We start from the raw sequence: 279121 nt of genomic DNA on the forward strand, positions 1-279121 counted from the left end.
CCCTCCCAGACCCGCCGGCGTTCGGCCACCGTCACCCGCCGGCTCTGGGTGCCGTAAAGCTTGCCATAGTTGGCGCGCACTTCCTGGATCAGGATCTGGTTCTCCTCGTACGAGAAACGTGGTTTGCGAAGACGGGTGATCTCCTCGCTCTCCCCAGACATCCCCAGACACCGGATCCCTCCTTAAGGGGGAGGGGGCTCCTGGCCTCGGGACCCTCCTGCCTGTCTCCTGGCAATCGGGTGAGGATGGTGGGCACTGCCAGGGGTCTTACCTGGGGGCTGTGGGGCTGGCAGTGACAGGTGAGGGAGCAGCAGCTGAGGCTGGTTCTGCTGCTCCAGGGAGCAAGTGGAACGCTGCTTCAGGCATCGCTGGCAGGAGCCTGGCAGCCTGCAGGCTGGCACAGGGGACCCCCCCTCCCAAGAAGAAAGCAATGGGAGTGGGGCAGCCTGGCTGCTGGGTCCCTCTGCTTCACCGGAGGCTCCCTGGGGGCTGCTCTCTCCTTCAGGCCTCCCAGCTCTCCATGAATGTCCACTCAAGGCTGCCCGGCTCCATCTGATGCCAGCCTCTCTCTTTCTCTCGCCTTCCTCCCTCCCTCTCTTCTCCTCCTCTTCCTCCTCCTCCTCCTCCTCCTCCTCCTCCTCCTCGGGCATGCTCACTGCTTAGCCGCACTCCCAGCAGGCCACGGGGGCAGCCGAGCGGTTTCCATAGCAACCGTGGCCTGCTGCCTGCCCCCCCCCTTGCCTCCTCCGGCCACCCCCAAAGCCTGCTGCTGCCGCCGCCAATTTGGAGCACGAGCAACACTCTGGGTCACAAGCCCCAAGTGGGGGCCCTCTTGGCCACCTCTCTTCCCCCCTTCCCAGTGGGACAAAAAAGGCACCCCTCCCCCTAGTTCTAGGGGGGGTTAACCCTTTGGGGATGGGGGGATGGGGTTTTGTCATTTGCTTTCGCAGACTGGGTCTCTGCTGATGGGAATCCAAGTTCCCTTTCATCTCCTCTAGTTGATCTTCAGCCAAGGGACCAAGCCGGTCTTCTTTGGTCCCCATCTCCCCGTCTTTGGGGATCCTGGGAAGATGCTAAAATAAATAATTAAACGAAATAAAACAAAAATTCATTGGCCTGTCGTTGGGCAAACGACCAGCAGGTGGCAGTGCTGGAGCAGACTAGCCTGCAAACCGACTCCATTCTAGGCTGCAATCCCGGTTTTGTCATTTCAGATGTTCTTAAATTGACTATATAGAGCCCCCCCCCTTTTTTTCAACCATGACAACTGGACGCTTTGTCGACTTCAACTCCCAGAATTCTTCTCGGGAATTCTGGGAGTTGAAGTTCACACAGCTTCAAGTTACCAAGTTTGAGAAACACTGGATTAGTATCTGTATTTAAGGTGCTCCTCACTCATAGATGGTCATGTTTTAACAAATGCATTTTAACTTTGCGTTCAACTTTGTTTTGCTTATTATCTATTAAAGATGGATGGATGGAAGGAAGGAAGGACAGATAGATGCATAGAGGTAGTTATTGACTTAAGACCACAGTTGACCCCAGAATTTTACAGCCTTCCTTGCCACATTTGTTAAGCAAATCACTGCAGCCGTCACATTAGTATCACGGTTGTTAAGTGAATCTGGCTTCCCCATTGTCTTTGCTTGCCAGAAAGTCGCAAAAATGGGTCATGTGACCCCGGAACACTGCAAGCATCATAACTACGAACCAGTTGTCCAGCATCTGCATTTCAATCATATAAAACAGTAAAAAGTAACCGAGTTGGAAGGGACCATGGAGGTCATCTATTCCAACCGCTTGCTCACGCAGGAGACCTGTACTAGGGAGTCGAACTGCTGAACTGCCGACCAGCTCAGCGTCTTAGCAAAGAGCCACCTAGTCAGGCCATAGGGAGGGAGCAATAGTCATAAGTGTGAAAAATGGAAATGGTCACCGGTCACTATTTTCAATGGTCACTGAAAGAGCCCTTGTAAGCTGTTAGGAACAATCTGGAAATCTGCCAAGGTCCTGGATCATTTTGCTCAGTGAATAAATGTACAATTTTATTGGGTTGGAGCCTCTTTACTTAGTTTTAGGTGTTGAGACAGACCACATTTTAGGCCCAAGTTTGTGTACAAATATTGAAATTTCAAAAGCATTTGCCAAGTCCCCCCCCCCCCCAACCATGCTTTCTCCCTCCCCCCTCTGCTCTGTGGCTGTGTGAAATTGCACAACCAAAGTGCGGAAGTTTGTGTTGTCTTTTCTTTTCCTTTTGAGCAAAAAAAAAAAAAAAAGAATTCTCCAGCAAGTCTTGGAGGGGGCCAGGTGGATAGAAAGGAAGGGTGGATCCCCTGGGTGGATCCCTCAGCCCCATCAGGGAATGGGGTGGGGGGGAGGAAGGACGTGGTGGTGGTCCCCCTTGGAGGGTAGGGGGGGTCTTCCATGGGAGCTCAGCTTCCTTTGCCCGGGATCAGACAGCAGGGCCAGGGTGGGGGTCTCTGGGGAGTTTGTGGAGCGGGGTGGGGGGGCGCGTCCAGGCTGCCCAGAGTCCAGATGTGTCAGCCGCGGACAATAGGCAAGCAGGAAAGGACAGACAGATGGGCCGGCCGAGACAATGGCCGGCCGCTTAACATTCAGGAGCTGTTCTCCGCTGACTTGCTGCCCCCCCCCTCTTGCTATTGAGCCAGCCAAAGACTGCCAGGATGAAAAGCCCATCTGCTCAAGGCTCCCCCCCCCCCCCCGCCCCCATTCACTTGAGAAGCAAAGAGGGCCTGAAAGGGAGGCTGCCCGGCTTCTCTCTGCCCAGGGCTGCAAATGGTTGGGGGGGGGGTGTTCAATGCTGCTCTCGGTATGTGGATCTTTCTTTCTTCCTTCTTCCTTCCTTCTTCCTTCCTTCCCCCTTCTTTTCTCTCCTTTTCTCTTCTTCCATTCCCTCTTTTCCTTCCTTTCTGTCTTCATGACTTCCTTTCTTCCTTTTTTCCCTCCCTCCCTTCCTCTTCCTTTCTCTCCTTCATTTCTCTTCCTCTTTTCTTTCTTTCCCCTCCCTCCCTCCTTCCCTTTCTCTGCTACCTTATTTCTTTTCCTCCCTTCCCTCTTTTCCTTCCTCTCTTCTGTTTGTCCTTCCTTCCTTCTTTCCTTCCTCCCTTCTCAATTTCTCCTTCCTCCCTCCCTTCTTTCCTTCTTCCTTCCTTGTCCATTTATCCTCCCTTCCTACTTTCCTTCCTCCCTTCTCAATTTGTCCTTCTTCTTCCTCCCTTCTCAGTTTGTCCTTCCTTCCTTCCTTCCTTCTTCCTTCCTCCCTTCTCAATTTCTCCTTCCTTCCTCCTTTCTTTCTTTCTTCCTTCCTTGTCCATTTATCCTCCCTTCCTACTTTCCTTCCTCCCTTCTCAATTTGTCCTTCCTTCCTTCCTTCCTTCCTTCCTTCCTTCCTTCCTTCCTTCCTTCTTCCTTCCTCCCCTTCTCAATTTATCTTTCCTCCCTCCCTCCCTTCCTCCCTCCCATTGTCCATTAGAGAATCTGCGGAAACAGATCTCCAGAAGTCTGGAGATCGAAGCCCTGTCAAGGAAGGGGCATCCCTCCGAAGCTTCTTGTGCCCCGTCAAAGGCCTGCATGGAATCCAGAGCATCTGAATTGAAACTTTGGGTGCTGCCTCCCTTCACCCAGACCTGGTTTATTACATTGACACGCGATAACCGCTGGCTCGGCAAAGAACGGCTTGCTAAGACACATCCCTGAAGGCTTTGTGTGCGAAGGGGCCATGGACAAAGATGAAAAGGAATTTAATAATAAATAATTAATAATAATAATAATAATAATAACAACAACAACAACCTCCTCCCCAGGTTTGATGAGAGATGGATGCTGAAAGCACAGCTGGGGATATTATTATATTCTAGCCGTAGAGCAGGATTGGGGCCAAATGGATCACAAAGCCAGGATTTGCAAAGGACTTCAGCATTCCCATTTCAGGCTCTGCTGGACAAGTTGCTGAGCTCCTTAAAAAAAAAAAGCAGTTCATTTATTTTTATGCTTATGTGTGAGGTTGGATCTGTGGAGCAAGTAAAAGGAGAGGGAGGGGGAGGGAGGGAGGGAGGGGGGGAGAGGGAAATGGGTGGGCAGCCCAGGCTATAAATCTCCAACATCACAAACCTCTGCTTTCCACAGCTGATAAGAGAGAGAAGACAGTCCTTTACTTACGACCGCAATTGAGCCCAACATTTCCATTGCTAAGTGAGATAGTTGTTAAGCGAGCTCGGTCCCATTTTGTGACTTCTCCTGGCCATGGTTGTGAAGCGATTTCCTGCAGTTGTTGAGTTACTAACACGGGTGTTCATTCCCAGGACCCTGCGGCCGTCATAAATGTGAGTCAGTTGCCAGGCGTCTGAGTTTTGATCGCCCCTGGGGAGGGTGTAACGGACGTTAAGTGTGAAAATTGGTGCCGAGTCACATTTTTCCATGCTGTTATAACTTTGATCGTCACTAAACGGGTGGTTGTAAGTCGGGAACTCCCTATCTTCGTGTTGGAGGAGAGTGGAGGGGTGAACCCCCAATGGGACTGTTGTCTTAAGGTCTTTTGTGACGTTTGTGTCTCTTTTGTGAGTCCAGGTGGGACACCGTGTTCAGGGAACAGGTGCTTTCATAACCCAGGCGGGACAAAATTAATGTTGTGTCCCTCGGACAAAGGCAGGTCAGGAGGGGGGGGGGCTGGGAAGCAGCCAGAGGCGCCTTCCTCAGTTTCCCCTGCGGTGTATTTCAAAGGGAGTGGTTGCTCCTGGGAACAATCTGGGCCTCTCATGCGCAGGCAAAATTAGGGGGTGCCCTCTCTGGAACAGCCCCCTAAAGGTGAGAACCCCCCTGGGTGGCCTTGTCAGGCTCTGCCAGATGTTTTCCCACTGGTGCTGGGAGCCCATCCTACCTCCTCAGCCCCTTTAGCCTCCTAACAGCCCTGAGAGGTAGGCCAGGAGGATAGGAGGGGGGGAGAGGAGGCAGCGTGTGGACCAGCACAGAGGAAAGGAGGGGGGAGAAGAAAGAAAGAAGAAAGAAGGAAAGACGGATGGATGAATGGATGAATGGACAGCACCCTGGAGGACAGGCGAGCAGCTTCCCCCCCCCCGCGCCGCCTTTTCCTTTCCCATCGGCTCTGCCCTCCACTCCACCCCACCCCCGGCAGCTGCCGTTCCTGTCCTCCCCCCTCCCCTCCCGCCCAGCTGCGTCCCCCTCCCGGGAAGAATAGCGCTTCTCTCTCTCTCTCTCTCTCTCTCTCGTTCCGTGCCACTCCACCGCCCCCCTCCTTTCACTTGTCAGCTCCTGGCAACCAATCTGCTGGGCGTGGGGTGGTGGGGGGGACGGGGTGGGGGGTGGGGGGTGGGTCTCTGCTTCCACGTCAGGGGCTGGGCTGCTCCCTCCGACGCCCCCTCCCTCTCCCTCCCCCTCCCTGCCGGCTGCAAGAGCGAGATGCGGGGAAAGCGGAGCCGCTGCTGCCCTCCTCTCGCGCTTGCTCGCTCTTGCCCAACGCGCTTCGGTGGGTTTTGCCCCCCCCTCGCCCCCCACCCGCCCACCCTCCCGCTTCCTCCCCCCTCCGCAGCTCCCCCGTCGTCGCTCCCTAAATCGACTCCCCATCCCCGTTTCCCCTCGCTAAGTACCTGAAGAGGAGGGCAGGGGGGACCCCCGGGGCGGGAGGGCGGGTGGGTGGGTGGGCGTGCTTCTCCTCCTCCTTGGCTGCGCCTCCCTTCCTTTGCGGGTGGGGGGCTCAATCTCCAGGGCCCCCAGACCCCGCTTTTCCATAGAGGAGGAGGAGGCGGCGGGTAAAAGGAGAGGAAAGAGGGAGCGAGGAAAGGAGGAGTGGGGCGCTCTGGGGAGCCCACCCACTCAATTCCCCGTCTGGGCCGGTCCGTTTGCCTGCTCGGCTCCGTCGCACCTGGATGTCTCCGCTCTTCCTCGGCTGGACACACCTCCCTCCTCCTTCTCCCACCCCTCCCTAAAAGCTGAGCATCTTCGCCCCCCCCCCAACGCCCCCCTCCCCCTGCTGGAGTCTCCCGGGTACGGCGGGGGGGGAGTCCTCCGCGCCCTCGGCTTGAAAATGCTGGCAGGTGGATCGGTCCATCAGAACGGGCTCTTTCCTTCGGCCCCCCAGCAGCCGCCGCAGCCGCCGCCGCCCTCGCTGTCCCAGCCGCCGCCGTCGCAGCCGCCAGGGGGGCCCCAGCCTCAGCAGCCCCCCCAAGCCGCCCCGCAACCCCCCATGGATTCGGATCCCCCGACTCCAGGAAAAGGCCCTTGGAGACCCCCACCGAAGCCATCAGCACCAAGAGGAGCAACACGGGAGGTCAGTCCGGGGAGGGGGGGAGGGCGTCGAGCAGGTTGCGGGGGCGTTGAGGGGGGGGGCTCGGACGGGGTCCATTCTTGAGGCGGCGGGGAGGGGGTTGGAGGAAATCAACGGGGGAAAAAAGACCCTTTCCCGTTCCCAGCCGGTTTCCCAACCGGCGAGAATGAACGCCTTCCCCGGGCTGAGGTGTTTGTGTGTGTGTGGGGGGGCTCTCTGGGAATTCAGACAGGGACCCCCGGCTCCTGAAAAGACCCTGCCCCATCCTTGGGGAGGCCTTTCCCTAAATAGAGTCCCTGACATCCCAAGTATATCTTGCAAAAAAGCCCCCCCCTTGAATCTTCCCCCAAAATCTCTTAAAAAGGGGGGGAAAGGACCTGTCTCCCTTTCTCTATTGGGGCATCAAAGCCCTTAGATCTATTTTTCCTCCCCACACATTTTTCACCTCCCCTTTTCCCCCACCCCTTCATTTCCTTTCTCTTTTCTTTCTCCCTCCCTCCTTTGGGGAGGGGGTTTTCTTCTCCCAGCCTCCAATATCTGGTTTTGTTTTTGTTTCCCCTCCCCTTCTCCATGCCCTGACCCCCCCACCCCCCCACACACACAATTTGCCCCCTCCAGGACCAGAGGCTGCCTCTTGCTTGGATCCAAAGAGGATTTTTTTCCCCTCTGGCTTGGGCTTCAGCATCAGGGAGGCTCTGGGTGAATCGGGCCCTTCCCTTCCTTCCCCAGGGACAGCATCTCGGCCTCCACCTTCTGCCTTTCCTGCCTCGAAAGGGGTGTGGATGTGTGGATGCACACAAAAGAGGACCCCCCCCCAACACACACACACACACACACCTCTTCCTCCCCCCCCTCATTTCCCCAGCTCTGGGTCCACCTCAGCCCATCACAGCTGGCGATGTCAAAATGGAGTCGGCTTGTCTGCTTAGGAAGCGAAGGGAGAGGAAGAAATTTATATATATATAAATTTTGCACCCAGAGGGACTGTGGAAATCCTGCCAGTCCCTTCTTTCTCTCGCCCTCCCCTCTGCACCACCACCACCACCATCAGCAGCAGAGGAAACGGAGAGGGGAAGGCTGTGGAAATGCGAACAAAAACAAGGATGCGAAAGGGACAGGGTGATTTCTGGGCAAGGAAGGTGGGACTGTGCCAGCGAAGGATCTTTGGGGGGGGGAGTGCGCTGGTTTTATTTGCTGCTATTCAGAATGAGGGGGGGGGGCAAAAACGCTTTGAAAAGGATTGGCTTTGAAGTGCGGATTTTAATTCTCCTGCTGTCTAAAAAAATAAGAATCTGGAAAATAGCAATCCCTCCCTCCTTCCTTTTCTTCATCTCCTCCTCCTTCTCCCCAATAGGACAATTAATAGTCAGTTTATGTGTTTTTACTCATTCTTCTCGGCCTTTTGGCTATCAAGTGTAGAATCTCACTCGTTATTCCTCCTCCTCTTCCTCCCCCTCCTCCCCCTTCCTTCCTTCTTTTCTTCCTCCTCTTCCTTTTCTTCCCCCTCCTCTTCCTTCTCCCCAATAGGACAATTAACAGTCAGTTTATTTGTATCTCCTAATTATTATTCCTCCACTTTCTCCTTCCTTCCTTCCTTCCTTCCTTCCTTCTTTCCTTCCATTCCCTCTCTCACTCCCTCCTTTCCTTCCCTGACCCTTCTGTGAAGGGCAACTTCAATTCCGCGAGGTTTCAAGTGCTTTGGAGTGTCTGTTCCTTCCCCCCTATGCTAAGAATAGATTCCTTCTTCTCATGATGATGATGATGATTACATCGTGATTGCATCTGGGTCTCTTTTATGGCTTCGAATGATGATGATCCGGGCTGTAGAGGCGCCCACCGCGAAACGCGTGGCTGCCCAGGCAAGGCAGGGAGTCAGCGCTGACACCACCCTCGCCAGGCCATTAACATTTGGAGATGCTGCTGGGGGGAACTGCAGTGTTAGGGCAGAAAGCAATAAATAGGGCTGAGAGAGATAGCTTCGGGATCCCGGAGGAAAATGTCCTGCTTGGATGATTATGCTCTGAGCAGAGAGGTCGGAAATAAATAAGGCTCGGAGAGGCGGCCTGAATAGCCAAGAGAGACGTCGGCTATTCAGGCCTGCTGCAGACTAAAACACAGGAAGAACAGTTGCAGGTTTTGGGGTATGGCCAGTTGGAGAAAAGACGGGGTGACAGGATAGCAGCGTTCCCGTATTTGAGGGGCTGCCACAGAGAAGAGGAGGTGAAATTATCCTCCAGAGCACCAGAGGTCAGGACAAGAAACAATGGATGGTGGAAACGAATCCAGGAGAGAAACAAGGAGAAACTTCCTAGCAGGGAGGACAATGAACCAGTGGAACAACTCGCCACCAGGAGTTGTAGGTGTTCCATCCCAGGAGGTTTTTAAGAAGAGGCTGGATAACCCATTTGTTTGAACTGGGACAAGGTCTCCTGCTTGAGCAGGGGGCTGGACTAGAAGACCTCTAAGGTCCCTTCCAGCTCTATTCTGATTGATTGATTGACTTGAGGAAGGAAGAGGGAGAAAAAACAGGCCAGAAATGGGGGGATTCCACTTGGGCGGCCGTCCCAGGCAGGCTGCATCAAAGGGGTGAAGAAGGCGAGGAGGCTGAATTCTGCTTATCGAAAATGGTTTCTAATTTGAAAAGCAACTGGGCTGATTTTTATTTTGGGGAGGAAGAAGAAAACGTTTCGCTCCCCATCCCGGAAGCTTCATCCATTGTAGCTTCGTCAGCTTCTAGGATAGGAAGCCAAAACAGTTTCTTCTTCCTCCCCATCAAAAAATTAAAAATAAAAACCAGTCCAATTGCCTTTCAAAATTAAAAACCGCATTTGAGAGAAATCTACGTCCTGGTGGATGACGGAGACCCTTCCTTCGACCGTGACGGGGGGTTATGTGCCCGCCTGGCCCTGCCTCGGTTTCGCTTTTGATGGAGGGCCGGCCTGGGTGGCGTTGGGTTGATTCCAATATGGATTTCAGGGAGGAAGAAGGGAGTGAATTGGATGGCACGACAGGAAGGCGGGAGGGAGGGAAGGCACCGAGATGTGTTCGTAGTACCTAACGGCGTGTGTGTATGTGTGTGTGTGTGTGTGTGTTGCAACGGACAACGGATGGCGGTGGAAATGCGCAAGGCGGAAGGCCTCGCGGCCCACCCAGGAGGTCAGTGAGCCTGGGGTCTCCCAGCAGCATCTGTGCATGTGCACCGCCCTGAAGCCGGAGGGAGTGAAGGTCAAAAGAGGGTGGGATTATTATTATTATTATTATTATTATTTTAACTCTGCGTGTCCGGTTAGGCGTTTCGGTGTTTTTTTCCCCCCCTCTTTTGAAAAGGGAAGGCTGCTGGAGCATGTCGGAAGGGGCGAAAGGGATGCAAATGACCGGGATTAATTCTGGCTTGGCGTGGCCGGGCCCGGTAATCCCAGCGCCCGCCGTTTTTGTGGAGTCTCTCTGGGAGAGCATCATCAAAGCCAGGCAGGTCTCTAGCACAATGGACAAGCGGGCCTTGGCGGAGGAGGAGGAGGGCAGAGACAGGGTGGCATCATCCCAGCTGGGCGGCCCCAGGAGGAGCCGTAGCCGTTGGCGAAGGAGCTTGGCCGACCTGATTTCTGGGTCTGGGAGTTTGTGGTTGTGGAGGCTTTTTTTGGGGGGGAAGGGAGGGCAAAATTCAGGGCCGGGCAGAAGATCCGGTTGAGGAAATCGGGGAGGGGGACTCGCGTGGGTATTTTTAGCTAGGAAGGTTCTTCTCAGCCTTCCAAGATGAGGTGGGATGGTGGAGTTCCCAGCCTGACCTTGGCCTTGGCGCTTCTCCTTCATGCTGATGGGCAGCTCCGGTCTTTGGGGGGCTCTCAAGGAAGCCGAGCGGCTGGGGCAAGGGGACGCTGCTGCTTCTCTCAAAATGGCTGCAGGGGCAACATCTCCCGGCCCAAAGCTGGCTTACGAGGGGAGAGGAGACCCACAGGCCAGTTCCAAAGAGGAGATGTTCCCTTACCCCCCTCGCCAACCGAGAACAGAAGAACAGAGTTGGAAGGGACCCTGGAGGTCTTCTAGTCCAACCCCCTGCTCAGGCAGGAAACCCAGTATCGTTTCAGACAAATCATTGTTTAATCTCTTCTTTAAAAAAAACTCAGCATTGGAGCAGCCTCAACTTCTGGTGGCCAGGCGTTCCACTGGTTAATTGTTCAGTCAGGAAATTCTTCCTTAGTTCCAGGTTGGTTCTCTCCTTGATTAGTTTCCATCCGTTGCTTCTTCTTCTGCCTTCAGGTGTTTTGGAGGACAGGTGGACCCCCTCTTTGGGGGCAAGCTTGAGATATTGGAAAATGGCCATCACGTCACCCCCTGGTCCTTCTTTTCATTAAACTAGACATCCCCAGTTCTTCCGCAACCGTTCTTCGTACGTTTTAGCCTTCAGGCCCCTAATTATCTTCGTTTCTCTTCTCTTCTCTCCTTTCTCCTTTCTCCTTTCTCCTTTCTCCTTTCTCCTTTCTCTTTTCTCTTCTCTCTTCTCTCTTCTCTCTTCTCTCTTCTCTCTCTCTCCTCTCTCTCTCTCTTCTCTCTTCTCTCTTCTCTGCACTCTTTCCAGAGTCTCCACACCTAACGCCTAAACCAGCGGCTCCTTCACATTTTCCAGTGGTGTGGTGCGTGGGGAAACCTTGTCCCTTTTTTAATGGCTTCTGGACGTCAACTGGGGAGTTCTGGGATTTGAAGTCCACAAGCCATAAAAGAGCCGAGCTTCCCCATCCCTGTTTAAGAGGGCGGGCGAGCCTCAATTAATACGGAGAGAGACGCCAGGTCCTGCCCACACAAGGGAGCCCTTTTCCCAAATCCCTGGCATCGGAGGGGAAGGGACTGGTGAATCAACCCTCTCTCCATGTTTTGGGAGAGTAAACAACCCCTCCCACCATGGCACGGTCTTGTTGTCGTCGTCACTGCTGCTGTTGTTGCTTTTGAGACGAGATGCCTACAAACACCCCCCCCCCCCCAAATCCCAATAAAAGCAAGTGGTTTGCGCAAAGAAGCATCAATCCTGCATATACAACAAACTTAACCTGGATTATTCAGGTTTGCTGCCCTATAAAAGAATCAAACGGGCTGCATCCACACATGATGCCACACCCCACCTACGTTGGTTAAAACGAACCAGGTTTGTTGAAATACCACAAATCTTAAAGGCGGTTCAGTTTGAAGAGCCCTGTTCTGAAGTCCTAAAGGACCAAGCGGTTCTCTGCTGGGGCTTGGTTAGCTTAGCGCCCGGTTGAACGCCCCTCCCTAGCGTTGCCGTTGACCTGAGTAAGCTGCGTTGTGTGAAGTCCGCCCAGTTGTGTGCCTGCCTGCCTGCCTGCCTGCTTGGTGGATGGGGAGAGGGGGAGCCTGTGTGCACTCGGGGCAGGGAGTCCCTGAGGAGCGATGGGTTTGGGGGAGATCAAGGTGGGTGACCAGGAAAAGCTCGAAGAAGCAGAGAGGTCAGTAGAAAAGATCTTCTGGGATCTTCTGCAGGAGGAGATTCTCCTAGGCAGGAACAAGGAAGGGGGATCCTCTTTTGAGGGGATCTTGGATTCTTCGGTGCTGAAGGTTTCCTTTAGGACAGGATCAGGGCCCCAATAGAGGATCAGTTGGTCATTTTAGAGCAAGGATCTACATCCTTGGTCCCTTTAAGATGCGTGGACTTCAACTCAACCGAGTTCTTCATATGATTTAGTCTCCAGGCCCCTAATCTTCTCTTCTCTTCTCTTCTCTCTTCTCTGCACTCTTTCCAGAGTCTCAACATCTAACATCCAAATCAGTGGTCCTTCATGTTTTACAGTGGTGTGGTGTGGGGGGGGGGAACCTTGGCTCTTTTATGGCTTCTGGATGTCAACTGGGGAGTTCTGGGAGTTGAAGTCTTAAAGGGACCAAGGATGGAGAGCCTTCCTCTAAAGTCCTAAATGATCAACTGATTTTTAGGGACACGTTGATGATGGGAACAAACGATTGTGTGCGGGCTCACTTTCTTGGTCTCGAACGATGCAGGTATGGCCTGCTACCTGAGTTCTAGGCCTCTGCTTTGTATACAGGTAGCCCTCGATTTGCAACCATTCATTATAGCTTTAGTTCAAAGCTATAACAGCACCAGGGGGAAAAAAACCCCGACTTACGACCATTTTTCACGCTTATGACCGTTGCGGCCTCCCCGTGGTCATGTGATCCAGATTTGGATGCCGGTCAATTTGCTCATCTTTATGACGGTCGGACTGTCCCAGGATCACGTGATTCCCCTTTGGCGACCGTCGGAAGCCAGATTCCCTGAAAACAATCTTGAAACTTAACGATGTCAGCGATTCACTTAACAGCTGTGGCAAGAAAGGTTGTAAAGTGAGACAAACACTCTGAACAGGTGTCTCGTTTAGCAACATAAATGTTGGGCTCAATTCCGGTCGTAAGTCGAGGGCAGTGGGCACAGCCTCCAGAAACGAAACAAAAAAAAACAACTTTTAACAGATGAACAGAGTTGGAAGGGACCTTGTAGGTCATCTAGTCCAACCCACCACCTAAGCAGAAGACCCTATAATATTTCTGACAAACGGCAGTCCAGTTTCTTCTTGAAAGCTTAAGGGAAGACATTGGGTAGAAGGAGGCCTCCAGAGTTAGCAAGCTATCATTCAAACGCAGGGCAGGATAGAGTCAGCTTTGGTTGCAGCTCAGGAAAAAGTTGGGCTGGAAGAGTTTAGGTGGTTGGAAGGCCAACTGGCAGGGATGCTGATGATGTTACCTAGTTTGGTCATGAAACATCTGCAAGAAAACCAGCAAGCTCAGAGAGCATCAAGGACCCCTCACATCAATCCTGGCCTACAAATATTCTCCTTTATAGGGATGTGATGAATTTTACTTGAGAGGAAGTTGATTTGACGTTGGTGATGGCAGATGTTGACGTTGGAAATGGTTGGACTTGGTGGTGGGCCTAACTGGACTTGGTGATGCCCAAGGCCCTTCCAACTGTAAACATGATAGATTAATATAAGAATTGTAATGCTCCAAAAACCCAAAGGGGACAATGCTAGTTTAAATCCCAGAATTCTTAGCAGCCGCCTTGCTGGTTGAAGACTTCTGGGAATTGAAGTCCACAGACCAGTGCTTACCAAACCTGAGTAAATTATCCAAAATGGGCTAAAAGTGGTTTTTATGAAACAGGGACATTTTAATTGAGTTCAAAGATTATCAGGGTCTTATAGTGTCACGCAAACTCGGCCACTTTAAGACGCGTGGACTTCAACTCCCAGAATTCTATGCTGGCTGGGGAATTCTGGGAATTGAAGTCCACACGTCTTGAAAGTGTCCGAGTTTAAAGAATCGCAGGATGAAAAGGTTTGGGAATAGATCAAATACCAACAAAGAGGCTCTTTTACGAAATCTCAAGCTATCCGATTTGTGATTGTTACCGATTTGCTGTGGCCACGATTCTCAAAGATGGAACCGAAGGGGAAAATAACGGCTAACCAGCCTATCGATCTCAAATATAGATTTCACACAGCGCCTTGAACTCCCAGAAATCTTTGGCACTCGCTGGGCAGGTCCCTCCTGAGGTTGGTGTCAGTGTTTCTAACAATAGCTTCTTGTGATCGGTGAATTTCAGGGACACAACCTTGTGGTTTTTCTGGCAGCAATTTGGACGCTCGTTTCGGAGAGGATTGTGATCTCCCAGTGGTGGGTTTTCCTGGTGCTGTCCCCCTACAGGTAGTCCTCGACTTATATCCATTTTTCACACTTATGACCACTGCCGCAGCCCCTCTGTCACATGATCCAAATTCAGACGGTTGGCATCTGGTTCATCTTTATGACGGTTGCAGTGTCCCCGGGGGTCACACGATCCCCTTTTGCGAAGCAAAGTCAACAGGGAAGCCCGATTCACTTAATAACTGTGTAACTAACTTAACCGTTGCAGTGATTCTCTTAACAGCAGTGGCAAGAAAAGTCATAAAGTGGGGCAAAACTCACTTAACAAACTTCTCACGTAGCAATATAAATTTTGGGCTCAATTGTGATCGTAAATCGAGGACTACCTGTATTCCCCACTTCAGATCTCGGGGTCAAAGAGAGAGAGAGAGAGAACCCGAGGTTCTTGACCCTTAGCATTGCCCAAGACATGATTCAGAGGTGCCCATCACAAACGCCCAGCAGTGTCTGCACGGCGTCTCAAGAAGTCAAGATGGAATATTGGACCATTCCAGTGAACACACCCAACAATATTGTGCGAATGACACGGATTATGCAACCTGCAAGGGCCACGCCATCTCCTCACCTCCTCAGCAAGGAAATGACTTCATCTCAAAATAGGCCCCTTAACTATTGGCCCAAAGGTCCTTTTTCAGAGGCAAAACTGGACTTTCTTGTTTTTTCTTTTGAAGACGTTTCGCTTCTCATCCTAGAAGCTTCTTCGGCTCTGACCGGATGGTGTGGAAGGGAAGGATTGATACTCCTTGCAGACAGCTGGCCATTTGCATTCTTTGAGAGAGTCCTTGAGACAACCTGGGGGTTTCTCTGTGTCTTCAGGGTCACCTGAGTGTTGCCAAAAGGTGTGGAGCCACCTTTGAATTGTTGAAAGGACTGTGTTGTAGACTGGAGATAGATGATACCCCCCCCCCCAATTGAGACAGCGCTGTTCAATCTTTACAGATGGCCTCTTTGATCCCTCTTTCAAAGCAGGGATCCTCTCTGTCCAAAATGTGGACTTTGCTGTCTTTAAAAAAAAAAGGCTTTTGTCTTTCAAATGCAGACGGACCACTGATTCTAGTCCTGATGGGTTTGTTCCCCTCTGTCGTGCCACGTGGTTACGAAGTGGCTGTTTTGTTTCCCCAACATACAGATCTGCGAAGGGCTCCCTGCTTATACAGTTGGCGCCTGGGTATTTTATGCTCAGCCACCCTGAGCTTCTGCCGTATTCTTGGGTTTGAAGTGTGGCTTCAGCCAGAGCTGAAGAAGCTTCTTCAGACGAGAAGCCAAACGTCTTCCAAGAAAAACCAGGAAGTCCAGTTGCCCCTCGAACAAGGACCTTTGGACTGAGAATCTCCGTAGACCTTAACTGTTGGGTCGATCTCTGCTGGTTGATCTCTCCAGCCAGTTCAGAGGCAGACTTCGCTGGGATAATCTGGGCTCTTTGCCTTCAACCCGGTGGTTTTCCTCCGGCTGTCGCCAGAATCCAGAAAGGGCGGAAGAATCTTCTCGGGTCGGGCAGATGGAAGGGTCCGCAGGTCCAGTTGGCGCGCCCGGGGAGGGTGTTGGTCCCCCTGCCGCCTTCCGATTGGTCGGAGGTTTATTAGGATGGGCCATTTCATTTGTGCAAAGTAATTGTCCTCGATCGATCTCGCCTTGCCCCGGTTGATGGGTTTTGCAGAGCAGGCCCTCGTCTTTAGCCTCGCTGATGGTCCGGGGGGGGGGCAGGGGAGGGGGACTTGCCGTGGGCCTGCCAGGATGCCTGTGGAGGATGCTGAGATCGTGGCAAGCAAGAGATGGTGGCCGTGGATTGTCCCTTAAGCCGATTTGTCGGGCAATGCGGGAAACGGGACACACGGGATTGTTTGAAGCTGCAGTTTAGCTCGCTCATCTCCTCAAGCAGCGTTTTCAACCTTGGCGAAATTAAAAGTGGATGGACTTCAATTCCCAGAATTCCCCAGCCAGCTATAGCTGGCTGGGGAATTCTGGGAGTTGAAGTCCACAAGTCTTAATCCTGCCAAGGTGGGAATCCTGGGATTTAGAGATCCAAATCCAGAGTGTCCAACCCTGGCAACGTTACGATGGATGGACTTCAGTTCCCAGTCATCCTGGCTGGGGAATTCTGGGAGTTGAAGTCCACAAGCCTTAAGTTAACCTTGCCAAAGTGGGGAAGCCAGACATTAAAAGCTGGGTGATCAACAAGACAGAATGAAAGAGAAGCTAAAAACTACAAGAGAAAGCAATTGAAAGCCAGAAGGCAGAACTAAAAGCTGGATGATGAAGAGGGAGAAGAATTATTTTTAGAGATCAAGGTCACCCAGCCACATTGAGCTGGGAGGGGGGGGGGGGAGGTCAAGACTTTCTCCCCAGTTATAATTAAATGGAGAGGGCCATTTGGCAGACACTCCTAATATTAAGGAGAAGCCTTGAAATGGAATTACTTCCATTTCAAGAGGACGGTTTCTGATTCACCCGGGGTGACACCTGGCAGGGTGCGAGGGGGGGGGGGGTGTCTTTATTTTTTATTATTTATTTATATCCCGTCTTTTATTATTTTTGCAAAAAACTCAAGGCAGCGAATATAACCGACACAGCTTCCTCTTCCTATTTTTCCCCACGACGACAATCCTTCCCATTTCCATGAGTCAGGCAGGACTAGAACTCACAGTCTCCTAGTGATTGGCCCAAAGTCACTCGGTTGATTTCCATGCCTAACGCGGGACTAGAACTCACAGTCTCCTAGCGATTGTCCCAAAGTCACTCTGTTGATTTCCATGCCTAACGCAGGACTAGAACTCACAGTCTCCTAGCGATTGTCCCAAAGTCACTCTGTTGATTTCCATGCCTAACACAGGACTAGAACTCACAGTCCCCTAGTGTTTGGCCCAAAGTCACTCTGTTGATTTCCATGCCTAACACAGGACTAGAACTCACAGTCTCCTAATGATTGGCCCAAAGTCACTCTGTTGATTTCCATGCCTAACGCAGGACTAGAACTCACAGTCTCCTAGCGATTGGCCCAAAGTCACTCTGTTGATTTCCATGCCTAACGCAGGACTAGAACTCACAGTCTCCTAGTGATTGGCCCAAAGTCACTCTGTTGATTTCCATGCCTAACGCGGGACTAGAACTCACAGTCTCCTAGTGATTGGCCCAAAGTCACTCTGTTGATTTCCATGCCTAACGCGGGACTAGAACTCACAGTCTCCTAGCGATTGGCCCAAAGTCACTCTGTTGATTTCCATACCTAACGCAGGACTAGAACTCACAGTCTCCTAGTGATTGGCCCAAAGTCACCCAGCTGGCTTTTGTGGCTGAGACGGAACTAGAACTCCCTGTCTCCTGGTGATTGGCCCATTGGTTTTTCTGGATTTGAACTCATGGTCCCTTGCTTTCTAGCATGGTGTCTTAACCACACCTAGTCCAATGTTTTGGGAAGCCTTCAGAGAAGGCGGCCTGAAAAGTCACAAAGGAGCCTGGGGGGGGGGGGGGGCTGGGGCGGAGAGAGAAGAAATTTCTCTTGGCTGATCAGCTTGGGCTCCAAGACGGATCTAATGACTTAGCTGCTTTAATCCACCTGAGGGAGGGAATCCTTTTAGTGGATTTGGGCGGAAGATCCCTCCGCTTAGAGAAATCCTCACGGGAACCTCCTGGGGGTGTCAAGACAGGAGGGAGGCCAAGATGTCCAAGAATAGATGTGGTTAACGTTCAGCCATGGGCTCCACATTTTGTTACCACCGGTTTGTTGCGCCCGCCTCCTTCACACATGCCCCTTCCACGCATGCTCCCAGCCTTCCGTACATGTGCTTTGATCGCGTGCGCGCCTTCAGCACATACACCCGCCCTCCAAAATGTGCCTAAATAGAGCTGGGGCGGATGGGCAATTTCCGCTACCAGTTTGGTTGAATCGGTCCGAACGGCTGAATTCCACCTCTGGTTACGTTTCCCCCGATCTCCTTCACCAGAAGCCGCTTTCCTTGCCAAGTGGCCCATTCCCCAAATAATAATATGAATAAAAACAGATTGTAACTATGCAGCAGAGTCTCTCGAAATATTCCTCAAAGCCAAAGGTTTCTCAGCCTCGGCGACTTTAAGATACAGGGAATCCTCGACTTACGGCCTCAAGGGAGCCCAAAATGTATGTTTGCAAAGGGAGAAATGCATGAAGTGAGTTTCGCTCCGTTTTACGACTTTTCTTGCCACGTTTGTTAAGCGAACCTCTGGCGAGTTTAAATGAGTCGCCCGGTTGTTACCTGGCTTCGTGGCACGACAAAACCGCGCTATGCAAAATAGCGGAGATTAAATCGCGTCACTAAAGTCGCGACGTCATCACCGCGCGTCATCACCGCGGGGACAACAGCGCGGTGACAGAAGGGCGTTCTACATGCTTCGTTCTTTGCCTCCAAAGGTAGCCCTCCTCCTCCAGCTGACAGCGGCAGCAGCAGCCTGCGGGAAGGGTCCAGCACAGCCACGGGGGACAGCAGGAAGCCCGCGGGGGGCCCGAGCAGGGCCGCCGACGGCGGAGGAGGACGCAGTGGCGGCGGCGGCTGAGGCTCTCCCGGGGCCGGCGAAGCGGGCTTGCCCGGCAGAGGCAGGCCGCCCTCTTCTTCCTCAACAACATCTCCTTGGATGGGCGGCCGCCGCCACCGGGCAACCTGCTTCGCCGGCCCCGGGAGAGCCTCAGCCGCCGCCCGCCCGCCCGCTCGCCCTGCCTCTTCCTCCGGGGGAGGCGCCGGCGGTGGAGGCCGCCCGTCCAAGGAGATGTTGTTGAGGAAGAAGAGGGCAGCCTGCCTCCGCCGGGCAAGCCCGCTTCGCCGGCCCGGGAGAGCCTCAGCCGCCGCCGCTGCCGCGTCCTCCTCCACTTCCTGCTGCCCCCTGCGGCTGAGCTGGACCCTTCCCACGGGCTGCTGCTGCTGGGCAGCCCGCTTTGCCCCGTGCCCGCTGCCGCTGTCAGCTGGAGGAGGAGGGCTACCTTTGGAGGCAAAGAACGAAGCATGTAGAACGCCCTTCTGTCACCGCGCTGTTATCGCGGCGATAGGGTCGTTTTTTTCTTAGCGCTTCAGACGCCGCGGATTTGCCTCCGCACTTATGTCGGCGCGGATAAGGACATCGCGGTTTTGTGGTGGAACCACCTGGCTTCCCCCACTGACCTCACTTGCCAGAAGGTCGCAAAGGGGGATCACTGCAACCGTCATAAATATGAAGCAGTTGCCAAGTATCCAAATGTAAATATGTAAATAAGTATCCATCCTAAGTTGTGAATGTTGTGATCTTTTAATGTTGTCTTGTTTTTGTATATCCTTCCCTTCCCCTTTTTACTTGTAAGCCGCCTTGAGTCTCTTTGAGAGTGGGCAGCACGCAAATTAAATAAATAAATAAATAAATAACATAAATCCCGTGACCATGGGGGTGCGACGGTCACAAGTGTGAAAAATGGTCATGTCCTTTTGTCCCCAGGGCCATTGTAACTTTGAACAGTCACTAAATGAACTGTTGTAAGTCAAGGACCATCTGTACCTGTCAACCTGAGTGTCTCTCTAAATCTCCAGAATCTGAAGAAGCTTCTCGGATGAGAAGCGAAACCTCTTCAAAGAAAAACCAGAAAGTCCAGTTGCCTCTTGAAAAAAAAGCAGCTTTGGGACTCTGAATCTCTTGCATACCTCTGTGTGTGTGTGTGTGTGTGTGTTTGTTTGTTTGTTTGTTTGTGGTGCAGTGTAGGAAATACTATATTTTCCACAATATTTGTGCCTTAATTGCTTAATAATCGCGATACAGCTCTAAAACCTACAGTTTGCATTTGCTCAAAGCAATCCAGGAAGCGGATTTAAAGATTGCTTGCTTTTAAATTGGGCCACAGGGTAGTTAACCCAAGTTTCTGCAAACGGTTTATACGATGTCATCCGGAGGGAGGGACGCCCCAGGGGAGTGACCCCTTTGAAGGCTACGGTCAAGCAGGAGAGAAGCTGCGATGGGGGCATTTGTTGGCAACAATCCTTAGTAAGGATTGATGCGATGGAGTGGGAGGAGAGAAAACGAGGAACCCCAGAACTAATACAGACATTATTAAGAAAGCTGGCTGGGGAATTCTGGGAGTTGGAATTCACACATGCTGGCTGGGGAATTCTGGGAGTTAGAATTCACACATGCTGGCTGGGGAATTCTGGGAGTTGGAATTCACACATGCTGGCTGGGGAATTCTGGGAGTTGAAATCCGTGCGTGCTTCCTGGGCGATTGTGGGAATTGAAATCTGTGCATGCTGACTGGGGCATTCTGAGACTAGCAGTCTATGCAGGCTAACTGGAGAATTCTGGGAGTTAAAAGTCTGTGCATGCTTACTGAGGAATGCTAGGACTGACTGGGGGATTCTGGGATTTGAAGTACTGCTTTCTGATTGAATACTAGTCTTACATACACTAAACCTGCTTAACTGAACCGACCCCCCTTTTAACATCTGTGGATCGGGACCCACCGCCCTTTGTCTGTCTCTAGAAGCATCGTCAGCTGAAATCCAATATTCACATTTAGGGTTCAGGATTGTCCTTTCCGACGGTGTTTGCTTTGCAAACCCCACCAACCCTTCTCCTTTTGTAGGGGGAGCCGTGTGTGTGGCCACAATTCCTGGGCCCGGCTTCAAAAACAAACATCTGAAAGAGAAAGGACCAGCTTCTTAAGGTAACCAAGGGCAACCAAAAGCATCTTTTAAAGAAACCCAGTTATTTTCCAGGAAGTAAACAGAACATCTGTTATTCTCAACTCCCAGGCTCCAAGAGAGAGGAAAAAAAAGTCCGGTTAGACTGGTGACTTTTCCGTATTACTGAGTTATGCCTAGATCAAGGGGTCTTGCGGACTTCAACTCCCAGAATTCCCCAGCCAGCCATGCTGTCTTAAGCATCAAAGCCAGTTGGGTAATTCTGGGTCAACCACCAGGAGATGGGGAATTCTAGTCCCAATGAAAACTGGTTGAGTGACTCTGGGTCAATCACCAGGAGATGGGGAATTCTAGTCCCAATGATAGCTGGTTGAGTGACTCTGGGTCAATCACCAGGAGATGGGGAATTCTAGTCCCAATGATAGCTGGTTGAGTGACTCTGGGTCAATCACCAGGAGACAATAAGTTCTAGTCCCACCTTAAGCATGGTAGTAGGACTAGAACTCCCAAGAGGTGAGAGTTCTAGTCCTGTTTTAGGCATGGAAGCCCAGCTGGGTGACTTTGGACCAATCACCAGAAGGTGGTGAGTTCTGGTCCTGTTTTAAGCATGAAAGCTAGCTGGGTTAACTTTGGGCCAATCCCACCCACTCAGCCCAACCCACCTCACAGGGCTTGTTGTTGTGTGCAAAACATGAGAACGAAGGCGTATTAGTTATGTTTGTCGCCTTAAGTTATTTGCAAAAACAAGAAAGGTAGATTTTAAAAGGCATTTTCATAAGATTGTGGGAATAAGATCGGAAAGTCTTCTGAAAAAAGAAGGGTATTTTTAGGCCAATGTTCTCAAAATCCAGAGTGAAAAGGGAGTATCTAGAGCAGGCTGGGGAATCCTGGGATTTGAAGTCTACAAGTCTTAAAAGTTGCCAAGGTTGGACAGCCCTGCGCTAGATCCTCTCCATTCACTCTGGATTTTGAGAATTTTCTCTGCCCTGACGTTTTGGAGCATAGCAAGAATTCAGGCTGGCTGACCCTGCAAGCAGCGGACTTGATGGATCCGTTTCGTTGTCGGCAAGCGCACTTCCTTTTACGCAAAGTTATTTCAGGCAGGAGCCCCGTGCTGCAAGCATTCCAATAAATTCTGGATTGCTGCAAAGGAAAAAATTTGCTTTGCTTTGCCTGCAATCCATCTCTTGTCAGCCGGTTCTCTAGGGTGCACCCAATTTCTAAGCTCTGTTTGTGCAAATCGTTTAACTCCATCGGTTAAAGGCCTCCCAGCCGTACCCTTGCACTGTTGGGAAGTCTGGATAATTTTAATCTTGGGTGTGTCTCTGTAGTAGCTGGGCTTGTACTTCCGTTTCACTATATTCCGGGGATCCAGTTTACGATCCAGTCTGCAAAGACTTGGATTAGGTTCAGTTTATTTTTTTATCAAGAATTAGGACCGCTTGATAAAGCCTTAGTTAAGGGAGGCCACACCTGGAATCCTACATCCAGTTTTGGTCATCCCATTGCAAAAAAAAAAAAGATGTTGAAAATTTGGAGAAAGTGCAGAGAAGAGCAACTAAGATGATTAAAAGCCTGGAGACAAAAACATAGAGAATGGTTGCAAGAACTGGGCAGTCTAGGAAAGAGAAGGTGGCATGATCTCAATAGTCCAATATTTGAGGGGGGGTGTCAACTTATTCTCCAAAGCCCCAGAAGGCCTGACGAGAAACAATGGATGGAAACTCACCAAGGAGAGGAGCAACTTGGAATTAAGGAAAAAAACTTCCTGACAGTGAGAACAATCATCCAGTGGAACAGCTCGCCACCAGAAGTTGTGGGTGCTTCATCACTGGAGGTTTTCAAGAAAGACAGCCACCTGTCTAAAATTGTATCAATTCTCCTGCTTGAGAAGGAGGAGGTTGGTCTAGAACAGTGTTTTTCAACCACTGTGCCGCGGCACACTAGTGTGCCGTGACATAGTGTAAGGTGTGCCGTGGGAAAAACACTTTATATATAGTCAATATAGGCACAGAGTTAACTTTTTTAAACATTTTCTAATGGTGGTGTGCCTCGTGATTTTTTTCATGAAAAAAGTGTGCCTTTGCACAAAAAAGGTTGAAAAACACTGGTCTAGAAGACCCCACAAGGTCCCTTCCGGCTCAGTTCGGAATTTGCAATTTAGTCTTGTGGAGTTTAAAATTCCCCACTTCCTAGAGGTGCTTTGAGCAGGAGTCTCCAACCTTGGCAATTTTAAGCCTTGGCGGGCTTCAACTCCCAGAATTCCCCAGCCGGCTATATTAGTTGGCGGGGGGAATTCTGGGAGTTGAAGTCCACTAGTCTTAAAGTTGCCCCTGAGTTAGAGGGAATTAAATCAGCTCGTGTTTAGTTTCTGACTCCAAATTAGGAGTGTTTAAGCCTAGCAACGTTAAGATGGAAGGACTTCAACTCCCAGAATTCCCCAGCCAGCCCCAGCTGGGGCTGGCTGGGGAATTCTGGGAGTTGAAGTCCACAAGTCTTAATCTTGCCAAGGTAGGAATCCCCGGATTTAGAGGAAACTAAATCGCCCAACTTTTAGTTCCTGACTCCAGAGTGTCCACCCTGGCAACATTAAGGTGGATGGCCTTCAATTCCCAGTCATCCTGGCTGGGGAATTCTGGGAGTTGAAGTTCACAAGTCTTCACCTTGCCAAGGTTGGAGGCCACTGCTTTAAAGGGTTTTCCGTCAAAGGATCCCATCTGTCGCTGTTTTTCTTCTATCCTGAACAACCCCTGAAGAGATCCATGGGGAACCTCACCTTGTCTTCTGTGGTCACCAAGGAAAGCAGGGCAAGGGGCTCGGTTGTGCTGTGGGGGTTTTGCTTTTTAAAAGTGGGGGGGGGAGGATAGAGAAGGTGTGTTTGTGTGCATGTGCGAACGAGGGATCTGCTCCCTCCCTCTCTCCCAATGGAAGGCTTTCGTTTAGCAACGGAGGATTGCACCCGGGGGGAAGTGGTGGGAGCAGGTCCCATGTCCTTCTCACCAGCTCTGCCATCGCCTCTTCCCCCAGCATAGGTGAGAGAGAGGCAGGAGGAGAAGTAGGTCATCCTCCTCCTCCTCCTGGAGTAAGCTCCGTGCAAGAGCCACCCCTCCGTTCGGGTCAGGTAAAAATAGATAACTCCTGAGCGAAAGTGAAGGGAGGGATTTGGAGTGCCGGATAAGAGAGCAGACTTTCTCCCCCGCGCGCCCGTTGCACCGCTCGCCATATGCTTCCCGGACAAGCGCCAAAGCTGATTTAATTTTCTGTTGTCGTTGTGATGTGTGTGTGTGTTGAGAGGGGATTGTAAGCCGGAGGGATGGAGAGAAGTCATCTGCTTATAGACTCCACAGGTGCCTTGAACTGCGAGGTGGGCGCCAAAGCATTTGATGATCCTCAGAAATACAATACAATACAATACCAGAGTTGGAAGGGACCTTGGAGGTCTTCTAGTCCAACCCCCTGCCCAGGCAGGAAACCTTATACCGTTCCAGACAAATGGCTCTCCAACATCTTCTTAAAGACTTCCAGTGTTGGGGCATCCAGAACTTCTGGAGGCAACTTCTGTTCCACTCATTAATTGTTCTAACTGTCAGGAAATTTCTCCCCAGTTCTAAGTTGCTTCTCTCCTTGATTAGTTTCCACCCATTGCTTCTTGTTCTACCCTCAGGTGCCTTGGAGAATAGTTTGACTCCCTCTTCTTTGGGGCAACTCCTGAGAGATTGGAACATTGCTATCATGTCTCCCTTACTCCTTCTTTCCATTAAACTAGACACGCCCAGTTCCTGCAACCGTTCTCCATATGTTTTAGTCTCCAGTCCCCTAATCCTCTTTGTTGCTCTTCTCTGCACTCTTTCCAGAGTCTCTGAAAGAGAATCAAATCCAGAGAAATAGAGGTCCTTGGCTTACGACCACAATTCAGCCCCACATTTTGGTGGCTGAGGGAGTTTTGGTGACCTTTCCGGTCGTTAAGTGAATCACCGCAGTCGTTAAGTTAGGAACACGGTTGTTTGGAGATATCGGGCTCCCCCATGGACTTGGCTCGGCTGAAGGTCGCCAAAGGAGATCACCTGACCACCCCCGGGATACTGCGACCGTCATAAATACGAGTCGGTTGCCAAGCGTGTGAATTTCGATCAGAGGTTGATCACGCGACTACAGGGATGCTGTGTGAAAAAAACGGTCGTAAGTCCCTTTTTTTTAATGCCGTTGCAACGTCGAACGGTTCCTCGGCCAACGGTCGTGAGTCAAGGACTCGCCTGTGTTCAAGAATGCCGCTCGACAGTTTCTGGATCCCGTGAGATGCATTCTTCCTTCTCTAACCTGAGTCACGTCCATTTAGGCCAGGGGTCTGCGACCTTGGCAGCTTTAAGCCTGGTCCTCCAGGCTTAAAGTTGCCAAGGTCACACAGCCCTGATTTAGGCAATCAAAAGAATAGATAAAGTGGAAGCAATTTTCTCCACCAACTATATCCAAATATCTGGAAAGGCTTGAGCTAAGGAGTCAGCGCAAAGCTCAGTGTAAAAGGAATATTTTAAGCACAGCCCTGGAGACTGGTGGCTTAGCACGCTCGTCCTAGCTCAGGTGGCTCAACGAAATCCTAACGGCGGCCTCCTCCTCCTTCTTCTCCTCCTCCTCTTCCTTCTCCTCCTCCTCCTCCTCTTCCTTCTTCTTCTTCTCCTCCTCCTCCTCTTCCTTCTTCTTCTTCTTCTCCTCCTCCTCCTCCTCTTCCTTCTTCTTCTTCTCCTCCTCCTCCTCCTCTTTCTTCTTCTTCTTCTTCTTCTTCTTCTTCTCCTCCTCCTCCTCCTCCTCCTCCTCCTCCTCTTCCTTCTTCTTCTTCTTCTCCTCCTCCTCCTCCTCCTCTTCCTTCTTCTTCTTCTCCTCCTCCTCCTCTTCCTTCTTCTCCTCCTCCTCCTCCTCTTCCTTCTTCTTCTCCTCCTCCTCCTCCTCTTCCTTCTTCTTCTTCTTCTTCTTCTCCTCCTCCTCCTCCTCCTCCTCCTCCTCCTCCTCCTCCTCCTCCTTCCCCTTCCCCTCCTCCTCCTCAACCACTCCCTTCTAGCACTGATGACAGTCCCCATGAAATGAAATGTATGCTAGAAAACCACCAAGCTCAGAGGGCACCAAGAACCTCAGAGTCGTCTTCTTCTTCTTCTTCTTCTTCTTCTTCTTCTTCTTCTTCTTCTTCTTCTTCTTCTTCTCCTCCTCCTCCTCCTCCTCCTCCTCCTCCTCCTCCTCCTCCTCCTCCTCCTCCTCCTCCTCCTTTTTTTCTCTCTCCTTAAACTCTCATTTTGAGCAGACAGAGCCAATTCGATTATGCCCCTGATTATTAAATTACAGCAAGGCCACTTTGCTCCAAACCTGCCATTTCAGGATTGTTGGGGTTTGTTTTTTTCCCCTCTGGTGCTGGAAATAGCTGCAGACCTTCTGGATTGCAAGGCTAGGATGAATGAAACAGCCCCATTCACACAAGCCTCAGAAATTTTGGGCTCCGTTGCGGCCGTAACCCGAGGACTTCCCGTGCAGAATCGCTGGCATCGGAAAAAGGAATCTCACTTTTGCAAGCAAGAGTCCAGATTTCCAGTTTCCGTTGCCGAAGACGGAGAATGGCCTCCGCGTTTTTAAAATTTGGGCATGGCAGCCTGCAAAAAAAATGGGGAAGGGTCTCCTCTCCATCCCAACCAGGGGTGCTACAATCATCCTGCGCTCCCCGATTTGCCCCCTTGGAAATATTCTTTGCTTGGGCAAAAAAACTTCTGCAGAAGTCTTGGGTGGGATGTTTTGAAGCAACAGATTCTATTCCTATTCCTATTCCTATTCCTATTCCTATTCCTATTCTGCAGAGGGCAGGAGAAGTAGCAATGGATGGAAATTAATTGAGGAGCGAAGCAACCTAGAACTGAGGAGAAATGTTCCAACAGTGAGAACAATTAATCAGTGGAACTACTTGCCTCCAGAAGTTGTGGCTGCTCCAACATTGGAGGTTTTTAAGAAGAGATTGGACTGGCATTTGCCTGAAAACAGCATAGGGTCTCCTGCTTGAGCAGGGGGTTGGACTAGAAGACCTCCAGGGCCCCTTCCAACTCAGTTATCCTATGATTCTGACTGTTGTACCCATTGTATTTATATGGTGCTGGATTGTGTGTGTAGCTTTTAGTTGTTAATTAGGGTGTTGATGGCTATTAAGTTGCTGATTGTTGTTGCAGCTTCAGGGCTGAGTTGGAGAATTAAGGTAGTTGTGGAATGGGCTCGTCCCTGGAGAATGTGATTTAGCTTTTTGCAGAATAATTTATTTGTAGTTTGATGCTGGGGTTATGGTTATGGGGGAAAGATATTGGATTAAGAGAAGACCTCACCTCTCCTTGTGTGTATCTCGATCCCTTCTTCTCCCCCCGTCTTTTAATTGTAAAAAATATTGTTGTTGCTGTTGCTATTTATTCTTTTCATGTTTTCTGGCTTTGAGTGTTTCCAAGCAGCCCAGAATCGCCTCTAGGCTAATAAATGCTTAGAAAGGAAGAAAAAGACTAGATCCCAGCTGCAGCTTCCGGCCCTCTTATCACCCTTTGCCCTTCTCCTCTGAAAGTTACACAAAATGACACAATTCCTTGACGGGCCTCAAGGCTAAACACCACAATGCAGGGAGTCCTCGAGTTACGACCACCATTTGAGCTTGAAATATCCCTTGCTATCCAAGAGGGTGGTGAGGGGAGTTTTGCTCCATTTTACGACCTCGCTTGCCACAGTGAATCTGTGTTGTTAAGTGAATCTGGCTTCCCCGTTGACTCTGCATGTCATCCCGGGACAAGGCAACCGTCGCAAGTGCAGGCAGTCCTCGATTTACAACAGTTCATTTAGTGACCAAAGTTTCAACGGCACTGAAAAAAGCGACGTAGGGCCATTGGTCACAATTACGACCTACAGTCACATGGTCCAAATTCACACACCTGGCAACTGACTCGCATTTGTGACCGTTGCAGTGTCCCTGGGGTCACGGGTTCTACTTTGGCGACCTTTGGACAGGCAAAGAATCTGGGAAGCCAGGTTCCCTTAACAAACGGATTACTAACTTAATAGCTGCAGGGATTCACTTAGCGACCGTGCCAAGAAACTTCGTAAAATGGGGCAAGACTCACTTAACAAAAAAATGTCTCCCTTAATGACAGACATTTGGGGCCGGATTGTGGTCATAGGTCGAGGATTACCTGTATGAACCAGTTGCCAAGCATCCAAATTTGGGAATCATGGGAATGTTACAAGGATGGCACGTATGAAAAGAGGTCATAACTCACTTTTTTCAGTGCCCTTGTAACGTTGGTCACTAAGTGAACTGTCGTAAGTCGAGGGTTAGCTGTCATTGTTTCGCAGGTTCATCGTAGCCGGAGAAAGTGATGGCTTTCACTCAATCGGGAATTCTTTTTTTTTCTCCAGAAAGTTTTTATTTTTTGTTTTCTTACATACCATTTTAAGTATACATTCACATCATTCTTCTTCTTCTTCTTTACATTTATCATTCTTGTACATTTGTTATTTCATTTAATAGGTTGTAATATACAGTTTGGGTTGCTTTATTTATCATCCCTTCCGCCTGTTGTAACACCACCTTATTTTCCCTTTCTTTTCTCCCTCTCTCCCTCTTTTCTCTACTTCCTTCCTTCCTCCTCTCCTTTCCCTTCCTTCTTCCCTTGACTTTCTCCCGCTCCTCCTCTTCCTCTTCCCCTTCCTACTCCGTCTCCTTCTCTTCCTTCTCTACCTTCCATCCTTCTCTCCTTTCCTCTTTCTTCTTTCCCCCATCTTCCTCTCATTCTCTCCTCCTCTCTCCCTTTCTTTTTCTATTGTTGTAGGTGTCTCTTTCAAATCTCACTTTATGTTTCCTTGGGATGGTGTTTCCGCAAACCCAGATATAATTTGGTATCATTTCTTACTCCCTTCCCTTTGCTAATCTATCCTAACTATGTTTTTCCATCAGGAATTCTTGCGATGCCTCACCAGGTTTTGTCTCTCTTTCCTTTCCCGCAGAAGACGGCGAGTACTTCCTGAAGGTCTTGATTCCCAGCTATGCCGCCGGATCCATCATCGGCAAAGGGGGCCAAACCATCGTCCAGTTGCAGAAGGAAACCGGAGCCACCATTAAGCTCTCCAAATCCAAGGATTTCTATCCAGGTGAGAGGACCGGTCCGCCTTTCTCTAGCCACACACAGAGGAGAGGGGTAAAAATAGGTATTATTTTGCTCCCAGGATACGCTTTAATTTTTTCCCCTAAATATTGTGCGGCGCTTGGTACGTTTCTGGATTGAATATTGACTCCACAATGGAGTACAAGCTAGTCCTCGGCTTACGACCACAATTGAGCAATCCCCCAGCCAGCACGCTAGCAAACTTGAAAATGTGTGGACTTCAACTCCCAGAATTCCCCAGCTGGCTAGGGAATTGTGGGAATTGAAGTCCACTTATCTTAAAGTGGCCAAAGTTGAGGAACAACTGACTGCAAGACTTGCTGCATTGCTGCTTGAGCCCCGCATGGGCTGTGAATCCTCATCTTGCAGAGGATGGGAGTTGGAGTCCCAAAGCCCCCCCAGAGGACTTCAAATCCCAGAATTCCCTAGCCAGCATGCTGGTAAACTTTAAGGCGCATGGACATCCAACTGCTAATTGTCTTAGTTGACTGGGGAATTCTGGGAGTTGAAGTCCCCGGGTCTTAAAGGGTGAGAAACACTGACTAGGTCAGTGTTTCTCAACCTTGGCAACTTTAAGTCCTGTGGACTTCAATTCCCAGAATCCCCCAGCCAGCACAGCTGGCTGGGGAATTCTGGGAATTGAAGTCCACAGGACTTAAAGTCGCCAAGGTTGAGAAACACTGGACTAGGTGCTGTATTTCCGCTTGAGGCTGTGACGCCTCGTCTTGCAGAGGCACGATGGGAGTTGTAGTTCCAAATCCCCCAGAGGTTTCTCAACAGGGAAAAGCAAGTCAGGGTCTCTCCACTCCCCCCACTCATGACCTGGTGGGGAGAGAGAGAGAGAGAGCGCGCACCTGGGTCATCCGTCAACACTCAGCCCCCAGGTCTGGAGGTGGCTGATGAGGAAGAGGAGGAAGAGCTGGGCCCAGTGCGTGACCGAAGGCAGAGAGGAGAGGAGAACAATGTTTGGGGTCAGACAAGAAGGGGCGGGGAGCATGGAAGAGCAAGTCCAGGCTGCAGGGAGGCCCGGCGGAGCCTGCCCGTCCCTTCCCCTGTCCTCTTTTTTTGGGTCCCTTTAATCCCAGCTGGGATTGAAGGACACACAACCTTCAGCCGGGGCAGCTCCGCTAAGCCGCTTTGCCTTCTCAACCCCTGATGGCTGGTTTAGAGAGGCTGGGAAATCCTCCTGATGCAAAAAATAAAATTAAATAAAAAATTTAAAAAAAGGATGCTTGGGCGGACGAGAGAGAGAGAGGGAGAGAGAGAGAGAGAGAGAGAGAGAGAGAGAGAGAGAGAAATCGGCCTGGATGGTGTTGCCATGGCGATGGGGAGCAGGTGCCCTATTTGCCGGCAGCTTCCGGGAGGGAGCCCCCCCCTTCCCCTCCCCTCCCCTTTTCCTCCTAAGGGGAAGGGAACCCGTCTCTATTCGACAGGATTTTGGCAGCTGTGGAAACGGAGCGGGAAGAAGAGGCAGAGCCAGGTGCCCTTGAGGGCGCCTGGTGCTTCGGGGGGCATTTGAAAAAAAAAAAAAAAAGCTCCCCGCCTTTGCAAAAATCTCGGCCTGGCGTTGTGCGGGTGGGGGGAATTAATCCCAGGGGGGGGCTGCTCCTGTCCTGCGCCCCGGGCAATCCGGCTGACCAATCCAGCGGTTTGCAGCAGCTCCTTCTGCCGGCTGGCCCTTCTCTGAAGACGGAAGGGCAGCTTCTGGTGCCAGCCGGAGGGTTGGCGAGGGTGGCAGGCCTGGGCAGGGGAATGGCAGAAAGCTAGATGCAAAGGAAGAGATCCAAATTCAGGAGGACGGGGAGGGAGAGCGCTAGGCTGGTTTTTCCCGCCTCAGAAACCTCTCGGGGGGGGCTTTGGGACTACAATTCCCATCATCCCCCTGCAAGAGGAGGCTTCCCAGCCTCAGCACCGCTCAAGCAGACGTTCAGGCAGCCCTCGACTTTCTTTAGTGTCCGTTCAAAGTTACCACGGCACCGGAAAAAATGACTTAGGGCCATTTTTCACACTTACGACTGTTGTGGCAAACCCAAGGTCACTTGATCTGAATTCAGGCCCTTGGGAACCGACTCATATTTATGACGGTCGCTGCGTTCCGGGATCACGTGGTCCACTTCTGCAACTTTCTGACCAGCAGAGTCAACGGGGAAGGCGGATTCCCTTAACAGCCGTCGACAAACGCAGTGATTCGCTTAACAACCGTGAGAAGAAAATGCGTACAATGGGGCAAAACCCGCTTAACCAACTTTTCACTTCGCAACGTAAATTTGGGGCTCCGTTAACCCGAGGACTTCCCGTGCAGAATCGCTGGCATCGGAAAAAGGAATCTCACTTTTGCGAGCAGAGTCCAGATTTCCAGTTTCCGTTGCCGAAGACGGAGAATGGCCTCCGCGTTTTTAAAATCTGGGCGTGGCAGCCTGCAAAAACAAATGGGGAGGGGTCTCCTCTCCATCCCAACCAGGGGTGCTACAATCATCCTGCGCTCCCCGATTTGCCCCCCTTGGAAGTATTCTTTGCTTGGGCAAAAAAACCTCTGCAGAAGTTTTGCGTGGGATGTTTTGAAGCAACAGAGTTTTTGGGGTAGCGGAAAGGAAACAGGAAGGGCTGGTTGGGCGGGGCAGGACTGGCCGGCAGAGGGGGGGGAAACGGATTGAATGGCAGGAAACGGGCCTGATGATAAGGTGACGGGCAGGACACAGGCTGGGAGGCTGCACTTAAGGGATGGGGAGGCCTGGAGCCGATTGGGAACGATTTGAAGCCGATGAAGGACGGTTGCGGGTGTTGGGTACGGTCAGTCTAGAGAAAAGAACGGCTGGGGGAGGACATGACAGCAGCCTTCCAGTATTTGAGGGGCTGCCCCAAAGAAGAGGGGGGGGGCAACGTGTTTTCCAAAGCACCAGAAGGCAGGACTAGAAACAATGGATGGAAACTTAACCCAGGAGAGAAGCAACCTTGAATTAAGAAGAAACGTCCTGACATTAAGGACAATGAACCAGTGGAACAGCTTGCCACTAGAAGTTGTAGGTGCTCCAACACTGGAGGTTTTAAAGAAGAGACTGGACAGCCCCGTGTCTGAAATGGGAGAGGGTCTCCTGCTTGAGAGGGGGCTGGACTAGAAAACCTCCAAGGTCTCTTCCAGATTCTATTCTATTATTTCTATTTCTATTTCTATTTCTATTTCTATTTCTATTTCTATTTCTATTTCTATTTCTATTTCTATTTTATTCTATTCTATTCTATTTCTATTCTATTTTATTCTATTCTCTATGCTATGCTATTTTCTACTTTCTATTTTCTATCATTTTCTATTATTTTCCATTATTTTCTATTCTATTTCTATTCTATTTCTATTCTATTTCTATTCTATTTCTATTCTATTTCTATCCTATTTCTATTCTATTTCTATTTCTATTATATTCTATTTCTATTATATTATATTTCTATTCTATTCTATTTCTATTCTATTCTATTTCTATTCTATTCTCTATGCTATTCTATTTTCCTTTCTACTTTCTATTATTTTCTATCATTTTCTATTATTTTCCATTATTTTCTATTCTATTTCTATTCTATTTCTATTCTATTTCTATTTGTATTTTATTCTATTTCTATTATATTCTATTTCTATTCTATTTCTATTCTATTCTATTTCTATTCTATTCTCTATGCTATTCTATTTTCCTTTCTACTTTCTATTATTTTCTATCATTTTCTATTATTTTCCATTATTTTCTATTCTATTTCTATTCTATTTCTATTTCTATTTCTATTTCTATTTTATTCTATTTCTATTATATTACATTTCTATTCTATTTCTATTCTATTCTCTATGCTATTCTATTTTCTACTTTCTACTTTCTATTATTTTCTATCATTTTCTATCATTTTTCATTATTTTCCATTATTTTCTATTCTAATTCTATTCTCTAGTCCAGTCTAAGGAGAGAAGCAGCCTTGAATGAAGGAGAAACTCCATTCTACCAGGGAGGGAGGACAATGAACGGTGGGACCCCCGTCTCAAGGGTGGGAGGGGTCTCTGCCTTAATTCCAGAGGTGCCGAGAAGCACATTCTGCACATGCTCAGGGACACACCCACCCGGGCAGCTTCCCATCAACCAAGAGGGCCTCCCCCCCCTTCCAATGTAAGATGCTGTGGGTGGATTCCAATATGGGGTGGGGGGCTTTGTCTCCTCCCCAAATGCCTCTTTTTCACACCTCCCCCGCAGCCGGCTTCGGATGAGACCCCCCCCTCCCCGTCTCTCCATGGCCACGTGGGCAAAGTGGTCCCCTCTTTTCATCATCCTCTGGTTGCCTTGGCGATAGCCTCCTCCCCTCCCCCACCAAGCTGCCTCCTTTTTGACAATGAGGGGGTGCCGGTTGCCGTGGCAATGGGCCCTGGAGGCCAGCCGCCATGGATTGGGAGGTGGCGGAGGGCGGGGAGAGCCGCCCTGGGTTGCCATGGCAATCGCAAGCCGGGGAAGAGAAGCTGAGGATGCGGGACCCATCTTGGGGTTGGGGGAGGTTGAGTGGGGCAAGCAATTTGTTGGAGGGTTCAGTCTTCTAGACATCCTTATCTCCTCCTCCTCCTCTTCTGCCTCCTTTCCTTCCTCTCTCTCCTCCTCCTGCTTTTCTTTTCTCTTTTTTTCTTCCTCTTCTTCCTCCCTCCCTCCTCCTTTTCCTTCCTTTCTTCCTTCTCCTTCTACCTTCTCCTACCTTCTCCTTCTCCCACCTTCCTTCCTTCTCCTTCCTTCTTCCCTCTCTTCTTTTCTCTGTTCCCTCTCTCCTTCTCCTTCTCCTTCCTTCCTTCTCCCCCCTCCTTCCCCCATCCTTCCGTGCTGCAGCCTCCTTCTGTTGCCCCCCAAAGCCGCATTTCCCCTTCAGAGCCATCCTTCCCTTCTCTCTGCTCTTTCCCTGCTTCACTTCCCCGAAGCTGACTCTCAAAGCCCCTGCTTTGCATGCCCAAAGTCCTGGCAAGGTTGGCATCATCGCCTCTAAATAACAACCGGGCCACACGGGGAGAACCAGAACGGCAGTGGGCAGGGCCATGGTGCCAACTGGGCAGGGCCATGTCATCCTAAGGGCAAAGACTTTGGACTGAAAGACGCCGGGAGTGTTTGGCTTGGCGTTTTGAACTCGGGTGTCAACACAGCCAAAGAAAAGGGAATCCTGATAAAAATAAATGTTAGGCTATTTCGTCTTTCCTACACAAAACGGAAGGCAGACAAGCTGGACCATCAAATTTGGGGGGGGGTGTCCCTAAAAACAGGATGGGGGTCCAGAACCCTCGGACTCCTTATTTGCAAGAAGTGGGATCGGGGAAAAATCTTTCTTGTTGCAAGATCCCTGAATCCAGAATCCTGCGGGACGGATCCAGTGAGCAGCTCCTCTTCCAGAATGCCTTCCGTTCTTTGCTCCAAATTTTATTCACAGCTAATCCTCGACTTACAACTCTAATCCCCCCCCATTTCCTTTGATAAGCAGGACAGCTGCCATGAGCTTTGCCCCATTTCACCACCTTTCTCGTCACGGTTGTTATGTGAATCTCTGTGGTCGTAAAGTTTGTCACACCGTTTCAATCTGGTTTTTGCTTGTCAGAAGCGGATCACATAACCCCGGGACACTGCCACCGTCATAAATACGAGTCACTTGCCGAGAGGCTGAGTTCTAACTACATGACCAGGGGGATGCCGCAACAGTCGTAAGTGCGAGAGATGGCCACAAATCAGTTTTTTTCAGCACCGCCGTTCCTTCCAACGGTCACTCAATGAACCGTTGTAAATCAAGGACGGCCTGTATTAGATTTCTATGCTGCCCATAGGAATTTGTGGTCGCTTGTCACTCCATGCCGAGTCCCCTTCCAGAGCTGTCGAGTCCCAATTTAAAATGTGATTCCCCCCCCCCCTCCACGCAGGGACGACTGAGCGGGTATGCCTGGTGCAAGGCACGGCTGAAGCCCTCAATGCCGTCCACAACTTCATTGCGGAGAAAGTCCGAGAAATCCCCCAGTCGGTGGTGAAACCCGAGTCCGTCAATATCCTGCAGCCACAGACCACCATGAACCCCGATCGAGCCAAGCAGGTGAGTATTTCGTACTGGTGGGAAAATTTATAGTTTTGGGAAAGAAAAAAGAGGAGATTAGAGCGAAGGGCATTTCGCTTAATTTGTCCCAAATCTGAGGCTCTTCAAATAGATTAAGACCAGAGGGGTTTTTTTAAAAAATTTTGGCGACTTTAAGATGAGTGGACTTCAACTCCCAGAATTCTGGCTGGCTGGCTGGGGGATTCTGGGAGTTGACATTAATGTATCTTAAAATTCAATAGCATCCTGGCTGGGGAATTCTGGGAGTTGAAGTCCACCCATCTTAAAGTTGCCAAGTTTAAAAAACCCTGGATGAGCCCACAATTCCCATCATCCCCAGAGCAGCGAAATTCAAGGAGTGTAATCCAACGCATTTAGATGCTATCAGATTCTGCCACAGCATTATTATTTGAGAAAGATTTTATATATACATAGGCTCCTGTTACCTTACCAATCCATTGGTTGCAAAATATTGGAAGTCTAAAAGTTAAGCAGATGCTTCTGAAAATCTCCACCCGAAACGTTACGAAGGCTTTTCATCACCTCTCATTTTCATTCAGTTTTTCCCGAGCGCCGAACATTCAGACTGTGTGCTATTTTTTACCATTTTGCTGGTACAGCCGAGAGTCACCTGGGAGACGTCGTGCTTATTTTGGTCTTTAATTGATGATTAAACATTGCAGAGGGCTGTCAAACTAGACTTCTCTTTCTATTATTTGCTACGTTTGAAAAGGGATCTAAATTCAGGCCCGGCACATGGTCTGACAGTCAGGCCCTTTTCAAATACCAATTCCAATGGATTCTTTCTGAGAGATATTTAAAACAGTTCTCCATTTCTCCTGCATGGAAAACCTGGAGGCCTGTTACATTTCAGCAATGCATATTTTGATTTTATTGATTAAATTTATAAGCCACCCACCTCGCTATCTGAGAGCGATTCTGAGCAAGTTACAGTGCAATAAAATAAGAATATAAAAACACATTTATCAGCGTAGAAACACTTAAAATTACAGGAAATCAAGAGAGGGAAAGAATAGAAACACATCAGAATATCTCCGCTCTCAAAATAAAACCTTAAAAAGTTGCCTCAACTGCCACATGGGCGGCCAATAAGTTTGATAAACAAATAAAAATAAAATAAATCAACAAAAAGGGCAAAAACACAGCTTGCCTTCTGATTAAACAAATAAACAACCCCAAACCAATTCATGCTTTTATAGAAAAGGAGCTGCTTAGAGAAAGATCTGCATTTTTTCTATTACCAGAAGAAAATGTTTTGAAAAAGTATGAGGTGGCCTCTTTGTCTCTTTTCTCTCTCTCTCTCTCTCTCTCTTTCTCTCTGTCTTTCTCTTTCTCTCTTTCTGTCCCTTCCTTTTCCTTTCTCTCTCTTTCTTTCTCTCTTTCTCTCTGTCTCACTTCCTTTTTCTTTCTCTCTTTCTCTTTCTCTCTTTCTTTCTCTTTCTCTCTGTCTCTCTTCCTTTTGCTTTCTCTCTTTCTCTTTCTCTCTTTCTTTTTCTCTTTCTTTCTTTCTCTCTCTCTGTCTCGCCATTCAATCTTCATGTACACAGAAGGGATTGGATCACAGGTCTGCATTGTCCCTGGATTGTGCCGTTGCCATGACAGCCAGTTGTGGGTTGTGGCGACACGCCAGGCACAAAGATGATGCCACATTTATACAGGAGGCAGGAATGTGGTACAGAAGTCACTTTATCTGCCCGTCTGGATAGATGTGGGAAGAGAGAAAGTGTTTCTTAAAGGCATCCTTGACTCCTAAAAATACCCTTCCTTTCTCAGGCTCTGCAACCTTTTCCCCACATTCTTATGAAAATGCCCTTTTAAAACATATTTTTAAATCCTGCCTTTATTATTTTTGGAAATAACTCAAGGCTACAAATGTAATGAAATACCCCTTCATTCTCATGTTTTTCTCACAACAACAACAACAACAGCCTTGTGAGGTGGCCTGGGCTGAGAACCCCATTGGGATTGACCCAAAGTTACCCAGCTGGCTTTCAAGTCAACGGGGAAGTCATATTCACTTAACAACCATGTTACTTAACAGCTGCCGTGATTCCCTTAACACACTGTGGCAAGCAAAATCCATAAAATGGAGCAAAACTCACTTAATGGATTTTTCACTTAGCAAGATAAATTTGGGATTCAATTGTGGCCATGAGTCAAGGCCTACTTGTATGCACTCCAATCTCCAGAGCCAACAGCATTATCAAAGAAACACACATAAGCACCCACAAACACACAATCTTGTTCAAGGCCCCATTTCATTATATCTGAATCCTAGCAGCCTAACTTACTCCCAATATACGTCGAGGGCCTTCCGATGTAAACCCGTGTACGTTCAGCTGTTCGGGCAGAGGAACCGCCCAAATTCCTCGCGTGCCTGCTTGTCTTCCAAATTCACCATCCTGGGCAACAACCAAACAGCCAAGGCGAGCTTCTAGTCCTCGTGCATAATTCACATTCCCCCCCTCCTTGTCGGGAAAGGGCACATGAGGTTCCGGCTATAAGTAGAACAAGTTTTGCTTTCCTCTCGTGTGCATTTAGGCGTGTGTGTGTGTGTGTGTGTGTACGCTCAGACAGAGATTTCACTTTCTATCACATCTAAGATGGAACGCCTGGAGCCCAAACATGTCAAAACTCCCCTTGTTGAAAGGTTCACAAGGCGGCCCAACCCGGAATTGTCCTAAATCTTGATGGTTTCAATGGAAGGAGAATGATGCTGTCCGTGGTGCTGAAGGCAGCTTTGCTATTAGGGCTGTTTGGCAAATAGAGAAGAATACAGGATGATATTTTTTTTTTTTAATTTAAAAAAAGGGGAACGGGGAGGAAGAAAATTAATGGGTCTCCGTTGTCTGTGGTTTATTTTATATGACTTTTTAACTTGCCCCTGACAAGACAAGTCAAAGCCTTAGTAAGGCCACATTTGGAATACTGTGTCCAGTTTTGGTTCACCTCACTATAAAAAAAAGATGCGGAGACTCTAGAACAGTGTTTCTCAACCTTGGCAACTTGAAGATGTCTGGACTTCAACTTCCAGAATTCCCCAGCCAGCGAATGCTGGCTGGGGAATTCTGGGAGTTGAAGTCCAGACATCTTCAAGTTGCCAAGGTTGAGAAACACTGCTCTAGAAAGAGTGCACAGAAGAGCAACCAGGATGACGAGGGGACTGGAGGCTAAAACATATGACAGATGGTTGAAGGAATTGGGCATGGCTGGTTTAGTGAAGAGAAGGACCAGGGGAGGCAGGAGAGCAGCCTTCCAATATTTGAGGGGCTGCCCCAGAGAGGAAGGGGGTCAAGCTATTCTCCAAAGCACCTGAATGCCGGACAAGGAATAATGGATGGAAACTGGCCAAGGAGAGATTCAACGTAGAAAGGAGGAGGAATTTCCTGATGGTGAGAACAATCAACCCATGGAACAGAAGTTGCTTCCGGAAGTTGTGGGAGCTTCATCCCTGGAAGCTTTCAAGTAGAGACTGGACGCCATCTGTTAGAAATGGTGTAGTCTCTCCTCTTTGGCCAGGGGGTTGGACTAGATGGCCTACAAGGTCCCTTCCAACTCTGTTAATATCAGGGGTGGGTTGCTGCTGGTTTCACTACTGGTCTGCAACCTGTGCGCTGTTCAGTGTAAATTGTTCTTCGTGCATGCACAGAACAATTTGCAGTGAACTCTGCACACGCAGTCACTAAAATCCAAAATGGCAGCAGCCCAGCAGCAGCGAGGGAATCGGTTCAGGGGCATGGCAGGCCTGGGCCGCTGCTGGTCCTGCACCCCAGGCCCGCTACTGGTTCGGCTGAACTGGGAACAACCAAACTCTGGTTAATATCTTTTAAAAAAAACCTGGTTGAATTGGATTGCAGAGGAGTTTAGAAGCAGTGCAGGTAATTGTTCAATGTCACAATGGCAACTGAAAAAGGGACTTATGATCATTTTCACACTTATGACCGTTGCTGCGTCCATGAGGTCACGTGATCAAAATTTGGATTCTTAGCGAGGGACTCCTAGTTATGAACGGTTGCAGCGTCCCAAGAGGGCTTGATATGATCCCCTTTTGCAACCTCCTGACAAGCAAAGTCAGCGGGAAGCCAGATTCATTTAACAGCCATACTACTGCAGTGATTCACTTAACAGCAGTGGCAAGCAAGGTTGTAAAACGGGGCAAATCTCACTTAATGTCTCACTTAGCGATATAAATTTTGGGCTCAACTGTGGTCGTAAGTCGAGGATTACCTGTAGAACCCTAAATCTGTGTCAATTAAACATAATTGCTATGCGGGGGGGGGGGGTTTGGCATGAAATTGTCCTGATGAGTAACTAGGTCAGAAACAACATAATCCCATTGTTTTTATTAGGGATGATATCAGAAAAATGTGATAAGAAAAGTCTGTGTTTAATATCACATGTCTTAATAGCAGCGAGGATTATCTTCGTGCAATATTGGAAAAACGAAGAAACACTGCAAGATGGAGAGATAATTAGGAAGGTATTAGATTGTGCAGAAATGGATAGGCTGACATTGAAAATTAAAGAGAAAGAAGATATAGAATATCATCAAATCTGGAAATTATTTTACCAGTGTTTGGAAAAAAAAGGGGAGGGGAGTAAGAATGGACCCTGTATTGCTAAAGCAAATTAAATATGCAGACAACATGATGTTCATTAAACACTACGAAATGTATCTTATTTTTTGGAGTATAAGGCGCAGCTTTTTCCCCCCTAAAAGAGCGTGGAAATATTGGTGCGTCTTGTACACTGAACACATCCATTTTTGGCCTCCCAAAGCTCCCCCCACCCCCCGCATCCCATTTTTGTAAAAAATGGTTGAAAAATTGGCCATTTTTTGCAAAAATTGGGGTGTTTTGGCCTTCCCCAACCCTCCAGAAGCACTGGGGCATTTTTCCCTTCCCCCAGCCCTGCTAAAGCCTGCAGAGTGTTCCTGGGGGCCGGGGAGGAGAAAAACCTTTTTTTCTTACTTACCTCTTTGCAATCTTGGTGCGTCTTATACACCGGTGTTTCTTATAGTCTGAAAAATATGGTAATTAATAGAAAATTAATAACATTTTTTTTTAAAAAATGACATCATCCCAGTTTAGCTGAGTTTAGCACGATACGCCATCATGTGGGATGTAGAAGTGGGCTAGAAGAAGCTACAATCCGAAATCAATGCTCTCCCTCTCCTTTCCCTCCCCCAAATTCAGGCTAAGGTGATTGTCCCAAACAGCACGGCTGGGCTGATCATCGGCAAAGGCGGCGCCACCGTCAAAGCCATCATGGAGCAGTCCGGCGCTTGGGTGCAGCTGAGCCAGAAACCCGAAGGCATCAACCTCCAGGAACGCGTGGTGACCATCAGCGGTGAACCCGAACAGATCCACAAGGCCGTCGACATCATCGTCCAGAAGATCCAGGAGGATCCGCAGAGCAGCAGCTGCCTCAACATCAGCTACGCCAACATTACTGGCCCGGTGGCCAATTCAAACCCAACCGGATCGCCCTACGCCAACTCTACAGACGTTCTACCAGCGGCTGCTGCGGCTGCCACCGCTTCAGGCTTGTTGGGCCACACCAGCCTGGCCGGGGTTGGCGCCTTCCCGGCTGCCCTGCCAGGTTTTTCCGGCAGCGACCTCTTGGCCATCAGCACAGCGCTCAACACCTTAGCGAGTTACGGATACAACACCAATTCTTTGGGGCTCGGCCTCAATTCAGCCGCCGCTTCCGGGGTCCTGGCCGCGGTGGCCGCCGGAGCCAACCCAGCAGCCGCGGCCGCTGCTAACCTCTTAGCTTCGTACGCCAACGAAGCTTCTACGAGTACCACGGCCCCAGCCGGTGCAGTTGGCGCCTTCACCTTGGGCTCTTTAGCGGCGGCCACCGGGGCGGCCAACGGCTACTTAGGGACCGCCTCCCCATTGGTGGCCAGCTCCTTCCTAGCCACTGAGAAGCTAGTGGAAAGCGCTAAAGATATGGTGGAGATCGCGGTGCCGGAAAACCTAGTCGGTGCCATTTTGGGCAAAGGCGGGAAGACGTTGGTCGAGTATCAGGAGCTGACGGGGGCCCGCATCCAGATTTCCAAAAAGGGGGAATTTATTCCAGGTACCAGGAACCGTAAAGTCACCATCACCGGCACGCCAGCCGCCACCCAAGCCGCGCAATATCTCATCAGCCAGCGAGTAACGTACGAGCAAGGAGTCCGGGCCACCAACCCACAGAAAGTGGGATAGGAGGAGGCCAAAGAGAAGGCTTGGGGAGGGGAGGAATCGGTTCAATCAGCCCTTTAATCGTGAAAAGTGGTAACCGCCATGACCCCGGCCCCTGCCCAGTGCCCATCCTCTCTGCCATACACAAACACACATACAGACATACAGACACACAGACACACAGATACACAGAGCCCCCTCGGTTTGGGATTCAGCCCATCATATTCTGCCGGACGTTTATTTCACCAACGGTGTGGCCTGAATGTGTATATATTTCTCTCTCTCTCTCGGTCTCTCTACCTATCTATATATATATATACTTGGCGACGTTTTCTTTTCTTTTTTTTTCAGTTGATGGATTTGAATAGAAAAAAAAAAAGATTTTTTTAAAAAAGAAAACCGTCCTCTTTCTTTCCCTCTCGGTTTCTGGGTCTCCGAACAATTCCGATGGAGCAAGGACCAACCTCTCTGGCTTTCTTTCCCCCACCCCCCTCTCTCTCTCCAGGAGAGGGTAGAGGCAGCTTCAGGATCTCCCAGGGGGAGGGGGCTCTCCGTGCCCTTCTCCATGCCCACCTGGAGCTTTGATCCCAGGTAGATGACCAGTTGGGGTCTTGGGAAGGAAACGGGGAAGGAGTTAGGCCCGGAACCGGATGCGCGACGTGATTCCTGCCGTGATGTATTCCGCTTCTCTCGCGGAGCGAAACGGGTTTGCGCTTCTGAGTTGCGTTGTTCGCCCTGGAGGAAGCTGAGCTGGAGGAAGGGGAGGCTGTGGAGTAACAACCTTGTTCCGTGGGCTTTGAAACAAACAGCGACATTTATTCAAAGCACATTTTTACAGGTAGTCCTCGACTTACGACCACAATGAATGAACGAATGAACTGATCCCCACACTTCCTTTGCTAAGTGAGACAGTGGCTCAGTGAGTTCCGCCCCCTTTTACGACCTTTTCACCACAGCCGTTAAGCGAATCTCTCCCGTTGTTCAGTGAATCGTGGCTTCCTCCCCTCCCCCTCCCCTCCCTTGACTTCGCTTGCCGGAAACCGGCTGGGAAGGTCGCAAAAGGGAACGACGCTGCAACCGTCATAAGTGCACGCCAGTTGCCAAGCTCCCAAAGTCAGATCGGGTGGGGTGGGGTGGGGGAACACTGCAACAGCCATAATTGTGAGAACTGTTGGTAAAAGATCCCTTTGCTCAGTGCCGTCGTAACTTTGAGCAGTCACTAAGCGGATGGTTGTAATTCGAAGACTACCTGAATTCTTTATTTTTTCAAAGGGAAAAGCGGTGTCCTTTCTCTCCATTTCCCCAACCCCTGGCGATGGACGCTTGGCAGAGAAGGTCTGTTGTCTGTCCTCTACGGAAGGAGGAGGAGCTTGAACCCGGGGTAGAGGACTGGATCCAGGTGTTGACGCAGTGGGGAGCGCATGACGATAGGTGTCTTCTTGTCTTGCTGGGGATGTGGCCCAGAGTTCCTGTGGTGACTCTTCCTAGGTTCTTGGGATGAGCGTCTGCCCCATTGCAAAGAAGGCTGAACCTCCTGAGATACAACCTGGAGTCCTGGGTGCAGAAGGTCAGAAGGTCCTTGTGGAGTCAGGGTGTGGAGACCACCTCCTTCCTGTGGCCCACCTACAATTTTTGGTGTCTTCCTTACCCAGACGTGGTGCTGCGTCCCCTCTACTCTCCCATCCAGTTGTATTTGGGCCACAGGAAGATCTTCCTACAGGAAGGTGCTGAACCTGGACAGGCCCAGCTTTTAGCTACAACTCTTAGCAACAGTGGTGGGGAATTTGGAAGGAACAACGTGGCCACGAAAGCTTCTGTTTCTCCTGGGGGGACCAGTCAGGTGCAGCCCGGTGAAGAAACGGAAGTTGTCAGTATTATGGGCTGTGGAGCTTCTCCTCCAGCCCAGACAACGGCATTTTCCTTTTTTTTCTCTCTCTCTCTGTTGATTCACCCTCTGCTACGATGTTCCTCAACCTGAAGAGGTGTGGACTTCCAGAATTCCTCAGCCAGCAAATCTGTTGTATCTCAGAAGGTTTCAATCTCGCATCAGGATTTTGGGAGTTGAAGTCCACACCAATTTCGAGCTGCCAAGGTTGAGGAGTTGCTCTTGGTAGAAACCAGCAGTATTACTAACCCACCATGGGACTCTGCTCCCTTCCTTCATGAATCTTCCCAGTGGCTGTGTTTGTTCTGGTCTTCGTGTAGTTGGTTTGTTTTTAAGATCATAGTTTGATCAGGGCTTCCTGTCCTCAGTATAAACTTCGACGACGTGGCGAAGGCCACGTCAAGAACAGGTCCCACCACCCAAGGGGTGACTGTCCTCTTGGTAGGACTCCGCCTCTTGATCTTCTACTTTGATTAGTTACTAAAGGGGGTGACTCCCCCTCTCCCCCTCTCACCCTCAAAAGGGTGCAATGGAGGGAACGAAGGAATGAATGAATAAACGTTTTAAAAAAATACACAGGGTATTTCGCCCTGCAATGTTTACATATCAGGCTCGCGATGTTCCCTCCGTCCGTAGGGTGCTTGCCAGCTTGTCAGCTTTTGAAGCTTGCCAGCATTTTAACCAAGAGTTTCTTGATCTGGGTCCCCCCCCCCCCCCCCGGAGGATGATCGGAGTCCAGAGTCGGCCGGGAAAGTTAGCTCGAGTGAGGGCCTCGTGGGGTGGGCTTGCCTGATGGCTTGGGACAGTTCGAAGCCGACCTCTTCACGGAAAGTCCCACCGAGGCGCAGAAGCTAGGATGATGAGTGTCCCTGGTGGACGTCTACCTGGGTTGAGCTAGGCTTGTTGGAAATGAAATGGGGTTGGAGACCTAACGTTTCCTGAAGTTTGGGGGAGACGTCCCACGTGAGCCCTAGGGAGCCCCAATGTCCTCTAGGACAGTGTTTCCCAACCTTGGCAACTTGAAGATGTCCGGACTTCAACTCCCAGAATTCCCCAGCCAGCGAATGCTGGCTGGGGAATTCTGGGAGTTGAAGTCCGGACATCTTCAAGTTGCCAAGGTTGGGAAACACTGCTCTAGGAGAGAAGTTGCATTTGGTGTCCTTCTCAAGACTCCAAGAAGCTGGGAAAAGTAACTAAGGAGAGAAAAGTAACTAAGGAGAGAAGTCTTTTCTCTTGGGGGGGCGTTGGCCAGGTCCTTGTCTGTCCCTCCGGCACAGATTTTCCTATGCTGCATTAAAACTCCCCCCTCCCCTCTCCCTTGACTCTTCAGCACTGAGTTATGGACTTCTGCAATATTTCAGTGACTCTCAAAAGGGAGGGGGAAACCACGGTTCTTTTCAGAGGGTCTCCGACCATCAGCGAGGGGGGGGAGATTCAGCTCTGCCAGGAAAGAACTTAGCACACGGCCCATCTTTCCTTGACGCTCTTAAAACGAAGAGTTTGGTCAACTGACCGGGCTGTCTTCGGCCAATGGCTCTGGTTTTGGGGCAGTAGAGGTTGGGACATATAACGGGTGGGTGGGTTGGGTGGGTGGGTTTAATCTCTTAGGTAGTAGCATGTGTCTGTTTACCTTCTTAGGCCGAAGGGAGGGTCTTCAAGACTCTGAAAACCACTAGAGAACAAACAAAAAACGAAAAAATGTGAAACTTATATACTATTCATGTGTTGGTTTTTTTTTTTTTAAAGGAAGCAATATCTATTTAGCATCTTGCACTGATTTTATGGAGTAAGAATGACTGCAAAAAGCATTTTATTGACCGAAGTTTGCAGCTAGGGAGGTTTTTCGCAGGCAGTGGGGGGGTGGGGGGGGAAGCCTCTGCCTTTCCACTGGCTGAGATTCTTCTTCTTCTTTTTTACAATGAACAAAAAAAAAATACTCTTGCAGTTCTGCAGGTGCATCGCATATCATGCTTTCCTTGGGGTGGGCTTGGGGGGGTGGGGGTGGGGGGTGGGCCGAGGGAAAAGGGCGATACGGAACAGATTCTTGTGCCAAACTCTGCGTCTTTTTAAATATGGGCAGTATTGAAGGGAGAAGGAGCCTCTTGCCAATTTCTGCCATCCCGCCACCCCCACCCCCCAAAAAAACCCTGTGCATATTTCGACAGTACAGATCATCCTCAACTTACGACTCCCATTTGGACCCTAGTTTCCATCGCTGGGGGTCGTAAAGCAAGTGAGGCCCGATTTTACGAACTTTTTTGGCAAAGCGAATCATTGCAGTCGTTAAGCAAATTGGATGGTCATTAAATGAATCCATTTCCCCACCCCACCCCCATTGACTTGTCCAGAAGTCAACTGGCAAGTTCTCAGCTGGCAATCTCGTCCCTGAGACAGTTGCAACTGTCGAAAATACACTCCGGTTTTCAACCGCCCTGACTACGGAGAATTCTGCAGTGGTCGTAAGGGCGAGGCCTGGGCTCTCAGTCCCTTTTTTTTTCAGTGCCATTGTAATTTCTGGCAGTCTGGTATGGTCGTAAGTTGAGGACGACCTCTATCTGGTCTCTGCTTCTTCTTATTTCATCCCACTTTCTCCCTCCGGAGGTTGTGTGCCCCGACTGGCCGGCTTTCGGTATCACAATTGTGTGCCAAGGATGTGAAGATTTGGCAAGAAATAAGGAGAAGTGCATTCTGCCTCGAATTGGGCTCGGGTTTTAATGAAAGAAGCCGGCTGTTTCACTTTGCATGTTCTGCAGATTTGGAAATCCTGCAAATTGCAAAAAAGAAAAAAAAAAAAGAAATTGCAATTTGTTGCAATTCAGGAGGTAGAAAATCTCAGTTCCCTTAGCAGAATTCCGACTGCTTCCCCAGCCTTTTGGAATGAGGTCTCCAAGAAAAAAATACATCGGGTCTAGAAATAAAACTAGACTATTGGGAGGTGAAGTCCACGAGTCTTAAAGTGGCCAAGATTGGGGACCCCCCTGGTTTAATTTGCCCCCAAAACTTGCTGCCATCCCAGGGGAGAGATGTCCATTTAATTCAGAGGTGGGCAGTTCATTTCCAAGCCCTTTTTCCATGCCTCTCCTTCTTTTCCCTTTCCTCCTTCAAATCCACACAATTACAGGCAGTCCTCAATTTACGACCACAATTTCGGTTGCTAAGCGAATCCACCTCACCTCTACCCCCCCCCCTTTGACTTCACTCGTCAGAAGATCACTAATGGTGATCACATGATCTGCAACCCCCATAAATTCATGCACCTGAATTTTGATCACATGACCACGGGGTGGGGGATGCTGCAGTGGCCATAAGTTTGAGGACTGAGCCGCGTCTCTCTTTTTCAGTGCCACCGAACGGTCGCTAAACAAGACCTTTTATTTTTCTAAGCAATCCAAAGCTTGGGATTGCCAAAAGACAATGCCTGCCCGCAGAATTCCTTCTCCGAAGAACAAATATGACTGGCATATCCTAAAAAGACGCACTTTCCCCCCCATTTTTGAAGTGCCAAACGACTATTATTTATAGGGAACGTGCAGCTTTTAAAATAAAATTGAAAAGAGGGAAAATGTTGGGGAAACTAGGGGCATTTTAATATTTAAAAACAAACGTTTAAAAAAAAAAAACCAGATAGGTGTAGTTAGCGGATCCTTAGTAGCTTTTAAATATATAAATATAAATATAAATATATATATATATATATATAATTTTTTTTTCTATTAAAAAAAGAGAGAGAGAGGCCGTTAAGGACTTTCTGTCACTGTTTAGGAATCTCCGTCGTTGTCTTGATGCTAATCTCGGGTTGGTTGGAGGCCTGATTCCTGAATATTTTCCACCGCAATCTTAGGAGGTGTGATTGTCTACTGATTCCTTTGGGGAAGTGTGAATCTGCTTAGCGAAACAATGTCGGTGTTCTACCGTATTCACTGGGGTGGGTTTTTTTTCTGTTTTTAAACAACAAAAAACAAGTGAGCAAAACAGAAACTCCAAATCCGATAAAATGGGTTGATTTTTTTTTTGGGGGGGGGGGGTTGAGAGCGGATTCCTGCATTTGCTGAGCCTAACCCTGCTATGGTAGAAAACATAACCTTACTTACTCAGGCATATGCTGGTTTGCGAGAAATGAGGGAGAGACGAATTGTTCAGTAAATCCTAAAGGGGTGGATTGATACCCAGCTCTAGAAAATGTGGAATATTCTTCCTCTGCCAGCAAACGGTGGGTTTTTGGGGGGGCTGCAGGCCTCTTTGGATCCCCGAGAGGTTGCCAAAACCAGCCCTGGGGATTTTAGCTCCATGTTGCTGAATTCCCTCCCCCCCCACCGTGTGTCGTCTCTCCATCCTAAACCAGAATCAGGTCTCCTTGACGTCAATGGGAGCCATGTGCAAGTCAATCAGTGTTTGCTGTGAAGCACCCCAGTTTTTGGATCGGCCGGCTGTTTCCCACGCTGGGATTATATGACCTCTCATCAATCTCAAGGGTGGGGTTGAGAATTGGGAATTGCTCCCAGCTTTGACCTGGTTCTCCGAACCGCCACGACGCCGTGGTGCCGTGTCCATCCTCCCCCGACGGCATCCCTCGGCTGCACCTGGAGAGGAAAGCAGGGCCAGCAATGGCAAACTTTGGCCATCCAAGGACCTGTTTCTCCTTCCTTGGCCAGATTCCATTCCTGGGACTCACTGGGACCTCCAGGTTCCCTCCCTCCCTCCCTCACCCCCTTTGGATCAGTTCCTAAAGCCACCCTCCCTTGGATGCATGAGTCCCCTCTCCCCTCTCGGTGCACAGAGGGACAGTGTTGCTTGAGCAAAGCAGTGGTGAAACAAGACTTTTGAGCTTTTTCATGTGCCAAATATGAGCCAGATGTTTTTTCTGAAACCCATACTTTTTTGGGGGGGTGGGGGGGAGGGCAGCCGGGGAAAGTGACCCGGCCCGGCTGGACTTGTGTTGATGTTCCCTCTTCCTGGTGTCTAATCCAAGTTCTCCTGTCTGGCTTGGATTCACTCTCTTAAGTCGCTCCCATCTCCTGCCAAAACGGAGCAGGGAAAACCTACTTGGTGCTTCGGAACCCAAGATGAGGCCTGAAAGAGGGTCAACCCCAGAGGGATGGGGGGAAAGAAAAAAAAAGGGGGTGTGTGGGGGTGTGTGTGAAACGTCCCTCTCCCCAAATGCCAAACCCCAAAGGACCAAGATGCAGCTGCTCATAAGTCCCCGTCACCCAGCCGGAGACACACCAGCGGCGTCCTTGCACCCCCTTCCCTTCCTCTCCGCATCGACCATCTCAATTGTGGCTACTCCCTTGTCTTCTTCCTGTCTTCATTTCCAGGGCATTTGGATCAAAAGCAAAAAAACGGGGGTTTAGTGGCAGGAGGAAGGGGGTGAGCGAAGGGGCGAGCAGGCCTGCGACTGAGGTGACCCCCCACACAGTTGAACGTGAACGTTTTGTCAGGCACAATTCCTCACCACCCCTCGTGTGAACCTCCCCGTGTTTCGAACGCAGAGCCTCCATAACGTTTTTTTTCCCTTCCGCCGCCTTCCTTCCCTTAAAAGCCGCCTGATAACTTCTTATTTTGGTTTCTGTCGGGACATTCTCATTAACCCGGAGCATCTTTTTTTCCATTCAGCATTTTGGCACGTCCGCCCACCACAAAGTTCTCTCTATAAATATATATATATAAGTATATATATATATATATTATTTTTAAAAAAAACCAACACACACTTATTCTAAAGCAGCGTGGGACTCTTTCTTACAATAGCTGGCTACCTCCGGACTGCTTTTTTCCCCCCCCTCCAAAACCCACCTCCATATCTTCCTCCTCCACATCAAGAACATTTCTCAAGTGTTGTTTTCTCGGGGGGGCGATGCAACCTTTCATCTTTTCCAACGTTTGTTTGTTTGTTTTTTTCCAACGTCAACTTTTTGGCTTCATCCGAATTTGGGGGGAACCCCCATCTCGAATCCTCCCGCTGCCGGGGACCGCCTCATCTCGTTCTGATCCGTCTTCTGAACTTCCGAACTTCACCCCTCTCCTCATTTTGAACTTTTTAACAACCCACCTTCTATGTCCATCCAACCTGTGTTTTATGGAATTCTTCCTCATCTTCCATATTGCAAAAACAAAAACCAGAAACAAAAGAAAGAAAAACATTTCAAAAAATTATATATATAAATATATATATATATATATATATAAATTAAGGGCGGGAGGGGGAGAAAGGAAGAGGGGGAGAAACAGCCCCCCCCCGCAAGAGACTGTCCAGGTCTTAACGATTTAGACGATTCGAAGAGGGGATTTGATGTTACAATTTTTTTCCCTTTTAACTGTGAAGAAAAAGAAAGAAAAAAAAACCGTTTCTCCACCATTGCTTCATTGTAAATGCTTGGTTTCTGTTTTAAACATGTCTGCGGAGTTGGGAGGCGAGAGGGGGGGAAGACGGGGGTAGAAGGGAGACCATGACTTATTTTTATGTTGATGTTTATTTTACTTTATTTTTATTTTTTCTGTTCCCAAACATCAGAGGCCCAGCCGTGCATAAAAGAACTGGAGGTTTCGAAAGCAAAACAGGTCCGTTCCTTTAATTTGCCCGGAAAAAGAGCAATGAAGACCCGAGGATGGTTTTCTATTTATTACGGCTCACGATTATTGCAATCGGAAGTGATGGAATGGTGCCTCTTCTGCCGTGAGGGGAAATGATAGCGTTATGCATTAAACCATCTCACACAGATAAAAGAAAATAAAACTTACCTTCTGTGATAGACAGCTCCAAGAGAAGGATGCATATAAAAACACTCAAAAAAGGAAGTCTCTTTGCCCCTAATAGGATGCCATTCAAATTTGGGAGGAATTTTTAATTTTTTTCCAAATGAATTTTCTGGTGACCCTGGATGGATGATATTGGCGCCGTTCACGGGTTAACCTAATTTATTCCCAAAAATTTGCAGCGAAACAGAAGAACTTCAAGTTGCCAAGTTTGAAGTCTTCTGTTTCACTGCAAATTTTGTGGACTTCAACTCCCAGAATTCTCTGGAGTTGAAGAATTCTGGGAATTGAAGTCCACAAGACTTCAAGTTGCCAAGTTTGGGGAGCCCTGTATTCTCCCACCATTCTTGGGATGTCTAGAACTGGGAAATGGAGAGCCACAAATTAATTTTGCATGATTCAAGTCCTGCTGCCTTTAGATAGCCAGATTTCCTTGCCTTTAGTGATCATGAGTTCCCTCTTTCATGCCTTTCAGAGTAGCGTTTCTCAACTTTAACCATGTTACGATATGCAGACTTCCAACTCCCAGAATCCTGGGGAGTTGGGTATTCTGGGAGTTGACGTCCACACATCTTAACATGGCTAAGGAAGGTTGAGAAACACTGCCTTACAACAACGTGTCTCTTTGTTCATTAGTGACCATATCTTAGAGAGGCCCAGGCATGGAGGCCTCCCTCCCTACAGATGTGATCCCCCTCAAGATGTGACCAAGATCTCTCCAGTTGAAACCACAGGGGGAAACCTGGAGAACTCCATCCAGTCTTCAAGATGGTCAACCCAAGTCAAGATGGTGGCCACTGTAGTGCAAGCAATCTTCTAGAGAACTTCCACCACGCAGGTGCAACCACTATCTGGGCTTTTTTGATCATGCCTTGGAGACTGTCTTGTGGGTTCTCTCCATGCTGGTTAGGGCTCAGTTCCATTCCATCCTTGGTCAACATCAATCACATCCTGGTAGCCCATCATCACCCATGAGGTTGTCCATTTCGGTGTCAGGGTTCCAAATAGCATCCAAAATTAAATCAGAGTCCAAGGCAAAGTATTCCTCAAAGTTTCAATTTATTCAGAGAGCCACGTCGGCACATCTGGGAAAACCCAAATCTGAAAGCTTCCCGGTTTTCCCACCCAGTTGAAAGTTCAAGATCCTGCCCCCACACCCACAAGTCCATCACATGCCCAATCTTCCACTGCCACGCTGGCAGCTTCCACCCATCCATTTCTGCTCAGGTGCAGAGATGCAAAGACAAAGGGTGACCTTGGCTTTCTAGAAAGAATGTTGTTATGGCTACATAGCATCTAACTCCGTACAATCCCCCCTCCCATTTTCCCACCATAGAAAAGGCATAGTAGAAGAATAGAAAGTGTGGCAGGCCAAAGATCCAAAAGAAAAGATGATCTTCCGAAAGACCAGCTAAGGCAGTCGGAGGCTCTCACCATTCCCACTCGAAGAAGCCCAGCGAGACTTTGTCTCACAACAGACTCACAAACCTCCAGTTCCTTTTATACAAACTCGCTTGCAAATCATTCTGGATCTTTTGCGTTTCTCCATCCAAACCTCTCCTTTTGAACCGAAGCCTTCTGAAGTCTTTACGGGGTTGGTGCCAAAAGGGAGCGGTCGCACAGCCAAGGAAAGCGTTATGGTCGAAAACGGGGTTATTTTTTTAAATTATTATTATTATTATTATTATTATTTTAAAGGAGCAACTAAAGTAAACCAATTCCACCGTCCTGGCTACCTTAGCAAAAAAAGAGAAGAGAAAAAAAAACAATTCAAGAAAAAAAAAATTTCTGAATGTCTTGGTAGGTTTGTGTGTTTTAGTCTAAAGTTGTGTATTGATTTTGTGCTTGGTGCAGTCAGCCTTTTTTTTTTTAGTGCTAATACTATTAACTCATTTCTTGTCATGATAAATGTCCATTCACGACATCTCTTCCGTCTTCTGTTGTCGTTTTTTCTTTACATTTCACGACAATCTCTTAACCCATTTTAACTAATGGAGTTGGGGGCGGGGGCTATGGACCACGACAAGGCATCGAGGGTTCATCATCTCCCCCCCCCTTCACACACCCTCCTTCGTCCCATTAACCGGGCCGAAGGTCATTCTCGAACCAACCATCCCACCACCACGCACCAGGTCCCTTCAACTGTGTTGGACTTCCTTCATTCTCACCCGCCAGAGGTGTTGTCTGTGCAAGAGATCACAACATTTTGGGGGGACAGTGGCACTCAAAAAGCATGGCCTGGGGGACCAGTGAGAGGTCCCCAAGACCCTTTCAGAGCTTCTCCCATGTCCAATGTTTTAAAATTCCTCAAATCTTAATTTCGGTAGGAACTATGGAGAGATGCCACCTTAAATTGTTTTGAGTTCCTCAGTCAGAAGCTGAAGGCATCCTTGAGACCAAATTGTTTGAGAACCCCTGATTTGGGACTTCCAGTGTTTGGCTGAAGGTCACCTCTAAAGGTCACCTCTGAAGGTCAGGTGGTCGAACCAGTCCACAGAAAAGTGTCCCAAGGAAGCTGCCTTGCTGTTGGTTCTGCACGAAACGAGGTCGAAGGATCTCACGGGGGGAATCAAGAGAGAAGAATGAAACCACCACCCCCAAAAGGAAGCGGCTGTTTTCTTCCTTTGGGGCACGGCCGAATCAGTCCTCGGCCCCAAACATCTCAATCAGCTAAGCTTCAAGTAGTTATGGAAGCTACCTGAGATATAGAGTGACTTGGGCAGAGAGACAACCCCATACAGCGCCCTGTTTTGGCCATACTGTTGGTGACCCCAGGAGTAGAGAAGTTGGGGTCTTCCACGTGGTACATGGTCCATCTGCTTGGCAGCCCCAGCTACAATCACCACTGTTCTGCAGAAGATCCCAGAACTTCTCAAACCTTCTCAACAGAGGTGTTCAACCGTGGCAATTGTAAGATTTGTGGACTTCAACTCCCAGAATTCCTCTGGGGAATTCTGGGGGTTGAAGTCCACAAATCTTAAAAGTCACCAAGGTTGGGCACCCCTGCTCCAAAGTATTTTTCCTTCCCAGTCAGATCTCCTGATCAATTATTATGACAATGCCTCATTGCTTTAATGAGATCAAACCTCACGAGTCGGCCCCATCCCACCGCCTCTTTCTTAGAAAAGAGCTTGCTACATCGCCATCTTTGTGCCAGGTGACTGGCAAGGCTTCGTGGCTCCCCCCCCCCCTCCATTGGCCGAGTCAGAAGTAATAGACATGACATGGCCACAGCAGCCAATCCCTTTGGGAGAGACAGTCCGGCCTTCCAGGTCTTTGTGGTCTGTGATGGAGACCTTGGGGTCTCTCTCTCTCCATCTCTTTGACTTTGGAGGACCGTACAAGCAAAAAAAAGGGTCAATTAATTGGATGGATTGGCAGGATTTTAAGAAGAGTCTGGACAGCCACTTACCTGAAATGGTTATAGGTTCTCCTGCTTGAGCAGAGGGCTGGACTTTTAACTCCCAGAATTCCCCAGTCAGACACAGCTGCCTGGGGAATTCTGGGAATTGAAGTCCATCCACCTTTCATTTTGCCAGGGTGGGAAAATGCCACCTGCCCTCCAATATTCCCCCTCCCCACTTCTTTACAACCAGAGATCAAGAGAGCCTCCCTTAGAGCAAGGAGCGATGACGTCCAGGTAGTCCTCGACTTATGACCACCACAGCCCAACTCTTGCTGTCGTTAAGCGAGATGCTCATTAAGTGAGTCTTGCCCCCGTCTTACGGCCCGTCTTGCCACAGTTGCTGAGCGAATCCCTGCCGTTGAGAAGTGAGTCCCCCCGGTTGTTAAGTGAATCCAGCTTTGACTTGGCTTGTCAGAAGGTCGCAAGAGGAGACCCTGTGGCCCCCCCCCCAGGGACGGTGCCAACGTCATAAGGAAGAACCCGTTGGCCAAGCGCCTGAATTTGGATCCGGTGGCCCTGGTGGAGGGGTGGGGATGCCGCAAAGGTCGTTAAGTGTGAAAAAAGGGTATGTCCCTTTTCTTCAGCGCCCTCGATGCTGTGAACGGTCACTAAATGGAACAGTTGTAAGTCCAGGACAACCCAGAGCCCAGTTTTCTTTCTTAAAATTGAGGGGGACGATGATCAGCCTTGGAGTTCCTGTTGAGTTTTATGCCCAGAGATTTCCCTTCCCTAACATAAACAGAATCGCGCCCATTAAACACCCCCACCCCAAATCTATCGGGCGAGGGGGACATAGGCTGCTGACACCCCCCCCAAAGAAACCTGTGGAGTTTCATGCTGCAACTGCACCCCCTCCTCACTCATCCCCCATCGGCTGCATTCCCCGCCACGCCTCACCTCAAGCCATAGCGGGAAGTCCTCGACTTACGACCACAATTTGAGCCCCAGATCTCTGTGGCAGCGTGAGACGTTTCTTAAGGGAGCCGTGCCCCATTTTACGCCTTTCCTTGCCACTGTTGTTAAGTGAAACGCCGCAGTTTGTTCACACAGCGAATCGGGGTTGCTCCGTGGACTCTGCTTTGTCACAGGGGGAGGACGTGACCCCGGGACATTGCAACCGTCATAAATATGAGTCGAGCATCTGAATTTTGATCACGCAACCACGAGGATGCGGCAGTGGTCATAAGGGTGAAAAATAGCCCCCATTCACTTTGTTTCAGTGCCGTTGTAACTCTCAGCGGTCACTAACTGAGCTGTTGTAAGTCGAGGACTACCTGTGTATGTACCCAGGCTTGTTCATTGAGGGCCGGTTCATTGTTGCGACCACTTGTGTGACTTTAGGATGAATGCACCAGTGTTGCTTGACGTCAGCCCGGCCAATGTGGTGAGACCCCCAACGTGTAAATGCTTAGTAGGGGGACGGGGGCGGACAAGATAAGAATAAGGCTCTCCTTGACCAAGTTCATTGACGGGGTTCCGAGTTCGAATGCAGCTCGCTCAAGGTCCAATCTCCAGGGACATCAAAAGCCACGGACTATACCAGTTCAACTTGCCCAATTGCATTGATTTATTGCATTCATAAGGTAAGGAGGACTCATCGTGAGCACGATGCTGGCTTCACTTAATGATGGCTTCACTTAACGACCGAGTTGCCAGTCCCAATTGCGGTCAGTAAACAAGGACTGGTAGCGTTTTCATCACAATCCCCGCTTTTACCCCCACCAGAGCCCAGTGAGGTAGGTTAAAGCTAACTGACATCCCCCCCCTCAAAAAAAGACCTCATTGGACTGGTTCCTGAGCACGTCATGAGTTCCAACCCGGATCTTCCCCAGTCCTTAACCGTCTCGGCCTCCGCTGCTGAATTTGAACTCTTGCCGCGCCAACCTGCGAAGGCATCACAAAACTTTGGAAGGTGAGTTCAGCCACTCCTACACGATTGCAAAAGATTAAAAAGTTAAGAGCCGAGGTGGCACAGTGGTTAAATGTAGCACTGCAGGCTACTTCAGCTGACTGCAGTTCAGCAGTTCAGCGGTTCAAATCTCACCGGCTCAGGGTTGACTCAGCCTTCCATCCTTTCCGAGGTGGGTAAAATGAGGACCCGGATTGTTGTTGGGGGCAATATGCTGACTCTGTAAACCGCTTAGAGAGGGCTGGAAGCCCTATGAAGTGGTATATAAGTCTAATTGCTATTAAAATGCAAAAATGCATCGGGGTAGGTGGGTGGGAAGTTTTGAGCTGCAAGAGAAAGAGAGGATATATTTGTTCTAGGACAAAATGCGTCTCCTCCGGTTTTTATAAGCAACCGGACTTTTAAAAACAAAAACCGTGTGGGTTTTTTTTCCCGTTTTTTGGCCGACGGATCCCAGGGACCTTTTTACTTAATTAAAATGGATCCCGCACGACAATTAATCAGCAAGAGCTTTCCCTGCACCCGATTTTTTCCTTCAGCATTGCAATTTTGAACGAGGGCGAGAACGAGACCGGGGAGAGGAGGGGATGGGGGACGGGGGGAGGCCTTTGGGAGGCCACTGCGCCAGGCTGGCCTTTGGCAGGAGGTGGGCGCAATTCGGACGCAGGCCAAGAGGCAGCCATCCGAAGCCGGTGCGCCTTCCCTTTCTCCAACGGCGACGAGGTCTCTGCCGTTCTGCTAGCTCACAACTCATGCGCCTTGCAGACGGAGGATGGGGAAATGGCGGTCTTCATCTAGGGCCGTGTTTTCTTGGTCACCTGAAGGTGCGTGGACGTCAACTCCCAGAATTCCCCAGCCAAACGGTCAACCTTCTTTCAAAACTTCCAGAGTTGGAACAACTGGAGGCGAATTGTTCTGGTTGATGGTTTGTCAACAAACCCCTGGAAAAATCCATATTTTCACTGCTTAAGAGTTTCGTTTAACACCCTTGAAATCTGTTGAACGGAGCAAAAAAAAAACTCAGCGCTTCCTTTCCTACTTCCACGCATTGTTCGTGCTACACAATTGTTGCTCACGCCAGTTTCCCTTTGCCGGTTGGCATGCCAGCGCATAATGTTGTGCTAAGGATTTGTCAGGAACAGGTCAAGGGTAGCGGGTGTCGTCCCCCCCCCCCAAACTTGGCAACTTGAAGACTTGTGGACTTCAACTCCCAGAATCCTCCAGCCAGCTCTGCAGAGCTGGCTGGAGGATTCTGGGAGTTGAAGTCCACAAGTCTTCAAGTTGCCAAGTTTGAAGACTTCTGGTCTAAAGAGCTTCCCTGCTTGAGCAGGGGGTTGGACTAGAAGACCTCCAAGGGGCCCTTTCTCGCCACCCTTCCGGCTTTCCGCAAAGCAATTAAGACCTGGCTGTTCCGGCAGGCCTGGTGGCTGTTGAATCTCTCAGCCCCACTCGAGGATATGACCGTTGTTGTTTTTTAAAATGTGTTTGTCTTTTATTTTTTATTCTGTACCCCCTTTCCCTCTTTGATTGTTAGCTTCCCTGAGTCTCTCGGGAATAGGGCGGCATACAAATTGAATAAACCCAATCCAGGTTCCACCACAAAACCGCGGACGACAAAATCGCGGTCGACAAAAGCGCGTATGTGACGTCATCACAGCGCGACGAAAAAGATTGAAAAATGTAAAAATAAAGCTAAAACGTTCCCCTAACCCCCACAAACCTAACCCTAAACCTAACCCTAAACCTAACCCTAAACCTAACCCTTAACCTAACGAAAAACCTAACGCTAACCCTTAACCTAACGCTAAACGTAACGCTAACGCTCTAAACCTAACCCTAACCCTTAACCTAACGCTTACCTTTATGTGAATCGGCTTGCTGTAATTTAATTTTTATTTCAATTTTTCGATCTTTTTCGTTGCGTTGTGATGACGTCACATACGCGATTTCATCGACCGCGCTTTTGTGGAACGCGGTTTTGACGGGTCACGCCCAATCCAATCCTTTCCAGCTCTATTCTGATCGATCGATCGATCGATTGAGTTTTGCTGGACCTTTTCACAGCTGAGCATGGCTCTGAATTCATGCTCAGAGTCCATTATCCCACCTAAATAATTTTCGGTGATTGTGTGGATGCACACCGCAGGGGTGCCCCATCAGAAGAATACATGAGCCCACCCCCCACCCCACCCCCTCAATCTCCCATGCCTGAGCCTTACCTGAAATGAGAACCGGAGCTGAATTATAATCCACATCAGTCCCTCCTTTTTATATATATTTATATTGTTAAGAACTTACAGCCCAGCGGGTTGCAAATTATACTGCAGCCGTTGCTAGGCAACTGCATCCCCTCCAGGTACCACAAATACAGACAGCCCGATGCTGTGTTTTGTGTGTGTGTGTGTTTGCTGCTGTTTAGAGGAATCCTAATAAACAGGCGGACAAACACGAAAAAAATCCGATCGAAACATTCAGCTGATTGTAAAAACCAACCCTAATATCAATCCTAACTTTCGGTTTCTCTACGTGTTGCCTGCAAAAAGAAGAAGTGTCAATTCTCGGTTCCGAAATACAGGTTACAGGAGGGAACCCTTTGACTTATGACCAAACTTCAGCCCGAGATTTCTGTCGCTGAGCGAACCGTTTGTTAAGTGGGTATTCTCCCACACTGCAGTTGTTAAGTTGGTAATGGTTCTTAAGTGAATATGGCCTCTCCTATGGACTTTTGTCCAATCTCTTCTCAAAAAACGCCAGTGATGGATCACCCACAACTTCTGGTGGGAAGTAGTTCCACTGGTTAATTGTTCTAACTGTCAGGAAGTTTATCCTTAGTCCGAAGTTGCTTCTCTCCTCGGTTAGTTTCCATCCGTTGCTTCTTGTTCTGCCCTCAGGTGCTTTGGAGAATAGCTTGACTCCCTCTTCTTTGGGGCAACACCTGAGATACTGGAAGACTGCTGTCATGTCTCCCCCCTGGTCCTTCTTTTCATTCAACTAGACATCCCCAGTTCCTGCAACCGTTCCTCATATCTTTTAGTCTCCAGGCCCTTAATTTAATCATCTTAATCATCTTTCCTTCTTTTCATTAAGCCAGAATAAATTTAGGAACGATTCAAAGGAACAGCAAATACGAAGAAATGGAGGAGGAGGAAGATTTATTCTCAGGTAGCATCTAAATGAGGGCAGCTGTCAGAAAGGATTTCACTCCAGGGAGGTCAAAAGGCTTGAAACAAAGAAGATTTGCAAAAAAAAAAGAGAGAGAGGCTGCAGAAAATGTTAGGATCTCTGAGAACGGAGGAAAAGGAGAAAGAAGAATTAAGCAAGGAGAAGGGAGACAAGGAATATCCCCTTAAGGTTGTGCGTGCACACACACACACAAACACACACACACACACCAGAGAGAGAGAGAGAGAGAGAGAAAGAGGAAGGGAGGGAGGGAGGGAAAGAAGGCAATGGCTATATGACCATTGCAATTCAGCATCCTGATCCCTTGGCGCCCTCTCCCGGACTCTTTTCAAATCCTTTGGTCACCTAAAGAGAAGGAAGAAGGACTCCTTGGAGAAGAGCCTCATGCTGGGAACGTTGGAGGGCAAAAGAAGAAGGGGACGACAGAGCAGGAGGTGGCTGGTTGGAGGGCAAAAGAAGAAGAAGGGGACGGCAGAGCAGGAGGTGGCTGGATGGAGTCCCCGAAGCAGCCGGTGTGAGCTTCAATGGACTCCAGAGGATGGGAGAGGACAGGAAGGCCTGGAGGAACATTGATTGATTGATTGGCGACAGCGCTGAAGAGAGGCTAAACTTCTTTTTCTGCTGATGCTGGCTGTTTTGGGGTGCTTGGCAGTTAGCCTGGGCTTCCTAAAAGCCCAGTGTAGCCAACAGGGCGAAGAGAAAGAAAGAAACATTTATCCAAACTGATGAAAAACAAAAAACAAAAAAAAAGAAACATGCACCAAGTGGATGTGAATTTTGTTTGATAATGGGAATAACTCCACTGCTCTTCTTTGGAATGCCCTCCTCCCTCTCTTTTCTCTCTTTCAGAGAGAGAGGGTGAGTGAGTGAGTGAGTGAGTGAGAGAGAGAGAGAGAGAGAGAGATGAATAGAAACAGAAAGAGGGAGAGAGAAAAAGAAAGAAAGAAAGAAAGAAAGAAAGAAAGAAAGAAAGAAAGAAAGAAAGAAAGAAAGAAGGGAGAGGAATAGAGAGAAAGACATCAAAACAGACAGGGAGAGAGAAAAAGAAAAAAGAAAGAAAGAAAGAAAGAAAGAAAGAAAGGGGAGAGGGATAGAGAGAAAGACATAAAAACAGACAGGGAGAGAGAAAAAAGAAAAAGGAAGGAAGGAGCGGGGGAGAGAGAACGAGAGAAATAAATAAATAAAAAGACAGAGGGAAAAAGAGAAAAAGAAAGCAAGAGGAGATGAGAGAGAAAGAAAGGAGAGAGAGAGAAAGGAAGGAAGGAAGGGAGAGAGAAAGAGAAAGATTTAATTTTTTTAATCCCCATTCAACAAATACCTAACGAATGAAACCGGAATGCGGACCCCCCAAATCTCATGGGTCTCCAGGTATCCCCCCCCCCACCACCATCCTGAGCCGTTTGGCCACTTTGGGGGTCTTCTGGATGGAGTGCTAGCCAGCCACGGCCCCGCCCTCCCAGCTGCTGGCTCCCCTTGCCCCCTTCCCTCCTGCAGCCTGGCCCCACCTGGAAAACAGGAAGGGGACTTCAGCAAGTCCAGGATTAAGCCCCCCCCCACCTCGCTCCCAGCAAGCCTGAATAAAGCAGCTTTGGAATAAGGGATCGTTTTGGGTTGTGAGAAGCCCCCCCCCCCACCTCGCCATGAACCTCTTGTTCCCAATAAAGGGGAGCATGTGGAACTCAGGGTTGAAATGAGGGGGTCTCTGGTGCGCTCTCAGCTCCGAGACCACCCAAGACTCCTAGCCTCTTATTTTGGGATGAGTGGGGTGGGGAATGGGGGGAGGGCAGGAGGGTCCCAACGTTTTCCCTTCTCCCTGAAGCTGTTAGGCCAGTTTGAAGAGAGTGTCTACCTCAACCCCCTCCTCTGTTCCAGCTGGAGGGTCGTCTGCTTGAAAGATACAAAATTCCAGTTTGACCCAGAACTTTCTGCTCTAAGGGGCAGGAACCTTGTGGTGGGGGGGGGGCGAGGGTGTGTGTATGTGTGTGTGTGGAAGGAGGGATGGGTTTTCTGCAAGGAGCAGCTGGAAACACAGCCTCAAGCTGCAGCAGCCGAGACCCAGGAACCCCCTGGCTGGGGGGGCTATCCAAGCTCCTGAGGAGGGGGGAAGGGGAGGGAGGGGGAGGGAGGGAATGCAGGAGGAGCATTTAAAGGCAGCCCCTCCCCCAGATCTCTGCAGAGACATCCGCCTTCCTTCAACTTGGGTCACCTGCAAAGGGGGTGGATTGCAAGACCCATGCTCCCCGAAGCATCTGGAGCAGTGTTTCTCAACCTTGTCAACTTGAAGATGTCTGGACTTCAACTCCCAGAATTCCCCAGCCAGCATTCGCTGGCTGGGGAATTCTGGGAGTTGAAGTCCAGACATCTTCAAGTTGACCAGGTTGAGAAAACACTGATCTGGAGGTTCTCCAGGTTGAGAAGGAAGACTGAGTGGACAGTTGACCATGGCCAATTCCACGTGGACAATAGGAAGAGAAAGCTGTTGGCTCGGAAGGACATCAGGGTTGTGGGAATGTTCTAATTCAACTGTTCAATGTTGGCGTCTTGAGGATGGGTGGACTTCAACTCCCAGAATTCCCCAGGCAGTTCAATGAAGTCCACCCATCTCCAACTAGCCAACGTTGAGAAATGCTCTTCTAACCAGGATTTCTACCCAACCCATCATCTCCCAGGTTTCTTGCTCTGCAATACCCATCAGGCTGGGACAGGTTAGGTAAGGCTACTCTCCCCCCCAAATTGCTTTTCCCAATCATCCCAAAGACCAAAGCGTGCCGGCTGGGGAATTCTGGGAGTTGAAGTCCACACGTCCTTATAGTCACCTAACTGATTTAACTAAATCAGTGTTTTTTCAACTGATGAGTTGAAAAATATTGATTTAGAGATAGTATGAAACAGTATTCTAGGAGCTACAATCATAACACAGATGGAAACACACTTATCTTATGCGCACATGCACGCAAACACACACACACACACACACACACACACACACACACACAGAGGTTGTTGGAGGATTGTTGCTATTGAAGCAAACCCCTGATGTTTCGGTGCCCAGTTGTTTCCTAATTTGGTCCAATTGCCAAACCGACTGTTTAATCCTTTTTTCTTTCTCGCCGATTGCAAAGTGCATTTGGGTTTGCAGGGTGAAATGATATGAACAAATCAAGTTTCTAGCCCCTGGGAATGCTCAGGGAAATAACGTTGGTAGCAACCTCTCCAGCGGGGGGGCAGATCGGATTGCCTCTTGCAGGAAAGAATCCAGCCCCTTTTGTGACACTTCCAAACTTTTCAAAGAGGTTGGTTCAAATGCTGCCTGGACCTGGGTCTAGTGCAGGACAAGAAGCAATGGGTGGACACTAATCAAGGAGAGAAGCAACCTAGAACTGAGGAGAAAACAATTAATCTGTGGAACAACTTGCCTCCAGAAGTTGTAAATGCTCCAACAGTGGAAGTTTTTCAAGAGATTGGATAACCATTTCTCTGAAACGATCTAGGTGTTCCTGCCTAAGCAGCGGGTTGGACTAGAAGGCCTCCAAGGTCCCTTCCAAAACTGTTACTCTACGTTCTAAGCTTCATTTGGAGCTGCTTAGAAGTCCATTCTTCCTCATGCCATCAAGGCAAATCTAACACCAACGGATTGTGTGTGCTATCTAAGCCTACAGAAAACCATACCACAATAAATGTGTGCAAACGAAGACAAAATGATGTTGTGCGACTTTCAAAAGCCAAAAAGAGAAACCGGAATTTTTCAAGAGAGTTTTTCACTGCTGGAAGTGAAGACATGATCCTCCTTGAGCATTAAAAATCTATGTGGGTTGCAGAAATAAGGGCTGCTTTTCAATATTTGCAGATGTTGCAAAAAAACTCACAAAAAGAAAAACAGGATTGAGGTGCAGAAAAGAGAATTTCACTTTCAATTTGGGAACTTTCACAACGTGATTCTCCCCCCCACCCTAAACTGGGGCATCAAAATACTGTGCCTTAAGATACCACTACGCAACTTGGATGAAGTGAAACCTACTTAGGTCCAAATCAAAATTAAATGTAGAGGGAAGATTTGAGTATCGCATGAAGAATCAGAAAACCCAGGAATTAAAAGCAAAAAAAAAGAGGGAAGCAGTGATTTGATGCACTCATGAAAAAAACACTCTTTATTAAAAGTCAACATGTTACTAGTTTAAAAAAAAACATAATAAAGTTTACCTATTGCAAACTCAGATATCAATACTGCTCAAAGTATCTCAACTTTGTCTAACATGGGCCAGTAAGGAACATTTCAAGAAAAGGGGGGCGAAAAACCCCACCACCTATTTTTCTTTTATTGTGGTTAGTTTAAGGCAAACGGTGACTTCTTTGGCACATCATTCAAGAAGATTAACAACAACAAAAAGGATTTCTGAACTTACACGTTTAATTTTGGAAAACAGAGTCCTGCTTGTTTCTGTTCGAAACTGAAATTTGGTGCAGTCAAAAGACACAAATCTTCCTCTTTTTTTCAAAGTAAAGTTTGGTCCCATCCATCATATACATATATATAAATATATAAAAAAAAATAAAGTCATGCAAAATCACCTCTTTTGCAACTATGATTTTTGAAGAAAATATTTGAAGAACGTTTCTTTCCAAATCTTTGGCAGTGCCTTTTCCTTCTCCCCATCCACTCTCCAGGCGTTTTAACTTTTTCTTTCTTTTCTGTGGAAGACGGATTGGGGAGGGGGGGCCCTCCCCTCGGGTGGGGGGGGTGTTGCATGTGTGTCCCCACTTTATCTCCTGATCATGCGTCCGGCCGAGTTGCGCCCACTTCGGCGGTACAAGGATTGCTGCCCCTTATTATGGGGGCAGTATTTCAGCGTGTGGGCCTTGTCGGCGGTGGCCCCACAAAGCGGGCAGGTGTAATTGCGCAGAATGGGGCACACCACCACCCCGTCGGCTCTCTTCAAAGCATGAGAAGAGAAGACCTTCTTGGATTCTCCGTTGTGCTTGCAAAAGCTGCAGATGCCTTGTTGGGTTGGTGGAGCGGGCGGGGGGTCTCCTCCGCGGGCGGCATCGGTCTTGGGACTGTGGGTCTTGCTGTTGCCGCCTCCGTTCATCCAATGCAGAACGAGGACGTCCAAGGGGTCTTCCCAAGGAGGAGACCACCTCTGTGGCTTCTTCCGCTCCTCAACGATCTCCATCACCACTTTGGAGAGGTTCAGGTAATCCTTCCATGGTTCAAAGAAGCCCCCTTGGGCCACAGCTGGAACACCGGCTGGAGAAGCCTGGGATGAAGCGGAGAACATGGTGACCAAGGCAATGTGTCCCAGCCAAGCAGGAACCCCCTCTCTGAATGAGCATAGGACACACACACACACATGAAATGGCAATTTAAACAATGTTAATAACTGTACCGGAGAGGTGGAGTCTGAAATGTAAATAGCCAAAGGAAAACAGCTCTTCCTTTTTAAAGGTCTCCATCTCAATCTTCCCTCTTGATCTTCCTGGAGTTGAACCTGAGCAGATCCAGACAGGATCCCTTGATCTGCCAAGGAGCTCTCTCTCTCATCTCTCTCTCTCTCTCTCTTTCTTTCTTTCTTTTGGGTTGCAACGTTTGACAATGTTTTAAAATATTTATTTTTATTTTTCAAAACAGACACAACACATCCTTCTTTACATACTGTAGAAAGTGTATCAGTTGGTTACAAAAAGACTTTCGTGCATCTTTTCCGCAGTCAACAAACATAATTCATATTAACTCAGATATTGTAACTCAGATATTTATACATGTTACCGTCATCATATCTCCATTTTCATTTGACTATATTTGTTTAAACGTCCTTCATCATAAAATATACCAAGATTTAATGCATAACCACATACTGGCACTTCATTTACAATTTCTAAAATCCTCCATTAACATTGAATCCTTATGGCCTATTCTAGCTAAACATCTATAATATTTAATAACAAAATTTTCTAATCCTCCTTTCCAAATCACTGTTTACAATTTACATACAGTTTCCTTATGTTGTACCCATACCTATATACGTCCCGTCGTAGTGCACTCCTGATGGGACCTGGTTGGGTGAGGTCTGCAAGAAAGCCACCAAGCTCAGAGAGCACCAAGGACTCCACAGGCCGCCTCCTCCTCCTCCTCTTCACCTCCTCCTCCTCCTCCTCCTCTTCACCTCCTCCTCCTCCTCCTCCTCCTCTCCTCCTCCTCTTCACCTCTTCCTCCTCTCCTCCTCTTCACCTCCTCCTCCTCTTCACCTCCTCCTCTCCACCTCCTCCTCTCCTCCTCCTCTTCACCTCTTCCTCCTCCCCCCTCCTCCTCCTCTTCACCTTCTCCTCTCCTCCTCCTCCTCCTCCTCCTCTCCACCTCCTCCTCCTCCTCTTCACCTCCTCCTCCTCTCCTCCTCCTCCCCCTCTCCTCCTCCTCCTCCTCTTCACCTCCTCCTCCTCTTCTCCTCCTCCTCCTCTTCACCTCCTCCTCCTCCTCCTCGTCAATCCCTGATCCCTGATGATATCCCCTAGTAGTTGGATAATGAAACATCTACAAGAAAGCCACCAAGCTCAGAGACTAAAAAAGGATCCCCAAATCTTCCTCCTCCTCCTCTCCACTCAACACTTGCGCCACTGATGCTGCCACCTGGTTGGGGGGAATGAAGTGTCTGCAAACATGCAACGAAGCTCAGAGAGCACCAATCTCCACACAGTCTTCCTCCTCCTATGCCTCCTCTCTCCTTCTCCTTCTCCTTCTCCTCTCCACAAACCCACCCTCCCTTCTAGCCCTGAAGACGTTACCTCGTTGGATCGTGAAACGTCTGCAAGGAAACCCCCAAGCTCAGAGGGCACCAAGGACCCCTCGAATGCCTCCTTATCTGCCCCAGCTCCACTTGTATTTAGGAAGGCCCGTGGCTGCAATGCGCTCTACATGGGGCAGCCTTTGGAGAGTATTCGGAGACTTCAACTCGTCCAGAATGCAGCCGTGAGAGCGATTGTGGGTGCACCTCGGTACACCCACGTAACACCTATCCTCCGCGAGCTGCACTGGCTACCGATCGGTCTCCGGATACGCTTCAAAGTGCTAGTCGTAACTTATAAAGCCCTTCATGGTATTGGACCTGGGTACTTGAGAGACCGCCTGCTGCCAATTACCTCCCAAAGACCCATTAGATCACACAGGGTCGGCCTCCTCCGGGTTCCGTCTACCAGCCAATGCCACCTGGCTACCACCCGGGGGAGGGCCTTCTCTGTGGCAGCTCCGGCCCTTTGGAACGAACTCCCCGCGGAGATCCGGACCCTCACCTCTCTCCAGGCCTTCCGGAAAGCCGTCAAAACCTGGCTGTGCCGGCAGGCCTGGGGGTGATGAGTTCCCCTCCCCTCTCGACTTGTATGGCTGTATGACTCTTGTGTATTTTAATCACGTGTATTGTGTTTGTATCCCCTTTCCCCCTTTTGAGTTGTTCGCCGCCCTGAGTCCCTCCCGGAGAAGGGCGGCATACAAATAAACTAAATCTGAAATCTGAAATCTGAGTCGCCTACCCTGTTCAAAAGCCACGTCCTTCAGCTGGCTTGTCGTGATCAGGACATTATGACGCTGCATCGGCCCACCATGAATGATGGACGAAGCACAGTTTGTTAGACGGGCGGGCCTTAAAAGCCCTGGCGAAAAGATTTCACCTGTTTCCTGAAGGTGCTAGTCCTCTTTGCAGGCGGGTCCATAAAAGGCAGGCTTTAGACTTGGCTTCGGAGTCTGAGACCCACATGGAAAAATTCTTCTATCCAAGACAATCGCTGCAGTGGCTAAATCAGTCACACGGTTGTTAGGTGAATCCGGCTTTCTCCCCCGTTGACTTTGCTTGTCGGGAGGTCGCCTTGACGTGACGCCGGGACACTGCAACCGTCATAAGTCCACGCCAGTTGCCAAGCCTCTGAATTTTGACTGTGGCGACGGTTCGTAAGCATACTAGGGGGATTATTAGGTCAAGAGCCGAGGTGGCGCAGTGGTTAGGGGTGCAGTACTGCAGGCCACTTCAGCTGACTGTTATCTGCAGTTCGGCGGTTCTAATCTCACCGGCTCAGGGTTGACTCAGCCTTCCATCCTTCCGAGGTGGGTAAAATGAGGACCCAGACTGTGGGGGAAATAATGCTGACTGTAAACCACTTAGAGAGGGCTGAAAGCCCTATGAAGCGGTATATAAGTCTGACTGCTATTATTAGGTGCAAATAGAAACCCAGATTATTTCCATCGCAAGGAAGACCAAGCAGGAACGGTTTAACTCGGTTTCCTTTCTTTAAAGAGGGAAAACCTGTTCTGATTTGGAAATCACGCCTGGAATTTGGGCTTGCGAAGAAGCCAAAATGACACCTTGATCCTGGTTTCGTTGATTAGGAAGATTTGGTGTTGTAGAAATGGCTAGTTATATATGAAGGTGTAAAAGCAAAAAGTTTAGGTTGGAGTGTATTTATCTTGTACCGTGCTGGGAAGAGTTGGAAGTCAATACCTACTTTTCTTTCTTTCTCTTTCCCCTTGTATCTCCCCCCACTCTTCCCTTAATTTCCTATTTTTTTTTCCTCCTTTGTATTTTATATAATAAAAGCAGGGAAAATGGTCGTAAGTCACTTTCAGTGCCGTCGTAACTTGGAACGGTCCCTAAATGAATTGTTGTTAAGCGGAGGGTGACCTGGGGAAGTTTACTTACAGAATACAGGATAACGGAGTCGGGAGGGACCTTGGAGGTCTTCTAGTCTGACCCCCCTGCTTTACAATGTATGATTTACAGTAATGTAGTGTTTTCGGGGCCTATAAGGATAGCAGAAAAGTATCACCCTCAATGAAACAAACCTCAACAAAGTTACAAACTGTTTAGAAGGAAAACAAGGGAAAATTGAAAAGTAAACAAAACTCAGCACCAGGGAAACTAGGACATTCGAACTCAGGGCGCGGCTACAAACTTTTGTCTAACTTTCAAGGGGCTGAGAAAAAAATTCTCATCCTGCCTTTTGTGATGGGTTAACCACGAGGTCCACAAAGATCTCCCCAGGCTGAAGCACCAGGCATATGGTGCGGGTGTGATTGTGTATGCTTGTGTGTCCTTTGGGTTACCTCTCCCCCCCCCCCCCCGCCCCACCCCGATCCCGGCAAACGCCTCTATTTCAGGGGGAGGAATGGAATTTGTGAATGGGAAAGGGGTGGAGCTGCCGTTTCCATCCTGAATGGAAGTGGGCGGGGCCCAAGGCCCTCCTATGGGAAGGTAATCCAACCAGAGGACAGAGGGAAGACTGGCAGAGTCGGCATCCAATAAAAAAGGGGGGTTCAGAATCATGGGGAAAAGTGACTCCAAAGTGATGAATTCTTACTAATAGGGACGTGATAAGAGGGGAGAAGGACTTGGAACTGGGGCCATCTGATTGGAGGGCAGGATCTCCTCCGAAATAGTGGAGAGTTCAGGGGCTAAAGACAAAGCAGGGGGCCGTCTGGGGTGGGGTGGGGTGGCTGACCGGATGGAGAACTGTGTCAGGCCTGCAACCATCTTTTCTTTTGGATCTTGGGCCTGCCACACTTTCTATTATTCTACTATGCATTTTCTATGGTGGGAAAATGGGAGTTGGGGATCGTAGAGAGTTAGATGCTATGTAGCCATAACAACATTCTTTCTAGAAAGCCAAGGTCATCCTTTGTCTCTACACCTCTGAACCTGGCCAGAACTGGATGGGTGGAAGCTGCCAGCATGGCAGTGGGAGATTGGACCATGGGATGGACTTGTGGGTGTGGGGGCAAGTTCTTGAACTTTCAGCTGGGTGGGGAAAAGAAATTGAGATTTGTTTTATTTATATGCCGCCCTATTCCCGGAGGGACTCAGGGTGGCGAACAACTCAAGGGGGGAAAGGGAACACAAAAATACAAGACAAGCATTTAAAATAGCCAACAGCCACACAAGTCGAGAGGGGAAGGGAGCTCATCAACGCCAGGCCTGCCGACACAGCCAGGTTTTAACAGCTTTTCGGAAGGCCTGGAAAGAGGTGAGGGTCCGAATCTCTGCAGGGAGTTCGTTCCAAAGAGCCGGAGCTGCCACAGAGAAGGCCCTCCCCCGGGTCGTAGCCAGATGGCATTGGCTGGTAGACGGAACCCAGAGGAGGCCAACCCTGTGTGATCTAATGGGTCTTTGGGAGGTAATTGGCAGCAGGCAGTCTCTCAAGTACCCAGGTCCAATACCATGAAGGGGGAAGCCTTCAGATTCGGGTTTTCCCAGATGTGCCAACATGGCTCTCTTCATAAATTGGAACTTTGAGGAAACTTTTGCCTTGGACTCTGATTTAATTTTGGATGCTATTTGGAACCCTGACAAACTGCTTGAAGGAACAGAAAAACTCCAGAGGCCAACAGAGATGACAGGCTCCAGACCACCTCTTATAAGGAATGGCTCCACCCTACACTCGATCCCTGTGTGAGACCCTGGGGGGATTATATTCCAGAGTTCTGAAGGAGCTGGCAGATGTGATCTCAGAACCATTGAACCATATCTTTCAAAGGTCTTGGAGCACTGGGGAAATTACCTGAGGACTGGAAAAGAACTGATGTGGTCCCCATCTTCAAAAAAAAAAAAAGGGGGGGGGGAGACAGATCCAGGAAACTACAGACCAATCAGCCTGACATCAATATTTGGGAAGACCCTGGAAAAGATAATCAAGCAACCAATCTGTAAAAAGAAACAAGAAACGTTATAACCAGAAGTCAACTTGGGTTCATCAAAAACAGATAATAACAGAACAATTATATGTATCGATTTGCCATTCACTACATTTCACTGTATGCACAGAAAAGTTGGAACTTGTCCCATTAAATCAAAAGAGTCGCACTTCTTACAATGTAGAAATCTTAAAATTGCCAGTCCAATGAAATAATAACCAATACATGGGGAAACTCAACATGCCAGTTTCCTACCTGTTTGGAAACTGGAGCGCAGGCACATTCCTAATCAAAAAATGGTGCCTTAAGGTAGGTTTTAAAAATGCAATGTTACTTTCGGTTTCTGCACCGCACGCCCTTTGTTTACTTTACACCTGGCGCAAGTGGGTCTCGAACTTGCGAAGTCTCTGTCTGAAAAGTGCTGGTCGCTCCGCTCCGCTCCGGTCCGAACAGTCGCTAGGTGTCGCTAAAGGCGGCATCTTTTGCAACCCTTTCTCCGTCCCTTCTAGAGGAGTGCCGAGGGCTCTACGATTGACAGGCCGAGCCTCCAATAGACGGGGCAAAAAGGCGGGAACTGGGCGGGGTCTTATGCGTTCCCAAGGGGCGAATCAGGGACGAGCTGCCCCCCCCCCCCACAGCGTTGCTGATAAGGCGGGTCTTCAAGCAGAGGGCGCGACACTAACAGAACGAAAGGCGGGGCTTGGTAAAGGGGGCAGGCTCTATGCCTTTGAATGACGGGCGGCTAGGCATACCACCAACGGAAAAGGATGATCGACGTTGCACGGAGCCATTGACAGCTCGGAAACGGTTGAACCAGATACCAATGGAGGGAAGAAGGCGGAGCCTCTCCTCAGAGGCGGCAGTTGAGGTTCGGCGGCGCGCAGGTGAGTTGTTGCTTTTTCTGAGAGGGGGGTTTCTCCTCGTCTCGCGCCCCCTTCAGACGCCCCCCCTTTTCCTCGGGCAGCCCCCCGTTTCCCTCCCTCCGTTCCCTTCAATCGTGCCCGCCCGGAAGCTTTGCGGGGCGCTGCGGACTACACCTCCCATCATCCCCAGCCAGCCTCCTGTACTGGGGGTGGGGGGTGGGTGGGGATGCGGCGGTCGCAGACACACCCCCCCCCCGAGGACGCCGGGTTGTCCCGGGAGGCGCCTTCCCGTCGAGCGTTTGTGGCTGGGGAGGATGGGATGTGTAGTCCCACCCGCGCCCAGTCTTCCCCACGGGGTCCCTGGAGACGTCAGAGGGGGGTTGGCTGGGTGGGGGGGGTGGCTGATGGGAGCTGGTGGCCGACCCACCTGGGACTCGGGCTGTGTGGGGGGGGATGATGGGCTGTGTAGTCCAGCTGCCCAGGCAGCCCGCCAGTCTGCATTTGCCCCCTCCCTAAACTAGCCCCCCCTCCTTATGAATCCCGTTACACACACACACAACAACACAACACACACACACTCTTAAAGGTAGAGCTGTTTGAATGAAGCCATTATTCGGGTTCACACAACAGGGCTTAACAAGGTTAAGGGTTAGGGTTAGGGTTAGGTTTAGGGTAGCCTAGCAAAGAGGAGTTAAGGCTCAAATGATAGAGGATATTAATTTTTTACTTTTAAGTTTACTTTAGATCAGTGTTTCTCAACCTTGGCCACTTGAAGATGTCTGGACTTCAACTCCCAGAATTCCCCAGCAGTGGTTAGGACAGTGTTTCTCAACCTTGGCCACTTGAAGATGTCCAGACTTCAACTCCCAGAATTCCCCAGCCAGCGAATGCTGATTATTATTAGATTATTATTATTATTATTATTATTAGATTATTATTATTATTAGATGATGATGATGATATTAATTTTTTACTTTTAAGTTTACTTTAGATGATGATGATGATTATTATTATTATTTACATTATAGGGATGTATTTTTATTGGTCTCCCATCCAAGTTGGCATAGTTTTACCAAGATCAGCGAAGGTGGACTGTTTTTTAATATAACTTATTTACCTAAAAATGTGTATTTTCCACCATTGGAAATGTGACATGTTAAACTGAGAAAGAAAAAGCAATAAATTAATGGAAAACAATGTTTAATTGATTTCTCTCAAAAAGGAACACGATAAGATAATGCACAGATATTGTTCAGAAACCTGAAAACTTTATAGATTATTTTTGTTAAAGATTTATACCCTGTATTGGTTCTGGGAAGTCGGGGGGGGGGGGGGGAGGGAAGTAAACATTTGTAAAAGTTTTTTTTTATTAAAAATTTCAATTAAAAAAAAACATTAACAAGGTTTAGGACCAGTTCAGAACCAACCAGGTTTCTGAACTAACCCCCTTTCTTGGCCTGCCCATGATAGTGAAGGTTTTGGCCAGTGGAAACGGATGGTGGCTGGGTTAGGGCTTGTTATGCATTGATTTGCTCTTCTCCAACAGCCCCTACCTAAGAAACCTGATCCTGGCTCTCTAGATCCTGCAGGTGGATCCCAGGAATCCTTCGCTTTGTGCCGGAAGGAACCTCTTCCAATGCTCCCCTTTGACCCCGATTCTCCCTCCTTCAAACCCCAATGGAGAAAAGCTCTTGTGGTGGCTGATTCAACACCCCCCCCAAAAGGGCCATACTTTGGGTGAAACCCCTGCGGCTTCCCACCCCTGGCCGAAGGTTTCAGTGGGTCTCCTCATGCAGGAATCCTGTGCCTGGCCTGAGATCAGTTGGAAAATAGAGCTGGAAGGGACCCTGGAGGTCTTCTAGCCCAACCCCTTACTCATGCAGGAGGCCCTATGTAAGCATTCCGGACAGGTGGGTGTCCAAACTCCTCCAGGGATGGAGCAGCCACAGCTTCTGGAGACAAGTTGTCCCACTGATTAATTGATCTGGGATTATAGAGTAACAGAATTGGAAGGGACTTTGGAGGTCTTCTAGTTCAGGGGTCTCCAACCGTGGCAACTTTAAGACGTGTGGACTTCAACTCCCAGAATTCCTCAGCCAGCTTTGCTGGCTGAGGAACTCTGGGAGTTGAAGTCCACACGTCTTAAAGTTGCCAAGGTTGGAGACCCCTGTTCTAATCCAACCCCCTGCTCAAGCATGAAACCCTCAAACCCTTAAAAGCCTCCACAACTTCTGGAAGCAAGATGGAGACCTCATGAAGCTCCCTGTTTGCCTTGTCTCTAGAAACCCCTCCCCTTCTCCTGTCCCAAACCCAGGTGACTCGTTTCGTGAAGCGGGGGCGAGGGGAGCCTTTGATGCCGCCATGGCTAAGCGAACTGACTACGGCCTGCAAGTCGACTACGTTTTCCGCGGGGCGGAGCACATCGTTCGGATGACGACGGAAGGGAGCCTGTTGGAAGTGGAGGTGGAAGACCGGCTCACCACCGACCAGTGGCGAGGGGAATTCGATGCGGCCTGTGAGTCTCGGAGGAAGTTTGGGGGACAATAGTGGGGTGGGGTGGGGTGGGGTGAGTCGGCAAAGCAGGTAGGATTGCAAACTTCCCATTCTTTTTATATATATATATAATAAAGTTGTTTATTTTTTCATTTTCATACAAATAACCACATGTATCCTGTTACATAAATGACACTATTTTGTATTATTAAATATTTGCATCAATTTGTCTAACCATCAACCCCCAAGAACTATTATTGGCTCTTCTGCTCTCCGTAAACTATATTTATATTCTCTCCATCACTTTTTTACCTCTACTCTCTCTCTCCTCCTCCCTCCCTCCTTTCTTCCTTCTGTCATCCTTCTCTACTTCCCCTTCTTCTCTCCTTCTCTCTCCTCTTTCCACTCCTCCTTTCTCTTCTCCTCCTCTCTACCTCCTTTCTTCCCTCTGCCCTTCTCTTCTCTCCATCCCCTTCCTCTCTCCTTCTCCTCTCTCCTCTTTCCACTCCTCCTTTCTCTCCTCCTCCTTCCTTCCTCCTTTCTTCCCTCTATCGTCCTTCTCTACTTCCCCTTCCTCTCTCCTTCTCTCTCCTCTTTCCACTCCTCCTCTCTCTCCTCCTTCTCCCTTCCTCCTTTCTTCCCTCTATCGTCCTTCTCTACTTCCCTTTCCTCTCTCCTCCTCTCTCCTCTTTCCACTCCTCCTTTCTCTCCTCCTCCCTACCTCCTTTCTTCCCTCTGCCCTTCTCTTCTCTACATCCCCTTCCTCTCTCCTCCTCTCTCCTCTTTCCACTCCTCCTTTCTTCTCTCCTCCTCCTCCCTACCTCCTTTCTTCCCTCTGTCGTCCTTCTCTACTTCCCCTTCTTCTCTCCTTCTCTCTCTTTCCACTCCTCCTTTCTACCCCCCCACCCTCTCTCCTAACCCTCTCTTCTTCCCTTACCTCTCTTCCACACTCTTCATCTCATTTACATGGTGTATTTCAGCCTCTGAGAAGGCTCCATTTTATGTTGATGGTATTTGTAATTTCATTTCAATCAGCATCTTTAATTTTAACATATATCCTTTTTTTAAAAAAAAGAATACATATATAGCAATTATATATATATATTTTTAAAAGCCCAATTTATTTTTGGCCGAAATGTGGACCTGGTTACAGTTTTCAGCTATTCTCATCATAATGTTGTATAGTTTTACATCATTCCCCCCCCCCCCAATTTTTTGTTCTGTCTTTATAATCTCAATAATTTTCCATTATAAGTATGTTTCAAGTTCCCCCTCCATGTTCCCCATCTTAACTTAGCTTACACTGAATTGTCTTTAAATAACAATCCCTTGCTGTTCAATGCTTATTACAATTCCATTGAATAACAAATTTCCCATTCTTGAAATGCATCCATCTCTGCAGAAACTCAGATCTCTCTCTCTTCCCCTCGTTCCCCCCCCCCCCACAGTTATCGAAGATCTCACCCACAAAACGGGGAACTTCAAGCAATTTGGGATCTTCTGCAGCATGTTGGAATCCGCCCTGGCCCAGGTGAGCCACGAATCGGCTTCCGGTCTGTGGGACACACACACACACACCCCCCGCCAATCGCTTCCACATTCTGGGTCTAAATGAAGACTCTGCCTCGGCACAAAGATTTATCAAGGCAGGGGGTTGGCCAATCCTCAGTCCTCCTGCCTACCCCCCCCCCCCGTTCCTTATCCATCGGCAGTCCTCGACTTACGACCACAGTTGAGCCCAATGTTTCTGTGGCTATGTGAGACGTTGCTCAAGTGAACTTTGGCCCATTCAATGACCTTTCTTGTCGCAGTCATTAAGCGAATCGCTGCAGTTGATAAGTCAGTCACCCGGTTGTTAAGTGAATCTGGATTCCTCGTTGACTAGCTGGCCAGAAGGTCACAGAAGGGGATCACGTGACCCACACCCTCCCCGGGACCCTGGGTCCGTCATAAATGGGAATCAATGGCCAAGCATCTGAATTTGGATGCTTGCAATGATTGTAAGGTGTGAAAAATCATAAGTCACTCAGCTGTCACTCAATGAACTGTTGTAAGTCGAGAACTCCCTGTACAGGTTTAGTAACGCCTGGAGGATCCTTGGTCTCTGAGCCTGCTTTTTTTTTCTCTTTGCAGGCATTTCATAACCCAAAGTAGGTAACATCATCCATGCTACTGCTAGCACTGATGATGTTACCTAGTTGGGCCATGAAACGTCTCCAAGAAAGCCTCAGAGATCACCCAGGACCCCTCATTTCAACTCTGAGCAACAAAGATTCTCCTTTATTGGTTAGTCACGAGTCTTTGGGCTGTTTGTGTGAATGGGAACAACCTGGTGTTGTGTCTTTTTTTCCCCCCTGCCCCCTTCAATAGAGCAGCGAGTCTGTAACGTTGGACCTCCTCACCTACGCGGACCTGGAGGCGCTGCGGAACAGGAAGATTGGGGTGGGACCACGACACCCCTCGGCCGCCAAAACCTCCCCCTTGAACTCCAAGCGTTACCTCATCCTCATTTACTCCGTGGAATTTGACAGGCACGTTCGGGGCCAAAACCTTGAGGAGTGGATATTTGGAGACTCTCTGTTACTGATTTAGGTCTCCAGGGGTGAGGGGTGGGAAATTTGGGGGACACTCCGTCCAAATTCACTTGAAACCCACTAACCGGGTGAAACTACACCCCACAGGCCAGGGGTGAGCAACTACGGTAGTCCTCGACTTACGACCACAGTTCATCCCCAAACGTGTTGTTAAGTGAGACATCGGAGTGAGTTCGGCTCCATTTTATGGCCTTTTCCTGCCAAAGTTGTTAAGCGGAGCACTGCCGTTGATAAGTGGGTCGCCCGGTTGTTAAGCCAGTTCTGGCTCTCCCCTCCCCCTCCTGATTTCACTTCTCAAAAGGGGATTCACATCAGCTTGGGACGCGGCCACGGTGGTCGTAAGTACGAAGCAGTTGGCGTGTGTTCTGAATATGGATCCCATCACCGTGGGGAATGTTGCAAAGGGCGTAAGCGGGGGGGAAAACGGTAGTCAATCACTTTCTTCAGCGCCGTCGTAACTTTGGACGGTTGTAAGGATGAACAGTTGTAAGGGCTCCCTGTATTAACAACTATGCGAATTGTGGACTTCAACTCCCAGAATTCCTGAGCCAGCCGGTGGGATGGGCCATGATGGTGATTTCAAGGCCTGGGGACTTCAACTCCCAGAATTCCTGAGCCAGCCGGTGGGATGGGCCACGATGGCGATTTCAAGGCCTGGGAACTTCAACTCCCAGAATTCCTGAGCCAGCCAGTATGGCTGGCTCAGGAATTCTGGGAGTTGAAGTCCCCAGGCCTTGAAATCGCCATCGCGGCCCATCCCATCATCATGGCCAGAAATGCAAGATGGCAGCTGGATTTGGGACACACACACACAAACACATACACACACACAAACACACACACACACACACACCCCAGCTGCTCTTTGGATTCCATTTTTGTTCCAGTCTTCCCTAATTCCTGACTCGCGGCCTGCTTGTCTCGATTCTCGGCAGGATCCACTACCCACTCCCCCTTCCCTACGTGGGGAAGCCCGATCCGGTGGTCCTGCAGAAAGTGATCCGGGAGCTGAAGGAGGAATTGGCTCTCTTGAAGGCTAAGCCAGGCAAGGATTTCCGGGACGTGGAGATCCGTCGTCTTCGGGAGGAGTGAGTGAGAGAGAGCGAAAAGGGCGGGCGGGGTGTGTGCAGGAGGTGGATCTGGAGACGGGGCAGGGGTCTGCGAACTGTCCTCGGAATCCGTGGAGGGTTAGAACGGGAGGCCTGAGGGTCTCTGAGCCACGAGAGCAATTAAAGGAACACTTAGGCAGTCCTCCATTTGAGACCTACGATTGCTAAGTGAGACAGCCAGGAAATGTGCTTTGCCTCATTTCACGGCCTCGCTTGCCACCGTTGTTAAGTGAATCCCAGTGTCAGTAACACAGTTGTTAAGGGAACCCTGGGGCCCTCTCCTAGACCAGGAGTGTCGAACTCTCTTTCTCTCTCTCATTCTTTCTCTCCTTTCTCTTTTTCTCTCTCTTTCTCCCGCTCTTTCTCTCTCTCTCTTTCTCACTCACTCTCTTTCTCTCCCTCTTTTTCTTTTTCTCTTTTCTCTTTCTCTCTTTCCCTCTCCTTTTTCTTTCTCTCTTTCTCCCTCTTTCTCTCGCTCCCTCTTTCTCTTTCTCCCTCTCTCTCTCTCTCTCTTTCTCCCTCTCCTTTTCTCTCTCTCCCCCCTCTCTCTTTCTCTCTTGATCTCTCTTTCTCCCTCTCCCTCTTTCTCTCTCTCTCTCTCTCTCTCCCTCCCCTTTTGCAGGCTGCAGCGGGCTCTGGAGGAGAAGCAGATGATGGAGTCGGTGCTGCTGAGCTCCCGGGAGGAGCTGCCGGTGGCCCCCAAGGGCAGCGGCTTGAAAGAGGTGAAGATCTTGAAGAAGGTGGTGCAGACCCTGGAAGAGCAGCTGACCAAGGAACGGGCCAAGCACCAGCGCCTGGCCGCCAGGCGCCTGCAGGAGAGCCGGCAGCTGGCTGATGAGGTAGGCAGAAGGCCGCCTGGCCTGGAAGTCCCTTCCACTGGGAGGGCAGGAAGGGTAACGGTCCTCGGCCTATGACCAACACCCCCTCCCCAAGCTCATGTTGTGATCCCTCTTTCCGATCCCGACAGCTTGCAGAAGTGAAAGCCAGTGAGAGAAGCCTCCGGATTCGTGTGAAGAACCTCACCAACGAGCTGGCTTTATTCAAAAAGGGAAGGCAAGTAGTCCTCGCTTAACGACCATTTGAAGTTACAACATACTCCAAACGTTACTTACAACTCTTCCTCAAAGGTCCTTCTTCTTCCTCCCCATTTTGGCCCCCTGGCAGCCGGTTCACATTTACGGCCGGTTGTCATATCGCTCAGTCACACAATTTGTGATTTGTCATGTTTTTTTCTCTCCATTTCCAGTGGTTTTTGGCCAAAAAAAAAATCCCATTTGGGAGCATGGATTCACTTAGCAACCCTGTGATTCATTTAGTGACCAGGGTGACTTGCTTTATGTCCTTTGTAAAATCAAGTCATGTCATGGGGGACTGGATATATGACCAAAATCCCAGACTCAAGTTTTGGTCATTAAGTGAGGATCAGATAGGTTTGCCATCTGGGCAAGGAGGTTGCCCGCTTTTTCCTAGCTCCACTGCATGCCCACTTCATACAGGTAGTCCTCGATGTACGACCACAATCAAGGCCCAAAATTTTCTGTTGTTAAGTGAGACATTTGTTAAGCGAATTTTGCTCCATTTTACCACCTTTGTTGTTTACCACCTGTTGTTAAGTGAATCACTGCAGTTGATCAGTTGGTCACTAGGCCGTTAAACGAATCTGGCTTCCCCGTTGACTTTGCTTGTCGGCAAGGTCGCAAAAGGGGATCACGTGATCTTGGGACACAGCAACGGTCATAAGTACGAGACCGTTGCCGTGCCTCTCAGTTTTGATCCCATGATCCTGGGGGATATCAAGGTTGTAAGCGTGAAAAAGCATCCTAAGTCACTTTGTAACATCGAACGGTCGCGAAATGAACCGTCGTAAGTCGAGGACCACCTGCGTTCTCTCAAACTCCCTCTCGGCATTTCTCTCCTCCCAGCCTGAACCGAGCCGGCATCCCAAAGCGAGACGGCCATCGCTCCGCCTCGGGCGAACGCTCCAACTCCCAGGAGCGCAGCAGCGTGCCCTGGGGAGCCAGCCGGCCGCGCTCCACCTCCAGGGACGGGCGCAGCGGAAGCCAGGGACGCGCCTCCCGCCAGTCTCCTTCTCCGACAGGTGCGGGAGGGGCCGAAAAGGGCTGTCTTTTTGACCGCCAATCTTTGCAATTGCTCCATAAGTAAATGTTGCTCTCGGGAGGGATGGGGAGGGGGGTGGCCAGGAGCTCAAGAATGCCACCCTGTCGCTAGTTTCTATTTGGCTTCTTGCAAATATTCTGCTTCTTTTGCATCAAGCTCCTTTTCTCTCACGTGAGGGACTAGAGCCTTTTCCATTTGCTGAAAAAAGGGGATTTTTGACACTTGCTGGCAAACGGGATTGTAAATGTTTTATTAATGGTTGGTGGGCTGGGAGGATTTACTGTAAATTGCCAAACCCTCTACTAATAGTAGTTACTCCGTAGCAATGGAAGAGAGTATTTGTAGATCAGGGTTGGATTGAGGGGTCCTTGGTGCTCCTTGCGCTTGATGGTTTCCTTCCTTCCTTCTTTTCCCTCCTTCCTTCCTTCTTTCCTTCCTTCCTTCCTTCTTTCCTTCCTTCTGTTCCTTCCTTCTTTCCTTCCATTCCTTCTTTTCCTTCCTTTCCTTCCTTCCTTCCTTCCTTCCTTCCATTCCTTCCTTCTTTCCTTCCTTCCCTTCCTTCCTTCCTTCCATTCCTTCTGTTCCTTCCTTCCTTTCCTTTCTTCCTTCCTTCTTTCCCTTCCTTCCTTCCTTCTGTTCCTTCCTTCTTTCCCTTTCTTCTTTCCTTCCTTTCCCACCCTCCCTCCTGCTTGGTGCTGTCTGAGCTTGGTGATTTCCTTGTAGATGTTTCATGACCCAACTAGGTTACATCATCAGTGCTAGAAAGGAGGGGAGGTTTGCGGAGAGGAGGAGGAGGAGGACTGTATGGCTCTTGGTAGTCTCTGAAATTGGTGGCTTTCTTGCAAGACGTCTAATGACCCAACTAAGTTACATCATCAGTGCTAGAAGGGGTTGGGGTTGGGGGGGAGGAGGACAGTGGGGTCCTTAATGGTCCCTGAGCTTGGTGCTTTCCTTTCAGACCTTTCATGACCCAACTAGGTAACAACATCCGTGTTAGGAGGAAGGGGAGCTTGCTCTCTTTTTTAATCCATCTTTTGACCACTTCTCTGCCCAGGAAGTAGCCAATTTGTGACGATTTGCTTTTCCTTGTGGGGGAAGGCCCAGCCTTTTATCTTGTTTTTTTTAGCTCAGGCTATTATTAAAAAATTAAGATTGACTGGGAATCATCCCGTCCTGTAGCCGAAACGGATTTTTCCTTACCACGCCGTTCCTCTTTTTCGACCGCAGCTCTCCGGGCCCCTCGCTTTGATCCCACCGCTTTCGTGAAGGCCAAGGAGCGGAAACAGAAGGAGATCGAACAGAAAAAGTGAGTGCGTTTCCCGGCTTTGTCTCTCCAATCCAGGAAGCAGATTACTGGTCCACCCCTGGCCCGAATGACCACTAAACCACGGGGCAGAGGGCCACGTTGGTGAATTAAAAATAACCTCAAGGCTCAAATGAATGGCTGGCCCACGAATCAGCCGCTAGTTCTCTCTCTGCGTGGTGTATTTTGGAGCAGTGGCGACATTTGGCCATGGGGGGATGTAATTAAGTTGAATGTTTAATTTAATGTTACTTTATTTATCACATTTCTACACTTCCCATCTCACCCAAGTGGCTCCGGGAGGTTTAGAGGCAGCATAATAACAGGGAAACCTGTCCCTTAAAAACAAGATTTAAAATTGACAAGCGGAAAGTAAGACACTAAAGATATCATGCCGATCGGCTCTATGCCTTGTCGGATACCGGAACCGAAAAGGTGATCATTCCGTTTTCCGTTTTTTCTTTCCAGCAAACGGAGTCTTCATCGGGCCATGGGAGACACCCCTCCCAGTGGCTGGTACCACCACACCCAGCTCAGGGGCGCCTCGGCCCTCCCCGGCGGAAGCAACCATGGGAAGCCGCGCGGCCGCAGCTCTTCAGGTATGGCAGATGGTCCAAGCAGGGGTCTCCAACCTTGGCAACTTTAAGATGTATGGACTTCAACTCCCAAAGGTTGGCTGAGGGATTCTGGGAGTTGAAGTCCACAAGTCTTACAGTTGCCAAGATTGGTTGAGGGATTCTGGGAGTTGAAGTCCACAAGTCTTAAAGTTGCCAAAGTTGGAGACCCTGCCCCAAAACACCACTCTCTTTTTTCCCCCAGTGGAAAGTTTCCGCAGCAAACGCACCTCGGCCAGCTCAGGGAGTGAGATGGAGGATTATTCGGAACCCGTTGCACCAAGGTAAGGGACGGGGCATTGGGGGTGTGGGGAGATGGGGCTTCTTGTAATGGGGGAGTGGGCATGGGGATCTGCTAAGATGATTCTGGCAATCTGTCTACTAAAACTTCCAACTTTTAACTTTTCTCTCCCCGATTCCTCTGCATGTAATAGCAACATATCTCAAGTTTGGTAAATTTAAGCTGGGTGGACCAACTCCCAGAATTCTCCAGCCAGCCAAGAGGAAAGGCCTCTGGGAATTGAAGTCCCCACATCTTAACATTCATCAGCAGGCTAGCTGGGGAATTCTGGGAGCTGAAGTCCAAATATCTTAAAATTCATCGTTAGGATGGCTGGGGAATTCTGGGAGTTGAAGTCCACACAAATTAAGCCAGGTTTTAGAAAGACTCTTCTAGACTGCCCACTGAACGTGGCTCTTTTAAGCCACGTAGAACAGAATGTTCCAAATAATTAAGATATGACAGGCCTACAATTTCACCGTCGGTGCGGCCTCTTCTAACGGATTCTGTCCTTGTTTGTTTAGAGGCAGGAAACGTCTAGCCAGGAACAGGAAGCCCTTCAGCTCTTCGTCTTGGAACGGCCCCACGGCGGTGAGTGGTCAACGGAGGTTCCTCCTTCCCTAAGCTGGCCTTGGGTTCAAGGAGAGCCCTCCAAGAGGGTCGGGAACAGACCCTGTGATAACCTCACCCCACCCCACCCCACCCCACCCCCGATTCTTGTTCTCCCTTCAGGGTCCCCGTGTGGACAAAGCTCACAAGAAGCGCTTCTCAAGCACCCCAAACACAGGGAAGGCCAGGGGGAAAGGCAGAACGGCTGGCGTCTCGGAGGAGACCTTGGAAAACTCAGGTGGGTTGGCGTCTCTGCCTCCAGCTGCTCCCTTAATTTATTTAGATCTCCCCATCGTTTTTATGAATAACTCAAGGTCACAAGCACATTTAACACACCTTCCTCCTCCTCCTGTCGTCCTCACAACAACAACAACAACAACCTTGTGAGGGCGCTTGGAGCTAGGAGGTCAACCCAAGTTCGGCCCAGCTGGCTTTCACGTCTTAAGGCAGGACTCGAACTCACCGTCTCCCAGGTTCTAGCCTGATGGCTTAACTCAGCATTTCTCAACCTTGGCGACTTTAAGTCCTGGGGACTTCAACTCCCAGAATCCCCCAGCCAGCTCTCGCTGGCTGGGGAATTCTGGGAGTTGAAGTCCCCAGGACTTAAAGTCGCCAAGGTTGAGAAACACTGGCTTAAGTACTGGACCAAACTGGCTTCCTGCTGATTGAAAGTCCCACCTTGAAATAACTGCTTTGAGGAAGGTGGGGTTCCTTTGGACCAGTCCCACTTCCCCACTGCTGTTGTAACACACACACACACACAAGCAAACACACACAAAGAGTGAGTTAGCTACATTTCAGCCTCAACGTACAAGGTAGAAGTTGTCAATCATTGCTGCCTTCTGCCTCCCTCCTCTTTCCAGCCTGAAACGAAGGGTGACACCTTAAGTCACATGGCTGGTTTGGTGCTCGTCCCTTTTAGTAATTGTCACAACTCCCGGGACCGATTAATGACGAGAACCGAGGCCGCACTCTGCTGGTGCTTCACATGGGCAAGATTGACGCCAGGCTTCCCCCCAAAAAATATTGAGAAAGGACCCGCAGCTTTTGTGTTGCGATTTTCAGTCCCCGAATGGGTTGCTTCCCCGTCGGCCCCTTCCCCATCTGATCCTGTCGTCTGCCCCACCCGACAGAGAACCTCTACGAGGACCCCTCGGCGGATCTCTCCGAGATCGACGCCCGTCTCCAGGCGCTGCAGGAGTACATGAATAAGCTGGAGACCCAGACGTAGCCCGAGCGATGGAGCCGAGCCGGCGCGATTCCTTTTGCCTAGCTAGGTCTGGTCCAAACGTAGAAGATGCCCCTTCTCCCTGCTCTCGCTGTCCTGCTCGCCCGTCTCCCTTCTACGTCCTCGCGGGGGAGGGCGGGGCAGGGGGGGCGGACAGCGGCTGCCTTGCAAAATCCCACGTTTGAAAGCCTTCCTACGAACAATTTCATTAAAGTTTTCTAATAACAACGACGAAGAAAGTTTTCCTTCTTGCAAAACCCCCTTTTTTAATAAGTGGACTTCCAACTCCCAGAATTCCCTGACCGGCCCTGCAGTCAAATTGGCCCTGGATGCATTTTATTTATTTATTTATTTGTTACATTTCTAGGCCGCCCAATCCCGGAGGACTCCGGGCGGCTTACAAAGAAAAAAAAGAAAAGAAAATCAAAATAAAAGAACAATTTAAAAATTCCCAACATGCATAACATTTCTAATCGGGGCTGGACCTTAACAATAAGGTCAACAGCCCCAGGCCTGCCGGAACAGCCAGGTTTTAACAGCTTTTCTAAAGGCCATGAGGATGGGTGAGGTCCGGACCTCTGGGGGTAGTTGGTTCCACAGGGTCGGAGCAGCCACAGAGAAGGCTCTCCTCCGGGGGGGCCCGCCAGCCGACACTGTCCGGCTGACGGCATCCGAAGGAGGCCCACCCTGTGGGATCTTATCGGCCGTTGGGAGGTGTGTGCCACTTCGCATCCTCTCTCTTTATCTGAGGGCAACGGTCCTCTTGGCGACCTGGCTGGGGGGAGGGTGGAAACGGACGGGGGGGGGAATTGCACACGCTGGTCAACTTGCGCACAGTCAGCTGTGTGCGCCGGCCTCCCCCCCCCCGTGTGAGTTGAGCTGCATGCGTGTCCATTGGTTTGACGCTTGTGGGGCCCACCCCCGAGTCCATTTGACAGGGATGGTTAAGCTTTTATACATATGTGTCAGTGACCACTACACAGGGGAGGGGGCATTCCCACCCTCCGGAGGGTCCGGAGGCTTTCCTGAAGCCGGAAAAACATGCCCAACGGGCCAACCAGAAGTTCAGCTGCCGGGCCGGCAAATGTGGCTCTTCCATAGTTTTTCCATCCCAGTCCTATGACATTCTCCTTTACAGGTCTATTTTTAAAAAAATCTGCTTTCTTCAAGTCCCATTCAGCCTTGATTTCCCCAAATATCGGAATTCCAGCAAATTGCAGCGCGTTGATTTAGTTCCATTTCCCTCACCAAATCATCCCGAGGGGCTTAGGAAATTTGGACAGCCACAAAAAGAAAAGAGACAACTTTTATTGGAAAGGGGTTTTTGACCACCCTCCACCCCCAAAATGAAATCCAGGGGGGGGGGCTTAAATCAACCCCCGAAACGACAGGAAGGAAAGGCAGGAATGCGTCCTTAAAGCCCCACAGTGGAAAAACAAAGTTATACCACAGCAGGTGACAGGAGAGGAGGAATGTTGCTTTGGAAAAACACACAAATGCTTTTCTCTAAATAACGACAAAGTTTGCACGGCAAGAGAAGGCCCAAGGCAAGGGGTGCGCAAACCTTGGCAGCTTTTAAAATGATGTGGACTTGAAACCCCAGAATTCCTCAGCTGAATCCAAGGTTGGACACCCCTAGGCTAAGGTCAAAAAGTCCCTGATGTGCTAGCTTTTTACTTGCAAGGCGTGGGCAAGAGGAAATGCTCAGAAAGGGCATCCTGTCCCCTCCGTGTTTATAAATCGCCGCATTCAAGGATGCTTTCAATTTTGAAAGAGGAGCGTGCACCACCCAGTGATTTCCTGAGATAAATAAAAGTCCGGATTTTAATTTTTTTTTTTAAAAGCCCCACTTTTCTCAGAAGAAAAAAGTAAGGGGGGGGGATAGGAGTCTTAGGACCCCTTGTCCACTTCAGGGGATCAAGCACTGGGACTTTCCGCCGAGTACTTCAAGCCGTGCTTGTTTTCGGTGGAAAATCTGGATTGAGCAGGCGGCCAAGTTTTGGCTGTGCCCAACGGCTCTTGCGAAGAGCGAAAGAAGCCCACCTCCTCGAATCTTCGCTCTTCTAAGACGCCCCAGACCATCCCAGTGGCAGGACAGAGCCAATCCTGGATCTTCTCGCTCAACCGTGTTGTAATGGGCGGTTCCCACCAGCGGGAGACAGCCGCGCATCCCACCGCCTTCGTGGTGGCTCCTCCTCCAGAGCGCCAAGAGGACCCCACCCATCTCCTGTCCCATTTTCCACAGCATGGCGAGCCTCTCTGGCTCTTGGGCCACGGCCACCCCCTCCCGCAAAACCATCGTTTTCATCGCATCCACGCCGGGTAGAACCGCGGAGGCCTTGGAAGATGGGAAGGGCCTCCGTCCGCCTTAGAGGCCCAGATATTCCGCCAGGAAGGTAGCCAGGATTTTACTCAAGTTCTCAACGGTTGGGCGGTCCAGGTTGGCTTCGGTGTCCTCCAGCGTGTGCCAGACCCTGGGGAACGGGGTGGCGATGAGGTGGAGGACCGGAACGCCTGTCACAAATACACAAAAAACACAAACACATCAACACACACGGTTTTGTCTAGTTTTGAAAGAGCCGAGGTGGCTCAGTGGTTAGAGTGCAGCACTGCAGGCCACTTCAGCTGACTGCAGTTCTGCAGTTCGGCTGTTCAAATCTCACCGGCTCAGGGTTGACTCAGCCTTCCATCCTTCCGAGGTGGGTAAAATGAGGACCCGGATTGTTGTTGGGGGCGATATGCTGACTCTGTAAACCGCTTAGAGAGGGCTGAAAGCCCCGTGAAGCGGTATATAAGTCTAACTGCTATTGCTATTGCTGCTATTTTGCTTTGCCTTCGTAATTCCCCCCACCCTCGGATTTTGAATAAAATAAATTAAAATATTGCCAAAGGAGGAGACCAGAAAAAGAGGCCGGGGATGGGAGAACAGGGTGGGGTGGGAGGGGAGTGTCAAAAGGGGAGGGGGGAAACTAGTGGTGGGTTCTGGCTCCCGTCACAACCGATAACACTGCGCACAGGGCCGGGCATACTTGTTGGGCACACGCATGCACACGCCCCCACTCTGAGACACCCAGCTGCTCAGCAGAGGTCGCGCAGGCGCAATTATCCCGGTTGCTTCAGAAACAGGTAAGCAACGCGGGCAGGCGGGCGGGTGGGCCAAAGGAGCTACCGTACTGGTATGGTGGCCGCAGCTCCCGGATAATCCTGGAAGGGCCGTACCGGCTGGAACCCACCCCTGGGGGGGACGGGACGTACCTTTCCTGAGGAAGGGTGCGTGGTCATCTTCGACCGAGCCGTAGGACGACTCTCTGTGGAAATACAGCTGTTCTTGCGGGTGGGAGCGGAGCAGCCCGAGACGGTGCAGCCGTTTTTCTGCAGAATGCAAAGCAGCGATTAGCCATGGGGAGGGGGCTCTCCTTGGACCCATGTCTGCTGGTCTATAGGGGGGGATATTCTGGCCATAGAGCCAGGACTGCAGGCCTGCACATTTCAGTCTACTTACTATCACAATCGAGACCCCCAAGTTGCAAAGCGAAGGGGTTTTTAAGGGAATCGTGCCTGCTTTTTTGGCGACTCTTTGGCCGGTTCAATCCATTGGCTCAGTGATGGTCGGTGATTGAAACACATAAGGGAACATCACTCCCACCGCCTTGAGTCCGGAAGCCGTTCCGTAGGTGGAAGGCGTGACATTTTGGTGAGGTACCGACATTTAAGTACTGTAAGGAGCCCCAGACCACTCCTGAGTGAAGGAGTGGAATGTCTTGTCAGTTTGAACTGAGGTGACGGAATGTGAGGCAACTGGCAGTTGGAACAGAGTTCTTTTCAGGTGGGGAGGGGGAGTAGAACTCCTTAGCATCAGAGCGTGTTAATTACTATATAAGAAATACTAATGATCTGATGGTCGTTTTGAAAAATCCTTTCTTAGCAAGCACCTAGAAGCCAAGAGGAACGTACGTGCCAAATTCCAAGTTTGTAGGCTTTACGGTTTCGGAGATTTCGTGATGAGTAGTACTTGGCTTTTATATATATATATAGATTATGTGGATTTGACATATGAGTTTTATTTCCCTTTAATTTGTGTGGATAAATAGACCCGTTTTTAAACGAATTGCTGTTACCGTTAACTGAATTGTGCGGTCGTTGAGCAAATCTGACTCCCCCCCCCCCCCACTGACTTTGCTGATTGCAAATGGCCATCAGGTGACCCTGGGATCCCTGCAGCTATGGTAAATGCCAAGCACCCAAATATCTGACCCCCATGAGGGGCCATGGAGAGGCTGGGACGGTTGTAAATGCAAGGACCGGTTGTAGGTCGAGGACTGCCTGCCACTGAGGTAGAGGCATGGTTCAGTTCCTGGCGTCTTCCCTCTGTTGCCAATTTCATTTCCTGGGGCTTCCTAGCCTGGTAACCGCACAGGAATCAGGAAGTGCCTGTTCAACCGCTTCTAACCGTTCCTGGATCTTCTTACCGATGCTGATCAGCCGCTCGAACCAACCGGACGTTGCGAGGAAGTGATTCTGGAAGGAGGGCTGCGGGGCGCCCAGCAGATCCAGCAAAACGAAGAGAGACTGCAAGGGAAAGCAATACAGAAGAAGGTGGTTTTCTTTAGCGCGGGGTTTCTCAACCTCGGCAACGGTTAAGATGGTGGTCTTCAACTCCCAGGATTCCTCATCGTTAACGATAGATGGATTTCAAGCTTTGGACTTCCTCAGCCAGCGTGCTTTTAAAGATGGGCCGACTCCAATTCCCAGAATTCCCCAGAAAGCCTGCTTCAAGATGGTGGACTCCTAACTCCCTGAATTCTCAGCAGAATGTTTTAAGGTGAGCAGACTTCAACTCCCAGAATTCCCCAGTAGAATGCTTTAAGCTGGCTGGATTTCAATTCCCAGAATTCCCCAGAAAGCTTGCTTTAAGGGAGGTGGACGTCAACTCCCAGAATTCCCCCGTCAGCATCCTTTAATATGGGTGGACTCCTAACTCCCAGAATTCCCCCATAGAATGCTTTTAAGGTGAGCAGACTTCAACTCCCAGAATTCCCCAGTAAAATGCTTTAAGCTGGCTGGATTTCAATTCCCAGAATTCCCCAGAAAGCTTGCTTTAAGGGAGGTGGACTTCAACTCCCAGAATTCCCCCGTCAGCATCCTTTAATATGGGTGGATTTCAACTCCCAGAATTCCCCCATAGAATGCTTTTAAGGTGAGCAGACTTCAACTCCCAGAATTCCCCAGTAAAATGCTTTCAGCTGGCTGGATTTCAATTCCCAGAATTCCCCAGAAAGCTTGCTTTAAGGGAGGTGGACATCAACTCCCAGAATTCCCCAGTCAGCATCCTTTAAGATGGGCGGATTTCAACTCCCAGAATTCCCCCATAGAATGCTTTTAAGGTGAGCAGACTTCAACTCCCAGAATTCCCCAGTCTGCATGCCAACCAGATTGCACTGGAGAGAACTGGCCCAAACCCCCATGATGTCACCTGTGCAGGATGACATCATCACAGCTTCCCCCTCTGACTTATATCGGAATTCTCCGCTCCCAGAGAGAGAGAGAGAGAGAGAGACTCACTATCGCCTGGAGGTGAGTGATGCCCAGGTGATGGGGTGTCCTGCCCATGTGTTCAGCCAGGTGACGGGACCCATAGAGGGAATCTGTCTCACTCCACTCGCGGAAAGCTTCTTCCCCGTCGAAGAAGAGCAGCTGGAGGGTTATTTTCGAAGCCTGAAACCACAAAGAAGAGAGGGAAGTTAGGTTATGTGTGGTAGCCACAAAATCACAAAAGGGATCACAGCCGTCTAAGCCAGTGTTTCTCAACGTTGGCAACTTTAAGACTTGTGGACTTCAACTCCCAGAATTCCTCAGCCAGCAGAGCTGGCTGAGGAATTCTGGGAGTTGAAGTCCACAAGTCTTAAAGCTGCTAAGATTGAACACCCCTGTACTTAAAGGAACTGGTTGAAGTCCCTATGATGTCGCCCGCTTGATGATGTCATCCCACCCAGGTCATAACTGGCTGGGGAATTCTGGGAGTTGAAGTCCACAAGTCTTAAAGTTGCTAAGGTTGAACACCCCTGTACTTAAAGGAACTGGTTGAAGTCCCAATGATGTCGCCCGCTTGATGATGTCATCCCACCCAGGTCATAACTGGCTGAGGAATTCTGGGAGTTGAAGTCCACAAGTCTTTAAAGTTGCCACGTTTGGGGGATTTATTCCTCTCAACCCATTGCTTATATTCCTAATATCCGTGGAAAGTATTTTCCAGGTTTTCTGGAACTGCCATTTATTCCTTGGCCAAATCCATCTTGCCCAATTCCAAAATTCCTTTTTTTTTACGCGCAAATTTAAAACGGGATGCTTTAAATGTTTCCTTTCCAATACTTTTGAGGGGAAAAAATAAATGCATTTATTTCCGCATTGAAAAGCATCTCAACCCAAACAGGCAGGAAGGATGACGACAGTGCACTGCCAGCTCTAACCGTTCGTCTCTACTCCCTCCTCACCTGCTCTTTGGCCTTGAGGAGCCGGCTGTCCAGCGCCGTGACCAGCTCCAGCAGGATGGCGCAGGGCACGGCCGAATCGGTGGCGCCCACAAAAACCCGTCCGTGGCTGTCTCGGGGGAAGTATTTGGAGTCGTAGTGGCAGGCGAAGACCAGGCGCCAGGTGGCCGCGGTGTCAAGCGTGGCCACCACGTTGGCAAAGCTGACTGTGCCATGCGGGGTGCGGTCCTCGAAAGCATCTAATTCCACCTGCCAAGAAGCCTTCAGGGCTTTCAACCGTGCCACAATGAACTGAAGAGAAATCCAGAAAAACTCAGCATGAAGACCAGCCTAATCACTTGTTCAAGTTTCTAGTCCTCTCCGAGTGCTAATGCAAGCAGCCACAACTGAGCCCAGAATTTAGGCTGGTAAAGCCAGATAGTTATTCAGTGAGCTTTGACCCCATTTTACGACCTTTCTTGAACAGCATGGTTGTTAAATGAATTGCGACCGTTCTTACATTAATAGCACGGTTGTTGAGTGAATCCGACTTCCCCATTGACGTCGGAAGGTCACAAAAGGGGAACCCGTGATCCCGGGACATTGCAACCGCCATAAATATGAGTCGGGGGCCAAGGGTCTGAATTTTGATCACGTGATCTTGGGAAGCGGAACGGTCGTAAGTGTGAAACGCAGTCATAAGTCCCTTTTTTCCAGTGCTGTCGTCACTCGGGTCACTAAATGAACTGTTGTAAGTCGAGGACTGTATATAAACTTAGTGTAAGCTTAAATGCCATCCAAGCTTGCTGGAAGCTTCTCGAGCTAATAGAAATGTTATTTTCCTGGGACAGCATTTTCTCCACCAAGCTTTCTGGATGCCAAAGTTTCAGCGGGTACCAACTCACCTGCCGGATCCTGAGGTTGCCCTGGCTGCCGGGATACCTCTCCACCAGCATGGGCTGCAGGTAAGTCTTCCAGAGGCGTTGCAAATCCAGCTGGGCGGTCAGGTGTTTTAGCTGGCTGCTGGACAAACCCCGGGGTTTATGGATCAGCTGTTGGGAGGAGAAGATTGGCTCTTTATCCATCGCTGATGGAAATATTTCAGAGCAGCTGGGTGGGCATTGCGTCCCTCCAAAGGCAACCTTGGCAACTGCAAGAGGGGTGGACTTCAACTCCCAGAATTCCCCAGCCAGTATGCTAATGAACTGTAAGATGGGTGGACTTCAACTCCCAGAATTCCCCAGCCAGTATGCTAATGAACTGTAAGATGGGTGGACATCAACTCCCAGAATTCACCAGCCAGTATGTTATTGTACTGGAAAACATATGGACTTCAACTCCCAGAATTCCCCAGGCAGTATGCTAATGAACTGTAAGATGGGTGGACTTCAACTCCCAGAATTCCCCAGCCAGTATGCTAATGAACTGTAAGATGGGTGGACATCAACTCCCAGAATTCCCCAGCCAGTATGTTATTCTACTGGAAAACATATGGACTTGAACTCCCAGAATTCCCCAGCCAGTATGCTAATGAACTGTAAGATGCATGGACTTCAATTCCCAGAATTCCCCAGCCAGTATGTTATTGTACTGGAAAACATATGGACTTGAACTCCCAGAATTCCCCAGCCAGTATGCTAATGAACTGTAAGATGGGTGGACTTCAACTCCCAGAATTCCCCAGCTAGTAAACTTGAAAGCTATCAGGCCCCCCTTCCTTCTTTCATTGGCCCATTTGATTTTCCATTGATTTTTCTTTGCAAGGGTCCCTGTTTGACTTTAATCTGCCTTGTCGATTAAAGCCTTTTCTTTGGTGCCATGAAAGACGGAGGTTTGGACCAACGTGCATCTTAATGCCCTGTGGGCAGAGCGATCGATGGAGGGTCCTGGGCCCCATCCTTGGGCTGTTGGTTGGGTTAATCTGCCCCCCACCCTCCGCCCAGGGGTCTCCCGGCTCTTCTAACGAGGATCCCTCTTCTAACTCAGTGTTTCTCAACCTTGGCAACTTGAAGATGTCCGGACTTCAACTCCCAGAATTCCCCAGCAGTGGTTAGGACAGTGTTTCTCAACCTTGGCAACTTGAAGATGTCCGGACTTCAACTCCCAGAATCCCCCAGCCAGCATTCGCTGGCTGGGGAATTCTGGGAGTTGAAGTCCGGACATCTTCAAGTTGCCAAGGTTGGGAAACACTGTTCTAACTATCCCCGGACAGCTGAGAATCGGGGCTGGGTCCTGGGAGGGTCTTCGGGGCGATGCTTTTCCTGGGCAGAGGATGAAGCCAGCGACCACAGTTCGGGTGCCCCGCTGGTGCTTCTCCCACACACCCCCGGGGGCAAAGCAGCCGCGATGCCAGGCTAGGCAGCGCAACTTGGCATCCCGGAGCCCAGCAGTTGAGACCCGATCCTGGCTTGCCAGTCCCATTTTTCCTCTCTCCCTGCAGACACGGAGCCGGCCTCGCTCTACCTGGCAGCGCCTTATGGGAGATGGGGTCCCAAGGCGCTGCTGGGTGCCAGGCGCCCGGGTTGAGTCCCCCCCCCCCCCCAGCGCCGGTGGCCTTCAGCTGGGCCGGGACCCCCAACCTTGCCCGCCTCGCTTACCTGGCTGCCCGGCTCTGCCCGGTGCCCGCCTGCCGGCTCCCTGCTCCGGAGGAGGAAGAGTCCCAGCGCGCCGCTCGCCGCCACCAGCAGCCCCAGCGGGAGCGCCCAGCGCCGGAGGAAGCGCAGGATCGGGCGCCGCTTGGGGGCCGCCGAGAGACCCCCGATCTCCCCCGCCCCGCGGCCATCGGGCAGCCCCCCGCCCGCCCGGCTCCTGCGCGCCCCTCTCCGCATGGCCCGAAGCCCCCTTGGAGGGAGGGAGGGAGACCCTGGAAGGGCTCATCTGACCACGCCCCCCCACGCGGGCTGGGCCAATCCGAGGCGGCGGAGGGGAAGGGGCGTGCCTCTGGGGACCGCCCTCTTCCTGGTTAAGGACACGTGGGCAGAGACGGGCGGGGGAAGGAGGCTCCTGGAGCTGTGATGGGGGGGGGGGGTTGCTCTTTCTTGACACGACTACAGGTCCCATCGGCGGAGGGAGGGAGGAGGGAAGAAGGAAAGGAAGAAAGTGGAGGGAGGGAAGGAAGGAAGGAGAGGAAGGGAGGGGAGGAAGGAAGGAAAGGAGAGAGGGAGGGAATACAGGGAGTGCAATCAAAACAATTGGAGCAGCATTTGAACCCCCCCCCCCCCCCATTGTCATTGATACATTCACTGTCAGTCAATTGGGAAAGGCAGCTTTGCTGGAAAGAGCTCACATCCTGTGTGCTCATCCCTCTAACACCACCATCCATCCACATCTGCCCATCCCAGGTCGTTGCGAAGGTCTTGAACAATGGGTAAAAGTGCCAAATCCAGTGATCAATAACAACAATAATACTAATTAATAATAATACATTATTAATAATGCTGATAAACAGCAAGAAAAAATCACAAAATACCAGGGCTTGCAAATTGAGGTTGAGCGACTGTGGAAAAAGAAATCGTGTGTTGTCCCGATTGTAATTGGAGCAATACCCGAAGGGCTACCTGACTATTTGGAAATTTTAAATGTACCGGACTTGAACATTCTGATTCTACAAAAAAATCTCCCTACTTGGAACAGCTTATATCCTCCGACGTTACCTTAACAGTTCCTAGGTCTTTGGTTAGGACTTGAGCTGTTGAGCTACCAACCAGCCCCAAAGGCTGTGAATCTCACCAAAGATGAACCCAATAATAATAATGATGATGATGATGATGATGATGATGCAGACTTTGCAAAGAAGCTGATGAAACTGTTGATCACATACTCAGCTGCTGTAAAAAAAATCGTGCAGACTGATTATAAATTGCGGCACAATTCAGTAGCACAAATGATCCATTGGAATTTGTGCAAAAATTATAATATTAAAACAGCAACAAACTGGTGGGAACATCAGCCTGAAAAAGTCACCGAAAATCAGATGGTCAAGATCTTGTGGGTTTTTCGCATACAAACGGACAAAATACTGGCGCATAATACACCAGACATCACACTGGTTGAGAAAAACAAGGTTACAATCATAGATATTGCAATACCAGGTGATAGCAGGGTCGCCGAGAAGGAACTTGAAAAAATCGCAGGATACCAGGACTTAAAAATTGAAATTCAACGACTATGGCACAAACCAGCAGTGGTAATTCCAGTGGTAATTGGCACACTGGGTGCTATTCCAAAAGCACTGGAATTACATTTAAAACAGTTAAAAATTGACAAAATCACCATCAGTCAAATGCAAAAAGCCGCACTGCTTGGATCTGCACGCATATTACGAAAATACGTTACGACGTCCGAGGCCCCTGGGTGGGGCCCGACTAGTAACCAATGCCAAATCCGGCGAAACAACTGGCCGCTGTGATACAATTGTATAATAATAATAATAATAATAATAGTAATGAGTTATTTGAATTTCAGCAAGCACAAGATAGAATTTTTATAAATCCCTTGCTGCGAAAACCGAGAATTTATCTTTCTTTTGGGAATGACTTTGGTCCAGCCTAATTCTTTTTCTTTCCGTTACAAAGAGCGTGAAAAAACCGTCCCGCGTTATGTAACACCTGTGTTGTGTAAACATGGAAGCGACACATTTTTTCCCCCATATGTTACATCCACAATTACAACCTAAACCGTTGCAGTAGTTAATCGTGTCGCAATCCAGCTTCTGCGAATAAGTGAGTTTTCTGGGTATAAAAATTGGAGGGTTCCTGGGTTCCTCTTGCATACCTAGTTTAGTTGTGGTCTCTATCAGCTTAGAGCAGTGTTTCTCAACCTTGGGAACTTGAAGATGCCCGGACTTCAACTCCCAGAATTCCCCAGCCAGCATTCGCTGGCTGGGGAATTCTGGGAGTTGAAGTCCGGACATCTTCAAGTTGCCAAGGTTGAGAAACACTGGCTTAGAGGTCTAGGGCCATTCAGCCATCCCGGTTATGGGTTGTCCGAAAAGTGCTACTCCCCCCTCTTTTTTCCCCAAGGGGCAACTGAACTGTCTACCAGAACGTCCAGTTGCCTCTTGAAAGAAAGGGAGGGAGGGAGGGAGGGAGAGACAGAGAGAGAGAGAAAGAAAGAAGAAAGAAAAAGAAGAAGGAAGGAGGAAGGAAGAAAGAAAGAAAGAAAGAAAGAAAGAAAGAAAGAAAGAAAGAAAGAAAGAAAGAAAGAAAAGAAGGAAGAAAGAAAAGAAGGAAGAAAGAGAGAGAGAGAGAGAGAAAGAAAGAAAGAAAGAAAGAAGGAAGGAGGAAGGAAGGAAGGAAGAAAGAAAGAAAGAAAAAGAAGGAAGAAAGAGAGAGAGAGAGAGAAAGAAAGAAGAAAGAAAGAAAGAAAGAAAGAAAGAGAAGAAGGAAGGAGGAAGGAAGGAAGAAAGAAAGAAAGAAAAAGAAGAAGGAAGGAAGGAAGGAAGGAAGAAAGAAAGAAAGAAAGAAGAAAGAAAGAAAGAAAGAAGGAGGGAGGGAGGGAGGGAGGGAGGGAGGAAGGAAGGAAGGAAGGAAGAAAGAAAGAAAGAAAGAAAGAAAGAAAGAAAGAAAGAGGGAGGGAGGGAGGGAGGGAGGGAGGGAGGGAGGGAGGAAGGAAGGAAGGAAGAAAGAAGAAAGAAAGAAAGAAAGAAAGAAAGAAGAAAGAAAGAAAGAAAGAAAGAAAGAAAGAAAGAAGAAAGAAAGGAGAGAGAGAGAGAAAGAAAGAAAGAAAGAAAGAAAGAAAGAAAGAAAGAAAGAAAGAAAGGAAAAGCACCTTTGAGATTTATCATCTTAAGATGCTTTCCCAAAGTTTCCCACAAGCCACGTTCATGTAATGTGCAAACAAAATTCAACGATTGCTATTTGCAGATCAGTTGTCCGAACTCAAAAACCACGTCGGTGCTCGCCCGGTTTTTAAGAAGAGATTGGACTGCCACTTGTCTGGAATGTTATAGGGCAGGGTTGACAACGCTTTTTGGCACCAGGTGCCGAAACAGGAACATGCGCATGGGAGCACCGAAAGCCAAAAGGGCCACTCCCTGGGGCACATGTGCGGGAGCGCTGGAAACCGGAAGAGCAGTTTCCCAGCGTGCACGCACCAGCCGGGAAGCTGAGCTTCCAGTTTCCGGTGTGCACATGTGTGGCGCTCACCTGGTCTTCCGATGCTCCCATGCGCAAAGACCAGCTGGCCAGGGTGCTGGAACTCGGAAGAGCAATGAGTGATGGATGGCGTGGCAGGAGAGATGGCACTGCATCTGGTACGAACTCCCCGCAGGGATTCGGACCCTCACCTCTCTCCAGGCCTTCCGAAAAGCCGTCAAAACCTGGCTTTGCCGGCAGGCCTGGGGGTGATGAGTTCCCTTCCCCTCTCAACATGTACGGTTGTGCGACTGTTGTCTACTTTTATTATTTGTATTTTGTTTTTTGTGTTCCCCTTTTTTCCCCCTTGAATTGTTCGCCGCCTTGAGTCCTCCCGGAGAAGGGCGGCATACAAATAATAAAATTCCATTCCATTCCATGCGACACGCATGCCCTCCCGCATGCCATCCCAGTTATAGGGTCTCCTCCTTGAGCAAGGGGGATGGACTAGAAGACCCCCAAGGTCCCTCCCAACTCTGCTCTTCTGCGATCCCTCCAGAAATGAGAAAACAAGCCTTTACTTCGTTCCTTTCCTGTTTTTATTCGTATTTCTCCACTCGACATTCGTTTGAAAATGCCACACACGTATACAGACAAACAAGCTTATAAATACCAGTGTGAATAAGTAGCAAAAGTGTCCTGCTCTGAACAGGCAAATACACACACACACACACACACCCCTCCCGCCCCTGAGTGGTGCCAATCGGCCAGCGTCAAGGAAGCAGCAGGTTGGCGTCAAATCACTGCAAATCAACATCTGATCCAAGGGGAAAGAACGCAAATCCTCTCGTTTAGGGTAAGGGTTGCTGGGGAGAAGATTAAATAGTTAGAAATAATCAAACAATCGGGGGGGGGGGGAGAGGTGTACAAGTCGAGGTGTGAGGATTGTGGTGCGCAGGAGAAAGGAAAGGGGCTGAGAAACAGACCGGATTCCCAGGTCCAGAATGTGGCTTGCGAGAATCCCTACAAGCGAAAAGTGTGCAGGAAGCAAAATTCCTTGTTGCTAGCCCATGTTAAAAGTTGTGGTAGGTTGTTATGTTGTTGTAGCCCATGTTAAATACAAGAGAGGCTAAAAAAGAGAAAGGAGGCAGGGAAATTGGAGTCCAGTGGAAGAGGAGAGCAACTTTTAAGATGGGTGGACTTCAACTCCCAGAATTGCTGGCTGGGGGATTCTGGGAGTTGAAGTCCGCCCACCTTAAAATGGCTATGGTTGAAAAACACTACCATAATCTTTTTCACCACCACCCCCAAAAAAGCGTAGTGCTTTCAATATCAACCTGCTTTCCACTGGCCATCCTCTTCCTCCATGGACGAAGGAGAGTAGTGGGTCAAAATAGACCCTAGTAGGGGTAAGCATCCAAACCGTGGGGGGGTGGGAAAAATCCCGAGCTAAAGAAATATTTTAGGAGGAACAAGGCCTTAGAAGAGTGTGGAAGAGGTAGCTGGAGAGGGGGACCGATTTAAGTTGGAACCAAACTCAGATCCCTTGACATGACGCTCAACTCAACTTGGGCTTTGGATGGGGGCCCTACTAAGGATAGCAATAGCAATAACAGTTAGACTTATATACCGCTTCATAGGGCTTTCAGCCCTCTCTAAGCGGTTTACAGAGTCAGCATATTTGCCCCCACAGTCTGGGTCCTCATTTCACCCACCTCGGAAGGATGGAAGGCTGAGTCAACCTTGAGCCGGTGAGATTAGAACCGCTGAACTGCGGATAGCAGTCAGCTGAAGTGGCCTGCAGTGCTGCACCCTGACCACTGCGCCACTTCGGCTCATCCGAGGTGGAGTAGGGGCCAAGGGGTCTTTCTATGGGGTGGAGAACCTGCCTTCCCACCGTCCTCGGACTTTTCCTTGGCCGTGGGAAAAGTTGGAGGACCTACAACGTTTGGAGGGTTGACAAATACTGAATTGGGGGGGGGGGTGTTCGTAGCCCTTTGGATGGCCACCAAGGAGCAGCCCAGCCCCCATTCTCATGGTGAAGAACTCAGGGCAAACCAAACCCCCTTTAGATCTGGAGTAAGTCCTAAGACAACACAGTGAGTTTCTGAAGGCAAGGAAACCACGAGGAAGGAAAAACCCCAGGATGGGAGGGGAAGGCCAGCCCAGCAGGTTCTAAACAGCTGGGCTCCTCCACAACTACTAGTTTACACCAGGTTGTGAAGATCTCCACACAAGAGGCCAACGAAAGAAAACAAACAAGGTTTTACAGGCCCCTGGATCTACAGGGTTTTTAGCAAGGTCGGAAGACAATCCCGTGACTTGATCGGGGGGGGGGGGGGGGGAGAGGGGGGGGGGTTGAAGCTGCCCAACCTGACCGGCTGGCTTTCGCACCAGCCGAACCCATATCGGCATTTCCCAGGAAAAATATTGGCCACGTTCGACTCGTTTTGCATGCTTTTTTTTGTACAGTTCACGAGGAAGTGGTTTGGTTGGGAAGACCCCCCCCCCCTCTCTCTTTGCTAGTCCTCCCCCCCCCCCCAAGCCAATTGGGTCATAATTCAAGTAAGGAAGAAATGTCGCTGATGGACTTCGTTTTAGCTAGAAAAATAAGAGTTTTAGCCTCCTGGAGAAATAGATAGATAGATAGATAGATAGATAGATAGATGGATGGATGGATGGATGGATGGATGGATGGATGGATGGATGGATGGATGGATGGATGGATGGATGCGAGAGAAAGAGAGATGAAGAGAGTGGAGAGAGGGAGAGAGGATATGATAGATAGGGTAGGTAGGTAGGTAGATGATAGATAAGATAGATAGATAGATTAGATAGAGATAGATAGATTAGATAGATAGATAAATTAGATATAGATAGATAGATTAGATAGATAGATTAGATAGATAGATTAGATAGATGATAGATAGATATAGATAGATAGATTAGATAGAGATAGATAGATAGATTAGATAGATCAGATAGAGATAGATAGATAGATGACAGAATCATTTCCTACTTAGGACCAAAGTTCTCTTCCCCATCACTCAGAGGTCCCTGAGATCTTAGGTCCCCCAGAGAGCTGACATTTTCACGGTCCAGGAAGGAAAAAGCAGACCCCCAAAGAAGTTGGGGTTGTTGTTTTATTGTTTTGGGGGGAAGGGGTGTGTGTGCGTTGCAACTGCAGCAGAAAACCGGACTGAAAAAAGCCCACCCACTGAGGATTGTTTTCATACACGCAGGTGGGTTTCTGCAGTCAGCTGAGGGCCCCCAAGTCTTTGCCAACTCCCGATTGCAATGAAGAAATTCTTCCTAAAAATGCATTTAACAGACTTGAATTCTCCCTAAAAATGCATTTTATGGAATTCTTCCTAAAAACGCATTTCGTGGAATTCTTCCTAAAAACGCATTTCATGGAATTCTTCCTAAAAACGCATTTCATGGAATTCTTCCTAAAAATGCATTTCATGGAATTCTTCCTAAAAACGCATTTCATGGAATTCTTCCTAAAAACGCATTTCGTGGAATTCTTCCTAAAAACGCATTTCGTGGAATTCTTCCTAAAAACGCATTTCGTGGAATTCTTCCTAAAAATGCATTTCATGGAATTCTTCCTAAAAATGCATTTCATGGAATTCTTCTTATAAATGCATTTCATGGAATTCTTCCTAAAAGTGCATTTCATGGAATTCTTCTTATAAATGCATTTCATGGAATTCTTCCTAAAAGTGCATTTCATGGAATCCTTCCTAAAAATGCATTTCATGGAATTCTTCCTAAAATGCAGTTCACGGAATTCTTCCTAAAAATGCATTTTATGGAATTCTTCCTAAAAATGCATTTCATGGAATTCTTCCTAAAAATGCATTTCATGGAATTCTTCCTAAAAATGCATTTTATGGAATTCTTCTGAAAAATGCATTTTATGGAAATCTTCCAAAAAATTGATTTCATGGACCTGTGCCCCAGGCAAGCCAAGAGAGGAGAAGGGGATGGGGAAACACATTACTGATTTTTAATCTTGCACTGTCCAACCTTAGCAATATGAAGATGTGTGAACTTCAACTCCCAGAATTCCCCAGTCAGCCATGAATGATAGAGTTGGAAGGGACCAGAAGGATCGCCTAGTCTGCTTTTCTCAATCTTGGCAGCCTTAAAGGCTTGTGGACTTCAACTCCCAGAATTCCCCAGCCAGCTATGCTGGGAGTTGAAGTCCACAGGTTTTCTAGTTGCCAAGATTGGACCCCCCTCTTTTAAAGGATAAAGGAGCTCATTGGGGGCAATCTCCCCAAATCTGGTGAGCCGTAGCGACTGACAGACACGCGCCCCTCCCCTTCATCAACCCTATATATTATTTTAAAAGGGGCCTCGTGACTCTTTGTACATATATTTATTTTTTTTAATACACAGGTGTTATTTTCTCTCCCTCCTTTACTTCTTCAATTTGCTTCCGCAGCTCATTTGGAGCACGAGGGCAGCAGCAGAGACCAAATCTGCGCTCCCCTCCTGCCGACGGGGTCAAACAATTCTTTAAAAGACACGCACCCAGTCACACACACACACACACACACGCACACACATGCAGGCCAGAGCTGTTGTAAAACGCACTCGCACTCTCTCGCACACGCATGGAGAATTAAGACAGGAGAGAAAAAAAGAGGGCGGGGTGGAGTGGGGGGGGAGTCCACCCACCCACCCCATTTTCCGCCGTCCCCGAAGCCCCTCACCTCCCGTCCTCCCTCCGGGCTGCCCTCTCTCGCAACATATCGCACGGCTGCACCCAGTTGTTGTCGTGCAGTCCCACGCGGCAGCCCGGCGTGTCTTTGTCCGTCCTACGGCAGCACATCCAGTAGGAGCGTCCGTAAGGCAAGTCGTGATGGTAAGGTTTGGGGTGCCAGCGGCAGAGGGAGACGTCGCCCTTCTCGTAATGTCTCTTGCACTGCTTGCAGGGGTCGTCGCGGTACAAGGGGTCGCGGTTCCACTTGGAGTCCGTGGCCAGCACGCCGAAGGTCTCGATGATGTACTTGAAGTAGTGGCAGGAGCATTTTAAGGCCGCCAGCGCCTGGGTGGGCAAGTAACTGAAGATCTTCACCATGATGTGATCGGGGAGCAGCAGCATATACTGGCGAGGTTCCAACAACCGCTGGATCTTGAAACGGATCTCTAAGAAGTCGTGCGAGACGTGGCGATACAGGCGACACAAGGACGTGTCGGAGACGGAAGGCTCCAAGACGGACCCGTCGGCCCTCTCCAGCCCGCCCTCGCCGCCGCTGGACGAGTCCAGGAACGCGCTGTCCGTGTCACGGCTGTCTTCCTGCCGCGGCGTCTGAGCGTGGAGGAAGAAGAGCTGTCCCGGCGGAGGGTCGTCGCAAGATGCGCACAGCCCTTCTTGGGTTGGCGAACCCACCGTCAAGCAAACGGTCTCTTCCTTCATGTTCTTGGTGCTGTCCTTGCCGAAGAAGACACACTGGTCCACCACGCCCGTCACCACCACGTCCACGTGGAAGCCGGACACACAGTCTCTGGCTGTGGAGGCGGGGGAGCCTCCCATCTTTTCCGCAGGGGCCCTGATGTCTTCGGGGATAGCGTCCAGTTTGCCGGAGCCGTTCTGGGTCTCGCGGTACGGCATCTCCGTGTCGGGGGGCTCCCGTCCGGATCCTTCCGAGCCCTTGGGGGAGGCACTCGCCAACAGGAAATCCACATTGTTGGGAAGGGTATCCCGGGAGGGGCTGATCAGCTGATAGAGGTCACAGGTGATCTTGTCTTTGGAGCGGGCTGTGGTGCCAGTGGGGGACCCTCCACAGCTCATAAACATGCAGTTGGGCCGGGGAACGGAGCCACTCTCCGAGGGCGAACGGAGGTCTCGGCTGCTGGAAATACGGAAGGCAATGCGAACTTCGCCAGGGCTGTGCTGGGAGTTGGCCACGCACTCAGAGGACTCTCGGCGGAGACCGTTCTGACACACGACGCTGCGCTCCCGGGACTCAAAGTGGGCAATGGCCTCGGCCACGCGGCTGCAGTCCGAGCTTCCCCCGGAGGTCGGTGGTTTCTTCTCCCCGTTCTCCTCTTGCTCCGTAGAGACAAAAACCATCGGGGACGGCGGGGCACTCGGCCTGGAGCAATTCTGCTCTGCCCGCGCCGTCCGCTGCTCCACCAAGGCCACCATCTCTGCCACCGAGAGCAGGTCGGTGGCATCCCCGCCGGCAGGGTCAGTGTGGGACTCGGGCCAAAGGCAAACATCCTCGGCTTCCTTGCTGCCACTGTCCTTGGGTTTGACCGGGCAGGCTTTACTCTGAGCGGGATCGTGTGACCTCCGCCGGCGCTTGGCCTTGGAGCTGTCGCTCCCCCAGTTTCCTTTGACCTTCATGGCGCTGGCCCTGTTGCCGCTGCTGCACTGGTGGGCCACGAAGAACGCGATCTTCTCCTTCGTGTTGCCCGGCTTGATCACATACCAGGTGTCCAAGAGGACTCGGCCCTCCTCCACCTGACCGGGATTGGAGGAAGCAGGCGGGGGAGGCGGCGGGGGAGGCGGAGCTGGAGGGGTGTTTTCCGAAGAGAGCTCGCCACTCTCCCCCTCTTCTTCTTTGGCTTTGCAGGCAAAGTCCCCGAAACTTTTCTTCCCCTGGTTGCCACGGCACGGCTTGTTCTCGGAGTAGGTGCCAAAGGGGCGGGGACACCACAGCTGGATGTGGGAGAAGGTGTTGTGATCCATCACGCTCTCATGGCCAAGAGGAGGGGGAAGGACGGTCCTCCCCTCTAGTGCATGATCGGCTGCTCCTGTGGATCTTCCCAGGGCCCTGGGGTAGCCTGCGGGAAAGCGAAGGAAAAGAGACATCCATCAGGTGTGCCAAATGCAGCCAAATGCAAGACTCTGCCTAACAAAGGACCCGGGACTCCGCATGCATGCAATGCTCAGCTACCTTAGGATTTATTTTCCATTTCTGGGGGTGGGGGGAATCATTACAGGTAATCCTCAACTTACGACCACAATTGAGCCCCAAATTTCCACTGCTAAGCAAGACTGTTGTTGAGCAAATTTTGCCCCATTTTAGATCCGTTCCCGCCATCGCTGTCGAGCGAATCCCTGCAGCTAGTTACTGTGAGTTAGTCACCCCGTCGTTAAGTGAATCTGGCTTCCCAGGGACTTCGCTTGTCACAAGGTCACAAAAGGGGATCACGTCACCCCCACCCCCACCCCCAAAGACACTGCAACCGTCAGAAGTACATGCCAGTTGCCAAGGGTCTGGATTTTAATCAGGTGGGATGCTGGATCGTGAGCGTGAAAAACAGCCATAGGCCACTTTCTCCAGCGCCAGTTGTAGCTCCGAACGGACCCTAAGCGAATGGTTGTAAATCCAGGACGACCTGTCGCTAGTCCTCATGGTGCCAGCCAAAAGGAAAACATGCCAACGGAATCCAGAGGGAGCCTGGAGCTTCCAATCCCACGCAAATTCTAGTATCTTTCACTCCCCTCGCCCTTGCACCCGGACTCTCCGCCTTAAGGAATGCCTTGACTTGGATTTATGGATGCCCATTTTATTGGGACTTCAACCGTTTCAGATTTTATTTTAATGGTTTTCCGGGCGCTGCCCTGTGCTTCTCGTCCTTTGGGTAGATGGGCAGCCCTGTAAATTTGTGAAATACCCCATCGGTAAATTGTCCCAAGCTTCGGAAGGGGCCACATAACTTTGACACCTCTGGCTCGTTTCCCAGCGGCCAGCCCGACGTGTTCGGGGCGCTCTGCATAATTTACTCCTACGGCTTCAAAGGAAGCATGCCAAGGTGACGGATGCCAAGGGCAAGCAAAGGACCACGTGGGTGGCCCCCGCTGCGGCAGACGGCTGGCAGGATGCCACCAGCACAAGAGGGACATCACAGCGGATACCAGAGAAAGAATTCCTAAGCCAGCCGTGCGGATTCCCACCTATCCGGGGTCAGGTTAGAGGGCAACATTACGGGCCGGTGGACTTCAACTCCCAGAATTCCTGAGCCAGCCGTGCTGATTCACCCACCTATCTGGAGTCAGGTTAGAGGGCAACTTTACGGGCCGGTGGGCTTCAACTCCCAGAATTCCTGAGCCAGTCGTGCGGATCCCCACCTATCCGGGGTCAGGTTAGAGGGCAACTTTACGGGCCGGTGGACTTCAACTCCCAGAATTCCTGAGCCAGCCGTGCGGATTCCCACCTATCCGGGGTCAGGTTAGAGGGCAACTTTACGGGCCGGTGGACTTCAACTCCCAGAATTCCTGAGCCAGCCGTGCGGATTCCCACCTATCCGGGGTCAGGTTAGAGGGCAACTTTACGGGCCGGTGGACTTCAACTCCCAGAATTCCTGAGCCAGCCGTGCTGATTCACCCACCTATGCGAAGTCAGCATCAGCCGGGCCTCTGCCACACCAACACCTCTGCAGTATTGGGATTATACTGGCCTACCTTAAAGGGTTGTTCTAAGGCAGTTTCTCAGCCTTCGCAATTTTAAGAGATATAGACACCGACTTCCAGAATTCCCCATCCTATTGGCTGCGGGATCCTGGGAGCCGGATTCCAAACTTCCTAAATGAGGAATTTTAGGAAATTAAGATCCCCTTTATTGTCCTTTCTTTACTGTGGGCACAAGAAATTCCGTTGCCTGGTCTCAAAAGAAAGTATATATCTACACATACACGACACACACATATATACATTCTACATACATACATGTATACGCATAGGTACATATGTGCCTACTATCCAGGCCTGCAGCCATTTTTCCCTTTTTCCTTTCTATTATTCTACTCTGCATTTTCTATGGTGGGAAAATGGGAGTTGGGGATTATACGGAGTTAGATGATATGTAGCCATAACAACATTCTTTCTAGAAAACCAAGGTCATCCTTTGTCTCTGCACCTTCTGCACCTGACCGGAACTGGATGGGTGGAAGCTGCCAGCGTGGCAGTGGGAGATGGGACCATGGGGATGGACTTGTGGGTGTGGGGGGCAAGATCTTGAACTTCCAACTGGGTGGGGAAAACCGGGAAGCCTTCAGATTCGGGTTTTCCCAGATGTGCCAACGTGGCTCTCTTCATAAATTGGAACTTTGAGCAATACATTGCCTTGGACTCTGATTTAATTTTGGATGCTATTTGGAAGCCTGACACTTTCATCCATACACCTATATACATATATAAAGTATATTAATCACTGCCCATTTTGAATACGTAGCAGAAATAGGAAAACTGGCAGTTCACAAGGTTGATGCCCTATGGAACAAAACTGACTGAATGTAGATTTTCTGCTGGGGGGGGACCAGAAAGCCCCCCCCCCTTAACAGAAAGCTAGAAGGAAAACAGGCCACGGAGAGGACAGACAGTCCTGCAAATTCCATGCCAGGTTGAAAACATCCTTACTGCCCTCTGAGCTCGGTGGTTTTCTTGCAGATGCTTCCTTACCAAGCTGTGGCACTGATGCTGCTCCCTAGCTGGGTCACGAAACGTCGGCAAGAAACCCGCCAGGCTCCCAAAGCAGCGAGGACCTTAAAAGCGATGGCTCTGCGGAACGGCGCAAGTTACCCCCTTCCCCTAAAAAAAAATGCCCCTTTGCCAAGGTGGCGCAGTGGTTAAATGCAGCACTGCAGGCTACTGCTAGATCAGCAGGTCAGCGGTTCAAATCTCACCGGCTCAGGGTTGACTCAGCCTTCCATCCTTGCGAGGTGGGTGAAATGAGGACCCGGATTGTTGTTGGGGGCGATATGCTGACTCTCTGTAAAACCGCTTAGAGAGGCCTGAAAGGCCTATGAAGCGGTATATAAGTCTACTGCTATTGCTATTGCTATTTCTCAGCCCCTCCTAAGCCGAACCTGCCCCGAAGCTTAGCTCCGGGTTCGAAACCAAGGAGGCTTTTGAGGAAGAGCCAAGAGGGGCTCGGCAGATGGGTTGACAGCTTGATCTACCTTCAAAGCCCATGGGGAGGAGGCAACCCGGGTATGGGGAGGGGGCTGAGGGAAGGGGCACGCTGGAATGCCAACCCTCTTCCCACCCACCCCGCATGGGCCTTGTTGCCATTGTGATGGAAGCCCCACCCACACCCCCAAGGAAAAGTCACACATGCACTTGTTGATTGTGCAAGGGAGGAACCCTACAAGGACCCTCGCAAACCGAATCCTTGAGACCCCACCCCAAATGCAATTGCCAGCCCTTCGCCAGGCATGGATGCAAGCTTTCCCCAACTACGCTTTTTTCGGGCACACACACACACAAATGAATTCGACTCGAATCATCACAATCACAACAACAATTCCAACAATTCGCTCCCCCCCCCCCCCCCCCCGGCAACTGAAATCTCCACCTGGCTTCATCCCTCCATCCGATTCTCTCCCTCCTCCCTCTCCCTCCTTACCTGGTACCCCAAAGCCAAGGGAAGGGGAGGAGCCACAGCAGGCCTTCGCCGAACCCTACATCCTTGCTTCGGACGCCTGCAAAATAAGATTATTTGTGTGTGTGTTTTTAAAAAAACACAAATAAATAAACAAACAACAATAAATAAATCCACAGGTCCTTTTTGCAAAGCAGGGAGAGGAGGGGGGGGGAAGGAGGGGGAGGGAACGGTCCAAAATGGGGGCGTGTGTGGGGGTGTGTGTGTGAGTGGGAATATTGTTCCCAACCGAGAGGATCCTCCTCCTCCTGCTGACAGAATGGATCGTGCCCCCACCCCTCCCCGCGCGCTACCTGGATCTCTTAAAGGGCCAGCTACCCCATTTCCACTCCACTGGCCAGGGCAGCCCCCCCACCCTCTTTGCAATCAATAAGGGGCCTTTGAATGCACCAGATTGTTAAATCTTACACACACACACCCTTCCAACACACACACACTCACAGACACACAAACACACACCTTAACCACTTCGGCCATTTGTTGACAGACATATGCATGAGGCTGAGCGGCCAATCAGAAAGCCGAGTTTGGGGCATGCCCATATATGGATGACAGCAGAGTTTGAGCCTCTCCTTCTGGTTCTCCCCCCCCCCCACTTCTTTCCCCTCCTTTAAATCCCCACTGCCAGCCTGCCAAGCCAAGCCAAGCCAGGGATCGTGGTGCAATTCCCACTTGCAGCCAGGAACGAAAGCCGCTTGCCTCGCCGGGGGGCGGGCGTAGCGCAATTCTTAGCGTCCTTCCACCCTTCCACCCCTGGCATGTCGAATTTCTTTTCTCCCATCTGACCTGGCCCAAAGTCAACGACTTCGCTATGCACTGCAATAGGAACAACTGTAACCAGAATGCAGAATGCAAACAGAATCGGAAGGGACCTTGGAGGTCCTCTAGTCCAACCCCCTGCTCAAACAGGAGGCCCTATACCACTTCAGACCAATGGCTGTGTTCTTAGATCACAGAGAGCGTTGATAATTATCTAGGGGGGGGGGCAGGACAGGACCAGATCTCCAGACTGATCACAGAATAAGAGCCGAGGTGGCGCAGTGGTTAAATGCAGCACTGCAGGCCACTTCAGCTGACTGCTATCTGCAGTTTGGCGGTTCAAATCTCACCGGCTCAAGGTTGACTCAGCCTTCCATCCTTCCGAGGTGGGTGAAATGAGGACCCAGACTGTGGGGCCAATATGCTGACTCTGTAAACCGCTTAGAGAGGGCTGAAAGCCCTATGAAGCGGTATATAAGTCTAACTGCTATTGCTATAATAAGAGTTGGAAGGGACCTTGGAGGTCTTCTAGCCCAACCCCCTGGGTTCAAGGCAGGGGGCCCTAACCCATTTCCAGCCGAACAGCTCTCCAGTTTCTTCTTGAAAGCCTCCAGCGATGGAGCTCCCACAACTTCCGAAGGAAAAACTGTTCCCACCGGTTAATTGTCCTCGCTGTCAGGAAATTCTCCCCTAGTTATCGATTAGTTCTAGCCGCAAGGGTCCTTCGAGATCAGTTAGACTGGCCTTATTTTAAGAGCCGAGGTGGCACAGTAGTTAAATGCAGCACTGCAGGCTACTTCAGCTGACTGCAGTTCTGCAGTTCGGCGGTTCAAATCCCACCGGCTCAGGGTTGACTCAGCCTTCCATCCTTCCGAGGTGGGTGAAATGAGGACCCGGATTGTTGTTGGGGGCGATATGCTGACTCTGTAAACCGCTTAGAGAGGGCTGAAAGCCCTATGAAGCGGTATATAAGTCTAACTGCTATTGCTATTGCTATTATTTTAGCTGGGAATTCTGGGGGGGGTTGCAACGGGTTCGAGTTTCAAGTCCCTTCCTCCCAGGCAACTTTCACAGAGCAATCACACTCCTTCCCCTTTGTCCCAGCGGGTGTGTGTGTGGGGGTGCAAGGAATTGGGGGTGCAAGGAATTGTAGCTCAGCCAATTGGATAGGCGCAGCTCTCCCCAGGGACAGAATGTCAACCCCCCCCCCCTAATCAGAAGCTGGCTATTTCCTGACAGTGGAGGATGTCCTACTGTTTAATCCAAGAAAAGAGAACCGGCAAGGCGCAAGGAATTAAAGCACGGAAGAGGGACGTCCATTGAGGAGCAGGCCGAAGAGGCATCAAATTGGAGAAAACTACTGTGGTGGTCTTCGACTTACGACCCTAACTGACCCCTTCCCTCAATCTTCAACCCAGCATCTGACTTACAAAATACACCCCTTAAGGCGGGGGGGGGGGGGGGGGCGGCGTCACCAACCTTTGCCAATTTTATGACTGGTGGACTTCGGCTCCCAGAATTCCCCAGTCATGCTGGCTGAGGAATTCTGGGAGTTGAAGTCCATAAGGTCCATAAACTTGCCAAGGTTGGAGACCCAACCCCTGGCCTTAAAGGGGGTCTTTCTCTCTTTGCCAAGGTTTCTGTTATAGCTAATTTAAGATTAATGTATGTCTAGTTTAATGAAAAGAAGGACCAGGGGAGACATGATAGCAGTCTTCCAATATCTCAGGGGTTGCCACAAAGAAGAGGGAGTCAAGCTATTCTCCAAGGCACCTGAGGGTAGAAGAAGAAGCAATGGGTGGAAACTAATCAAGGAGAGAAGCAACTTAGAACTGAGGAGAAATTTCCTGACAGTCAGAACAATGAATCAGTGGAACAGAAGTTGCCTCCAGAAGTTGTGAATGCCCCAACACTGGAAGTCTTTAAGAAGATGTTGGATAGCCATTTGTCTGAAACTGTATAGGGTTTCCTGCCTAGGCAGGGGGTTGGACTAGAAGACCTCCAAGGTCCCTTCCAACTCTGTTATTCTATTCTATTTTATTCTATGGAAGGAAGGAAGGAAGGAAGGAAGGAAGGAAGGAAGGAAGGAAGGAAGGAAGGAAGGAAGGAAGGAAGGAAGGAAGGAAGGAAGGAAGGAAGGAATAAGGGAGGGAGGGATTTTCCAAAGCATCTGAGAGTAGAACAAGAAGCAATGGGTGGAAACTAATCAAGGAGAGAATCAACTTAGAACTGAGGAGAAATTTCCTGACAGTGAGGACAATCAATCAGTGGAACAGAAGTTGCCTCCAGAAGTTGTGAATGCCCCAACACTGGAAGTCTTTAAGAAGATGTTGGATAGCCATTGGTCTGAAACAATATAAGGTTTCCTGCCTAGGCAGGGGGTTGGACTAGAAGGCCTCCAAGGTCCCTTCCAACTCTGCTATTGTATTATAATGTCCCTTCTTTTCTTGAGGAGGTCTTTTCTCAGCCTCTCGCAGCTTCCTATTCCCTGAGCTCCGAAGGGTGGGTTTTTTTAAAATTATATTTCTTTTTTTTTATATAAAAAAACTGAGGTTTTCGTTGAAGGCTGATGAGGGAGTTAAGATGCAACGTGGAATATCCACACGGCAGCAAATGTAAAGAATTGTTCCAACCCAATCCTGACAGATCACCTTTTCGTAAATGTGAAGGGACGCCGCTTCCATCACCCCAGGCAATGTGGTCAAAACATCTGGAAGGCGTGTGGGCTGGGGGAGTGCTGGGGGGGGGAAGGCAGATGCACATCTTCTTAAATATCAGCGCAGTATCGATATAACTGCAAGAGCCATATTGGAAAGGAAGGAGGAGATGCTGAGTAATTCTACAGAGGTTATTGCCAGAGAATCTTAACTCCGGACCAAGGAGAAAATTCCTCTAGATTGATCGGTGCCTCCTCTCCCATAAATAGACAATGGAGGACAGAAACCCCACTCACTGGCCTAGGGGGCTGTAAGACTGAGGCAAGGACCAGCAGGCCCATAACTCCAGGTAGTCCTCGACCTACGACCACAATTACAATACAATAGCAGAGTTGGAAGGGACCTTGGAGGTCTTCTAGTCCAACCGCCTGCCTAGACAGGAAACCTTATACCGTTTCAGACAAATGGCTATCCAGCATCTTCTTAAAGACTTCCAGTATTGGGGCATTCACAATTTCTGGAAGCAAGTTGTTCCACTGACTAATTGTCCTCACTGTCAGGAAATCCCTCCTCAGTTCTAGGTAGCTTCTCTCCTTGATTAGTTTCCACCCATTGCTTTTTGTTCTGCCCTCAGGTGCCTTGGAGAATAGCTTGACTCCCTCTTTCTTGTGGCAACACCTGAGATATTGGAAGACTGCTATCCTGTCTCCCCTAGTCCTTCTTCTCATCAAACTAGATATACCCAGTTCCTGCAACCGTTTTAGTCTCCAGTCCCCCAATTGAGCCCCAGATTTTGGTAGCTCAGTGAGGCCTTTGTTCCCTGAATTATGTCCCATCTTGCCACACTTGTTAAGTTAGGAACATAGTTGTTAAGTGAACCGAGCTTTCCTATTTGCTTGTCAGAAGGTCGCAAAAGAGGGTCACGTGACCTTGGGGGGGTACACAGCAACGGTCGTAAGTATGAACCGTTTGAATTTTGATCATGTGGGCCTGTGTAAAATGGTCATGTCACTTTTTTTTCAGCGCTGTTCTAACTTCGGTCATTAAAGGAACTGTTAAGTCGAAGGTTGCCTGTATTAAAAACAGAGTAACAGAGTCGGAAGGGACCTTGGAGGTCTTCTAGTCCAACCCCCTGCTCAGGCAGGAAACCCTGCACCATTTCAGGCAAATGGTTTGTCCAATCTCTTTGCAAAAACCTCCAGGTTAACAATGAAACTGCGCTTTCCTTCTCCGCTAAAAAGGCAAGCCCTTCTTCGCCGTGTCGGCGGCTGGCTTCGCGCCAAGCGCAGTGTTTATGATTAACTTAACATCCACAACCGTATAATTAAGCCTGTGTAACTCAACCAACGCAGAACATCGTCAGAGATAAGGGCGCACTGAAAGGCTGTAAAATTGGGGCGGATTGCACAGGCCAGGAGAAAGTGACATAGGCGTCAACTTAGTGCTCCCAGGCACAGCATTCTCAAGCAGACCTTAATGGTTTTTTTGAGACACCGGTGGCCTTTTTTGTTGTTTGCAGGGGTCTGGGAGAGAGGGGGGGGTCTTCGGAAGGCAGCGGGGGGAGGACTGGCATTTCATCAGGCATTAAGGAATAATCTTAGTGGCAGGGAGAGAGATGGAGACTGTCCTGAATCCAGGGAAAATAGATAGATAGATGCAGATAGATAGATAGATAGATAGATAGATAGATAGATAGATAGATAGATAGATAGATAGATAGATAGATAGATAGATAAAAGAGATAGATATAGATAGATAGTTAAATAGATAGATAGATAGATAGATAGAAGATATAGATAGATAAATAGATAGATGATAGATAGATAGATAGATAGATAGATGTGGATAGATAGATAAAAGAGATGATAGATAGATAGATAGATAGATAGAGAGATAGAGAGATAAAGAGATAGATATAGATATAGATATAGATATAGATATAGATATAGATAGATAGATGATAGATAGATAGATATAGATAGATGTGGATACATAGATAAAAGATAGATAGATAGATAGATAGATAGATAGATAGATAGATAGATAGAAAGAAGATATAGATAGATAGATGATAGATGATAGATAGATAGATATAGATAGATAGGTAGATGTGGATAGATAGATAGATAGATAGATAGATAGATAGATAGATAGATAGATAGATAGATAGATAGATAGATATAGATGTGGATAGAGATAGATAGATGTGGATAGATAGATAAAAGATAGATAGATAGATAGATAGATAGATAGATAGATAGATAGATAGATAGAAGATATAGATAGATAGATGATAGGTGATAGATAGATAGATATAGATAGATAGGTAGATGTGGATAGATAGATAGATAGATAGATAGATAGATAGATAGATAGATAGATAGAAGATATAGATAGATAGATGATAGATGATAGATAGATAGATATAGATAGATAGGTAGATGTGGATAGATAGATAAGAGATAGATAGATAGATAGATAGATAGATAGATAGATAGATAGATAGATAGATAGATAGATATAGATGTGGATAGAGATAGATAGATGTGGATAGATAGATAAAAGATAGATAGATAGATAGATAGATAGATAGATAGATGATAGATAGATAGATATAGATGTGGATAGAGATAGATAGATGTGGATAGATAGATAAAAGAGATAGATGATAGATAGAGAGATAGATAGAGAGATAGATGATAGACAGATAAAGATGAGAGAGACATAGAAATGGATGAATGGATGTAGTTAGAGGGAGATGGAGATAGACAGAAAGACAGACAAGAGAGAGTGATAGAGACATATAGAAATGGATGAATGGATGTAGACAGATAGACAAACAGATTTTAGGCAATACAGACAGAGGATCGAGAGAGACGAGGGAATAGATGAGACAGACAGACAAATAATTTTCTTCCCTCCTTCACCCCTGCCCCCAAACTGGAAGAGTCCTCCTTCGATTGACCCCCTGCTAGGTCTGGGTCAGGAGCAAGCCGATGGGGCAGACAATATACTTCAAGATCCTGAAATGGGCCTCTGGGATTATACCCCCACTTAAAAGGGGCCACAGATGTCAGTGGGGCTCCCACTACAGAGCTGGGACCGACCCCCAAAAGCAGAGCTCTTAAACTCTTTCTTTCTCCCCAGATACGGCGGCCAAGATCCAGATGGAAAGCCGGGTCATCAACCAGGACAGCAGTGTGTTATGGTCCTTGAGTTACGGCAAGCCCAGCCAGAAAGCTGCAAGGTCCTTGCTGGGTATGTGCAAAATCAGCATCCCCTCTCCAGGACTTTTCTACCCTTCCTCTCCCCTTGGAATTGCAAACAGCGCAGAATCCGAGTCAGAACAGAGCTGGGAGGGAACTTAGAGGTCTTCTAGTCCAGCCCCGAGCTGCCAAACTCAGCCCACCCAGGGAAGAGACTTTCCAAAGATCCTTTTCCATTGCATCTAGGGGATACGACCATGCTTCTGGTGGAGAGGCAGGAGAAGGGTGGATCTCTGCCTGGAGAAAGGTTGCCAACTGCTTTCCTCTCGGGATGCTTCTGTGCCTCTCCCAGCAGCAGCAGCAGCAGGAATCTGGCATGGGGAAATGAAGCCTTTGCCCTTTAGTTTTAATCCGCTTTTCTGGCCAGAAAAGCCTCGGCGGCTGTCAGCTCTTTGTCCTGGGGCTGCAGCTGCTGAGAGCAGAGGAGCAGGGCTGGGGCAGATAAGTTGGCAACCCTGATCCCCATCATTTTTTTCTTCTTCTCCCATCTCCTCCAGCCCCTTCCGCTTCTTCTGTGCTGGGCTCCCGATCTCCCAGCCTCCTATGCATTTGCACCCCGGACCCCCCCCAACAGGCGACCCTCCCCGCCTCTTACCTTCCACGCAGCCGGATCGCCCGCCACCTCTACTCTCCCTTTGCAAGCAGCGACTCCTCGGCACTTCCTGGTTCCCCTCTGCGCAGGCGCCCCTCCTCGGACCGCCCACTTCCGTACTTAGCCGCCCAATGGGCTGCCTTTCCTCTCCTCCGCTCGCGATTCCGAGCCGCAAAGGCTTCGGGGAGTTGGAGTTCTGGAGCTGCCTTTTTGGAGACTTGCGCAGCTCTGCGGATGGGAAGGGCAGGGAATCTTTTGGGGGGGGCGGGGGGGGTTTCTCCTAATCTAGCCACCTGATAATAGAAGAATAGAGACCCCCGCTTCCTTTCACCCCCTGGAGTTTTGCAATCATGCAGGATTCTATTTATTTATATTTTTGGAAGTTGCATTGCTTAGGTTAAAAATTCTGTGCCTCTGAGCATGTACAGATAATCCTGAACTGAATGGAGCCCCATTATTTTTTGCTGCTAAGCGAGACACTTGTGAAGTGAATTCTGCTCCATTCTACAACCGTCCTTGCCACCGTCGTTAAGTGAATCGCTGTGGTTGTTAAATTGGTAACACGGTCGTTAAGGGGATCCGGCTTCCTTGTTGACTTCGCAAAAGAGAATCCTGCGTCCTCGGGGCACTGCAAAACGTCATAAATGTGAGACGGTTGCCAAGCATCCAAATCTAAATCAAGGGGACCATGGGGAATGCGGCAACGGTCATAAGTGTGAAAAACGGTCATAGTTCACTTCTTCAGTGCCGTTGTAACTTTGAAGGGTCACTATATGAATTGCCGTAAGTCAAGGACTAGCTGCAGTGGGTTCAGCCTTCCCCTGAATGGTTCAGCTGCACCAGATGCGAAAGGTGCCTTGGGATTCTGCGTGAAGTTTGCAACCACTGTATAAATAGGATAAATAATATTTCCCCCCCCCCACATCAGAATCAATGATATTATTCTAATATCAGAATAAATGTTCTCATTTATCGGAATAAATAGAAAGAAGAAAAGAAGGTAAGACAGAGAGGATAAAGTGGTTTTTTTTGACTTCGGGTCAGAATCGCCCCCTGTAGCGTCCTCGTCACACAATTTCAGACACTTGACAACTGACTCGTATTCGTGACCGTCGCTGTGTCCCAGTGTCATGTGATCCCCTTTTGCAACCGTTTGACAAGCAACATCAACGAAGAAGCCAGATTCACTTAATGACCATTTTACTAACTTAACGTCTGCGATGATTCCGTGAACAAAACGGGACAAAAGTTCGTTTAACAAACGTTTCGCTCATCTCCGTTTATATTTATTTTTTATATTTATATTTATTGGATATTTATAGGCCGCCCTTTTCCCTGAGGGGACTCAGGGCGGCTTACAACAATAGGGGAAGGGAGTGCAAGACAAGACATAAAAGAAAAAAAATGTGAGTAAAAAAAATTAGCCATAAAACACAACATTCACTCAACATTCGGGCGGGGTGAGAATAAATCCTATCCCCAGGCCTGACGGGCCAAAGCCGAAGAGCCAGCGCTGTCCGAAGACGTCTCTGTGGTCATGTGGCTAGCATGGCTCAACGCCAAAGGCGCACGGAACGCTGTTACCTCCCCACCAAAGGTGGCTCCTATTTTTCTACTTGCATTTTTTATGTGCTTTCAAACTGCTAGGTTGGCAGAAGCCGGGACAAGTCACGGGAGCTCCCTCCGTTAGGCGGGAGCTAGGGATTCGAACCATCAAACTGCCGACCTTCCTGATTGACAAGCTCAGCGTCTTAGCCCCTGAGCCAACGCTTCCCTTAAAATGAACTTTTATCTTATTTCAAAATGGACTTTCATTTCCTAACCCTGCCTTTCTTGTCTTTTCTTCCTCTCCCAAAGTCCTTTCTGAAAAATTGAGGCTATTTGTCTCTTGCTGATCCCCGAGTCATTCATCTGTCTGAAATCAGGGCTTGGAACCTTTCAACCGCTTTCAAGGATGGCATCGAAATTCCCAGAGTGGTGAGGGTAGCCAATCTCCAGATCTTGCCAAACAAAGCCGGCTGATCTCATGGTGACCTTTCTGGCTCTTATCTAGCATTGTCTTTGGAGTTAGTCACGAGTTTATGATCTTAGAACCTTCTCTTGTTCCTTAAACCTCGGATTATTTTGGTAGCTAATCATTGTCGGAGGAGATCCATGTTAGTCTGCCTACCATGATTTAAAAAAAAATCAGGAATCTCCACTTCAGACAAAGGGTTGGCCAATTTCTTCTTAAGAACTTCTAGTGTTGGAGCATTCACAATTTCTGGAGGCAAGTAGTTCCGCTGATTAATTGTTCTAACTGTTTCTGGGTTACCAATTTCAGAGCTCCTGTTCTCGACCGGAGACTCTGGTAGGTTTGCTGATTCAAAATTCACACACTGTCTCTTTCAAATCTCTTCAAAATGAGATTTGAAAGAGATAGCTATAACAACAGAAAAAGAAAGGGAGAGAGGAGGAGAGAACAAGAGGAAGAGGAGGGAAGGAAGAAAGAGGGAAGGAGAGGAGGGTGGAAAGGAGAGAAAGAGAAGGAGAGAGGGTAGGAAGGGGAAGAGTAGGAGTAGGGGAGAAGGAAGGGGAAGGAGAGGAGGAAGGAAGTAGAGAAGGGAGAAAAGAAAGGGAAAATAAGGTGGTGTTACAACAGGTGGAAGGGATGGTAATTAAAGCAACCCAAATTGTAAATTATAACCTTTTAAATGGAATAACAAATGCATAAACATACAAGTGTAAAGAAGAATAACAATTATGGGAATGTATACTCAAAATGCAAGAGAATAAAAAAATTTTTAAAAAATCAGGAATCTGGAAAAACCTTTTCCCCACTAGCTATTCTTGTTCAAAATCTGAAGTTTTGTGGGGGATCTAGTATCTTTCCTTGCAAAATTTTATTTTCAAATAAAAGATTATTTGAGGGGCTGCCACAGAGAAGAGGGGGTCAACTTATTCTCTAAAGGCAAGACAAGAAGCAGTGGGTGGAAACGAATCAAGGAAGAGAACCTGGAACTAAGGATAAATATCCTTTCAATGAGAACAATGAATCAGTGGAACAACTTGCCACCAGAAGCTGTGGGTGTTCCATCCCTGGAGGTTTTTAAGAAGAGATTGCAGAGCCGTTGGTCTGAAATGTTCTCAGGAACTGGTTCCCAACTTTTGGGGGGCATGCCCCACCTTTAAAGCACCTTTAAAATCCTGATGCATATAATCCTGTGACATATAATTCTTACTTTACTCAAAAATGTAAACTCTACTCAGACGGAGGAAGCCTACAAGGCCATTAACTTGGTTCAAACAAGGTTCAAATTGCCCCCATTAAAAATCAAATGGCCCCCCTGGGGCGTGGGCCCCACTTTGGGAATCACTGGTCTAGGGTCTCCTGCTTGAGCAGGGATTGGACTAGAAGATCTCTTAAGGTCCCTTCCAACTCTGTTATTCTGTTTATTCAAAAACTTTCATTCTACCTGTCGTAACAGCTGGGATTTATAAATGACTGTGGTTTATAAATCACCTGATCCTTCTGGGGAACCTAAACCTTAGATCAGTGTTTCTCAACCTTGGCAACTTGAAGATGTCTGGATTTCAACTCCCAGAATTCCCCAGCCAGCATTCGCTGGCTGGGGAATTCTGGGAGTTGAAGTCCCGACATCTTCAAGTTGCCAAGGTTGAGAAACACTGACTTAGATGAAGCATCTGAGCAAGTTGACCAACATTTTATATAACGTTGACCAAATGTTGATCAACATTTATTATATAAACTGAAAAACCCCGTTGCTGAAGCAGATATCCTTATTAATTCTGTTTTTATTCTTCATTGACGTTTTGGTTTGCTTTAAAACTAAGCCCCTTTTAAGTAACTATAAACGTAAAATAATTGGGTCAGGGTTCCAAGACCCTTGTAATAATTGGTAAATTTTAGAACAATGGACTTCGGCTCCCAGAATTCCCCAGCCATCACCCACCCCAAATCCACCCCGATCCAGGAAAAGACAGCATCTCCAATTGAGTTATCTAGGTAATAATTCCACTATGCCACAAGAACTGCACGGACAAACCATTTTTAATTGACAATAAATAAATAAAATATTGCACCAGGAAGAGATTAACTTGCAAGAAAACTACGAAAGAAGAAGTCCCAAACTTCCTCATCTCTTCACGCAGCCTGGAAACCCCCCCGTGAAAACGTGTCCATTGGTTTTATAGTTAATTCAAGGATTCCGTCAATATATTCCTGTACCTAGAAACCTGAAGGGCGCATTATATCTTATTTTAGGAGATTGCATCAGTCCAGTGAAAGGGTGTGTGTGTGTCACCACAGTATAAATCTGCACCAATTGAGATCAACAAAATAATTCCCGTAACTCCCCTTGATCTCAGCAGTTTTAATCCGGAGGGATTTTGACATTAGCAGATCCAAGAGCCTCTTTTAATTCACCCCATCCTGGATTACGATTTCAGTCCAGAGTGACATTGAGATGGGAAAGTGAAATCTCACAACAGGGCAGCAAAAAACCATTTCTGCGCTGTTGCTAAAAAATACAAACAACCCATGGATTCTGCATGAAGTCATTGTGAGATCTCAAGATGGCCAGATTGGGTCTGTCACAGCAGCTCTGTGTAAATCTTGCCGGCTTCCTCAGTAACTCACCAAAACGGCGACGTAAAATCCACCCACTTGTAATCTCCAAAGTGTTCATGGGGGTCGCCTGGAGGTGGCTTTTTATTTTTTCTGCCAGCAGGCAAGGGACAATCCCCTGTTCCTCCAGATGTTGACAGCTGCATCGGCTTCCTGCCTGTCTGAAGGCCCCTTCAGCTTTTGGTATGGCTGGCAGCTTTGTGCCACATCTGGAAGGGAGCTGGTGTCAGCCTTAGTCTTGAAGACAGCAGTCGCCGTGCTAATTCTCCACTTTCATCCTGATGGGGATGTACCAAGGTGGCACAGTGGTTAGGGTGCAGTACTGCAGGCCACTTCAGCTGACTGTTATCTGCAGTTCAGCGGTTCTAATCTCACCGGCTCAAGGTTGACTCAGCCTTCCATCCTTCCGAGGTGGGTGAAATGAGGACCCAGACTGTGGGGGCGATATGCTGACTCTGTAAACCGCTTAGAGGGGGCTGAAAGCCCTATGAAGCGGTATATAAGTCTAACTGCTATTGCTATTGCTATACCAGTGGGAGTTGCAGTTTGCGGGCGCCTGCTGGAACGGAGCGCCCGCCGCATTGTCCAAGTCACTCGGAGCAAGTTTGGGTCCTACTTGGATGTGAATCTGAGCGCAGCTGGGCTTCCTGGCTGGGCTTTTTTGGTTGCACCGGGAATGGCAGAGGACGAAATGGCGTCCCGGTTTCTCCAGCAGGCCGGTGTTCAACCGGCACATCTTCCACTTTCTCTGGATCTCGGACTGGACCTGGAGGAAGAAGAGAGAGACAAAAGATTCCCACCTGTTTTTGATAAACAGCTGACTGGTTTCATTCGAGTTCTTGAAGTGAAGTGGGGTTGGATTGGATGACCTCGAGGGACACTGCCCAATTCTGGGATTCTTTCTTTTTGAAATATATTTTTATTTATATATTTTTTCTTTAACATATATAAGTATTTAATAGACAGTGTATTGTCTGGCTTATTTTACACATATAGCAGTAATAATAATATTCTTTACTTGTATCTTTCTTCCAACTTCTAATTTCTATTTTTATTCTCTAACCATCGGTAAAACAAATCCCAAGTTAAACAAATATTCTGTGTCTTTTTTATCCTTTATCTTTAATGTTAACCTATCCATTTCTGCACAATCTAATTTTTTTTTAAAATTATATTTTCATCTGGAGGAATTTCCTCATTCCTCATACAATTCTGTCTGCCATCAAAACAGATAGTGTTAAATATGCATTCCCTTTATTATAATTGTATGGCAAAAAATGCCTAGCAAAAAATATTTCTGGCTTTAAATCTGTATGTTGCTTTATCGTTTTCTCTAACCACGTATGTATTTTCATCCCAAAATTTTTTTTTTGCCTTTCTCTACCACATATGGTCATACGAACCCCAGTATCTGGTTACACTTCCAAATTTGGTGAACATGTTTTTAAACGTGTTAACTTTGCTAGTCTTCTGGGATTCTTTAAGCCCCCACCCCCAAATCTCTCTGAGACCCCTGGGAAGCTAGGCCTCAACCCCGTGTCTACACTGCAAAGAGGTTCAGCTGGAGAATGACTTACCTCTTTATTGACAAAGCAGTAAAGCGTGCTCACCAACAAACCCTGAAAATAAGAAAAAAAGGGGATTATCTCGCTTTGGCTGGTTTTAGGCAATTACAGCCCGTTTTGGGGGGGGGGGGAATCCACCAGCTGTGTCTTAAGCTTGGGAATTTTCTTTATGATCCTGGGTTTGATGAAGCTTGGCCCTACGAGAGATATTTTTCTTATGGTAGATAATAAATTGAGTTGGTTTTTCTTTTTTTAAATTCAGAGGTTGCTCAGTTCGAGAGAGCTAGCCCTTAAAAAAATAACTTTTTAGATTTTTCTTTGTGCTTGTTGTAATTCGCTCAGTAACGTTATGTGAGATGGGGAGCTGAATAGATCTAATTAGAGGTACTCCTTGACTTTACAGCTGTTCATTTAGGGACTGGTCGAACTTACAACAACACTGAAAAAAAGTGACTCAGGTTATGGTCATTTTTCACACTTATGGCCGCTGCAGCATCCCCCTGGTCACGTGATCAAAATTCAGAGCTTGGAGACTAAGCTCATCTTTATGACGGCCGCAGTGTCCGGGATCACACGATCCCTTTTTGCGACCTTAAAATACAATACAATAGCAGAGTTGGAAGGGACCTTGGAGGTCTTCTAGTCCAACCCCCTGCCTAGGCAGGAAACCTTATACCGTTCCAGACAAATGGCTCTCCAACATCTTCTTAAAGACTTCCAGTGTTGGGGCATTCACAACTTCTGGAGGCAACTTCTGTTCCACTGATTCATTGTTCTCACTGTCAGGAAATTCCTCCTCAGTTCTAAGTTGCTTCTCTCCTTGATTAGTTTCCACCCATTGCTTCTTGTTCTGCCCTCAGGTGCCTTGGAGAATAGTTTGACTCCCTCTTCTTTGGGGCAGCCCTTGAGATATTGGATCACTGCTATCCTGTCTCCCCTAGTCCTACTTCTCATTAAACTAGAGACATACCCGGTTCCTGCAACCGTTCTTCATACGTTTTAGCCGCCAGTCCCCTAATCTTCTTTGTTGCTCTTCTCTGCACCCTTTCCAGAGTCTCCACATCTTTTCTACATCGTGGCGACCAAAACTGAATGCAGAATTCCAAGTGTGGCCTTCCCAAGGCCTTATAAAGTGTTATCAAGGCCTTATAAAGTGGTATTAACACTTTGCGGGATCTTGATTCCATCCCTCTGTTGATGCAGCCTAGAACTGTGTTGGCTTCAGCCAAGCAAACCCAAAGGGGAAGCCAGATTCACTTAACGACCGTGCTTACTAACCGAACGACTTTGGTGATTCACTTAACAGCTGTGGAAAGGGAGAAGGTAAAACTCATTTCACAAACGTCTCGCTTAGCAACAGAAAATTTGGGGGGGGGCTCGATTGTGGTCGTAAGTCGAGGGCCACCTGTCGTTAATTCAACAAATCTATGGCTGCTTCCCAAAAAGCCGCCTCACCTGGAAGGAGTTGAAGAAGAGCTCAAAGAAGAATTTGACGTAGCGCAGGGTGCCCAGCGCCTGCTCCTCCGTCACCAGGGCGAAAGCCACCCCGTGGGTGCCCAGCAGAGGGATGAGGGTTAAAGTCGACTTGGCCAACCTGAGCATGGAGAATGAGAGACCTTAGCATCCAGTTTGGTCTAATGGTGGAGGCACAGGGCTAAAAACCAGGCGACAGTGAGTTCTAGTTCCGCCTTAGGCATGAAAGTCTATTGGGTGACTTTGGGCCAATCACCAGGTAACAGTGAGTTCTAGTTCCGCCTTAGGCATGAAAGTCTATTGGGTGACTTTGGGCCAATCACCAGGAGACTGTGAGTTCTAGTTCCGCCTTAGGCATGAAAGTCTATTGGGTGATTTTGGGCCAATCACCAGGAGACTGTGAGTTCTAGTTCAGCCTTAGGCATGAAAGTCTATTGGGTGACTTTGGGCCAATCACCAGGCGACAGTGAGTTCTAGTTCCGCCTTAGGCATGAAAGTCTATTGGGTTACTTTGGGCCAATCGCCAGGCGACAGTGAGTTCTAGTTCCGCCCTAGGCATGAAAGTCCATTGGGTGACTTTGGGCCAATCACCAGGCGACTTTGAGTTTTAGTTCCGCCTTAGGCACGAAAGCCAGGTGGATGACATTGAATCAATCACCAGGCGACGGTGAATTCTAGTCCCATTTTAGGCATGAAAGCTGGTTGGGTTTGGATCAATCACCAGGAGACTGTGAGTTCTAGTTCCGCCTTAGGCATGAAAGTCTATTGGGTGACTTTGGGCCAATCACCAGGCGACAGTGAGTTCTAGTTCCACCTTAGGCATGAAAGTCTATTGGGTGACTTTGGGCCAATCACCAGGCGACTGTGAGTTCTAGTTCCGCCTTAGGCACGAAAGCCGGGTGGATGACATTGAATCAATCGCCAGGCGACGGTGAATTCAAGTCCCATCTTAGGCATGAAAGCTGGTTGGGTTTGGATCAATCACCAGGTGACAGTGAGTTCTAGCTCCGCCTTAGGCATGAAAGCCGGCTGGGTGACTTTGACCCATCCCAACCCACTTTACAGGGTTGTTGTCGGAGGGAGAATAGGAAGAAGAGGGTGTATTCGGTATGCTGGCCACTTTGTTTTTAAAAATAATAAAAGCAGGGGATAAACGCAAACATAAATAAAAATTATTCTGGCATTCCCACCCCATCGTGGCTCCGTCTTATCTGGAAGTTAATTCCTTACCTGTACTTGTAATCCGTGTAATGCATTTGCTGAGCCCGAAGCTTGGAGTTCAGCGTCTTAAGAACTCGGATGAAAATCACAAAGTTAACCTGGGATGGGAAAAAAATAATTTAGATCTCCCACAAATCCCAGTTTTGCTGCATTCATCCAGTAGAGCACCCAGATACCCTAACAGAGAGAACTATAAATGCTGCAGGGCATAGTGGGGAAAAAAATGCCCAAAATGCAGCTGCATTCTATGGACACCCATCACATCTGGACTTCTGCTTTTTCTAGACCAGTGTACCTTAACTTGGCAATTTTGAGATGTGTGCACTTCAGCTCCCAAAATCCCCCAGCCAGCACCTTAAAATTGTGGACTTCAACTCCCAGAATCTCCCAGCCACAACTTTAAAATTGTGGACTTCAACTCCCAGAATCCCCCAGCCACAATTTAAAATTGTGGACTTCAACTCCCAGAATCTCCCAGCCACAACTTTAAAATTGTGAACTTCAACTCCGGGAATCTCCCAGCCACAACTTTAAAATTGTGAACTTCAACTCCGGGAATCTCCCAGCCACAATTTTAAAATTGTGGAATTCAACTCCCAGAATCTCCTAGCCAGCACCTTAAAATTGTGGACTTCAACTCCCAGAATCTCCCAGCCACAACTTTAAAATTGTGGACTTCAACTTCCAGAATCCCCCAGCCAGCACCTTAAAATTGTGGACTTCAACTCCCAGAATCTCCCAGCCACAACTTTAAAATTGTGGACTTCAACTTCCAGAATCCCCCAGCCACAACTTTAAAATTGTGGACTTCAACTCCCAGAATCCCTCAGCCACAACTTTAAAATTGTGGACTTCAACTCCCAGAATCCCTCAGCCACAACTTTAAAATTGTGGACTTCAACTCCCAGAATCTCCCAGCCACAACTTTAAAATTGTGGACTTCAACTCCCAGAATCTCCCAGCCACAACTTTAAAATTGTGGACTTCAACTCCCAGAATCTCCCAGCCAGCACCTTAAAATTGTGGAATTCAACTCCCAGAATCTCCCAGCCACAACTTTAAAATTGTGGACTTCAACTCCCAGAATCTCCCAGCCAGCACCTTAAAATTGTGGAATTCAACTCCCAGAATCTCCCAGCCACAACTTTAAAATTGTGGACTTCAACTCCCAGAATCTCCCAGCCACAACTTTAAAATTGTGGACTTCAACTCCCAGAATCTCCCAGCCACAACTTTAAAATTGTGGACTTCAACTCCCAGAATCTCCCAGCCACAACTTTAAAATTGTGGACTTCAACTCCCAGAATCTCCCAGCCAGCAACTGAAAGTTTCTTAGACTGATAAATGCTACACGGTTTCTGACAAGAGGACAAAAAATATTTAGCCAAACAGCCAGGTAAGACTGAGGGGGGAGAGAGGTGACACCTGAGATTTCCTAGTAATAGTGGCACCCCCTCCCATTTATATTTCAGACCCCAGAAATCTGGATGGAGAAGGGAGTTGAAGGTATGTTTTTTTACTTGGGAGCTTACAGGGTTGACTCACTAGAAGCAAGGATTTACAAGGCTCATTTCAAAACAGGTAGAAAACAGGAATGCAGAAAACAAAGCAATATACAGGTATAATAAATCTAGGAATTTGTTTTTTAGTGTGTGCCTTCCGGTTAAGCCTACACCTGTCACCTGTCACCTGCTTCTCAGGCAGCATGCAGAAAACCAGCTCAGGTTTTCTTGGCAGGTTGTACCGGTGTCCTCGACTTATGACCGAAATGGAGCCCAGCGTGTCTCTAGTTAAGCGAGACAGTGGTTAAGTGAGTTTTGCCCCATTGTACGGCCTTTCCTGCCACTGTCGTTAAGTGGATCCCTGCAGTTATTAAGTGAGTAGCACCATTGAGCCGAGATGGCGCAGTGGTTAAATGCAGCACTGCAGGCTACTTCAGCTGACTGCAGTTCTGCAGTTCGGCTGTTCAAATCTCACCGGCTCAGGGTTGACTCAGCCTTCCATCCTTCCGAGGTGGGTAAAATGAGGACCCGGATTGTTGTTGGGGGCAATAGGCTGACTCTGTAAACCGCTTAGAGAGGGCTGAAAGCCCTATGAAGCGGTATATAAGTCTAACTGCTATTGCTATTGCTATTGCTATTGCTATTGCTATCTATCTATCTATCTATCTATCTATCTATCTATCTATCTATCTATCTATCTATCTATCTATTTATCTATTTATCGGATTGTTGGGGGCGATATGCTGACTCTGTAAACCTCTTAGAGAGGGCTGAAAGCCCTATGAAGCGGTATATAAGTCTAACTGCTATTGCTAATTTGGCTTCCCCATTGGCTCATCCAAAGGTCGCAAAAGGAGGATCACTGCAACCATCGTAAACAGGGGTCGGTGGCCAAGAATTTTGATCGCGTACACGGCAATGCCGCAAAAGGAGATGTAAGCCCCCCCTCTTTCCCCCCAGTGCTGTTGTCAGTAAACGAACAGTTGTAAGTCAAGGACTACCTGTACAACTACAGTTGTAAGTCGATACTACAACACAACCGCTTTTGTGTTTCTTTGGGACTTACCAAAATTGATACCAAGATTGGGCAACGGATGATCCACCAGTAACCCAGGTTGTCGTTTCTCTCCCAACACCTAAAAATTAAAATAATAATAATATCAATAATAAACCCACAATTGAGAAGGAAGGCGACTATTTCTGTTGCCGGAATCATCTGCTTCTTTTCCAAATGTGGCAATTTTTTTTTTTAAGTAAACCTGGCAGGATTTAAAATGAAGGAACTTCCAGGTGATAAGTCCTGAGAAATCTTTAATTTGGCAATTCAAAAGGGGCCCTTTGTTCCCTGAGAACCACACACGGCGGAGCTAAAAATAAAACTCAGCTCCTTCCTCTTTCTCCTCCAGAACAATCGGTTGTTCTGGGATGTGCATTTAAGCAGATTAAATAGAGTCATTAATTAACTGGCTGTTAACAGGTCACTGACTCAGTGGGTCAACCTGTGGGTTTTTAACTGTAATAAATCTGCTGGGTTGGAACAGGATTGGTTCCCAAATTGAAAAAATACGTGCTTGACTTACAAATGTTCATTTAGAGACTTTTTAAGATTTGTGGATGACAACTCCCAGATCTTAAAGTTGCCAAAGCTGGACACCCCTGTTTTAAAGAATGGCTGAAAAGTTATCTGTAATTTGTATGCTTCGAGGTATTTTTTCCTGTTGATTGTGGATCGATGCATAATTTTAATCATGGATATTTATTTATATTCATCTATTTGTAGTTCATATATATATATATATATATATATATATATATATATATATATATATATATATATATATATATATATGTTATATTTATGCTGATAAATAAATAAAGGGAGACTAGTATAGATCTATTTCAAGCTATTTAGCTCTCATCAGCTAGCCATACCCAAGTTTGGGAATCGAACCTGTGCTCTATTGCCTCCCAGGCAGGGAGTTAACCATTTGAGCTACAGAGAACGACTCCTTATCAGCCAGCCAGGGTGGGAGGTATATATATATATATATATATATATATATATATATATATATATATATATATATATATATATATATATATATATATATATATATATATATATATATACACACTATATATACTATATATACTATATATACTATATATATATAATATATATACCATATATATATATATATATATATATATATATATATATATATATATATATATATATATATATATATATATATATATATATATATATATATTTTAAATCACAACCCCTGGTGTGCCCAAATATGGGAGGAAGGTCACACTTCCACTCTCTGTCTTCGGCTCGTCACAAGAGACCATCCAGACAGAAACCCAATATTTTTTACTGTTGCCTTTCCCAACAAGGGTGTGGCTAGCTGATGAGAGCTAAATAGCTTGAAATAGATCTATACTAGTCTCCCTTTATTTATTTATCTTTATTTTATTTATTTATCAGCATAAATATAACATATATATATAAAAATATATATTATTTTTATAAGATGCAACAGAAAGTTCATTCTAAACTTACTCGTTGTTTTCATAGAGGTATCTCATGGTCCCCCACGGGATGACGAAGAAGAGGGGGGCCCCTGGAGAGAGAGAGAGAGAGAAAATGTTCACAGGTCAGAAATGTTCTTCCTTATATGGTAATGAAATCTAGGTAGATGCAGCTGACACCTGTCATACAGGTAGAACTATTGACTGGATCTTATCCAGGATAAGTTTATAACTCTTATCTGGGATAAAGATGAGCTTTTATAACTCTCCTTCCGTTAAAATACCTAAGACAGGTGTGTCCCACCTTGGCCACTTTAAGACCCATAAACCTCAACTCCCAGAATCCTTGGCCTAAATGAGGTCATAAGCCGAGGACTATCTGTAGAAGGTCCTTATGAGTCAGGATTGTTTAACATCATGACGTATTTCCATGGTTCTTTAATTGCTAATTGTCCAACGCTTCTGGGTGGGCCAGCAAATGAAACCTCGGGGTATGAGGCCACATGAATAACACCAGTTAATATTTTTACTTCAGCCTCTCTCTGAAATGTAATACCAATGAAGTGACTCACCCCATCCGAGGAGTAGATACGCAGGGAAGTAACTTTCTTCCAAGAAGGCCATGGGTCCCAGAAGGTTGTGCAGGTAGACACCTTCCACTAGTAGCCAGAAGTAGTTTGCGCAGACGCAATACTGGGTGAGGATTTGTGCCAGCCGACAGCCAATTACAGCCTGGAGAAAAAGAAAGAAAGAAAGAAAGAAAGAAAGAAAGAAAGAAAGAAAGAAAGAAAGAAAGAAAGAAAGAAAGAAAGAGGAAGGAAGGAAGGAAGGAAGGAAGGAAGGAAGGAAGGAAGGAAGGAAGGAAGGAAGGAAGGAAGGAAGAAAGAAAGGAAGGAAGGAAGGAAGGAGAGAAAGAAAGAAATAGAGAAGGAAGGAAAGAAGGAAAGAGGGAAGGAAAGAAAGAAGGAAGGAAAAAAGAAAGAAAGAAAAAGGAAGGAAGGAGAGAGAGAGAGAAAGAAAGGAAAAAATGAAGGAGAGAAAGAAAAGAAAGAAAGAAAAGAAAAAAGAAAAGAAAGGAAAGAAGGAAAGAAAGGAGGAGGAAAGAAAGAAAAAGAAGGAAAAAAAGAAAGAAAAAGAAAGAAAAGAAGGAGAGAGAGAAAGGAAGGAAGGAAAGAAAGAAAAAGAAAGAAAAGAAGGAGAGAGAGAGAAAGGAAGGAAAGAAAGAAAGAGAAAGAAAGAAAGAAAGAAAAAGGAAGGAAGGAAGGAAGGAGAAAGGAAGGAAGGAGAGAAAGAACGAAAGAAAGGAAGAAAGAAAAGAAGAAAGGAAAGAAGGAAAGAAAGAAAAAGAAGAAAGGAAAGGAGGAAAGAAAGGAGGAAAGAAAAAAAGAAGGAAACAAAGAAAGAGAAAGAAAGAAAGGAAGGAAGGAGAGAAAGAAAAGAAAGAACAAAAAGAAGAAGAAAGGAAAGAAAGAAAGAGAAAGAAAGAAAGAAAGAAAGAAAGAGAAGGAAAGGAGGGAGGGAGATTAATTGCAAACCCAGAACCCTCCAACTCCCCTTCTCCTCCCACCTTCCTCCCATCCTCGCTCCCATCCGATCCCAGGCTCCTCCATGGGAGGAAGGAAGAGGTACCTGCTCCCTTGGAAGGTCCGAGAGATCCACCTGGACGTCCCGGGGGAAGTGAAGCCAGAGGAGGCCGTCCCGGAGGAGGATGGAGGCTGCCCGCAGCACGTAGGACAGGAAGAGGTTCATGTGGATGTAATTGCGCATGCATCGGAGCTTCCTGGGGGGCGAGGGGGGGGGAGACGTGGCTCATATATATTGCCATAATCTGTACACCTTCTCCCTCCTTCCCAATTCCTTCCTGTTCCTCTAGGTCAGTGTTTCTCAACCTTGGCCACTTGAAGATGTCTGGACTTTAACTCCCAGAATTCCCCAGCCAGCATTCGCGTATAAACAATTCAGTGTCTAGGACAGTGTTTCTCAACCTTGGCCACTTGAAGATGTCTGGACTTCAACTCCCAGAATTCCCCAGCCAGCATTCGCGTATAAACAATTCAGTGTCTAGGACAGTGTTTCTCAACCTTGGCCACTTGAAGATGTCTGGACTTTAACTCCCAGAATTCCCCAGCCAGCATTCGCGTATAAACAATTCAGTGTCTAGGACAGTGTTTCTCAACCTTGGCCACTTGAAGATGTCTGGACTTCAACTCCCAGAATTCCCCAGCCAGCATTCGCGTATAAACAATTCAGTGTCTAGGACAGTGTTTCTCAACCTTGGCCACTTGAAGATGTCTGGACTTTAACTCCCAGAATTCCCCAGCCAGCATTCGCTGGCTGGGGAATTCTGGGAGTTGAAGTCCAGACATCTTCAAGTGGCCAAGGTTGAGAAACACTGCTCTAGGCGCCCAGCCATATCAAGGTCACAGGAATGCGCGATTGGCAGAACCAGATCCGTTTAGTCCCCCCTACCCCCCCTCTCTCCCTTTCTCCTCCAAAAGAGCTAACACAGGTAGTCCTCGACGTACGGCCGTAATGGAGCCCAAAATTTACACTGTTAAACGGGACAGTCACCAAGTGAGTTTTGCCCCATTTGATGAACTTTCCTGCCATCGTTGCGCCTGGTTAGGAACACCGTCGTTAAGTGGGTCTGGCTTCCCCAGCGACTTAGCTTGTCAAAAGGTCGCAAAAGGGGGGGTCACGAGACCCCCCTGGATGCTGCAGCCGCCATAAGTATGAGTCAGTTGCCAAACACCCAGATTTTATTCACGTGACTGCGGGGAACGTTGTGACGATCGTAAGTGTGGAAAACGGCCGTAAGTCCCATCTTTCAGTGCAGTGGTAACCTCGAACGGTCGCTAAATGAACGGTTGCAAGTGGAGGACTACCTGTGTCTCAGAGCCCGGAACAGGGCGTTTGGGAACCAGCTCCTCCATACCTGAAGGCTGCCAGCAGCGTCAAAGCCACGAGGAGCGAGAGGAGGGAGACGGAGTATCCCACGGTGTACATCCGGCGGAATTGTTCCAGGATCCACAAATGTTTCTGGAAGAAAAGAGAAGTTCAGGGTGGGGGGGGGGGCTTGGATCTAAAAACAGCAACCCCCCCCCCCCTAAGAAGGATAGGATCCTGGTTGGATGATGAGCAAGAGAGGATTTTTCAAACCAGAATTTCCTTCCTGGTGCAAGTTGGGTCTGGTGGTGAAGCCGCTGGCCTGGGAACCCGGTGGTTGTGAATTCTAGTCTCCTCTTCAGCACGAAAGCCGACCGGATGGCTTTGGCCCAATGGCCAGGAGGCTGGGAGTTCTAGTCCCGCCTTAGGCATGAAAACCAGCCAGGTGACTTTGGGCCAATCAGCCAGGAGGCTGGGAGTTCTAGTCCTGTCTTAGACATGAAAGCTGGCTGGGTGACTTTGGACCAATCGCCAGGAAGCTGTGAGTTCTAGTCCTGCCTTAGGCATGAAAAACAGCCAGGTGACTTTGGGCCAATCAGCCAGGAGGCTGGGAGTTCTAGTCCTGTCTTAGACATGAAAGCTGGCTGGGTGACTTTGGACCAATCGCCAGGAAGCTGTGAGTTCTAGTCCTGCCTTAGGCATGAAAACCAGCCAGGTGACTTTGGGCCAATCAGCCAGGAGGCTGGGAGTTCTAGTCCTGTCTTAGACATGAAAGCTGGCTGGGTGACTTGGAGACAGTGAGTTCTAATCCCACCTTAGGCATGAAAACCAGCTGGGTGACTTTGGGCCAATCAGACAGGAGGCTGGGAGTTCTAGTCTTGCCTTAGACATGAAAGCTGGCTGGGTGACTTGGAGACAGTGAGTTCTAATCCCACCTTAGGCATGAAAACCAGCTGGGTGACTTTGGGCCAATCAGCCAGGAGGCTGGGAGTTCTAGTCCCGTCTTAGGCATGAAAGCTGGCTTGGTGACTTGGAGACAGTGAGTTCTAGTCCTGCCTTAGGCATGAAAACCAGCTGGGTGACTTTGGGCCAATCAGCCGGGAGGCTGGGAGTTCTAGTCCTGCCTTAGTTATGTAAGGGGAAAATGGGAGGAGAAAAGGATAGCAGTATATAAATCTAATTGCTATTGCTATTCAGTATGATTGCCACCTTGAATTATTTATAATCAACAATTAAAATTTGCCAAGGTTGGACCATCCCTGGTCTAGTAAATTTTACCTGGAAAGGGATATCATCATTGGGGCCCACGCACTGGGAATGATCCCGCCACGGCAGTCCGGAGGCATCAACCACCCACTGCCCATCTGCGCCACATTTCTGGAACACAAACCCATCTTGCACTGCCAGGGAGAGAAAGAGCAGAATGAGACGGTCTGTTTCACAGCTGACTAATTTCTCTTTCTATATTTCACAGTTATGTCAAACGTCACCTGTTTGCTGCCTAGCGCCTGCCTTAAGGGTGGCTTGCCCCAACTTGAGATCCAGACAGCCTGGAGTACAACTCCCATTATCCACAGCCAGCCCAGGAAAAGGCGGGGTGTGTGTGTGTGAGGCTCTTATCCAGGAATCATAATTTGCGATGTTTTTTTTTGACAGTATTGGTTTATTTCTTATTACAGAAAAGTAAAAAGTTGAGGTTCGTGGTTAATACTTTTATTCTACAGCAACAGAGGCAGTTGGAAGCCAATGCTTTCCCCCCTCTTTCCTTCCTCCTCTCCTCACTTTTCTTTCCCTTTTCCCTCCCCCACTCTGTCCTATGTTTTCCTTTCATAGTTTTATATTTTATTCTATAATCTAATAAAAAATGTTAAAAGAAAAACAATTGCTTAGCGATTGAAATTCAGACCGTCTGAATTCTGAAACAGTCCAATGGGGAAACCAAGCTGATCTACTTATTTCTCTAATGCAGTGTTTTTCAACCTTGGCAACTTGAAGATGTCTGGACTTCAACTCTCAGAATTCCCCAGCCAGCGAATGCTGGCTGGGGAATTCTGGGAGTTGAAATCCAGACATCTTCAAGTTGCCAAGGTTGAAAAACACTGCTCTAATGCATCAGTCAAGACTATCTACCTGCCTCAAAAAACCACTCACCTTGCTGGTGCCAAGGGAGGTACCAGGGGCAAGGAACCTGGGCCGAGGTGTTAGGGAGGGTATCGTCCCAACAGGCATACATGTCAAACGTACGGTTGCACACCAGGCCTGCAACACAACAGAAGAGAGGAAGAGAGGGGAATGAGCAGGATGAGAAACCAGCAATCACATTCGTCAATATTTCTTAAGGTCAGCCTTTCTCAACCTTGATAACCTGGAGATGGGGTGGACTTCAACTCCCAGAATTCTCCAGTCAGCATGCTAACGAACTTGAAGACGGGTGGACTTCAACTCCCAGAATTCCTCAGCCAGAATGCTAATGAACTTGAAGATGGCCGGCCGGGGAACTCTGGGAGTTGAAGTCCACCCGTCTTCAAGTTGCTATGGCTGAGAATAGCAATAGCAATAGCAATTAGACTTATATACCGCTTCATAGGGCTTTCAGCCCTCTCTAAGCGGTTTACAGAGTCAGCATATTGCCCCCACAGTCTGGGTCCTCATTTCACCCACCTCGGAAGGAGGGAAGGCTGAGTCAACCTTGAGCCGGTGAGATTAGAACCGCTGAACTGCAGATAACAGTCAGCTGAAGTGGCCTGCAGTACTGCACCCTAACCACTGTGCCACCTCGGCTCTTGCCGAGGAACTACTTAAGGTGCCCATCGAGAGGTACCCATGGCATAATGGCATTATGCCCGTGGCATAATGCGAGGTGCATCATTTCTTTCCTTAACTCTTTTCCGCTTGCCAACCGCTACATCTTTTCAATATTGCAGGCACTTTAAAAGAAATCACAATTTCAAACGCTTTGACGAAGTGGGTACAGAAATACCCTCAGCGGGAAAAAACGGAGCCAGCTGCAATCAATTCAGGTTTAAAAGCTCCATCATGGCATAAACGTTATTTACCTGATAGATACGTCAAAATCCCTGGTGAAAAACAGATATAACTAGACCCCAGGCTAAAGGATGTGACACAATTTTGTATTTGACGATCAAAAGGGTGCAATTCTTCCTTGATAGCATTCTGTGCCAAGAAATATGGTTTCTTGGGCACGTATATCTGTTGGTGTTTTTTTTCCTGTTCCGCTTGTTATGGAAAAGAGCAAAAATATAACAACCACCTTTGAGATTTGCTCACCCCCACGCCCAAAAAGTGCATTGCACCATCTTTTGGGCTTGTGAGACACTGCAGGTTTTCCCCCCACACTTTTTAAAGATTACAGCCACCTCCGTTAAGGGTGGGACGTTTGTCCTGGTTAATTAATACCAAGTCAATATTCCAAATTGCCTTTTGGAAAACCAGTACAAAATTCGGCATTTTGGCTACAGCGGTGTCACGAACACCTAATTTGGGCTGTTTGTGAACCCTGCTGTCAATTAGCATCTTGCAAATATATGCCCGGGGTTAAATGCTTCCCGTTGTATTATATCTCTGTCTCTGCCTCCTCTATCATTTCCTGAACAATGCAAGCAGCTGCAAAAAACAGAGCTAATTTTTGCTGTGAGGACACATCAGACAATGTTTGCAATGCACATACAAAAAAATTAAGCTGCAATATAAGCTGTTGGTTTTAAGGAGCATCCTTTGAACAGGAAGGCTGAAATTCCTCCTGGAGAAACTATATACCGTGGTGTTTCTCGCCCTTAGGAATTTGAAGATGGGTGGATTTCAATTCCCAGGATTCCCCAGCCAGCATGCAAATTTAGGATATGTGGACTTCAACTCCCAGAATTCTCCAGCCAGTGTGCAACTTTAAGATGGATGGACTTCAACTCCCAGAATTCCTTGGTTGGCAATGCAATGGTAAGATATGTGACTTCAACTCACATTGTTCCATGCAACTTTAAGACGGGGTGGAATTCAGCTCCTAGAATTCCCTAGCCAGCCTCCAACCTTAGGATGTGTGGACTTCAACTCCCAGGGTTCCATGCTGGCTCAGGAATTCTGGGAGTTGAAGTCCACACATCTTAAAGTTGCCAAGGCTGGGAAAGAGTGCTCTCAATGGGAGAACCCTTGAGGTGAACAAGCATCTACATGTTTCTGGACCTGTTGGTTGAGGGTCTTCGGTCATCTTTCGAATGCAGGCCTCTTGGTACCCCTGCCAGGCTTCCAACATCTCTTGGACTGAAGACCCCGTGGGGTGAGCCTGTGACACAGGAGAGAAGAGATGGATAAGTTCCCCCCCCCCCCCAAATTTGGAAGTTACAAACAAAGCTGCCAGCTTGGATAAGCAGAGGTACACAGATGTTTCGTGAATGTGGGCATTTAATTTATTTCTATCAGCTACTCTGTCCTCCTCCTCTTCCTCCGAGTTGCAAGGGGCCTTGGAGGTCTTCTAGTCCACCCTCCTGCTCAAGCAGGGGCCCCTGTACCATTTCAGACAAATGGTTGTCCAATCTCTTCTTGATTTTGACATTTTTTAATACACACAGTTTGGCAAAATATATTATTTGCAGTATATCTTTCATACACTGTATTGTATACAACATACGAACCATACGTTCTTCCTGAATGCATACATGTACACAATTTGTCAATGCAGTTAATTATCTTGGGACTATCTAACTGAATTTGGTTTCCTGGATTCTCTTACAATATGTTTTGGATTCTATTTCCTTCCTTCCTTCCTTCCTTCCTTCCTTCCTTCCTTCCTTCCTTCCTTCCTTCCTTCCTTCCCCCTCCTTATTAACTTCCTCCCTCACTTTTAATGTCCTCCATCCCTACTCCTTTTCAACTTCCTCCCTCCTTTTAAATTTCCGTCCTTCCTCCTCCTTTTTTTTTTTAAATCATTCTAAATATGTTTTATTTCCATATTATTTCGTACAGTCACATATATACTGTGCATAACCGGGGCATATAACATTGAACAATAAACACAGCCCTCGCTCTTGTCAACAATACCCCCCAAAATAGAAACCCAATATACCACTTCGACCCACCATACACCCTTTCTTTCGCCCCCCCTCCAACTTTCGTTCTTCCCTCCAACATTCCCCTCTACCCTACTTCTCCTCCCCCTCTATCACTTCTCTCTCCCAATACACTCCCTCCCTTCCTTCTCACCCTCCCTCCAATCCTCTCTCCCACCCTCTCTACCCCTCTTTCTTCTTTCCCTCTTCTCCTCCCTTCGGTGTATTTCTACTATCTATCAATATATTCAGCTTGTCCTATTTTTACACTAAAATTAAAGAGCAACAGTATACCAGTGCAATCATGTTACTTTAAAATCTAACACACAATCTCTTCTTAAAAACCTCCAGTGATGGATCACCCACAGCTTCTGGAAGCAAGCTGTTCCACTGGCCCATTGTTCCAATGAATTCATTCTAATGAACAGATCCTCAAACTGCTCACCTCTATTGTCTGGTAGAATTGAATCAGCAGCAAGAACAGCTCTGAGATTGTCTGCATACCGGGCAGTGGGTTGGGGTGGGGGCTACAGATCAGTAAGCCCCCATCTCAGGGCACTCTTTTAATCTGGGGGTCCTTGCCCACATCCATCATCTCTGAGAACTTTCCCCGTCAGCCACTGTTCTGAGAAAGGACAAACAGAGGTTGTCTGGAAATAAGACATCTCGTGTATAACACAGGTAGTCCTTGAAACTACAACGGTTCATTTAGTGGCCGTTCAAAGTTACGACGGCACTGGAAAAAAGTGATTTATCTCCCTTTTTCACACTCACAACTATTGCAGCCTCCGCGCGATCCTCGTGATCAAAATTCGGATGCTTGGCAACGGGTTCCTAGTTAATGACGGTTGCCGCGTGTCCCCCGGGCTCATGCGTTCCCCTTTTTGCGACCAACCAAGTTGATGAGGAAGCGAGATTCACTTAGCCGCCAGGTGACTGAATGAGCACGGCAGGGATTCGCTTAAACAACGGGGGCAGGAAAAAGCCGTACCACGGGGCGAAACTCACTCAGCCAACGTTTCACTCAGCAATGTGAATGTTGAGCTCAGGTGGGTTCGTAAGTCGAGGAGCTGCCCGTATTTTAAAAGTAAATTTAAGAAAATGTCTAACCCCCCCCCCCCCGGCTTTTTACGCCCCCTGTTTTGCAAGATAGGGAAGTCGTGTTGAATTTAACAGGAGAGAAATCCCAATTCTGGAATTAATAGCACTTAGACTTATATACCTCTTCATAGGGCTTTCAGCCCTCTCTAAGCGGTTTACAGAGTCAGCATATCGCCCCCACAGTCTGGGTCCTCATTTTACCCACCTCGGAAGGATGGAAGGCTGAGTCAACCTTGAGCCGGTGAGATTTGAACAGCCGAACTGCAGAACTGCAGTCAGCTGAAGTGGCCTGCCAGTGCTGCATTTAACCACTGCGCCACCTCAGCTCTAAATTAAAAGATTGGGTCTAGAAATTCCACTCACTCTGCAGATTTCCATTCATTCATTCATTCATTCATTCATTCATTCATTCATTCATTCATTCATTCATTCATTTAGATCAAATGATCTAAGTCCCAGAACTCACTTCTTAATAGTATTGCTAAAAGGGCATTAAGAGTTGTTAACCTAATTTTGCGAAGCTTCTTCTCCGGTAACCTTGTACTGCAAACTTGGGCATACAAAACCTTTGCCAGACCAATCCTCGAATACAGCTCGTCTGCCTGGAACCCACACTGTATATCGGACATTAATACGATTGAACGAAGAAGAGTCCTCTCCACTCCTCTGAACCAAGAAGAGTCCTCTCCACTCCTCTGCTCACAACAGAATCCCTTATGCCACCAGGCTTGAAATTTTGGGCTTGGGCAACCTGGAACTGCACACTTACGGTCTGATCTAAGCATACTACATAAAATTGTCTGCTACAACATCCTATCTGTCTACGACTACTTCAGCTTCAACCGCAATGACACACGGGCGAACAATAGATACAAACTCAAGGTAAAACCGCTCCAAACTCAATTGCAGAAAATACGACTTCAGGCACAGAGTGGTCCACGCCTGGAATGCTCTACCTGACTCCGTTGTTACATCCTCAAAACCTCTCCATAGCTTCAACCTCAAACGGTCCACCGCGGACCTCCTCACCCCATTCCTAAGAGGTCCGTAAAGGGGCGTGCATAAGCGCACCAGCGTGCCAATTACCTCCAATACACCGATCAGATCCCACAGATTAGGCCTCCTCCGAATTCCATCTGCCGGCCAATGCCGACTACCCGGAGGAGAGCCTTCTCTGTGGCTGCTCCGACCCTCTGGAACGAGCTCCCCGTGGAGATTCGAACCCTCACCACCCTCAAGGCCTTCCGCAAAGCCCTTAAAACCTGGCTGTTCCGACAGGCCTGGGCTAAAGAGCTGTTGCCCCCCTCCTCGAATGGTATGGTTGTTGTGTGTTTTTAAATTGTGTATTGTTATGTTCGTCTTTTTATCCCCTGTCTGTACCCCCCTTCCCTGATTTGAATTGTGAGCCGCCCTGAGTCCCTTCGGGGAAAAGGGCGGCATATAAATGTAATAAATCCAATTCAATCCAATCCTACCATCCCTGTCCTCTTGTCCCCATTTCTTTGAACTCATGTCCTTTCTTTCTTCATGCTGATGTTTATATTATACCTGTTATCTTGTACATGTTTGACAAACCAAATAAATAAATTTGCAAGAGTTGATGGTTAGCTTCATAAAACACAGCTTGTTTAGCCACCCACTTGGGTCGCCATTTCTCCAACATTTTAACCCCTAAATCCCATTTTAGACAATCAAACCACTCCTCGGCTTCGCACAATGTGTAGAGAAGGATCTATAACTCATCAACCAGGCAATCGATAACGGTGCCACCTGAAACCCTTCCTTAGGTAAACTGAAAATGGGGTGGTATTTTTTTTTCTCCGACACCCGCTTCAAAATTGCTTCCAGTTCTTCCCCCACCCCACAAAGTTTTTCTCTTTCCTTTCCTGCCACGCTCGCCTCGAGAAAAAGCAAATTGCCAAATGAACAACGAAGAAAACAACAACATTGCTTGACAGCTAGAGATTCAACATCACGAGAGATGTTGTTGTATACAGATAGTAGATTCGTAACGCTGCCAGGCGAAGCAGCTATGGCTCAGCTCCCCAACAGCAACTTCACACTATCCTGCAAACATCTCAGAATAACAGAGTTGGAAGAGACCTTGGAGGTCTTCTAGTCCAACCCCCTGCTCAAGCTGGAGACCCTACACCGTCCTGGCTGTCCACTCTCTTCTTAGAAACCTACTGTGTTGGAGCACCCACAAACTCCTGGTGGCAAGCTGTTCCACTGGACAATTGTTTCTCGTTGTCAGGAAATTTCTCCTTGGTTCCGTTTCCATCCGTCGCTTCTTGTCCTGGAAAATAGCTTGACCCCCTTCCTCTCTGTGGCAGCCCCTCAAACATTGGGAGACAGCTGTCGTGTCACCCTTGGTCCTTCTCTCTGTTAGATTAGACATACCCAGTTCCTGCAACGGTTCTCACAGCTGTGGGACAAACCTGTTCCCCAAAACCGATCTTGAACCAAGAGCTAGACGGAGAACCAACGCCAGACTCAAACAGGGACACGTACAAAAAATCAGAGAATCTTACCTGCAGCTGATCTCAGGAGCTGGAAAAAGCAGAGGGAACTTTTACCTGCCCAAAAGGTAAGTCACCCCAGAGGCTCCCAGGCTTCTGTTTGGAAGCGCCAGCTCCCTTTCCTTATCAAGGCTTCGGGTGGGTGGCCTGAGCCGAGTGCGAAAGTAGTCAGAAGGAGGGGGTGTTCTCACGTCATTCCCCCCCCCCGGTGGGGAGGGTGTCCGCAGGGGTGGAGGGCATCCCCCCGAGAGTCTCGCGTCCGCTTTGGATGGCATCCAGAAAAGGGCAGGTAGCACAGCAGGAGTAGGTGGGTGATGGGGGAGGGAACGTATTTTTAACGTATCCCGTGTTTGTCGTGTCAAGAACAGGACGGAGAATGCAAAGAAACCGGGCGATGGAAGAAAACATTGGAGGTTTGTGTTTGAGAAGATGCAAATTGTTCTGTGAGGTTCGTCCCCGTCATGTTCAATTATATTGAAGCCATACTGAAGTTTGTTTGGCTTGCAAAGGTAACTTATCTGGAAATCGGAGTTCTCTGGATTTGGATTTATTACATTTATATGTTGCCCTTTTCCCCGAAGGGGACTCTGGAGCCTAGTTTATTTAAGAAGGGTTGCAAAGATTCCTTCCTTCCTTCCTTCTGCTTCCTCCCTCCCTCCCTCCCTTCCTTCTATTCCTTCCTTCTTATCCTTCCTTATTTTCTTTCTTTCTTTCCTTCCAAATCCGGCTGGGTCTGTTGTTTGAACCATTAAAAGGTGAACACAGAAACCTGAGACTTACAGAACTGGTTCTCCTGTTATGAGTCAAGGGGTCAGACTAGAGGACCTCCAGGGTCCCTTCCAACTCTGTCATTCTGCAGCCTGAAGGGCAAAACCTAATAAAAATGTGTTATATATATATATAAAAGGAAATTGCAGGGGTGCCAGATGTTCAGGAAAAGAAACAGCTTCTAGGGCAGCGTTTCTCAACCTTGTCAACTTGAAGATGTCTGGACTTCAACTCCCAGAATTCCCCAGCCAGCATTCGCTGGCTGGGGAATTCTGGGAGTTGAACTCCAGACATCTTCAAGTTGACAAGGTTGAGAAACACTGTTCTAGGGACTATTGGTAGCCAAGTCTCTAAAAACCAGATGCTGAATTTTTCAATCCAGAGAAGGCAATAATTAAAACAGGATATTTTCTGACAGATCCAAATGACTGTTTAAAGATACCGGAATAAGGGAAATATCGATATAGATACAAGATATAAAAGCCAACAAGATAAGCAGCTACTCTTTAATCCAAATAAATCAACAACCATTCATAACTTTATATCTTTATGGCTTTTTTTTATCACTTTAATCAGAGTTTGCTTGTTTTCTCTTTATCCTTGATGATGTCGCGAGGTTAAAACCAATTTCGTTGTATTTAAGTACAATGACAATAAAGATTATGCTTCTGCTTAACGTTAAACCTGCCAATGGACGTTGGCTTTTTCAGGAAACCGATTCCATCACCCATATGCTTCTCTAACTCGGTTCCACCACAAATCCGCGGTAGACTAAAGCGCGCTCGACGAAAGCACGTATGTGACGTCATCACAGCGTGACGAAAACGGCACGCTGTGAGCGGTAAATTTAAAATTAACACGAAAACCTTACCCTAACCCCCCCAAACCTAACCCTAAACCTAACCCTAAGCCTAACCCTTAACCTAACCCTAAACCTAACCCTAAACCTAACCCTTAACCTAACCCTAAACCTAACCCTAACCCTAACCCTAACCCTAAGCCTAACCCTTAACCTAACCCTAAACCTAACCCTAAACCTAACCCTTAACCTAACGCTAAACCTAACGCTAATCCTTAACCTAACCCTAAACCTAACCCTAACGCTTAACGTAACCCTAAACCTAACCCTAACCCTTAACCTAACCCTAACCCTAACCCTAACCCTTACCTTAACGTGAATCGGCTTGCTTTAATTTTATTTTAATTTTATTTTAATTTATTTTTAATTTTATTTGTCGCGCTGCTGATGACGTCACGTACGCGCTTTGATCGGGCGCGCTTTAGTGGAACGCGGTTTTGACGGGTCACGCGCTAACTCACCAGAGACACTGTCCAGATTCTCTCTTAGTTCCCAAAGTGTCCCCTTGCTCATCTCTTTCAAAAATCCCACATCGCCCTTATCAAAGAATTGACTTTCGTTTGCTGAAGGTTTAATCCAAGGGCAATATATATTCCCTAAGCATTCATTAAGCTACCAAAACCGGGAAGGGAACATTATTGACTAGCAACTGCGGTAGCGAATAGTTCCGTACTTACTTGGCGTAAACTGAAATTTAATGTAGAATGATCACAGCGTGTACCTTCCGCATTTGGTGGTAAGTTTGAGACCCTCCGCGGTTAAGGACGTTTCCATGGCGCCTGCCAAAGGATGATTTGATCTTTAGTTCATTAAAGTCTTACTACGTTAGCACCTTGTGAATTCACTGGTTTTCTTACACCGCCCAAAGACTCGATTCGCTTTGCTTTCTGTCTCTGGTAACAAGGTTAGGACTTTGAGATTCTGGAGACGTAATGCTGAGGCCGGTCACGGTGGAAAGTCCTGATGAGGGGTTTGTGATGGCCCCGAAGGCAGGAGGCATATAAATGTAATAAATGAAGAAATAAATGCCCTGTGGTCTCGATGGTTTGCTTGGAGATGTTTTTATTGTCATCGGTGTGAGATACCTAGCTGGGTCATGAAATGTCTGCAAGAAAACCACCAAGCTCAGGGAACACCAAGGACCCCGCTGTTGTCTTCCTCCTCCCCCCCCCACTCCTCTTCTTCCTCTCAATATATCCCAATCTTTCTAGCGCTGAGGATGATGATGATAACCTGGTTTGGGTAATGAAACATCTGCAAGAAAACAAGCAAGCTCAGAGAGCACCAAGGACCACACAGTCATCACCCTCCTCCTCCTCCTCTCTGCATACCCCATTTTTTCTAGCACTGATGATGACATCTAGTTGGGTAATGAGATGCCTGCAAGAAAACCACCAAGTTCAGAGAGCACCAAAGGACCCCACAGTCCTCCCCCTCCTTATCTTTTTTCCTCCTCCTCCTCCTCCTCCTCCTCCTCTCCTCCTCCTCCTCCTCCTCCTCCTCCTCCTCCTCCTCCTCCTCCTCCTCCTCCTTTCCCCACAACCTCATTCCCTTCTAGCACTGATGATGTTACTTAGTTTGGTAATGAAATGACTGTAAGAAAACCACCAAGCTCAGAAAACAGCAAGGACCCCACTATCCTCCACCTCCTCTTTCTCCTTCTCTTTCTCCTTTTTGTCCTCCTATCTTTCCTCCTCCCTCCCCGCCCCCAAAACCCCACTCCCTTCTAGCACTGATGATGTTACCTAGTTTGGTAATGAAACGTCTGCAAGAAAACCACCAAAACTCAGAGAGCCCCCATGGACCCCTCATTTCAACCTGGAGCTATCAAGGGTCTCTTCTGTTGGAGAGCCTTGATGCAAGGGAAAACGACAAAGTTTTAATTTTAATTCAGTGTTAGCATTTTAATCATCCGTGCCTCTTTCAAATTTTATATGCCTTTTTTAAAAAAGGTTTTAATGTTTTATTTGGACACTGCCCGGAGAGTCCCTCTACAAGGGAGATGGTTGGTTTCAAAATTTGATCAAAGCAGGGGCTGAGAGAAAATATGGAGGGGTGGTGCTGTCCCTGAGAGACAAACATAAAAAAAAACCATCCCTGCAGTGTTTCATCCTCATGGATTTTTAGCCTTCATTTAATTGCCGAGGTGGCGCAGTGGTTAAATGCAGCACTGCAGGCTACTTCAGCTGACTGCTAGTTCTGCAGTTCGGCTGTTCAAATCTCACCGGCTCAGGGTTGACTCAGCCTTCCATCCTTCCGAGGTGGGTGAAATGAGGACCCGGATTGTTGTTGGGGGCAATATGCTGACTCTGTAAACTGCTTAGAGAGGGCTGAAAGCCCTATGAAGCGGTATATAAGTCTAACTGCTATTGCTATTGCTATTGTTAATTTTAGTGCTTGTCTATTAGCTTTTATGGCATTGTAATCAGTTAAGCTAGTGAGATGGGAGGTATATAAATTTAATAAATAGACAAACTCAGCTATGGACATGCAGAACAAATTGGGAAGTTTCTAAATGATGGATTACAATTGGCGAGTCATTCCTCTTTACCCTTTGAAGAATATTTATTTAAATTTTTTTGGGGGGGTGAGGATGTTGTCTTTGCATATAATCTGGCTTTTACTTTACTTGCAAGTACATTTAGGTTCCTTCTGATAAAGACCCCGTGAACATTCTGAATTTGCAAAAGATGCCAATCGCCTCTCGCAGGAGCACGAGTCACGCAGGAGCAAAACAATCTGAGCATTACTCCTGGTTCATCTGTCCCACTAAACCACAATAGGGTTGATTGGGTTCCGGATGAGTAAACCCCAATTTGGGGTACCGGAAACACGATTTGCAGTCTGTGGATTGACTTGATGATTGCCGTGCGGGAGGGACGTGGGTTTAACCTCCAATATTCCTTCCCAACGTTTTCGCTGATTCTATTTTGCACCGAAAATATCTTTTAACGCGAAGCGCTGACATTTCTTGGCCTTTTAAATCATCAGAGCAAAGCAGTTCGTAGTAAAGTAAACAAATTTAGATAATGGACCAGAGTGCTAGTGATGTGCGTTTATGCCCGTTGATGCAGGTTGAACTAAACTAAAGCATCTGTGCTTGGAATTCACAAATTGGCACTTACCAGAGTCTCTGTTAGTGGAACACTGAAGCTTAGGAATTGCTGCCTTTAATGGTGATTTATGAGGTTGGGGGCTCCAGAGACCCTTGACTCAACCTAATCACTTTTGATATCTCCGGAGGATGGAGGAGGCAAAGCCAGGGAGAAGCATCACGACTCCACGAAAGGTTGGAAATCTCGCCATTATTTCATGACTCAATGAGAGACTAAAGCCATCCCCCGCCCCAAATGAGATCCGAAGGAAAAAAGCAGGGGTAAAATCCCCCACCCCCCAAAGTTAGTAGAGGGGTTAAACATCTGGTCTGAAGATGTTTCTGGTGACGCATCAAACTAGTTGGTAGCTTTCTTCTCCACACCTGCCACAAAATGGGGGGGGGGGAATAGACCTACAGTGAACAGTTTCTTACCTGGGCCTTGTCCGTCCCCCCCCCCCCCCCCGTGACAGCTGACCAAATTATTCTACTGCAGACTGGGGTGCTCTGGATTGATGCTCCTGAGATTTGCTTTCTTACGGATGTTTCACGGCCCAGCTAGGTAACATCATCAGTGCTAGAAGAGAGAGGGGTTTGAGGCGTGTAAGAGAAGGAGAAGGGGAGGAGAAGGGCGAGGAGGAGGAGAGGAGAAAAGGAGGAAGAGGGTAGTGGGGGTCCTTGGTGCTCTCTGAGCTAGGCTGTTTTCTTGGAGACCTTCCATGACCCAACTAGGGAACATAATCAGTGCTAGAAAGGAGTGGGGTTTGCCAGGAGGAGGAAGACTGTGGGATCCCTGGTGCTCTTTGAATTTGCTGGTTTTCTTGCAGACGTTTCGTGACCCAATTAGGTAACATCATCAGTGCTAGACAGGAGTCGGTTTTGCTCTTTATTTACATTCAAGTGGCTTGTCTGGCTAATGGTGGGATTGTTCTTGCTGGATTATTTATTTACTTATTTATTCATTTTATATGCCATCTATCTCTCTTGGAGGAGCAGGGTTAAAAATCAATTAAAAAGCCATCAAAACATTACAGCAATACAAGGTAACATTAATGATTACAAGTAATCATTAATTACTTGATTAAGGTGTTGTGTTCTGTTTGTTTGTCCAAGTTTGTAGTTCCTTGATCTCGTTTACTGTTTGATTGATTGAGGATCTCTACAGATATTTTGCTTGATTTTGATTTAGTATTAATCTTGGTGTTAATCTCTGCTTGTTAGGGTATTAATTACTGGTGAGGAAATAGTTCGTCTTTTTGTTTCCTTTATGGCTTTTTAATTGTCTCCTTTGAATGGTAGGTAGATGTTGCTTATCTCTCTGTGCCCGTTGATGGCTGTTTTGATGTGGACCAGACTTCCAAGAATTCTCTAATGTTTTTAGACTTAGCTTGATTAGGATGCTCACACTTTCTCAGTGGAATGGCAAAATCTATCGACATGTTGTACAATTAAGGAGTTTTCATCATGTCTTCTAACTGCTAGTATTTACTGACTACAGGTACTAAGTAGTAGTCAGTACCTACTATTAGTCAGAAGACATTAATGTAATGTCCTTAAATCAGTACTGTCAATTTGGTATTGCTTCTCTGAGTTCATGTAATATGGTTAAGCCATATGTAGACTGTTTTGCTCTTTGCTTAATGGGTTGGGTGAACACATTACAACCTATAAACTTTGGTTTTATGGCTTAGCATCTTTGAACCTACTCTACCATTGCTTATTTAATAAACCATAGTTAAATTACCTGTGACTTCATACAAATGGCAGAGCAATGCAATGAATCAGCCTTCTGTATTACCGTGATGACATATTCATCTAAACGGTGAATGAGTCAGTTGTGGTTCAGTGTTCCACACAAAAACAGTTATTTTGAATAAACTTTGAAAAAGGAAATAGCGCAAAGAAATGAGGCCTGAATGAGACAACCAAAATTGCACACGGCAGGGTGAATAACATGAGCAAAAAAGGAGCGAAAACGAAAGGCATTAATAAAATAGCTGTGTTTTTTTTAAATGACAAAGTTGCTGATATTTTTCATACCCTTTTTACAGGCTTGGGTGTGAAATGTCAGCGCTGTGGAATAACACACAGGATCCCCAGAGGGGTGGGGAAGGGAATGGGTTAGGAATACACAATGACGTTTTTCCTAGTGTTCCTCCATCACTTAATAATTGCACAGCTCTTGGGGCTGAGTTTGATGGTTTGCTTGCAGGCATTTCATGACCCAGCGAGGTGACTTCATCAGTACCAGGCAGAATGGGCCTTGCTGCCCCACCAGTAACTGATGATGTTACCTAGCTGGGTCGCGAAACGTCCGCACACCAAGCACCAAGCTCAGGGAGCATGCGCAGACTCTCCGTCCCCCTCATCCTTAAAAGGACTCGCATCCCTCTCAGGCCGCCTTCCGTTGCCATGGAGACCGCCGCCGCGGCGCAGCCGAGCGCTTCGGATTGGCTGGCTTCAGGGACGTCGCCGTGGCCGCGCCGCGTCATGTGACCGAACTGTCATGGCGGCGCCGTTGCGGCTGGGTCGCGGCGTGGCTCCCCTTTGGCGGGCGCTGCAACCGCCGCCGCTCCGCCGGCCGCCGCCTCGGAGGGCCGGTTCCAGCGGCGCCAGGAGCCGCCTGTACGAGCACGCGCGGGAAGGATGGCTGTCGTGGCCGCGGCTGGACGTGGCCGGGCTGAGCGAGCGGCTGAGCGAGGCCGAGCGGGACGTGGAGGCGCGCAAAGGGCCTCTCAAGGCGCCGGACCTGCGCGAGATCGTAAGCGGAGGCGGGCGCTGGAATCTCGGCTTCGGCCCGGGGCTGTCTGACCCCCGACGGGTTGCATAAAACGGTGCCCGGTGTCCTGCCTCCGTCGCCCGCCTTTATCCGTAGAGATCTGTTTTTTTTGTTCAACCTCTGCAGCTTTAAGATATGTGAACTTCAACTCCCATGATCCCCCCAGCCGGCCTGCATTAAAATGTCTGGATTTCAGTTCCCAGAATTCCCCAACCATCATGCAACTATAGCAATAGCCCTTAGGCTTTACAGCCTTCTCTAAGCGGTTTACAGAGCCAGCATATTGCTCCCAGTGATATGTGGACTTCAACTCCCAGAATTCCCCAGCCAGCATACGTTAAAATGTGCAGCTTTCAATTCCCAGAATTCCTCAGTTGACATGCATTAAAATGTGTGGATTTCAACTCCCAGAATACCCCAGATAGCAGGGGCTCCACACTTTTAAAGTTGCTGAGCTTGAAAGACATTGGTATAGATCAGTGTTTCTCAAGCTTGGCAACTTGAAGATGTCTGGACTTCAACTCCCAGAATTCCCCAGCCAGCGAATGCATTCGCTGGCTGGGGAATTCTGGGAGTTGAAGTCCAGACATCTTCAAGTTGCCAAGCTTGAGAAACACTGGTATAGATGACCTTTGGATTGGTCTGTTATTTTGAACACTGTAGCAATCAAAGAGCTTGGGATCTCTAATATCCTTCCACTTTTCCCAAAAATATTGACTTCTCTACAGAATGGAGTTTTCATCTGGACAGATTATATGCCATCATCAGGCGACCTAGGATTCAGTGGGTCAGCATTATTTTCCATTAATTCCATTCATATTTGCTAAATCCTTCCATCCTCCTCCTTGTCCCTCAAGCCTTGAATTAAAAGTAATTGATAAGGAAGCATTTTTAAGTGCTTTTAAAAAAAAATATCTGGAGGTTTAGAAAGGGGTTTGTTGATTGACTTCTTACATGTAAATTTAGTTTACATGCTACAGACTTAACCTCCCGTTGCTTCTGATCTAACAGAACTGGGATTTGGTGAAAGAGGGCATTCATACCATGGTGTCTCCTTTTAATTGATCTGGTTTAATCCTTGCTAGACTTTTGTAATCTTCTTTCTTTCCTGGATCCAGGTTACTGCTTGGGAGAGACTGAATCAGGTTCAAGAGGAGATTGCAAAATTCACCGCAGAAAAAGAGAGAGTGAGGACAGAAGTGTACAATTTTACGGTGAGAGCCCGTGATCATGATCACACTGGAATAACCCCTGAATTTACTGTAGGAAAATATGTTAACGAATTAATAGCAATAGCAGTTCGACTTATATACCGCTTCATAGAGCTTTCAGCCCTCTCTAAGCGGTTTACAGAGTCAGCATATCCCCCCCCCCCCCACAGTCTGGGTCCCCATTTCACCCACCTCGGAAGGATGGAAGGCTGAGTCAACCTTGAGCCGGTGAGATTTGAACCGCCGAACTGCAGTTAGCAGTCAGCTGAAGTGGCCTGCAGTACTGCACTCTAACCACTGCGCCACCTCGGCTCTTTAATAAGCTTCTATGTCTGGCCACTTCTCTTCAATACCTTGTTTTGTTTTTGTCTGAATTATGATTGCTGGGGACTTTTCATTAAAAAAAAGCTGGTAAGGATTGAATCAATGCTTCAGATCGTTTATCCCAAATTTTGGAATGTTAATTCGTTGCTTTTCATAGTTGTAGAATAGACAAAAATAGCTTCATATCCTTGGTTGATAGTTAATTATTCACAATCAATACATTGGTTTGTTTTATGAATAAACTGTCTTCTGTTTTTTTTTTCTTTGTAGCAAAGCCATGATGAGAGTACTTTACAGTCGGTAAGAAATTTGTTTTCTTTTTATAGCTATCTTAATCATTTCAATCCAGAGCATTAAATATAGAATTAGCATTTGATTTACCAGCAGGAGACTCTAAAATAGGTGGACAAAAAACAGGAGGCCTAGGAAGTACTAGGGGTGAAATGATGGCAGTGTTCCAATATTTGAGGGGCTGCATAAAGAAGAGGGGGGGTCAACCTATTCTCCAAAGCACATGAAGGAGGACAAGAAGCAACGGATGGAAACTAATCAAGGAAAGAAGCAACCTAGAACTAAGGAGAAATTTTCTAACAGAACAATTAATCGGAGGAATGACTTGCCTCCAGAGGTTGTGGGTGCTACAACATTGGAGTTTTGCAAGACGAGATTGAACAATCATTTGTCTGGAATTGTATAAGGTTTCCTGCTTGAGCAGTGGGATGGACCAGAAGGTTCCTTCCAACTCTGTTATTCTGATCAGCGTATCCTTTGCATCTCCAGAATTCACCAGGAATAGGGGAGCCAAAAATCCTGTTCCTTTTTCTTTTTTTGTATTTGTCCAGCATCCACCATTGTTGAGAGTGGTTCCACCACAAATGCGTGAACGACAAAAGCGCACCTCACTAAACCGTGGTGACAAAACCGCGCCGACAAAACCGTGTGACGAAGGAGCGACGATGAGCCCTGAAGCGCGCCGACAACAGCGCGCCGACAGAAGCGCGCTGTAACCTAACCCTAAACCTAACCCTAACCCTTACCTTAACTTAAATCGCGCTTCTGTCGGTGCGCTGTTGTCGACGCGCTTTTGACATCGCTGTTTTAGCGACGCGGTTTTGTCGACGCGCTTATGACGTTCGCGCTTTTGTCAGGTCACGGTTGAGAGTCACATTATTACCTTTCGTTATTTAGGAAGCAGGACCTAAAGAGCACAATTTGTCTTGAGACTTGTAAAACTCCTCTTTATACTATTAAATTCTTGTATTGTGCCCCACTCCAAAACGGATCTTTCTTCAGTTCATTTCTCAAGCACATGATGCCCAGATCCTGGAGTTGCCCTCGAACCAATGGAAGTTATGCCTTTTCTGCCAGAAAAGGTGCCTGCTGACTCACATCAAAGGTTCCATGAGGACCACAATCCTTCTGGATGTACATATTTTGATTACTATAATTGATTAAGTGTATATGCCACCCACTTCCCGATCCTTCTGGGCGGTCACAGATAAAAAAAAAATTCGAAACAAGGGGAGAAAAATGCCACGATAAAAATGAAAAATATTTTCCGCTTCTGTGGATTCTTTGACATCTTTCCCCATCTTCCTCTCTCCCGCCAGCTGCCTGTTTACAACGCCTTGGTGAAAGAGGGGAGGGAAATCCGTTTTCGCCTTAAATCCTTGCGTCAGGAGGAAGTTGAGTTGCAAGAAAAATACTACCCGCCTGCCCTAAAGCTGCCCAACAGGATTCATCCTGATGTGGTAAGGAGCATGAAATAGGGAAGTACGTTTTGGTACGTCTAGGGCTCTGAAGGTTATGTCCAGTTAAATCAATCTATTGCTAAGAAGCCAATCCAGGTAATCACTGAAACCATTTGTCTTGTGACTTCAGTTAACAGTGGCACTGAAAAAAAGGGACTTACGACCACTTTTCACACTTTCACACCATTGCAGCATCTCCGTGGTCACATGATGGGATAGCAATTTATTTATTTATTTATTTATTTATTTGTTAGACTTATATATCACTTCATAGGGCTTACAGCCCTCTCTAAGCGGTTTACAGATTTTTAGCAAATTGAGTCAGCAAATTGCCCCCACAGTCTGGGTCCTCATTTCACCCACCTCGGAAGGATGGAAGGCTGAGTCAACCTTGAGCCGGTGAGATTAGAACTGCTGAACTGCAGATAACAGTCAGCTGAAGTGGCCTGCAGTACTGCACCCTAACCACTGCGCCACCTCGGTTCCTGGATGCTTGGCAACTGGTTTATATTTATGACGGTTGCTATAGCAATAGCAGTTAGACTTATATACCATTTCATAGGGCTTTCAGCCCTCTCTAAGCGGTTTACAGAGTCAGCATATCACCCCCAACAATCTGGGTCCTCATTTCACCCAGATAGATAGATAGATGATAGATAATAGATAGATAGATAGATAGATATAGAGAGAGGGGGAGATAGATATAGAGGGAGGGAGGGAGAGATAGATATAGATAGATATAGATAGAATAGATAGATAGATGATAGATAGATAGAATGAATAGATAGATAGATAGATAGATAGATAGATAGATAGATAGATAGATAGATAGATAGATAGCAATAGCAGTTAGACTTATATACCGCTTCATAGGGCTTTCAGCCCTCTCAAGGGGTTTACAGAGTCAGCATATCGCCCCCAACAACAATCCGGGTCCTCATTTTACCCACCTTGGAAGGATGGAAGGCTGAGTCAACCCTGAGCCGGTGAGATTTGAACAGCCGAACTGCAGAACTGCAGTCAGCTGAAGTAGCCTGCAGTGCTGCATTTAACTACTGTGCCACCTTGGTTCTTGGATGTTTGGCAACTGGTTTATATTTATGACGGTTGCAATATCCCGGGGTCAGGTGATCCCCTTTTACGACCTTGGGACAAGCAAAGTCAGTGGGGAAGCCAGATTCACTTAACAACCTTGTTGTTAATCTTAAGAACTGCAAGGAAGGTCGCAAAATGGGTCAAAACTCACCGAAGAATCGTCTCACTCAGCAACAGAAACTTGTGGCTTAATTGCGATCATAAGTTGAGGACTACCTGTACGCAGGAATCTTCTCAACTAACTTAGCTCTTGCTTGGAGCCAGAAAAGATTTCCTGGGATTCAAGGGGTGATTGGACTTAAGTTTGTTTGTGGCTATGTAAGGATTCTAGACTGATTCCTCTTTTGACTCCGCCTCCACTCCTTCTATAAACTCCTATGAGTGAGGCAGCCCAAATTTCCTCAACCTTTACTCTTAACATAGTTACAGAGCCCTCTTGCTTTAGATTCACTTAGCTTAGTCCCGGTGTTTTTCACCTTGAGTTTGGTCAGAGATAATATCCAGTGCTGTGTCTTCACCTCTTCTCTTTTCTTCCGGTAGCAATTTGGAGAGGAGAATGAACCCAGGATAGTGGAGATCATCGGCGAAAAACCAGGTGAGGAGACAATAGCTATTGAGGTACAATTCAGAACCCGTTGAAAAGCTTTAGTGCCCATGTACAGCCAAACATAATACTTGTACAGCCAACGCAACACGGTGGCGCTTTAAAGCATAACGCCTTTTGCTTTTTTTGCTTTGTTTTGGAAACAGAATTTGATTTCGAGGTAAAAGGACACCTAGAAGTTGGAGAAAACCTGGATATTATTAGGCAAAGGTTAGTATGAAAAATTGCAACATTCCAAATGGTAGGATTAAAACTCATTCCCCCTCCAGTTTATTCCAGCCAGTAGGAGCCGAGGTGGCGCAGTGGTTAAATGCAGCTCTGCAGGCTACTTCAGCTGACTGCAGTTCTGCAGTTCGGCTGTTCAAATCTCACTAGCTCAAGGTTGACTCAGCCTTCCATCCTTCCGAGGTGGATAAAATGAGGACCCAGACTGTGGGGGCGATATGTTGACTCTGTAAACCGCTTAGAGAGGGCTGAAAGGCCTATGAAGCGGTATATAAGTCTAACTGCTATTGCTCTAACTGCTATTTGATTAAAAGACAGCTGTAGCTCGTAAGAATTTTAAACCAAACTTCATAAAATTGGTTTTCATAAAAGGTGCTGCCAGAGTCCTCCTGATTTGTGTTGGAATTTGGTGAGATCATTTACCAAAAAAATCTGTACAGTCCGTGTTCGCAACTAGCTAGGACAGAATGTGACTAAATTTGGTACCAAAGGAGTGAAAATTTCAAATGCTTGTAACCTAAACAGACAAACAGGTGGCTTGATTTAAATTCGTTTAAATATTACCCAGAAGAGAAGGGGAGCCTGGATGTTAATTTGGCTGCTCCTTTAGGAATCCCTTGAGCACTTTTTTTTTTCTACTTCCTCTTCTCCGTAGACGCTTATCACATATTTCCGGTTTTCGATCGTACTACCTCCGCGGGGCGGGAGCTCTGCTTGAGCGAGCCCTGGTCCAGTTCGCTTTCTCCAAGCTGATCCGAAAGGTATGGAATTCCCGAGCATCTCATACTTGATGTCTGTGGAGATTCTCAGTCCTCCAGGTCATGGTTGTCCCAAAGGTGGCTTTTTTCCCCCCCACAGAGGCAACTGGACTTTCTTGAAGCCGCTTCTCAGATGAGAAAAGAAATATCTTCAAAGGAAAACCAAATCCGGTTGCCTCTTTTTTTTTCTTCTTCTTGTTTTAGTATATTTCATTTTCATTTTCATTTTCATATACTCACATGTATACCCCATACAGTATTAAACAGTAATTGCATCAATTCCTCTTGTCGACAATGCCCCAGAAAATAAAAGCCCAATATACCTCTTCCATTCTCCATACACCTCTTTCTTCCACCACCCTCCAACTTTCTTTCTTCCCTCCATCATCCCCCTTTACCCTACTTCCCCTCCCCCTCTACCACTCCTCTCTCCAGATCCGCTCCCCCCCTTCCCTTTCGCCTCCCCCCCCACCCTCTCTCCCATCCCTCTCTACCCACCTTTCTTCTTTCCTACTCCTCCCCTCGGTGTATTTCCACTGTATGTTAATGTATTTGGCTTATCCTATTTTTAAAGAAAAATTAGAGAAAAACAGTATACATGTGAAGTCACATTGCATTGAGATCTAACACATCGTGTCTAGCCTAATGCGTATCCGTCAAAAGCGCGGACGACAAAAGAGCGATCGACAAAATCGCGCCTTTGACGTCATCACAGCGCGACGAAAAAGATCGAAAAATTCAAATAAAAATTAATAAAAATTAAATTAAAGCAAGCCGATTCACATAAAGGTAAGGGTTAGGTTTAGGGTTAGGGTTAGGTTAAGGGTTAGCGTTAGCTTTAGAGCGTTAGCGTTAGGGTTAGGTTAAGGGTTAGCGTTAGGTTTTTCGTTACTTTAACGGTTAGGTTTAGGGTTAGGTTTAGGGTTAGGTTAAAAGTTAGGTTTAGGGTTAGGTTTGGGGGGCTTAGGGTAACGTTTTCGCTTTATTTTTACATTTTTCGAACTTTTTCGTCGCGCTGTGATGACGTCACAGCGCGCTTTTGTCGAGCGCGATTTTGTCCTACGCGCTTTTGTGGTGGAACCGTGGTGGATTTCAGGTTCCAGAGTTCCCCAGCCAGCCATGCTCTTGTGCTGATTGTACCACAAAGTTCGTTGCAAAAAAATTAAGAGGGATCAGCAAACGCTCCATAGTGCTGATTTTCCTTCCTAAGGTGGCAGGCTGAACCAAGTAGGCCTCAAGCCTGAACCAAACTAGGGTTTCACGATATTAAGCTTTAACTGTTCACATAGAAATTGCCAGGTTTGCTTTTAGGACATAGTGTGGTTAGACACGGGTTAGAAGGAAGTCTGCACATGAAATATGCTGAAGCGAAGCATCTGTTTTAGCCCATCTGCTGGCTTGGCTGTTAATCTGTTTGGTAGACACATATTGTTAGTTCCTCAAAATACGAGCTATGCATGTCCGTCAGCTGACCCATGTATTATGACATCCCGTAGACATACTTTCCGTAACTCAAGGGCAAATCTTGAGGGGTGTTTCCAAAACTAACAGATGGCTTTAGCTGAAAGTGATAAACTATATAAGCAACTTCCTGAATTTCACTCAGTGTTCAGGCCATTTTTATCCTTTGCTATGAACCTGGGCAAATAAACTCTTCCTTCTCTGAAGGGCTGGTTTGTGTGTCCTGTCATTTCCTACAACATTCCTATCTTTGCATTAAGGGCAAACTAAAAATGGGGGGCGGGGTTTACAGGCATTTGAGCATGAAGCATTCCTGCAGTCCTTAATATATTTTTTTTCTTTTACCTCCAGGGTTTCATTCCCATGTGCGTCCCAGATTTGGTTAAAGGAGCTGTCTTTGTGAGTGTCCCTCCGTTTTGTTCCATTGCATCCATTTTTCACTAATGAAGGTGTCTATGGGGCTAAATGCATTGCTTAGCTTCTATGGGGTCCTCGGTGAGCTTACTTTTCTTGCAGATGTTATGTTACCCAACTAGGTAACCTCATCAGTGCTAGAAGGGAGGGAGGGTTGTGGAAGGGGAGAGGGAGGAGGACTGTGGGGTCCTTGGTGCTCTCTGAGCTTGGTGGTTTCCTTGCAGATGTTTCGTGACCGAACTAGGGAACATCATCAGTGCTAGAAGAGAGAGGGGTTGTGGGGAAGAAGAGGGGAGGAGGAGAATTATGAAGGGGAGGAAGAAGAGGACTGAAGAGTCCTTGGTGTTCTCTGAGCTTGGTGGTTTCCTTGCAGACATTTCATAACCCAACTAGGTAACATCATCAGGGCTAAAAGGGTGTGGGGTTTCTGGAGAGGAGAGGAGGAGGAAGAAGAGGAGGACTGTGGGGTCCTCGGTGCTCTCTGAGCTTGGTGACTTTCTTGCAGCTGTTTCATGACCCAACTAGATAACATCATCAGTGCTACAAGAGAGTGGGGTTGTGGGGAAGAAGAGGGGAGGAGGAGAATGATGAAGGGGAGGAAGAAGAGGAGGAAGAAGAGGACTGCGGAGTCCTTGGTGTTCTCTGAGCTTGGTGGCTTTCTTGCAGATGTTTCATGACCCAACTAGGGAACATCATCAGTGGTAGAAGAGAGTGGGGTTTGTTGGAGGGGGAGGAGGAGGACTCTGGGGTCCTTGGTGCTCTCTGAGCTTAGAAGTTTTATTGTAGACGTCTCATGACCCAGCTAGGTAACATCATCAGTGTTTTCTGTGTATCAGGAAGGCTGTGGCATGTTACCTGAAGTCCATTCCTCCCTGGTGTATACCATAGACCCTTCCCGGTTTGAGGATCTGAACTTGGCGGGAACATCTGAAGTCGGCATTGCAGGTATGATTGAAACCGGGAAGCCTTCCAGCCTGTGGTTGAGGATGAATTTGGGGGCCACATCAGTGCTTGAAGGAAGAGGGATGTGCGGAATGGAGGAGGAGGAAGGGGATTGTGGGGTCCTTGGTGCTCTCTGAGCTGGGTGGTTTCCCTGCAGACATTCCATGACCCAACTAAGTAACATCATCAGTGCCAGGAGGGTTTGTTGTCCATATCCAAGTGGCTTGCTCTGTCCGTGTTGCTGGGAATGTCCTTGGCGGTTCCTTAATTGAGCTGTTTTTTACTCTTGGTTTATTTAATTGCTCGCCTTCTGGCACTGATGATGTTCCCTAGCGTGACCCGTCAAAACCGCGTTCCACAAAAGCGTGGTCGACGAAAGCGCGTATGTGACGTCATCACAGCGCGACGAAAAAGATCGAAAAATTGAAATAAAAATTAAATTACAGCAAGCCGATTCACATAAAGGTAAGGGTTAGGTTTAGGGTTAGGTTTAGGTTAAGGGTTAGGTTTGGGGGGGTTAGGGTAAGGTTTTCGCTTTATTTTTACATTTTTCAATCTTTTTCGTCGCGCTGTGATGACGTCACATACGCGCTTTCGTCGACCGCGCTTTTGTCTACCGCGCTTTTGTGGTGGAACCGTTCCCTAGTTGGGTTCCGTAACGTTTGCAAGAAGACCCTCAACCTCAAGAGACCCCCCCCCCACCCCCCCAAATACAGTTTGCCCCCCGAGCTACGAATATTCTCTCCTATCTGCCCCCTTTCTTTTTCTTTCTTTCGTTCTGTTTTTGGCTTCTCCAGGTTATTTTGCAGACCACGCTGTAGCTTTGAAGGACATGCCCGTCAGGTGAGTGGTTTTCTACATGCTGTGCATTCACACCTGGATTTCCCAGGATTTTTGGCAGGGGGGGCTGGGAAGGCCCGATCTGCACCGCCCGGCCTGATTAATCCTCTTTTTTTCTCTTGGCCAGGATTGTGTGTTCCAGCACCTGCTACCGAGCAGAAACTGAAAAGGGGAAAGAACCGTGGGGTCTCTATCGGGTGCATCAGTTCACCAAGGTATTGGTATTGGTATTGAGTTTATTTATATGCCGCCCTTTTCCCTGGGGGGACTCAGGGCGGCTCACAACTTAAAAAGGGAAGGGGGGAGAAAGACAAACTTTTAACATATAAGACAATACATCATTAAAAAACACAACATTCATACCATTCGTGCGGGTTACAATCTTAGTCCCAGGCCTGACGGGATAGCCAGATACTGAGGGCTGTGCGGAAGGTCTGGAGGGTGGTGAGGGTACGAATCTCCACGGGGAGATCGTTCCATAGGGTCGGAGCTGCCACCGAGAAGGCTCTCCTCTGCGTGGTTGCCAGTTGACATTGACCGGCAGATGGAACTCGGAGGAGGCCTAATCTATGGGATCTAATAGGTCGAGTGGAGGTGATTGGCAGGAGGCGGTCTCTCAAGTACCCAGATCCACTACCATGAAGGGCTTTATGGGTGGCAATTAGCACCTTGAAGCGTACCCGGAGATCGACAGGTAGCCAGTGCAGCTCGCGGAGGATAGGTGTTATGTGGGTGAAGCGAGGTGCACCCACAATCGCTTGGCTCACCTTTGCCACCCTCACCTTCAAGGTCTGCAGAGGGAGAGGGGAAGAAAGGTGCAGCGCACCTGTGGCTGTGCGGGCGCCACAAACAAGGCTGGCTGCAGCCTGGCGTATTTTGGCTGCTGGGTGCAGGCGTGTGTTCGGCTGTGCCTGGAGAAAAATCAAAATTACGGTGGAAGGGAGGGCACTCCGTATTGAGCAAAAAAAAAAAATACAGATAGTCTCTGACTTGCAACCGTTCTCTCTTGCGTCCTTCTGACAATGGGTGAATCCGGCTTCACTTAACTACCGTTGCCACTAACTAGGCAGCTGCAGTGATTCCCTTAGTAACTGCGGCAGGAAGGGTCCTGAAACGGAAGCAAAACTCGCTGAACCATCTCGAAATGTTGGGCTCAGTTATGGTCGTACGTTGAGGAAGCAGTCCTCCACAACGATGAAACATTAGTGATAATAACAATAGCGTAACATTCGTGATCAATCAGTGGAGGGTTTTGTGTTTCCAAGAACGAAACAAGTGCCAAATAAGACCCCGCCAACTTCACCGTTCCGTTTTTGCTCCCAAATTGGGTCCGTTTCAGATGATGATGATGATGATGATTTCTCTCCAAAAATGGAGAGAAACTTTGCAACTTTTAAGATGTGGGGACTTCAACTGTCCATGCATCTGAAAGCAGGCTGCCCGGGGAATTCTGGGAGTTGGAGTCCACCCATCTTAAAAGTTGGCAAGTTTGGTAAAACTCGAGTGAAGTCCCCCTCTTCTCCTTCCGGCATTCGCCCAGGTGGAAATGTTTGGGGTCACCGCCAACGAGACGGGCCTCGAAAGCAGTGCCCTGATGGAGGAATTTCTCACCCTGCAGAAAGAGATTTTCCTGGAGCTGGGATTGCACTACAAGTAAGGAGGCCCGGTGGGTGTGGTACCAGTTGCAGGATCTGTCCCAGCCCCTTCTGGGTGGCTGGGTTTGAGAAACGCCGATAATGGGAGAAATAGCTGCACCGCAAAGTAGCCACAGAGTTTTATTACACAGATAGTCCTCCAATTACGACCATTCGTTTAGTGTCCGAAGTTACAACGGCATTGAAATTAGTGACCTATGACCATTTCCCCCACAACCGTTGCAGCATCTCCATAGCCACGTGATCAAAACCCATCCGCTTGGCAACCGATTCATATTTATGACCGTTGCAGGATTACGTGATCCCCCTCTTTGCGTCCTTCGGGCAAGCCAAGTGAATGGGGGAATCAGATTTCACTTCACAGTTGTGATACTAACACAACAATGCAGTGTTTCGCTTAACAAGTGTGGTGAGAGAGGTCGTAAAATGGTTGCAAAACTCACTTGAGAGCGGCCCCCGTTTAGCGGCATAAACCTTGGGCCCAACTGTGGTCGTAAGCCGAGGACTACCTGTATCCCGTGGGGGAGTTCACCGTAAACCCTTCCTCCCCATCCAAGGAGCTGAATGCGTAAAGATGGCACATGGAGGGGGGCGCTCAGCCCCTCGCTTTGCCTCCCCCAAACGGGGTTCGGGATTTCGCTGTTCCTGTTTGTGACTGCTGGGCTTCACTCTGTGACCAGCCCTCTCTCTTTGTGGCAGAGTTCTGGATATGCCCCCGCACGAACTGGGCCTGTCTGCCTTCAGGAAATTTGACATTGAGGCCTGGATGCCTGGACGGAATCAATATGGAGAGGTGAGGTGGGGGGTGGTGGTCTCAAGGCCTTTTTGGCTGGGGGTTCGCGCTAAAGGTTGGTGGTGGTGGGAAATCAAGATGATGTGTGTGTGTGTGTGTGTGTGTGTGTGTGAGTGAGTGAGAGAGAGAGAGAGAGAGAGAGAGAGAGAGAGAGAGAGAGAGAGAGAAAGCACAAAATTCTGGAATGCCTTGAGTAATTTTGGTACACAAATGACTTAACGCTCTGGAAAAAAGTACTGTGAGTAAGAGACCCCTAACACCCCTCAGTGTGTGTGTTCTCTGGGTTGCGCAGTGGTTAGGGTGCAGTACTGCAGGCCACTTCAGCTGACTGTTATCTGCAGTTCAGCAGTTCAAATCTCACCGGCTCAAGGTTGACTCAGCCTTCCATCCTTCCGAGGTGGGTGAAATGAGGACCCAGACTGTGGGGGCGATATGCTGACTCTGTAAACCGCTTAGAGAGGGCTGGAAGCCCTATGAAGCGGTAGATAAGTCTAACTGCTATTGCTAACTGCTATTGCTATTCTTTGTAACCTCATAAAAGAGCAATGTGAAACATTGAGAATGTGAAGAAAAAATTAGAACAAAATAGATAAGAAAGGAACTTAATAAGAGTGTTTATGATGGCTCATGTGTCTTTTCCCAAGAAAGGAATCCTCATTCTGCCTAACTTTAACTTTAATAAAATTTGTATGCCGCCCACTCCCATTGGGACTCTGGGCGGCTCACAGCAAAATAAAAGCATTTAAAAATTTAAGTTAAAGTTAAAGTTAAAAATTAAATATTAACAATATTTAAAATTAATACATCATCCATTCAGTCAAGTGGGGCTGGATATTAATCAACACCCCCAGGCCTGCCGGAACAGCCCGCTTGGAAGGCCGGGAGAGTGGTGAGAGTCCGGATCTCTACGGGTAGATCGTTCCACAGGGCTTAAACCAGTTTTGGGGGATGGAATTGCTTCTTTTTGGTTCGCCCATCGTGTTCCTGGCCCTCGTCCTCTTTCATTCTCCCCTCCCTCTCTAGATCTCGAGCGTCTCTAATTGCACTGATTTCCAGTCGCGGCGGTTGAACATCATGTATCACGACGAGAAAGAGCAGCTCAGCTTTGCACATACCGTAAGCTCGGTCCAGGGAGACCCGGTTAAATGTCTCGAGAATAAAAGGGGGGGGGGGTCTGCAGAGGGAGAAAGCACGCACCCGATGCCTTTTCTCCCTCTGGGCAAATCTTGGGGCTGGGGGGCTCCATCTGCACGGCCCCCCCCAAACATTCACGACCCCTTTGGCGCCTTCGCAGGTTAACGGAACCGCTTGTGCAATTCCTCGGATGCTCATTGCCATCCTGGAGTCCAACCAACTCAAGGTTTGTTGATGGGGTGTGTGTGTGGGGGGGGTTGCTTTGCATAGGCTCCAGAATATGGCAGCCTTGCCCAAGCTGGAGCCTTGAGTTGAGTTTGAGTTTGAGTTTATTCAATTTGTAGGCTGCCCTATTCCCCGAAGGGACTCAGGGCGGCTGAACAAAAGCCAAGGGAGGGGAAATTACAAAAAGTAAGACAAAGACAATCAGACAATACGAACAATTTAAAAGCACAACAGACACAGCAAATTCGAGTAGGGGGGGGGGAAACTCAACCCCAGGCTTGCTGGGACAGCCAGGTCTTCACGGCCATCCGGAAGGCCTGAAGGGTGGAGAGGGTCCGAATCTCCACGGGGAGCTCGTTCCAAAGGGCCGGGGCAGCCACAGAGAAGGCCCTCCTCCGAGTAGTCGCCAGCCGACATTGGCTGGCAGATGGAATATACGGAGGAAGCCTAATCTGTGGGATCGAATGGGTCTGTGGGAGGTAATCGGCAGAAGGCGGTCTCTCAAGTCTTCTGGGTGCATTGGAACTACAACTCCCAGGATTCCCAGCCAGCCAGGGAGGAGAGATGCTTGGGGAAATAACACCGGGGGGGGGGGGGGGGCTTCCTCCCTGAGAAAACCGGGAGGACGTTAGCACCCACTTCCTGGTGTTCCAGCCTTCTCCAGTGTAGATGACCCATTGCCAGGGTGCAGAGCAAATAGCCCAGCTGGCTGGGGGAATGCTGGGAGTTGTAGTCCTAACGCGCCGGGAAGGCGCCAGCTTTGGGGAAGCTGCTATTGTACATCTTAATGAATTCTGGTTTTCTCCTGTCCAATTTTGAGTTGCAGGAATGAGTCAGGCTGAAACTCTGCCAAAGTCAACTTCACTCTGTAAATGAAATGAAATAAACATTTGCGTCCATAGTGCAAATAAAATGGGAAGAGATGGTCCTTTAGCAACAGTTTGACGCTGCAGTGGCGCTGGGGACAATGACTTGTGACCAGTCCTTGCTCTCAACGACCAGGGTAGCGGTATCTCCCTGTTTCACACGGTCAAAATTTGGGTGCTCAGTTCCCCCGGATTTTGCATTTATGACACCCTTTAGTGGGGATGGGGGGGTGGGATGTCACATAATTGCCCTTTGTAACCTTCGCAGCTGGCGCCCAACAACTAGAGTCATTGGGGTGGGGGGGGGAAGAGCCAGATTTGCTTAATGGCCACGTGATTCACTTAACATCTGCAGCAGTTTGCTGAACAATTGTGATAAAAAAAGGGTAAATTGGAGTGTGACTCACTTAAAAACGGTCTTGCTCAGCAATGGGAATTGGAGCCCCGTTGGCCGTCGTAAGTCAAGACTGTGCTAAGCCTGCACAGGTGAGGATTCTTTTTTGCTTTTAGAATAGAATAGAATACAATACAGAATAGAATAGCAATAGCAGTTAGACTTATATACCGCTTCATAGGGCTTTCAGCCCTCTCTAAGCGGTTTACAGAGTCAGCATATCGCCCCCAACAACAATCCGGGTCCTCATTTTACCCCACCTCGGAAGGATGGAAGGCTGAGTCAACCCTGAGCCGGTGAGATTAGAACCCCTGAATTGCAGATAACAGTCAGCTGAAGTGGCCTGCAGTGCTGCATTTAACCACTGCGCCACCTCTGCTCTCAGAATAGAATTTGGAATGGATCTGGAAAGGACCTTCGACATCTTCTAGTTCCACCCTCTGCTCAAGTAGGAGGCTCTATCCCATTTCAGACAAACATCTGTCCAGCCTCTTCTTAAAGACCTCCAGTGATGGAGCACCCACAACGTCTGGTGGCAAGCTGTTCCACTGGTTAATTGTTCTCACTTTCGGGAAATTCCTCCTTAGTTCCAGCTTGCTTCTCTCCTTGCTTAGTTTCCATTCATTGCTTCTTGTCCTGCCTTCAGGTGCTTCGGAGAATAGGTTGCTAGCTGGGGAATTATGGCAGCTGAAGTCCAGGCATTCTAGTTAGGGAATTCTGGGAACTGGTCCCAGCAGAGTAGCTGGGGAATTCTGGGAGCTGAAGTCCAGGCATGCCAGCTGGGGAATTCTGGGAGCTGAAGCCCAGCCATCTTAAAGTCACCAAGGCTAACAACAGTGATCTAAAACAAGGATAGAGAAGACAGATCTGGGCAATCAACCTCTGCCATAAAACCATTTATTTATGAATTACTTTTTTTTTTAATTAAAAAGCAATATCAGGGCAACACATCAGTTTTGGGGAGGGCACACGGGATACATCCAGTGGGGGGGGGAAAAAACCATGAAAATTCAAAAGTAATTTCCCTTAGGATTTAAATACCACCAATAGGGAACTATAAAACTAGGTCATCCTTTCCAACGATTATGATATGCTAGCTTAAAGTACTTAGCAAAACGCTTTCCATTTAGACCGGAGCATAAATTAAAGACTCAAAGGAACAATTCCCCGATTGTTTTATGTAGAAATGGATCTGCTGCCTAAAAACCTGATTTAGCCTCAAAACACAGACACACACACACACACCCTCTTTATAACCAGGATGGGATGCTGGCTGTTGGAAGAGCCGTGAGTGCCCCAAAAATAATGTGTACATCACACCGACCCATCTCCCGTTACAACTAACCGGTACACTGCATTGCCCAAGAAATCTTATCAAGCCTTTTGGCCAACTTTCAAGGTACAAAAGAGTTTCCCTGTTAGGAAGTTTCTCCTTCGTTCCAAGTTGCTTCTCTCTTCGGTTAGTTTCCATCCGTTGTTTCTTGTCCTGCCCTCCGTGCTTTGGAGAATAATTTGACCCCCGCTCTTCTTTTGTCCCCACCTTCTCCTTCGCCCAGGACGGCAGCGTTCGGATCCCGGCGGTCCTGCAGCCTCTGATGGGCGCGGAGATCATCCACAAACCCAGCCACCCCCTGCTAAAATACATCGGTCCCAATCGGGCCAAGAGAGGGAAGAATCCAATCCCTGGGAAGCCCTGGAAATCTTAAGAGCCTCCGTTAGGGGCCGGAATGCCGCCGCGAAACGGAGCAGCCCCTCCTGAACAGCCAACGTGCCGCTTCTACCTCCAATTGGCGGCTGGAGAGGGCTACGATAACGGCGCATTGCATCGGCTTCTCCTGCAGAAGTCACAAAGGAGGAAAGGCATTTGCTTGGCGCCGTTGTATTTCATGGTAGTGCCCTTCTGAGTGACATCAGGCCGTAGAGGAGACCCCCCCTGGCGCCTTCCGGAGATGATTCACCAACCCAACCAGCAGGGGGGGCTCTTTCCAACAGAGGCGTCTCTTCGAGGAACTGTCTTTTCTACCCAAGAAGGGGGTCTCGGTATCCTTCGGCCAGGTCTCGCTCGGTCCTCTATTTTGAGACTGGGAGGGTCCCTGCGTGGGGAGCAAAAGGGTTATTTCAGACTCAGGTTTCTTCCTCTGGAATCCGGCACCCACCCCTCTAATTCGGTCCTTCACTCCTTCCATCCCTTGAAATTCGGGGTTTTGGGAAACAGCTTGCGTCTCAAATCCCAACGGGCTCACTTGACCAGGAAGGAGATGGCTGGAAATAACATCTGTGGATAAATAAAAGAATGGGGATGATCTTTTCACTGGCTTTGACTGAAAAGTCCTCTTCCATCTGCATCCTTTCCCCAAACCAGCTGTCCCTGGGTTGTGAATGAACCCCCTCCCCCGGGTTCTCCCACCCCTCGAGGGCAGGGATAAAAGACCCAAGCCGCCAGCTGCTGGGGTGTGTGTGTGTGTGTGCCACCCTGTTCTCCTGCAACTCCAGCGATTGGGCAATCTTTGGCACGCGTTCCGCCCGACAGCTGTCGTCCTCTGGCGCAACGAATTGGTTGCGTGCTGTGCTCCTCCCTACGCGGCTTCAGAACGGGCGGGCCTGGGACAAAAGGAGGATCAACAGGTGCGGCTGGTCGTGGCAAGCCAAGGGAGAGGGGGCAGGCTGCCATGGAAACCACTCTTCTAATAAGCTTGTCTGGAGCCAACGGGAGTTTCTAGCTTCACAAATAAAATTTGGGGTAGCAAAGGTGGGACTTTATGGATGCTTGAAGGTAGAGGGGTTGGGCACCTTAATTCACCTAAGGCAGTGTTTCTCAACCTTGGCAACTTGAAGATGTCTGGACTTCAACTCCCAGAATTCCCCAGCCAGCGAATGCTGGCTGGGGAATTCTGGGAGTTGAAGTCCGGACATCTTCAAGTTGCCAAGGTTGAGAAACACTGCTCTAAGCCCCTGGCTGCTCTTCACTTGGCCATATTATTCTCTATGGGAAAGTAGGACTGGAGCATCTTAAAAAAATAAAAAAATAAAGTGAAACCAAGTTCATTTGTACGTGACATCATCATCAATTTCTCAGAAGACAGAAATGTGTCTCCCAATCGTCTCACCCAATGCCAAGTTGTGTTAGTTAAGCCAATCCCGGGTTTCCAAAGAACTGCTGAATGACTGTCAGGTTAGTTCGTCATTCTGGGCGCTGATTGTGGGTGGCAACGCCTCGAGTTTCATGAAGGGAGTGTCCAAGCTTGGCAACTTTAAAACTAGTGGACTTCAACTCCCAGAATCCCTCCCAGAATGGCTGGCTGGGGAATGCTGGGAATTGAAATCCATCCATCTTAACTGCCAAGGTTGAACATGCGTGAGTTAGAAAGGGAAAACTGGATGATTTAGTTTCTGGCTCTAAATCAGGGATGTCCAACCTTGGCAGCTTTGAAGAGTTACGGACTTTTGACTCCCAGAATTCCCCAACCAGCCATGGCTATTTCCCCCTGTGCTGGCTGGGGGATTCTGGGAATTGAAGTCCGCAACCCCGGCAGGCCTGGGATTGATGAGTTCCCCTCCCCTCTCGACTTGTATGGCTGTATGACTCTTGTGTATTTTAATTACATGTATTGTGTTTGTATCCCCTTTCCCTTTTGGAGTTGTTCGCCGCCCTGAGTCCCTCCCGGAGAAGGGCAGCATACAAATAAATTAAATCGTAAATCTTAAATCTTAAAAAGTTGCCAAGTTGGACACCGCTGCTTTAGCACAACTAACCTATTTCAACACTGTGCGCTTAAGACGCCCCTTGCCAGCTTGGGATGCCTTTAATTCTGAAAAGGCTGCCCCCCCCTCCCGTTCCCCCTCCCCAGGGTTCAAATCCTCCTCTCCTCCCCTCCCTCACACTTCTAGGCTTGCATGAAAAATCCCCTCCCCTCTTCACAGCCGGGGATACCTAACGCCCTTCTTTGTAGGCAATGCTAAATCATGCATGAATTCTCTAAGCCACTGGAAAGGGTTTTTTTATTTATTGAAAAAAGGCAGGGGTCTCATTAGCACACGTATAAAGGCTCCCTCCTCCCCCCCCCCAGCCTCTCAACCTTCTGTTTGGGAACAGGTGACATCACTTCCTTCCCAGCCTCCTCCCTAGCGTTCCCCCCGCCCCTTTCTCCAAAGTCCCCGATGCGACTCCCTCCACTTGCACATGCCAAGAAGTCCTTCAAGCTTCCCCATCCAAGGACGTTCACTCTGGTTGCTGCAAGAGATCGCTTTGCGTGGGGTTTTCCCCTCTGGCCCCACTCCCTCTTTTAGTCCCTTTCTGCAGTCACTTTTCCTTCTCCACAGAAGCCCACCGCCGGCCCCCCCCGAGAGGGACGAGAGAAGCACCTTTGCTGGGGATTGTTTGAGCGATGATTTCTCCGGAAACCTCGCTTCTCCTCTTTTTCCTCTGCCCAGGTAAGTTCCTGTGAGTGGTTTCCATCCCATCCCTTCTCTTCCCCTCCAGCCCGTACGGCTCTCCATCCCCGAGACAGACACGAGTGGAAGGTCCCCTCCAAAGTTTTTTATTTTTATTTTCTTCTGATCGGGGTCCATTAAGCACTTAAGCAGCACCAGCACAGCCCACTGGTGGGGTTTCTTCTTGAACTTCAAATGCAGATCAGCCAAGGAGCTTGATGGCCCCTGGACATCTCCTCCGTTGGGACGTAGAATCTGGGTTTTGTAACCCTGTTCCCAAGGGTCTTTCCTGCTGGTTCCCCCCCCCCCCCCACACCTCTACCTTCCTAGGAAAGGCATGATTTTTGCCTGAAACTGGGTGGATGGGGGGAGTGCTTTTCAGAACGGATGGCCCGTCCCTCCTTTGGAGATCTCAAATGATTTTTGTCCTCCGAAGGAAAAGAATCTGACTTGCGAACGTCTTCTAACAGAATAAAAGAATGGGATGGGACCTTGGAGGTCTTCTAGTCCGACCTCCTGCTCAAGCAGGAGACCCTATACTGTTTCAGACCAACGATTGTCCAATCTCTCCTTGAAAACCTCCTATTAGAGTTAAAATTATTTCAGATCCCCCCCCCCCCCCACAATCTGTTACCTTCCCACTGTGGAGCTGTAATCCTTAGAATCATAGAGCCGCGAGGGACCGTGGAGGTCTTCTAGTCCAACCCCCCCCGGCCAAGAGAGCCTTCTCTTACCGGCCCAGACACTGCTGGGGCTTATAGGAGTTTGAGTCCGCTCTACTTAAAAAACAGCAGGATATTACAGAAGGCTGCTTCTTTCATTCTCACGAAACCAACCCACAGAGCAATCCCGCACAGCTTTTGAAACCAGAAGTTGATGATCATCTCTATCAGCTTCTTTGAAACCTTCTGGTCCTCAGTCTCCTCCTTGAACGCTGCTCACTCTTCCCCAATTGCATTCAAAAAAAAAAAAACCTTTCCATTTCCCTCCCCCCAACTCCTCCATCCCCTCCCGCTCCCATTCCTTTTGTTCCCCCTCTTTCCATGGCTCTTTTCCAAACAATCCGCCTCCTTCCTTAAAACACCATGCGGAGTTTATGACAAACCCAAGCTGTTATATTAGTAGTCGGGTTGATTTATTTGTATTTATTTTTTGCCCCCCCCCCTTCTGCTCAATGAAACAAATATTGGTTTAGATTTGGGATTCTTCCCGATGAAGGCAGAGTCATGGGGGTGGGGTGGGGTGCAGCGCTGCGCCAGTCGTGGTCTTCGGAATTCGGTCGGGATTCCAACTCGGACTTTCAGCACCCTGGAGAGCGGTGCCTTTTGGTCCCATGGAGGCTGAGACTTAAAATCCTGTTTTTTTTTTTTTTTCTCCTATCCAGGCATTGTTTAAAAAAAATAAAAACACACTCTGCCTTCCTCTTTTCCGTTCCTGAAATACTTGGATGGTGCGAATGGGCTCACTGCCTGGGTTTTTGGCAACAGACTACCTGCATTTTGTACCTTGAAAGTTGGCCAAAAGGCTTGATAAGATTTCTTGGGCAATGTAGTGTACCGGTTAGTTGTAATGGGAGACGGGTCGGTGTGATGTACACATTATTTTTGGGCACTCACGGCTCTTCCAACAGCCAGCATCCCATCCTGGTTATAAAGAGGTGTGTGTGTGTCTGTGTTTTGAGGCTAAATCAGGGTTTTTAGGCAGCAGATCCATTTCTACATAAAACAATCGGGGAATTGTTCCTTTTGAGTCTTTAGTTTATGCTCCGGTCTAAATGGAAAGCGTTTTGCTAAGCACTTTAAGCTAGCATATCATAATCGGTGGAAAGGATGACCTAGTTTTATAGTTCCCTGTTGGTGGTATTTAAATCCTAAGGGAAATTACTTTTGAATTTTCATGGGTTTTTTCCCCCTCACTGGATGTATCCCGTGTGCCCTCCCCAAAACTAATGTGTTGCCCTGATATTGCTTTTTAATTTAAATAAAAATAAAGTAATTCATAAATAAATGGTTTTATGGCAGAGGTTGATTGCCCAGATCTGTCTTCTCTACCCTTGTTTTAGATCACTGTTGTTAGCCTTGGTGACTTTAAGATGGGTGAGCTTCAGCTCCCAGAATTCCCCAGCTACTCTGCTGGGACCAGTTCCCAGAATTCCCTAACTAGCATGGCCTGGACTTCAGCTGCCATAATTCCCCAGCTAGCAACCTATTCTCCCAAGCCCCTGAAGGCAGGACAAGAAGCAATGAATGGAAACTAAGGAGAAATTTCCTGAAAGTGAGAACAATTAACCAGTGGAACTGCTTGCATCCAGAAGTTGTGGGTGCTCCATCACTGGGGTTTTTAAAGAAGAGATTAGACAACCATTTATCTGAAATGGTCTAGGGTTTCCTAGCTGAGCAGGGGGTTGGACTAGAAGACCTCCAAGGTCCCTTCCGACTCTTGCTATTCTCTTCTGTTCTTTTATCCACATCAACAAAATTAGAAATCTCCACCTCTGCTCTTTTATTCCCATATCACAGAAAGGAAAGTCGAATTAATATTGACCCCCCCTCTTCTTTGTGGCAATCCCTTAGATATATTGAAAGACTGCTATCATGCCATCCCCTAGTCCTTCTTGTCATCAAACTGGGCAGACTCTGGCTGAGGAATTCTGGGAATTGAAGTCCACAAGTCTTCAAAGTTGCCAGGTTTGGTGATCCCCTGCCGTAGAGAGACCTGAGACCACCATTCAGCCAGGGGAGAGAGGCCATCTCAATGGTTACGACTTAACGCTACCGAAATTCTCCAGCTCCCATCTTCACATCGGCAAATCTAAACTTGCGAGTGCAAAGTCGAAAAAAGATCAGGGAAGTGACTCCGTGCCAAGCAGATATTGTTGTACTTATATTCCTTTAATTTGGCATCGGGTCTAAAAGAGCTGAGATGCCCAGAGGGTATTTAGGAGACAACAGCGCTGATGAGGTCCCAAGTTTCTAATTCAGGTCAGGATTGAGCTAAATGAAGGAGGGCATCCCCCCCCCCCAAATAAATACATTCAAAACTCATGCAATCAGTAAAGACCAGAAACCATCAGAACAACATGTTTAGAAAAGACCAGAATTAATTGGGGTGGAGGGAGGTGTAGATAGGGAGGGAGGGAGGGAGGGAGTTGCTTCCTTCTGCTATATGATTGATGCTTTCTCTTCATTCTGAGTTATTTTTGTTGGAATTGTTATTGTGCAGCCTCTAGGATTATGTAAGCCTTATGTAAGGAAGACTGGCACACCTGAAATACTTAAGTCCTTCTCTCTGTCTTCCTGAGCTGTTAAGAGCCTCAGCTCTCTATGCCAGAGGGGAGGTGGGAGGTGTAGGAACCCTCTCCCCCCCAGATGATTAACCCCATAATGGCAGACTTTGCATCAGCCCTCTTCCCCCCCCCTTCTTTAGTTAGCAATGGTCCTTTTTACAGAATGACAGACTTAGAAGGGATCTTTTCCTGTTCAAAAGTTTTATTTCTTTTAAAACAAACATTTCATCATTCCTCAAATCAGTAAGACATCGGAGTACAATTTTTTGTGTGTGTCAAAATAGTTCTAGTTTACCACCAAATTCTTGTCTAGCCTAATGTATACCCCTCCCTCCTTCCACCCTCCCCCTCAACCCCCCTCCTCCTTCCCCCCCCCCCGACTTCCCAGAACCCGTACACGGTATGGATTTTTAACTAACACAGTCTAAAATCTATTGAGAAAAAAAGAAATAAAGAAATTAATGACATCTCTACATTGATCTTAGCTTCTTCTTGCTGAGCTAACTTTAAACAATTTAAATCATTTCTGATCTTAAGCATAGGCTAACTGGAATTTCTTGGTCCCGTATTTATTTTGTATATAGTTGGATTAATGTTAGGCCGGTCATGAGCGCGAAACCTAGCAAGCTAACCAAAGCACCCGTGTTTTGCTGCTGAAATTTAGGCATGTTTAAATATCTGGCAGTTTGGAATTATTTGAATATAATGCTTTCTCTTTATTTCCCCCAGTGTTTTCGCTGCCCGTTCCTACTCAGCTCTCCAAGGACGATGAAACGGTAAAGGAAAGGGAAAGGGAAGACTATGCAGATAGTCCTTGACTTACGACCGCAATTGAGCCCCAAATTTCTGTTGTTAAGTGAGACACTTTTGGGTGACTTTTGTCCCATTTTATGATTTTTCTTGCCACATTGCTTAAGGCAATTCCTGCAGTGGTTGAATTAGCCACCTGGTTGTTTAGGGAATCTGGCTCCCCCATTGGAAAGAGACTTTCAAAACACCTTCCCCCACTAACTTCCTGTTGTCAGGACTCCACCCAGTTCCTTTTAGGATGTTTGGCCTGCCACACACTCTCTTATTTTACTATGCTTTTTCCCTACTGGGGAATTGGGAGCGGGGATTGTATGGAGTTAGATGCTATGTAGCCATAACAATATTCTTTCTAGAAAGCCAAGGTCATTCTTTGTCTCTGCACCTCTGCACTTGACCGGAACTGGATGGGTGGAACTGCCAGCGTGGCAGTGGGAGATTGGACCATGGGATGATGGACTTGTGGGGGCAAGATCATGGACTTTCAACTGGGTGGAAAACCCAGGAAGCTTTCAGATTTGGGTTTCCCACGGATGTGCCAACATGTCTCTCTTAATAAATTAATACCCCCAGAGATCCGGACCCTTCCCACTCTCTCGGCCTTCCGAAAGGCTACTAAAACCTGGCTATTCCAGCCGGCCTGGGGCTGTAGACCTCATGAATGAAGTCCAGCCCCGCCTAGATTGAGTGCACGATGTGTTTCTTTTTTAATATGCTTTTCTTCCCTATTTTTAATTTTTCTCCTTTTTAGAGTTTGTATTCTGTAAGCCGCCCGGAGTCCTTCGGGATTGGGCGGCATATAAATTCATTAAATTTGAATTTGAATTGGAACTTAGAGCAATGCTTTGCCTTGGACTCTGATTTAATTTTGGATGATATTTGGAACGCTGACACCTGTCTTCTTCTGATTTTTCTGGCCAGGTGATTAAATGCATCTCAGAAATCTTAGCAGACACCTTGTCCAGATCCAGCCCAATGCCAGTGACCAGCGATTGTATGAAGGTCCTGAGGGAGGGTAAGTGGAGATTTGGGCACTTCCTCCTTCTCTTATCCACAAATGACACTTCCTCCTAGCACTGATGATGTTACTTAGTTGGGTAGCGAAACATCTGCAAGAAAACCACCAAGCTCAGAGAGCTCCAAGGAGCCCACAGTCCCCCTCCTCTTCCTCCTTCTCTTCTCCACAAACCCCACTCCCTTCTAGCACTGATGATGTCACTTAGTTGGGTAGTGAAACATCTGCAAGAAAACCACCAAGCTCAGAGACCTCCAATGAGCCCACAGTCCCCCTCCTCCTCCTCCTTCTCTTCTCCACAAACCCCACTCCCTTCTAGCACTGATGATGTTACTTAGTTGGGTTGTGAAACACCTGCAAGAAAACCACCAAGCTCGGAGAGTTCCAAGGACCCCCATAGTTGTCGTTGTCCTCCTCCTCCTCTCTGCAAACCCCAGGGAGGCTCAGAGGAGACCCTCCCCAGTTTCTTGGGTGGTAAAGGCGACAGGTAGGGGGAAGAACGGTAGTTTCACACCTGCAAGATTCTTAGCATTAGAGAAGAGCCGTGGTGGAGCAGTTGGTTAGAATGCAGGCTAATTCTGCCCACTGTTAGCAGTTCCTGACCGACTCAAGGTTGACTCAGCCTTCCGTCCTTCCGAGGTGGGTCAACTGAGGACCCAGATTGTTGGGGGGCAAGAGGCTGACTCTGTAAACCGCTTAGAGAGGGCTGTAAAAGCACTGCGAAGGGGTATATAAGTCTAAGTGATAATGTTGTTCCTTCCACTCCCTCCCTCCTTCCCTGCTATGGTGCGCAGTGGTTAGAATGCAGCGTTGCATTATGATATAATTGAATATTATGGATGTTTAGCTAAAATAGGATATGAGGATTTGATGATAATAGAGGATTTTACAAATAAGTAAATGAATTGCCAGCATGTGTTATGGACTAATTCTTTAGCATAGCTAAGGATGAAGGATGTTTAAATAACCATAATAATTAAAACTGAAGGTATAATGATGTTGATATGGTAAATATTCGAGTTAAGATATTTGAATTAATATGAATTAACGGAAGAGAAGCACCAAAACATGTTGTAACCAGTTGATATACTTCTTTTTTTTTTTCATAGTAGACACTTGTGTTTTGTTTTGTTTTCCTGATTGTTGTTTTTGTCTTTTTTTGTATTATTTACTATCTTTTATTTTAATTTTAATTTTCTATTTGTCCTTTTTTCTTTTTTCTTTTTTTTTTTTTTGATTTTTGTTCAAGATTATTACTCCTACCAATATTTCTAAATAATAATCACAGTTAAATGAAAATGGATATATAATAATGCTTGAGTTAATATGAGTTATGTTGGTTGACTGTGGAGGAGATGTACCAAAACTTATCTGTAATTGATTGATATATTAAGAAAGATGCTGTACCAGTTTTAAACTAAAATTAAAAAACATTTAATAATAATAAAAAAAAAAGAATGCAGCGTTGCAGACTAACTCTGCCCACCGTCTGGAGTTCGATCCTGACCAGCTCAAGGTTGACTCAGCCTTCCATCCTCCCGAGGTCGGTAAAATGAAGACCCGGATTATTTGGGGGCAAGAGGCTGATTCTGTAAACCGTTTAGAGAGGGCTGTAAAGCACTGTGAAGCTGCATATAAGTCAAAGGGCTATTACTATTACAATGAAATTGAATTTGCTCGTTGGGTGTTAAGCCTACCAAATTTACCCCACGAGGGACTGATCTTGCCTGCCTAAGGGCGATATGCAAGCTCTTATAGCAATAGCAGTTAGACTTATATACCGCTTCATAGGGCTTTCAGCCCTCTCTAAGCAGTTTACAGAGTCAGCATTATTTCCCCCACAGTCTGGGTGCTCATTTCATCCACCTCGGAAGGATGGAAGGCTGAGTCAAACTTGAGCCGGTGAGATTTGAACTGCAGATAACAGTCAGCTGAAGTGGCCTGCAGTACTGCACCCCAACCACTGCTCCACCTCGGCTCTTATCTGACCGTCCTCTTGGCAGTGTCTCTTTGTCCCCTCTCCCAAGCTCTTTCCCACATTCCCTGACCTCAGCACTGCATGCTTAAGAGTTGCTTGCGATGTGTGTGTGCGCATGTGCACTTGTGACTCTGGGCGTGTTAACACGAGCTCCGTTTCAGACGACAGAGTCCTGACGATGCTCCACCATCGGCATCTGCTGACAGAGTTGGAGGACCTCGCCCATCAAGGTGAGCAACCTCCATTCTCGTGTTCGGTTCTTTGCCAGGCGAAGATGGAAGGTAAGAGGGCCCTTTTAGGGTGCCAACTCGTGCCTGGGTGTCTCGGGGAGGGGGGCTCGGGAGCTGTACTCTGGACCACTCTCTTTCTCCTGGAAAACAATCCCGTGGAAGTGTGGCTAACAAGCGTGTTGCTAACTTCAAAACTGCAACGATTCACTTAACCACGCTGGCAGGAAAGGTTGCAAAATGGGGCAAAACTCACTTAACAAATGTATCGCTTAGCAGCAGGCATTTTAGGCCCAATTGTGGTCTAACGTGGATGTTAGACAGCAGTGTGAGAATTACAGAAGTCAGAATCGGCCGGATGACGGCAGGAGGGAAGGAATTGTGTTTCTTTGTGAAGAAAGAATTGTGAACTCCGGCGACTTCAGCTAGTCCAGAATGCAGCCGCGCGAGTGATTGTGGGCGCACCGCGGTTCGCCCACATAACACCTATCCTCCGCGAGCTGCGCTGGCTACCTGTCGATCTCCGGGTGCGCTTCAAGGTGCTACTTGTCACCTACAAAGCCCTTCATGGTAGTGGATCTGGGTACTTGAGAGACCGCCTCCTGCCAATTACCTCCCTGCGACCAATTAGATCTCATAGATTGGGCCTCCTCCGAATTCCATCGGCCAGCCAGTGTCGGCTGGCAACTACAAGGAGGAGGGCCTTTTCAGTAGTAGCTCCGACCCTTTGGAACGATCTCCCCGTGGAGATTCGTACCCTCACCACCCTCCAGACCTTCCGCACAGCCCTCAAGGCCTGGCTATCCCGTCAGGCCTGGGGATAAAGATTGTAATCCGTCCCCACCCGAATGTTGAATGAATGTTGCTTTACTCTTTTAATTATGTATTGTCCTATATGTCTTTGTATGTTTCCCCTAAGCCGCCCGGAGTCCTCCGGGAGTGGGCGGCATACAAGACAAATAAGCCAAGGTGGCGTAGTGGTTAGGGTGCTGTACTGCAGCCACTTCAGCTGACTGTTATCTGCAGTTCGGCGGTTCAAATCTCACCGGCTCAGGGTTGACTCAGCCTTCCATCCTTCCGAGGTGGGTAAAATGAGGACCCAGATTGTTGTTGGGGGTGATATGCTGACTCTGTAAACCGCTTAGAGAGGGCTGAAAGCCCTATGAAGCGGTATATAAGTCTAACTGCTATTGCTATTGCTATATGTTGTAAGCCGCCCTGAGTCCCCTCAGGGAAAAGGGCGGCCTATAAATAAACTTAACCTAACCTAACCTTTACTTTTTAACGTTGACTTTTTTTTCTCTTCAACGTCTTCCGTTCATCTCCAGAAAACACAAAGCATCTCCTGGCCCATGAAACCAACCACAATTCTCGGGAAGAAAAGCAAGAAGGAGAACTCAAGAAGAGGGGGAAGCCTGCCCAACGGAAGGGGGCTGCCCCTGAGGAGGGGGAAGAGCTCGCTGGCGAAAAGAAAGATGAGGAGGAGGAGGAGGAAGAAGAAGAGGAGGTGACTAAGAAGGAAGAGAAATCTAAAAACCCAAAGGAGGGAGCCGAGGTCTCCCGAGAGGAAGATCTTCCAGATGCTTTGAAGGGACGGGATGAAGAGGAGGAGGAGGAGGAAGAGGAGGGAGAAATAAAGAAGAAGGCTTCCTCAGAGACGTGGCACTCCAAAGAGTATTTCGGCCACGTCAAAGAAAGAGGTTCCAGGCCGCCCAAAATCAGAAAGGGAATGCGTGAGGGAGACGAAGAGAGGCAGGAGATGGGCAAGAAACGCCCGAGGATGGATGAGGAAGACGGGGAGGACACCTCAGAAGAAGAGGAGAAGAAGAAATACCATCCTGGAGGAGACAACGATGAGGAGAAGTGGGAAGGAGAAGAAGAAGAAGAAGGGAGGAGGTCTGCCATGGCCAAGAGGGTGGCGGAGAAGGCCAGCGACGAGGAGACCGCTCAGTTTGAAGAGGAGGAGCAAGAGAAGGGTCTTAAGAGCTCCAAGGCCAAGGCCCACCTCCACAAAGCGTGGAAGCCATGGCAGGAAGGAGCGGAGGAGAAGACCCACCACAAGGTGAGACACGCCCACCACCATCCATCCCTTGACTTGGACCTCAAGAAGAGGTATGAGAAGGATCGGGTGGATCTGAGGGGCAGACACCACACCACCCCTGAGGAGGAGGAAGAGGAGGAGGAAGAGGAAGAAAAGATCGCCAGGCAGAGGAAGGTTGGTATCAAGGAAGGAGGAGCTGGGAGCTGGTTTGATTTTTATTTTTTTAAAAAGGCTTCAAATTCAGTTTTGATGGCGTCTGCTTTAAAAAAAGAAGAAGGGGGAATAAAATAGAAAAATAAAAGGAGTTGGGAAGATCTAGGAGGAAGTGAAGGTTTAGGCTTCCAAAAAGTGTTTTTCCGAAATATGGATCCTTTAGGATAGGGTGATTTTAGAACTTGTGGACTTCAACTCCCAGAATTCCCCATTCTGGGAGTTGAAGTCAACTCATAAGTTCATTAGCATGATAGCCAGAGAATTCTGGGAGTTGAAGTCCACTCATCTTATAAGTTCATTAGCATGATAGCCAGGGAATTCTGGGAGTTGAAGTCCACTCACCTTATAAGTTCATTAGCATGATAGCCAGGGAATTCTGGGAGTTGAAGTCCACTCATAAGTTCATTAGCATGATAGCCAGTCCACTCATCTTATAAGTTCATTAGCATGATAGCCAGGGAATTCTGGGAGTTGGAAGTCCAGAAGTCGTAAAATCACCAAGGTTGGACACTCCCAATTTAGGAGCCCATTGTTAGAGCTTCGTCCTCCTCACCACAACTGCGATTCGCTTCACAGCTGTGGCCAAAATGCTCATAAACTCGGCCACATCTCACGTAACAACTCCTTGGCTTAACGACGGACGTTCCGGTCCCAATGCTGGTTGTACGTTGAGGACTACCACCTCTATCCCGACATTGTCTCTCCTTCAAAGGTGGTTCGCCACGCCCTTCGCCCTCTAAAACATCTTTCCTCGGTTCAGAAATGGCAGGAGCAGCCTTAAATTTCTCGGCCCGCGCTCATCCCCGCTGGGGAATTGTGGGAATTGAAGTCCACTTATCGGAGGATGGAGAAGACTTGAATCCAGACACAGGTGGGAGAATTCCTCTCTTGTTTTTTCAACCATGTTTTCCCCCTTGCTTTTCTCTTAGGCTCCCGAGGTGGAGAAACTGGAAGAGATTGTACGGGAGTTGAAGTGGGCTGCTGACCAACTCGAGGAACTGAAGACGGGTTAAATCCTGCGGCCGCCTCAGGAGCTGGGGAGGGTAGGAGAAAGCCCAGCTATCCCCCCCCTCTTCCTCCTGTCTCTATGACCCTTGTATTCAGCTTGGCTTTAGACTGTTAAACTAAGTTTCCCCTTGCTTACAATTATAATAAAGAATAGTTGCAGCTCAGGGTTGAACTGTGGAATCCTTGGTGGTCTCTGAGCTTGGTGGTTTTCTTGCAGACGTTTCGTGACCCAACTAGGGAACATCATCAGTGCTGCAAAGGAGTGGGGTATGTGGAGAGGAGGAAGAGAATTGTGGGGTCCTTGGTGGTCTTCTTGCAGGCGTTTCATTACCGAGCTACGTAACATCTTCAGTACTAGAAGGAAATGGGATTTGCTCTGTTTGAATTTTAAGTAGCAATAGCAGCTAGACTTATATACCACTTCATAGGGCTTTCAGCCCTCTCTAAGCGGTTTATAGAGTCAGCATATCGCCCCCAACAACAATCCGGGTCCTCATTTCACCCACCTCGGAAGGATGGAAGGCTGAGTCAACCTTGAGCCGGTGAGATTTGAACAGCCGAACTGCAGAACTGCAGTCAGCTGAGGTAGCCTGCAGTGCTGCATTTAACCACTGCGCCACCTCGGTTTGTCCCGTCAGTTGGTGGTTTCTTGTGAGATCCTTGGTGCTTTTCTTGCAGATGTTTCAGGACCCAGCTAGCTAACGTCATCAGTGCTAGAAGGGAGGAAGGGATTGCTCACTCTCGATAGTTCCTTGATAAAGTTAAAAGGAATTTGGTAATTATAGTCTTATCAAGGAATGACCAAAAACACTCCCACCAACTCTGAGAAGGTAGGCCACTTGTGTATATATATATATATATAAACAGACAGCACACCCCACTCCCTTCTCGAACTGATGACACTACCTAGCTGGGTCATGAAATGTCTGTAAGAAAACCACCAAGCTCAGAGAGCACCAAGGAATACGCAGACCTCCTCCTCCTCTCCACATACCCCCCTCCCTTTCAGCACTGATGTTACCTAGTTGGGGAAAGGAACGACCACAAGAAATCAACAAGCTCAGAGACCACCAGGGACCCCACAAATATCCGCCTGACTCGCATTTTGCCCCCCAAAGAGGGAGTCCCTTACTTCCCAGGTTAAGAGCTGGCTACAGAAGACTGTTTTAGGAACACTTCGTTCCAAGCCTCCGTTTTCCCCATTGATTCACTCTCCTTAGCTTGCTATGGCTTCGATGGTCTCTTAAAAGCTCAGTGCCAGAGTTTATTCTATTCTGCATTTTCAATTACAAAGTCTTTTCGGTGGCCGGTGGCCGAGTTTGCATTGCAGCTTTTCTACGTCGCAATCCCAGGGAACAAGGCTCTCTTTTTCTGCATTGCGCATCAAGATTTAAAAAATAAATAAATGGTTTAATCAATGTTTTTCACTTTCGGCAACTTGGAAGGTGGGCGGATTTCGACTCCCCAGAATTCCCCAGCCAGCCTGAATTGAAATCCCACTCGTTTTGCCGGTTCCACCACAAATCCGCGGTAGACTAAAGTGCGCTTGACGAAAGCACGTATGTGACGTCATCACAGCGTGACGAAAACGGCACGCTGTGAGCGGTAAATTTAAAATTAACGTGAAAACCTTACCCTAACCCCCCCAAACCTAACCCTAAACCTAACCCTAAGCCTAACCCTTAACCTAACCCTAAACCTAACCCTAAGCCTAACCCTTAACCTAACCCTTAACCTAACGCTAAACCTAACCCTAAGCCTAACCCTTAACCTAACGCTAAACCTAACCCTAAGCCTAACCCTTAACCTAACCCTTAACCTAACGCTAAACCTAACCCTAAGCCTAACCCTTAACCTAACCCTTAACCTAACCCTAACCCTAACCCTTAACCTAACCCTTAACCTAACCCTAAACCTAACCCTAACGCTTAACGTAACCCTAAACCTAACCCTAAACCTAACCCTAACTCTTACCTTTATGTGAATCGGCTTGCTTTAATTTAATTTTAATTTTAATTTAATTTATTTTTAATTTTATTTGTCGCGCTGCTGACGACGTCACGTACGCGCTTTGATCGGGCGCGCTTTAGTGGACCGCGGTTTTGACGGGTCACGGTTTTGCCACGGGTGGGTGGGTGGGGGAAGCAACAACTCTGGATGAAATAAACGGGGGCTCCCATTAACTTCTTAATTTCCACTCTTAATAGAGGTGACCTGTTGGCACCTCTGCATTTTGCTATGTGTAAGCTTGCCTTTTTCTTGACAACCGCTGCGGTCCCTTCTGCTGCACCGTTGCGCCAAATGTATTTTGAATCTGCACACATTGCAAATAAAAACCACGGCCGAAGACGATGCTCGCTGTGTTTGCGTGTGAGCTAGGGGTGTCTTTGCGTCCTCCGTTGTGGCATCCAATGAGTCCATCATTCTTCCTGCAGCTTATTTTGCAGGATAAGAGTTGTTTTTGGCTTCTGCTTTCGCACCCAGGTGAATAGCAGATAGACTTATATACCGCTTCCTAGGGCTTTCAGCCCTCTCTAAGCGGTTTACAGAGTCAGCATATCGCCCCCAACAACAATCTGGGTCCTCATTTCACCCACCTCGGAAGGATGGAAGGCTGAGTCAACCTTGAGCCGGTGAGATTTGAACCGCTGAACTGCAGATAACAGTCAGCTGAAGTGGCCTGCAGTACTGCACCCTAACCATTGCGCCACCTCGGCTCAGTTAGAAGAGCTAGTTTGGTCTAGTGGTGAAGGCGCTAGGTTAGAAAGCGGGAGACCGCGAGTTCTAGTGCCCCCTTAGGCACGAGAACTGGCTTGGTGGCTTTGGGCCAATCGCCAGGAGATTGGGAGTTCTAGTCTTGCCTTGGGCATGAAAGCATGCTGAGGGACCGAGAGCCAATTGCCAGGAGACGGCAAGTTCTAGTCCCGCCATAGGCATGAAAGCCGGCCGGGTGACTTTGAGCCGATCACCAGGAGGCTGTGAGTTCTAGCCTGGCTTTAAGCATCAAAGACAGCTGGGTGACTTTGAGCCCCAACCACCAGGAGATGGTGAGTTCTAGTCCCACTTTAGGCATGGAAGCCGGCTGAGTGACTTTAGGCCAATCACCAGGAGATGGTGAGTTCTAGTCCCACCTTAGGCTGGGTGCCTTTGTACCACTCCGGGTCTCTCAGCCAAGCCCACCTCACAGGGTGGTGGTTGTGAGTAATATAAGAGGAAGGTGTGTTGATAAGTTCGCCTCTTATTTGTAAAAACAATAAGATGGGATAAATGCATCTCTTCCACTGTCATCAAATATAATTCATATTAATTCAAATATCTTAACTCAAATATTTACTATATTAACATCATCATGCCTCCACTTTTATTTGACTATAGTTATTTAAACGTCCTTCATCCTTAAATATACCAAGGTTTAATACATAACCACATGCTGGCATTTCCTTTACTTATTTGTAAAATCCTCCATTAACATTAAATCCTCAAATCCTGTTTTAGCTAAACATCCATAATATTTAATACCAAATTTTTCTAATCCTCCATGTATATAATTTATTATTATTATCCTTTCTTTATTTAACTATATCCTATATCATAACATTCTCCCCCTATTAGTTAAAACTTAACTGTATCTAGTTACGGTGGAAGAGATGCGCAAAAGCCTTTTGTAACCAGCTGATACACTTTCTACAATATGTAAAGGAGGAGTTGTTGTATGTTTGTTTTGAAAATAAATAAAAAGAAATCTTTAAAAAAAGATGGGATAAATAAATAAATAAAAGACAAATGCACCTCTGCTAATTGGGCAATCCAGCCGTTTTCCCTCCCATAATATCAGCGTTAAATGCCAGTTGAACGGGAAGAAATCTACAGGGGAAATTTTACATCTTAAAAGATGTAAAGATTGGCATCATATTCTGCTTTGGATCTGAAAACAGCAATAGCCCTTAGACTTATCTACCGCTTCGCAGGGCTTGACAGCCCCCGCTAAGCGGTTTAGAGTCGGCCTCTTGTCCCCCCAACAATCTGGGTCCTCATTTGACCCACTTCGGAAGGACGGAAGGCTGAGTCAACCTTGAGCCTGGTGAGATTCGAACTGCCGAATTCCAGGCAGCCGAAGTAGCCTGCAATGCTGCATTCTAACCCCTGCGCCACTGTGAGATGGGGTGTGTGTGTGTTTGAATTATGCGTCCTCCTATCTGAGTGTGATGCCGCTGAACTTTCAGCCAGGGGTTGCCGGCGCCAGCAGCAATAAGAAGACACACAAAAAATCACACACCGTATCCGTAAAGTTTAATCTGTCTGCTCGGGAAGACCTACAGAATACAATCGACAGAGAAGAGCCAGGAAGGAGGGGTGGGGGGAAAAAAGCAGAGAGAGAGAGAGAGAGAGAGCGAATCGAGTCATAAATGCAGGTCACAGGAAACCACACTGGAACTTCAAAACACTGAGCGTCCGTGGAAAGGGGGACTAGGAACACGGCAAGGCAGAGTTCAAAAGCCTGGTAAACCCACAATTCTTTCCTCTTTGTTACAGGCATACCGGTGGGGTGTGTGTGTGTGTGTTATTTTAAAGAGACACTCCTGCAGGGGGGTGTTACGCTCCGGAGACAGCTCCTAGGAGAGGAGTGGGGAACCTCCAGCCTCCTTCCCCCCCCCCCAGTTGTTGTGAAACACCAGTTCCAAGCAGGTTCTGGGTTCCAATTCTGTCTTCTTCCATGGAATCCTAGCGGCTAGCACAGTGTTTCCCAACCTTGCCCACTTGAGAAGACGTCCGGACTGCAACTCCTAGAATTCCCCAGCCAGCTTGTTGAAATCCGGACATCTTCAAGTGGACGAGGTTGGGAAACAGTGTGCTAGACCCATCCTAACCATCGCTAATTTGCACTGGCATCTTTTCCTTCGCGGTGATGCCGTCCGCGGTCACCTTTTGGGGACAAATTATTTCCCAACGGCTTGTCAGATACTGGGGAGAGACGGGACTGCAATCCGCCCTTCCCAGGCTATTCTCCAGATTTAGAAATAAAGCCGGAGTGGGAAGAAGAGGCAGGATTGGCCAAAAGGATTCACTTCCCTTGGAATTTAGCGGGAAGTTTTTTCAGGGCTCGTATCTGAACTGCCCAACAAGGGGGGATTTGGGGGGTGGGGGGCTTCGGGCAATAATGATGCCGCCCTTCCAGACAAGGTGAGTTGAGACCATCCCTTCATCAGGGCCTGACAGAATTACTGCTCGTCTAAGCTTCACTTTTCCACTTTCTTTTTACAATCCACAAACTCCCTTTTTTTTTTACAATTCCAGAAGAAGGAAAGAAAAATTAAAATTTCTTCTTCCTAAATCCCGCTTTTATTTCAGAAGAGATCTCCCCCTCCCAACTAAACAACCCCCCCCAATTGCTATGAGACCCCCCCCCTTCAAAGGTGGTATTTTGCGAAGCCCCGGATAAAAATTGGTCCAAATATTTAGGGTTACAGCTCGCCCGCAAAAATCTCACGCCGGTTGGGGTGACGGTTGTGTTGAAAACCAAGCCGCGAAGAGGAAAAACTTTCCCTGGTGCCAGGACCTTATTCTCGTCGGAAAGACATTGGCCGAGCGAGGGGGAGGAGTCAAGCGGGGAACTAGTCTGGAATCTCTACGTAGGCACAAAAGGGCGACGCCTGACCTTCTTGAATGCGGTTGAACCTTACTGTGTCTGACCAAGGCGCAAACTGGCAATCTGGGCAGATTCCTGTATTCTACACACCAGCAATGAAGTAGCTGATTGAACTCTTCAACCGGGAAATCTGGCTGTTCGCGCCTGGCAAATCCGCGACGACAAGGCAGGAGGAGCCCATCTAAGGTCCTCAGACCCTCCAGCTCTCCGGAACAAGATTCACAGACATTTAAGGAGGAAGGGAAACCCGAATCTGACCGTGAGCATCCCCAGGAAGGTCGGGGAGGGGTGTGTGTGTGATCCAGAAAGAGATGGGACAAGAGGAGGCCTTTTCGCAACTAGGCTCTGCTTGGGACACATGCCGGCCACCGGCTAATAACGAAGGAAACCCGAACCTACTGATTCTGAGACATCAAGGCAGGCAAAGAGAGAGACATCGGAGATGAGACATCAATTTCCGAAGGACAAAATAACGGAGGGTACACATCGGAATGGGGGCCCCTGGGGGAAGAGGCCTCCGGGCCAGGCGAGTCTGCTAACCCTTTCGTCCCGGCCTTTATAAATAAGTTTCACATCTAGCTCACAGTGAAGATGCAATTTGCTACAGAGAACATAGCCAGCTGCCACCCTGGGGCACTTTTAGTGGAGTCCAGCGTGGGGCAAAAGGGCTCTTTCGGGCTCCCTTCTAGTGGCCACAGTTGATCACGATGTCGTCATATTCTTCCTAAGGAAAGAAAGAAAGATGGGTCAAAGGAGGTGGATGCCTGCAGGACTGAGCTCGTGTGTGTGTGTGTGTGTGTGTGTGTGTGTGTGAAAGGCAGCATCAGTTTTGAGTTGCGCCCAAATTCCAGCCCACCTTGAATTCTGCTGATCTTTATCTACCACCAATTTGCTTTTTCTGTTAGTAGTTTGGATTCTTGTAGAGAATGTTAGCATGCAATCCTTCCTCCCTCTTTTCTTCCTTCCTTCTTTCCTTCCTCTCCCTCCATCTGACTCCTTGCTTCCTTCCTTTTCCCTGCCTTGATTCCTTCCTTCCTCTCTCCCATCCTGTCTGACTCCTTCTCTCCTCCCTCCTTCCTTCTTCAATTCCTTCCTTCCTCTCTCGTCTGATTCCTTCCTTCCTCCCTTCCTCTTTTCTTCCTTCTTTCCTCCCTCTCCATCTGACTCCTTCCTTCCTTCCTTTTTCCTGCCTTCCCTGCCTTGATTCCTTCCTTCCTCTCTCCCATCCTGTCTGACTCCTTCTCTCCTCCCTCCTTCGACTCCTTCCTTCCTTCAATTCCTTCCTTCCTCTTTCTCGTCTGATTCCTTCCTCCCTCCCTCTTTTCTTCCTTCTTTCTTCCCTTTCCCTCCATCTCCTTCCTTCCTTCCTTCCTTCCCTACCTTGACTCCTTTCTTTCTCTCATCCTGACTCCTTCCTTTCCTTTTTTTCTTCCTTCTTTCCTCCCTCTCCCTCCATCTGACTCCGTGCTCCCTTCCTTCTGCCTTCCCTGCCTTCCTTCATTTTTCCCATCCTGACTCCTCCCTCCCTCCCTCTTTGCCTGAGACGCCTCCCTCCCTCCCTCCCCTCCCCTCCCCCCCGAGTGCCAAGTGGCCCGCCTCACAGCTTACCTCTCTCTCTTACGATTATGATCCCACTCACCTCGCTGTTACTGTCCACACTTTCTTCGGAATCCCACTCCGGCTCCTCGCAGCCAAATTCCCGTAAGAGCTGTGGGATTTTTTGGTCAAGCCGGTGCATGGCGCTGTACATGGGCGTGTAGCCCACATACATGCGTGCCTCTGTGTCAGCTCCGGCACGCAAGAGGTATTCCACTATTTCAGGGCTCTGGGATTCCACCGCCAGGTGGAGGGGGCTCCGGCCACAACTTAGCTCCTGCAAAGGGGGGGGAAGGTAATGCAACATCACTCTGTATACTAAGCAAAATCAAGGCAGGGTTGTGACTTTCTCACCTGTTCTTCTACCTCTGGGTTTTGTCTTCATGTCCAGGCCCCTCCCTCATGGCTCCAGGCGGCCCCTCCCAGCCTGACATCCCTTCACCGAGGCAGGAGCTTCAGGGGAGCCACCAGATTGCAACATGATCTCCCTGACACAGACCGGGATTCTCGCATTTACCACAAACCCGCCTTGCAAACGGGCGGAGTTTTCGCAATCGGCGGGACTAGTTAAAAGTGGGGCGTGGTGACGTTTGTGGGTCAGCCGTGGGCAGGACCTGGGCCTTGTTTAGCCTGTGCAGTAGGCCAGGCTGCCACGTTAAACCTGGAATGTGGCCGATGTCACACCAAGACAACAACTGCTTGCCGACGGCTCAGTCGAAGGCGTCGTGCGAATCCCGCTTGGGATGCTCCCAGTTACAAGACGTGGGAAATATCCAGGCAACAAATTAGTGCCGTGCGCACAAGATGAGTTTCAAGCTCTCGTGGTTGAGAAATAGTTTGGCAACAATAACCTAGCAGAAGTGGTAGAAACTGTGGGCGGCGTTAAGAGAGGGATCAGCCTAGAATCCCAATTCGGGTACCAACTCCACTTGTGGCTACTGAGAGATTCTAGGCTAAATCCTCTTTTAGCACCGGCCCCCAGCTTCTGGCAACTCCTTCCCCTACTCGATTGCCCACCTCCTCACCTGACATCCACATCAGTGGTCAAAACTGACTGATGCTTAATAGGGACAGTCCTCGACTTACGACGGGTTGCTTAGCGACCATTCAAAGACACGACAGACCCCAAAAGATACCTATGACTTAGTCCCTGCGTTTTGATGGTCAACCCACCCCCCCATAGTCACTTAACCACATTTCATATGCTGGGCAACTGGTCTGTGTTTATGGCCATTGGCAGCATCCTACATAGTCACATGACCATGTTTTACGATGTTTTTAACAAAACCCAGTGTTCACTACCAGTTTTTGGTAAAAACGCCCCCAGAGCAAACAAGGGGTTTGTTTAACGCCCATGGATTCACTTAATGACCATGATTTGCTTAATTCCTGTTGCAAAATAAGTCATAAAATCAGGTTGGTCACATGATCATCTGTTTTATGAACATCGTGACTTCCGACCATAATGGGCATGCTGCACCGAGGTGGCGCAGTGGTTAGGGTACAGTACTTCAGGCCACTTCAGCTGACTGTTATCTGCAGTTCGGCGGTTCAAATCTCACCGGCTCAAGGTTGACTCAGCCTTCCATCCTTCCGAGGTGGGTAAAATGAGGACCCGGATTGTTGTTGGGGGCAATATGCTGACTCTGTAAACCGCTTAGAGAGGGCCGAAAGCCCTATGAAGCGGTATATAAGTCTAACTGCTATTGCTATGCTCCATTACAGTCATAAAGTGAGAACTACCTGTAATTATTATTATTATTTTTTGTACCTGATTTCTCCCCCACTTTTCTATTTGAATTTCTGGCATTTTTCCAGCTAACAACGAGGATCGCATCCTTTAAAATCAAAATGAAATTGATATAGGTTTTTTTTTTTTTTGGAGACTTCAAAAGCTTGGAAAACTAACCTGCCTGTTGAGATCAGATCCTGCAGAGATTAAGAGGCTGACCATGTCCAAATCTTTCCGTAGAATGGCCACATGCAGGGGGATGTAACCTGGCGGAGAGGCAGAGGGGGTTTGAGGAAGACACAAAAACAGACAAAACGAACAATTTTATGAGGTCAACCTGGGCTACAGGATGGAAAATGGAAAAACAACATGTCATTTCCATTGACCCGCAAACTTTAATCCGCCACGCTGGAATTCAAAATTTACCCTTCATGCAAAATAAATAACATATTGTTCCAATTCGGTTCAGATCCTTCTGCCAAAATTCTATGCAAATTTGGCAAGGAGGTAAATTTTTAACCACGCAGAGCCGTAGAAGTCAACAACCGACTTTGAAAAGGAGAGTAAAAATCATATTCTAAGAGGGAGGGGGGGGGGGGAAGGAAGAGACATATATCTTGTTAACCCCAAGGCTTCTCGTTGTAACAAACCACAACGGGACCTCATTTTATGCGTCGTTCGTATGGTGCATTTTTAAAAGAAGTCATTGTTCTGATTTTTTATATTTTGATGCACATTTTACATGCTGTTTCTGTGAATTTCATGCATTCATGCTGCACTGTGTTACATCGTAGAGGTAGTTCCCCGACTTACAACCGCAATTGAGCTCCAAATTTCTGTTGCTATGTGAGACACTCGTCAAGTGCCCCGTTTTACGAACTTTCTTGCTACAGTGGTGAAAGGAGTCCCTGCAGTTCTGAAGTTAGCAACACGGCTGTTAAGTGGATCTGACTTCCCTACTGATTTTGACTGCCAGGTCGCAAAAGGGGATCGCGTGACTTAAGAGACATTGCGACGGTCACAACTATGAGACCATGGTCAGGCATCTGAATTTTGAAAACATGGGACCACGTGGATGCTGCCAATGGTCGTTAAGTGTAAAAAACTGTCGTCAGTCACTTTTTTCAGTGCTGTTGTAACTCTGAACGGTCACTAAATGGATCGTTGTAAGCCGAGGACTACTTGTGCAAAATAAATAAATAAATAACAGTTAAACAAGGTTGGTTACAAGCCAATCTGTTCATCAACATATGGTAGAAATTTAACGTAGCTAAATTTATATTTGTGTGAATTTTGAAGGCATGACAGTGATCTCCCCCCACCACCACCACCAAGAGGACTAGAAACTTGTGCTCACAGCTCCCTCTCTCTCCGTTTACGACAGACTTCAAAGAAGACGGTTCTACCTATTTCACGGAGGCCCGCTTACCATCGTAATTGGCGCGATCCAGTTGGCCCTGGAAACGGTTGCCCTGACCGAGCCTTTGGTTGGCAAGCGGCGCCAGAAGCTGTTCAGCGCAATCCCGCCATCCCTCTCGGCACGCCAAGTGCAGGGCCGTGTGGCCTCCTTTCTCTTGGACGCCTAGCCCGGCTCCTGCCGACACAAGTTTGCCAACAAAGCTGGATGCCCCGAGGATGACGGCGATGTGTAGTGCGGTCTAAAGGAAGAGAAGGAAGGGTGAAACATTTCGCTCGAGACAAATCGACGGCTTTTTAAAACCAACTGGCTGGTTTCGCAGAGCCTGGAGCCTCGACTTACAACCGGTATTGGAATTTCCATCACTGATGGGAATCATTCAGTACAGGGAGTCCTCAACATACAACGGTTCATTTAGTGGCCGTTCAAGGTTGCAACGACACAAGTGACTCGTGATGACTGTGATTCACACTTAGCTTTGGCGTTTTCTTAAAATAAGACTAGCGGACTTCCAACTCCCAGAATTCCCCAGCCAGAATTTCTGGGAATTGAAGTCTGCAAGATTTTTAATGTTATGCTGGCTGGGGAATTCTGGGAGTTGAAGTCCACAAGTCTTCAAGTTGCCAAGGTTGGACACGCTTTGTGTAAGAGAACACCAAAACTATTATTTGTTTAGCAAAATTGTTGCCCCCCCCCCCCCCCCGGGCCTAAAAGGCATCCGATCTACTCAAAATCTACAATCCTCCTTGTTTTTATTGTACTCGGCTTTTAACCAGTGCAAATTCTGTTCTCAGGTCTGTCCCAACAGTCCTCCTAGTTCAGTGTTTCTCAACCTTGGTAACTTGAAGATGTCCAGACTTCAACTCTCAGAATTCCCCAGCCAGCATTCGCTGGCTGGGGAATTCTGGGAGTTGAAGTCCGGACATCTTCAAGTTGCCAAGGTTGAGAAACACTGTCCTAACCACTGCTGGGGAATTCTGGGAGTTGAAGTCTGGACATCTTCAAGTTGCTAAGGTTGAGAAACACTGTCCTAGTCTCACTTGTGAATTTTGGGACAGCTAGGACAGCTGAAGTGAAGCAAAGTGCTCCGCGGCCTCACCTGGCCAAGGTCGTTCTGAATATCCAGGTAATCTGTTCCTTGGGTGTATTGCAGAATAGAATCCAGGAAAGCTTCGTGTTCATGGATCACGGCCAGGTGAAGAGCTCTGGAACGAGAGGAAAGAGCAAACTTGGCTTAGAAAGGTTGAACTCACAAGTCGAAATTTTTTTCCTGCGGTATAGTTCTCGACTTACAACCATTCGTTTAACGACCGATCAAAAGTTACAACTTTACACAAAGTTACCCTTTGAAAAAAGTGACTTCGGCCCAATTTTTACACCGACCGTTTGCAACATGGCTACGGGATCAAAATTTGGATGCTTAGCAACTGATTCCTATTTATGACGGTCGCAGTGTCCCAGGTTCATGCGATCCCCTTTTTGCGACCTCCAGAGAAGCGAAGTCCACGGGGAAGCTGGCTTCCCTCAACCGTTGTTATTGTTACAGACTTAGCAACCGCAGGGATTCCCTTAAAAGGTCGTAAAAAGAGGGGGAGGGGGCACAACTCACTCAGCCAACATCTCGCTCAGCAGCCCAAATCTGGGTCTCGATGGCGGTCGTAAACCGAGGACTACCTTGTACAGGCAGTTAAATCCTCGGCTTAGCATCGCCATCGAGCCTGGACGTTCTGGTTAAGTTGTGCTGGTCCTTAAGCAGGTCATCAGGTGAGCCCACCCCCCCCAAAACTTTCAATTTCAGGGACCCCCCCAGTTGCCCCTCACCCGAGACACGGGGTACCTACGTGTCTCCATCCTCGGTGACGAAGCCCAGGACGTGTCGCAGCCAAGCCTCGGGGGCCACCTGGCTCTGGAGGTGGACGCCCCCCACCCCTTCCACCAGGTCGCCCACCCCCTCGTCGCCCCCCAGGGCCGAGTCCAGGCGCCCCTCTTCCTCCTCCTCTTCCTCCAAGGACTTCTGGGGGGCTCTGGGGTCAGAGGTCACTGGGCAGACCCCAGACCCCCCCTCGGCGTCTCCACGGACCCCCAGGCCTCCATCCTCCTGGAGCTGGACCAGCTGCCCTTCGCTGAGCGAGCCCAGGCCGCTGTCGCACCACTCCTCGCCCCCAGTTTCCAGCCTCTGCTTGGGCTCCCCGGCCTGGCCGGGCTGCCCCTGCACGAAGGCCATGGCTCGGGATGGGCCTACACCAGCGCCCCCGCTACGGGCAGCGGAGCCATCGCGGAGGCCGGGCCCAGAAGCCCCCCGGGGACCGACGGAACTCAAGCGGCCGGCCCGGCCGAGGATGCCATGAAGGGGAATTTCAGCGGCCCGGGGATTCCCCTGCCTGAACGTCTTATCAGGCGAAGAGAGGCATGCCGGGAGTTGTAGTGACGCTCCTTGCCGTCATTCTGCCCCCCTCCCTCCGCGCCTGCGCTTTAGAAAAGACGGGAGACGCCATATTTCCCCACCTCCCCGAGGCATGATGGGAAGTGGAGTCCTGCGAGTGAGGGCGTTTGTGTATCATTCGCGTCTTTTTTTCAAGTTCTGGTGCTTCCCTTCAGAACTTTCTCTCGTTTACGTCACTTATCGATTAAATTCGTCTCTGTCTATTTTTTTTGGCTTTGGGGAGGCCCTAATTTGGAAGGACGGCTTACACTTCATCGACGTCGCGCTCCCCCCCCCCCCCAAACTGAGAGCAAAGTCTGAAGGGAAATGGGGTTATTTGTAATTTCTTTCTCCCCGCCCCCTCGTCTCCAGCTGCGGTTGGGTGAGACGTTACGACCATCGGTGACGTCAGGCGTTGTTTGTTTGGAAGCTGACCGGCCATTGGCTGCTGTGCCGCGGGGCCTTTCGGGGCTTGTAGTTTTCTTCTCAGGGGGCGCAACAGACTTTGGCTTCTCGGCGGAGCAGCGACGCGGTCTTCCATGGCAAGCCGGGAAGGTAACGGTGCCGCTGAGGGAACCGGTGGGCCTCCTGCCCAGCCTCCCCTTCTTCCTTCTGTTTCCCTTGTCACAGGCGCTGCCGCCAGTCCCGAAAAGGGCGCCGAAAAGGCCTCCAAGTCCTCGGTGAGGATTTAAGGGGCGAAATTGGGGGGGCGTCGCTCCAAATCCCCCCCACCCTTCTGGGGCCTTCTCTCTCTAGCCCCACGGAGGGAACTGGGAGCGCTGCCCATCAGGCCGAAACCCAACCGGTAGAGCTTCCTGAGGGGGGAAAGTGGCTCCAATAAGGACTCTTCAATGTCATGTTGGGGGAGGTGGGTGGACTTCCAAGCCCATCATCCCCGGCTCAGCTGGAGGGGAGCCCTGTGAGGAAAAAGCCCGAAATAAGTCAGAAATACATCGTCACACTTGTATTCTTTGAGTGTCTAGGACAGTGTTTCTCAACCTTGGCAACTTGAAGATGTCCGGACTTCAACTCCCAGAATTCCCCAGCCAGCATTTGCTGGCTGGGGAATTCTGGGAGTTGAAGTCCGGACATCTTCAAGTTGCCAAGGTTGAGAAACACTGGTCCTAAGGGCTGTTGCTATTATAAGTAACCCTCAATTTATGAGCTCACAACTTGAGTCTCACATTTCTGTGGCTAAGCGAAGGCAATTGGGGTTTGCTCCATTTTAAAACCATTTTGCCACCGTTGTTAAGTGAACCCCTGCTGTTGTTAAGGGAATCTGGGAGATGAACTCCGCAGGCCTTAAGAGTTACCAAGGTCTGATGAGCCACAGAGTTCAGAACGTGCCCATGGCTGCTTTTCCCTTCCAAACCGATTCATTTAGCCAGGTCTCCAACACGGTCAAAATCGGTTGGTGTTTTTAAGACCTACTAGCGTCTCTTCCCTACTACCACTGACATTAAACCCATCATCCCCGGCTCAGCTGGAGGGGAGTCCTGTGAGGAAAAAGCCCAAAATAAGTCAGAAATACATTGTCATACTTGTATTCTTTGAGTGTCTAGGACAGTGTTTCTCAACCTTGGCAACTTGAAGATGTCCGGACTTCAACTCCCAGAATTCCCCAGCCAGCGAATGCTGGCTGGGGGATTCTGGGAGTTGAAGTCCGGACATCTTCAACTTGCCAAGGTTGAGAAACACTGGTTTAAACTGTTTGCCCGTATTACAGACAAATGACAAAATTTGGCCACACTTGAGGAGAAAGTCACACGAGATTGAAGATAAAACTGATCAGAATGACTGGAGGGGAGGGATTGGATTTGATGTGGAGAAAACCACGTTTCTCAATCTTGAAAACCTGTGGACTCCATCATCCAGCAGCAGAATTCTGGGAGTTTTGAAGTCCACACATCTTCAAGCTGCCCGGATTGAGAGAAACATGGGTATAAAAAGAGAGGTAGTGAGAGGTGGGTGGGAGGGAGGGAGAGAAAGAGTAGGAGAGGAGGGAGGAAGAGAGAAAAGAGAGGGTAGGGAAGGAGAAGACAGAGGGTAGGAGTAGGGGAGAAGTAAGGGAAGGAAGAAGGGGAAGGAGAAGAGGAAGGAAGGAAGTAGAGAAGGAAGGGAGGGAGAAAAGAAAGAGAAAGTAAGGTGAAATGTGGAGGAGAGGTAGGGGAAGAAGAAAGAGAGAAGGAGAGGAGGGAGGAAGAGAGAAAAAGAGAAGGAGAGAGGGTAGGAAGGAGAAGACAGAGGGTAGGTGTAGGGGAGAAGTAAGGGAGGAAAGGAGAAGAGGAAGGAAGGAAGTAGAGAAGGAAGGGAGAGAGAAAAGAAAGAGAAAATAAGGTGAAATGTGGAGGAGAGGTAGGGGAAGAAGAAAGAGAGAAGGAGAGGAGAGGAAGAGAGAAAAAGAAGGAGAGAGGGTAGGAAGGAGAAGACAGAGGGTAGGAGTAGGGGAGAAGTAAGGGAAGGAAGAAGGAGAAGAGGAAGGAAGGAAGTAGAGAAGGAAGGGAGGGGAAAAAGAAAAGAAAATAAGGTGAAATGTGGAGGAGAGGTAGGGGAAGAAGAAAGAGAGAAGGAGAGGAGGGAGGAAGAGAGAAAAAGAGAAGGAGAGAGGGTAGGAAGGAGAAGACAGGGTAGGAGTAGGGGAGTAATAAGGGAAGGAAGAAGGGGAAGGAGAAGAGGAAGGAAGGGAGGGAGAAAAGAAAGAGAAAATAAGATGGTGTCATAGCAGGTGTGAAGGATGGTAAAAAATACATTCCAAATTATACCTTATAACCTTTTAAATGGAATAATAATAACATAAGAATGGCAAAGAAAAAGAATAACTATGTGAATGTATACCTGTAACTGTATGTAAGAGAATGAATGACAGTAAAAATATAAAGCACAATATAGGTAAATAATACTTGATCATAAGTAGCGAAATATAAATAAATAAATAAAAGTATATAAAAATGGATAACGAATAACGAGATTATGAACGCAAGATAGAAATGTATAGAAGGGAAAACACTAACTGCAAAGAAACCGATTCGGAACTGCTGTATGATATACGATGGAACTTATTGTTCCTATGTTGTTTTTAAGTTATGTGGTTATTTTTGTTAATGTGTTTATGTGTTCTGTTGATGTGCTTTTGTGCATAAAAAAAAAAGAGAGAGAGAAAGAGCTCTTGGCTGTTTCAGAGGCTCATTCACCTTTGGGCATCGTTTAAACTCAAATGGAATGCCCTTATATCTCTTAAATCCAAAAATGTGGATGGGAGAACATTGATCCATGCCTGGGGCTAGACTGCCTGGAGAACCTTTCGGAGTTTGAGGCCAGAAAGCACTTGCAAGTGTGGAAAAAGTTCAGGAGCCACTTGAAAAATACATTTTTAGGAAAGGATAGATGGGATTTGGGATGTTCGGGAATTTCACAGTACTTCCTTTTTTTTTTTGAGTGCTCAACAGGCCTTAACCCTGCTCAGACTTAATATTAATAAATCCAGCTAATATTAAGGAAATGTAAGAAATGACGTCCCTCCTTCCTTTCTTCCTATAGAGTTCAGATTCTGATGAGGAAGGAGGAGCTTCTGGCCAGACAGAAAGTAAGTAACTATCCAGTGGGAGTTCATATCTTACTTTAAATATTGTGAATGTATAAAAAAAATGTTATTGAAAATTTTTGGAAAAAAAAGCTTTTACAAATATTTATCTCCCCCACCCTCCCCTCCCGAAACCCCCACAACCTCCCCCCCCCCCACTTCCCAGAACAAATACAGGGTATAAACCTTTAACAAAGATGTTCTAAAATAAACTTTAAAAAAAGTTATATCATCTTTCATTTGAGCTTTAACTCCTCTTTTGTTAGGCTAACTCTAAACAGATTATATCATTCCTTGCTTCTTCAGTCATAAGCTATCTGGAATTTCTAAGTCTCGTATTTATTTTGAATATAGTCAATCCATCCTCTCCACTCCAGTTTATATCTCTCGTTTGAGTGGTCCTTGAGATATGCTGATATTTTAGCCATCTCTGCTAAGTTTGTGACTTTTAACGTCCATTCTTGAATAGTAGGCAAATCTTCCTTCTTCCAGTATTGCGCCACCAACAGTCTTGCTGCCGTTATTAAATACAAAATCAAGTTAGTCTCTATAACAGTACAATCAGTAGTTATGCCTAACAGGAATAACTGAGGGATAAACATTTTACATAATCCACCATATTTTTATCCAAAATGCTTTAACCTTTTTACAAGTCCACCATATATGGTAATATGTAGCAAATATTGTGAATGTATAAATTGAGGCTACCCCAATATCTTCCAACTATTACCGTCTCCCTGTAGCTAATGAGAAATTATTTCTAGACATAGAAACCCCTGAATTGTGAAACCCAGGATAAGAACTTCAGTCTTTGCTGTACACATTAACTATGTAAACAAGCCTTATAATTACATTCTTTGGCCTGGAATAAGGTAAGGCTGGTCTTAATCCATTGAGCAAAGACACATGACTTCTATCTCTGGGCCACAATTACATATATGTCCATTTTTTTAGTGAGCACGTACTTTGTGTCAGCTGCCTCAGGACAAGATGAGCAAATGTCCAGTGGGGCACGTAAATCGGCACTTATTTGTCAAAAATAAGAATGGAATAGGGGAAGTGAGTTCCTAAAACAACAATGCGCCTTTCCTTTCCGAGTTATGCTTCTCTAAAACAAGGAGAGGAACCTTGTTTTTTTTGCTTTTCTAACAAATCTTCGAATGAGGCAAAACAAAGTAGAGAAGCCTCAAACTAGATTCCCCATGGCTGACTGGGGAATTCTGGAAGTCCATCCGGCTGAAAGCTACCAAGATTAAGAGACAATGTTTGAAGACATTAGCATTATTTTAATAAAAAGGTTTAGGTTTTTTTAGGTTTTAATTTTATTTGTATGCCGCCCTTTTCCCTGAAGGGACTCAGGGCGGCTCACAACTCAGAAGGGAGGGGAAATACAAACAGAATAACAAAAACATAAAAAACCATACACAGTTAAAAGCACAACAATCATACCATTCGAAGTGGGGCAGCGAGTCTTTAGCCCCAGGCCTGTCGGAACAGCCAGGTTTTAAGGGCTTTGCGGAAGGCCTGGAGGGTGGTGAGGGTTCGAATCTCCACGGGGAGTTCGTTCCAGAGGGTCGGAGCAGCCACAGAGAAGGCTCTCCTCCGGGTAGTCGCCAGTCGACACTGGCCGGCTGATGGAATTCGGAGGAGGCCTAATCTATGGGATCTTATTGGTCTAGTGGAGGTAATTGGCAGTAGGCGGTCTCTCAAGCATAGAATAGCTTGCATTTGAGCTGCAGAAAGATTTTTTTCCTAAAGTAAGAGTTTTAGCACGCTATACAGAGCTCTCATGGGGTCCCTGGTGCTTTTTGAGTTTGGTTATTTTCCTGCAGACGTTTTATGACTTAACTAGGTAACATCATCAGTGCTAGAAGGGAGTAGGGTTTGCGGAGAGGAGGAGGCCTGGGGCGTCCTTGGTGGTCTCTGAGCTTAGTGGTTTCCTTGCAGCTATTTCATTATCCCGCTAGGTAACTTCATTAGTGTACTGATGATCTATCGGCACAGATCTCAGCTCTTCAAGGCACATGATAATGTTGCGATTTTTTCCCCTTTCTTAACAGTGGATTTTTTGCGGAACCTCTTTTCCCGGACTCTGGGCTTCGGCAGTGGGAAGCCTGAGAAGGTGCTGGAGGAACTGACGCTGGAAGGCGTGACCAACTTCATGCTCACTGAGAAATGTAAACCAGTTCTTTCTAGAGACGGAAACATTTTGCTCTTTTCTTTTTTTCTAACGGCCTCTAAAGTGGATGAAAAAGGAGGGGGGGCCAGGGGGTGGGGAAGAGCTGTGATGCAGGTGGTGGTGTAGATCAAAGAGAGGAGGCGGCTTGGCACCTCTGTCTGCTGCAGTTAAATGCTGTTATCAGTATATCTCTGCACGCTTACCTGTGGTTATTGATACGTTTACCGATAGGGACGGCTGTTGACAAAGGTTATTTCCCCAGGGCCACCCAAAGTCAGGCTCTTAGCAGAAGAATTTGAACCCCAGCCTCTGAAATCCTGCGGCTTCCCAGTTGCCGAGGCTTCAATGGCTGGATGCCTATGCCAAACAGTTGGTGCTGTTCAGGGTATGAGGGTGGCATGGTGTAATTCAGGGGTCGATATTGAAAGGCAATTTACTGCCCTTTCTCTTGCAGGCAAGAATATAATCTGTATGGTCGGTGCAGGAATCTCAACTAGTAAGTGTCACGATGGCTTTGTTTGTTTGTTGGAGGAGCAGAATGAGATGCTGGTTGATAAAATTAGAAACTGCCTTTACATAGTTAGGGGTCAGAAGAAGTTTTTTTCTACTCATTCTAAAAAGGTGTTGTCAGCACCTCTCCGTTAATTAATTAGGAAAGAAAGACCACGAGACTCCATGTGTGGAAATCAAGTGTACTTTTACTAATTAAAAATGATTAAAGGCATAGCGAAGCGAAGTCTGATTATTTAGGCGCGAAAGCAATTGATATATAGAATAGCCCATTCCCCACCCTTTGGCATCACAGTTCCAGTCCAATCATAATTCTCCCAAGTGTCAGGTGTGAGATAACTTCAAAAGGCATCACAAAGATGGAATGTCGGTGCCGTTAGTCCTGGCGGGAAACACCCACCCATGCGCAGTCCGATCAGCCGGTGAACTCCAGAACCTTCCTCCAGCACAATGAGTAACCCCTCCCAAATACCATGCCCTCCCTCCCCGTTTCATGGCAGCCGAAGCGATAGCAAAGCAGAGGCTGACAGGTGTGCTCTTATCCTGCCACAGAGATTTATTATTTTTAATTAGGAAACTCCTTTTCTGGGAAAGTCGAGAAAGAAATGTTCACAAGAAACACCCTGTTGAATCAAACTTATTTCTCCCCTTTGTTCTGAGCTGGGCTTGAAGTAATGAAGCTGGGAGCCTCAAGTACAGTATCTGCTTCTCAGCTCAAACTGTATTGGCGCTCCCTGTAACATCAGAGTAATTAAGCCCCTCTCCTTAGAATCTAGTTAGTTTTCTATTCTGCTGCTTCCAGCTGCCAGTTCGGTCTCAGCGTTTGCCTTTCTGCCTCTCAGGTGCGGGGATCCCTGATTTCCGCTCACCTGGCACGGGGCTATATGCCAATCTGCAGCAATACAACCTGCCATACCCCGAAGCCATATTTGAGATCGGCTACTTCAAGGTACTAGGCTGAGTTGCCCACTTGGTATTTACTTGGGCTGAATACGGTGCTCTCTTGCAGTGTGTTTCCTTTGGCATAACTGATGCCATGTCCGTTTTCATTTAGCAAAACCCGGACCCATTCTTCACCTTGGCTCGGGAGCTGTACCCAGGGCAGTTCAAGGTCAGCTGGCTTTTCATGTTTCCTGGGCGGTGGGCCAGGGATTTAAACTCAGTCCTAAAATGGTCTTGTAACCTTAGGGGAAGAAATGGCTGCCTCAAAGAGTTCCTAACAAGTGCCCTCCCTGCCCCCTTCACACACTTGAGAAGCCCACCCCTCTTTTGGCCTGTTTCTAGTTTAGAGAAGTGCTCAAAATCGGGTCTCTCTAAGAGGTTTTAAATGAGGGGCTAATCCGGCTTTAGAGGAGAAACAGAACTACGTCCTCTGAGTTTTCTCAACAATTTTTAGTGCTTGGGAAGAGGGGCATTTCTTTATCAGACTGGTTGTAAAGTACTGTATATACTCGAGTATAAGCCTAGTTTTTCAGCCCACTTTTTGAGCTGAAAAAAGCCGCCTCGGCTTATACTCGAGTCAGTGAAAAATTTGCCCGAAATGGAGGAGAGAAAGGGGCGGGGCCATGCCGCTGGGTGACACTCGTGAATGGCCCAGTGCCCCTGTGAGTTTCCCCTCCCTCTGTGTCAGTTTGCCGCGCAGCGCGCACCGCACCATCCCCCCTCCTCACGTTCTAATGTAATGCAGGGCTGTCTTACGATTCCCCTTCCTCCCCCTCCTGCCGCTCTGCAACGATGTCCCACCTCCTCCTTGTTATGGCAAGCAGCCACATAGCGATGTCCCACCTCCTCTGGTACAGTGATCCAATGATAGGAATCACTGTGCCGTGTGTCATAGGAGGCGGGACATCATCATCACAGCGGGACATCAGCATCATGAGGTGAGTGAAGTATTTCATTGAATACACCGCTAGTTTACTGTTTTTCTTTGAAATAAATATTCAAAAACATTATTGGTATCTATTTTTATTTTTGAAATTTACCGGTAGCTGCTGCATTTCCCACCCTAGGCTTATACTCGAGTCAATAACTTTTCCAGTTTTTTGTGGTAAAATTAGGTGCCTTGGCTTATATTCGGGTCGGCCTATACTCGAGTATATACGGTATTCCATCACCAAATGGTATACAATTCTCATACAATAAAACCTACAATAGAAATACTTTAACTGCCCATAGAATAAATAAATACACACACACACAGACACACACACAGACACACACACACACACCCTGCAGAACTGCATTCTTCACTTAGAATTAACCTGAGTGGCTTGATTTCCCAGAGAGACTACCATCAGGGCCTCTCCTGCACTCATCCATGAATTGGGATGAGGTAGGACATTTCAGGAGGAAGGCCTGCTTTTTTGAACAGCCACTCTGTTGAAATCAAAGTGCCCTTCTCTGGCTCGGTTCCAGAAGATGCCAAGCACCAAATTCTTTTGTTGATTGCTCAGTGTCATCCTCACGTTTTAATGAACCAAAATGGATGTTTTTTGTGCTGTCGTCAATTGATTATGGATGAATTTATGCGGTTTACTGTTGCAATTAATCGCTGTGAATGTTTTATTGTTGATTTACAATGAATGTTTTAATGCAGTGTTTTTCAACCTTGGCAACTTGAAGATGTCAGGACTTCAACTCCCAGAATTCCCCAGCCAGCGAATGCTGGCTGGGGAATTCTGGGAGTTGAAGTCCGGACATCTTCAAGTTGCCAAGGTTGAAAAACACTGTTTTAATGTGATGATGTTGTTAACTGCCAAAGTGTCGGAATGAATGAGTAAACATATAAATAAAAACTAGCCCGTTGATTTTCTTTGTGAAAAGGAAATATGACATTTAAGGCTCTGGTCCTTTTCAGCCGACAGTCTGTCACTACTTCATTCGCCTTTTGAAGGAGAAAGGGCTGCTGCTACGCTGCTACACTCAGGTAAATAAGTCCTTTTCCCTTTGGGTCTCTTTCTGGTCTTTGGGGCTGGCACTTTAAAACAAATTCTTGTTACATTATTCCGGCCCGCTCAATAAATAAGGGCCATTAGCATTTTCTTGCTTTGAAATGGTGCATTGCAGCAAGTGAATTTTGAACAAGTCTTCTTGACCGTGAGCCAATAAAATGATTTAACGGTACAATATGAGTTATTGTAACCATATGCAAGGGATTTTTTTAATGTTGAATTCACGTCTGGTGCTATGTTAATATGTTAACATATTAAAAGTTAATATGCTGGCATTAGATGAAATAACAGGACAATTTTCAAAGCACATAACATACTGCTTTTCAAGAATAAGAATGAAGACCATTGGCAGTTTGCAACCATTTAAATGAGAATACTGTGTAGGATACTTAACAATTCTGGCTACCACATGATGGATTTCTCTGCAATCCCCCAGAAAACTTGTATAATGACAGAGTAAGGAAAATGAAAAAAAAGAGAACTGATGCAGAGAGTGCAGGAGTTAAAATACCTATTCCATTTTTAAATTATTGCATCGTAGTATAAATGATTTGAAATGTAGTAATCAGGACTTTATTTCCTCGCAATTGGCTCAAAGTCAGCCAGCTGGTTTGTGTGTGTGTGTGTGTTCGTGTGTGTGGTTAAGGTGGGATTAGAACTCATGGTCTCCCACTTTCTAGCCTTGTGCTTGAATCACAGGGGTGGGTTCCTAGTACCGGTTTGCTTCGTGTGCGCTGCGCCTCACAATCAGGGGGCTGTGAGTTCGATCCTGTGTAGAGGCAGATATTTCTCTCTTCGGGCACAATGGGAATTTATCTGCTGAATAAAGCTCCGCATTGGTGACAGGAAGGGCATCCGGCCAGTAAACACTCGGCTCCATTCAGTTGGCCAGACTCCACCCCGCAAGGGATTATGGGGGTCATTAAAATGAGATGATGATTGATGGCCACTTCAGGTTGGATTTATTGCAAACCTCTTGCCTTCCGCTAGAACATCGACACCTTGGAGCGGGTGGCTGGTCTGGATGCCGAACACTTAGTGGAAGCCCATGGCACCTTTTATACCTCCCATTGCATCAGCTCCACTTGCAGGACGTCCTACAGCCTGGAGTGGATGAAAGGTGAGGGTCAGGCATTGGAAGCAGGGAAGACATTATCAGGGGCCTTCCGGAAGGGAACGAAGGGGTGAAGAAATTTTTTAAAAAATCCTTCGGAATACTCTCTGGATTATTCCCGCTGCATGATCTTGATAAGCACTGCTTGTTTCTGAGATGTGTGAATGCTGCTGAGGGGAGAAAACCACCACTTGTGAGATTGAGCCGTGGTGGCGCAGTGGTTAGAGTGCAGTACTGCAGGCTACTTCTGCTGGCTGCCAGCTGCCTGCAATTTGGCAGTTGCAATCCCACCAGGCTCAAGGTTGACTCGGCCTTCCGAGGTGGGTCAAATGAGGACCCAGATTGTTGCGGGCAAGAGGATGACTCTGTAAACCGCTTAGAGAGGGCTGTTAAAGCACTATAAAGTGGTATATAAGTCTAAGTGCTATTGGTACTGGTATTGCTATTCCAGTGGTACGCTTTGGATTGCCTCGTATGGGTAGGTACAAGACAGAGGTTAAAAAACTGATTAGAATTAAGGGTTGTACCTATTTTTATTTATTTATAAAATTGGCTGCCCCTTTAACCCTAGAGTAACTCTGGGCAGCTTACAGTTCCAGCTTAATTAAACCATAAAATGTGAAAATCAAACCTTGCAACCAAAGACACATGCAGACGGTGGATGGGGGAAAATCTGTTATTAATCAATCAGCCACCTCCATTGCATTGATTCCCCCACTGGAGCCCCAAGCCAACTGGCACAGCCACATCTTTAGGCTCTTCCAAAAAGATAGGAAGGTTGGGGCCAAACTCACGTCAGGGAGGGTTGGGGGAGATGTTCCAGAGGACAGGAGCAATGACAGAGAAGGCCCTCCTCCTGGACCCCGCCAGCTGGGATACTGGAACTGAGGGGATCTGCAGCATGCCTCCTCTGCCGGCATGGGTGGTACGGGCCAAGCCCAGTGGGGTGAGACTGTCTCTCAAGGAACCTAGACCTCCGCCATTTATGCCAAATCACGAATTAGCTGCAAACGGAATTGGCTCAGGTGCGTGGCTCTTATTTTCTCTTTCAGAAAAAATATTTGCATCCCTCACCCCCAGGTGTGAAAAATGTCAGAGCGTAGTGAAGCCAGGTGAGCATCCCCACCCAGTCATTCATCAAAGCAAAACATCCTGGGGTCTTGGAGCTTATCGATCAGGTTTCAGGGAAACCTAACCCAAGGTTCTGCTTTCTTTTCCTTTGTTCAGACATTGTGTTTTTTGGGGAGAATCTGCCCCCCCGTTTCTTCTCTCTCATGCAGTCGGTAAGCGCTCCAGTCCTTGGTCCTTGGGTTGGGAACACTGGGAGCCCCACGTTGGAGGTCTCCCAAGAGCCAGGATTTCTGAGTCCTTATTCTAGGAGTTAAAATTTCCCCAGATGAAATGATGTTATTTAGTCATGTATGCTAATTTGTCAGATGTGATCCTTAATTGGTTAGGATGACTGAAATCTAATGAATGGAAATATGGCACAGAAGGAGCTCCGTTTTAGGCTGAAAATAGAGATAAAAGGACGCAATGGCTCAGTGGCTAAGACACTGAGATTTTGGATCAGAAAGGTCGGCAGTTTGGCAGTTCAAATCCCTAGCACTGTATAACGGAGTGAGCTCCCGTTACTTGTCCCAGCTTCTGCTAACCTAGCAGTTTGTAAAAAAATGCAAGTCAGAAAATAGGGACCACCTTTGGTGGGAAGGTAGCAGCGTTCCGTGCGCCTTTGGCGTTTAGTCATGCTGGCCACATGACCACGGAGACGTCTTCGGACAGTGCTGGCTCTTCAGCTTTGAAATGGAGATGAGCACCGCTCCCCTAGGCTTAAAGGCTTAAAGTTGCCAAGGTTGGAGACCCCTGGTCTATCGTGACCATAATAACATGGGGCAGCAAAGTCTGTCTAGGCCTGAATAAATGAAAGATCCAAGGATCATATCCAAATAACACGATTTCACAGAAACCTGGTTAGAAACTGGGATGCAGTTCTTCGGGTGACCGCCATCCTTCACGCTAACCCTCTGCTTGCAGGATTTCCAGAATGCGGACATGCTTATTATCATGGGAACCTCCCTACAGGTCCAGCCTTTCGCCTCTCTGGTCAGCAGGTCAGTGAACCTGGGCTGTGTAAGGGGGGGGCTTGCTTTTCTTTTCTTTTTTTCAAACATTATAAAATACAAAAGCAAATGAAAGAGCAGTGAGGCAGGAGGGGAGAGGGGAAAGAAGTGAGGCAAGTTAGGGACAAGAAAAGGCTGAGGTGCCTCAGTGGTTAAATGCAGCACTGCAGGCCACTTCAGCTGACTGCTATCTGCAGTTCGGCTGTTCAAATCTCACCGGCTCAAGGTTTTCTCAGCCTTCCATCCTTCCGAGGTGGGTAAAATGAGGACCCGGATTGTTGTTGGGGGCAATATGCTGACTCTGTAAACCGCTTAGAGAGGGCTGAAAGCCCTATGAAGCGGTATATAAGTCTAACTGCTATTGCTATTGCTAAAAGGAAAAAAAAAGCATTAACTTCTGACTCTGTTGCAGTAGAAAAAGGCATTAGCATCAAATCACAGGTTTTTGTTTCTCCCTAATAATAAGGACAAGTCATTTCTGTAAAGATCGATCAATCTAATCTGTAAAACCCAAAGTCAAAGTTACATTCTTCCCCACCTTAAGCACAAAGCTCAGAAGCGGTTTCCATATGGAAACCAAAGCACTCATGTTCTTTTCTGTCATCAGAGGAATCAGTTTTGCCATTTCAGCCAACTCCCATAGCAATAGCAATAGCAGTAGACTTATATACCGCTTCATAGGGCTTTCAGCCCTCTCTAAGCAGTTTACAGAGAGTCAGCATATTGCCCCCAACAACAATCTGGGTCCTCATTTTACCCACCTCGGAAGGATGGAAGGCTGAGTCAACCCTGAGCCGGTGGGATTTGAACCGCTGAACTGCTGATCTAGCAGTAGCTTGCAGTGCTGCATTTAACCACTGCGCCACCTTGGCTCCCATCAGCTTCTGCAACCGAGGACCAGCTTTCCTGAACCAAGACGCCACAGGCACCGTTGCTAAACGGTTCCTCCTCTCTGTTTCTTCCAGGGTACCCGCAAACACTCCGCGTCTCCTGATCAATAAGGAGAAGACAGGCGAGGTGAGGTTAGCTTTGCAGCCTGCTTTCTAGGGCCTGCCACAGAGTGGAAGCTCCTGGGACTAGAGGAGGGATGGGGGCAACTACGGCAGCTTTTCGAGCAGTGGACTTCAACTCCCAGAATTCCTGAGCTGGCCTGCTTCTTCTTATACTTCTGCGAATCAGGAAGGCATCGGCCTGTGTTGCTTCTAAATGCTATCTTGTTGCTCTGGCCTTTTTAAAAAAAAAATGCTTTTCAGCCTAGCCTGCGTATCGCCATCCAGGTCATCTTCCCTACTCTCTACCATAAAATTATGGCAATTTTGTGGAGTTCAACGCCCAGAATTCCTGAGCCAGCTTGTATCGTGATAGTTCCCTGCTGATCCCCCATCTGAAAATGGTCACCATCTTTGAGCCCCCCCCAAGAGAACGTCCTTCCATTTTTTTTTTGGTCTCGTTTCAGAGTGATCCTTTCATGTCCCTGATGGGCTTAAGCTGCGGGATGGATTTTGATTCCGAGAAGGCATACAGGCAAGTTCACTTCGGGGGGCACAGGATTGTGGCAGGGTTGACACTGAGAACTTAAGGGTTAACTCATGGGAGGTGGGGTGTTGTTCGGTGCTTTGGTGCCAAACAACAGTCTTAGGTAAGAGGCTTCACTGAGGAGTTAAATAAAATCAAGTTTAAGACAATAATTGCTGTTTGTTTCTCTTGATTCTGACATGCTCAGTTCCCTTGGCATCTCTAATGCAGCTTTGTGGTTCATATGCTGAGCTCCCTTGGTGGCTTCAGGGAGGCCATTCTTGGTCTTGGTCTTGGTCTATGGAGATTCTCAGTCATCCAAGTCATGATTGTCCCAAAGGTGCTTTTTTTCCCCAAGTGGCAACTAACTTTCTGGGAGATTTTTTTTGAACACATTTGCTTCTCATCCAAGAAGCTTCTTCAGCTCTTGGGGAACAAAAAGCAGCATTGGGACACTCTTGGTCTTCATAGCCCAGGGTGTGTTAGGGAGATGATCCTGCTAGGGAGATCCACCTGATCATAAGGTGTTTGTAAAGATTGCTGGGAGAAAAGATGCATCTGACTTGGAAAGCTTTGTCAGCTCTGTATAAAAACCAATTCATTGGAGTTCTGTTATTCACCCTTCTGTTTGGGGGCCTTTCCCACCACGCTTAATTTTTCAGGGACGTCGCCTGGCTAGGAGACTGCGATGAGGGCTGCCTGGCTTTGGCAGAGCTGTTGGGATGGAAGGTACCTCTCCCGTTTGAAAGCCACAGAGAACAGATGTAGAAATGGACGGGTTCTTTTTGGCTCCCACCGAGGTCTCATTGGGAAGGGGGTGGCTTGCCAACTCTGAGCAAATTAAGTTTGTGTTTATTTCTTGGTTATCTTCCTTACGTGGTTTTCTCTTTTCTCCCCCCCCCCCCCAGAAAGAGCTGGAGGAACTGGTGAAAAAGGAACACGCTATCATTGAGGCCCAGTCAGGACAGACGGTGGGTGTCGGCGCAGGTGCTAGTCAGCAACCAGTCAAAAAGCAAGAGCAGGATCCATCTTCGGAGAAAGAAAAGCCAGCTGCAAAGAAAGAAGAATGAAGAGATCAGAGAATCGAGGAACCCTATTTTTCTATTATTAAAAAAAAAACACCTCGACGTGAACGGGGGATGCTTGAGGCCTTCTGTCTTCATTTCCTTAAGGCGAGCTGACGGGGTTTCCATCTTTAGCGGAGGAAATTTTCTACATAATTTTTGGGCGAGTTCCTGTCCCCCCAAATTGCTATTGGGAGAATAAGTGGAAGGAAGATTCTTCTGTGAGTCAGTTTGCGCTGCGGGAGAAAAGGCAGGATATAATTCTAACAAATAAACTGAGCAAAGGGACTTAGCTGTCCGGGGTCAAAGATTTGGGGGGCAGTCATAGAGTTCAGGGCACAGGTGGAATCCAAAATAGGTCTCACCCAAAGTCATCTCGGGGGACTTTGGGCCCGATGGAAGGCACTAACAGCTGAAATTATGATTGAATTGAAGTTTTCATTTAGCGGGAGTATTTCTCGGCGATTTCTTTAGAATAGGGATGCCCAACTTGGCAACTTTAAGACTTGTGGACTTCAAATCCCAGAATTCCCCAGCAGCAAGCTGGTTAGAGAACTCTGGGAGTTGAAGTCCATAGGTCTTAAAAGTTTCCAAGTTTGGACACCTCTGCTTTACAGCCTTGCTCTTCTTATTTTAAAGCAGTGTTTCCCAAACTTTTGACATACGTGTACCCCCTCTATAATTTTCGTAACGCTGAGTACCCCTCATAAAAAACGCTGAGTGCCCCTCATAACTACATTAAAAAAAATGTAGTTAATGATTTTCACACTTTCATCCAGAACTTTCTGTAGATCAGCGGGCATCTTACGTGTTGCCAAAGCCTCTCTGTGTATGCAACAATGTGTGGATATGACATTTGGAGCAACATTTTGAGTTCTTGCAACGAGTCTTTTATTAATTCCGACCGTACTTTTTGCTCCATCTGTGCTTATTCCAACACATCTATTCCAATCAATTTTGTTCTCTTGCATAAATATATTCATAACATTAAAGATATCTTCTCCTGTTGTGATATTCCCACGTGATCTACCTGCCAAATTCCGGTGCAACGCGTACCCCCACCAAACTCTTCCCGTACCCCTGGGGGTACGCGTACCACACTTTGGGAAACACTGTTTTAAAGTGTTGGGAGGGTGAATCTGATTAATTTCCAGTTAATTTCAGAATTTTGTTCTAATTGCCTTACAGAGAAAAAAAAGACAAATTGAGATTTGATTTTAACTTCTGTCCAGCCCTTATTTATCAGTCAGTCAGTCTTTCTTTCTTTCTTTCTTTCTTTCTTTCTTTCTTTCTTTCTTTCTTTCTTTCTTTCTTTCTTTCTTTCTCCCTTCCTTCCTTCCTTCCTTCCTTCCTCCCCTTCTTCCCTTTCTTTCTGTGTTTCCTTGATCTAACCAATGAAGGCACTTTCAGAGAAGCAGAGTTTGAAATATTTGATTAAACTGTTGATTTATGCAAAGTAGCATAAACTCCCTGTGATGCTTTTGTTTCCACGATTTACATAAAGCTGTCATCAGTGACAATTAAATATAATCAGCTTGATACCACAAGATAATATGTTGTTGTTGTTTTCATTTGCGTTCCTGTGTTTGTTTGAAAAAGATTGGGTGTAATTGGTGTAGTTAACACTTTACCTGTCTTGTAGTGATCCAGATTAGCAAAACAGGTGGTATTTCAGGGGTTGGAGCGTTGGTGCCCTCTCGTGGGCACAAAGTGAAACTTGCTTTTACAAAGTTTAATATGGATGCAAGCCTTACTCAGTTCTCTTGATTGCTGTACTGAGAGGCAGCTATTAACTTTTCCATCAATTTTCTGTGGGGGGGGGTCATAGGTTACAGCTAAATAGCTTTGGGCACTAGCTGATAGTTCCCTGCCATCTATTGCAAGTCTTTTTTATTGCTACAATTAAAATAAATGTATTTTTCAGATAGAGGTACTGGAAAAGTATCCTATAATAAAAGCAACTCTTAAATGCTCTAGCACAGGGGTCCCAGACCTTGGCAACTTTAATCCTGGTGGACTTCAACTCCCAGAATTCCCCAGCCAGCAATTCTGGGAGTTGAAGTCCATCAGGTTTAAAGTTGCCAAGGTTGGAGACCCCCCCTGCTCTAGCATAAGTAAGGGCTTCACCTATAAAGAGCTTAGTTTTATGTGCTAGTGCTTGCATGTTATATACTTTTTTTAAAGGGCTTATAGAGGAATTTGCAAAATCATTCACAGTCCATAGTTAGTCAACCCTTTTCTTACTTCAACTGAACTGCTCCTAAAAGTTATACAAGTTGCTAAGATCTCTAGAAATAGTCAGGCTAAACATTTGAAAAAAAGAAAAGAAAACAGGAAATTACTGTTTAAGGCACTTTTCACTTCAGAAACATAACCAGCTTTTGGGCTAATAGCCTTGTGCTATTAATACCTTTCACTAAGTCCGTGTTTCTTTCAGATGTGTGGACTTCAGTTCCCAGAATTCCCCAGTCAGCAGGCCTATACAAAGTTTCTGAGACCGGCTTAAGACTGCTCTTAAGTTCTCTACCTGCCTGAGCCTCGGCCCTCTCAGTTTTACCTCGAGTGTCTGTCCAAACTAATTTTCCCTCTTGCCTTCTGGCTTCACCCAGCAATGATGTTTTCTTCCAGAATTCTCTCTCTCTCTTGGTGCATCACGGACCTGTTGATGCATGAGTGAAGGTTATGGATGATTCTCCTGGAAGGCTTTGAAAAAAATATATATCTTAAATTCAAGAAAGGGAAGGCTTTTGACATGTACTAAGCATGACGGGATCGTATTACCTCTAGTCCCGGAGGTTGTTGCTGAGAAGCGTAAGTGGTGTGTTCATTCGTGAGCTTCTCGGAGCAAGTGGAACCTGGATTAAATGAGGCTTTTTTTTTTTTCTTAAAAAATGTTTTTCTAACGAATGCTTCTCCGCCAAACTTTTGTTTTCTCTTTAGCTGCCTTCCTTTGAAGTGAAACTGAGGAGGCCCCAGGAGCATGTGAAGGCAGTCGGCGGAGCTGTCAAACCACATCCCTGCCTTTGTCTCCTGAAACTGTCAGCCCTGTTCTAGTGCGTCGGTCCTGCCTTTCTTCACTCCTCTTTGGCTGATCCATGAGTGGCAGCTGGAGCCAAAGATTTCATAGCTGGCGGTTTCACCTTCTTGCACGCCCATCGCAAGGTAAGATCGTCTTTCAACTGTTGACGGGATCAGGGAAACATGGAGGCCTTTGGAGCAAGTTTTATTTCTGAACAAGAAGGTCCAGGAGGAGAAAAGATTTACCCATCCCTACAAGCCTCAGGGAGGGAGGTTAACCAAAATCTCCCTACCTATTTCTGGGGAAGGAACGCTGGAATTATCGGGGGGGTCCTTGGTGTTCTCTGAGCTTGCTTGTTTTCTTGCAGATGTTTCGTTATCCAAAGTAGGAACCCGCGTTGATGATGTTACCTAGTTAGGGGAATGAAACATCTGCAAGAAAACAACCACGCTCAGAGAACCCCCAAGGACACCTCCCATCAATCCTGAGCTACAAAAATATTCTCCCTTCTTGGATTTATTGCCTGCTGTTGAGTGTTTTGGTGGCATCGGCTTGTTTGTTGGAAGCGATCATGCGGTGTAAATATATATATATATTGATGCAGATATTTGAAAGCACCCGGAACTTTGCGTGTGAGTGGGAGGAAGGCCAGAAACGGCCTTTGGCGTGACAGGATAGATGCATTCAGTGTTTTGACGAGCGCTGTTTCTTTTTTTCAAGCAAAATGTTTGTCTTCCTTTCAGAGCTAAGCATCGACTCTGTCCGCCATTTTGCCTGCTGATAGAAGCACGTGGGCTCGGGTCTCCCTTGCAGCCGGCTCTGGGGTGAACTGTACTAGGGCAGGGATCGAAAAAGAAGAGGCCGTTTGGAAGGGGAAACTTTCTCCTGAAGCACCTTCCCCTGGACGCCGCACGCTTTTAATTTAGCTGTAGGTATGTTAAACGTGATTTCTTCCCTGAACGGTGGGAGCTTTCAAGAGTTTTGAGCTTATGGGGTTAATTCCCTGTGGAAGGAGGCCAAGAAGCATCTATTATCCATTATAATGTTTATGGTTAATACTTACTGACGAATACATTGGTGGTTTCAAATAGGATTAAAGGTCTTTGGTGCTCTCTGAACTTGGTTGATTTCATTTCATTACCAAACTAGTAACAGACCCACTGAGGTTGCCGCGTTGGGAACATGAAACATCTGCAAGGAAACAACTAAGCTCAGAGAGCACCAAGGACCCCACAGTTGTCGTCCCCTTCCTCCCCTTCCTCCCCCCCCCCAATTGGGTAATGAAATATCTACAAGCTCAGAGAGCACCAAAGACCCCCATTTCAATCCCTCCGGGATTAATGTTGCCCTTTTTTAAGGTCTCCAGCAGAAAAAATTCGGGCAATAGGAACGGAGCCTCAGTTCCTTTGCACCGCTCTGCCATGCCATCACTGCCGGAACTTTTGTTCAGTAGACTTCTTCAGTCACACCAGACGGACTTGGGGAGAACTGGCTCCTTTCCCAGGGGTAGCAAATGTTACTGAATCCCACGACCCATTAGATCTCACAGGGTTGGCCTCCTCCGGGTGCCATCTACCAGCCAATGCCACCTGGCTATTACCCAGGGGAGGGCCTTCTCTGTGGCAGCTCCGGCCCTCTGGAATGAACTCCCCGCAGGGATTCAGACCCTCACCTCTCTCCAGGCCTTCCGAAAAGCCGTCAAAACCTGGCTTTGCCGGCAGGCCTGGGGGTGATGAGTTCCCTCTCGACATGTATGGTTGTGCGACTGTTGACTACTTTTATTATTTGTATTTTGTCTTTTTATGTTCCCCTTTTTTTCCCCCCTTGAATTGTTCGCCGCCCTGAGTCCTCCCGGAGAAGGGCGGCGTACAAATAATAAAATACAAATACAAATACGATAGCAAAATTATTTATTTACTTGTCCTGTGCAAACATCTGCCCATCTCCCAAATAAGTCACGCCTTCCTCAGGACACTGTTTAGTCTACCTGGGCCACGGACACGTCTTTTGCTCCTGCTATCGTTTCTCCACCTGGGGCTCAGATTCATCTGTCCGATGTTTTCTGTTTCTCCAGGAGAACATTCAGAGACCCACCCATCCCACAAAGAAAAACAGTTTGGAAAGTTTGATCTGGAGAAGAGGGCTTGGGGATTAACTGGAGTCTCGTGGGAATGAGCAATGACGGAGATCATGGTTGATGCCAGCAAGGAGCACAAAGGACCAGGGTCTCGGTAAGGAGAGGGTCTGCGTGTCTGGGTCGAGAAAGAGGAATGCCTGTTTGCCCAGTTGGTTATGTGAAGAGCATCTAATCCGAATCTCAACAACTGTTTGAGATGTGTGCATTTCAACTCCCAGAATTCCTAGGAGGAGATAAGGGAGAATGCTGGGAGTTGAAGTCCATACAATGCCGAAGTTGAGAAACATGGCAGGACATCCAAGGAGGCTCTTGTGCCACTTCTAATCCTACCACGTTCGACGTTGTGTAGTGCCTAACAGCTGATTGGCTGAACAACTGCCCTGATCTCAGTGCAGGAGTAAATTTTGACTGGACTCTCCACCCATGGACGGTGAGGCAGTTCTGCTGAAAGCCGTTTGTCTATCCCAGGAAAATGCCAAATCGCATATTGGGTTGACTTCCTTTGCTGCATTGGATTGATTGATTGATTTGGAAGATTTATATTGCTGCCTATTCGCTCACAGGGGCTTACAGGACATAAAAAAACAATATAGAAGAAATTAAAAATAATAAAACAAAAAATGATAAAATAATTGAGGTTTGTTTACAACCGTTTGTCTGAAGCAGGATAGGGTTTCCTGCCTGAGCAAGGGGTTGGACTAGTAGACCTCCAAGGTCCCTTGCAGCTCTTTGATTCCATTCTCCTGTTTCGTTGAATAAAGAACAGCTGGCTGGCTCACACAACCAGCGGAGCATTGCTTTTGCAATGGCAGGAGCTTTAATAAAACCAACCCATGCTAAGAATCCCATCTTGTGGTCGAAATGTGTTTATTTATTTATTGAATTTATATGCTGTCCTTTCTACTCCGTATATTATATTAACATTGGCACACAAGACTGGAAGGGTTTTTTTGGCAGCGCAAAATCCATTTGGCCTTTTTCGTTTGCGTCTCCTCCTCTGTAGGTCGCAGGAAACAGCGGGGCGAAAACCCAGCAGTCGCATCCCACTACTGAACAGGCTCTCGGCCACGAGGGCCGTTTGGGAGCTTCTGGATGTCCAGCTGGAGCAAGTCAAGAGGCTGCTCTCGTCGCGCCAACCAGGGGTGACTAACTAACCCTTTTTAGAAGGACTAAAATGTTTGCCCAGGATTTCTTTCCTGCAAAACGGATATCCACATCTGTTGAGATTGGATCCATTGGAGAAGAGCCTTAAACCTGGTTCTGCTGGCTGGCCTCGCACCCTGATAGGGGGCACCCTAGGCCTGGGTAGCAGGCAGGGTATAGAGAAGATAACATGCCACCCATTCTTTTATTTTTTTAGTTCCCTGTTTAATCCTCTCAATTTTAATCACTTATTACTTTCTGATTCTACTGTAAGCCTCCCACAGGGAGATGGGTTGCATCAAAGTTTCATAATTATAAATCCTACCAAAAGGGTTCTTTATAGAAATGGCTCGTTTATTATACTATTGTGGAAAAGCAAAAAGTTGTGATTTGATGTTAATGCCTTATTTTACTGTAACCGAGAGAGTCGGAAGTTAGTCCTTCTTTTTCTCCTCCCCTGCTATCTTTCCTCACTTTTCTTCCCCCTTTCTCCTCTTCCCCCTCACTGCTCTTCTATCTACTTTTGGGTTTTGTATTTTACAACACGCTACAATTCAATTAAAAAATGCTTAGACAAAATAAAACCCTATCGGAAGGGTGAGAGAAGTGGGTGTTTAGGAGGTGGCGATGGTTTTGCTTTGGAGTGTGATTTTCCAGCGTCTCCCTTTTTCATCACTTTCAGGCGTTCATCGTTGCGAGAAATGGGAAGGACGATGCCAAGACCCTCTTCCTCCGGTTACCTGAAAGTGACGATAAGGTTGTTGACCTTTTCCCTCTTGAAGACAATCCAGGTGAGTTGGTTTGGTACTGGAGCTTTCTGTCGCCGGGAGGTAAACGGGGGACACCTGGCAATGTCACGGAACAATCCAACCTTAAGCGGTATTTCCAAACCGGTGCTTAAAAATACCTTCAGACGGTCTTAACATTAGAAGAGAATTAAAAGTCTACGGGGATTCTAGGTCAGGGCTGTCCCAAAGGTGCTTTTTCAGGAGGAAACTGGACTTCCTTGTTTTTTTTCCTCTGAAGACCTTTCGAAACAAAATTGCAGACTACAGGAATCATTTGCATGACTCAGGTGACCCTGAGGACACAGAGAGACCTCCAAGCGCCTCCAGGGACTCTCTAAACCAGTGTTTCTCAACCTTGGCGACTTTAAGTTGAAGTCCTGTGGACTTCAACTCCCAGAATCCTCCAGCCAGCTGTGCTATGGGGGAGAGGTGTACAGGTCGAGGTGTGAGGATTGTGGTGCGCAGGAGAAAGGAAAGGGGCTGAGAAACAGACCGGATTCCTAGGTCCAGAATGTGGCTTGCGAGAATCCCTACAAGCGAAAAATGTGCTCGAAGCAAAACTCCTTGTTGCTAGCCCATGTTAAAAGTTGTGGTAGGTTGTTATGTTGTTGCAGCCCATGTTAAATAAAAGAGAAGCTAAAAAAGAGAAAGGAGGCAGGGAAATTGGAGTCCAGTGGAAGAGGAGAGCAACTTTTAAGATGGGTGGACTTCAACTCCCAGAATTGCTGGCTGGGGAATTCTGGGAGTTGAAGTCCACAGGACTTAAAGTCGCCAAGGTTGAGAAACATTGCTCTAAACGGATGCAAATGACCAGCTGTCTGCAAGGAGCATCAATCCTTCCCTTCCCCACCATCCTGTCAGAGCCAAATAAGCTTCTTGGATGAGAAGCAAAACCTCTTCAAAAGGAAAAAAAATAAGGAAGTCCCAAATTGCCTCCTGAAAAAAACACGTTTGGGTTGGAAGAGAATGTTTTCAGCTCGGGGTTAAACTGTGGGCTCCTTGGTGCTTCCTGAGGTGGGTGCCGACGTTTACCAAACTAAGTGATGTCACGACACTGATGATGTTCCCTAGTTTGGCAATGAAAGGTCTGCAACAGCGCCAGGCTCAGAAAGCACCAAGGACCCCACAGCCTTTCACATTTATGACGGAAAGGTGTTTGCTTCTCTTTCCCACGAGGAGGCTGCATGAATGAATGTCTTAAGTTTTCGGGGTTGTAGAGCTATACACGTAGAGGAGAAACCGGGAGCGTTCTCCCTCCTCCGGCAGCCCCCCCAAAATTCCACCTCCCTTGCTCGAGCTCATGATGAGAACCAGGAGTGTGGGAAATAGGAAATGTCCAGGCAACCGTTCCTCACTTCCTTGCATCAACCAGTTGCTGTACCTCAACACTCATCGTGTGTCTCTTCTGGGGAATTTCAAAACCTCATTTCCTTCTACTTAAAAGAGGAAGTTGTTTGGAGAAGCGCAGAAGGGACCAGTAGTCGCAGGCTGCACGCTCGCCCTGTTTAACAGGCGACCTCCTTCAATTCTTGACCGAGAGACCGGCCCGTTAGTTCTGTCTTTTTCCCGGCTCTTGCTCTTTTTCTCATCTTGCTTCCCTTGAATTTGGTCTTCCCAGTCTCTGAACAGGTGAGGAATTCTTCCTTGTGTTAAATAGGTGTTTTTAATCCTACCTTGCTTCTAGGCAAAACGGAGCGATGTAAACGGATGGTCTCCCTCCCTCCCTCCCTCCCTCCAATCTTGGTAACTTCGAAGACTTGTGGACTTCAATTCTGGGACGTTGGAGAGTTGAAGTCCACACGCCTTCGAAGTTGCCAAGATTGGATACCTCTGTTCTGCATAATAACTGGGAAAAATTGGTATAGCTTCCAGTTTTTTTCTTGCAGAATTACTTGGAAAACCCAGGGGCCGGAGTGATAGCAATAGCAATAGTTAGACTTATATACCGCTTCATAGGGCTTCCAGCCCTCTCTAAGCGGTTTTACAGAGTCAGCATATCGCCCCCAACAACAATCCGGGTCCTCATTTCACCCACCTCGGAAGGATGGAAGGCTGAGTCAACCCTGAGCCTAGTGGGATTTGAACAGCCGAATTGCTGAACTGCAGTCAGCTGAAGTAGCCTGCAGTGCTGCATTTAACCACTGCGCCACCTCGGCTCCTGATGCCAAGGGGGCAACTCTCTGTCTTTGGGCACCTGGTTTTCTTGCATTTTTCAAAATGCCGCTAATTATTCCAGCGTTAATTTATCTCAAATTTTGTTTCTTTAAGCTATAGCCATATTTGTTTGTGTGCATCCCGGCTTCTGTATTTTTTTACAAATAATTCAAGGCGGCCAGCATATCCCACCCCTCTTCTTCCTCCTTTTTCCCACAATAACAACCCTGTGAGGCGGCTGCGTTTACAACTCTACTTGCCGTATCTCAAAAAGGATACACAACAGCAGAGCTAGGAAAGATTCGGAGAAGGGGCAACTGAGAAGGGGCTGGCGTGGCTTCCTTGTGAGGAAAGGTTGCAATGTTAAGGGCTTCGTAGTCTTTAAAGGAGGTGAAGGAGAGGGGACAGGATGGAGGTATACAAAATGAATTGCATAAGGAGGCTAGTTCCCCTTCTCTAAATACAGGTGGTTCATTTAGCAACCATTCAAAGTTACAACAGCACTAAAAAGCGACCTGACCTTTTTTCACACTTAATAAGTGTGTAGCATTCTGACGATCACGTGATTAAAATTCAGACAGTCTCATTTATGACCATGAAGTGCCCTGGGGTTGTGGGAGCATCCTTTGGTGACCTTCTGACAAGCCAAATCAACCCGGGGATGCCAGCGTCGCCTAACAACTGTGTCACTGACTTAACAATTTGCAGTGATTCACTAACAAGGGTGGCAAGAAAGGTCGTAAATGGGGCAAAAGACACTCAACAAATGTCTGGCTTAGCGACAGAAATTTTGGGCTCAGTTGAGGTCATAAGTCGAGGGTGGCCTATGGTTTCCCCTTCTCTAATATTAGATATTAGAGCCAGAGATCTTTTGAAAAACAAAATTCAGGATCTTTATCCTTGCTGGATAAAGGAAGGAAGGACATAGAGAACATACACAGAACCACAGAAGGGGCCTTGGAGGTCTTCTCGTCCAATCCCTTGCCCAAGGCTGGAGTCCCTTATTTCATCCCAGACAAATGGTTGTGCCATCTTTTCTTGAAAACTTCTAGTGATGAAACACTCACAACTTCTGAAGAAAAGCTCTCCCATCGACTCATCATTCTCACTGTCTGGAAATTTCCCCTTAATTCCAGGCTGCGTCTCCTCCTGACCCGGCCCATCCATCCCACTTGGTTCAGTACATTTTTTTCCCCCTGCTGGTTGATTCCTCCTTCTTCCTGAGATGCTCCTGGCCCTTGAGATCTTTTTTTTCAGCCCAGAAGTGCCAGTAGTTGAATTTCAGACTTCCTCCCGCCCTTCAGATGTTCTCTTGTGAAGTACGGATATGTCCCAATCCGCCGAGGGAACCGTTGAGTCAGGTTATTGGGGCATCGGGCTAGTCATTCATTTCCAAACTCTTTTTTTTTCTTTTTTTCCACTTTGCCTTCAGTTGGAAATTGTGAAAAAAAGTGGGAAGAAATTGTTCTGATAATAAAGCATGTGCTTAACTAGTAAGCACTGGCCGAGGACGACGCTTCCTCCTCTCCCCCACATGGCAATCATCTACAGGTAGCCTTGACTTACGACCCCCAGTTCAGCCCAAAATTTCCGTGGCTAAGCGAGACAGACGTGGAGTGGATTTTGCCCCATCGTATGAACTTCTTGCCGTCGTCCTTAAGTGAATCACTGCAGTTGTTAAGTTAGTCACATGGTTGTTAAGTGAATCTGGCTCCCCCGTTGATGTTGTGTGTCGGAAGGTCCCAGAAGGGGATCACGTGACCCCAAGATGCTGTGACCATCATAAATATGAGTCAGTTATACCAAGCGTCTGAATTTTGATCACAAGACCACGGGGACGGTCGTAAGTCTGAAAAGCAGTCATAGGTACATGCCAGTTGCCAAGCATTTGAATTTTGATTATGTAACCATATAGATAAAGTCATTTTTTTTCCGATGCTGTTGTAACTTTTAATAGTCACTAAACAAATCCCCTCTCTCTCTCTCTCTCTCTTTCCTCTCTCTCATCTGCAGCCCTTCACCTCAAAGGTTCTCACCTGTATTTCAGAAACCTTTTGGAACTGCTCGGCTTTCACTTTGTGAGCAGGTAAGGACCAGGAAGAGGGAGGAGGTGGTGGTGTTGAAGTGGGCTGGGAGGAACTTACGGGTGCTGAATGTGACTTTAATTAATCCAGTAAGCACCAGATATTTCTGAGATTAAAGGGCAGGCTCCTAGCATCTGCCCTTTCTCAAATATTTTAGTTCCTAGGAAGACCTTCTCAATCCTAAAAGGAGATTGGGCAGGCTTTGTAGGAAAGATATCTCAGACCTCATGCCCTGAATATGCTAGGAGCACCCACTTTAGCAATAGCAATAGCAATAGCAGTTAGACTTATATACCGCTTCATAGGGCTTTCAGCCCTCTCTAAGCGGTTTACAGAGTCAGCATATCGCCCCCAACAACAATCCGGGTCCTCATTTTACCCACCTCGGAAGGACGGAAGGCTGAGTCAACCCTGAGCCGGTGAGATTTGAACAGCCAAACTGCAGAACTGCAGTCAGCTGAAGTAGCCTGCAGTGCTGCATTTAACCACTGCGCCACCTCGGCTCCGTGGTACAAACTTTTACTCTTGGTACATTTTAATCTTGTAATCCTTTAACTATTTTTTAAACTTGTTTCTATAATTTGTAAGCCACCCGGAGTTGCCTTGCAGTGGAGAGGGTCAGCATAGAAATGTAATAAGTAACTAAGTAATAAATAAAGGGGGGAAAAGGTAGCACGGAAGGCCTACCAGGAGCCAATTATGGGTATCGTTTTTGTCCTTCCAGGGATATCCTGCCCTGCTTGCTCAGGATCCCGCATGCTTTTCACCTTCCTGGCAGAGCTGATGTAGATGCAGTTGCCACCTTGAGCCCAAGTGAGTGAGATACGCCCCACTTTCTGCTTTGGAATTTGGGGAGAGTTTGCCTAACCGGGGAGCTTAATATCTGTACTCTGTGGAATTTTGCAACGTGGTTTTTCATTCGAACAAGTGCACGCAGTTATCGAGAAAGTGGAAGGTTTCGTTTTATTCGGAAATAAGTCCACTCTAGACTTACTTCCAGTAGAAAAGAATCTTATTATTATTTTTTAATAGCAATTATAGTCAAATGAAAATGGATATATGATGATGGTGACATGTATGAATATTTGAGTTAAAACGCTTGAGTTAACATGAATTATTTGTTTGTTGACTGTGGAAGAGATGCACAAAAGTCTATTTGTAACCAACTGATACACTTTCTATAGCATGTAAAGAAAGATGTTGTATTTGTTTTAAATTAAAAATTAAAAAATTTTAATTAAAAAAAAAAAAGAATCTTTGAAGCTCAGGTTTGAACTGGGGTGGGGGGGGCGCTGTGAGCTTGCTTGTTTCTTGCAGATGTTTCACTACCCCAACTAAGTAATATCATCAGTGCTAGAAGGGAGTGTCATTTATTGAGAAGAGGAGGAGGACGGGGGAGCAGAGATGTCTGGGGCTCTCTGAACTTGGTTATTTGCTTGCAAACGTTTCACTACCTGACTTGGTAACATCATCAGTGCACTGAAGATGCTGCTTAGTTGGGCAATGAAACATTTGACGTCACGGAACAGTTTTGAAGCTCCTCTCCCCCCCCCCAAAGGTTCCTCTCCTCCATTTCCTGTTTTTGCCCCCTCCTCAGCGTTCTGGCCGATGCCTCTCAAACCTACCAACGGCCCAGCCTCAGACGACGCAGAAGCCGGCTGCATGGAACCCAACGGGGACCTGCTGAGAACCAAGCAGCCCTCCTGCTCCATCCGCGTGACGTCCGAGGACCCCGCCCTGTGCATCGTGAACCCCCTCTTCTTCTCCGTGCACAGCGACATCGAATGGCTCGACTTGGCCCCTGGCCTCTACCACTCGATACGCAGGCGGGGGTCCCAGCGGTTCGCCAATGGCTCGGCCAGGCAAGAAGCCCCAGTTAGCGTGGAACATCTCAAATCTCTGGAAGAGAAAGAGAAGACGGGGAAAGGTAAGACTCGGGCAGCTCCTGGGGGGTGTTATGGGTATAAATGTCTTGCGCCCCCCCACCCCAGTTCTCCTGCTCCCGAGGAGCATGGTTTACCAATAGAAAGGAATCTTCATAGCTCAGGGATGAACGGTGGGGTCCTTGGTGCTCTCTGAGCTTGGTGGTTTTCTTGCTGACGTTTCATTACCAAAGTAGGTGACATAGCAATAGCAGTTAGACTTATATACCGCTTCATAGGGCTTTCGGCCCTCTCTAAGCAGTTTACAGAGTCAGCATATCGCCCCCAACAATCAGATAGATAGACAGACAGACAGACAGACAGACAGACAGAGATATAGAGATAGATAGATAGATAGATAGATAGATAGATAGATAGATAGATAGATAGATAGATAGATAGATAGATAGATAGCAATAGCAGTTAGACTTATATACCGCTTCATAGGGCTTCAGCCCTCTCTAAGCAGTTTACAGAGTCAGCATATCGCCCCCAACAACAATCCGGGTCCTCATTTTACCCACCTCGGAAGGATGGAAGGCTGAGCCAACCTTGAGCCGGTGAGATTTGAACAGCCGAACTGCAGTCAGCTGAAGTAGCCAGCAGTGCTGCATTTAACCACTGCGCCACCTCGGCTCTCGACATCATCAGTGCTAGCAATGGCATTGATGACGAGATCTAGTTTGGTTAATGAAACATTTCCAAGAAAAACCCCCAAGCTCAGGGGGCGCTAAAGACACCACAGTCTCCTCCCCCTCCCCTCCACAAACTCCCCTCCCTTCTAGCATTGAGCATGCTGCCTAGGTGGGTTAGGAAATGCCTGCAAGAAAACCCCCAAGCTCAGAGGACCCCACAGTCCTCCTTCACTCCACTCCACAAACCCCAACTCCTTACTAGGACTGATGGTGTTACCTAGCTGGGTCGTGAAACATCTGCAAGAAAAGCCCCAATGCCCCCACAGTTCAACCCCGAGCTACAAAGACTCCCTTCTATTAGTAACAATAGCAATAGCAATAGCAATAGCAGTAGACTTATATACCGCTTCATAGGCCTTTCAGGCCTCTCTAAGCGGTTTACAGAGAGTCAGCATATTGCCCCCAACAATCTGGGTCCTCATTTTACCCACCTCGGAAGGATGGAAGGCTGAGTCAACCCTGAGCCGGTGAGATTTGAACCGCTGACCTGCTGATCTAGCAGTAGCCTGCAGTGCTGCATTTAACCACTGCGCCACCTTGGCTCATGTAGTAGATGCATTCTAGACGGTAGGCAGAATAACGCAGATTGGCTAATGTGCCCACTTGCCGTTTTTCTTCTCCGCAGAGCCTCCGCCCTGCTTAGCCTCTGCGCAAGGCGATTTCCTTCCTTGCACACCATCCTGGGAGAGTTCGGAAACCGAGGCCCAGCCTCCGTGGTCTCCCACCGTGTCCCAGAAGGAGACCCGCGCTCCCCACCGCGTTTCCTGGGTGGAAGGGATCTCGGCCGAGGCTTTCCCCTGTTTGAAAAAGGCCCGCTCCGAGTCCTTGTTGTTGAACGACTCCTTGTTGCTGCCTCTCATCCCGGAATTGGATTCGCTCTCCATCAGCAGCGTGGAGGACGAGGGCGAGGGCCCTCCGACCACCCCTTCACCGCAGAAGAGGCGGCGCCCTTCGTCCGTCACCTTCACCCACAAGGTGCTCCACCGTCTCTCGGCCATGAGCAGTGCCTTGACGGGCTTCCTCTCGCCCGAGCGCCGGGTGGCCAAGCGGGTCCAGGAGCTGGTCCAGGAGCCCACGTCGGACGTGGGGGGCCTGGTGCAGAACTTTGTGGAGCACATCCAGCGAGGAGCCGGGTCCTGGCATCCCACCAGCACCGACATGCTGCAGGAGATACGGCTTATGATCAGCAACCTGAAGGGCTACCTGGTCGAAAGTTCGGATCTGCGCGCCGCCTACTGCGAATATGGTGACGCCGAGGAACTGGATCTCGGTATGGAACGGGCGGGGGGGGGTGTTTCTTCTGAGAGATTTGGGGGCGGGGAGGAGTCCGAAGGTTATTCCTTTTGGGTAGCGGTGACAATATGGTGACGCCGAGGAACTGGATCTCGGTATGGAACGGGGGGTCTTCTGAGAGATTTGGGGGCGGGGAGGAGTCCGAAGATTATTCCTTTTGGGTAGCGGTGATGGCTGCACAGCAGAGATGCCTAAGTAACAGCTGGCAGGATTGGGCTGTTTCTGCCCTGTGAGCACCAAGGACCCCACAGTTCGACTCTGAGCTACAGATGTTCTCTTTGGTGCTAGAAGGGAGTAGGGTTTGTGAAGTGGAGGAGAAGTAGGGGGAATATGGGGCCCTTGGGGCTCTCTGAACTTGGTGGTTTCCTTGCAGATGTTCCAGGACCCAACTAGGTAACATCACCAGTTTTGGAAGAGAGTGGGGCTTGCAGAGAGGAGGAGGAGGAGGAGGAGGAGGAAGAGAAGGAGGACTGTGGAGGACTCGGTGCCCTCTGAGCTTGGAGATTTCCTTGCAGGACCTTTCATTACTAAACCGAGTAACATCATCGGTGTCGGATTCAACCAATCCTGCTCTACAGGGGGTCAACCCTGAGCTACAAATAATCTCTGGGTAGAGCAAAGTTTCGCTCGCGAGTCTCCCTCTGTCTGCAATGTCTCCCAAGGAGGACCCCCTCAAGTCTGTTTCCCAGAAAATGGATCATAAATATCTCTTGCCCTTTCTCCGAACAACTGAAAAATATTTCTGTGGTTTCCCACTCTGGGCTCTAAGGCAGGTTTACGACAGCGTCTGCTGATATGAACGTCGATAGCTTAGGAAATCAACCTGGTCTGTGGTCGGGGCTGTGATGCAAGCAGCGCCGTGTGCGGCTTTGGCAGTTGGGGGAGAGGTTGTGACAGGGATGGGGGGAAAACCAGAAACCAATAAAAGAGACTATTTGTAACTCAGGGTTGAAATGAGGGGCCCTTCAGTCTCTCGGAGCTTGCTGGTTTCCTTACAATAAGAGCCAAGGTGGCGCAGTGGTTAAATGCAGCACTGCAGGCTACTGCTAGATCAGCAGGTCAGCGGTTCAAATCTCACCGGCTCAGGGTTGACTCAGCCTTCCATCCTTCCGAGGTGGGTAAAATGAGGACCCAGATTGTTGGGGGCAATATGCTGACTCTCTGTAAACCGCTTAGAGAGGCCTGAAAGGCCTATGAAGCGGTATATAAGTCTACTGCTATTGCTATTGCTATTGCTATTGCAATTACCCAGCTAGGTAACATCTACAGTAAAAAAAAAAGACCAAACCTCACTCCCTACTAGCACTGATGGTGTTACCTAGCTGGGTAATGAAACGTCTGCAAGGAAACAAGCAGGTTCAGAGAGTCCCAAGGACCCCACAGCCCTCCTCCTCTTCCTCCACTCCCTTCTAACACTGAAGAGAGTCTTTGTAGCTCAGGATTGAACTGGGGTCCTTGGTGCTCTCTGAACTTGGGGGTTTTCTTGCCGGTGTTTCATGACCCAACTAGGGAACATCATCAGTGCCAGAAGACAAGCAGTCAAATAATCAAAGAGTAAAGAACAGCTCAATTAAGGAACCACCAAGGACATACCCACCAACGCTGACAGAGCAAGCCAGTTGAATATATAAATAGACAGCAAGCCTTTTTAGCACTGATGACATTTAGAAGTTTAATAACATTTGTATGCCGCCCAATCCCGTAGGACTCCAGCTAACAATACAAACAAATCAAAAGAAAAAGAGGAAAGAAAAGATAGATTTAAAAACACACCATGCACTCCATTCCAAGTGGGGCTGGACCATATTTTGGGGTCAACAGCCCCAGGCCTGCCGGAACAGCCAGGTTTTAGTGGCTTTACGGAAGGCTGAGAGAGTGGGAAGGGTCCGGATCTCTGCGGGGAGATCATTCCACAGGGCCGGGGCAGCTACAGAGAAAGACCTCCCCCGAGTAGTCGCCAACCGGCATTCCCCGGTCAATGGTACCCGAAGGAGGCCCAATCTGTGAGATCTTATAGGTCGTTGGGAGGTATGTGGCAGGAGGCGGTCCCGTAGGTATCCAGGTCCTAAGCCATGTAGGGCTTTAAAGATAACAACCAGCACCTTGAAGCGCATTCGGAGACCGATGGGGAGCCAGTGCAGCTCGCGGAGGATAGGTGTAACATGGGTGTACCTAGGTACACCCGATATCGCTCGCGCGGCTGCATTCTGGACCAATTGTAGCCTCCGAACACACTTCAGGGGCAGCCCCAAGTAGAGCGCGTTACCTAGTTGGGTCATGAAATGTCTGCAAGAAAACGACCCAGCTCAGAGAGAACCAAGGACCCAAGAGAGCTACCTTCGACAGATAATTAAAAAAGGGGGAAGCCTTTGATCTCACCTGCACATCCTTTTGTGCCAAACTTGGAAGAAGCTTTGGCTGAAAATTAAATTCCAGCTTTAAGGTCTTTTTTCTAAGGACAGATAATCCCGGTGGTGTCCTGTGTTAGTTTCCCACAAGGCTTTCAGGACATGTTTACCCAAATGTGTTGATCTTCTGGTAAGCCTCCAAAATAACTGGACAAAGGTGGGAAAGCTTTCTTAACTCGGCAGCCCTTGAACCCAGTTGTGGCACGAAGGAGGTTGTAAGTTCAGTCTCGGCCCTTGCAGCTCAAAAGAGGCCGGTTGACAGGCGATGGAGCATCTCTGCATAAGCCACGATTGGTTTGACTGGCGATGTCTTGAAGACACGTCGGTGTTTGGGTTCCCACTTGGCCCCAAGCTAAAATCTGTGGTTTGCAAATTAACACAGAAGAGGGGTGGACTTCAACTCCCAGAATTCAACTTTGTTTCTCAACTTTGGCAACTTTAAGAGGGATGGACTTCAACTCCCAGAATTCCGCAGCCAGCTAAAGTCGACAAGGTTGAGAAATAATGGACTACACTATACCAAGGCAGGACTGGGCAATCTGTAGTTGGTGAAAGGATATAAGAACGACATGAAGAACATAAAATATACCAACATTGGAAAAGCAAAACATCTTACTCAAAATGTTGGAAATTTTAGTCCTAACTGCAGATGCAAAGTGACCTTATCCACTTCGTTGCTCTCGACCTTCCTGAGATGTTAACTGCTACCTTTGTAAGCCAAAAGGTTGCTACATCTTGGACAATATGAGCTAAAGAAGTGAAGCTGGATTGCATCCACTGCCTGAGATACTAGTCCCTAAGGCCTAAGGATCCACCTCTTGGTTCCAATGTCATTCTCTTGACCTTGGGAGGCTAAAACATATGAAGAACGGCTGCAGGAATTGGGTATATCTAGATTCATTAAAAGAAGGCTTAGGGGGACATCACTGCAGTCTTCTAATATTTGAGAGGCTGCCACAAAGTGGGGGTGTCAGCCTATCCTCCAAAGCACCTGAAGGCAGGACAAGAACGGATGGAAACTAATGAAGGAGAAAAGCAACTTAGAACTAAGGAGAAATTTCCTGGCAGTGAGGACAATTAAATCAGTGGGACAACTGGCCACCAGAAGTTGTGGATACTCCAACACTGGAGGTTTAAGAAGAGATCGAACAGCTATTTGTCTGAAGTGGAATAGGGTTTCCTGCTTGAGTAGGGGGTTGGACTAGAAGATCTCCAAAGGTCCCTTCCAATTCTGTTGTTCTTTTTTGGGCCAGGTTCCGTGATGGAAGATGCCCTCTACAAATGCATCCTGAAGCCACTGAGAGAGATGATTTACGCCCAGTTGCTGGACTTCCACACCCGGGACGGGTCTCTGAACCGTTTGCGTGAGAATCAGCGGGCCTTGAGCCAGCAAAGCTTGGAAGAGCTTGGCGTGGCAGCCGGGGTGCCCGACGCGGCTTGCCTGGAGCGTATCCAGACCAAGCTGAGTCTCCTCCACCAGGCCTACTCGCCCAAGAAGAAGGAGACTCAGATGCTGAAGGTCTGCAAGATGCTTTACGAGGCCATGAACCACCATTGCGAGAAGGCAGGTAGGAGACCTCTGGGCGGCTTATTCTCCAGTTCCGATACGTCGATTCCCATCATCATGGGAGACATTTGGAGGGGAAGGGGAGAAAAGTAGGGGAAAGTCACAATATAGGTAGTCCTCAACGTACGACCCCCCCAATTGAGCCCAGAATTTCTGTTGCTAAGCGAGACGCTCGCTAGGTGAGCTTTGCCGGGTTTTACAACGTGGCCCGCCACAGTTGTTAAGGGATTGCTACACTTGTTAAGTTCGCAACATGGTTGTTAAATGAATTTTTTGAATTGAATTTTTTGAATTTACTTTATTTGTATGCCGCCCTTTTCCCTGAAAGGGACTCAGGGCGTCTCACAATTCAAGGGAGGAGGGGGAAACAAACAAAGTTACAAAATATAAAGACCATACACAGTTAAAAAAGCACAACATCATACCATTCGAAGTGGGCTGCAAGTCTTTAGCCCCAGGCCTGTCGGAACAGACAGGTTTTAAGGGCTATGCGGAAGGCCTGGAGGGTGGTGAGGGTACGAATCTCCACGGGGAGATCGTTCCAGAGGGTCGGAGCAGCCACAGAGAAGGCTCTCCTCCGGGTAGTTGCCAGTCGACACTGGGCGGCTGATGGAATTCGGAGGAGGCCTAGTCTGTGGGCCTCCTCCGAATGAAATGAATATGGCTCCCCCCCTCCCCCCCCCGACTTCGATCGCCAAAGGGGATCACATGACCCCTGGGCACTGCAACCGTCATAAACATGAGCCAGGTGCCAAGAATTCTGAATGTAAGTCACGTGACCCTGGAGTTGCTGCAACGGTCGTGAAAGTGTGAAAAATGGTTATAAGTTGCTTTTTTTAGATTGTAGATTGTAGAAGTTTATTTATATGTCATCGTATATTTACTGTCGTCGTAACTTTGAACGGTCACTAAAAAACTTTTAAGTCGGGGACTAGCTGTAATAAAGGTGCAAACTTAATTAATGAATAGAAATATACATATTGCCAAGCAGCCTCGGCCCTTTCCTTCCTCCCCGAGCGCCTTCAGGCGTCTGCTGGGCCTTCCCATCATACGCCTTTTCTTCTGTTTTTTGCAAGAGCCGTTTGGTGCCGATGACTTCCTGCCCGTCCTCATCTACATGCTGGTGCGCTGCGATGTGGTGTCCATACAGTTGGATGTGGAGTACATGATGGAGCTGATGGATCCCAGTCAGATGCAGGGAGAAGGTAACGTGGTTTGCTGGGTTCAAGCTGGGTCTGCTCCCAAGGAAGAGTTTTCTCCCACAGCCATTTAGGAGATTCATCTGAAGGTCTCGCTAAGACTCAGAGGCTCCTCTACATGTGGAATGAAAGTCCTGGTCGATCACCAGGAGGCGGTGAATTCTAGTCCTGCCCTTAAGCTGAAAATCGGCTGGGCCGATCATCGGGGGGAGAGGGAGTTCTAGTCCTGCTTTAGGCATGAAAGCTGGCTGGGCAATTTTGGGCCAGTCCCTCAGTTCCTCAGCCAAACCTACAGGTTGGTTGTTGTGGGGGGAAATAGGAGGGTAATTGCCCCTTCAATTATTTAAAATAATAAAAATGGGTTAAAATTGAACAATAAAATAAAGATTGCACTTTCTGTACTAGAAGCCTTGGGTTCTTCAAAGTGCCCAGTGGCACAGCGAAGTGCCCTGTGGTTACCTTGATAGATGAGAGGGAAGAACAAGAAACTCACAAGGCTGGCTTGAAGTTGGCTTGGGGGGCTTAACTTGACTCTGGGGGGTTAGCTTGGACTTGGAAAAGGTCCCTCAGAAACCTTTGAACTGTCACTCCAATATTTTTTTCCTGTGCTCCTGTCCTCCCTTCCCTCCTCCTGCATTCTAGGGGGCTACTACCTCACCACCTGGGTTCGGGGCTCTCTACCACATCGAAAACTTCCAAGCGCCTTTTACCCTCACCAGGCAGATCAGCATGGAGGCCCAGCACTCCATCCATCAGTGGCATCGGCGCCGTACCATCCATCACCACCATCGCCGCAATGTGCAGGTGAGCGTGGGAGGCAGGCAGAAAGAGAGCATTAAAAATGGAAAAGGCAGGGCAAAACTTCCTTCCAGATCGGCGTTTCTCAACCGTGGCAACTCTTAAGAGATGTGGACTTCAATTCCCAGAATCGAAAATTCCTGTTGCTAAACGAGACAATCGTTAAGTGGATTTTTGCCCCATTTTACGACTTCTTTGCAACAGCTGTTAAGCCATTGCAGTTGTTAAGTTGGTGATACGGTCGTTAAGTGAACCTTAAAATAAATAAATAAAGCATCTCAAATAAAGCATCTCAACCTGGCTTCCCCAACGACTTTGCTCATCAGAAGGTCGCAAAAAGGGGATCACATGACCTCAGGACACGGCAACCGTTATAAATATGAGTCACTTGCAAAGCATCTGAATTTCAGTCATGTGGCCATGGAGATGCGGCAACGGTTCTTAAGTGTGAACACTGGTCCCAAGTTACCTTTTTTCAGTGCAGTCGTAACCCAGAACAGTCGCTAAGCGAACTGTTGTGAGTTGAGATCTTCCTGTACTGGGACAACATTTTCTGTCCGACTTGACGAGTTTGAAGCGGTTGAGTACTGAGATACCACTGCAGAAAGATGTCCTCCCTTCTATGACAGTGTTTCTCAACCTTGGTGACTTTAAGTCCTGTGGACTTCAACTCCCAGATTTCCCCAGCCAGCTATGCTGGCTGGGGGATTCTGGGAGTTGAAGTCCACAGGACTTAAAGTCTCCAAGGTTGAGAAACACTGCTCTATGATCACCAGTGGGATAGGCTCTCCTTCTCTTTCTTTACACCATTCGTGTCATTTTAACTTTTCTGTTCTGCCTTAGGCTTCCCCCAAAAAAACACGAAGCAGATTCCTGATCCCGACAAAACCCCTTTTATTAAAACGAATGTGACTCCTCTCATTCCCATTAGGAAAGGCCTATCAAACAGGCTTTCAAAGGAGTATTTAGGATTATAGACCTTATCTATCTTGGAAAGCTGCCATGGAAATATTTGAGGTGTTGTGCAAGGAAAGGCTGGGCACAGAATCTCGGAGATTCACAGACAGATCTTCGCACCCCTGAAACGAATGAACGAACAAACCAATTGTTTCCTGCAAGAGCCCCCCTCCCCTTTCCGTTCCTCTTTTATTTCCTATGGGGGGGGGGACCATTTACTGTCCACCTATGACTTTTCTCCAAGCCTGCCCTGATTTCTTAGCTGTTCTTTTCTTCTGGCAGCTCTGCGCACGCGCACACTGGGAACAGGCTCCAGCTGTTCCTCTGCCTCACTGCTATCTAGCTCCAAAGGCAGCTGAGAATTGTCATACGGCCTCGGCCCCATTTCCGCCTCTGACATAGAGCCCTCATCCGAGCCTTTTCCAGCCTCCAGGACTGACCCCTGCTCCTCCCCAGCCTCCTCACTGTCCCACTCTGCTTCCAGCTCTGCTGGCCACTGGCGGCCCGAAACCCTTTCCCCCCCCCAGAGCTTGTTGGGTTCCTGGTGGGTTTGAGCCCATTGTCGGGATGCTACGATCTCCACGGTTGATTGGTTCTCTCCCTTCTTTTCAGCACATCTTCTACGTCTCCTTCCACGAACCCTTCAACAACCAGAAGACCATCTCCGTCCCTCCCGACATGACCACGGCGTTGGTCTGCGCAGCCTGTGCGGTGAAGTATGGCGTCTCCGACGCTGCCGCCTACGGCTTGTTTTTGGTGTCGGACAACTCCGCTCAACTCTTAACAGAAGACAGCTGCCCGCAGAAGATCCGTGTAGACCTTCTGCAAAGAGAAGGCAGTGTCAGTTTTGTTTACAAGCTCAAAAATAGCCCCCGTCTGCCTCTGGTTCCGGCCTGCTTCAGGGGGCTGAGACCAACAAGACTCTTGAAAAGGTGGGGATGGAGCAGTTGGATGGGGATTGATTATGGCCACGCACCTTTTCTCCGGCTTGGATGAAGTTTCCAAGTTTTTTTTTTATATATATAGTTGGCCCAAATCCAGGAAAAGGGCTGCGTTTCTAGGGATTAGATTAGACGACGACTGGCTTAATGTCAGACCTCCCTCAGCTTGAGTCTCTAAGAAAGAACATTCCTTAATATATATATATATATTTACAAAGGTAGAGTTTTAACCAGATGTCAAGCGAAGTACAAGCATTGCAAAGCCAGAGCTGAAAATCGCGCAACAAAATCCCCAAATCTAACTTTCCTTTCTTTAGATACCTCCCCATGCTGACACCCCCCCCCCCCCCCCAGTATCCAATCAAATTCAAAAGAAGATATTTCCAGAACGGTAACTTTGATACGCAGCTGTATTCCATTCCCCAGCCGGTTGACCTTGAAACCTGGGGAGATGCAGTCCACTTTTTGTTCTCCTTGAATCCTCCCCCACTCCCATGCAGCCACACACACCCCGCGCCCGCCCGCTCCCAGAGTTCATGGCAGCCTGGCACCGAGTGATAGCAAAAGGGGAGCCTGAAGTGGCAGCTGACATGAGGACTAAGAGAAGAAATCTCTTGAGCAGAGGAACTCGAAGTGCTAAAAGTGCTCACGTTGGCAGTGATTGTCGTCATCCCTAAAACCAGTAACGGGACAGGAACGGGCCATTGTTAAAGTTGTTCCTCCTGGTTCCCACCCACCCAAAAGGGGAGGAGCCAGCCTAACACGAACAGATCCAGAAGAAGATCTCCTACTTTCAGGCGTAACTTCCTTCTCTCCCCTTTTGCTCAACCCTGATCAGCTTCTGCAGAGTTGGCCCCGTGCCTCCAATCGTAGAAACAGAGTACATTTCGCTACACTCTCCCTGGGGCTCTCTGGAAGGCTTTTTCGCCCACCCAAGACAGACTTTATCAAGTGGATTTCTGGAAACGTACTGGTTTAATTTTACATGTCACCTTTTTAAAATATGTCCTTTTCTGACCTTGGGATCTGGCGTTTTCCTCCTTCCCTAATCCTTCAAGAGAATGCGAGCCCTGTCTATAGCAATAACACTTAGCCCTTATAGACTTATATACCGCTTGGCAGTGTTTTACAGCCCCTCTCTCAGCAGTTTACAGAGTCAGCATATTTCCCACCAACAATCTGGGGTCCTCGTTTGACCCACCTCGGAAGGCTGAGTCAACCTGGAGCCTGGTGTGTGAGATTCAAACTGTCAAATTGCGGCGATCAGCAGAAGAAGCCTGCAGTTTCTGCGCTCTAACACTGCGCCACCGTGGTTATAAATTTGATGCAGTCCTGGTATTTTGATTTAAGTCCTTTGCAATCTTTTAAAGATGCCCAGATGAGAAGAATCCCCCCCCTTGGTGAAGGCTACATCCTCATAGGGGCTGTTTGTGGATAACAGTGAGGAATTATTTGAAGTGTCCAATCCCTTTTTCCCCAATGCTGTTAATATCTGTTTACAACCTTATGATGTCGAGTTATATATACTGAAATGGGTGTTTTTGAGGTGGATCTGTTAACTGATTTCTACAATTTGTTTAGTGACTGAAGTTCCAATGTTCCCCTACTCAGGCAGGAAACCCTACGCCATTTCAGACAAGCGTCTCTTCTTAAAAGCCTGCAGTGATTCTCGAGGGAAGCTGTTCCATGGATTAATTGTTCTGACTGTCAAGATATTTCTCTTAATCCTAGGTTGCTTCACTCCTTGCTTAGCTTCCACCCATTGCTTCTTGTCCTGCCTTCAGGTGCTTTGGAGAATATAGCAATAGCAGTAGACTTATATAGCGCTTCATAGGGCTTTCAGCCCTCTCTAAGCGGTTTACAGAGTCAGCATATTGCCCCCAACAATCTGGGTCCTCATTTTTACCCACCTCGGAAGGATGGAAGGCTGAGTCAACCCCTGAGCCGGTGAGATTTGAACCGCTGAACTGCTGATCTAGCAGTAGCCTGCAGTGCTGCATTTAACCACTGCGCCACCTCCTCCTCTTTGACCTCCTCCTCTTTGTGGCAACCCTGAGATATTGGAACACTGTTAACGTCACCCCTAATCCTTCTTTCATTAAACCTAGACGTACCCAATTCCAGCAACCGTTGATCCCGGTGCAATTTCTATCCAGCCGAGAGCAGTGGCTGTTTCCCAAGTTACCCATAGGCTCAGTTTTACCCCTTGCTCAATAAACGTGCCCCGTTCGAGGCTCGAATCCAGAACGCCTACACTTTGGGTCAGCAGCTGGCTGCTCTGAAGGGTCACTTCAGGAGGAGCTGTGGATTCAATGGTTAAAGCTTAACCCACGCTCGGACACTAAAGGAGCTTTCGCAGCACATTTTGTTCTCCCAAATATCCCCGCCCCAACCTGAGCTGCCATGTGTGGGTCTCTCTCTCCCTTCCTCCTCCCTGTTTGCTCTTCCCCTGGCGGTGTAGCCGAACTGCAACGAGGAGTAAGAGACGGGGTCGACGGGGGGAGCCGAGGTGGCTGCTTGGGGTGTGTTGAGAAGAGAGATGGGGCAAGGAGGGAAGATCTGAACACGCTTGTGCTTCTTGGAGGGAACAGGAGCTGCAAAACGAGACGTTTCTCCAGTGTTTCACAACCTTTAGTAACTTTAGAGGTGTGGACTTCAACGCCCAGAATTACTGCGGCACCGAAAAGTGACTTACGACCATTTTTCACACTTAACGACTGTTGCAGCATCCCCAGGGTCACGTGATTTACACTCAGATGCTTAACAACTGACTCATATATATGACGGTGGCAGTGTCCCAGGGGTCACGCGACCCCCTTTTGTGACCTGACAAGCGAAGTCCACAGGAAGCCAGATTCCCTTCAACAACCTTGTGGCTAACTTTTCAACTTGCAGCGATTCACTTACCCACCGTGGCAAGAAAGTCATAAAATGGAACAAATAAACTCCAATAAAGTTACACTCGCTCAGCCGCCAAAATGAACTGAAGTTTCCCTGAGCCACAAAGATTGGGGGGTGGGGGGCTCCGTTGTGGTGAGCCTCTAAGAACCACCTGTGCTCCTTTAAACCCTCGAGTTGGGCTACGCCTTTGCAAAATTGCCAGTGGCGAGTTTTTCTGATTTAATCAATCAGAATAGAGCTGGAAGGGACCTCAGAAGTCTTCTAGTCCAGCCCCTGCTCAAGCAGGAGACCCCATACCATTTTAGGTAAGTGACTCTCTTAAAAACCTCCAGCGAGGAAATCTACCCACAGCCGACTAGAAATGTGACCTGGTCTCTCTGTGTGATAGCTTCCCTCTGGCCCAACTTCAGCCTCCGATCTGGAAAAGGGGTTGGGGGTGGGTGGGAGTCTCCCCTCCCCGAGGAGGCGTGGCTTCTACTCCAGCTGTTGGTGACCCACGTGCTTTGAACACCTTGGAGAAGAGTCAGTTGACCGTCAGGGAAGGGCGGGGAAGAGCTGGTGGGCTCTCAGAGGGGGGGGCCTTATAACTCATAGCAGGCAGTGACTCGGCTGTGTCCAGTCTGTGTCCCCTTCGTCCTGCCTTTTTTTTTTGTGGTAGGGGGCTGCAGAAACCTCCGTGGAAGATTGAAGGGGCTGCAACGCCATGCCTCCTGCACTTTGGCTGCTGGTCTTTCTGCTACAACTGACAGCATCTTTTCGGTCTCCGGTAAGAAAACTTGGAAGCAATTTTTTAAATAAAAAAAAAATAGAGGGGGAGAAAGTGTGAGTGACACACCGGCAAAAATTGTGGTGGGGAGAAACTCAACAATACAGCTTCCCATCGGAAGCCCCCTGAAATCTGATGGGAGACCCCCCCAGAAACATTTCTCAACCGATGTGAAATTTGTAAGCATAAAGGGAGAAGGGGCTGTGCAGTTGTTTTGGGGAGGGTCTGCTAAATGGGGCACACCAATTCTCTGATCCTGAATGGGATAGATAGATAGATAGATAGATAGATAGATAGATAGATAGATAGATAGATAGATAGATAGATAGATAGATAGATAGATAGATAGGGGGGCTTTAAAAAAAACTACTGTTTCTGGATCTTTGTAATGGGTATACTATGAATTCATAAATGTTTGAACGCCGCCACACATGTCAAGTGAAATACATGTGCGTGCGTGTGACTTTAACCCTCTAGATATTGAAAAAACTTTTTCCTAAAAGAGATCAATATTTGGCAAAGAAAGGTTATTTCCTTTGGCGGTGTGCAAAGTTAAAACTCTTAAAAAGCAGAGCGTTTGGGTGTCGGTTGTCTTATTTTTCATACAAAGTCAAGAGAGAATCCAAGCTAACATTTGGGGCTGTTCTCGGCCCCGCTCAACCCCCCGCTTTTTTCCCCCAAACCTGGGGAAATTATCACAGTTTTGATTTAAAATCAGGCTTGGGCACCAACCCAGCAAAATGAAGCAAAATTTGTGGGTTTTTCTCTCTCTGTTTCTTTCTGTTTATTTAAACATTCTGGATGTGTGCAATCTGCCCTCACGTGGAGTGGGTTTGTGATGGTAGGTTAACTGAATTTTATTGGATTTCAATTATCAGGGCATAATCTTTTCTTGGGAACTTGCATCATAGTTTAAGGTAAAGAGGATTGTAAAGTTTGGTTGGTACAGTTTATAGCAATAATAGCAATAGCAGTTAGACTTATATACCGCTTCATAGGGCTTTCAGCCCCCTCTAAGCGGTTTACAGAGTCAGCATATCGCCCCAAACAACAATCCGGGTCCTCATTTTACCCACCTCGGAAGGATGGAAGGCTGAGTCAACCCTGAGCCGGTGAGATTTGAACCGCTGAACTGCTGATCTAGCAGTCAGCCTGCAGTGCTGCATTTAACCACTGCGCCACCTTGGCTCAGTTTAGTTCTCGACTTACGACAGTTATTTTAGTGACTGTTCAAAGGCACTGGGAAAAGTGACACGACCGTTTTTCACAGTGACCACCTTTCCATCATCCCGTCATCAAAATCCAGATGCTTGGCAACCGTTTCATACTTATGACCGTTGCCGTATCACGTGATCCTATTTTGCGACCTTCTGTCAAGCAAAGTCAATGGAGAAGCCAGATTCATTTCACAACCGGGGGTGCTAACTTATCAACTGCGGTGATTCGCTTAACAACGGAGGCAAGGAAGGTCATAAATTTGGTCCAAGCTCACTTATCAACTTTCTCGTCCAGCAAGAGCGGTTTTGGGCTCCCATTGTGGTCATAAGACAAGCCTTTCAGAGTTTGGTAATACGTAAAAACCTTGATAACATTAAGATGCGTGGACTTCATCTCCTATGCTGGCTGGGGAATTCTGGGAGCTGAAGTCCATGCATCTTAAAATGATGGAAGTTATTACTGTATACAATTGAGCCTCTAACTGCCCTCCGAATGACACTCAAATCACATTTTGTCTTCCATTGCTTGCAAATAAGAAAATGTGCTTCCTTGGATTGAGTAAAGAGAAGGTTTTTTTTAAAAAAGTAAAATTTGTAAGTTTAACGTTCAAGTCTTCCTTGCCACAATCTTTTATCTGTCTTCACATGAAGTCATTTTGATTTTGTGATGGGCCCTGGGTAACTTCACTTTATTTCGTTGGCTCTCCATAGGCCCAGGAGGAAAATTACGCTGAGCAACAGAACGTCTAGGTTTACAGATGTTTTTTTAAAAAAAGAGGCACTGTGACATTTATGTCACCATGTACCAAGGTTGATGGATAGCTGTAAACACGGAAATCTCTAATCTTACCTTGTCTGTGGTAAACCTCTTTTGCAAAGCTCTTAGTGCTTATCTTAGCTTACGGAATAGATGAGTTCTTGCTAACATTTTCGTGTAGTGTTTTTCCTAGAATTCCTTCACCTTTCATACTGCAATGCGCTCTACATGGGGCAGCCCTTGAAGAGTATTCGGAGACTTCAACTCGTCCAGAACGCAGCCGCGCGAGCGATTGTGGGTGCACCTCGGTACACCCACGTTACACCTATCCTCCGCGAGCTGCACTGGTTACCGATCGGTCTCCGGATACGCTTCAAGGTGCTAGTCGTAACTTATAAAGCCCTTCATGGTATTGGATCTGGGTACTTGAGAGACCGCCTGCTGCCAATTACCTCCCACAGACCCATTAGATCTCACAGGGTTGGCCTCCTCCGGGTGCCATCTACCAGCCAATGCCACCTGGCTACCACCCGTGGGAGGGCCTTCTCTGTGGCAGCTCCGGCCCTCTGGAACGAACTCCCCGCAGGGATCCGGACCCTCACCTCTCTCCAGGCCTTCCGAAAAGCCGTCAAAACCTGGCTTTGTCGGCAGGCCTGGGGGTGATGAGTTCCCTCCCCTCTCGACATGTATGGTTGTGCGACTGTTGCCTACTTTTATTATTTGTATTTTGTCTTTTATGTTCCCCCTTTTTTTCCCCTTTGAATTGTTCGCCGCCCTGAGTCCTCCCGGAGAAGGATGGCATACAAATAATAAAATACCAATACCAATGGTCCTAGAATTACCTTGAGATAACATGGGCAGCCTATAAATTTTATAAATCAAAGACATGTTTTCTTCCCAAACCTCCCATTGTTCACACCTTCTGGCTTAATCCCCTTACTTACCTCTTAACGTCCAAGTGGATATACCTACAGTGACTCTACCAATATGCATCTTTCCACCATTCCCCCCCCCCTCCCTGCTCAGGGTTGTTAAATTGTAAGTGTTAACACTCTGAGAAGAGGACCTTCCCGCTTAGACAGTTGTGGGTTGCATCTCATTCTTCTACATGATGATCGGATCAGGATCGCGGCATTTGGGACTTGAAGTGGAATGTTGGGCATTGGCTCGAGTCCTGTCTAGAAGGTTTTTTCCCCATTCCTGGTCACCCTTTTGAATTATATATTATAAGCTCCTTCTTTGGGCGAAGAACTTCCTTTGACGCTCTCTTTCTCGTGCAAACTGCTCAAGAAATAATTCAGGAATGTGCTTGTCAAGTGCTCAGTCAGTGTGCTTGCTCTGCAGTTCCTTTCTGGCTGGGAAAGAGTTTTTGCTGGCTTCTTGTTTGGCTTCACGCTATAGTAGAAAAGGTTAAATGCAGGCAGACTTCGACTTACAACTGTTTGTTTAGTGGCCATTGGCGTAACAACAACACTGAAAAAGTGACTTACGACCATTATTCACACTTACGACCCTTGCAGCATCCCCATGGTCACGAGATCAAAATCCAGACGTTTGGCAACTGTCTCATATTTATGACAGTCGCAGTGTCCCAAGCTCGACTGATTACGGGGCTACTAATGTATGATTCTGGGAAGCGGGGTTGGCAGGAGAGAACCCATAATTAGATTTTATTCTGGGGTTTCTCGGGCTGTTCATTGCCCCCAGCTGGAAGATGGCTCTGTAGTCCCTTCCCCAAGAACGATGGGCTTGAGCCGGGTGCTCCCTTCTGTCCAGCAAGAGACGAGGCTTCCACACCTCCCAAGTCACAAAGAGCATTGCCAAATTGGGAAGGGTTGAAATCCATATTTAGTTCCCGATGTGTCACTTGCGGGAGCTAATTTTAACCCGCTCTTGGGGGAGGCTGAGTCTGTTCGGAGTGAGGTCATCTCTTCTGGGGGCCCGTGACTAAGTTCACCGGCTAGAAACGCAACCGGGCAACCGCCACCTGTGAGGTCTTCTCCTAGGTGGGGACCAAGCAGAAGAATGTGCCCATTTGTTGGCCAAGGGTGGGCTGCCTAGGGAGATTCTCAGCCATCCAGATCATCATTGTCCCAATGATTGCTTTTTCTTCCCCCAAGAGGCAACTGGGCTTTCTGGTTTTTCTTCGAAGAGGTTTCACTTCTCATCCGAGAAGCTTCTTCCGCTCTGATTGAAGGATTCCATTCCCCAGTCAAGAGTTGAAGAAGCTTCTCGGAGGCTCCAGCCACCTCCTCTTCTCCTCCTCTCCACAAATCCCACTCCCTTCTAGATAGCTGACGATGGTACCTAGTTGGGTAGTGAAATGTCTGTAAGGAAACCACCAAGCTCAGAGAGCATCAAGTACCCCATAGTCATCCTTGTCTTCTTCTTCTTCTTCCTCCTCCTCCCTCCTCCTCCTCCTCCTCCTCCCTCCTCCTCCTCCTCCTCCTCCTCCTCCTCCTCTCCACAAATCCCACTCCCTTCTATATAGCTGACGATGCTATCTAGTTGGGTAGTGAAATGTCTGCAAGGAAAATAACCCATCTTAGAGAGCACTCACAGTCGCTCCCCTTCCTCCTCCCCTTCCTCCTCCTCCCCAGTCCATAAGCCCCACTCCCTTCTAGATAGCTGACGATGGTACCTAGTTGGGTAGTGAAATGTTTGCAAGGAAACCACCAAGCTCAGAGAGCATCAAGTACCCCATAGTCATCCTTGTCTTCTTCTTCCTCCTCCTCCTCCTCCTCCTCCTCCTCCTCCTCCTCCTCCTCCTCCTCCTCCTCTCCACAAATCCCACTCCCTTCTAGATAGCTGACGATGCTATCTAGTTGGGTAGTGAAATGTTTGCAAGGAAAATAACCCATCTTAGGGAGCACCCACAATCATTCTCCTTCCCCTCCCCTTCCTCCTCCTCCCCAGTCCACAAACCCCACTCTCTTCTAGATAGCTGATGATGGTACCTAGATGGGTAGTGAAACATCTGCAAGAAACCACCCCATAGTCGCCGTCCTCCTTCTCTTGGCCCCCCCTCCTTGCCTCCCGCCCCTGTCAAATAAGGCCCCCTTCATAAGCCAAGGGTGCTTGTCATCTGGGGGGTGGGGGTGGGGGGAGAGCACGGAGCGCAGCCGCCCTACAATGCAGCTTTGAATCTGGCAAAGGGGGAGAGCGTTTCTGCAAAGTTTCTCTTGCCTGTTTGCTGGAGGCTCTTAACAAATCCTGCCAGCTGACAGCTGAAAGAGCCGTGTGTGCTCTGGCACGGCCGTGCACGGGCCACCGAAACCACAAAGGCTTGGCCACTCCGGAGCCCAGATGCCAAAGCAGCGGGGAGAAAGAGAGAGAGAGAGAGCAGAGCTAAACTGTTTGCAGAAAGGGAAGAGTGGGGTTTTTTGCACCTTCCATTTCATCCCCAGGGGGGGTAGTCCTCGACTTACGACCACAATTCCTCCCCCCCCCTTCCTCAAATTTAGGTGGCCGAGTGAGACATTGGTTAAGTGAGTTTTTGCTCCGTTTTGCAACCTTTCTTGCCACGGTTGTTAAGGGATTGTGGCTTCCCCAATGATTTTGCACATTGCAAAAGGGGATCACGTGATCGTACGACAACCGTCATAAATATGATTCAGTTGCCGAGTGTCTGAATTTTGATCTAGTGACCACAGGTCGTAAGTGTGGAAAACAGTCCTAAGTCCCTTTTTTCAGTGCCTTTGAATGGCCACTAAACGGAAGGAAGACAAGAGGCTAAAGATCTTGAACCCCAGAAACTCCCCGAAGGAATTGATGGCAGCTGGAGAGTTAATCAAGGGGGAAGGGCCACACAGCTGGATTGGTCCACATCTGGGCCAGCATTCAAAACCTTTCCAAATGGGAGCGGTGTCCCCAAAGAACATGGACTTAATTTTTTAAAAAAAGATTTTTATTAACAAACATGTAAAATACACACACAAAAAAAAATTAGACGTAAGCCACATTTATACGATACAGTACGAACAGGATAATAGCAATCATCTATCAATACCGCTCAGCTTATATTATTTCCCCTTCTATTGTATTTCATTTGGATTTCACCCTTCTTAACCCTCTTATTTTACTCATAGCTATTGTTTTTGAGTTTCGTTATATTCTTTAATTGATTTTTGTTTCTGTCCTCCATCCACCTATACCATTTATCCCATATCTGGTAGAATTCTGATTCTTCCTTTCCCTGGATTTCTTTAGTTAGTTTGTCCATTTCGGCCCAGTCCATAATCTTTCTTATTATTTCATCATGGATTTTAAATATGATAGATTAGCTGTATGGATGATGTTCCCTAGTAGGGTCGGGAAATGTCTACAAGAAAACAGCTCAGCTCAGAGAACACTAAGGACCACAGTTTTCCTCCTCCTCCTTCTCCTCGCCACTCCATGAACCCCACTCCCTTGTAGTCTGATGATGCTGCCTAGTTGGGTAGTGAAACGTTTGCAAGGAAAATAACCCATTGTAAAGAGCACCAAGGACCCCATAGTCATCGTCTTCTTCCTCTTCCTTTTCTTCTTCTTCTTCCTCCTCCTCCTCCTCCTCCTCTCCACAAATCCCACTCCCTTCTGGATAGCTGATGATGTTACCTAGTTGGGTAGTGAAATGTCTGCAAGGAAACCACTAAGCTCAGAGAGCATCAAGGACTCCATAGTCATCCTTGTCTTCCTCCTCCTCCTCCTCCTCCTCCTCCTCCTCCTCCTCCTCCTCCTCCTCCTCCTCCTCCTCTCCACAAATCCCACTCCCTTCTAGATAGCTGATGATGTTACCTAGTTGTGTAGTGAAATGTCTGCAAGGAAACCACGAAGCTCAGAGAGCATCAAGTACCCCATAGTCATCCTTGTCTTCTTCTTCTTCCTCCTCCTCCTCCTCCTCCTCCTCCTCCTCCTCCTCCTCCTCCCTCCTCTCCACAAATCCCACTCCTTTCTAGATAGCTGATGATGCTATCTAGTTGGGTAGTGAAATGTTTGCAAGGAAAATAACCCATCTTAGAGAGCACTCACAGTCGCTCCCTCCCCTTCCTCCTCCTCCCCAGCCCACAAACCCCACTCCCTTCTAGATAGCTGATGATATTACCTAGTTGGGTAGTGAAACGTCTTCAAGAAAACAATCAAGCTCAGAGAGATCCCCCCAAGGGATCCTTAGATTTTATAGATCTTAGCTGAGCAGGTAAAGTAGGCGTGTCCAAACTTCGGAACTTTAAGACTTGTGGACTTCAACTCCCAGAATTCCCCAGCCAGCCATGGGAACTTTAAGACCTGGGAACTTTAAGACTGGTGGACTTCAACTCTTAAAGAGTTGAAGTCCACAAGTCTTTAAGTTCCCAAGTTTGGGCACCCCTGATGTAAAGACTGGCTAAATTTGGGCAGGAAGTAGATAAGGACAGCATTGGGCGGGGGCATGGGGAGTTCATTTGGGAGCATCAGGCTGACCCAGCTTACTTTCCTCAATCTACAAGTGGCACCTTCAAAGCGTTTTTTTTTTCCTTTGAAATTAACACACCTCTGTTCCTGGCATCTCCCAGCTACGGGAGCTAAGAAGAAAGGCCCAGTTTCCAATATTTATTCCAACCCAGTGCCCCCCAAGACTGAAGGCCGGGCTTGTTTACAACCAACGCCGCGTCTCTTTTCCCTCGGAGTTGCCTCTTAACCCAGCCGTTATTGGCTGACGGGCATTCGGGTTGCCTGCAGCCAGTAGCACACCCAGATGCCCACACCTGTCCAGGCGTGGGCAACCAGGTTTGTTGATCCTGGCTAAGCTTCAGGGCACGTCTGTTCGGTCCCCGATGTCTCGGCGGGAGAAGGCACGCTTCGGACAAGCTAAATACACCCCACGGGCTGGGCTTTCTGGATTCCCCCCCCCGCCCCCACAAGGCACGTCTCCCCTTGGCAAGGCTTGGAAAACAGGCTGCAAAATGCGAATGGGGAGAATTTGGATCCGAAGCCGTCCGCGTCTCTTGAATTATCCGATGAAGTGGTGGCTTTTAGGAAGGTGGAAAGCTACTTTAGACAACAAAGGTCCATTTAGAAGCCCCTTGATTGATGTGGAGAGGAGCTGATCTCCCGAGATTCCTGGCAGAGGTTTCCCCAGCCGTTCCTCGGGGAGCCATTGCGGTGTTTAAAAAAAAAACACGTTTATTTATTTGCACGCAAAGCACATAATCGGCCAACAAGCAATTCCGCGTCCCTAAATCCGCTTCTTAGTGAGTTGAAAGATTCCTGCGTGGACGTAGAGATGGGCTTGGACAGGTACTCCCCGGTTTAGTGGCCACTCGAAGTTACAACAGCCCTGGAAACTGTGACTTGTGACCGTTTTCACCGTGGCACGACAAAACCGCGCTCGACTAAAGCGCGCCCGATTAAACCACGTCGCTGACGTCATCAACAGGGCGACAACAGCCAGCAGCGAAAAGAAGGGTGCTTTAAATAGCGCTTTGAAAGCAAGCCGATTCAACTTAAGGTTTAGGGTTAGGTTTAGGATTAGGGTTAGGTTTAGGGTTAGGTTTAGGGTTAGGTTAAGGGTTAGGGTTAGGATTAGGGGGGTTAGGTTTAGGTTTAGGGGTTAATTTTAGGTTTAGCGTTTACAGCGTGCTTCTGTCTCCGCGCTGTTGTCGCCCTGTGATGACGTCAGCTACGCGGTTTCGTCGAGCGCGCTTTAGTCGAAATGGTGGAACCCATTTTCACACTTGCAGCATTACCGTCCCAGGATCAGAATTCAGGCGCTTGAACAACTGACTCATATTTATGACGGTCACAGTGTCCTGGGTGTCATGTGATCCCCTTTCACGCCCTTCTGGCGAGCAAAGTCACCGAGGAAGCCAGATTCACTTAACGACCGGGAGACTAACTTACTAACCGCAGAGATTCGCTTAACAACGGAAGGTCGTAAAACAGGGCAGAACTCACTTAACAAACTCCTTGCTTCACAACAGAAATGTTGGGCTCAGTTGGGGTCGCAAGTCGAGGACTACCTGTAGACTGTCGAGAAAATGCTATAAAACCCCCCCCCCCAAAAAAAAGGACACAGAGACTATTCAATGAAACAATTTCTCAACGCTTTGCTGAATTTTCTCGCTGTAGGGACATTTTTTTTTAATTACGATTTATAGGCCGATTTATAGGGAGTCGGTTCTTCCTTCCCATGGGGTAGAGCAGAGCCCAGGGGCATCGAATCTTACCTACTTTTCTTGCAAAATTGAAGGAATTCTGTGTTTTCCTATATATTGTATTGTATTGATGAATTAAATAAGAGAAAATAACTTAGTTTAAAATTGATGGCTTGTGTCCATCCATCTTAAAGTACGTTGGCTGACTGGGGAATTCTGGGAGAGAAAATCCACCCGTCTTAAAGCATGAGGACGTGGGAATTTGGGGAGAGGAGGTCCATCCATGTCAAAGCATCCTGGCTGAGGTATCCTGAGGGCTGAAGTGCACCTATGGTATCTTAAAGCATGTCGGTTGGGGAATTCTGGGAGTTGAGGTCCGTCCATCTTAAAGTTTACCAGGTTAGCAATAGCAATAGCAGTTAGACTTATATACCGCTTCATAGGGCTTCCAGCCCTCTCTAAGCGGTTTACAGAGTCAGCATATCGCCCCCCACAGTCTGGGTCCTCATTTCACCCACCTCGGAAGGATGGAAGGCTGAGTCAACCTTGAGCCGGTGAGATTTGAACCGCCGAACTGCAGATAGCAGTCAGCTGAAGTGGCCTGCAGTGCTGCACTCTAACCACTGCGCCACCTCGGCTGAGACTGAGGAAGAAGACTTCTCCTTCTCGCCCTCCCTGCTCTTTCCACTCCTTCCCCCTCTCCAAATCCCTAAAGACCCCCCTCCCTAAAGACACACACACACATCCCTGAGCATCGCCCAGCATCTTGGATGCTGACGGAGGACGCAGAATGGGAGGTGGGGGGGTTTGTAACGGGCAGACCTGCCTATCAAATTCTGTTGACGCAGCCCTCACATTTTCCTGGCTGCAGCTCCTGCGGTTACGGGCATCGTGCGAAGAGCCAAGGTAAGCTGTGAGGCACTTGGGCTGCTCACCACATACACACATATACACACACACACGCACACAGACACACAAAGAGACAGGGAATCTGTTCAGTCGGGAGGAGGCTATGTCTACGGCTGGCTTGTCAATCAAGGTTGAAGTGCTCAGAAGGCAGCTGACTCTTTGCAGAGAGCGGCGTGCAACAGATGCAGCTTTTTACACACACACACACACACAAACACACACACAGCACTCTACCTTTGGCATTGAGACCCCTAGGGTATATGCACCCCGAATCCCGACCTGTTTGTTGGGCCGAGAGGTTTTAGAGTCTTACCCGCAAATCCAGATCTCAAACCACTTCACCTTCACCACTGAACTCCATCCTAAGACACAGGGCAGGTGTCCGCACCTCTTCATTGAGTAATTAGGAAAGAAGACCACGAGAATCCATAGGTAGAAATCGAGTGTGCTTTTACTAATTATAAATGATTAGAAGCGTAGCAAAGCGAAGACTGATTATTTAGGCGCGAAAGCGATTGATATATAAAGGTCTCCAACCTTTTAAGACTTGTGGACTTCAACTCCCAGCAACTCAACTCTGGGAGTTGAAGTCCACAAGTCTTTGAAGTTGCCAAGGTTGGAGACCCCCTGTCGTCGTTAGTTGCGAAGTTGCGTCCGACCCATCGTGACCCCATGGACAACGTTCCTCCAGGCCTTCCTGTTATCTAGCATCCTCTGGAGCAGTGTTTCTCAACCTTGGTGACTTGAAGTCCTGTGGACTTCAACTCCCAGAATCCCCCAGCCAGCACCACTGACTGCAGCCTATAGAAGAGATTTGCTCTGCCTCTTTTCTCTTTGTTGGGAACAATGTCTAATATCTGGCTCGTATGACATTTACGTGTGGGTTCTGATTTTTGGACTTTTGATCGTCTTTGGAGAACTTTGATCTGACGTTGACCTTGGACTGGCTCTGGATGACTCTTCGGTATGCTTCCATTCACAGAGCTAACTTTACTTGGTTTACATTTGCTTTCTTTACATTTCTTTCATCATCATCATCTTCATTTAATGACCCCATAATCCTTTGCAAGGTGGAATCTGGAGCTAGCAGAGTGTTTTTGAATGGCTGGATGCCCTTCCTGTCGCCAATGCGGAGTTTTGTTCAGCAGACACAATCTCAGCGTCCCCAGAGAGAGAAATATCTGCCTCTACCTAGGATCGAACTCACAGCCTCCTGATTGTGTTGACATTTCTTTATTCTCTGTCAATTGTTCGGCCTCTTAAGCAACACTGAAACCCTCTCTTACCAAGTTGCCCATCATTTGTCCTCCCATCACAGTCAGCATCCTCTGGAGCGGTGTTTCTCAACCTTGGTGACTTTATCTCCTGTGGACTTCAACTCCCAGAATCCCCCAGTCACCAAGGTTGAGAAACACTGCTCTGGAGTATATTTAAGCTCACGCCGGCTGCTTCGGTGACTCCATCTCAGTGTGTAAAACACCTCTGGGTTTGTCCAGGAAGCACCCCTAGTGAATGCCCCCCTCCTTATTTTTCATCCTGGGAGACTTTGAGGGAGCCGTGAGATGTTAGACCCACCGTTCCTTTGGGGTGGGCTGCGTTCCAGGGGGTCCATCAATGTCAAATCCCAAAGAACGGCAGCCTTTTTCGCCTCCAGCCCGACCGACGTGCGCCCAGGAGCATCCAGCCTCCTCCCCCCCCCCCCCAAAAGCGTTCTGAGTTGTGTTTGGAACCGTTTTTGTGACCCACAACGTTTTCCAACTGCATCACCCACCAAAACAACCGGGCTGAATTATTAGATAAATTGTCGATTGCAAAATAAACATCTGTCCCCACCCGTAAGAGACTTTTTTTTTTCGTAATGTGCGCTAATATTTGTGTTGGGAGCCGGGGGGGAGATGCGATTTGGCATCCCGGCCGGGCTGTCCAGGAGTGCGTGTTGTGTATGTCAACGTTAAGTAGTGACTTTGCAGAGGGAAAAGGACACGTAAAATAAGGGACACGGTGTCGCCTTTCAGTCCTGGAGCGAAAAGGGAAAAAATCGCACGGTGAGCCGACTTGAAGTCTGTTTCTGGATGAGGGACCCTCCCCGCCAATGGCTCAAAACCCCTCAGACGGATCAGTGTGAATACATGGCACCTGAAAACCAGGTGGAGCTTTGATCCCACTGTTGGGGGGTCCCATCTTGACCACAACAAGGGGCACCCCCTGAGAAGCTGCAATAAGCACGATGAATGCTGAGTTTATATTAGGGTGAGCCGGCTGGAGACTTTAGGCCAATCACCAGGAGATGGTGAGTTCTAGTTTCACTTCAATCAGGGAAGCCAGCTGAGTGACTTTGGGCCAATCACCAGGAGACAGAGAGTTCTAGTTCTACCTTAGGTATGAAAGCTGACTGCGTGACTTTGGTCCAAACTAAAATTCACTTTCCCCTAGTGATTGGCGCAAAGCCACCCAACTAGCTATCATGCCTAAGGCAGGACTAGAACTCCCAGCCTCCTGGTGATTGGCTAAAGTCTGACTTTCATGCCTAAGGCAGGACTAGAACTCCCAGCCTCCTGGTGATTGGCTAAAGTCACCCTGTCTGGCTTTCATGCCTAAGGCAGGACTAGAACTCCCAGACTCCTGGTGATTGGCTAAAGTCACCCTGTCTGACTTTCATGCCTAAGGCAGGACTAGAACTCCCAGCCTCCTGGTGATTGGCTAAGGTCACCCTGTCTGACTTTCATGCCTAAGGCAGGACTAGAACTCCCAGCCTCCCAATGATTGGCTAAAGCCACCCTGCCTACTTTCATGCCTAAGGCAGGACTAGAACTCCCAACCTCCTGGTGATTGGCTAAAGTCACCCTGTCTGACTTTCATGCCTAAGGCAGGACTAGAACTCCCAGCCTCCCGATGATTGGCTAAAGTCACCCTGTCTGACTTTCATGCCTAAGGCAGGACTAGAACTCCCAGCCTCCCGATGATTGGCTAAAGTCACCCTGCCTACTTTCATGCCTAAGGCAGGACTAGAACTCCCAGCCTCCCGATGATTGGCTAACGTCACCCTGTCTGACTTTCATGCCTAAGGCAGGACTAGAACTCCCAGCCTCCCGATGATTGGCTAAAGTCACCCTGCCTACTTTCATGCCTAAGGCAGGACTAGAACTCCCAGCCTCCCGATGATTGGCTAACGTCACCCTGTCTGACTTTCAGGCCTAAGGCAGGACTAGAACTCCCAGCCTCCTAATGATTGGCTAAAGTCACCCTGTCTGACTTTCATGCCTAAGGCAGGACTAGAACTCCCAGCCTCCTGGTGATTGGCTAAAGTCACCCTGTCTGGCTTTCATGCCTAAGGCTGAACTAGAACTCCCATCTCCTGGTGATTGGTCCACCACCCATCTCCCCACATATCCAGAAGGGCCCTATAATTTTCCCGGTCTGAATACGCAGATAATTTATTACTGTAAAGTCCCGATTGTCCTTGAGAATGATTTAATGGTTGATATTGGGGGCTCAGAAGGACCGAAGTCTTGAAAGACCCTTTACAGAAGCAGTGCCCCCCCCTCCAACCGAGATGTGGGAGACTCTTTGGGGGGGGGGGGAGTTTGTGTCTACACGGTCCAGGAAGGGCTGTCCGAATTCGAGACCTGGCTCTCCTCGAAGACACAGGAGCGCCTGTCAAGATTGATGGGTGACCTCATGTCTGCATGATGAGAGCAACATTCAAAGACCCCTTTTATAGAACAAAGCTGCGTTTCTCAAACTTGGGCCACTTGGAGCCTTGGGGGTGGCTGGGTGGGCGGGGGACTTCAACTCCCAGAATTCCCCAGCCCCGGCTGTCATGTCGAAAGATTAATCCAACAGGTGTCTCAAAACGCAACCCAGGAGAATTCAGCTGGCGAAGCCTTCGGCTTGGCATGTTTTCTGAGCTAGCCCTGCTTTGAAACCTAGATTTAACCATAGTTAATTGCTGGCGGGCTGTGGGACTGCCTATCCTGGATGGTGCAGACCCCAGGTGGACCCACAATAGATAGAATAGAATATAGAATATAGAGAGCATAGAATATGGAGCATAGCATAGAGAAAATATAGAGTAGAATAGAGAATAGAATAAAAAATGGAATGGAATAGAATATAGAATATAGAATATAGAATATAGAATATAGAATATAGAATATAGAATATAGAATATAGAATATAGAATATAGAATATAGAATATAGAATATAGAATATAGAATATAGAATATTGAATATAGAATATAGAATATAGAATATAGAATATAGAATATAGAATATAGAATATTGAGCATAGCATAGAGAAAATATAGAGTAGAATAGAGAATAGAATAAAAATGGAATAGAATAGAATAGAATATACAGAGCATAGAATATGGAGCATAGCATAGAGAAAATATAGAGTAGAATAGAGAATAGAATAAAAAATGGAATAGAATATAGAATATAGAATATAGAATATAGAATATAGAATATAGAATATAGAATATAGAATATAGAATATAGAATATAGAATATAGAATATAGAATATAGAATATAGAATATAGAATATAGAATATAGAATATAGAAAGCATAGAATATGGAGCATAGCATAGAGAAAATATAGAGCAGAATAGAGAATAGAATAAAAAATTGAATCGAATGGAATAGAATATAGAATATAGAATACAGAATATAGAGAGCATAGAATATGGAGCATAGCATAGAGAAAATATAGAGTAGAATAGAGAATAGAATAAAAAATTGAATGGAATAGAATATAGAATATAGAATACAGAATATAGAGAGAATAGAATATGGAGCATAGCATAGAGAAAATATAGAGTAGAATAGAGAATAGAATAAAAAATGGAATAGAATAGAATAGAATATAGAATATAGAGAGCATAGAATATGGAGCATAGCATAGAGAAAATATAGAGTAGAATAGAGAATAGAATAAAAAATGGAATGGAATAGAATAGAATAGAATTCTTTATTGGCCCCCTCTAAGTGTGATTGGACACACAAGGAATTTGTCTTTGGCGCAGATGCTCTCAGTGTACATAAAAGACAAGATATATTAGTCAAGAATCGTAAGAGGCAACACTTAATGGTAGTCATAAGGTACAAATAAGCAATCAGGAAACATTATCAATACAAATCGTAAGGATACAAGCAACGAAGGTACAGTCCTGCAGTCATAAGTGGGAGGAGATGGGGATAGGAACGATGAGAAGACTAATAGCAATAGTAACGCAGCCTTAAGTGAATAGTTGGACGGTGGGGAGGGAATTATTTGTCTAGCAGAGGGATGGCATTCAGGAAAAAAGCTGTCCTTGTGTCATCAGGGCACCTCTGCCTGTTTTGCAGTTCCTCATCTCGGAGGGTGGCCAGGAGCGGCTGCCATGCCCGGCCGAGTGCCCCCCGCATGAACACGGCCGCCCCCTGTGCGCCTCTGACGGGAAGTTTTACCTGTCGCCCTGCGCCTTCCAGGAAGCCAGGTGTGAACGTCCAAACCTTCAGGTGTGGCCTCGCTTCCGCTGCCGAGGAGCTGCCCAGCAGGATAACAACAGTAAGGATACCAAGAGTGAGGAGGGGGGAATCGATGTGTGGGGGGGAAGATGGCAGGGAGGTGCCCCTGGGTCAAGTTGGGACAGATGTGGGAGATAATTTTGGGGAGGAAGGGTGGCTTTCCCCAGGTGGACGTAGCTGTGAAATTGGTGCTGCAGTGAGGATTGATTGATGAGCAAATTGCTTATTGATATTCAACTTACGACTGCAATTCTCCAGACTGGCCCCGATGGCCGTAACTGTGAAACCGTACAGTGGTGTGAATTAATTGTTGATAAGGACTTGACGTCCACCCTCTAAAAGTCGCCAAGGTTCAGAAACTCCGCTTCGATGTCCGATCTTGACTTGTGTCTTCCTCCCGTTTCTTCTCACAGGTGCCAATTTGACTCGGTGCCAAGAAGACCGAGCGGCTGCCCTCGCCAAATCCCGGCGCCAGAGCCACGCCCTGTACGTGCCCGAATGTAGTGAGAATGGCGCCTTCCTGGAGGTGAAGCTCTTTCTACGTCTTCCTTACGGCACCGGGCGAACTTCCCGTTGTGCCCGATCTTGAGTGGCTCTCGAGAGCAAGACGGGCAGCAAATGCATCTAATCTATACAGTATATATAAAAATGGCGTGCTGTGTGTGTGTGTGTGTGTGTGTGTGTGTGTGTGTGTGTGTGTGTGTGTGTGTTTCAGCATAACTCTGGAACGCCTCCAGCAATTTCAATCAAACTTGGTACACAGATTATTTACTCTCTGGAAACAAATACTATGGGAGGGTAAGACCTAACACCTCTCAAGGTGTGTGTTCTGTTAAGATGCAGCCTGTTGTGCCTTCAAATGGCTTCTACTGTACCGCCGTAAAATGGCTTCTGCTGTACAGCGCAGCAGAGTTGCCATGGTAACAGCTTCACAGTATTCCCCCTGGTAAAGGGGGGAAATCCAACATTAGAAACTACGTATGGTCCAGACATTTAGAAATTATCTTCGGTCCAGACATTTCCCCCCCTATAAATAAATACTTGGGCAAAGCGGGAGTAGCAGCTACTCAATACATAAATATTCTACGGCAGGGGTGTCAAACTCAAATTCGCTGAGGGCCGCATCAGGGCGGTGGTTGACCTTGGGAGGGGGCGTGGCTGACTGGGTGGGTGTGGCCAGCTTGACGCCACTCCCCAAACTGCTGGCATGTTTCCCCTTCGCCCTGGGTAGACCAGGCGGAAGCCATGCTGGCCCCTTACCATGGGCCGGATCCAGCCCACAGGCCTCGTGTTTGACACCCCGGTTCTACGGGCTCCTTCGGCGCTCAGGGTGAAGGGCAGCCAATGGGGTGCCTGAAATGACATTGTGCCTCTGCCCTCAAGCTCCGGGCTTTGGAGGGTGTGGTTGTAGACCCCAAATTCTTTGACTTACGACCACCATCGAGCCCCAAATGTCTGTTGTCAAGTGAGAGATTTGTTAAGTGAGTTTTGCTCTCGTTTACGACCTTTCCTGCCACGGTCGTTAAGTGAATCGCTGCAGTTCTCAAACTAGTGACACGGTTGTTCAGTGAATCTGGCTCCCTCCCCCTCCCCCAATTGACTTGGCTTGTCAGAAGGTCGTAAAAGGGGATCACGTGACCCCAGGACACTGCAAACGTCATAAATCTGAGTCAGTTGTCAACTGCCTGAATTCTGACCATGGGGACGCTGCCATGGTCATTGAGTGTGAAAAACGGCCGTAAGTCATTTTTTTTGTTGCCAATGTTACTTTGAATGTTCACTAAATGAACTGCCATAAGGCGAGGATTACCAGCAGATGAGACTATAAGGATGCCGCAATGGCCGTGTGTCACAAGTCACGTTTTTATGGCCATTGTAACTTTACTGGCCGGATGCTCCTCCTGTCACCGATGCGGAGTTATATTCGGCGGAGAGATTGTCCACGTGACCAGACAGAGAGAAATATCTGCCGCTACCTGGGATCGAACTAGCAGCCTCCTGATTGTGAGGCAAGAGCTCCACCTCCAGGCCACTGCACCGCCCGGAGAAAATAATTGATGATTGTTTTAAATGTATTAATTAATAAATTTAGTAATAAATAGTTTATTAATCCATATCCAAAGTGAGCTATAACACACACGGCCATTGCAGCATCCTTATAGTCACCAGCAGTCTCTAAATGAATGGTCATAAGTCGAGGACTTGCCTGTATCTCTTTCCTGGGCGCATCCCCCTCACCCCTTCTCTCTCTCTCTCCTCTCTGCCCAGGTCCAGTGCCATAAACAAACCGGCTATTGCTGGTGCTCCACCCCGGAAGGCAAGCCCATCGCGGGAACTTCTGCCCTGAACCAAGCGCCCAACTGCACAGGTGAGGCCTTCCTGCCCTTGTCTCACCTCCAGCCAGGCTCCTGGGGGGCTGATTTTGGGGGGGGGGGCGTGGGGTGTGTGTGGAGAAACAAGGGATTTAGCCAAGATTTATTTTCCTGGCTTGGAGGGGCTCGGCTGCTTTTCTGAAATAATGAATGCAGAGAAAACAATTTAAAAACCTTTTTGGGGGGTCTTTGAATGACCCCCTTGCATTGGGGTGCAACTGAATCCTGTCGCCAATGCGGAGTTATATTCAGAGGAGAGATTCTCAACATGCCCAGAGAGAGAGAGAAATATCTGCCGCTACCCAGGATCGAACTAGCAGCCTCCTGATTGTGAGCTCCACCTCTAGGCCACTCCACCGCCCGGAGGAAATAATTGATGATTAAATATATTAATTAATAAATTTAATAATAAATAATTTAGCAATGCATTAATCAATATCCAAGCAAACTCCTGGGCGTCCCAACAAAAGATCAACTAGATATCCAGATTAGATTTAAGAGCAGTATTTTTTCAAACCTGGCAAAGTATAAGGCAGATGGACTCCAACTGCCAGAATTCCCCCAGCCCAGCGCACATTGCCGGAAGTGCCGATCACAACAGTGCTTATAAATCGAGGACTGTCTGTAAACCTTGGTTAGTAACCCTTCTGTTTCTTTCGCTTCCGCCCCAAACCAGGAATGGATTCAGCGGGAACCTCGTGGCAAGATGCCCATTCTTCCAAGCGAGGTAAGTCGCCCTCTGCTTGCTCTGGCGCCCGGCGACTGTGCGTGGTGTGCCTAACTTGGTTTGGTGATTTAACCTGCATTGACTGAGGTTCAAACTAACCCGGTTTAGCGTGTCGTGGGGATGTAGCCTCTAGAGCAGTGTGTCTCAGCCTTAGCCACTTTAAGACGGGTGGACTGCGAGTCCCAGAATTCTTAGCCAGGTTCAGGAATTCTGGGACTTGAAGTCGACCCACCTAAAAATGGAGGAGGAATTCTGGGACTTGAAGTCCACCCACCTAAAAACGGATAAGGAATTTTGGGACTTGAAGTCGACCCATATAAAAATGGAGAAGGAATTCTGGGACTTGAAGTCCACCCACCTAAAAATGGATGAGGAATTCTGGGACTTGAAGTCCACCCACCTAAAAAGGAATAAGGAATTCTGGGACTTGAAATCCACCCACCTAAAAATGGATGAGGAATTCTGGGACTTGAAATCCACCCACCTAAAAACGGATAAGGAATTCTGGGACTTGAAGTCCACCCACCTAAAAACGGATAAGGAATTCTGGGACTTGAAGTCCACCCACCTAAATATGGATAAGGAATTCTGGGACTTGAAATCCACCCACCTAAATATGGATAAGGAATTCTGGGACTTGAAATCCACCCACCTAAAAATGGATAAGGAATTCTGGGACTTGAAGTCCACCCACCCAAAAGTAGAGAAGGAATTCTGGGACTTGAAGTCCACCCACCCAAAAGTAGAGAAGGAATTCTGGGACTTGAAGTCCACCCACCTAAAAATGGAGGAGGAATTCTGGGACTTGAAGTCCACCCACCTAAAAATGAAGGAGGAATTCTGGGACTTGAAGTCCAGCCACCTAAAAATGGAGGAGGAATTCTGGGACTTGAAGTCCACCCACCTAAAAATGGAGGAGGAATTCTGGGACTTGAAGTCCACCCACCTAAAAAACGGATAAGGAATTCTGGGACTTGAAGTCCACCCACCTAAAAGTAGAGAAGGAATTCTGGGACTTGAAGTCCAGCCACCTAAAAATGGATAAGGAATTCTGGGACTTGAAGTCCACCCACCTAAAAATGGAGGAGGAATTCTGGGACTTGAAGTCCACCCATCGAAAAGCTGCCCAGGTTGAGAAACGCCGATTTACAGCTACCTTGCAGAAAGTTACAGAAAGGGGCCTTTTGGATTAAAAACGGAAGTCGTTTTCTGCATTCCTCCCTTTAATGCCTTCGGGGGGGGGGGTGTTACTTAGCAGGCAGAAGTTCAACCGATTGAGCTTCTTCTGTCTTAGGAAAGCCTACCCCTGTTGGGTTTTGAGTTGGTCCCTTCCCTCAGTTTGCGTCCAATGTAGAACCCCGATGAGCCTTCGTCATCGACTTGAGGCACCCCCTGTAGCTCTAAAAATCAGGGGTCTTCAAACGTGGCCACTTGAAGACGTGTGGACTTCAACTCCCAGAATCCTCCAGCCAGCAGAGCTGGCTGGAGGATTCTGGGAGTTGAAGTCCACACGTCTTCAAGTGGCCACGTTTGAAGACCCCTGCTCTAAATTCTCTCCCTCTTTGGACAGAGAAGATGACATTAACCCCTCTGTAATAGCTGCCTTCCACCTCTTTTCCTCCCTGAACGCAGAAGAAGGTGTCGCCCCCCGGCCTACTCAGCCAAGCCCCGTGCCCCGCAGGCAGCCAGGTAGGTTGAGTCCTTCCTTCTCCCCCCCTGGTCCTTACCACCCAGGCCACCGCCCTAGGTTTTGGGGTGGGGGTGGGGGTGGATGAGCTGCTCGGAGTTGCTAGAATCGGACGGTTGTGTTGCACGGGTGTGTTTGCAGTGCTAGGCAACAATTGCACAATGCATGCGTGAAATGGAGACACCGAATGTGGACTTTTATACCATGGCTGAGTCACCCTATTTTCCTTCCTTCCTTCCTTCCTTCCTTCCTTCCTTCCTTCCTTCCTTCCTTCCTTCCTTCCTTCCTTCCTTCCTTCCTTCTTTCCTTCCTTCCTTCCTTCCTTCCTTCCTTCACTTTTATACCATGCCTGAATCACCTATTTCCTTCCTTTCTTCCTTCCTTCCTTCCTTCCTTCCTTCCTTCCTTCCTTCCTTCCTTTACTTTTATACCATGCCTGAATCACCTATTCCCTTCCTTCCTTCCTTCCTTCCTTCCTTCCTTCCTTCCTTCCTTCCTTCCTTCCTTCCTTCCTTCCTTCCTTTACTTTTATACCATGCCTGAATCACCTATTCCCTTCCTTCCTTCCTTCCTTCCTTCCTTCCTTCCTTCCTTCCTTCCTTCCTTTACTTTTATACCATGCCTGAATCACCTATTCCCTTCCTTCCTTCCTTCCTTCCTTCCTTCCTTCCTTCCTTCCTTCCTTCCTTCCTTCCTTCCTTCCTTCCTTCCTTTACTTTTATACCATGCCTGAATCACCTATTCCCTTCCTTCCTTCCTTCCTTCCTTCCTTCCTTCCTTCCTTCCTTCCTTCCTTTACTTTTATACCATGCCTGAATCACCTATTCCCTTCCTTCCTTCCTTCCTTCCTTCCTTCCTTCCTTCCTTCCTTCTTTCCTTCCTTCCTTCCTTCCTTCCTTCCTTCCTTCCTTCACTTTTATACCATGCCTGAATCACCTATTCCTTCCTTCCTTCCTTCCTTCCTTCCTTCCTTCCTTCCTTTACTTTTATACCATGCCTGAATCACCTATTCCCTTCCTTCCTTCCTTCCTTCCTTCCTTCCTTCCTTCCTTCCTTCACTTTTATACCATGCCTGAATCACCTATTCCCTTCCTTCCTTCCTTCCTTCCTTCCTTCCTTCCTTCCTTCCTTCCTTCCTTTACTTTTATACCATGCCTGAATCACCTATTCCCTTCCTTCCTTCCTTCCTTCCTTCCTTCCTTCCTTCCTTCCTTCCTTCACTTTTATACCATGCCTGAATCACCTATTCCCTTCCTTCCTTCCTTCCTTCCTTCCTTCCTTCCTTCCTTCCTTCCTTCCCTCCCTCCCTCCCTCCCTCCCTCCCTCTTTCTTTTCTTTCTTCTTTCTTTCTCACTCGCTCTTCCTTTTTCCCTCCTTCCTCTCTCTCTCTCCTCCACCTTCACTATTTTTATCAAGAAACTAACAAACATATCTAATACTCCTTCCTCCCTATTCTTCCCACAACAACAATCCAGTGAGGTGGGCTGGGCTGCAAAAGAGAAGGACTTGTCTGAAAGTTATTCAGCCGGCTTTCAGGCTTAAGATGGGACTAGAACTCCCAGTCTCCTGGCGATTGGCCCAAAGTCACCCAGTTGGCTTTCGGGCCTAAGGCAGGACTAGAACTCACTGTCTCACACCAGCGATGAATCTAAATATACATGAAAATGAATGTAAATCAGTGGCAGTCAGCTGAGCGGGCAACTCAGCTGTGTGGGTGGTGGCACAGCTGCCCTTAATTGGGGTAGGGCACCCTGCCCTATGTTGCGAGAGGCGGCTCTCTCCATGTGGAAGCCTGGCAGGATTAAAGATGGACCAGGAGACCCTTTGGGTGTGGCAGGATGGGCCGGGGGCAAGGGTGGGGCAGGAGAAAAACGAGAAGGGCCATTGGGTCCCCAAAGAGTTGGGTGGGATAAGAGGGGTTTCCAGATGCCACGTTATTGCTCTAACCCCCCACCTCTGCTTCTGTTTCCTGCCAATTACTCTGCCTCCCTGCCTCCCATCACGGATCCCTCGCTGCTCCTCCGTAACCCAGAAGGCACCACCTTGCCTTTCCTGATCCCCATCATCCTCCCGGATTTCAAGACCAACCACACGGCTAAACCAGCCCAAGGTGAGCCCTGTTTTCTTCTTACTAATGTTATTTATTAAATTTACATGCTGCTCGGGTCACTCTAAAAAGCGACTCTGGACAGCTGACCATTAAATAGCAATAGCAATAGCAGACTTATATACCGCTTCATAGGGCTTTCGGCCCTCTCTAAGCGGTTTACAGAGTCAGCATATCGCCCCCAACAACAATCCGGGTCCTCATTTCACCCACCTCGGAAGGATGGAAGGCTGAGTCAACCCTGAGCCGGTGGGATTTGAACTGCCGAACTGCAGAACTGCAGTCAGCTGAAGTAGCCTGCAGTGCTGCATTTAACCACTGCGCCACCTCGGCTCTTAAATTAAAGTTATACACGTTATTTCTGCCCAGTGCCAGATCTGTCCAGAGTCCGGATTTAGGAATTGACTCCTATTTATGACGGTGGCAGTGTCACATGATTCCCCCTTTGCAACCTTAACAGTTAACAACTGTCTTGCTTAGCAACGAAAAATTTGGGGTCAATTGTGGTCGTAAGCCGAGGACTATCTGAACCATCCCGGTCAAGTGGTTCTCCAGTCTATTTTGGGATAATCATTTTAGCATTTGATAAGAAAAATCCGCTTCATCCTCCTTGTAGTTGACTCCACCTGGAAGGTGGGGTCAAACGTGCCATCGGTTTAGAATTGTTGCGTTCCCGCAAGAGAAACAAGCTCAGATTCCCCCATGAATTCTGTTGATTCTTATCTGGGACCACTTAGTAGATCAGATTCTTGCGTAGAGTTAGAACGCGAACTCAACTCTTGGGTTTCTCTTGCGCTCGGCGCTCCGTCCGTGCAGAGTACCCGCCGTCGTGCGAGCAGGAACGTCGGGGAGCCATCCACGAGGCCCGCCAGCACCAACAGGAGGGCACCTTCATCCCGGAGTGCGAAGGCGATGGCACCTACAAGGAGGTGCAGTGTCACCAAGCCACGGGCTACTGCTGGTGCGTGCGAGTGGTCAGCGGCCGTCCCATCCCAGGGACTTCTACCCGGTCAGTGCCATACCCATCTTGAACCCAGACTTTGAAACTGAGAGAGCCCCTTTCTCCTCCCCTGTGTTCAGTGACACCCCCTAATTTTGGGGTCTCCAAACTTAGCAACTTGGTGGCGTAGCTGAGAGTTGAAGTCCACCAGCCAGAAAGTTGCCAAGGTCCGAGACTCCTCCATTAAACCAGTGTTTTTCAACCTTGGAGACTTTAAATCCTGTGGACTTCAACTCCCAGAATCCCCCAGCCAGCAGAGCTGGCTGGGGGATTCTGGGAGTTGAAGTCCACAGGACTTAAAGTCACCAAGGTTGAGAAACACTGCATTAAACCCCCTGTCTGAAACTCCCAGCATTCCTATCGACGACTGAGGAATTCTGGGAATCGCAGTCCCAACACAGGCTGGGAGAAGTTGTCGGGAGCAGAGTTTACAGAAGACAGGAAAATTTGGGAGAGACCCAAATCTGGACTGCCTTTTTTTTTTTTCAGTTCCTAATATCCCCCTAAAAAAGGGGGGGGCTCCCCTGGGAAAGACGGAGAGGTTTACTGCCCCCAAACAGCCTTCTGTTAATTTCTCCCCGTCCTTTTTCCAGAAACTTTCCCCCGGACTGCGAAGCTGATACAGCGACCAAGAGCACGGAAATCGGGTCCTTGTTCCGAGATCGGATCCTGCCAGGTAAGTCCGAGCTGTTTCCTTACGTATAAAAATGCTAAGAAGGAGACGCCTTTGTTTTCAACAAGGATACGTTTATTTTCGGTCAGAAAGGTTCCTTTTTTTTTTTTTTTTATATCTTCCCAACCAGGCTGTCCCGGGTCCAAGAAAACTCAATTCCTTACCCAGCTGATCAAGGCGTTGAGTTCCCACATGCTGCAGTCAAGGCTGATGACCATTCCGTACCGCAGGTAAGTTCGGCTCGCCCGTCGCGAAAAAAGGAAGCGTGCCTTCGGTCGGTGAACCGCAGAATCAAAGATATTGTGCAGCGTTTCTCAACTTTACCGTCGCTGGATTTCAACTTCCACGGTTCCCCAGCTGGCCCTTCGAACTGGAAGATGGGTGGACTTCAAGGTGGTGGCTAGGGGATTCTGGGAGTTGGAGTCCACACCCCTTAAAGCTGCCAAGATCGAGAAACATGGGAGTTAGAGTGAAGGTGAAGTGGGCGAAGGGAGGGCCGTACGCCAAACTCAAGCTTTGGGACCTGGTTCATTTCAGAGATTTTGGTAAGAGCGTGTCTCCAGTTGGCATATAGGAACCCTGTAGATTCCGTAGATAAATTATATTGTCTGGAGCAGTGTTTCTCAACCTTGACAACTTGAAGATGTCTGGACTTCAACTCCCAGAATTCCCCAGCCAGCATTCGCTGGCTGGGGGATTCTGGGAGTTGAAGTCCAGACATCTTCAAGTAGCCAAGGTTGAGAAACACTGGTCTGGAGGATCCTGGAGACCCAGACACACACAGCTAGGCAGAGTTGGGGGAGAGAGGAAGGTAGAAGGGAGGGGAAGGAAAGGGGGAAGGGGGAGGAAGAAATGGAGGGAGGTAAAAGGGAGAGGGAGGGAGAGAGAGGGAAGAGAAGAGAGACAGAGAGTGAAGGAGGGAGAGAGTAAAGGGGGGGAAGAGGGAGAGGAAGAGAAAAAAACAGAGGGAGGGAAGGGAAGGAGGGGGAAGAGAGGGAGGGAGAGAAAGAGGGAGAGGAAGAGAGAAAGGCAGAGAGAGAGAGAGGAAAGGGAAGAGAGGGAGGGAGAGGGAAGGATGGAAAGGGGGAGAAAAGAGAGGGAGAGGAAGAGAAAAAGACAGAGGGAGGAAGGGAAAGGAAGGGGAGGGAAGAGAGGGAGAGAGAGAAAGAGAGGGAGAGGAAGAGAGAAAGGCAGAGAGAGGGGGGAAGGGAAGAGAGGGAGAGAGAGAAAGAGGGAGAGGAAGAGAGAAAGGCAGAGAGAGAGAGAGGAAAGGGAAGAGAGGGAGGGAGAGGGAAGGATGGAAAGGGGGAGAAAAGAGAGGGAGAGGAAGAGAAAAAGACAGAGGGAGGAAGGGAAAGGAAGGGGAGGGGAAGGAAGAGAGGGAGAGAGAGAAAGAGAGGGAGAGGAAGAGAGAAAGGCAGAGAGAGAGGAAAGGGAAGAGAGGAAGGGAGGGAGAGGGAAGGATGGAAAGAGGGGGAGAAAAGAGAGGGAGAGAGAGAGAAAAAGACAGGGAGAGAGGGAAGGGAAGAGAGAGAGAGGCAGAGAGAGAAAAAGCTTCAGGGCCATGAGCTGGGAGGCTATGGGTTCAAGTTCGGCCTTAACCATGAAAACTGGCTGGATAACTTTGGGCCAATCACCAAGAGACGGTGAATTCTAGTCCCACCTTAGGCATGAAAGCCAGCTGGGTGATTTGGGGGCCAATCACCAGGAGGTGATGAGTTCTAGTCCCGCCTGGGGGGTTTCGGGGCGAGTTGCTCCCCCCTCACCCCAACCTACCTCCCAGGGTTGTTGTTGGGAGCGTTACCGCTGCCGTCTTGACTTGTACCCACAATTAGACCACATTAAAAAAAAAAAACCACGGGCCACGCTCTCGGCAGGTTTCCGGATTCCTTGGCGGCCCCCAGCCTGGAGGACCGGGCCGTGCGCTGGCAGTTCACCCACCTGGACCGCGACTTCAGCAACGGCGTGAGCGAGAGGGAGCTGCGCCCCTTCAAGCTGTACATGAAGCAAAACGCCCGGCCCAAACGTTGCGTCCGGAAGTTCCTGGATTACTGCGATCTCAGCGGCAACAGGTTGATCTCGCTGCCCGAATTCAGAGGCTGTTTGGGGCTCAGCTAACACTCCGGTGGGTATTTTGGGGCCGTGGGCTTTTGCAGACCCCCCCTCCCCTTTTCTACTTGCAGCTCCGGGGAAGTGAGGGGGGGGTACATGAGACACCCCCCCCCCATGTAGTTCCTGGGACTCAAAAGACGACTGGCACAAGGTCCCTCCGAGAGGGCTTGGACACGGCCCTCTGCGTGTCTCCCAGGAACGTCTTACAGCTGGTCCTCGACTTACGACCGTTCATTGACTGACCATTCCAAGTTATTACAACAGCAACTAGAAAAAGGATCTTCTTGACCCTTTTTCACACTTACGACCATGCAGTCTCCCCATGGTCAAAAGCCAGCCACTTGGCCATCGATTTATATTTATGACGGTGGCAGCGTCCTGGGCTTACGGAATCCCCCTTTTGTGACCCACGGTTGCCGAGCGCCACAGTCACGCGACGGTGAAGGTGGAACGACCGTTGTAAATCTGAGAACCGGTCGTAAGTTTCTTCCTCGAGACCGCTGTAAATTTAAACCGTTGGGAGACGGATGGCGGTACATTAAGGAGGGCCTGTATTTTGGTTGATTGATTGATTGATTACATTTATATGCCGCCCTTTTCCCCGAAGGGGACTCAGGGCGGCTCACAATTCAATCAGGGAAGGGGGGTACAGACAAAAAATAAAAGACGAAACATAACAATACATAATTTAAAAACACACAACAGTCATATCATTCGAGACGGGGGCAACAGCTCTTTAGCCCCAGGCCTGTCGGAACAGCCAGGTTTTAAGGGCTTTGCGGAAGGCCTGGAGGGTGGTGAGGGTTCGAATCTCCACGGGGAGTTCGTTCCAGAGGGTCGGAGCAGCCACAGAGAAGGCTCTCCTCCGGGTAGTCGCCAGTCGACACTGGCCGGCGGATGGAATTCGGAGGAGGCCTAATCTGTGGGATCTAATCGGTCTGGTGGAGGTAATTGGCAGCAGGCGGTCTCTCAAGTACCCAGGTCCAATACCATGAAGGGCTTTATAAGTGACGACTAGCGCCTTGAAGCGTATCCGGAGACCAATAGGCAGCCAGTGTAGCTCGCGGAGGATAGGTGTGACGTGGGTGAACCGAGGTGCACCCACAATCGCTCGCGCGGCTGCATTCTGGACAAGCTGAAGTCTCCGAATACTCTTCAAGGGCTGCCCCATGTAGAGCACGTTGCAGTAGGTTCTGCCAAGAAAATTGGGGGCAAGGCCTGGAACAAAATTAATTAAGCGCCTTTTTAACCCCTCCTCCTTTGTCCCTTAATAAATTCATCCCAACCCCACTGTCCCCATTTTATTCTGCCAAAACTCCTGGCAAAAAAGGCGTTGCGACAGCAGATTAAATCTGGATTAACTTTCCGCGCCGTCTCCTTCCAGGTGGGTTAAGTTGGCATTTCTTCTTTTGTGAAAACCACTGAAGAGTCACCCGAAACCCTTGAAAAGAAATGGAAACAAATGGATTATTTCTGGGGTTTCTTTAGCGCTCCGGGAAATTCAAAACCTGCTTCCTTGATTAAAGACGTCAATTTCAAACGCAGGAGACCAAACACCCTCGGCCTCGTTGAATGCTATTCCAGTTGCCCAGTTGTTTTGTTCATTGTTTAATTCTGTCAGAGGCGTTTTGGCTGATCCTGTGCCTCAATTAAGTTCGATTCTCGATCGAGGACATGGATTGTTGCCCAAAAGTCAGATAAGAATGAGAAAAAAAAAAGTTGCCTTCTCGGGAGGAAGATGTGGAAAGAAAGAGAGGGAGGAAAAAACAGGAAACTTAAGAAAATGTTATTGAGGATGGGAGATGCTGGAAGAAGACGGCTTCCTTTTTCAAAAAGAGTTTAAAGCAGGCGACTTTAAGACTGGTGGACTTCAACTCCCAGAATTCCTCTGCCAATCTTGGCAACTTTAAGACTGGTGGACTCTCAAAGTACATGATTGCACTTGTATACTGTGGCTTTTTAATGTTAGTGTAAAAACAGGACAAGCTGAATATACTGATAGACAATAGAAATACACCGAAGGGAGGAGTAGAGGGAAAGAAGAAAGAGGGGTAGAGAGGGTGGGAGAGAGGATTGGAGGGAGGAGGAGAAGGAAGGGAGGGAATGTATTGGGAGAGAGGAGTGATAGAGGGGGAGGGGAAGTAGGCAGTAGAGGGGAATGTTGGAAGGAAGAATGTAAGTTGGAGGGGGTTGAAAGAGGGTGTATGGTGGGTCAAGGTGGCATATTGGGTTTGTATTTTGGGGGGTATGGTCTATAAAAGTGAGGGCTGTGTTTATTACTCAATGTTATATGCCCCGGTCATGCACAGTATACATGTGATTGTATGAAATGAAATGGAAATAAACGTATTTTCCGAGAAAGACTGGTGGACTTCAACTCCCAGAATTCCTCGGCCAACCTTGGCGACTTTAAGACTGGTAGACTTCACCAGTCTTAAAGTTGCCAAGGTTGGAGACCCCCCTGCTTTAAAGTGTGACTAATAGTTGAAGTATTAGCACCACTTTATAAAACCTGGAATCCAGTTTGGGTTGCCATGTTATTAAAAAAAAGATGAGACTTTGGAAAAAGTGCAACGTAGAGCAACGAAGATGATTAAAGTCCTGGAGACTAAAACATAAAAGAACGGTTGCAGGAACCGGGCATGGCTGGTCTAGTGAAGAGAAGGACGGGGGGTGGGAGACGGGGGACGGACATGATAGCAGGATTCCAGTATTTGAGGGGCTGCTGCAAAGAAGAGGGAGTCAAATTATTTTCCAAAACACCAAAAGGCAGGATAAGAAACCACAGATGGAGATTAATCAAGGATGGAAGCAACTTGGAATGAAGGAGAAACTTCCTAACAGCGAGGATAATTAACCAGTGGAACAACTCGCCACCAGAAGTTGTGGCTGCTCCATCACTGCAGGTTTTTAAGAAGAGATTGGACGGTCACTTGTCTGAAATGGTTATAGCAGTGTTTCTCAACCTTGGCAACTTGAAGATGTCCGGACTTCAACTCCCAGAATTCCCCAGCCAGCATTTGCTGGTTGGGGAATTCTGGGAGTTGAAGTCCAGACATCTTCAAGTTGCCAAGGTTGAGAAACACTGTCCTAACCACTGCTGGGGAATTCTGGGAGTTGAAGTCCAGACATCTTCAAGTTGCCAAGGTTGAGAAACACTGTCCTAACCACTGCTGGGGAATTCTGGGAGTTGAAGTCCAGACATCTTCAAGTTGCCAAGGTTGAGAAACACTGGGTTATAGGGTTTCCTGCTTGAGTTCAGTGCAAGGGCCAGTTTGCAAATCACCTTTTTTCTGGTGCTGTTAAGCATATAATGGTCATTAAGCGAAGAACCGCCTGTACTGAGGCATACTCCAACTTTGCGTTTCATTCATATTTTTCTCCTTTCTATTCAAAGGTTTTTTTCACACCCCCCCCCCCAAAAAATGGCCTGCAATCTCTGTATCTCCAAGTTCCTGCCTTCGGTTGCTGATTAAACCTTTTAAACTTTAAAAAGGTGGACTGGATTTCCTGCCAAGAATTACGAGGATGTTTTTTGGGAAGGACGAGCGGAATCGGTGACAGCAAAGCCCAGCCACTCGCTTTTTTCTTCCTGGTTTTTTTTTTGCCCTCCTTTCGCTTTAAAAATGTAGATTAAAAGCGGGCTGGGGGTTATCTGCAGCCTTCCTAGGTTTTGTTAATAATGGTGATATTTTAATCCTCGCTTTATTTTTACGGGGTCCTTGGAAAGGGAAAAAAATCTGACCGAGGATGGCTTTTTTTCCTGAGCGTTTTTTAAAAAGGTGTATGTTTTTTAAAAATAAAAAATAAAAAAGCGTGATTCGCTTTCTAAGTCCCCGGTGCTGGGGAAAAAAGTAAGTCGAATTTTAGAACCAACTTTAGTCTTAATCTGCGCGGGCTCTTTGAATCAATAAATTACCGTATATATATATAAAAGGAAGGATTTGATGCTCTCTTTTTCCCCCCCAATGATTTCTGGTTTCCTTAATAGTTTCATTCTGCCTTATTTATTTATTTATTATTTATTTATTTCCTTTATTTGTATGCCGCCCTTTTCCCTGGGGGGACTCAGGGCGGCTCACAATTCAAAAAGGGAGGGGGGGGGAAAGACAAACAGTATTCCAATATGGAAACAATACAACATATTAAAAGAGAGCAAAACAGTCACACAATTCGGGTGGGGTTGGAATCTTAACCCCAGGCCAGCCGGGACAGCCAGATTTTCAAAGCGGCGCGGAAGGATTGGAGGGTGGTGAGGGTCCGAATCTCCACGGGGAGTTCGTTCCAGAGGGTCGGAGCAGCCACCGAGAAGGCTCTCCTCTGGGTAGTTGCCAGTTTGCACTGGCTAGTAGATGGAATTCGGAGGAGGCCTAATCGATGCGATCGTATCGGTCTAGTGGAGGTAATTGGCAGTAGGCGGTCTCTCAAATACCCAGGCCCACTACCGTGAAGGGCTTTATAGGTGATAAGTAGCACCTTGAAGCGCACCCGGAGATCGACAGGCAGCCAGTGCAGCTCATGGAGGATAGGTGTAATGTGGGTGAAGCGAGGTGCACCCACAATCACTCGCGCGGCCGCATTCTGGACTAGCTGAAGTCCCCGGATGCTCTTCAAGGGCAGCCCCATGTAGAGCACATTGCCTTCCACAATGTGGGCTCTGTAGTCCGTCTCACGAGAGAGGCAGTCCTCGATTTACGACCAGAAGGGAGCCCAAGCTGCAAAAGAGGGTGAATTGCAAATCAATTCCATTCTTGTTAAGAAGCAAAATGAGTTATTAACCAAAATTGCAGCCGATTCAGGAATCTTTTCTTCAATCCACTGGAGGTGGAACAGTTAGTTGCCCGGATTCCCAGTCTTCTGGAGTGGCCCGCCCTCTGCTGGCGGGTCTGCGCATTTCAGCGCGGTGAATGGTTTTTTTTCCCCCCACGTGAATTATTTTAGTTATTTATTTATTTAGCGCAGTGGTTCCCAAACTTGGCAGCTTTAAGACTTGTGGACTTCAACTCCCAGAATTCTCCAGCCAGCTTAAAGTTGCCAAGTTTGGGAACCACTGATTTAGCGTGGTCTCCAACCTTGGCAACTTTAAGACCTGTGGACTTCAACTCCCAGAGTTCCTCAGCCAGCTTTGCTGGCTGAGGAACTCTGGGAGTTGAAGTCCACAGGTCTTAAAGTTGCCAAGATTGGAAACCACTGCTCTAAGAGTACACGGATAACAGCAAGAAACGTGTATAAAAGCAGCGCGTAATAATTTTAGGGTACACGCGTGATGGAAATTTGCTCGTCTTGCTGGAAAAGCGACTCGATTGCGGTTTTTTTCTCTCGTTTGCGCAACGTTGCAAATCTTCCAGTTCAGACAAAATTTACAGACTTTGCAATCCGAGCTTCCTGGGTTCCCAAGCCAGTTTTTTTTTCTCCTTTTTTTGCTGCCTCTAAAACTGCAACGCAAACCGGCCGCTTCACAGGCACACGCGCGCGGTCCCGTCGTACAGCGGACCCAGCCCGCAACCGGCCCAGAAAGGAGGTAGTGTAAAACGTGGGAACTGAAAGACACGGGAGAGTCACGAGTAGGGAACGAGAGTTGGGCAATGTCGAGCTCTGGATGCGGCCAACCATCAAATTTCGGCTGTTTTGAAAATAGGCACAGCTGGATTTGAACAGGCAGCCCCCCCCCCCGCAATAAACAATAGAGAGACAAATAATAAAAACTTGTATTGTTCGTTTAGCGTTTGTTTAGCGTTTAACTCGCTCAGAAATTATTATTTTTTTAAAAAAAGTTTGGCCCCTGGATTCCAAGGGCAGACCGAGCCCCCTCCCCAGTGGGTCGCCAGCTGCGATCTGCTCTGGGATTTTCCTTGGTTTAGTTTAGTTTAGTTTAGTTTAGTTTAGTTTAGTTTAGTTTAGTTTAGTTTAGTTTAGTTTAGTTTAGTTTAGTTTAGTTTAGTTTAGTTTAGTTTAGTTTAGTTTAGTTTAGTTTAGTTTAGTTCAGTTCAGTTCAGTTCAGTTCAGTTCAGTTCAGTTCAGTTTTATTGATCTTGTATGCCGCCCACTCCCGAAGGACTCAGGGCGGCTTACAATAAAACAAGGGAGGGGGGTAATACACAAAACAACATATTAAAATATACAACAGTCACAATTTCCGAGGGGCTGGATATTTCGAAAGCCCCCCCCCCCGCCTGCTGGAGCAGCCAGGACTTAATGGCTTTGCGGAAGGCCGGGAGGGGAATGAGGGTCTGGATCTCCACGGGGAGCTCGTTCCAGAGGGCTGGAGCTGCGAAAGAGAAGGCTCTCCCCCGGGGAGTCGCCAGCCGACATTGGCTGGCAGATGGAATCCGGAGGAGACCCAACCTGTGAGATCTATAGCAATAGCAGTAGACTTATGTACCGCTTCATGGGGCTTTCAGGCCTCTCTAAGCGGTTTACAGAGAGTCAGCATATTGCCCCCAACAATCTGGGTCCTCATTTTACCCACCTCGGAAGGATGGAAGGCTGAGTCAACCCTGAGCCGGTGAGATTTGAACCGCTGACCTGCTGATCTAGCAGTAGCCTGCAGTGCTGCATTTAACCACTGCGCCACCTTGGCTCTAATCGGTCTATGGGAGGTAATCGGCAGGAGGGGGTCTCTCAGGTACCCAGGTTCCTTCATTTGATCCCCCCACACACACACACACACAAGGGTGCCAATCCTTCCATTTCCCCACCATCCGGTCAGAGCAGAAGAGGCTTCTTGGATGAGAAGCGAAACGTTTTCAAAAGAAAAGGGGAAAAAAAACAAGAAAGTCCAGTTGAACGAAAAGAAGAAAGCATTTTGGGGACCCCCCAGTTTTCTCCATCTGGAATGCGAAGCAGGACGAGGAAGGAGACGCGGGAGTGGGGAGGGGTGTCGTTTTAAGCCAGGGGTCTTCAAACTTGGCAACTTGAAGACTTGGTGGACTTCAACTCCACAAGGTGGAGCAGTGGTTAAATGCAGCACTGCAGGCTACTGCTAGATCAGCAGGTCAGCGGTTCAAATCCCACCGGCTCAGGGTTGACTCAGCCTTCCATCCTTCCGAGGTGGGTGAAATGAGGACCCGGATTGTTGTTGGGGGCAATATGCTGACTCTCTGTAAACCGCTTAGAGAGGCCTGAAAGGCCTATGAAGCGGTATATAAGTCTACTGCTATTGCTATTGCTATAAAACTCCCAGAATTCTCCGGCCAGCAGAGCTGAAGCCCACAAGTCTTCAAGTTGCCAAGTTTGAAGCCCCCCATTTTTTAAGAAATCCTTTCAGTTGCCTTCGTCTTGAACCGACTCTGCATCTCTTCCTTCGCCGGATCAGCTCTCCGTCTCCTTTCTGCACCACCGTCCTACCTTGTCGGGCTGTTGTTCCCCCAGCAAAGCAGCCTCGTCTCCGCAGCGCTTTCTTGTTCAAATGTGTGTGAAAGGGCAGCTCCGCCCGGGTGGGAAGGAAGGAAGGAAGGAAGGAAGGAAGGAAGGAAGGAAGGAAGGAAGGAAGGGAATAGGTGATTCAGGCATGGTATAAAAGTCAAGGAAGGAAGGAAGGAAGGAAGGAAGGAAGGAAGGAAGGAAGGAAGGAAGGAAGGAAGGAAGGAAGGAAGGAAGAGAATAGGTGATTCAGGCATGGTATAAAGGTGAAGGAAGGAAGGAAAGAAGGAAGGAAGGAAGGAAGGAAGGAAGGGAATAGGTGATTCAGGCATGGTATAAAAGTGAAGGAAGGAAGGAAGGAAGGAAGGGAGGGAGGGAGGGGAGAAGAAGGGTACCTCCTCCCACCCCTCCCCTTCCATCCTCCTCCTCCTTCAAGGCGCTAGCCCTTTAAGAGGAGGCGAGCATGCGCGCTGACGCCAGCCGTTGAATGAGGCGGGGGGGGGGGAGGCTCCCTTGCTGCGTCCGCGCCCTTTCCTATTCCGGGACCCACGAGCTGCCAGCGCCCGCCGATCCCACGCGCCCAGGGACGAGTTCGCAGCCTCCACCCGCCTGGGAAGTGGTGCTAAGCGGCGGCGGGCTGCGCCGGAGCTCCCCGGGACCGGGTTGGGAAGGGCGAGCGGGCGAGCGAGCGGCGGAGGGGAAGCCGCGGATGACTTGGCAGCCGGCGGAAGGGGCAGCAGCGGCGGCGGCGGCGGCGGCGCCCAGCGGGGGGTTCCGCGTGGAACGTTGAGGGCCGCTTCCCTTTGTGACGCCGCCGCGGAAAGTTTCCCAACGTTCCAAAGGCGCCTTTGATCTCCCCGGCAGAAAGTCAGCCGGCTTGGGACCCCCGCCCTCGGCTCCTCCGTCGGGGGGCGCCCCCGCCTCCTCCTTTCCTCCCAGGTGAGTGGGGGGTCCTGGGGGCGTGCTGAGTGTCTTTGCCTGCTTGGGGGGGGACCCTGGGAAGAGAGAGGGGTCCTTTTAAGGCGTGCCCCCCCTTGCTTCTCTACACCATGGGTCCTTTTGCTTGATCTCCCCCCACCACCACACCACCTCTTTTCGTCCGCCCGGGGGGCGCCGCCCTTGAAACCTTACAGGTTTCTGCTCTGAAGGCAAGACGCGTGTCAGCCGGGTCGTGCGAACGCAGCCTGGTTGGCGGGGCGCGGCCGGCAATGTACAGGAAGGGGGGGGGAGAGAGAGAGGAGGATAAGGGGGAGAGGGAGGGTGGGGGGCAGTTGGGGAGAGAGGGAAGGGGAAAGAAAAGGAGAGAGGGGTGGGGGCAGAAGGAGGGAAGGGGGCAGAGGAGGGGGACGAGAGGAAGGGAAGAGAGAGAGGAGGATGAGAGGGAGGGAGGGGAGAGAGGGGTGGGGGGACAGTTGGAGAGAGAGGGAAGGGGAGAGAAAAAGGAGAGAGAGAGGAGGATAAGGGGGAGAGGGAGGGTGGGGGGCAGTTGGGGAGAGAGGGAAGGGGAAAGAAAAGGAGAGAGGGATGGGGGCAGAAGGAGGGAAGGGGGCAGAGGAGGGGGAAGAGAGAGAGGAGGATGAGAGGGAGGGAGGGGAGAGAGGGGTGTGGGGACAGTTGGAGAGAGAGGGAAGGGGAGAGAAAAAGGAGAGAGAGAGGAGGATAAGGGGGAGAGGGAGGGTGGGAGCAGTTGGAGAGAGAGGGAAGGGGAAAGAAAAGGAGAGAGGGATGGGGTCAGAAGGAGGGAAGGGGGCAGAGGAGGGGGAAGAGAGGAAGGGAAGAGAGAGAGGAGGATGAGAGGGGAGGGAGGGGAGAGAGGGGTGGGGGGACAGTTGGGGAGAGAGGGAAGGGGGAGAGAAAAAGGAGAGAGGGAGGGGAAGGGAGAGGGGGAGAGCCAGCCCACCACTTTTCTCCTTGCAGACCCCTCCCCATCCCGAGTTCAACTGAGAGGGCGCCTCTGCGGGGATCCTCCCCCCCCATCTCCCAAAAGCAGGGCGGGGGGGGAGCGTGTGAAGCCTCTTGGAAAAAGTTGGAGGTCAAAGGCAGGACGGGGGGGGGAGCGAGATGGCAAAGCGGGTCCCACGCTCCGCCCCTCGGGTGAGAAGACGCGTCCGCAGCCTCTCCGGGGGTGGGCAAACTTGGGGAGGGGAAGATCTACCCCCCACCCCACCCACCCACCCACTCCGGGCACCGCCTTCCCGAGTGGAGGCTTGGGTGGGATCTCGGATTTGAATTAAAACTGCCGTTCCGGTCGGCGCTGGCAGGCAGGCAGGCAGGCGGGCGAGGGCTGAAGCGGCAGACACGTGTTCGGATCCGGAAGCGCGGTGCGTCCTTGTCCCGCGCGTGGAAAGTGTGTGTGTGTGTGTGTCGGGGAGGGGAGGGGAGGGGAGCTGGGCGTGGGGGGGGGGAAGATTTGCGGTCTGTGGGGCGGAGGAGCCCCGAACTTCCTCTCCCAGGACTTCCTTTCCTTTCTTGGAAACAATGTTGCAGTTTCTTCTTCTTTTTGCTTGTTTTTTCCTTCCCCCTATTCTTTTTTGGGGGGGGGCGAAGTTCGTTTCGGGGCTGTCTGGAGGGGTGGGGGAGTTTTTTCTCGGGTTGTGTGTTGCAAAAATCTCGAGCAAATTTCTGGAGCAAACTATTTTTCCCTCCCCCCCCCTTTGGAAGTGCAGTTAAGAAACTTCCTCCAAAGCCTCTCTGGGCCTTTCTTTTGCGGGGGGGGGGGGGCATAAATCAGGGCTCCTGTCCAGGGTCATTTCCCTCTGGCTCAAGGACAGGCTGGCAGTGGCCCTTTTAAAAGCCCAGGACTGAGATTTCCTTGGGGGGGGGCAGTCAGAACGCCCTTTGGTCTCTCCCCCCCCCCATTTGAAAAGTCTGTCCAGCTCTCTCCTTCAGCCTGGAGCTGGGCCAGCCAAAAGCCGGGGGAGGGTGGTTTGAAGGGAGTTTCCCCCCCCCCTAAAACTAGGAAAAAGTTTGCAGGCCTCCCCTGGGAGCCCACCTACTTCCTCCCTGCCAGGCTGCCCAAGAAGAAGGAGGGGAAACCTGGGCAGGTGTTGAGACTACCTGGACGGAAGGCTGCTATTTGGGGAAGGTGGAGAAAGTTGGCAAGGCTTTTTAAAAGTTGGGTGTTTCCTCTTGAAAATGGTCGGGTGCTCTGATTTTTTTTTGTTTCTCTTCTCTTTTCTTCCTCCCCAGCTTCAGAAAGGTGAAGAAAGACTGTGTGTGTGTGTGTGTGTGTGTGTGTGTGTGTGTGTGTGTGAGAGAGAGAGAGAGAGAGAGAGAGAGAGAGAGAGAGAGAGAGAGAGAGAATGTGTGATGAAAGAGACTTTGCCCAGCTGGGCCTCCATTTAGATAGCATTCCCTCCCTTCTTTTCCTCCTTCCCGTTCTTTCTCCCCTTCTTCTCTTTCCCTCCTTCCTCTTCTCCTTTTCCCTTCAGTCCTCTTCTTCCTCCTTCCTCTCCTCCCTCCCTGTCCCTTTTCCTTCCTTTTCCCTTTCCTTGTTCCTTCCCTCCCTCCCTCCTTCCTTCCCTCCCTATTCACTTCTTTTCACTCCCTCCCTCCCTCCCTCTGTTGTCTGTCCTTCCTTCCTTCCTTCCTTCCTTCCTTCCTTCCTTCCTTCTTTATTCCTTTCCTTCTTTTCCCTCCCTCCCTCTTTTCAGTCTTTTAAACCTGGGGGCTGAGATAGCAATTGGGGAGGGGGGGAAGGTCCTTTTCCCTTTCCTTGTTCCTTCCCTCCCTCCCTCCTTCCTTCCCTCCCTATTCACTTCTTTTCACTCCCTCCCTCCCTCTGTTGTCTGTCCTTCCTTCCTTCCTTCCTTCCTTCCTTCCTTCCTTCCTTCTTTATTCCTTTCCTTCTTTTCCCTCCCTCCCTCTTTTCAGTCTTTTAAACCTGGGGGCTGAGATAGCAATTGGGGAGGGGGGAGGTCCTTTTCCCTTTCCTTGTTCCTTCCCTCCCTCCCTCCTTCCTTCCCTCCCTATTCACTTCTTTTCACTCCCTCCATTGTCTGTTCTTCCTTCCTTCCTTCCTTCCTTCCTTCCTTCCTTCTTTATTCCTTTCCTTCTTTTCCCTCCCTCCCTCTTTTCAGTCTTTTAAACCTGGGGGCTAAGATAGCAATTTGGGGGGGGGAGGTCTGATGAAGAGAAAGGAGGGTGACTTGGGGAGTTTTGGAACCTGTGAAACTGGGTGGGTGAGGAGGAGGAGGAGGTGTGGGGGGGGAGGTGGGACACTCCCCATGGGAAAATGAGGGTGTCGGAAGGATGGTGGCAACTTCACCAACGCATACATTGAAATGAAAGGGGGGGAACCCGGCTGAAATGAGCTTCCAGGTGGAAATGAGGGGCTGGGAATCTCCTTTCACCTCTTTGCTCTCCCTATGGCAAGTGTTTCTCAACCTTGGGGACTTGAAGATGTCTGGACTTCAACTCCAGAATTCCCCAGCAGTGGTTAGGACAGTGTTTCTCAACCTTGGGGACTTGAAGATGTCTGGACTTCAACTCCCAGAATTCCCCAGCAGTGGTTAGGACAGTGTTTCTCAACCTTGGCCACTTGAAGATGTCCGGACTTCAACTCCCAGAATTCCCCAGCAGTGGTTAGGACAGTGTTTCTCAACCTTGGCCACTTGAAGATGTCCGGACTTCAACTCCCAGAATTCCCCAGCCAGCGAATGCTGGCTGGGGAATTCTGGGAGTTGAAGTCCGGACATCTTCAAGTGGCCAAGGTTGAGAAACACTGCCCTATGGATTTGGGCCTTAGCCGACAGGTGAGCCAAGAAGGTCATTGAGTCTCATTGGTGGTTCTTCTACCTGGGGCTGAAAAACAGGAAAGGGGGGGGGGCAGGTTTAGCCAAGACGTCTTGGGAGAACTTCCAAAGGAGTGCCGGTCCAACCGTCCCGCCGAGTAGGGCTCACGGTTAGTAGGAAGGCCATCCTCGCTGAGATCTAGTAGGATGAAGAGGCAGGTTTTTATTTTATTTTTTTTGGCTCACCTGTAGAACAAGGCTGGTCTTCCCCTCCCCCCCCCCTTTCTCCAACCTCTTTGCAAGGTGACTAACACTGCAGACTCTGAAAGGGAGCTGGGCTGTTATTGTGGTTTGTCTTTTGCTTCTAAGAATGTGACCTTGGTGTGTGCGTGTGCGTGTGTGCGTGTCCCCGTCCGTGTGTCCCCTGCACGTAACTTCCTGCCTGTGTAACTCTCTCTGCGCACTTGAGAATGGGAGGCCGGTGAACTTGGTTGGGACGGGCGAAAGAAGGAGAAAAATGTGGGCGCCAGGGAGGAGTGTACAGGTAGTCCTCGACTTACGACGGCCCGTTTAGCGGCCGCGCAAAGTTGCAACGGCGCTGGGGGGGAAAGGGGACACCGCCTGTTTTTTCACGCGTACGATCCTTGGGGCGTCCCCCGTGATCAAAATTCAGGCGCTGGGCCAACGGGTTCATACTTAACGACCGTTGCAGCGTCCTGTGATCCCCTTTTGCGACCAACCTGTCGGGCCAAGTCACTGGGGAAACCAGACCCGCTCCACAACCCGGTTTACTAACTTAAAAATCCTGGCCGCTGACTCCTCTTTACGACCGTTCGCTGTGTCCCAAGATCGCGTGATTTCCCCCGTTAACGATCTCGTCCCCGGGGGAAAGGGAGCCAGATTCACTCAGCGACCGGGGTTACTAGCTAATCAACTGCAGGGATTCACTTAACGGCCATGTCCAGGAAAGCCGTAAAACGGGGGACAAAACTCACTTAACCAATGCCTCGCTTCGCAAAGGTACATTCTGGGCTCCGCGCCGGTCGTAAGTGGAGGACTTCCCTGCAAAAGTAACTTTGCAAGGTTTGTGCCGGGAGAGCGGGAGATAATTCTGCCTTTCCAAATTCCGCGTCCCGCCCTTTGACTCACAGGAGGAGAACTAATTGCGGAACATGACTAATTGCAATGCAAATACTCAGGTGTCGCCAAGTTTTTCCGTCCCTGGGAAAAAACTGGTTTGCGGACTTTTGGGGAAAAGGGGGTTGAAAAACCTCAGAGAGGCGGGATGGGCTGTTCCTTTTCCTGCCTGCGGAAGGAAATCTCCACCTTCCTTTTTAAAAGCCGGAGGGAATAGGCAGTCCTTGACTTAACGACCGCAATGGAGCCCAGGGTTTACGTCGCTAAGCGAGACATCTGTGAAGCAAGCGCATTTTTTCCCCCGCCACGTTTCTTAAGTCTGTTTCTCAACCTTGGCGACTTTAAGTCCCGTGGACTTCAACTCCCAGAATTCCCCCAGCCAGCTGTGCTGGCTGGGGGATTCTGGGAGTTGAAATCCACGGGACTTAAAGTCGCCAAGGTTGAGAAACACTGTAGTTTGGTTTATGGACCGGCCCGTGGGTTCCCGTCACAAGCCCAGAACCAAAAATCCTATCAGAACCATTTAAAATCCAACCGGAAGAAAATGCAATAATTTCAATATAAATATAAATCAAAGGAGATAAAATTGAAACGGTCATAGGTCCCCTTTTTCAATGGTCTTTTAACTTCGGTCACTAAGTGAATGAATGCTTATTTTATTTATATATGTTTATTTTATTTATATGCCGCCCTTTTCCCCTCCGAAGGGGACTCAGGGCAGCTCACAACTCAACCAAGGGAGGGGGATACAGACCGTGAACCGTTATAAGTCAAGGACTACCTGCTAACACCGTCGTTAAGCGAATGCGGTTCCCCGTATTAGATCTCACTCGTCAGAAGGTCGCAAAAAAGAGATCACGTGACTCCGGGACACTGCAGGCGTCGTAAGAACGAGTCAGTCGCCAAGGGCATGAATATTGATCACCCGGCTATGGGGATAATGCGACGGTTGTAAGTGTGAAAAACAGTCCCAGCGTCACTATTTTTCGGTGTCGTAACTTTGAAACGGTCGTTAATTGAACTGTTGTAAGTTGAGGACTAGCTTTGTTTCTTTTTTCGGACCCTGGAGGAGGGTATGTATTTATTGTGGTCGTGCTTTGCTGGCTGATCGTTTGAGGGATGAAGAGTGGGAAATACAGCTAGTCCTCAACTTACGACCACTTGTGTAGTGATCAAAGTTGCGGCACCACTGGAAAAAGTGACTTATGGCTGTTTTTCATCCTTAACGACTGTTTCGGCAGCCCTGCGGTCAGACGATCAAAACCAGCTTGGCTGGTTCATATTTATGACCATTGCTGTGTCCTGGGGTTGTGTGATTCTCTTTTTGTGACCTTCTAAACAAGCACACTCCACGAGGAATCCCCGGTGGCCTTCCCAACCGGTCTTACTAGCTGAACAACGGCGGCGATTCGCTTAACGGCAGGGGCGAGAAAGGTTGTAAAATGGGGCAAACCCCAATGTCTTGCTTAGCGACGGAAATTTGGGGGTTCATTGAGGCCATGAGTTGAGGGCTACCTGTATTCATTTTAGAAGTAAAATGAAGTTGGTTTAAATCCTCCAATCCCTTCTCTTTTGAGTTTGGGAGTGGATGAGTTCCGAATTGTGGAGCCACGAGTATAAAAAGAATCTGATCATAATATATATAATATAATATTATATAATATATAATATATAATATATAATATATAATATATAATATATAATATATAATATATAATATATAATATATAATATATAATATATAATATATAATATATAATATATAATATAATATAATATAATAAGCCATGCCAGCTGTATGGAGCCTTGGCATCTCTCTGAATGTTATGGGCATTCATTCATTCATTCATTCATTCATTCATTCATTCATTCCTGCTATGCTGCCTTCCCTTTAGCATCATTGGCAGAATAACAAGAGAGTTGGAAGGGACCTTTAAAGGACTTCTAGTCCAACCCCCTGCTCAAGCAGAGCTGCCACTTCCGACCAACGGTGGTCCAACCTCTTCTTAAATTATCTGGCCGAAGGAGGGTTGGCAGGAAGAACCAACTTTTCCAGTCCACAGGAAGGGAACTCCTCCCTTCTTGCCTGGGAAAAAAATTAAAGAAATATTCTGCTCAACCAGGCCTTGCTCAGTTTTACCTGGGAACTCCCACCTGCTGTGTGGCTCTGCGCAGGTGAGGACAGGGAAGTGACCAGGTAAGAGGCGGGGAGATTTGGGGGGAGAGGATTTTGTTAACAGAGTTGGGAGGGACCTTAGAGATCTTCTAGCCCAACCCCCTGCTCAAGCAGGAAACCCTACTAAGGGGGTCTCCAAGCTTGGCCACTTTAAGAGTGGTGGACTTCAACTCCCAGATTTCCTCAGCCAGCTTTGCTGGCTGAGGAATTCTGGGAGTTGAAGTCCACCACTCTTAAAGTGGCCAAGCTTGGCTGAGGAATTCTGGGAGTTGAAGTCCACCACTCTTAAAGTGGCCAAGCTTGGCTGAGGAATTCTGGGAGTTGAAGTCCACAACTCTTAAAATGGCCAAGCTTGGCTGAGGAATTCTGGGAGTTGAAGTCCACCACTCTTAAAGTGGCCAAGATTGGCTGAGGAATTCTGGGAGTTGAAGTCCACCACTCTTAAAGTGGCCAAGATTGGCTGAGGGATTCTGGGAGTTGAAGTCCACCACTCTTAAAGTGGCCAAGCTTGGCTGAGGAATTCTGGGAGTTGAAGTCCAGGAGTCTTAAAGTGGCCAAGCTTGGCTGAGGAATTCTGGGAGTTGAAGTCCAGGAGTCTTAAAGTGGCCAAGCTTGGCTGAGGAATTCTGGGAGTTGAAGTCCACAACTCTTAAAGTGGCCAAGCTTGGCTGAGGGATTCTGGGAGTTGAAGTCCACAAAGTCTTAAAGTGGCTGAGGAATTCTGGGAGTTGAAGTCCAGGAGTCTTAAAGTGGCCAAGCTTGGCTGAGGGATTCTGGGAGTTGAAGTCCACAACTCTTAAAGTGGCCAAGCTTGGCTGAGGAATTCTGGGAGTTGAAGTCCAGGAGTCTTAAAGTGGCCAAGCTTGGCTGAGGAATTCTGGGAGTTGAAGTCCACAACTCTTAAAGTGGCCAAGCTTGGCTGAGGAATTCTGGGAGTTGAAGTCCACAAAGTCTTAAAGTGGCCAAGGTTGGCTGAGGGATTCTGGGAGTTGAAGTCCACAAAGTCTTAAAGTGGCCAAGTTTGGCAGAGGAATTCTGGGAGTTGAAGTCCACAAAGTCTTAAAGTGGCCAAGCTTGGCTGAGGAATTCTGGGAGTTGAAGTCCACATCCCTTGAAGTGGCCAAGGTTGGAGACCACTGCCCTAGACCATTTCAGACAAATGGCTGTCCAATTTCTTAAAATCCTCCCGCATTGGCGCACCCGCAACATCTGGTGGCAAGTTGTTCCACTGGCTAACGGTTCTACCTTGGCTAAGGAGGACCCTGGAGAACATCAAGGCCTTAGCAACACGGCCAGGAGAAATTGTAAATTTGGTGTGCTTCTGCTGCCTTTACAACAGGTGTTTACATCATCTTTCTCTCTCTCTCTCTCTCCTCTTCCTCCCCTTCCCCTCCAGCCTTGTATGGACTGTGTAGTTCTCCTTGCCTGCCGCCATGGGGAAGATGCTATCCAAGATCTTTGGTAACAAGGAGATGCGGATTTTGATGCTGGGCCTGGATGCCGCCGGCAAGACCACCATCCTCTACAAGCTGAAGCTGGGCCAGCCCGTCACCACCATCCCCACCGTGGGCTTCAACGTGGAGACGGTGACTTACAAGAACGTCAAGTTCAACGTCTGGGACGTGGGGGGTCAGGACAAGATCCGTCCCCTCTGGAGACACTACTACACCGGTACTCAAGGGTTGATCTTTGTGGTGGACTGCGCCGACCGGGATCGGATCGACGAAGGCCGGCAGGAGCTTCACCGTATCATCAACGACCGCGAGATGCGGGACGCCATCATCCTGGTCTTCGCCAACAAGCAGGACCTCCCGGACGCCATGAAACCTCACGAGATCCAGGAGAAACTCGGGCTCACGCGCATTAGGGACAGGAATTGGTACGTCCAGCCGTCGTGCGCGACGTCGGGAGAAGGACTCTATGAAGGCTTAATGTGGCTGACGTCTAACTACAAGTCGTAATTCTGGAGCCGGAGAGCTAACTCGAGAACAGGCGCGCGCAAACCTCCTCCCTAACCGACGAGTTCTTCAGACCTTCCTTCTATTCCGGCTGTTCCCCTCCATCTCTTCAACTCTTCCCCCCCAACTCCTGGCAGAGGCCCTCACCATTCCAAGGTGGAGGCCTTAGAAGATCTGGTTGCTTCTCTCTCTCTCTCTCTCCCTCCCTCCCTCAATTTCTGTGGATGGAACAGTGGAGGGGAGGGGGGGTCCTTTGCCCCCCACCCCATTGATCCATCGCTACCTACCTGCACCCCTTTGGAACGTTCCCCCCCCCCCAGCCCTCCGAACTCAGGTGTCTTCCGAATGAGTCGAATCCAAGCCAAAGGGAAGACCCTTCGTGAAGAGCGTTGGCTGAGACCAATTTCCCGGAGCTCTTGTGTTCACTCGGGGGGTGGCCGTGTTCCCCCCCGCTCCCCGCCCACCTTTTAAAGGCGGGGAAGCTTGGCACTTCTCAGGAACTTGAGTTTGCTCCGCTGCGGCCTCTCGGAGGGCCGTCCTCCCGCTGGGGCACACCAGGCTGGCAGATTAGACCCGCCGAGAGCTTCAGGAGGTGCTGCGTTTGGCTTTTGGCGGGGAGGGGAAGCCTCGGTGAGACGGTTGGCTTCCTCGGGTTGCCTCTTCCAGTGGGAACGCCCTGCCCTCTTGCCTTGTCTCGCCTGGCCTCCTTCCTGACCTGTTCCACCTGCTTGGGGGAAGACAAGGGCAGGCATGCCTAGCGCCCGACCGAACCCGTTTTGCCCGCTGCCGGGAGGAGGGAGTGGAGTGGAAGCCGCCATGCTCTATTGGCGACTGTCTCGTCCCCAGATTCCTGCCTACGGATTTTTTTGGAGATCTGTCCCTCCCCTCCCGTAAAGGTGGGGCGTTCGCAACTCCAGTGGGACCACAACGGAGGGGTGGCCTGTCACATTCCTTGAGCGGCTCTTTCGCGAATGCAGACTCTGCTCCCATATCGGAGAGAACGCTTCTCCCAGTCCTCCTGCGATGGCCGTCTTCGGTCCTTAGGATGCCACCCTCTTTCCAGAGCTTGGCAGCACGATGGGGGGCTCAACCGGGTGAATTGGAACAAAGGCCCATCCTTGGGAATATACCTCTCTTTGCCCGCGGGGGCATGTTGGGGGCTGCGTCTTGTTCACGCACCCGCACCCAGGTGCGTGCGGGACGTCATTTCTTGAGAACAAAATGTGCTTTAATGGTTCAGTTCCAAGCAGTGGGTATAAATCCTCTCTTTTTAAAAATAAAATAAAATAAAATAAATAATTGTACTGAGATGATCCATTGTGGAGTGGAGGGAGGGGGCGCATAGATCCCATTCCCAGCACCTTAGATCAGTGTTTCTCAACCTTGGCCACTTGAAGATGTCCGGACTTCAACTCCCAGAATTCCCCCAGCCAGCATTTCGCTGGCTGGGGAATTCTGGGAGTTGAAGTCCGGACATCTTCAAGTGGCCAAGGTTGAGAAACACTGCCTTAGATTGTGTGGCCTTCAGCACAGATCAGTGGTTGGGCCCTTTAAGATGGGTTGGACTTCAACTCCCAGAATTCCGGGAGGTTCTGGGAATCCTGGGAGTTGAAGTCTGCCCGTTTTAAAAGGGGCCACGGCTGAGAAACACTGGCATGGACCAAAGAGGTTTTTGTCAGGAGGCTCTAAGGGGGGGGGGATATAAGTCCCTCTCCCCCCCCCCCCTGATTTCAGCTCTTTCCAGTTGCTAAAACCCCACCCACCCAATTCCTCCTGCTTGCTTGCTCTTTTAAATCCTATTTTCTGGATGATAAGCAGTGGCCCATTTGAAGGGCTAAGCCTATCTGGCTGAATCTCCTCTCCTGAAGCGGTTTTTAATTCCTCTTTCCCTTAAAAAAAAACCCCAACAATGCTCTGTTTTAAAACGAGGGCTTCATGGACCCCCCCCCCCCAAATGAGCCCACCGAGGAATTGGGGAGCTTTGCAAGTGGGCTGCGACCCGGAGAGACTCAAGTTTCCCACCCCCTCCTCCAATTTTCAAGCACATCTTGGAGGCTTGCGACTTCTCTTTTTCATGCCACCCCTCCATTTCATTCAGATCTTCTCTGTTCCCCCCCCCCCTCCCGTCCTCCCATCGGTCCTGGGAATGGTAAGATGCACGATTCTCATCCGGATCCTTGAAATTTGAATTATTCGGACCTGCTTGGAAGCCGGGGTGGTGGTGGTGGGGAGTGAAAATCTGGAATGAGCAAAGTGGGAGAGAATTTATTTTCCCTTCTGCTAGAGCAGGGGAAATTCTGGGAGTCCACACGTCTTAAAAAGTGGCTGAGGTTGGAGACCCTGTGTTAGAGAGCCGTAGTTGGGCTAATCCGGAAGTCGGGGCGAGGGGGGGGAACGGGGTTGGGAAATCAGATTGCACTTTCTGTCTTGCACGCTGGGTGTGATCTGGATCAGCTGTGACTCAGCAGCTGCTGGAGGAGTGTCCGGGGTGAGATTCCCAGTTGCGCTGAGCCAGCGTAAAATGTTCTTTCCAGCCGTCTCCCTGTCCCTCCGCTGAGCGCTTTCTGGATTTCAAACAGCGCCCAGATGCCTCGTGGCTTATGGTTAAAAAAAACAACCTCCAAAAGTTTAGATGGAAGCCAGAATAGAATCTAAGCTCCATCTGGCTTTTTTTCTTCCCCTTATATGTATTTTAAAAAATTTAAATATTAAAATTTTAAAAAAAACGTTTTTAAAAATTTAAAAATGGACTTCAAAAACACAAGCAGAAGTTTGGTTGTGTTGTTCGGGAGGCCATTTTGACTTTTTTGACCTGCAGGGGCTCCTGAAAGCTGGGATTGTTTCTCTCTCCCCCCCCCCACGCCTCTTCTCTTTCTCCAACATTTGGAGAGAGAGTGCGTGAAGGAGTTCTTTTCTGATTGTTTCCTTCCCAAGCTCACAATTTCACCCGCTGGCTGGGAATATTCAGAAATATCTTTGATTTGGAGAATTCTGTGCAGAATTGTGGTGAAAGTTTATGTGCGTGCAATGCGTAAGCCCCTGCAAAAATGCTTTTTTTGGGTGTTTCTTTTCCTTGGCGACTGGAAGATATCGGTGGGATTTCGATTCCCAGAATTCCCCACCACCAACATGGCCAGCAGGGGGAATTCTGGGAGTTGAAGTGCTACCTATATCTTCAAGCTGATTTATGTGACCCAGAGAGTTGGTAGGACAGGATATTCAGCCTGGAGAGATTTATTGGGTAGGGGAGATCTTGGCTTCTGCTCCTCCTTCCCCTTCCTCTGTTTATGGGGGGGGGAGGTCCCCCCCCACTTCTTTCTCTCCATCTTTCTTCCAAAAATAAGCTTCCATGCCATGATGCCATCTTCTGCAGCTTACATATCCATGGTGCATGCCAATATTTTTGAAAATAAGATCTTTGAGCCTCTGGAAATGCATCATGTACATTGCCTTAAGGCTCCAGGACTACCCTCCCCATCATTCCCCATCTAGCAGTGGAACAGATGGGATTCACAGTCATTCCCCCCGCCTCCCTCCATCTCTCTAGGGTGCCCAGAAAGGCGAGGCTGGGTGGTTGGGGGAATCCAAATTTAAGGGAAGGGGCTACGTCCTATTTTAATGTGTGCCCCCCCCCCCCAATTCAGCATGTGCCACCATAGTGTGGGGACCGTCTTTGTCTGAAAATAGGGCTTCCTCCTACCAGTGTCCTTCCTTGGCTGGGAACGCTGGGTCTTGTAGTCCTGACCTGTCTGACAGGTTGGGTGTTGGTCTCGCAGGGTATAATTTTCCGAAGGCACTTAAATCCTCAACCCTGCCTTGAAACGCTTAGTGGCCTTTTCCCCCTTCATTGCTTTTCGTTTTTTTTTCTCTGTCTTGTTGGAATCATTAAAAGAAAAAAATCACTCATTAAACCCAGACACGGGGTGGGAGGGGGGAATGGTTATTATTCCACCCACCCACCCACCCCAGAAAGAAAGAAAAAATACCCCTGGTGATGGTCAGAGAATGATCCGTGTGAAAATAACTCCTTTTTTATTTTCCTTCCACCACTATCCCATGCCTTCCCCCATAAAGGCTGTCACTTAAAGGAAGAACAAGGTACTATTTTCTGCAACTTAAAGCTGCAGCTGGAGAACGTCAATACGCTGATCTGTTTCGAGGGTTTAACATAAAATTAAAGGTGGTGCTTTTTTCTCTCTCTTTTCACTCCCCCTGAATTAAAAAGGAAGGGTGTGTTTATTGGATGCAAAGCTGCACACACACAAATGTACTGTACAAATTTATTGCTGGAATTTCTTTAGAATCTGGGTTTGGTTTGGGGGGGGGGTTTTTTGGGGGGTTAGGGTGCGGGAAAGGCGGTATTCACACGTTCCTCGCGGCTATGAGTGCCTGGGGTGGGAAACCCCTATTTACAAAGAAGGGCTCACTCTTTTTTTAAAAAAAAATAATAATACCGTAAATAAATAAACGATTTTCAAATCTTCCATGAAAATGACACGTGTCTTTTTTGGGGGGGAAAACTCAGCATTTCTCTGTGATCGGGTCAGTCACCAGTTTGTGAGTTCCCATAATATCCATGGCGAAGTATTAGTGACGCCAAAGGAAAATCATTGGGAGGTATATATATATATATATACACCTCCCAATGATTTTGGGAGGTTTAAAGTTGCCAAGGTGTTGGAGACCCCTGTTCTAGGGGTCAATATATTCTCTATCTAGCCAATGTGTGTGTATGTGTGTGTGTATGTGTATGTATGTATATATATATTGTATGTATGTATGTATGTGTATATATGTATGTATGTATGTGTATGTATGTATATATATATTGGCTAGATAGAGAATATATTGACCCCTAGAACAGGGGTCTCCAACACCTTGGCAACTTTAAGAATTCTGGGAGTTGAAGTCCACATGTCTTAAAGTGGCCAAGGTTGGCTGGGGGATTCTGGGAATTGAAGTCCACATGTCTTAAAGTGGCCAAGGGATTCTGGGAGTTGAAGTCCACAAGTCTTAAAGTGGCCAAGGTTGGCTGAGGGATTCTGGGAGTTGAAGTCCACACATCTTAAAGTGGCCAAGGTTGGCTGAGGGCTTCTGGGAGTTGAAGTCCACATGTCTTAAAGTGGCCAAGGTTGGCTGAGGGATTCTGGGAATTGAAGTCCACATGTCTTAAAGTGGCCAAGGGATTCTGGGAGTTGAAGTCCACAAGTCTTAAAGTTCCCAAAGTTGGCTGAGGGATTCTGGGAGTTGAAGTCCACACGTCTTAAAAGTGGCCAAGGTTGGCTGAGGGATTCTGGGAGTTGAAGTCCACGCGTCTTAAAAGTGGCCAAGTTTAGGAACCCCTGATTTAGACCCATGACTTAATCCTCCTACACCACTAGCGCCTTCCCCCCAAACCACAATGAATCATATGATTCCACATTGCCAGTTTGGTGACGGAATTTCGGAGGTGTGATCTCTTGCAGGGCATGGAACAGCTGCTCTGTAGTGCAGTGTTTCTCAACCTTGGCGACTTTAAGTCCTGTGGACTTCAACTCCCAGAATCCCCCAGCCAGCAGAGCTGGCTGGGGGATTCTGGGAGTTGAAGTCCACAGGACTTAAAGTCGCCAAGGTTGAGAAACACTGGTGTAGCGCCTTTGAAACGGGGGCGAGTTTGATTCTGGCCACCTTTTGACTGCCCGCGGGCGGGAGGAGGGGAAGAAAGAGTTGCATTTGTGGTTTTTGCCATTTTCGTTTCGTTCCTCTTTTCATTCTGGCTCGAAATGCAGCTGTGATTGATGTCACTAGATCACAAGTGCTGGCGTTAAGAAGTTTCGTTCCCTTTCTTCCGCCTGCTATTCCTCGGAACGGCAGCGCTCACATCCTTTGGTGCTGAGAACCTCTCAGTTTTAGGGAAGGGGAAATCGTATGGATTGTATTTTGGTATTTAACAGATTAAAAGAGTTGAGATTTATTAGATTTATATGCCGCCCTTCTCCCAAGGACTCAGGGCGGCGTACAACAATTACAAGAAACACATAATATAAAAGTTAAAAAGAAAATTAAATGGAATATCCCAAACCCAATTAAAATTGACAATACTTCTTTTTTTAAAAAAATTGAATTAAATTTTGAATTAAATTTTGGAAGGGACCTTGTAGGTCATCTACTCTAACCCCTCCATCCCCCCAAAAGGGAGGCCGTACACCATTTCTGACAGATGGCAGCCTTGCAGTAAATGAAACCGAATGTAGCTGTGAGTCAGCCCCACGATGGGGGGACGTCATTTTCTATCCTTGAGTGAAGCCCATCCTTGGGCTGAGATCTCCCTCCATCATTTCGATTCTTCCAGTTGTGTGGGTGTGCTTTGTGATAGAAGTGAAACGCCCAACTGCCTCTTCGATGCACACACATTTCCCTCGGATTAATCTGGAACATCCTGTTCCTTAAAGCAAGAACAAGGATAAATTACCAGTTATTATTATTATTTTAAAAGGGCATTTGAGTTTTTTTTAAAAACACTTATTAAGCATTTGGTCACCACACTATAAAAAAAAGATGTTGAGACTCTAGAGCAGTGTTTCTCAACCTTGGCAACTTTAAGTCCTGTGGACTTCAACTCCCAGAATCCCCCAGCCAGCAGAGCTGGCTGGGGGATTCTGAGAGTTTGAAGTCCACAGGACTTAAAGTCGCCAAGGTTGAGAAACACAGCTCTAGAAAGAGTGCAGAGAAGAGCAACCCAGATGACGAGGGGACTGGAGGCTCGAACATAAGAAGAACAGGTGCAGGAACTGGGCCTGGCTAGTCTAGTGAAGAGGAAGATCAGGGGAGACAGGATAGTATCTTCCAATATTTGAGGGTCTGCCCCAGAGAGGATGGAGGGGTCATCTGGAGATCCCCTGCTTCTCAGAGGCAGTGCGAACAGGTTACGGCAATGCTTGTGAACCGGAAACGCATGTGAAT

General features: G+C 48.2%; 14 protein-coding genes across 18 annotated transcripts in view; 8 read left to right on the plus strand and 6 right to left on the minus strand.

Annotated features, from left to right (window-relative positions):
• The window catches only part of LOC106538209 (myb-related transcription factor, partner of profilin), a 4241-nt gene extending 4080 nt beyond the window's left edge, over nt 1-161 (minus strand). The window contains 1 exon segment of the mRNA XM_087727672.1: nt 1-161. This exon segment is cut by the window's left edge and continues 293 nt beyond it. Coding sequence (XP_087583798.1) covers nt 1-161 — 161 coding nt within the window.
• A 5583-nt stretch (nt 162-5744) lies between these two features.
• Nucleotides 5745-43635, plus strand: NOVA2 (NOVA alternative splicing regulator 2). Its single transcript, XM_087727393.1, is given in 5 exon segments — nt 5745-6236; nt 6239-6304; nt 28639-28782; nt 34708-34874; nt 40091-43635. Coding segments are annotated over 5 exon segments (1569 nt in total). The 5' UTR covers nt 5745-6061; the 3' UTR covers nt 41108-43635.
• Nucleotides 43636-62979: 19344 nt separating this feature from the next.
• Nucleotides 62980-63738, minus strand: NANOS2 (nanos C2HC-type zinc finger 2). Its single transcript, XM_014052646.2, has one exon. The coding sequence runs from the start codon at nt 63493-63495 to the stop codon at nt 62980-62982; it is 516 nt and encodes a 171-aa protein (XP_013908121.2). The 5' UTR covers nt 63496-63738.
• A 5997-nt stretch (nt 63739-69735) lies between these two features.
• Nucleotides 69736-82408, plus strand: CCDC61 (coiled-coil domain containing 61). Its single transcript, XM_087728384.1, has 14 exons — nt 69736-69769; nt 72063-72263; nt 73690-73772; nt 74612-74772; nt 75771-75923; nt 76567-76783; nt 76912-76997; nt 77867-78042; nt 79290-79368; nt 79834-79964; nt 80185-80263; nt 80784-80850; nt 80992-81106; nt 82002-82408. The coding sequence occupies exons 2-14, from the start codon at nt 72110-72112 to the stop codon at nt 82097-82099; spliced, it is 1599 nt and encodes a 532-aa protein (XP_087584510.1). The 5' UTR covers nt 69736-69769; nt 72063-72109; the 3' UTR covers nt 82100-82408.
• Nucleotides 82409-83389: 981 nt separating this feature from the next.
• QPCTL (glutaminyl-peptide cyclotransferase like) lies at nt 83390-91391 on the minus strand. Its single transcript, XM_087728385.1, has 7 exons — nt 91161-91391; nt 89469-89615; nt 88588-88875; nt 87659-87811; nt 86566-86665; nt 85352-85468; nt 83390-84610 (listed from the first exon to the last, which is right to left on the minus strand). Exons 1-7 carry the CDS (start codon nt 91389-91391, stop codon nt 84465-84467), a joined length of 1182 nt encoding a protein of 393 aa, XP_087584511.1. The 3' UTR covers nt 83390-84464.
• Nucleotides 91392-99360: 7969 nt separating this feature from the next.
• On the minus strand, nt 99361-112405 carry FBXO46 (F-box protein 46). Its single transcript, XM_087727181.1, has 3 exons — nt 112324-112405; nt 105011-105086; nt 99361-101444 (listed from the first exon to the last, which is right to left on the minus strand). Exon 3 carries the CDS (start codon nt 101347-101349, stop codon nt 99361-99363), a length of 1989 nt encoding a protein of 662 aa, XP_087583307.1. The 5' UTR covers nt 101350-101444; nt 105011-105086; nt 112324-112405.
• Nucleotides 112406-116905: 4500 nt separating this feature from the next.
• GIPR (gastric inhibitory polypeptide receptor) lies at nt 116906-136895 on the minus strand. Its single transcript, XM_087727288.1, has 14 exons — nt 136825-136895; nt 133638-133817; nt 132330-132429; nt 130284-130391; nt 129411-129532; nt 128182-128285; nt 126876-127026; nt 125819-125978; nt 125278-125338; nt 123775-123844; nt 121216-121304; nt 119968-120106; nt 118525-118566; nt 116906-117713 (listed from the first exon to the last, which is right to left on the minus strand). The coding sequence occupies exons 2-14, from the start codon at nt 133692-133694 to the stop codon at nt 117453-117455; spliced, it is 1464 nt and encodes a 487-aa protein (XP_087583414.1). The 5' UTR covers nt 133695-133817; nt 136825-136895; the 3' UTR covers nt 116906-117452.
• A 7140-nt stretch (nt 136896-144035) lies between these two features.
• Nucleotides 144036-161319, plus strand: SARS2 (seryl-tRNA synthetase 2, mitochondrial). Its single transcript, XM_087727405.1, has 16 exons — nt 144036-144294; nt 145431-145526; nt 146118-146147; nt 147458-147598; nt 149234-149288; nt 149444-149507; nt 150178-150283; nt 152093-152140; nt 152992-153100; nt 153895-153940; nt 154065-154152; nt 155478-155590; nt 156292-156385; nt 157409-157501; nt 157680-157745; nt 160561-161319. The coding sequence occupies exons 1-16, from the start codon at nt 144040-144042 to the stop codon at nt 160708-160710; spliced, it is 1554 nt and encodes a 517-aa protein (XP_087583531.1). The 5' UTR covers nt 144036-144039; the 3' UTR covers nt 160711-161319.
• A 6059-nt stretch (nt 161320-167378) lies between these two features.
• CCER2 (coiled-coil glutamate rich protein 2) lies at nt 167379-175483 on the plus strand. 2 transcript variants are annotated; one of them, XM_087727366.1, is made up of 5 exons: nt 167379-167497; nt 168450-168543; nt 170683-170802; nt 172077-172963; nt 173932-175483. In XM_087727366.1, exons 2-5 carry the CDS (start codon nt 168504-168506, stop codon nt 174013-174015), a joined length of 1131 nt encoding a protein of 376 aa, XP_087583492.1. In that variant the 5' UTR covers nt 167379-167497; nt 168450-168503; the 3' UTR covers nt 174016-175483. The 2 variants fall into 2 exon arrangements, with proteins under 2 accessions (XP_087583492.1, XP_087583493.1); XM_087727367.1 differs by having other exon boundaries at nt 167380-167497; nt 170683-170751.
• A 2800-nt stretch (nt 175484-178283) lies between these two features.
• On the minus strand, nt 178284-186829 carry NFKBIB (NFKB inhibitor beta). Its single transcript, XM_087728347.1, has 6 exons — nt 186244-186829; nt 185502-185607; nt 184415-184643; nt 183163-183251; nt 181297-181530; nt 178284-180381 (listed from the first exon to the last, which is right to left on the minus strand). The coding sequence occupies exons 1-6, from the start codon at nt 186624-186626 to the stop codon at nt 180343-180345; spliced, it is 1080 nt and encodes a 359-aa protein (XP_087584473.1). The 5' UTR covers nt 186627-186829; the 3' UTR covers nt 178284-180342.
• Nucleotides 186830-187285: 456 nt separating this feature from the next.
• SIRT2 (sirtuin 2) lies at nt 187286-201940 on the plus strand. Its single transcript, XM_087728109.1, has 16 exons — nt 187286-187379; nt 187455-187504; nt 190362-190407; nt 192465-192581; nt 193038-193079; nt 193936-194042; nt 194148-194204; nt 195951-196019; nt 197035-197164; nt 198211-198270; nt 198386-198441; nt 199193-199269; nt 200244-200295; nt 200735-200802; nt 201456-201522; nt 201702-201940. The coding sequence occupies exons 1-16, from the start codon at nt 187364-187366 to the stop codon at nt 201861-201863; spliced, it is 1176 nt and encodes a 391-aa protein (XP_087584235.1). The 5' UTR covers nt 187286-187363; the 3' UTR covers nt 201864-201940.
• A 1163-nt stretch (nt 201941-203103) lies between these two features.
• On the plus strand, nt 203104-224994 carry RINL (Ras and Rab interactor like). The gene is given in 15 exon segments (XM_087728110.1): nt 203104-205019; nt 205620-205808; nt 206951-207107; nt 208017-208155; nt 208839-208947; nt 213112-213184; nt 213907-213995; nt 214780-215109; nt 216425-217069; nt 220754-221068; nt 222144-222272; nt 222909-222931; nt 222933-223070; nt 224634-224892; nt 224895-224994. Coding segments are annotated over 13 exon segments (2391 nt in total). The 5' UTR covers nt 203104-205019; nt 205620-205808; nt 206951-207054; the 3' UTR covers nt 224984-224994.
• Nucleotides 224995-228470: 3476 nt separating this feature from the next.
• Nucleotides 228471-254878, plus strand: LOC148042884 (SPARC-related modular calcium-binding protein 1-like). 2 transcript variants are annotated; one of them, XM_087727539.1, is made up of 11 exons: nt 228471-228629; nt 243974-244175; nt 244549-244661; nt 246404-246503; nt 247184-247234; nt 248867-248923; nt 250954-251031; nt 251845-252037; nt 252622-252704; nt 252832-252931; nt 254579-254878. In XM_087727539.1, exons 1-11 carry the CDS (start codon nt 228567-228569, stop codon nt 254817-254819), a joined length of 1281 nt encoding a protein of 426 aa, XP_087583665.1. In that variant the 5' UTR covers nt 228471-228566; the 3' UTR covers nt 254820-254878. The 2 variants fall into 2 exon arrangements, with proteins under 2 accessions (XP_087583665.1, XP_087583666.1); XM_087727540.1 differs by lacking the exon at nt 248867-248923.
• Nucleotides 254879-262687: 7809 nt separating this feature from the next.
• LOC106544990 (ADP-ribosylation factor 6-like) lies at nt 262688-273572 on the plus strand. Of its 3 annotated transcripts, none has more exons than XM_087727277.1 (2): nt 262688-263114; nt 271618-273572. In XM_087727277.1, the coding sequence occupies exon 2, from the start codon at nt 271655-271657 to the stop codon at nt 272180-272182; it is 528 nt and encodes a 175-aa protein (XP_087583403.1). In that variant the 5' UTR covers nt 262688-263114; nt 271618-271654; the 3' UTR covers nt 272183-273572. The 3 variants fall into 3 exon arrangements, with proteins under 3 accessions (XP_087583403.1, XP_087583402.1, XP_087583404.1); XM_087727276.1 differs by lacking the exon at nt 262688-263114 and adding an exon at nt 264326-264496; XM_087727278.1 differs by lacking the exon at nt 262688-263114 and adding an exon at nt 265144-265289.
• Nucleotides 273573-279121: the final 5549 nt, after the last annotated feature.

Source organism: Thamnophis sirtalis, unplaced genomic scaffold (assembly GCF_051295495.1).
Source record: "Thamnophis sirtalis isolate CommonGarterSnake01/CBP01778 unplaced genomic scaffold, rThaSir2_p1.2 scaffold_13, whole genome shotgun sequence".
NCBI classification, from domain to species: Eukaryota; Metazoa; Chordata; class Lepidosauria; order Squamata; family Natricidae; genus Thamnophis; species Thamnophis sirtalis.

Coding starts and splice junctions, on each gene's coding strand:
- GIPR (XM_087727288.1), bottom strand. CDS start 133,694: ATGCAGACAATCTCAGAGCTGTTCTTGCTGCTGATTCAATTCTACCAG. Junction 121,305..123,774: donor CAATCTTGGTATCAATTTTG/GTAAGTCCCAAA, acceptor TTCCCATCCCAG/GTTAACTTTGTGATTTTCAT. Junction 117,714..118,524: donor ACTGCTTTGTCAATAAAGAG/GTAAGTCATTCT, acceptor TTCTTCCTCCAG/GTCCAGTCCGAGATCCAGAG.
- NANOS2 (XM_014052646.2), bottom strand. CDS start 63,495: ATGTTCTCCGCTTCATCCCAGGCTTCTCCAGCCGGTGTTCCAGCTGTG.
- FBXO46 (XM_087727181.1), bottom strand. CDS start 101,349: ATGGATCACAACACCTTCTCCCACATCCAGCTGTGGTGTCCCCGCCCC.
- NFKBIB (XM_087728347.1), bottom strand. CDS start 186,626: ATGGCCTTCGTGCAGGGGCAGCCCGGCCAGGCCGGGGAGCCCAAGCAG. Junction 183,252..184,414: donor GGATCGCGCCAATTACGATG/GTAAGCGGGCCT, acceptor CCTCTCCGCCAG/GTTACATCCCCCTGCATGTG. Junction 181,531..183,162: donor GATCTGATCTCAACAGGCAG/GTTAGTTTTCCA, acceptor CCCCCTTTGCAG/GAGCTAAGTTGTGGCCGGAG.
- LOC148042884 (XM_087727539.1), top strand. CDS start 228,567: ATGCCTCCTGCACTTTGGCTGCTGGTCTTTCTGCTACAACTGACAGCA. Junction 248,924..250,953: donor CGTGCCCCGCAGGCAGCCAG/GTAGGTTGAGTC, acceptor TCCGTAACCCAG/AAGGCACCACCTTGCCTTTC. Junction 252,705..252,831: donor CCGAGATCGGATCCTGCCAG/GTAAGTCCGAGC, acceptor CTTCCCAACCAG/GCTGTCCCGGGTCCAAGAAA.
- CCDC61 (XM_087728384.1), top strand. CDS start 72,110: ATGGCTAAGCGAACTGACTACGGCCTGCAAGTCGACTACGTTTTCCGC. Junction 72,264..73,689: donor AGGGGAATTCGATGCGGCCT/GTGAGTCTCGGA, acceptor CCCCCCCCACAG/TTATCGAAGATCTCACCCAC. Junction 79,965..80,184: donor GCGCGGCCGCAGCTCTTCAG/GTATGGCAGATG, acceptor TTTTTCCCCCAG/TGGAAAGTTTCCGCAGCAAA.
- LOC106544990 (XM_087727277.1), top strand. CDS start 271,655: ATGGGGAAGATGCTATCCAAGATCTTTGGTAACAAGGAGATGCGGATT.
- QPCTL (XM_087728385.1), bottom strand. CDS start 91,391: ATGCGGAGAGGGGCGCGCAGGAGCCGGGCGGGCGGGGGGCTGCCCGAT. Junction 88,876..89,468: donor GCAACCTCAGGATCCGGCAG/GTGAGTTGGTAC, acceptor ATTTCTCTTCAG/TTCATTGTGGCACGGTTGAA. Junction 87,812..88,587: donor TCCTCAAGGCCAAAGAGCAG/GTGAGGAGGGAG, acceptor TTGTGGTTTCAG/GCTTCGAAAATAACCCTCCA.
- SARS2 (XM_087727405.1), top strand. CDS start 144,040: ATGGCGGCGCCGTTGCGGCTGGGTCGCGGCGTGGCTCCCCTTTGGCGG. Junction 152,141..152,991: donor TGGTTAAAGGAGCTGTCTTT/GTGAGTGTCCCT, acceptor TCTGTGTATCAG/GAAGGCTGTGGCATGTTACC. Junction 155,591..156,291: donor GAGCTGGGATTGCACTACAA/GTAAGGAGGCCC, acceptor TCTTTGTGGCAG/AGTTCTGGATATGCCCCCGC.
- CCER2 (XM_087727366.1), top strand. CDS start 168,504: ATGCCAGTGACCAGCGATTGTATGAAGGTCCTGAGGGAGG. Junction 168,544..170,682: donor TATGAAGGTCCTGAGGGAGG/GTAAGTGGAGAT, acceptor GCTCCGTTTCAG/ACGACAGAGTCCTGACGATG. Junction 172,964..173,931: donor AGATCGCCAGGCAGAGGAAG/GTTGGTATCAAG, acceptor CTTTTCTCTTAG/GCTCCCGAGGTGGAGAAACT.
- SIRT2 (XM_087728109.1), top strand. Junction 197,165..198,210: donor CAGCCTGGAGTGGATGAAAG/GTGAGGGTCAGG, acceptor TTTCTCTTTCAG/AAAAAATATTTGCATCCCTC. Junction 200,803..201,455: donor GATTCCGAGAAGGCATACAG/GCAAGTTCACTT, acceptor TTAATTTTTCAG/GGACGTCGCCTGGCTAGGAG.